Raw genomic sequence first — 248,531 nt, forward strand, 5'->3', positions numbered from 1 at the left:
TATACGGGATTTTATCTGTTAATGCCAGTAATGAGTCGTCCAAGGAAGAAAACGCACCAGAAACCAAGGCACGCCTTCGGTAAAGTACCGCCGAGGGGAGCAAACCGTTCATAACAGTTAGGTAACATGTTTGTTCGCTTGCGCCGCCCCAGCCGGACAAAAGTGAACGCGTGTTTGGAAAGCTCTGGCCGGTGTCGAAAATGAGGGCCGCGGAAGGGCTGAAAGCTTCCCATGTTGCACAAGGATACCACCCTGAGAGCGTCAAACCGCAAGTTCTAAAGCTTGCCTATATAAGGGGGATGGCAGCGTCGCGCGCAGTACCATTTCCTTAGCGTGAGTGGGGTGGATAGTATCGAACATCTCTGCGCACATGTAAGTAAGCTTGTACCATAACAAATCTGTTTCTGTAAAGTTATATATTTTCGAGCATTGCACATCAAATTTATTCGTGCATGTCGCTATTTCAACATCGTAAGCGCAAATGGAAACAATGTCGGCGTATCGAATAATTAGGAAAAACGGGTGCATTCGCTAGCGCTGAAAATTTTTTATTCTTGAGGGTGTTCGTTAAGCCGCGAGTCATGAACAAATTGGCGTAGCAAAACTAACTTTTTAGGCTTGTAATTTTGTCCTTGTGCAGGTTCATAGTTGTCATCATTGTTGTTGTTGTTGTGGTCTTCAGTCCTGAGACTGGTTTGATGCAGCTCTCCATGCTACTCTGTCCTGTGCAAGCCTCATCATCTCCCAGTACCTACTGCAACCTACATCCTTCAGAATCTGCTTAGTGTATTCATCTCTTGGTCTCCCTCTACGATTTTTACCCTCCACGCTGCTCTCCAATACTAAATTGGTGATCCCTTGATGCCTCAGAACATGTCCTACCAACCGATCCCTTCTTCTAGTCAAGTTGTGCCACAAACTTCTCTTCTCCCCAATCCTATTCAATACCTCCTCATTAGTTATATGATCTACCCATCTAATCTTCAGCATTCTTCTGTAGTAACACATTTCGAAAGCTTCTATTCTCTTCTTGTCCAAACTAGTTATCGTCCATGTTTCACTTCCATACATGGCTACGCTCCATACGAATACTTTCAGAAACGACTTCCTGACACCTAAATCAATACTCAACGTTAACAAATTTCTCTTCTTCAGAAACGCTTTCCTTGCCATTGCCAGTCTACATTTGATATCCTCTCTACTTCGACCCTCATCAGTTATTTTGCTCCCCAAATAGCAAAACTCCTTTACTACTTTCAGTGTCTCATTTCTTAATCTAATTCTCTCAGCATCACCCGACTTAATTCGACTACATTCCAATATCCTCGTTTTGCTTTTGCTGATGTTCATCTTATACCCTCCTTTCATGACACTGTCCATTCCGTTCAACTGTTCTTCCAAGTCCTTTGCTGTCTCTGACAGAATTACAATGTCATCGGCGGACCTCAAAGTTTTTATTTCTTCTCCATGGATTTTAATACCTACTCCGAATTTTTCTTTTGTTTCCTTCACTGCTTGCTCAATATACAGATTGAATAACATCGGGGAGAGGCTACAACCCTGTCTCACTCCCTTCCCAACCACTGCTTCCCTTTCATGCCCCTCGACTCTTTATAACTGCCATCTGGTTTCTGTATAAATTGTAAATAGCCTTTCGCTCCATCATTATCAGTTCCAAAAAACCGGCTGACACTGGATCGAGCTTCTGCCAGACTGTGCTAATCGACAGAAGTACTCTATCAATTATATAGTTACATTGCATTTCAGTATCTTTACGACTTTTTTCCTCTCAAAATGTGTAAAAATTCTTCCTGAATATTTTGCGTTCAGCAAGCCTGGAAAGTGAGGAAGGGCGGATACTCTAGTGAATAAATTATGCAAAGGGGAAAATTAAAAACTGTAGCTGTTTTATTATTTATTCACTTAGATGTAGTTTAGAAGGACATTCGAGACGCTTTTGGTCTCTGCAGCACTTCCAGCACTCGACGAATCGAAAATTTTGTCTTTGTGTCGGCGAAAGTTGCAGCGGAACGGGAAAAGGAAAGCAATAATTCATTTGTTCGTTAACTTTCTGCACTACTTCCATGTTTGCCCCAAATGTAAGAATATTAGACACTATATGTCGTAAATGATCCATCGCTAGCTACTTGCGAATAAGTTTCACAAACCAGTTTCGAGACTTTGTCTTGTCATCGGCATTTTTATGCTGCCAATACTGGTACTTTAATATGAAATTAAGGTATTTACACCACCCATGGTTTGTGTCAGTCCGTTATGTCTGATGCAATTTTACTTGCTTCAGGAGGTTGTATGCATCAAACTAGAGTGTTCCTGTCACTTTAGCACACGTTCACTGTAAATGAGGAGTGAAAGTGACAGAAATGCGATTTTTCATAATCTACCTCATGCAATATGCATCACAAATTCGCCTTTTATAATAAAAGTGTTTCAAAGTACAGACATAAATAAGAAATCACTATCAGTAAATCAAATTGAAAACAAGAACTGACAACTGACAGTTTACCAAACCATATGCATAGGTGTTGGCAAAAGGGGTGGGGTGGGGCAGAGGTGGCACACGGTGGTGGTGATGATGGTTGGGGGGGGGGGGGGGGGGGGGAGGGACCATATCCCTCTCCCCCCACCCTGTGGAGTCTGCTGTAGGAAGATATTATTCACTACAGAATTCCTGTGATCTTGCTGGACCTCTCATTTAGCCATCTGTAATATTATATGGCTGGTCACAGAGAGACAGTACTATGGCTTTAGTAACTGCTGTATAAGATTGATTGCCAATTTTAGAGCCTTGCAACCCCGCCCCTGATAAATTTCTGCAAACACCAGTATCAAATTATTGGAAGCGAGCTTAAAACATCAGATGGTGTATTTTAACAAAATGGACTACACATAATAGGTACATCTGTGTTTCGAATGCTCGACTAAATTATGCCAAGTACAATGTTCAACAATAGCTTATAGCAATTCTACATCATATTTCTCGTTAGCTTATAGCAATGCTGTTTCTTTTTTCTCCTGAATTTAATGTAAATGGCAGATAAAATAATTGTTCAAAAGAAATGATTTTCGGTGTCCATCTTGGAGCTGACCTTACAAACCGTTAAAGAGTTGCATTTGTTATGTTATTAATGCGAGTTCTTTCTTTGTGGTTTTGTAGAACATTTTTCTTCCCTTTTCTGTATTTTTCCTTATCATATTGTTTCCAGATACTAAGCAGAAAATCTGCATATTCTTATGTCAGCTAATATCTTATTGCCACATATCAGTAGTTTCTTACAGATCTTCTCATCAGTATTTCATATGGCTGACAAATGGTGGCACTGAAATCTCTCTCCCCTTTATACACCACCCCCATTTCAATCTGCACCATATGCATGTCAGTCACAGCTTACACCAGACCATACCAGGACTAGCTAAATATCTGTGATCCAAAACAGACTATAAGAACCATATAGACCAACTGAGATGGAATTCCAACTACAAAACCAAAAGCCATCCCTTCTGTATATTTGAATGGTACACTTGTAGTGCATTTTATCTGTGTGTAACAATATACAGAAATCAAGCAATGGAAATGTCGTTTCAGTTGCCTGGGACTGGTCATTTGTATGAGTTGTGTTTGCATGTGTGAGTGCTTATGTGTGTCTATTGTTGACAAAGGCCATAATGGCCAAAAGCTATAATTGTGAAAGTCTTTTTGTTGTGGCTATGTGCGACTCAGCATCTCTGCTATATGGTGAGTGGCAAGTTTCCTTCTCAAATATTGTAACAACACACAACAAGATTTCATATGCAAATAAAACCTGATCAATCTAAGTCAATATTTTATCAGTGATAAATACTTATACCTGAAATAAAGTGTGTGCTATGTAACATCTGTAAGTTCAAACAATAGCAAGTCCAGCAACATTCACAAGTTCGCTAGATACAGAATAACTGAAAAGCAAGTTGAGTGTATTGCTGTTAGGAGCTTCGGATGCCTATCTTATCACTCCCTGTACCTCTATTCCTTCCTACCACTGTCATCTTTCAAGATTTTTCTGCTTTGTGTATTGTACAGTTTGCGTACTGATCCACAGCTGTTCCTGTTGAGGACTGGTTTTATGGTACCAACCTGTGAGCTACTTTAATACCTTCAATAATATTGGCTTTATTTTCAGATTCATTGTTGTCACCTTATTTAGTGTTTATTGTCTCTTTGTTTGCTATGGTTGGGCTCCTGTGTATATACTGTTTCAGTGCCTATTTACACAAGGAAAAACTGTAATTAGGGCAGTGACTTTTGTCAGCTCTATATGAGATCTATGCATTACACTACCATCACAACCCATGTAAAGTGAATGGCAGTGCGTGTCCAGAAAATGTCTCCATGTTGTAATTTGCAAACTGAAATCTGAAATAATGGAAACTGAAATTTGTAGTAGTTTAACTAAGGGATTATTCAATAAAAAAAGATTTATCTGTCCATCCTATAAATTCAGTATCACATTATTGTATGCTGATAAAAGAAACAAAAAATTGTAGACTTAGGTTCATTTTATTCTGAAGAGAAGTTTGTCCCAATGTAAATTATTATTCCTGGCCTATAAATCTTTCAGTATTTCCTCTCAGAAAGTTTTTTCAAATTAAGAAAACCATAACCTTTTAAGTGTCTTTCAGTTAAACAGTTTAAATGTGGTTTCTCAATATTTACCCTATTCCATCATTTGTAATAATGACAGTAAGATTTCATTTATTCATATATTGTATCTGTACCACAGTATTGAGCCCCAGCCAAGTTGCACTGAATAGATCAACAAATATATAAAACAGATTGCACAAAAATATTAAACTATACTTACATACAAGCATAAAAATAAAGTTGATTACTATGTATATTAGTATCAGGTACAGGTGCCCCTCAATAATAATGCTCAAAAACATACATGCATAGATACCTCAAAATTCTGATAAGATTTTGTACATAATTTCTATATATTTCTTCTCTTTTTGCCTAAAAACACATAGTTTTTCTCCATATTATTTCTTTATGTTCCCAAATGTCTTTCCGGACATGAAGTATTAAACTGGTGTGTGTGTGTGTGTGTGTGTGTGTCAAAGCAAAATTGAAATTGAAAATGATGGTAATGAGATGAATTTCAAAAAAGAGTTATGGCACAAGATCAAAGTATTAATCAGTTAAGGAAAATAAAGCTACACAATAAAAATTTACGCTGAAAAATATAAAGTCTTTCACATTTTTGAATAACATTTAAGCAGCACATTTTCTTGGCTTCTGTTCAACGCACAGCATGAATAAATGCTTCTATACACCATATAATATCTTACACTGTCTAATTTGCTGCACTGTTTACAGCTCTGCTAGGAAGATGTTGATGCAGGCACTGTTTGTGGTTGTGCTGGCATCATTCTGCAATGCACAGTTTCAACCACAACCAGCAGGTCGTATCTTAGAGCCACCTGTTCCAACTCTCTGTGCACAGAGTGAGTATGAATAACAGATACAGAAACATGTATATTGATTAATATAATGGCTAAACTATTCATAGGCTAATAGAAAAAAAACATCATATTGCACATCAAGTAATGACGTGTGGATGAATTATTTAATTAACTTTCGTTTATAGTACCACAGTTCTGTGTAATATATGATAAACCCTTACTTTGATATTTTACAAACAAACCATTTGTTTCTGAGGGAGTCAGGTTGTACTCTATTTACTCTTGAATCTTTAAGAATAATTTGTTCTAAATGTGTTGCACAAATAACGCTGTCAGTTTAAGCCAGTGAAGGCCAATATTCCACAACATGATAGCCATCTGACATCATCACAAAACAAACTGAGGAATAATTCATTATACTTTATAAACAGTTGTTAACGAACTGCTGACAACTGTTTCACCTTAAGACAGAATTCTATGCCATATGACTGTTTTGACGTTAAAGCCAAATAGAAAAAGTACCAGTAGGCCTACCTCTTTCATTCTGGCAGTTTAAGTTCTATAGTATATTATTCACTCAGCATCCATTCACAATCTACAATAATAACTATGCAAAACATACACCTGTCTTGCACAAAACTATCTGTTAGGCCATAACACTTGATACACTCATAAATGGCAAAAATCTCTTCCACAACCACAATCCATCTAGAATTGACTCTATCTATGCAAGGGGGATTATTTTAACAGCATAATGTTTTAGTTTCCCTAATAGAGTTTTATTACCTATGCAGCAGAAGACCTTGATAAGGTCTTAGAAAATGTAAACACAGTAATTTTCTTGTCTAATTCTGCCAGAATTGAGTTTGTGGAATCACATAACTGATGAGCCAAAACTTTATGACCACCTGCTTAATAGTGTGTTGGTGCACCTTTGAAACACAATTCTGAATGGCCCAGATTTGCCTTGGTAGGTTCCCTAAGGTAAGCAGTGCCAGTTGTCAATGGACAGGTCACACAACACTCTTGTATAGGAGTGGAGTTGGTACTAGATAGTGTCCCAGATGTGTTCCACCAGATTCAGATAAAGCAAATCTAATGACCAAGTGAGTTCCTTATTATCCTCCTCAAACAAGTACCAAGATTCTGGTCTTGTGACGTGGACAGTTATCGTGTTGGTAGATGCCATTACCACCAAGGAAGATATCAAGCATGAAGTGATGCATGTAATGTGGTCTGCAATAATGCTAACATACTCCACAGTCATTATGGTGCCTTCAATTACTATGGTAGGAAACCCATGAAAGCTGAGGTGAATGTCCCCCATAGCATAATACTGGCTGCAATGGTCTGCATCTGTGGTGTTGTGCATATTTAAAGCAGCTGTTTCTGTGGCTCACAGTATGTCAAAACAACTATCAACATGGTGTGACAATAAATGTGATACATGCAGACAGGGAATATGTTTCCATTAATAAATGCTCCAGTCTTTGTGATTCTGTGCCCACTGCAATAGTAATTGATGATGTCACTAAACCAACATAGGAACACACAGGGAACATCTGCTGTGGAGCCCCATGTTCAAAGTGTGTGCTGAATGGCGTGCTTTGAAACATTTGTGCCTGCACCAGCAGTTTACTTTGTCACCAGGTCAGCAACAGGTCGCCACCTATCCTGCTTTACAATGTGGGCAAGCTTCTGACCTCCAAATTCTATAATGAGGCATGTCCTTCAATTACTTTCGACAGATGCTTACAACAATAGCACATGAACAGCTGACCAGTTTTGCTGTTTCCAAGATGCTCATTCCCAGGTGCTGGGCCATATCAATTTGCCCTTTATCATAGTCACTTGGGCTAATGGATTTCTCCAACTGTAGTCCGTACTGTTACTGGAATGATTCCTCATTCATCTTTGCTCTGCCCATGTACTCTCTTTAGTGCACAACATGCCTACAATGCCACCAGATGTCATTTAATTATGCAATGAGCAGTGTATCACTTGCTCTGTAGAGTATCAACTAAGAAAATCAAACTGAGAAATTGTTAGCAGTTTGTCGTAAAAATGGTACAATATTCTATTTTAAGCATCTTTCAAAAATGTTTTGAGAACATGGAGAGTAGGGACGTGGATCTGTTAAAGGTCTCTTGTTTACATCCACTTTAACAAATGGTTATTACTTATTAATAACACAGATTTCAACTGATTACAAAAGTACCAAACAAGGGGATTAAGAGGGGAGTGGGTGCTAACAAGTCATTGCCAAATTTCATTTGGTTAACCTTCCATCATAACCATAAGTTATTGATTTGCGGAGACCTAACAATTATATATATATATATATATATATATATATATATATATATATATATATATATATATATATATATATATATATATATATATGTAAGCATTGTGAAAAATGTATTTCAAAAGAATACTCATTGTTCTTCTGAGAAACAGACATCACGTAATAAATTTTAATAAATGACTTTGCAAGTTTTTGGATTTCTTAAAGAAGCACTACTATTTTATTCTTTTGAGAAAGGGCAGTTACAGAACTGAGAATTTTAATAATTGCAATGATACAAAGAGGATTCTTGAAATCAAAAAGTAATAGTCATTGTTACCTTCAGACGGTAATTCAATAATGTAATTCAGAGTTATTTTAAAATTTTTTCATGAAAGTAACATTTTTGTCTCTTTAATCTAGAGAAACAGGATCTATTATTATCCTTAGCTTTCTTGACAAACAATGTTTGACAGTTCAGAAATAATTTTCTAACAGCTTTTTCTACAAAAGTATCTAATAATGAGGCATGAACTATCATATTTTTGTCGGCACTATTTTAAATTAAGAATGAGTTTTTGGTATTATGCTTTGTGTGCACAGTACCTAATTTTATTTTGTAAGTGCATCACATATTGAAAGAAAAACATGTTGTTTTTACAAATAATATTAATTTCTTGAAGTTATTGTGAAGTAACAGATATTCTGAGAAAAAACACACATCAAGATACTAATGACTCTATTAGAACAGAAGTGTTTTTAAGTATAACATACAAAGGCTAAATTATAATATAATATAAACTGTGGAATACAGTCTTGTCTAATAAATTTAATTATAATAAAAATACCAATTTTTATGTCTGCAGGGAAGATTCATGAACACTTCAATGGCAAGGGCTATTTCTTCTCATGGAAAGACTCACAAACACAAACTCCTGAAGACTGGCTTGGTGGTCGTAACTGGTGTCGCATGCGTTGTATGGACCTTGTCAGTTTAGAAACTACAGCTGAGAACGAGTTCATTAAGAAGCGAATTGTTGAAGGTCAGTAATTTAATCAGTTAGTCATATGTCCTATAAATGACACAACATGAATATTTTGTTTGTAGAACTTTCATGTATGTGAATTAAATTTTACTGGGGTTGCGTGTTCTATTTATAATCTCATTAATGGTGTGACAGTAGATTTCAAGCATATTTTCATCAATCTGCATGCCCAGCCTTCTGTTGGCCATTAGCTGTTAAAAATTTATCTGGTTTTGGTTAGCTTATTAAGTGTTTCATCTCAAGTGGTTTGGTAGCTAACAGTTTCATAGTATTAAGCAGATGTGTTTGTTTCTAATGATGATTATTATTTTTTCTGTTTGCTGCTATCATTTTTGTGCAGTATTTTTAACCACACACACACACACACACACACACACACACACACTTTTACTTAGTATATATTAACACAATAATTTTTTAACTCTAATTGTGAAATATGAAACTACTCCAACACACTGGTGTTAGTTGGCAATAAAATTGTGTGTTCTGTTATGTCAACAGTGCAAAAAAGATGAATATTATGCAAAATAAGTTTTTTATAGGTATAAACATTTTTGTGACACATAGTTGAACTGAATTACGAAATTCAGAAACTGGTACTCATACTTCATAGCGAGTTAGTCTACATTTGTCTGTTCAGATTAGGCAATATTTTTTTCAACATAGCATACAACAAAAACAAGATAACATTTTACAACATTCACAGGAAACCAACGTTACATATGGACAAGTGGGCGTCTCTGTGACTTTAAGGGTTGTGACCGCCCAGATCTGCAGCCCCTCCATATTAATGGTTGGTTCTGGACTGCTGAACTGACTCGTCTTCCACCCACAACTGACAGACATCAAAATGATTGGAGTCATACTGGAGGGTGAGTTGTCGTTTCTTATTAACATAAGTTTTCTGGAAAATAGCCTAAGACATGATGAATAATTCCAAGTAAAAGTGAAAGCTAGTGAAGACCAGCAAAAGACATACTAAAAAAAATTAAAAAGCTAAAAAATAATTTACAAAAAGTTCCAGTATTATCCACACAAACACATGCTGACATTTTATGACAATCATCAGAAGGATCTCATTTTGCTGCTTAACAGGAGTTGGATTACACTTGTCAAACAGATTTGGTGACATTAGCAGTGAAAACTAACTGGTGCCAAAATGAGGGGAGTGGGGGGAGGGGAGAGGGAGAGGTGGGGGGGGGGGGCTTAAATGCAAATTTGATAAACAGAATCTAACCTGGAAATTCAGGATATATTTCCTGTAAGAACAGCTGTTTGTTTTGCAGAAATGCTTAGGGGACTTTGTGGATACCTGTGGAAGAAATATGATTGTTATTTCACAAAACCCTCTTGGATAGATTCAGATAACTGGTGATCAGGATAGACTGTGCAACAATTATATTCCATCATATTACTAGAACAAAGATGATGATAATAAGATAAGAGAGATTATGGTAGATAGTATGATATACAAGGAGACTTTTTCCCCTTGCCTCATTTGCAAATGCGATTGGACTGTGAGATATTAATTATAGTTCAAAGTAACATATACCGTGTGTTATGCAATGGCTGGTGAAATACAAATATTGATGTAGTTTTGGAAAAGATGTAAGGGATTTGTGAAGTAACAAGCTACTTATAACTTTTTACTAGGCAGAAAACATCGCTAAAGGATCATATGCTAGTATACTTTTAAATACTTGAAACATTGCCTTTCATTTTTAAAGAATAGTCCAATATTTTCAGTTACTGCCATAATTACTGTTAACATTTATTTCTTGTTTACATTTTGAATTCCAAATAACATTTCTTAAATTAGACTTTCTCACAAATGATAACACAGCTTTCCTGAAATAATATATATTAATTACAAATAGACTGATAAAGAATTCACCAGACAAACTTAAAAGAAATTCAAATCAGTGTATACAGTTTGTGACCAAAATCAAAAGTGTCAAATGTATACATATGAAGACTGCAAGACAACACACAAACAATAAAGCTTAAATACATGTATTTTCATGAACTACGAAATATTCTTGAGTTTCAATGTTGCTTAAATTTTCATGTGACAAAACAGCAAGGTCATGTATAATTAATCAGTGAGAAATTAATTTTCCCTCACAAGATATCTGCCAGTTACACTACTCCAGTGTATTTTAAGTTATATGCAGCTATCATCTTCCAGACTGGAGTTTTCACTCTGCAGCAGAGAGTGTGTTAATATGAAACTTCCTGATATATTAGAACTGCATGCCAGATTGGGACTCAAATCCATGACCTTTGTCTTTCACCATATACATTTCAGGCTTTCATATATCAGTGTCAAAGTGATGAATCAAACATATTACTTGTATGAGAAACTGTGTATATGTAATTACAAACAAGTTCCTAAACATACTCTAATGTCAGGACCTATAACTTAAAACACAACTACCATAAGTGCTTATGAGCCATTTGGTTTTGTAATTGCAGAACTAAATATATAGCATCAAAATAGACCACTTCTTCTGGAATTATTACTTTGTTTGTTACTGCCACACTGATATAATAACTTAATAATTAACTTTAATGAAATGTACTGTTTCAAATAGAACTCAAATAAAAGGTAGGAAAAAGGAAGAACAGTAAATTGAAAAATATTTCATGAACATTTTTATCAATTTGTTTTAAGTTAAATACTGAAATTTTATCATAAATTTGTAATTTAAATGAACACTACATCTATTACACCTTATAATAATTTCCCATGTATTTATTGCTTTGCAGACTCAACAGGCCCCAGCCTGACAACAGAGAACCTCAGCAGGGAGGAGCTCCAGAGAACTGCCTTGCTGTGTTGAACAATTTCTACAATGATGGCGTTCACTGGCATGATGTTGCTTGCCACCACCGCAAACCATTTGTCTGTGAAGACAATGATGCTCTTTTGAAATATGTGCGATACACCAATCCCCATCTGAAAGTATAAAACACTGTAAGTGCTGATAGGAACAATAAAATTTTTATAACAAGCCTCATTCTACATGCATGAAAGTCACCTGACTTGTATTCTTACATTCATTTCAAAACACTGAAAGTAATCCACCACTGGAAGTGAATAGTAACACAAGATCTAACCAGAAAACTGAGAAAAATCTGCTAGCGAAAAACAAGTTATTACTGACACTGCACAAAAATTAATCAGTTTCTTTAATTAAAAATGACTTAATCATTATAAAATATCAATTTTTTGTAGCGCACTGATATCTGTGATCTTCATTTTTTTTTTTAGGAATTAAAAAATATATATTCGCTACTTCAGAGTTTTAACTTATTTTTACTCCACATATTATGAAGAAATTATTTTAAATTGCTCTCTCAGATTTTGGTTGATAATCTGCCAATGAGTGTTTAATAGATTATTAATGCATTAATGTTTGAGACCTATGCATCAATGCTCGTTTGGAAGAAATATAATATGAGAGATTAACAGATTCAGAAGTAAGTATTGAGAACAAAACTATCAGTACAAGGGTGTCCATGGCAGAGGGCAGTGGAGTGCCATGTCCCCCCTCTCCCTGGTTCTTGGGGAAAAGAAAAAATATAATGCAATCAGGCGTTTTTCTTTCAAGATGATGATTTAAAAATCTGTATGAAGATTTTTATCTGGGTCAGAACTGGAAATTTTTATGGCTACTAACAAGTTGCCATTCATCTTACAAGATACTCCATGCCTTCAGGTCTACTCCTCTGCCCCTACAACCTATTATATACCCTTATACTGGTGTACTCCTAATTAAATTAGTTGGCATTTGAGACAGGAAGTGGACTCGACAATTTCCATCAGCAACGCCCCAAGGGACACACACACACACACACACACACACACACACACAAACACACACACACACACACACACACACACACACGAAGTTCAACATTTTTTGAGATATGGTGTGATTAGTTTGAATTTTCTTCCTAGATGGGAAGTTTTCATGTCTTAAAGCCTTCATCTCTAAATAAAATTAGGAACACTTTTTTGATATGCATAGAGAAACTATAGATAACTATACCATATATGAATTTAAGACTTATTATGTTGGTTTTGAAGGCAACAAACATTTTAAACTGGTTTTCTGTCACCATGGAATGGGGAGTCCTCTGATGGCTAGGTTATTGAAGTCTTAAGAACTGGTGACACCACAGTGTTTACCAGCATTCACTGAGGAGAAACAACTATTAAAGTAATGTTCTGTGTTATTTGAATACTTGTACATCATTTGCATATTCAAAGTCACACATATCCACTTCTCCTAAGTGTTGTAATGGCAATAAAACATTAGATTTTTGCCGGCTGGTGAGGCCGAACAGTTCTAGGTGCTTCAGTCTGGAACCACATGACTGCTAAGCTCACAGGTTCGAATCCTGCCTTGTGCATGGATGTGTGTGATGTCCTTGGGTTAGTTAGGTTTGTGGTGGTTATTGACTGCAAGGGTCGACTGCCTCATCTTTGAGAACAAACTTCTTTGAAAGCTGTTGATCTCAGTGTGTTCCGAACTCTGTATTCGAGCAGATGTGTTTGTACTGACATGATCAAAATAATGTTAATTCATTATAAACGAGCGAATACTTAATGTTAGGTTCGCGATTATCGTACGTAACATCTCGATTCCCATACTGGTGACCCCGACACTGACCAATGACAATGAACCAATTACACTGATGACAATGCCAGCTGTTTCTCAGTGCAACACTGGACGTGCCACGCCTCCCTCTATGCAGCACCCAAGTCGCACCGACTCTGCTCGACCGCTACCGACAGCGACATCACGGCCACCGCGTGCTGGCTCACTGACCTCGACCCAGTCAAAACAAACAGCTGCACGACATACGATCCTGCCACGGATACCGCACCCATGTCTTGTCAACAACTCGCCCTTTGATAGAGACCGATTCTGATTTCGACCCCATCTTACTCAGTGATACATAGCAGACTGCTTCACGACATACATTTTCGCCTGAACAACTGAAACAGCTACGTGAGCAAATTGCGACATACAACTTGTTGGTACAAGATCAGTTACACATGCTGCAGCCAACATCGACCGAGTACAACATGCAACGAGATGCTCCTGTCGTTGTTCCCCCTCCGATTGCTGATGATCCTTCGCCGTTACATGCATTTTCGCCTGAACAACTGCGACAGCTACGTGAGCAAATTGCAACATACAACTTGTTGGTACAAGATCAGTTTCACATGCTGCAGCTGACACCGACCGAGCACGACATGCAACGAGATGCTCCTGTCATTGTTCTGCCTCCGACTGCTGATGATCCTTTGCTGTTACTACCATCTACAACTAATACCCTGATGATCATGCTACATGGATCTATGTCCCAGATGTCACAACTGTCATCATCATGCCGTCTCAAGTGGAAATTCTGCATTAGTGATGTGATACAAGCAACTTATTTATGCCACTGCCACCTTTCCTTGGTAGTTCCAGACACTTCGTCTCTGTACCACGGCATAACCAGCCACATTCCAGTGCTTTCACTACCTTCGCAATTTACGACCAACACATCTGCCATTTCTGCTTCGATGAGTGAGCATCTTTCCGCTTCGACACATGACCGTGCAGCAGTTTCACAAGAGCAGCTTGCAGCCTTATGACTCGACTGCAGTGCCGACAGCAACAGCACACATGCAGCTCGTTCCATCGAACTGTGTCGCCTCTCCGCCACGGACCAATAGTTCATCTGCCAATTCAACTTGTTCCCATTCACATTACATCTCACCGCCTTGCTGCTCTGACCATGGTTTCGCCGACCACGTCCGCCTTCCACTACCTCACGCCGTCGCCGTGCCTCATGCACAGGGCTCACGGCCATGCCCTCCAACCTTCAATTAAGGCTGTTTCACACATCAAAACACCGACACTGTCAACTCTGCTTGGAACATCCTGCCATCTACTGCTGTAACACACTCACCATTCACGGACTCTGAGGTGACGCTTCCGTGCACATCGAAGTCATCCGCCGCCAAGGTCAGTCACGTGCAGCTTGCTGTTTTCTCCCCTGCTGCGACATCAAGCGCCTCTATAACTCCATCATTATCGTGAGTGTTGCTCATCCGGCATCTCTTATGCAACCTGTTAAGCCACAGCATGGTTGCTCCTCTATGTCATACAGCCAATAACAAACTGTTACCGGACACGTTGCACTTACCGCGGCGCTCACCGGTAAATACTTTGGCAATACATCACATCGCATCTTTGACGCACTCCACGCCTTTGATCAGATCAAAACCCTGCTGCGCTGCACGGCCTTGGTACGACGATGTTCTCCGCACCAACACGCTACCACCTTCTGCTTCCACCGTGCCATCAGCAGCATGGCACGGTCAACCTGTGGACGCCTTCCGTGCCTCCTTCCCTCTTCTGGTCGTGCCTACCAAGACATCGAGAAACGGTCCAATCGTGCCTCACACTAGTGCCTGCCATCAGCCGGCCAGGTGCACACACGCCTCTCATCATCCTTACCATGCTCTGCACTACTGGCAGGGGCTCAGTGGCGGCTATCGACTGCAAGAGTCAACCGCCTCATCTTTGAGAACAAACTTCTTTGAAAACTGTTGATCTCAGTGTATTCCAAACTCTGTATTCAAACAGATGTGTTTGTACTGACATGGTCAAAATAAAGTTAATTCATTATAAATGAGCGAATACTTAATGTTGGGTTCGATATTACCATACGTAACATCTCGATTCCCATAGGTTTAAGTAGTTCTAAGTTTTAGGGGACTAATGACCTCAGATTTTAAGTCCCATAGTGCACAGAGCCATTTGAATCATTAGATTTCTGCAACATTGAGATATTCCTTTGGACATTAATTTTTCTGTATAAGTACAACAAATTAAAACTTGGATTTCAGTTACGACACTCCACAAAAGGGAAGAAATAACGCAAGCATAAACATAGAACAAAATCTTTTTCATCTTATCAGTACAAGAGCATAATATTATTCATCCTAAATAGTATAACCTACACGTTTTGGTGTGTGTGTGTGTGTGTGTGTGTGTGTGTGTGTGTGTGTGTGTGTGTGTGTGTGCGTGTGTGTGTATTTTTTTCTGTCGTCTATTTTTGACAAAGGCCTCGTTGGCTGAAAGCTTATTTTGTGACAATCTTTTTGTTGTGCCTATCTGCGACTCAGCATCTCACCACTATAAGAAAAATTTATTGTACTTTATTAATAAACTTTTCACCTCCTGGAAGTACTGCAATTCTCTCAGGCCAAAGCAGTTAATGATCATATATGCTCCCTGGTCATTACAATAATAATTTTCTTTTTATCAGAATTTGTGGAAAGTTCTAGGTGGCTTCATATCACTGGCTATTGTACCACTACTTCCCAGATACTTACCTGACTGACTTTATATAGGATGTACAACTTTGCTTCTGCCGTTTGCTGATAGGTGATGACAACGATAAGCAGTGGTTAAAAGAAACAGATTGCAGATGTCAGGCAGTTAGCTTGCACTTCAGTCAACATAGCCTCATTCAAACATTAGCCTATTTGTGTCTGCATCATAAAGTTGTTCTTGATTGAAAATGCCAGTTTATGAGCCCAATTCTCATCATTTGCGGGAGGTGTTACTGTTTTGTTTCAATATGAAGAAAACAGCGGCTGAGTGTCATCGAATGCTCTCAAGTACTTATTGTAAGGACTCTATTAGTGAAAGAACATGTTGTTGGTGGTTTTAACGCTTCAAGAACAGTGATTTTAACATCATAGAGCGGCATAGGGGTGGAAGAGAGAATGTTTTCGAAGATGCAGAATTGAAGACATTGCTAAGTGAAGACACACGTCAAACTCCAGAAGAATTGGCACGATTAGTGAGAGTGACACAGCTAGCCATTTCAAAATGTCTCAAGGCTATGGACATGATTCAGGAAGAAGGAAGTTGAGTCCCGTGTGAGCCAAATCGAAGAGACACTGAACAGTGTTTGTGTGTTTGTGAACATTTGCTTCAGAGGCAAAAACGGAAGAGATTTCTGCATCACATTGTGACCGGGGACGAAAAATGGGTTCATTATGATAATCCTAAGTGTAAAAAATCAGAGAAATTCCTGACCATGCTTCCACGTCGAGGGCCAAACCGAATATTCATGGCTCCAAGATCATTCTCTGCATTTGGTGGGACCAGCTCGGCATCATGTACAATAAGGTGTTAAAACCAAGTGAAACAATCAGAGGTGCTCATTATTGAACACAATTAATGTGTTGACCAGAGCATTAAAAGACAAACGGCCACAATAAAATGAGAGGCACAACAAAGTGATTTTGCAGCAGGACAATGCTCGACTCCAGGTTGCAAAGGAGGTCAAAACATACTTGGAAACATTAAAATGGGAAGTCATACCCCACCCACCGTATTCTCCAGACATTGCTCCCTCTGACTATCAACTGTTTAGATCTATGGCGCATGGCGTGGCTGACCAAAACTTCCGATCTCATGAAGAAGTCACAAATTGGATCAATTCGTGGATCGGCTCAAAAGATGAAGAATTTCTTCGACGTGGTATTTGTACACTGCCCGAAAGATGAGAGAAAGTAGTGGCCAGCGATGGAAAATACTTTGAATAACACATGTGTAACCAATCTTTTCCATTAAAGCCTCAAATGTTGGAAAAAAACGGTGAAAGCCAAGTTGTACACCTTGTAATTTAGCAGAGATTTGCCATAATATTACTAATTTGGCATTAGTCTGATCACTTGCAGTCTCACTTCCATTGCAATGTGAACATAGACTCAAGATATAAGGGAATTACTATAAAATGTTACACAAAAGGAACAGTGTTTTCTTGTAGTCTAAATTTCTGTGGAAGAGATCAGTCTCAGAGAAATATCACAGACAATCAACTTCAAATGTAATTTATTTGAAAAATCCTAAAATTCAGATAACTATACAGATTACATGAAGTTTAACAGCCTCCCCCCCTCCCCCCCCCCCCCCCCCCCCCCCCAACCTTGTGTATATTATCTGTGATCACAAATTTCTCATTTAAGCATGATGAAGGCTGACAGAGTACTACAAAAGCCAGTCTTTACTTCTCCAAGAGCTGGGTCCAAATAATGAGCATTTAAACTCCACTTGGGTTTTGTAGAGAGAAATATAGAAGTTCCAAGTTACAGTCCTGGTTGGGATGTAATATGATTGCTGTTCATTGCCCAAAAGACTGTTCCATAGGTTTCACCAACAGAAACATATACAGTACTCTTTTACTCAAGCCAGCCTTAACCTGGCAAAAGCACCAATCCATTTAAAAAAATATAATGCGAAAAATAAATCAAGCATTTCAGGTTCTTCAAGCTGACTAATGTTCCAACTAACTTTAAGGAATATTGTGACAAATGAAGCACACATTTCAGTCTCATACAATACATATAACATGACTTTCCTTTCATTTTTTGGGGACAAATTATGTAGCAAAGAATGAGCAAAAGATTTAGTATTCCTTGTACATGGAGTATGCATCTATGTTTTAATACAAATGTGATCATTTATCTTGTTTGTCACTGGAAGTGAAAACTAAGAATGTACCAGATAAAGATAATTTGTAACTGTTAACTGGAGGATAATATCATTGATGGATCTGTAAATGAATCACAGTTAAATCAAGTGCCTGTTTGGGGAGGAGATGGTTGAATTTCTACAGGAGTTTTATAAACAACATAAAAGGATGTGGAAGCTGCCTGAATGCCCCTCACTTTTTTGCTGAGATACCATAATGTAGATACTATACCTAAATTTGTAAGATTTGTCTGTTAAATTAATACGAAATGGTCAATAGTATTAAGAGGCTTGTAGATAGTGCCAACAGTAGGGTGCATTTGTGTTACTCATGGATGATGATGATGATGTTTGGTTTGTGCGGTGTTCAACTTCACAGTCATCAACACCCGTACAAAGATCCAATTTTTTTCACACTCTAATGTTTTAGAGAAGAGGGAGAGGTACGCGAGAAGCCATTATGGCCCTAAGGGCTCATAATAGAAAAAAGAATGGAAAAAGGAAAGGACACCTACATAGCATTTATTGACCTCGAAAAAGCCTTTGATAAGGTTGAATGGAAAAAACTATTCCAGATATTGAGGGAAACTGAGCTAAGTACAAGGACAGGAGAACGATATGGAACATATACAAAGAAGAGGTGGCAATAGTGAGATGTGGGGAACATCAACAACAAGCAAAAATTAAACAGGGTGTGAGACAGGGATGTGCACTCTCCCTGTCCTCTTTAATATGTACATACAGAAAGCAATGGACGAGGTCAGAGAAAAGTTAGGACAAGCTAATGGAATCAGGATCCAGGGAAAAATAGTTGATATGCTGCGTTTTGCGGATGACATTGCTGTCCTAGCGGAAAATGAGGAAGAATTACAAGTAGTGTTGGAGGAAATGGAAAACACTCTTGCTACACGGTACAACATGAAAATTAATAAGTCAAAAACAAAATCTTAGTTGCAAGCAAACAAAATAATCAAGCAATTACGAATATAAGGCTGAATGGAGAGAAGCTGAAAGAAATACAAGACTTTGTCTACTTGGGAAGCAGAATAACATCAGATGGTCATAGTAGGAAAGATGTAATAAGTAGAATAAATCAGGCAAAGATTGCATTCTATAAAAGGAAAGGACTCCTCACATCAAATATGATAAGTCTGTCGTTAAGGAAGCGGTTAATAAAAACCTTTGTTGGGAGTGTGCTTCTCTACGGCAGCGAAACCTGGACACTTGGAGAGGACGAAAGAAGAAGGATTGAAGGATTCAAAATGTGGTGTCTGCGAAGGATGTTAAAAATTCCATGGACGGCCAGGATGACAAATGAAGAAGTCCTGCAGAGAGCGGAGGAAGTTCCTGTTCTTTGGAAGACGGTCAAGAAGAGGAGAGATATATGGATGGGACACATTCTGAGAAATGAAAGTCTTCTCCACACTATAACAGAAGGCCTTGTGGAGGGCAAAAGGGCAAGAGGCAGACCTAGAAGAAAGTACATAAGCCAGATAATGCAGGACCTAGGATGCGGAAGTTTCACGGAATTGAAGAGGCTGGCCGACAATCGCACTGAATGGAGAGCTGCTGCAAATCAATCTTAGGATTGGCAACTTAAGAAGAATGTTTTACGCAGTCCCATCTGGCCACTATCAAGAACGATGATGATGATGATGATGATGATGATGAAATGATGAGAACAACACAAACACCAGTCCCTGGGCAGAGAAAATCCCCAGTGTTCGAACCCGGGACCCCGTGATACAGAGGCAGCAATGCTAGCCTCGAGACCATGAGCTGCAGACTTCCATGGATGAGTGGATGTTACATCCAAGGATTTGTTTTACCTGCACTTGGTTTCATCACAGCTGTCAACAGTATCTTGCTAATGGAGAGATTGTTCCTTTTGAGCACTATCAGACTGGTTTCTCATGAGTGTCACTACCAGACGATCTTCAAAATTTCAGTGCCTGGGTTCTCAACTCATGAAATCAAATGACAACACCCAACAACAGATCTTGTTTAACTTGAAGGTAAGAATTTGCATGACACCACTATATCATTTTGGACAAAGGCCTAAATTATACTGACATGCTGAGGATCCTTCTTTTGTCACTAAGATTATTTGTTCTGTGTAGAAAGTGTTGTCCACCTTTCCTGATGACCAAGCAGAAGAAATGAGGCAGAAGATTTCGCATATGTCACGTTGGGGGAAGACAATTGCACTTTCAAAAAGGAGTTTGTTGTCAGAAGAAATACTTAAAAAGCTTTGTCCCAAATCTGCCATTCTGCTGAGGTTATATGGTCTGCCAAAAATCCACAAAGAATGAATACCACTCTGTCTCATAATAAGTAACATCCATTCTTAGCCCTCATGTTAGAAAATGTGAACATCATAATCCAATTCTAGAGTTTTTATGCAGCATTTGGAGGCTTTATGCCTTGGACTGCCAGACCCGCTTTTGGGCTTTGAGGTAGTGGCTTTATTTGCACAGGTTTTGCTTGCAGAGTCCTTGAGCTCAATTAGTGAAAAACAAGATATAGAAATGATGAAGCTTGCTGTCATGTGCTGATTTCGACTTATTTTTAATTGACTGCCAAATGTATTGAACAAACTGACATATTGGCTATGGGAAGTCCACTATCTCTCAGATTTTGAAGACAGTCCACTGAGGATAGCTTTTTTAGAACTTGTCAGATTTTGGAGGTACCATCAAATGGGGTGAAGTTGACCACTCGAGAGAAGTTGACCAAAAAGTTCCAAAAACAAAGCATTCTAATCGACAAGCTAATCATACCACAGTAGAAAAAGTCATAAATGGTATCTCTGATCATGATGGGCAAACAGTCATCATTAACAACTTTAATACATGTCAAAGTAATGCTGGTTCTAAAGGAAAAACCATCAGAAACATGAATGAGGAAAATATTCAAGAGTCCAAATTACACCTTTGGGAGACTGATTGGAGGTATGTTTTATCTTGCAGGTGATGCTAATATAAATTATAACTTATTTACTTACAAAGTATCATGTATATTTGAAAGTGTCTTTCCAAAAAAGATGTGTAGACTACAGGACAGGAAATCAAGCAAAAAACCATGGCTCACCAAAGGCATACAAATATCATGCCACAGAAAAAAGAGAACTGTATATAGTATCCAGAAAATCTAACAATCTTCTCCATCTTAACTATTATAGGACATACTGTAAAATTTTAACAAAAGTAATTGGTAAATCAAAGATCATGTGCGTAATTTCTGAAATTAGCTGTTCAAATAATAAAATCTGAACAAACTGGAATATAATAAAGAGGGAAACAGGAACTTCACCACCTGACAAGGTGAGAACTGCTGTTCTAAAAATTGATTCAAAAATAGTTGATAGTAAACAGATAGCAGACACAGTTAACAACCACTTTTTAACTGTCACTTCTCAATTTAGTTGCAGTGGTGACCTAAGTGAAGCTGCACATAATCTGAAACTTAACCTTCCTGAAATTTCTAATGATGTAAATGTATCATACACAACTGTCAATGAAATCAAAAAAATAATTCACTCGCTCAAAAGTAAAAGATCTTCAGGTATAGATAACATCTCTAGCAAGCTGTTAAAAGCCTGCAGTAGTGAAGTAAGTGTAGTATTTGCTCACATTTGCAACACATCTCTTTGTGAAGAAGTTGTTTCAAAGAGGATGAAATATGCCATTGTGAGACCCGTTTACAACTCCAGCAATACTACAAATGTCACAAATTATTGTACTGTCTCTATGTTAACAACATTTTCAAAGCTCCTTGATAAAGCAGTGTACAACAGGATTGTGGCCCACATAGATAACCATAATATTATTAACCACAGATGGTTTGGTTTTCAAAAAGTGATTTCGACAGAGTGAGCCATATACTCACTCACAAACGATATTTTGGAGTCTATTAACAGTAAGAAGTCACCAGCTGGTGTCTAAGACTTTTGATTGTGTAAACCATAAGATACTCTTTGAGGAGGTCTATTATTATCAAATCAAAGGGCCTATAGGTAACTGGTTAAAATCATATCTCAAAGACAGGAAACAAAAGGTGGTCCTACATGGCTACAACAATGGATTTCTTAATAAAATGCCTTCTGAATGGGGAAAAATACAGCATGGGGTTCCCCAGGTATCTGTCCTTGGGGCCTTGCTGTTTTTAATATATGTTAATGATCTACCCCTGTGCATTAGCAAAAAATGTGAATTCACAATGTTTGCTGATGATACAAGCATTTTAGTAGATGGTATATCAAGCCTGATTTTAATGGCATACTCCGAGAAGTTACAGCTTGGTTTACAATTAATTCTCTTTCAGTTAATATTAAAAACAATTTATTGGATTCCACACTAAAAATAAAAATCCAGAAAACATAGTTATTGCACACAACAACCAGGTACTAGAATGGGTGCATACCACTAAATTCCTAGGGATTCATATTGACAGTAGGCTCAACTGGGAACACCATTTTAACCAACTCTAAAAAGGCTGTCATCAGCTACTTTTGCTTCAAGAATCACCACTCATCTTCGGGATATCACCATTTTAAAATCAGCTATTTTGGTTATTTTCACTCATTGATGAGTTATGGCACTATCTTCTGGGGTAATTCATCAGTCTCAAAGAAAATCCTAACAGCTCAGAAGAGAGCAGTCAGAATTATGTGTGGGGTTTCCCCACAAACCTCACACAGTTAGCAATACTGACAACAAAAAGTCAGTACATATACTCTCTGATGAATTTGGTCATTAAAAACTATGTTCAGTATGAAACAAATTGTTCATACCACACCTATAACAGCAGAGGTAAAGATGATCTCCATTTTGAACTAAAAAATTTGTCACTTGTACAGAAGTGTAAAGTATGCTGCTATTAAGACTTAATGTACAAGAGAAAATGAAATGTTATTTAGATGTACATTAAAGAAATACCTGCTTGACCATCCACTCTACTCCTTGGATGAATTCTTTTCCAAAAATAATTACAAGTTCCCACGTACACTTTTAATGCACTTCTTGAATAAAAAAATATCTCTTGTTATCCAGTTACTAGATGAAAAATACAATACTAAGTTAATTTTAGACAGTGAATTACACTATTAGATAACTGTTAGCTAGTAAATAAGAAAAATTGATAGTTACTTTTAGTTATATTATTGTACTATGTTGTTATTATTCAGTAGTATTAATTGTATTTGTGTAATTGTATTGACACATTCCACATCCAAGTGCATCACTCACATGTACGGATCTGTGGAATAAGCTACCAAATAAAATAAATAAATAACTACACATTACTGATGAGGATCCTTTTTTTTTTTTTTTTTTTAGCTATTTTACTTACTGTTTGAAAGTTTTCAATTCATGGCAATGGCTAGATGTATAGTATTCTGAATCTCTATCTGAATATGAATTATTTTCAAAATGACTGATTTTTTAATCTTTTTTAATGAGCTAAGACTTTTATTTACAATATTAGGAAAAAGGAATAGATTGCTACTCACCATGAAGGTGGCATGGTGAGTTGCAGACAGGCACAACGAAAAGACTGTTACACATTTAGCTTTCTGCAAAAGCCTTCTTCAGAAAAGAAATCACACATACACATTCACAAAAGCAAGCATGCCTCGTACTCACATGACTGCTATCTCCAACATTCTGGGCTGCCAGAGATAAAGGTCATGTGTGCCTGAGGTGTGGTTATTTGTGGGAATGTGTGTGTGTGTCCCATACCGTGTGTGTGTGTGTGTGTGTGTGTGTGTGTGTGTGTGTATGTGTGTGTGTGTGTGTGTCCCACACCACACCAGTAACCCTATTTACCTAACCACCGAGCAGGACACTTTCAATCACCCAGTATCACCATGGTATTGGAAAGCTCAATAACATTGTTTGCCATGGCTTTGAATATCTCTCATCATGCCTTGAGATGAGGGCCAAACTCCTACCCACATTCCCCAAAGTACTGTTCTGCCACCCACCCACCCAACCTACAGAATATCCTTGTCCATCCATTTTGCAATCCTTCTCCCAGTCCTGCACCCCATGGGTCATTCTTTCTGGTAAGCCAGGTACAAGACCTGTCCCATACACCCACATACCACCTCCTACCACAGTCCAGCTACAGGCATTTCTTACCCAATAAAAGGCAGGACCACAAGTGAAAGCAGCCATGTTATGCATCAGGTTTGCTGCAGTCACTATATAGCATTGCATTCTGTGTGGGCATGATAAGTAACCAACTGTCTACTCATGTGAATTGCCACCACCAAACTGTAGAAAACTGGAAACTTGACCATCCAGTTGCTGAATGTGCTGCATACCACAACACAAATGACTTCAACAACTGCTTCACTACATGGGCCATTTGGATACTCCCCTCTGGCACAAGTTTCTCTGAACCCCACAGGTGGAAATTGTCTCTCCAGACCACTCTTCCCCCCTACCCCTTCCCACCTGCGGGAATGTGCGCTCTCTCTCACTCTCTCTCTCTCTCTCTCTCTCTCCCTCTCGGTTCTATCCTTCTCCCCCTTCCCTCCACACCCCTCTCTGTTTCTCTCTCCCCTCCCTTTTCCCCCTCTTCATCACCACCTTCCTCTCCTTCTTTCTATTCCTTGTGTGCTCTACCCTCTGAACTCCTTTCATCTAGTTGTGCAGCGACTGAGTCATCTGCTGAAAGACGTAGCCTTGCACTACCTTGCTATCTCCTCCTTGCCCTGTGCATCCTCTCCTACCCCATTTCCACCTCCATCTACACAGCCAACTGCTTTCAATAATTAGTCTCACCATTACTGTGAGTTTGTATGTTTGTGTATCTGGTTGGTTGTGAGTGTGAATGTGAGTACCGCTCTTGTTTATACAAGAGCTCAAAAGCTAGTGTCAACTGCTATCAATTATATGTTTCTGTGTACAACTTATCAGTCCTCTATAATTAAGTGTTCATGTTTCTCTTATTTTACACATTTTAAACTGAAATGTTTCTGAAACCAGTGAGATAAATATTTGGTTTCACCTTCAGAGCTTGGATATTGAGCTGTAGTAATAAATTTTTTGGTCTTTATTACCTTTTGCTCTAATAGGGAATTGAATTTGACTAATCTGTTATGCAATAACTGCAGATTGCTTATTAGTCTAGTAGTCTAGTGTGACTTTACTGATAATTGAAAAATAAATTTAAATACTAATTTCAGTGTAACATACAAAGAAAGGTTTAGATAAAAGAAATGTGATCACAAATTTACTTTATGAAGTTCTGAAGAAACACACACAAAAAACATATTCACTGAGCACTGAACTCCAACATGTCATCTTCAAAAGAAAAATATGCCCTCTTCCTCCAACTATTGGGTTTGGCAAAACTTTTTTACAGTATCTGAAACTTTTTTTATGTCACCCCAGTGGTTACCGTTTGGTGGCAACATATAATAATACACATCCAGGCTATATTTCTTCAATTCACTCAATTTGCAATTGTAACCACAAGTCATTTTCATACTGACAACCCTTACAATCTCAATTGTATGATGCAACAAACAGAACTGCAGCCTACATGACAAGTTCATAAATTAACATACAGATACTTGCAGCAATGACTTCCTCACTCCACCATTAGTCTGTTATAGACAGTTGTTGCTAAATACATTGTATCACATTGTTGCTCTGTTTATTAGGTCACATTATTGTCACATTCATGAATGTTTGTTCATAAAAGAACTGCTTGAGAAAAGATGGTCAACTTCACCCCAATACCACCAAGAGCTGAAAAGTTTTATTTATGTGCCTGTAAATAAATGCAATAGGTTAACCTTTGTTATTCCTCTAGTTGTTGTGGAGAGTCAGTGCATGACACGCATCCAACCTGGACACATTATTTTTGTACGTCAGTCACACAAATGAAAGTTTTAAACAGTAGAAATTCCAGATTGGAATGTCAAAAAGACTAGGAAAAAGACAGACTGCTACTCACTGTAAAGGTGACACGCTGAGTTGCAGACAGCCACAATGAGAAGACTGTTGCACATTTAGCTTTTGGCTAAAGCCTCCTTCAGAAAAACACACACACACGCACATGCACACACACACACACACACACACACACACACACACACACACACACACACACACACAAATAAGCACACCTCACACACACATGACCACCAACTCCGGCACCTTGGGCTGGAATACCAGTGACTTTTCATCATAGTGTCAGATGTGTGTTTAGGTGTTCCTGTACAGCCAAATGGAAGTGAGGAGGTGCACCATCCATTTGTGATGTGAAGTTGTTGGAGACTTCTTGCAATTGATGCAGAAACCAGAAAGAAAGATTGCCAGGGTAGCAAATGAGTGAGATAATTTCGTACAGGCAAAATAAGGACCCCTAAATTTTCTTCCTCATCATTGCACAGTTCACATTATCATTTGGTGAATCTCATTCAAGTCCAATGGAGAAATGGGGGTTTTCTGTTCCCAAAATGAACATTGTGCTGACTAACTTTACCATTAGTGGAAAATGTAGCTTTCTCACTAAAAATTCAATTCAATTCAATTCAATTCAATTTTTATTATCACATAACATGCCTCATACAATCAAAGATTGTGACATAGGTGACTTGTCAGTTTTTACACTATATATAACAATACTAAAAATAGACAATAAACTAATAATATACATGGTGTAACATCTTCAAAGAGGTATTTTAATTACAATTATAATGCATTGTTACCATTCATGAAATCTTCTACACTATAGTAACATTTATCTTTCAGATATTTTTCCAGGTCTGTTTTGGTGCCTTTTATATTTGGGTCATCCATATCTTTCCATATTTTATTTACAAATTTCATGCCCATAAAGTATGGGGTTTTTTCATATGATTTTAAACGGTGGGTAGGTAACATGTAGCTCGTTCTATGTCTTGTATCATATTGATGCAAGAAGAAGTTGCCCTCAAAAAGTTGTGGGTTTCTTTTCGTGAAAGTGAGAGTTTCATAGATGTATATGCTTGGAATGCTCATTAGATCCAGTTTTACAAATAAAGGTTTGCAGTGTTGCTTTGGTTTTGCTCCCACCATTGCTCGGATGATTCTTTTTTGTAGTCTAAAAGCTCTAAGTAAATTTGTTTTTTCAGACCCCCAGAAAATTATAGTTACTGACCATCCTTGCCAACATCATGGTGTAGAAGGCAGATTATACAGGACACATTCCTGGAGTAAGTGCCTGAAAAAACTGCAATCTGTATGGTTTTATGCAGAAGTATTAATGCAGTATGTTGGTAATGGTTGTTTGTGGGATCTGAAACGGACTTTCTTTATGTGACGATTTTCATGGGATTCATTGGAATGCTGTTTCAAGGTGATCAACATTTCACTCTGACACTGAAGGCTGACCAGGACTTTTGCCTTTGAAAATGAAGCCCTTCACTTCAAACTGTTAGCGCCAGGCATAAATTGAGACTCTGAGGCTGGTTCCTGGTGAAAGCATATGTAGCAGTTACTGATTCCCTTTTTGCTAATTTAAGAACGCATCAGCTCTTCTTTTTTGGTGTAGTTATCATTTTCTACATTAGCTTTCTGATGGTAGCAACCAGCAATAAAAACTTTATGCCCATACTACAAAAAATGCTTCCAGAGATTCTCTATTAATTAGTCCAGGATTGGAGTGAATACATTGCACTGTTTCATTCATGTTAATTTTTGAAAGTGTAGATTTCTTTTGTGCTCACTCTGAACATGTTTTCCCACAGCGGCAAGGGATTTTGTAAACATGGGGCATACTCAGTCCTTGACCACCTTTAACCGAGTTGAAGCAACCTCTAATCTTGACTGCCAATGTTATACTGCTTCAGTATCCTTCCTATCTCTGAAGAAACATACCCATTCTACTGTAGGAAGGAGAGCAATCTGTATTCATCTTCTATTAATTCTGGTGAAGGCACCAAACTCTTGTGTCAAAGTTTCAACATCTGAGATGGCATAAGCCCTCCTTGCCAACACCTTTAGGTCCCTTGTGCATTGGCAGAGTGGATGACAACTCATATCATGAAGATACCAGTCCACCTATAATGATTTTCTGTGAACACTGTTACCAAAGATCCCAATCATCCTTTCTGTAGACCAGTATATCCAGAAAAGGAAGTTCTCCATCCATTTCCACCTCCATTGTGAACTTAATGCTGGGATGAAGGCAATTACAGTGATCTAAGAAACAGCCAAGAGTGTGTAGTCCATGTGGTCATGTCATTAGTGTATCTTCAACACACTGTCAAATGGGGTGAGGTTGACTGATTTTGGTCTTTAAACTTATAACAATAATGGAAATTCCTGAGTGGAAAAATACTCAAATTAAGTGAATGGCAACCACTTATCCTTAGAGGACTGGTGTGTGGCACACAGAAACATCTAACAGAAAACAGTTAACACTAACTTTTGAGCTTTTGTGATTTTCTAGTAAGGATAAATACATTGACATACAACCACACAGTTACTCAAACCTACGCACTCACAGAAGTGGCAACACTGATTATTGAATATCAATTGTTGAAAGCAGCTGCCCATTTAGATGGAGGTGGGAAGGGAGTAGCAAAGGATACATGAGGCAAGGAGGGGATAGCAGAGTAGTGTGAGGCAGGTCTTTCACCATATGACTCAGTGGCTGCATAACAAGACAAAAGGAATTCAGACCAGAGAGGTTATAAGGGATAGAGAGAGACCTAAAACCCCTTGTCTCATTCAGATTTGTTGATGACATTTTCATGATCTAGACTTATGGCAGTGATAACATTTGTTCCTTCCTCCATAACCTCAACACCTACACCCAAATCCCTTTCACCTGGTCCTTCCCAACTCATCAAGCCATCTTCCTAAATGTTGATCTCTACTTCTCAGATGGCTTGATAAACAAGTCTGTTAATAACAAGTGCACCAACCACCAACAGTATCCCCACTTGACAGCTCTCACCCATTCCATGCCAAAAAAATCTCCTCCGTACAGACTTGCCACCTGTGGATGCCACATCTGCAGTGAAAAGCAGGAGTTGTCAAAATATACTGATAACCTTACTAGAGCCTTTATTGCCAGACAATATCCTATCCAGCTCATCTGTAAATAGATCTCCCATGCCATCTCCTGCCCTGACACCAGTAACCCTATTAACTAACCACTGACCAGCACTCCTTTACTCACCCAGTATCACCGTGGCATTGAAAAGCTCAACAACATTGCTCACTGATGCTGTAATCACCTCTCACCATACATTTTTATGAGGCATACCCTACCCAAACTCCTACCCAGATTCCCCAAAGTATTGTTCTGCCATCCACTAAAACTACAGAATTTCCTTGTCCATCCGTATTCTAATATTACTCTCAGTCCTGCACCCCATGGCCCATTCCCTTGTGGTCAGCCCAGGTGCAAGACCTGTCCCACACACCCACCCACCACCATGACCCAGTATGGCCCCGATAGCCAGAGACAGTTGTCATATGCGTATGAGTTATTTTTATGTGAATATGTGTATGTGTAAGCTTCTTTGTTTAGCAGTCCTTTTGTTGTGCCTGTCTGTGGCTCAAAATCTCCACTATATGGTGAATAGCGATCTACCCTTTTCATAATACTATTATGAAAATGATAGTTGCTTCTCAGCATACAGCTGGGATGTGGAGTTACAGACAGGCACAGCAAACAGATCGTCAGAAAATGAGCTTTCAGCCAACAAGTCCTTTGTCATAGATAGAACATACACACACACTCTCACTCAAATGCAACTCTTGTACACCTGACCACAGTTTCTCGCACCTGAGGCTACATTGCGAGCATTGCGAGCAGCAGTGCATGATGGGAGACGGAACCGCGTAAGGAGGAACTGCGGAAGGAAGGGGGACAGGGGGAGGGAAGGGGGAGGGGTGCTGATAAGGAAACTAACAGTTTTTTGTTGTACCTATCTGCGAAACAGCTATATGGTGAGTAGCAACAATCCTTTTCATAATATTGTTACAATCCATCCTGGATTTTCCATTTTTAAACACATGTCTGGCTGGATGATGGGTGTGCTGTACAGGAGCTGATTTTTATCTCTTTCATGCCACTACCACCTTTGCCAGAGCTAAGGCAGCAAATCAGAACTGTTGTGGAGTCCATCACTGCTGATATATTACACAAAGTTAGGGAAGATTAAGAAAACCATCTTGATGTGTGTCATGTGCCTTGATGAGCACATATTGAGTTCTTGTAACTTGTAATAAAAACTTCCAGGGATACTGTATTAAAAGGATAGGACATGAAGTGAATACGTTGTACTGTTCTGTTTTTATGAATTTTTTAAAGTGTGAAGTTCTTTTGTACTCATCCTGTATTGGCCACACAATTTTCACCTTGCATGATAGATGTGTTGAGCACCATAGCCATACATGGTTACTACAGCCTGAGAAATCTGCAATGGTGGAGCACTGTGTAACTGAGGAGTACAGCATGATATGTGATGAGACACAGATAATTGCTACTGCTTCTCACTTCTGGGACAGTATTTTAAGGGAATCAATTGAAATTAGACTAGCAAATAATATTATAGACACAAAAAAAAGTTTTGCATCACCTCGGTTCTGAGAGTTCCGGAAACTGTACAGAAAACTGGAATAGAGACCAACATAAACATCATTTCTGCCCTTTTTACTGCTCATGAAAACCACACATTGCATGTTGTAGTACCATACAGCGAGACCTTCAGAGGTGGTGGTCCAGATTTCTGTACACACTGGTACCTCTAATACCCAGTAGCACGTCCTCTTGCATTGATGCATGCCTGTATTCATCATGAGATACTATCCACAAGTTCACCAAGGCACTGTTTGTCAAGATTGTCCCACTCCTCAATGGCAATTCGGCGTAGACCCCTCAGAGTGGTTGGTCGGTCACATCATCCATAAACAGCCTTTTTCAATCAATCCCAGGCATCTTTGATAGGGTTCATGTCTGGAGAACATGCTGGCCACTCTAGTTGAGCAATGTCATTATCCTGAAGGAAGTCATTCACAAGATGTGCACAATGGGGGCACCAATTGTCGTCCATGAAGATGAATGCCTCGCCAGTATGCTGCCGATATGGTTGCACTATCAGTCGGAGGATGGCATTCATGTACCGTACAGCTATTACGGCGCCTTGCATTACCACCAGCAGCCTATGTCAGCCCAACATAATGCCACCCCAAAACAGCAGGGAACCTCCACCTTGCTACACTCACTGGACAGTGGGTCTAAGGCATTGAGCCCGACCACATTGCCTCCAAACACTTCTCTGACAATTGTCTGGTTGAAGACAGACGTCAATCCTGAGTGGTCCATTTGGCATGTTGTAGGGCCCATCTGTACGACACTGCATGGTGTCATGGTGGCAAAGACTGATATTGCCATGGATGTTGGGAGTGAAGTTTTGTATCATGCATCCTATTGCACACAGTTTGAGTCTTAACATGGCGTCCCATGGCTGCATGAAAAGCATTATTCAACATGGTGGCGCTGCTGTCAGGGTTCCTCCAACCCATAATCTGTAGATAGTGGTCATCCACTGCAGTAGTAGCCCTTGGGCAGACTGAGCGAGGAATGTCATCAACAGTTCCAGTCTCTCTTTATCTCCTCTGTGTCCAAACAACATCACTTTGGTTCACTCCGAGATGCCTGGACACTTCCCTTGTTGAGAGCCCTTCTTGGCACAAAGTAATGATACAGACGCAATTGAACTGTGTTATTGACCATCTAGGCTTGGTTGAACTACAGACAACATGAGCCGTGTTCCTCCTCCCTGGTGGTATGATCGGAACTGATCGGCTGTCGGACCCCCTCTATCTAATCGGTGCTGCTCATGCATGGTTGTTTACATCTTTGGGTGGGTTTAGTGACATCTCTGAACAGTCAAAGGGACTGTGTCTGTGATACAGTATCCACAGTCAATGTCTATCTTCAAGAGTCCTTGGAACCTGGGTGATGCAAAACTTTTTTTGATGTGTGTAAATACATACAATGGCCACCCTTTTAAGTAAAATGAAGAATTCTGTTTTAGCTGATATTAAAAAACTACTCTCTTTGACATGACCGGCAGATTGTGTTGCTATTCATACTTAATGGCAGTTTATCACCCACCTTGGTTGCTAACCTCTACTTTGAGTTAGGGGGCACTCACATTTGGGCTTCTGTGGCATATATAGGGACAGCTGCCCACAGTAGGACTCAGTTACTGAGAGATTTAGCAAACAGCATTCTCACTTGAAGATTGTAGCCAGACAGGCTGCTGCAATATCATGTCAAAATGACAGCATGATCTGGTTGCAGACCTGACAATAATACATCAGTTGATATGAACATCAGAACTGAAACAGAATTTTCTGCACAGTGATTACCAGGTAACAAGTATTTGAAGCTACATGTAGGACTTATTGATTAGTGTTTTGATCTGCTACTTAGGCTCTTTGGGAAAAGGTCTTGGTAAAAAATATCTTGTATATTACTCGTGCTACCAGTCACTCTCATGGATAGTCATTGTAATTCTTCAATCACAATAAAAAGCCTTGGATGAAGCTTTCTATGTAAGAAATCAGTGCAGAGGTTGGAGAGTTGCTCAGGAGAGGTGGACACTTGCATCTGGCTGTGGCTGATGCAGCACCCATTGCTCAGTCATATCATACATGATCTGCATGTGGATGCTATTGGTGAGAGGCAACTTGCATGGGTCACTACCAGAAGTATCACTCTGACAAAAACAGTAGCTGTCATATCACAGTGACTTTTCAGTGTTTTCACCGGGTATTTTTAAGGGCAAATTCAACAAAAGATGGGCCTGCAGAGTACATATGAAAAACCGATTTAGGTGCTTGCAATGTGAAATATTGCAATTTTGAAAAAACAAAAACAAAACTGTAGATCTGAAAGAGCACTAATGCAGTATCTCTGACCAAAACACAAGAACTCTCATAAATAAAAAGGATCACTTACTATCATCAATACAGGAAAAAGTGGATGAGAGGAATATTAGGAGATAAGTAGTGCTTGTCAGAACAGCCTTTTCAAATCGTGAGAACTGACTGCCTGATTGGATCCAGATGGATGTAAGCTAACAAAACACTACTTTAAAACCACTGATCAGAGCAGTGGGCACAATAAATATAATAGATGGAAACATTCCATGTGGGAAAAATGTATCTAAAAACAAAGGTTCTGTAACTTACCAAACAAAAGTGTTGGTACATTGATAGAAACAATAACAATAACAAACACAAACACACACACAAATTTCAAGCTTTCGCAACCCACGGTTGCTTCATCAGGAAAGACGGAAGGAGAGGGAAAGACGAAAAGATGTGGGTTTTAAGGGAGAGGGTAAGGAGTCATTCCAATCCAAGTTGCCGCCGCTCATACCTCACCTGTCATTCAATAACATCTTTGCCTCTGTACTTCCGCCTCGACTGACATCTCTGCCCAAACTCTTTGCCTTTACATATGTCTGCTTGTGTCTGTTATGTGCGGATGGATATGTGTGTGTGTGCGAGTGTATACCTGTCCCCCCCCCCCCCCCCCCCCAAGGTAAGTCTTTCCACTCCCGGGATTGGAATGACTCCTTACCCTCTCCCTTAAAACCCACATCCTTTCGTCTTTCCCTCTCCTTCCCTCTTTCCTGATGAAGCAACAGTGGGTTGCGAAAGCTTGAAATTTGTGTGTGTGTTTGTGTTTGTTAGTGTCTCTATCAACATACCAATGCTTTCGTTTGGTAAGTTACAGCATTTTTGTTTTTAGATACATTTTTCCCACGTGGAATGTTTCCCTCTATAAAATAAAGTTTCACGTTCTTCCAGTTAATGAATTGCATTCAACAGCTCCTTAACCACTGCACCTCAATAATGAATGGGAAAACACACAAGTACAGATAGTTTATAGATAATTGGTAGGGAATATCTTAAAGTCTCATTAGGTTAGTGAATTAATAACCCTATGCAAACTTAGCGTAACATTCATCATTTATGGAACTTTTCTTGTAGGAATCAAATCCGTTCAACACTGATGCTAATAAGGACACCAGGTAAAAAATTAGTCAACCCCAGGAGACATCAAGCTAACACCCTGTAACAGTGCCTCTAGCTTTATAATGGCCTCAAGTAACTAAGAAAGAAAGTCCACAAGTTTCTTCAGGTAAGCCATCCCATATCCAGTCATTTATTGATGACTGAATCCCACAGAGCTATCAAATTATGATGACGCTGACTCTTACATTTCACCTGCTTTTCCCACTAGTGCCAGATATTTTGTATGACATTAAGAAAGGCAATTTAGCAGACCAGTTCAGGTTGGAGAAGGCATCTGAACAATAAACAAGCAACACATGTGAGCAGTCCTATGACGCTGACTCTTACATTTCACCTGCTTTTCCCACTAGTGCCAGATATTTTGTATGACATTAAGATCAGGCAATTTAGCAGACCAGTTGAGGTGGGAGAAGGCATCTGAACAATAAACAAGCAACACATATGAGCAGTCCTGTGGATATTACTGTGGTCATCATTTAATTCAGAAGTGTCCACAACATTGTCAACATGTAGATGAAGAAGGAAGGGCAATATTTGGTCACCAAGGATGTTGAAATAAACATCTTTATTCATGTTCACAGAAATCAGTTCAAGTTATGCCATGAAAAACGCCCCCCAAAATACATGTAACCACTTCCAGCATGAACTAAACCCCCCACAAACTGCTGGTTAAATGCCCGATTTGGCTGTCAGTGCATTCATTGTCTTGTATCATTTAAACAGAAGCAAAATTGTGATTGCGTGATGACAGTCAGCTACTGTACAGTTTCTGTGTTGCTTGGCTCACTGAAGACATGTAGCTTTTTGTGTCGCTGTTGGATCATCTTTTACTGTAACCCTCTGTTTACTATCATTAAAATATGACTCCATCCTTCCAAGCGGAATGTCTTTAATGCCATAATATTTCAGTTTACCTAGTAGAATTGTACAGTTTGCACAATAAAAAGTTCTCGGCTAGGGCGCAGAAAATACTAACAGATAACTTTACTTGTTTAGCTTCACTAGAACTGAGTTTGTGAGATTATTTATTGCTTTCTCAGCAAAGAAGCCTTTATAGATGTCAAACTGAAGTGTTGTTGAAATGTTACTATCAAAAAGGTGGTTCAATATTCTGCTATAAGCTACCATTACAAAAAATAATTGAGAATGAAGGAATGCTTATCATCAAAGATCATTAACTTATCTCAATTTTTGTAAATTGTAATTACTACTGCATATTTCAGGACGTATACCTTCACTCACTGACAAATTGGATTATTTGCCCCAGGCAGCTATTTCAGGTGGCACCAGATTCATATTCTTGAAGAAGAGAAAAACATCTCGTTTCACAAAGCACCTAGCATCCAGTGCAAGTTGGTCTGTCGATTATTCATATGATTCTGAAAAACATCCCAGTTGGTTTCTAAATATTTCTGAACACATTGTAAGTTGTTTTCTGAAAGAATCATATGTTGATTTTTGAATGTGCGCATAATGAGGAATCCCTATCACATCTAGAAATAAAAAACTTTCCCACAGACAAAAGAGGGTGGGGCTATAAGAGCTGAGCTGAATAAATCTGAATGAGTGAATAACAATCACCTTTCTTATAATTAGTAGTGAAATCCATAGACTGAGACTGCCAGAATGGAAATAAATGACAAACAGGAATAACAGGTAAAAATACTACATATTATCTTCTCGGTGTATAAAAAAAAATGGAATTTTGACAGAAAATTTTTGCCAGATCACTAAACTATGAAGGACCAGTTGTACAGTTCCTGGTTAGCAGCTGCTTAAGTTCTGTTCTCAGAATAGTGCAGAAAATACGTTGTATGAACACGTAACAATGCCTAACCAGAGAATAAATATGGGATAACTGTACCACTGATCCTATCAGAGTTAACAAAGTTAACTGGAGAATAAGTTTTAACAATGGCAAAAATAGTTACAGAATTAGTTATGACAAGTTTGTTTGTTAGACTGAGCAAGCAGAAGAAATGGGGCCATCACACGAATTATATGGAAGAATATGACAATTACAAATTTATATAAAAATTTCTTATTACTACTTTTCAATCTCATGCTTGAGAAACTGGAGTGTATGAATGAAATGTCAAACTATTTCCTAACATAAAACTTTTTGCTTGTAGCAGGCCTTATAGGCATTTGATATTAGTACTTAGTGAACTATATTTTGTTGGGTTATTTATGTAAATGTACATAAAAATGACAATTTATGCCAAAATTGTCTTGTGTATTTGGTGTATATTACAATTGCTGCAATATGGGAGAGGCCTATTTCATTTTATCTAGAAGATAGTGACAAAATAGACGTAGTCAAATTGATAAACCACACCCATCTTGTGTACTATTTGTATTAACGACTTTTTCAGTACTAGACAGTGAAAATTTGAGTTCTCATGTAGCAAAATGTTTAATGAACATTGATTTGAAAAGGAAAGCATGCTGTGCAAAGCTGTAGCAAGATTAGAGAGGAAAGAATGCTGGGACCTAAGGGTTGAAGAAATGTGTACTGTCTTGCTTGTCTCTTGTCTTTACTGGTATAATGTTCCCCATATTTAATTTTATGTCACACAAAAAAGAGTTATTAGCTAATAGGCAAAAAGTGCAAATTTCCTGAAGAGTTCTTATTCTCCCAGTCACAAATAATCCTATCCACTATTAATTGTGAGTTTTTTTAAAGGGGGTTAGATGTCAAACTGGCCGACTGGGAGCAGGAGATGCACCACAGGACATTTTAACTTCTACTGTCCTGAATGTAGGTTTGATGGCTTCCATTACAAAATATACATTGAATTCCACAGAGTGAAATACAGTGACATGCGATAGAAGAATGCTGTGTGAAGAGGTGTGGCACTGCACTTCGACACACTTAAGATCAAATAACATGTCTTACAATCCTTTGAACATATATGTTTTACATATCAAACTCTTCAGAAAGATCTGCAGTACAAAACGAACACATTTTTGAAAAATAATTTTTTTAAAATTTTTGATGTCATATCTGAAATCCTCAAGGGGAAGGAGGGGGAGGGGGGAAGGCGGTGCCATTGTCAAGTTTTTCCCCAGTTCAGAAATATCATAGATCCGGGGCTGGTGGTAGCAAAAGCAGAACTGGGTCTGCAGCATGAAACTATGGGACAGGTCCCTTATTGGAAGAAAGTAATGCACCACATTTTTTTTCTTAGCCAAAAACAATGCTACAAATGCAAAACATTATGTATGTATTATCTGAAGTCTCCTGAATGAGCGCACCAAGTTTCTGTCACCTCTGACAGGTGGTGTAGCTGCAGGACTATTTCAAAATGGTGTCTGTAAGCAAAATACTTCACAAGCAACTTGCTGTCACTGAATTTCTCACTGCAGAGAAAGAAACTGTGGGAAATATTCACAAATGCTTGTGATGAGTCTATGGAACATCTGCTGTTGACAGAAGTTCAGTTAGTCACTGGGCATGTAGGGTAAGGTCATCAGAATGCAGTTCAACAGAGCTCCACGATTTGCAGCAGTTGGAGAGACCATCCATGGCTGTCAAACCTGACAGCCCTGACCTAGCCCCCTCGCACTTCCACTTGCTTAGGCCATTAAAGGATGCCATTTGCGGAAGACATTTTGAGAATGATGAGGAGGTGATTCACACGGTGAAGCACTGGCTCCACCACCAGGACAAAGATTGGTACCAACAGGGCATACACACCCTAGTTTACCACTGGAGGAAGGCCATAGAAAAGGATTGAGATTATATGGAACAATAGGGTTTGTAGATAAAACACCATTCTTTTGTGTGTGTAATTCTCATTATGTTCGATAAAGAATTGTTGAAGAAAAATGATGCGGTGCATTACTTTCTGGGTAACCCTTGTGTATTTTGGTGACAAAAGTCTTGGGACAGCAATACACACATACACAGATGGTGGTAATATCACATACACAAGATATAAAAGGGCAGTGCACTGGTCGAGCTGTCCTTTGCCCTCAGGTGCTTCATGTGAAGAGGTTTCTGACATGATTATCGCCACATGATAGGGATTAACAGACTTTGAATGTGGAATGGTAGTTGGAGTTAAATGCATAGGTCATTATATTTTGGAAATTGTTAGGGAATTCAATATTCTGAAATCCATAGTGTAAAGTGTGCCAAGAATACCAAATTTCAGGCATTATCTCTCACTATGGACAACGCGGTGGCCACCAGCTCTTAATTAACAACCGAGAGCAGCGGCATTTGTCTTCAATTGCCAGTGCTAACAGACAAGCAACACTTCATGAAATAACTGCTGAAATCAATGTGGGGCATACTACAAACATATGTGTTAGGACAGTACAGCGAAATTTGGCATTAATGGCCTATGGCAGCAGACGACTGATGCTAGTGCCTCCTCTAAAAGCACAATATCACATGCAGCACATCTCCTGGGCTTGTAACCATATCAGTTTGACTCTTGATGACAGGAAAACTTTGGTCTGGTTGGATGAGTCCTAATTTCAGTTGGTAAGAGCTGATGGTAGGGTTCAATTGAGGCACAGACCCCTGAAGCCATGGACCCAACTTTTCAATGAGGCACTGTGCAAGATGATGGTGGCTCAGTAATGGAGTAGGCTGCTTACATGGAATGGAATAGGTCCTCTGGTCCAACTGCACCAATCACTGGCTGTAAATGGTTATGTTCAGCCACTTAAAGAGACCATTTGCAGCCATACATGGGTTTCATATTGTCAAGCAATGATGTCATGTCACTGGGCCACAATTGTTAATGACTGGTTTGAAAAACATTTTGGACAGTTGGAGACAATGATTTGGCAATCCAGATCGCCTAACATGAATCCCATCAAATAGTTATGGGATATAATCAAGAGGCCAGTTCATACACAACACGCAGCACTGGCAATACTTTTCAGTAATGGATGGCTATAGAGGCAACACGGCTCAATATTTCTGCATGGGACTTCCAACGACTTGTTGAATCCATGTCACACCAAGTTGATGCACTACACCAAGCAAAAGTATTTCTGACACAATATTAGGAGGTATCTCATGACTTTTGTTACCTAAGTGTGGTAGTATTACATAGATTCAGATCTTGATTACTGTTTGTATGCACTGGTACTCTCTGTGGTGTCACCGCCAGACACCACACTTGCTAGGTGGTAGATTAAATCGGCCGCGGTCCATTTAGTACATGTCGGACCCGCGTGTCGCCACTGTGTGATCGCAGACCTAGCGCCACCACAAGGCAGGTCTCGTGATACGAACAAGCACTCGCCCCAGTTGTACGGACGACCTAGCTAGAGACTAGATGTACGAAGCCTTTCTCTCTCATTAGCCGAGAGACAGAATAGCCTTCAGCTAAGTTAATGGCTACCAACTAGCAAGGCGCCATTAGCCTTACAGTGATTGTAATTAAAGTCTCCAGTGTATCGTCAAGAGCGATGTACCACAATGATTAATTAAAGATAAGTATTAATCCAGCTACGTACTTTTCTTCATAGCATTAATTACGTAGCCTGTTCCAGTAATTCACGCCCGTCGGCGTGTGTGTACGCGTGCCTCTCCACCGGCTACCTCAAGTGGCGTAACAGTCTTGTTATGTCACAACAGATTGGCGACGATTTAAAGTATTCTTCTCCTTGATTTGCTCTGATTTATTTGTGTCATGGCTTCGCCACATTCTCCAGATGTACTGTCCAAATTTTATCGCTTGCAGAATCAGCAGACGCAAGCGTTATTGGATGCTCTTGGACAGCTCGTTCAGGGTCAACGTGCGCTGCACACCGATGCGGCCGCTGCCACTTCACCGCTACCGCAGCCACAACTCGCAGTTGCACCGCCTTTTAGGTACTACGACCCGAACCACGAGATTTGGCAGGAATGGTCCCGCCAGTTTGCCTTCCACCTCGCCGCCTACAAAATTCAAGGTAATGAGCGGCAGCCGTTTTTGCTTTCTTGTGTCGGTGTGTCCACATACCGTGTGATAGTGAAACTGTTTCCCCGACGCGACGTAGCAACTCTGTCCTACGACGAAATTTTGTCTGCTTTAGATGCCTATTTCAAAGAAACAGTTAATGTGGTTGCAAAACGGTATACGTTTTTTCGTACAAAACGTACGGCCGGTCAAACTAATAGGGAGTGGGTAGCAACATTGCAAGGACTTACTAGGGACTGTGCCTTTGACTGTGACTGTGGTCTTTCTTATTCAGATACAATGGTACGTGATGCCATTGCACAGAACGTTTCTGATGTTCGCATACGGGAGCAAATTTTGAAACTAGTTAATCCCTCCCTTCAACAAGTGATAGACATATTGGATAGACAAGACACACTTGACTGTGCTCAGGAATCTTTTGAAACTTCGCCAGCAGTGTGTAACATTAACCGGCCCGCCGGGCGAGCTGCGCGGCCCGGTCAACTGCCTTCGCACAAACAAACGCAGCTGCCGCCGTGTTATAAGCCACGTGTGCCGCGCCAGCCCACAAATGCAGTGAAATCATGCCCGCGGTGTGCTACTAGACATTCGCGTGAACATTGCCCGTCACGCCAAGCTATTTGCTTTTTCTGTAATAGGAAAGGACATGTTCAAAGTGTTTGCCAGAAAAAGCTCCGATCAGACAATCACAATCATTCCAGGCCCTTTGCTTCGCGCCGGAATCGAACCAAGGACACTCAGGATCGTGGACCTTCGCCCATGGACATTCATGTTGTTAATTCCACTTCGTCCAGTGCCACTTTCTCTAACAGTGACTGTGTTCGTCCCACAAAAACTGTGCGTCGACGTCGCCGGAAATCACGTCAATTAGCAAGTGATTCTTTTTGTGGACTTAGACTTTGAAGGCAAAGTGATACCATTCCAGCTCGATACCGGAGCTGCAGTTTCATTGCTCAATCACGACACGTACAAACAACTGGGCGCACCTCCGTTGCGTGCCGCAAATGTTCAGTTAAAAAGTTATTCCGGACAGACAATTCCTGTGTTAGGACAGTGCACTCAACTTGCAACATATAAAGGACGAACAAAACTTGTGTCATTTTACGTTCTTCGTTCTTCTTCTGCAGTGAACTTGTTTGGCTTAGATTTATTTCAGTTGTTTAACATGTCTATTGTAAATCAGGTCCTATCAGTGACTCAAACTGTGCCTACAGACAGTGGTTCTAGTGTATGTGAAGAATTTGCAGACATTATTGCACCGGGCTTAGGTTGCGCTAAAAACAATGAAGCACAATTGGAACTGAAAGTAAACGCGCAACAGCAATTTTTCAGAGCGCGCAATGTTCCTCACGCATTGCGTCATGAGGTCGCAAGTACATTCCACGATTTAGAATCACAAGGTATGAGTGAATGTGCGCAATGCCTCTTCCATTTCAGCTCCGCTTCATCACTTACGCCGTAAAGGTGTTCCGTTCGTCTGGACGACAGAATGCGAACGCGCCTTTCGCCAGTTGAAATCGGCGTTGCTTTCTAATACTTGCCTTAAGCCTTTCGATCCCCAGAAACCCCTTTTGTTGATGGTAGATGCATCGGATTTCGGGATTGGTGCTGTCCTTGCACACAAAGTTGGCTCGCATGATCGCCCTATTGCCTTTGCGTCCAAATTGCTCTCGTCTGCGCAAAGAAATTACTCACAGATAGAGAAAGAAGCTTTGGCTCTCGTGTTTGGTGTTACTAAAGTTCCATGATTTCTTGTATGGTCGTCATTTTACCATCATCACAGACCACAAACCTTTGACATCGTTTTTTCATCCGAACAAGCCTGTACCTCTGCGTACAGCGCAGAAATTCATTCGCTGGTCTATTTTCCTCTCGCAGTACCGCTACGATATCTTGTATCGGTCCACTGCTGAGCATGGAAACGCCGATGCGTTGTCCCGTTTGCCTGTTGCTGAGGATAACGCATTCGATTCTTCTGAACTTGCTTGCATGTTCATTGATTCGGAAACCGATGAAGTGGTCGAATCATTTCCGATTGATTTTCGTCGTGTAGCTACAGCCACAGCTGCTGACCCTGTCCTTGCTACTGTTTTGCGTTTTGTTGCTACGCAATGGCCTTTGTCAAAGTCTCGGATCGAGGATCCGTTGGTTCGCAGATTTTTTTGCTCACAAGGAGAGACTTTTTGTTCGACGTGGTGTTTTGTTGTTGCGTTCTGATCATGATCAGTCCCGAGTCGTGGTCCCACGTTCGTTACAGTCCTCTGTTTTACGGCTTCTTCACCAAGGACATTGGGGTATAGTGCGAACGAAACAACTTGCTCGTCAGCACTGTACTTGGTTCAGAATCGATGCTGCGATTACGAATATGTGTTCTTCTTGCATGGCGTGTGCCGAACAACAATCCGCACCGCCGCGGAAAGTCTTTGCATGGCCAAAAGCCACTTCCCCTTGGCAACGCTTGCACATTGATTTTGCTGGTCCATTCTGGACTGCTCTATGGTTGGTTCTGGTCGACGCCTTCAGTAATTTTCCTTTTGTTGTCCGGATGTCTTCCACGACGTCCTCCGCCACCATCCAAGCGTTGTCTGCTATCTTTTGCATTGAAGGTCTTGCGCAGACTATTGTTTCCGGCAATGGCCCACAATTCATGTCCGCAGAATTTCAGTCATTCTGCCAGGCCAATGGTATTCAACATCTGACATCCGCGCCGTTTTCGCCTCAGTCTAACGGTGCCGCTGAACGATTGGTCCAGACTTTCAAGTCACAGATGTTGAAATTGAAAGAGTCGCATTCTCGGGAGGACGCATTGTTGCTCTTTTTGTCTTCGTATCGCTCTCAGCCCCGAGATGGTCGCTCGCCGGCTGAGTTGCTCCATGGTCGTCCTCATCGCACCTTGATGTCTTTGCTGCATCCGCCGCATCAGGTTCCTTTGCAGCGGCAGGCTCCTGCTTTTGCTCCAGGCGACGTTGTATTTTATCGCAACTATCGAGGTTCACGGCGTTGGCTCACAGGGCGCATTCTTCGCTGCCTCGGCCGCACGATGTATTTGGTTTTGGGGGCCTCTGGTGCGGTGCGTCAGCATCTCAATCAGCTGCGCCTCTGTCGTCGCACGGGTTCTGCCGCTCCCCGTCTGCTTTCAGCGGCGGTGCCGTCCGGTCAGCGCCCTGGGGACCCACCTACTGGCTCGCCTCATCCCCAGGTGTTACCGATGATGCCTTCCATTTTGCCCCATGGCGACGCGCCGCCGCAGCCGCCGCCGCCGCCGCCGTCGCCTGTTCTCCCGCCGGCGCAGCCCACATTCGACGCTTCGCTGCAGCCGCCAAGCGCCTCCCAGGGTCACGTGCCGCTGATCGCTTCCCGTGACCAGCTGTCCTCCGCCATGGAACTCCCGCCCGCTCCGGACCACATGATGTCATCGCGCGTCGGCTACCCCGACGCAATGGAGGTCGACCCTTCGGCCCCTCCTGTCTCTTTCTGGGCGCATACACCGCATGTTGACGTGCACCCTGGACTAGGTTTTCAGGCGTTTCCTAGCTCCCCTCGGACCGAATGGCCGGGTGTGGGTGGCACAGCCTCGCCTGTTGTTAGGCTCCCCACCTCATCGCATACGTCAACATGGGGTCCTCCCCACGGCGGGCGGAAGCCTTATCTCACGACCGTTCGCCGATTTGCGGGGGAGGAATGTGGTGTCACCGCCAGACACCACACTTGCTAGGTGGTAGATTAAATCGACCGTGGTCCATTTAGTACATGTCGGACCCGCGTGTCGCCACTGTGTGATCGCAGACCTAGCGCCACCACAAGGCAGGTCTCGTGATACGAACAAGCACTCGCCCCAGTTGTACGGACGATCTAGCTAGAGACTAGATGTACGAAGCCTTTCTCTCTCATTAGCCGAGAGACAGAATAGCCTTCAGCTAAGTTAATGGCTACCAACTAGCAAGGCGCCATTAGCCTTACAGTGATTGTAATTAAAGTCTCCAGTGTATCGTCAAGAGCGATGTACCACAATGATTGATTAAAGATAAGTATTAATCCAGCTACGTACTTTTCTTCATAGCATTAATTACGTAGCCTGTTCCAATAATTCACGCCCGTCGGCGTGTGTGTACGCGTGCCTTTCCACCGGCTACCTCAAGTGGCGTAACAGTCTTGTTACGTCACAACACTCTCCATACTGGTATTTGAGAGGAAAAAATCAGAACCACAGATTTTGAGTTGTGGTACAGCAGAAATTAGTTTTTACCAATATAAATATTATATTCACACTTCTAAAATGTGCAGAAATCATTAAAATAACGTTTTAAGAAGTCTAAATTTCAACTCCCACCCCCAGCCCCCGGAAAACCACAGTACTGGAACCTCGTTTTTTACAAATCAAGCAGTTCCTAGGATAATGTATTAATTTAAACTGTCTCAGAAAAAAAACAATATTTCTCTCCTTGTGGACACTACTATTCATGTGTGCGTACCGAAGTGAAACTAAATATTAGCTTGAATGTGTCCATATCATTTAACAGAATACCCTTTGGCATATGCATGATTAAAGGGAGCTACCTGCACTTGGCTTAGAGAGGGCAGACACTAAGCCACGAATAAGTTGTGATAAGTGACACACAGTGGGTGTTCACAGTTTGAGATGTGAACACCATTTATCACACATGATGCTGCAGAGGAGGGACTAAGAAATCTATAATTTGCGAACATTGTTGTGACAGTCTACCTAATTTAGACGAATACTTTGGCATTCCATTCCCAAAGAAAGCTGGTGTTGACAGGTGCGAAAATTAGCAAACTATCAGTTTAATAAGTCACAGCTGCAAAATACTAGCATGAATTCTTTACAGACAAATGGAAAAACTGGTAGAAGCTGAACTTGGGGAGGATCAGTTTGGATTCCGTAGAAACGTTTGAACACGTGATGCAATATTGACCCTATGACTCATCTTACAAGATAGATTAATGAAAGGCACAGTCACATCAAGCTTCTGACAATGTTGACTAGAATACACTCTTTCAAATTCTGAAGGTGGCAAGGGTCAAATACAGGGAGCAAAAGGCTATTTACAATTTGCACAGAAACCAGATGGCAATTATAAGAGTTGAGGGGTGTGAAAGGGAAGCAGTGGTTGGGAAGGGAGTGAGACAGGGTTGTAGCCTATCCCAGATGTTATTCAATCTACATATTGACCAAGCAGTAAAGGAAACAAAAGAAAAATTTGGAGTAGGAATTAAAACCCATGGAGAAGAAATAAAAACTGTGAGGTTTGCCGATGACATTGTAATTCTGTCAGAGACAGCAAAGGACCTGGAAGAGAAGTTTGCAAGGCACTGTGGCCGAGCAGTTCTAGGCACTTCAGTCTGGAACTGCGCTGATGCTACAGTTGGAGGTTCGAATCCTGCCTCGGGCATGGATGTGTGTGATGTCCTTAGGTTAGTTAGGTTTAAGTAGTTCTAAGTCTAGGGGACTGATGACCTCAGATGTTAAGTCCCATAGTGCTTAGAGTCATTTGAATTTGAAGAGCAGTTGAACAGAATGGACAGTGTCTTGAAAGGAGGACATAAGATGAACATCAACAAAAGCAAAACGAGGATAATGGAATGCAGTCAAAATAAATCAGATGATGCTGAGGGAATTAGATTAGAAAATGAGTCACTTAAAGTAGTAGATGAGTTTTGCTATTTGGGAAGCAAAATAACTGATGATGGTCGAAGTAGAGAGGAAATGAAATGTAGACTGGCAATGGCAAGGAGAACGTTTCTGAAGAAGAGAAATTTATTAATATCAAGTATAGATTGAAGTGTCAGGTAGTCTTTTTGGAAAGTATTTGTATGGACGATTAATAGTTTAGACAAGAAGAAAATAGAAGCTTTCGAAATGTGGTGCTACAGAAGATTGCAGAAGATTAAATGGATAGATAATGTAACTAATGAGAAGGTACTGAATATAATTGGGGAGAAGAGGAATTTGTGGCACAACTTGGCTATAAGATGGGATTGGTTGGTAGGGAATGTTCTGAGGCATCAAGGGATCACCAATTTAATATTGGAGGGCAGCGTGGAGGGTAAATATCGTAGACGGAGACCAAGAGATGAATACACTAAGCAGATTCAGAAGGATGTAGGTTGTAGTAGGTACTTAGAGATGAAGAAGCTTGCACAGGTTAGAGTAGCATGGAGAGCTGCATCAAACCAGTCTCTGGACTGAAGAGCACAACAACAACAACATTGGCATATAGTTACAGACAGAATGGACACATGCAATGTTATTGTGACAACAAACATTCTCATGCGCTTGTAATACAAGAGAAGTGGAAGTGACTACAGATGAATTTACTCTAAACTTAACAGAAACAATAAAATTAATTACTCTTGCTATAAAGGTGAGGGAAATGGTGCACTATGCTTGACAGTATAATTACACACTAATACCATAATGTACATGAGACACAAAGGAAACAGGTGGGTAAAAGGACAAGTTATGTGTAACTTTAGTCTATAACAACTACAATGCCAGCAAGGCAATGCAATTAAATCTTCTCATTGCAGTGGAGAAGGAAATGACTGGTTATCACTGATAGAACAGTCTCAAGCTGGTGCACACATGCACTCCTTTGGTAATCCGCATGGCAAGAGTGTTACAGTACATCGGGTCTAATACAAGGCACTCCCTGAGATGGATATAGTAAGCTGCAAAAATGAAGCTACTTGGTGGAGTGTAAGGATCAATTGTAAAACGTTCAGGAGTAAATGAAGCACTCTGCCACTAGCTCACATAAGGCTTGCAGATGCCAGCATTATAGTTCAGCCAAAGAATGTGGTACTGAGTTACCGGAGTTGCTTTCACTTCACTCACACGTGTTTGGAGCACTGTTATGGCAAGACCTTAAATGTTTATTTGTCTAATACACTCTGGAACTAACACTCAGAGAAACATCTTGTTGAAATGGAGATGTGAGTCGACTGTCATTGGTGCAGGAACTGCTGGTCAGGGAGCACTTTCTGCCGTGTGTCTTTCTTGGAAAAACCCCAAGCTGCTGCAAGGAAGTTCATGGCAGAGAGGGACTCCAATTTTTAGGTCCACTTTTGGCTGTGACCTTATCTAGTGCTGTGCAACTTGCTGTCTGTTGTTGATATTTGTTGAAGCAGTTGGGCGGATGAGGGTGTTTGCACTGTAATGTATCACCACATAGTTCTCCCCTGCAAGCAGGAGACAGTGGTGAGGGAGGCGGGATGTTGGCGACAGCAGAGGTGGTGATAGCACGTTCTGTGGCCCCAAGCCGTGTGGCATTGGGAAGTTAATGGGGGGAGGGGGAGGGGGGGTAAACGTCGGCTGCAGCACCATAGGCAGAGGTGGCGACTACATGCACCGTGGTCCCCATGTCGATGACACATCATGTGGTCTGCATGACAGGCAGCAGCATAGAGTCAGCAGGGCCAGCATGGCTGCAGCAGTGGCTTGTAAAGGGACATCCTCCTGTAACATTACTTTTCCTCAACAGAAGTAGTTGATACTAGAAATATTTTCCGAATTTTGGACAGGTCAATATTACCTCAGCTGTTTTTTTTTAAAAAACAATCATATGATTTTGTACACAAAATGCTATATTTCAAGCTAAAATTTATGAAAAGGAATTACTTTATCTTTGTTGTCACAGTTGATATGTATTAGCTCTGAATGTACAGTTAATTTTTTTTTTTTTAAGAACTTTTGAAATTATGAAATATTTGGCACACTTAAAATTTCTATTATTAATTATGCAATCTAGTACTGTTTATTATGTTTATTTCTGAATTCATTTATAAAATAACAATATAAACTAATACAAATTCATTTGTCAAGAAAAATTGTAAACCCTGTAGAATATTGTTATTACCGCAGAGTGAAGCATTAGTAAGCATGCCTCTGATGTGATCGGATGTGTTTTTGTATTTTGGACAAACAATGTAACTTTGGCTTTGATAATGTGAAAATTCAAAAGACAGTGTGATACAGTAAAATGTGACACAAATAAACATAGAAAAAACCAAAATTCTGTACAGGCATTCTTCAAATTTAATTAGATCAATTGGACTATATTAAAATGTGAAAATTTCAGCTTTAAGAATCAGACACCTATAGACATAAAGAACTGGAGCCAACTGCATGAGAAAAGAAGATAAGTAAAAAGTTGATTGTAAATCTTAATCCTCTCGAATCCTATGAAAAGACTTAACCATAAAGACAGTTGCAACAAGAAAGTAGTCAGCGGTGCACACAGGCTTTGGTGTCCAGTGTGTATGCCGACATCAGGCAATGAATGGTGACTGTGGTGGCACCTTAGATCTGCACAGAGTATGTCTTAGCACCACATGAGAGGATGAGATGCAGGCCCAAGTACGCAGGCAGAGAGGTGACTGGCAGGCTTCTATCCTGAGCATCACTTGTGTGCATGTACCGAGGATCCGGTGGATGGCTGACACAACCAAGCCACTTGTGGGGCACTGGGTGCAGCTGAAGCTGCACAAACGCAAGGATGCAGGTCATAGGGGCTGCGGGTTGATGAGGGTGTCTGGGATACTGAGCAGCAGCCTGTACAAAAGCTCAGTGGCAGATGTGCCCATATCAGCTTTGAGGGCCACCTGCATACCTAAGAGGACTAGAGGCAGAGTAGCAGACCAAGTTCCAGAGTGGCATGTAGGGGGCGCTTTTAAAGACCTGTAAAACAGTTCCACTATACCATTGGTGGCAAGGTGATGGCTCATCATAAAGCACACAAGTGTGCCTCATATTTCTGTGAGAGTCTGAAATAAACAAGACAGAATGTGCCAACCGAGATCCATGGTGACATGGTGGGGTATCCGAAATGTGAGACCCACGTTTCTATACAGGCCTTGGCCACTGTGCTGCATTTATATAAGACAGTGGCACAGCTTTGGGCCCCCAGGCGAATCTGTCAATAACAGTTAGGAGATACTGGTGACTGTTGGATGATGGCTGGAGGCCTACAACATCCGAGTGTATGCACAAGAAGTGATGATCCACTAGGGAGGGGGGGGCCTGAAATAGTGCAGCATATGCAGAGATACCAGGGTGGGCCAGGCCATGCAAGGGTTTAGAGGCTGCCTTGCAGAAGTCTGGGGGAAGATAGGGGGGTAATGTGCTCCAAAGGGCACTAACATCACACCAGACAGGTTCATGGACAACTGGTATTGGTTGCCATTGCTACACCTTTATTGTCATTGCTGCACAATTGCAGCAGCCCAGGGTCTACAGCCTGGGTGGTGATGAGGGCTGTGTAGTCGAGGGAAGCAGTAAGGGAGCAAAATCAATTAAGGCAATTGGCAACTATGTTTTCAATGCCAGCTAAGTACCGCATATTCATAGTAAACTGGGTGGCATATTCCTGGTGTTAGAATTGGCAGGGTGAGACCTGCATTCCCTCCTTGTAACAGAAACCTGTTGTCAGTGGGCAGTGGGCAGCAAAAACTGTGAAATGATGCCCCTCCACTGAGGGGCAGAAATACCTAATCACTTCACACACAGCAAGGAGCTCTTGATCATTCACAGCCAATGCTGTTAAAGCTCTCTCGGTTTTGTTGAGAAAAATGCCAGAGGCTGCCAAGTCCCCTCAATGTGTTGCTGAACACTTATGCCACATTGGCTGGCATTGGTAACAATTTCAAGTGGGGCGGTTGGATGGAGGTTAGGCTGGGAGGGTGTGGCTTGTGAGAGGTTGGGATTCTTTTGCTCAGAACTGACTGACATTTGTGCCATCCAGGGAATGGGCCTGTTGCCTTTGTGCGATCACCGTAGGGTGTGTTCATGAGCATCCCTAATTGCTCTCTGCATCCTTCAGGTGGCGCCTAAGGAAATTCCCCATCCTGAGGAATGTGCAGAGTTTCTTGTATGTCATGGGGTGTGGGCACTTGGACATGGCCTGAACTTTCTCATCAAGGGAGTGAGCCTGCAGATGATATCCTGCGCCACAGGATGCAGATCTCTGGAACATAGAAAATGCACTTCTGCATGTTGATGACTCCCACCTCCTGGAGGCGAAAGAACAGCTCCCAGAGAAGGCAGCAGTGCTACTTGGTGTGGTATGAGAAAATCAGGATATCATTCTCTGTAAAATGCTGTGTAAGATGTTGCCAAGGAAGCATTATCACATCTGGATGGCATTTCAGAGCCCAAATAGCAAGAAAACATTCTCGAAGAGGTTTGATAATGGCTATCTTCTCCACATCCTCAGGGTGATTTTGCATGGTCCACTTTGCTAAAACCGATTGTTGCACTGCACAGGTCAGTGCTGTAGTTGTACAAAAGCAGAACAGGGTAATGATTGGGCATTGTCCTGGCATTTTGTACCTGAAAGTCCCCACACAGATGCCACAAATCATATTTCTTTGGCACGAGGAGTAGTGCAGAGACCCACAGGCTCCTGGAGGTGTGGAGCACACATGCTGTGGTGATCATTGCCTTGATCTTGGCTGCATGGTTCTCCATTTGTCGGGTGGAAGGGTGCAGGGGTGGCGGTTCCTGCATTGTGGCAATATAGTGCCAGCTGTCATGGTGAACCTCATGGGGAGCACTGGAGGGGTGGGTGAGGATAGGAAATGAGGTGAGGAGATCAGTGAAGAGGCCAGAATAAGACTGCTGTTTGCAAAGCATGGTGGAGCAGGACTGATACAGGATAGAATGATTTACCGGCATCCACCTTCTCTTGTATTATGAGTGCATGATAGTGTTTCGTCATTGTCATCGTAACAGTGTGTGTGCCCAATCTGGTTATAACTACATCTCAACATATTTGTCTAAGTTACACAGACTGACATGAGAGTGTTCGCATGTTATAGATTGCTTAATGCCTTGTTGATAGGGTCATGTGTAGTAAATGGTGTCCACTCCTCTAACTGCGAGCTCCCACTGTGTGTCATCCACCACAACTTACTTATGGTTGGTGCCTGCCCTCTGTAATTCACCAAAAACAAGTGGCTCATGATACTCATTTAATGAAAGAAACAACTGTATACAACACATAAACATTACTTAGTAAACGAAATATCAGTTTAATAAATGTTTTTCAACAGAAGATGTTTACTGTACATCATTTAATAATTATCATTACAGCAAAGAATGGGATTAAGTATTTGCATTTGCTACACAAGTATAAAGGGAACACAAAAACAAAAGTAAAAGAAAGTAACACAATTTGAAGTTTAGTCTCCTCTGATTAGATTAAAAAAGTTATGACTGCTCTTTATAAATATTAACTAATATTGTTATGTTACCTACCATTGTAATCCTTTGTAATTATGAGTAATGTTACTAACTGACACTCAGTTTCCTGTAAACATGCCTATGATAATACTTCCACAGCCAGAGAAATAATAAAATTAAACTCATAATTTGCCATTATTTCTAGATAACTTTTTGTCACAAAAAATTTGAATTTTCTCACTGTCTACAACTTTAAAACAGCATTCTAGAACACAAAACTCATCAGTAGAAATACGTATAGATTTTTCAGTTTACTGCATTGATATGAAAAGTTCATGTTTATTATGTAACAGACTTCTTATGTTTTAGTAAAAAAATGCAGTTGTATTCTGATTATCAGCAATTTTTTGTCAAAGATGCAGGTTTTGTTTTTCCACTAATAGCTTAATGTTGAAACTTACTTGGCAGCTCTGTCTTTTGGAAACATTTGCCCTAAAAATAACTAGTGAAATGATTGGAAATCACAGGGACTGGACAGACAGTGTTCTTATTACAATGAAAGTTCCCATAAATTAATTTTGTAAGTAACCTCTTCCGAGAAACATTCACATGTAGACCATATGAGAGGTAATACTTCAATCACACCCATGTGTCATCAACCCACCTACATGAGCAACTGTGAAACTCTGCCACACTTGCTCAGTGAGAGAATATTTATTTGATCCAAATAGGTTACTGATTTTCAAATAGATTATTGAAAGTTAACTGTTAAATGAACAGTTACATTTAAATTACTGTTTGCCACATTTTATTTAATCAAAATGACTGGCTTACGATGCTTATTTAATGTCAGAAACACATGTACATGATCTGTGAATGTTACTTATTTACATAAATATCTCAATAATAAAAAATTTTCAGTGAAAGATGTCATTTGCTCATGTGATGTAACTAACAATGTTGCAGAACCTGTGATTAGGTTAAGCTGATTTTGCTACACAAGCATAAAGGGAACAGAAACTTCAGCACAAAATAAAGTAACACGATCAGTAATTTTGTATACTCTAAACAGAAATATAACTGATAATTATTCTTCAATAAAATGGAATCATCGTTCATGGGAACAGTATGTAATATCACTTAATTGATGCACACATATGTATGGTAACACTTTCACACACGTAGGTGCACTATACATACAACAGAACACTGTACTTTAAATATGGTAATGGAAGTCCTGGCAGGATGTAAATAATTTAATGATTGAAGGTAACAACTGGCCAAATAATGGAAACACTGAGTCATTGAAAGATCCTTGTTGTTGTTGTTGTTGTGGTCTTCAGTCCTGAGACTGGTTTGATGCAGCTCTCCATGCTGCCAGGACTTCCATTACCATATTTAAAGTACAGTGTTCTGTTGTATGTATAGTGCACCTACGTGTGTGCAAGCTTTTTCATCTCCCAGTACCTACTGCAACCTACATCCTTCTGAATCTGCATAGTGTATTCATCTCTTGGTCTCCCCCTACGATTTTTACCCTCCACGCTGCCCTCCAATACTAAATTGGTGATCCCTTGATGCCTCAGAACATGTCCTACCAACCGATCCCTTCTTCTGGTCAAGTTGTGCCACAAACTTCTCTTCTCCCCAATCCTATTCAATACCTCCTCATTAGTTATGTGATCTACCCATCTAATCTTCAGCATTCTTCTGTAGCACCACATTTCGAAAGCTTCTATTCTCTTCTTGTCCAAACTATTTATCGTCCATGTTTCACTTCCATACATGGCTACACTCCATACGAATACTTTCAGAAATGACTTCCTGACACTTAAATCAATACTGGATGTTAACAAATTTCTCTTCTTCAGAAACGCTTTCCTTGCCATTGCCAGCCTACATTTTATATCCTCTCTACTTCGACCATCATCAGTTATTTTGCTCCCCTAATAGCAAAACTCCTTTACTACTTTAAGTGCCTCATTTCCTAATCTAATTCCCTCAGCATCACCCGACTTAATTAGACTACATTCCATTATCCTTGTTTTGCTTTTGTTGATGTTCATCTTATATCCTCCTTTCAAGACACTGTCCATTCCATTCAACTGCTCTTCCAAGTCCTTTGCTGTCTCTGACAGAATTACAATGTCATCGGCGAACCTCAAAGTTTTTATTTCTTCTCCCTGGATTTTAATACCTACTCCAAATTTTTCTTTTGTTTCCTTTACTGCTTGCTCAATATACAGATTGAACAACATCGGGGAGAGGCTACAACCCTGTCTTACTCGCTTCCCAACCACTGCTTCCCTTTCATGTCCCTCGGCTCTTATAACTGCCATCTGCTTTCTGTACAAATTGTAAATAGCCTTTCGCTCCCTGTATTTTACCCCTGCCACCTTTAGAATTTGAAAGAGAGTATTCCAGTCAACATTGTCAAAAGCTTTCTCTAAGTCTACAAATGCTAGAAACGTAGGTTTGCCTTTCCTTAATCTTTCTTCTAAGATAAGTCGTAAGGTCAGTATTGCCTCACGTGTTCCAGTGTTTCTACGGAATCCAAACTGATCTTCCCCGAGGTTGGCTTCTACTAGTTTTTCCATTCGTCTGTAAAGAATTCGTGTTAGTATTTTGCAGCTGTGACTTATTAAGCTGATAGTTCGGTAATTTTCACATCTGTCAACACCTGCTTTCTTTGGGATTGGAATTATTATATTCTTCTTGAAGTCTGAGGGTATTTCGCCTGTTTCATACATCTTGCTCACCAGATGGTAGAGTTTTGTCAGGACTGGCTCTCCCACGGCCGTCAGTAGTTCCAATGGAATATTGTCTACTCCGGGGGCCTTGTTTCGACTCAGGTCTTTCAGTGCTCTGTCAAACTCTTCACGCAGTATCGTATCTCCCATTTCATCTTCATCTACATCCTCTTCCATTTCCATAATATTGTCCTCAAGTACATCGCCCTTGTATAGACCCTCTATATAATCCTTCCACCTTTCTGCTTTCCCTTCTTTGCTTAGAACTGGGTTTCCATCTGAGCTCTTGATATTCATACAAGTCGTTCTCTTATCTCCAAAGGTCTCTTTAATTTTCCTGTAGGCGGTATCTATCTTACCCCTAGTGAGATAGGCCTCTACATCCTTACATTTGTCCTCTAGCCATCCCTGCTTAGCCATTTTGCACTTCCTGTCGATCTCATTTTTGAGACGTTTGTATTCCTTTTTGCCTGTTTCACTACCTGCATTTTTATATTTTCTCCTTTCATCAATTAAATTCAATATTTCTTCTGTTACCCAAGGATTTCTACTAGCCCTCATCTTTTTACCTACTTGATCCTCTGCTGCCTTCACTACTTCATCCCTCAAAGCTACCCATTCTTCTTCTACTGTATTTATTTCCCCCATTCCTGTCAATTGCTCCCTTATGCTCTCCCTGAATCTCTGTACAACCTCTGGTTCTTTTAGTTTATCCAGGTCCCATCTCCTTAAATTCCCACCTTTTTGCAGTTTCTTCAGTTTTAATCTACAGGTCATAACCAATAGATTGTGGTCAGAGTCCACATCTGCCCCTGGAAATGTCTTACAATTTAAAACCTGGTTCCTAAATCTCTGTCTTACCGTTATATAATCTATCTGATACCTTTTAGTATCTCCAGGGTTCTTCCATGTATACAACCTTCTTTCATGATTCTTAAACCAAGTGTTAGTTATGATTATGTTGTGCTCTGTGCAAAATTCTACCAGGCGGCTTCCTCTTTCATTTCTGTCCCCCAATCCATATTCACCTACTATGTTTCCTTCTCTCCCTTTTCCTACACTCGAATTCCAGTCACCCATGACTATTAAATTTTCGTCTCCCTTCACAATCTGAATAATTTCTTTTATTTCATCATACATTTCTTCAATTTCTTCGTCATCTGCAGAGCTAGTTGGCATATAAACTTGTACTACTGTAGTAGGTGTGGGCTTCGTGTCTATCTTGGCCACAATAATGCGTTCACTATGCTGTTTGTAGTAGCTTACCCGCATTCCTATTTTCCTATTCATTATTAAACCTACTCCTGCATTACCCCTATTTGATTTTGTGTTTATAACCCTGTAGTCACCTGACCAGAAGTCTTGTTCCTCCTGCCACCGAACTTCACTAATTCCCACTATATCTAACTTCAATCTATCCATTTCCCTTTTTAAATTTTCTAACCTACCTGCCCGATTAAGGGATCTGACATTCCACGCTCCGATCCGTAGAACGCCAGTTTTCTTTCTCCTGATAACGACATCCTCCTGAGTAGTCCCCGCCCGGAGATCCGAATGGGGGACTATTTTACCTCCGGAATATTTTACCCAAGAGGATGCCATCATCATGTAATCATACAGTAAAGCTGCATGCCCTCGGGAAAAATTACGGCTGTAGTTTCCCCTTGCTTTCAGCCGTTCGCAGTACCAGCACAGCAAGGCCGTTTTGGTTATTGTTACAAGGCCAGATCAGTCAATCATCCAGACTGTTGCCCCTGCAACTACTGAAAAGGCTGCTGCCCCTCTTCAGGAACCACACGTTTGTCTGGCCTCTCAACAGATACCCCTCCGTTGTGGTTGCACCTACGGTACGGCTATCTGTATCGCTGAGGCACGCAAGCCTCCCCACCAACGTCAAGGTCCATGGTTCATGGGGGGAGGGAAAGATCCTTAGAAACGAATAAAGAAGTTATATTTTAAGAACCTATAATGCAAGGAGGTATATAAGCACATATTAAGCTTCTGGAAAATACATTTGATGTGTATCCTCTACGTTTCAAAGTCTCCATTTCTCATGTATTTTAAGCATGTTCTATTTAGTTTCTATTTCTAACAAAAATGCACAAATTGATGTACTGTTGAGATCTATACAGTAAGATTAGACAAGAAATTTTATTTTAAATGTTGCTATTAATGGCCGTGTCACTGTTGTCATTTGCAGTTGGGTAGTATAGATTTTTATATGTCAGTACAGTTATCATTTTAACTATGGCCGTTGTGGGTGGCTTTGGTCATTGATCAGTATGCTAGCATCATCAGCAATATTGGAGACTCTATTATCCTTAGCATATAATTTATTTTTGTCACAAACTGAAGCATTCTTAGCGGTTAACATTATGAAACCCAAAATGAGATGTTAGTAACAAGATACTCTCAAAAAAGGTCTTTATTTGCTTGCTTACCTTCTTTTGTAAACCACTTTAAATAAAATTTATAAAGTATAGTCACAAGAACTTACCTTACATTTCCTGGCCAACTTCATCAACATTTTCATAAAAATCTGGAGCAAGCTGTTCTATTTCGATCATTACTGCTGTTTCAGGAGGGTGTTCTGGGTTTTGCTCCAGTAACAAATTGACTATGTAACTTTCAGAAGAACTTGGTTTGGGTATTCCTGCTATTTGTAGTAACTCATCATTGTCTTCACAAATGAATGGAAGCTGGTGATCACACACTAAGTCATGCCAGTGTAATCCATCATTGTGTAAATTGTTTAGGATTGCTATGCAAGACTCTTCTGAACCCCCTTGCAGCTTCTCACGGTTATCAGGTTGAGGATAGCCTAACCTGTTATTGTAACAATACATTGACAATGACATTGAGTGCATATAAAAATATTAATTTACTAATTATGGAAACTAACTTTTGCAAACAAAATAATATTTTTAGATACACCTGCAATCCAAGCACTTCGTAATATCACCGAGGTATTTCCATATACATAAATATTCAGTACATGTGACGAATATGTTAACTTTCAAAGAGCTAATGGAAAAATGATTTATTTACATTTAAAATGTGTACTCAAATTTAAATTTCTTACTCTCAGATTGAAATTACCCAGAGGGCAAACTGATAAATAATAAGAGTGTTGAGAAATATGTTAGCATGTTTTTGAGTGGACCTGTTATACTGTATACAGGGTGTTACAAAAAACTATCAGGAAACATTCCTCACACACAAAGAAAGAAAATATGTTATGTGGACATGTGACCGTAAACGCTTACTTTCCATGTTAGAGCTCGTATTATTACTTCTCTTCAAATCACATTAATCATGGAATGGAAACACACAGCAATAGAACGTACCAGCATGACTTCAAACACTTTGTTACAGGAAATGTTCAAAATGTCCTCCATTAGCGAGGATACATGCATCCACCCTCCGTCACATGGAATCCCTGATGCGCTGATGCAGCCCTGGAGAATGGCGTATTGTATCACAGCCGTCCACAATACAAGCACGAAGAGTCTCTACATTTGGTACCGGGGTTGCATAGACAAGAGCTTTCAAATGCTCCCATAAATGAAAGTCAAGAGGATTGAGGTCAGGAGAGCGTGGAGGCCATGGAATTGGTCCACCTCTACCAGTCCATCGGTCACCGAATCTGTTGTTGAGAAGCGTACGAACACTTCGACTGAAATGTGCAGGAGTTCCATCGTGCATGAACTACATGTTGTGTCATACTGGTAAAGGCAGATGTTCTAGCAGCACAGGTAGAGTATCCCATATGAAATCATGATAACGTGCTCCATTGAGCATAGGTGGAAGAACATGGGGCCCATGAAATGAGGATTGACACATTGTTGGATGAACCATTCACAGAAGTGTACCCGTGGAGGCCATCAGCTGCTGATAGTGCCTGAACATGCTGTACATGGTGCGGAAACAACTGGTTCTCCTGTAGCACTCTCCATACAGTGACGTGGTCAATGTTACCTTGTACAGCAGCAACTTCTCTGACGCTCACATTAGGGTTATCGTCAACTGCACGAAGAATTGCCTCATCCTTTGCAGGTGTCCTCATTGTTCTAGGTCTTCCCCAGTCGCGAGTCATAGGCTGGAATGTTCTGTGCTCCCTAAGATGCCGATCAATTGCTTCGAATGTCTTCCTGTCAGGACACCTTCGTTCTGGAAATCTGTCTCAATACAAATGTACCGCGGCACAGCTATTGCCCCATGCTAATCCATACATCAAATGGGCATCTGCCAACTCCACATTTGTAAACATTGCACTGACTGCAAAACCATGTTCGTGATGAACACTAACCTGTTGATGCTACATACTGATGTGCTTGATGCTAGTACTGTAGAGCAATGAGTTGCATGTCAACACAAGCACCGAAGTCAACATTACCTTCCTTCAATGGGGCCAACTGGCGGTGAATCGAGGAAGTACAGTACATACTGATGAAACTAAAATGAGCTCTAACATGGAAATTAAGCATTTCCGGACACATGTCCACATAACATCTTTTCTTTATTTGTGTGTGAGTAATGTTTCCTGAAAGTTTGGCCATACCTTTTTGTAACACTCTACAATTCACTGGAAAAGAAGCAACAAGACATACCACTACTGCATGTACAATAACATGTTACTTTAAAGCTTTTATTTTTTTCCATTTTACACAATTACAACACATTTTTCTCTTGAAGAAGATTAATACACAGTAAAGATTAAAGGAAAAGCTTGAAGAGGTTATGATATTTTTCTTCATTTATGGTTCAATCTTCTGGCATGTTCACATTATAAATGACTCAAATTATCAGGAATATTAATTAAGATAAAACCACTTACTTATTTTATTATTGGTATGAGATTATGTACACAATACCAAAATTTAGAAGTGAATGACTGCTTCATGGCAAGCACTTGTGTTATGGACCTTGAAACAATGATTTATGAACAAAACTTTGAAATAATGAACAACACTCTGCGGTATTATCTGTATGTAGATGTGAATGAAGTGCCTCTCTAAAATTGACATTTTCATTGGTATAAATTGACCCCTATCTTCTTAAATATTTAAAGCAGTGAACACTTCCTTTATGGAGACACACATGTCATTGTCATTAATAGCACTTTTTGAATTTGTTTATAAGCATTTGTTGTGTTGCAAACTATAATTTATTCTGATCAATAAATGCAATATGAGAGCCATCTTAAAAGTTTTATTTATCGAAAAGTAATTACATTGCTATTACACACAGTGTTATAAACGTGTCAAAATATTTTGTCAAGTGGTAGTAATCCTTAAAACAAGGAAAAAAATCCAGTAAACATAGGCTTTAAAATGCATACCTTAAGACCCTCGACACTTGTTCATCTTCACTGCTGTCAGTGACATCTCTTCTACTGAGCAAGTGCTCATAGCTCTTGAGGTATGCATTTTAGAGCCAATGTTTACTAGACATTTTCTTCTTGTTTTGGTCCATACTACCTCCTCCCAAAATACAGAAAGCAACGCACTTGCTGCAGAAGAGATCTATTTCACAGTATTGAAGATGAACAAGTGCTCATAGCTCTTAAGGTACATGTTTTAGAAGCCACGTTTATTGAAACTTTCTTTTTCGGTTTGATGGTTACTACCATCTCTCAAAATACTCAACACTTCTTTATAAACTCTGTATATTTTAACCGTCTGTGAAGTGTTCATTACCCATCTGGCTTAAAGTCATTCAACACACTGATTGCCATTACTATGGCCCCATTATCTGAAGAAATATGTTGTCAAATCATGTAGTGTGCCATACACTGATCAGCAGTCACTGTATTAACTGTACTAAGTAGCAACAAAAGTTCCAGTATTTATTATCAGTGAGAAGAGAAGCTTTTTTCCTCATAATTGTGATTCATCTTCTCTGGATAGATTTTTTTATATGTTACATGATTTCTTGGAGTGTCCTGTGTTGAAATTTGATATCATAATTGACTCAAAAATGGCTTTCTGTTTCTGCGTCACCCTTGAAGTAATATCCACTGGATACAGAGCTAACAAACATCTAAATATTTATATAGTTTTCAGATCATGTAATACACAGCCCCTTTCAATCTCTGTAAATATTATATAGAGATTTTTTATAATTTTACTTGTAGCATCCAATGTTTTGTTGTCTCATTGTTGTGGCAGATATCTAGCTTGCATAGGTACAACATGTATCTGAGGCAGTAATCAAAGCATATAAATCTCTGTATATATTAGTTAAGGTTCTAAATGCTGCAAGCACAATTACACTGGAGGAAGACTATATTCTCTAGTAAGAACACATAACGTGCTGCAGCGATATGGAATCTCCAGCAAAGATACCTGTCAAAGTACATAGAACAAGTAAACAGAGGGCAGCTAGGTATATAGTCGGAGACTACAGACGAAAAAGTTGCATCACTGAGATTATTTAGAAACTGAAGTGGGAAGTCTCACACAAAGGAAGGTAAGAGCTAGATTTGGGGGAATCATGGAACAATGTAGACAAAAATACTTTTATCTTGGTGTGACATACACTCAAGCTGAGGAATCCTTGCATCTGTTCACACCAGAAATTCATTTCATTAAACAAAACCACATAACAGTAAAACAGATTCTCAGCTGATCCACTGTGGACGTGGGACAGCAGTTGGTCAAATATTTAACAATGAAATTTGCCAAACAGCTGTGCAATTCAGAAGTTATTTTATTTTATTTTCACTACCAGTTACGGCAGTTAATTCTCATGTGCTTCCTTCAAAAACTTGACTGCAACTTTGTTGTAACTCGCCGATCTTTCAAAGTGCCACCGCGCAGTTATGCGCGTCTTCTACATGCGGCACTGTCTGCCAGCCATGCAGAAGCAGCGCCACCTAAGCGGCCAGCGAGCCAGCGGCCACTAGACTTGAACTCAGTTATGATTTGACTGTTAAAGTGTACACACCTCTTACTCTGTTTACTTGATCTGTGACTTTCATGTATTGCGTCTTCCTTGAAATATATTTGTTCAACTTGAAGTTATAACAAACTTGCAAATTGCAACTGTAACTTGCAGCTAAGTCTTTGAAGGAAGCAGTTGAAAATTCATGACATCCAGAAACATATGGCCCCAGTATGCCAATATTGATCATTTTTGAGAGGTGCATATGGGGCCTAAAGATGGCATAACAAATTACCAAAACTGGTAGAAAAATAAAATTCTTCTCAACTGCATGGCTGCTTGGTGAATTTCAAGTAAACCAGGTTTGTTCTTTATGGGAAGCATAGTATTTGATTAGGGAGTAGATGACATATTATTATATCTCACAATTCCCTTATAAAACACCTGTCTGACCCAGAAAATGTGAATATAGGCGTCCCACAGGGAAGTGTATTAGGCCCAATATTGTTTCTTATATACATTAACGACTTCCCACAAAGTATCAGACATGGAGAAAAAATACTTTTTGCTGATGACAGCAACATAGTAATAACAGGTGAAAATCCAACACAACTGTCAGAAAGAGCAAACGAGGCTCTCAATGATGTCCACAACTGGTCATTAAAAAATAAAGTAACCCTAAATGTAAAGAAAACTAACTATATTAACTTCCAATTGAACAAAAACACAATGCCAATAGAATAAAAGTTAATAATAATGAATTAGAATGTGTAACAAGTACCAAATTCTTAGGGATGAATGTAGACAGCCAACTGAAATGGACAAACCATGTCAACATTTTGGCAAAGAAATTATCCACAGCATGCTATGCTCTTAGAATCCTTGCACTGGTATGCAATAATACCTGTCTTAAAATAACATATTACGGATATCTACACTCAGTCCTCAGCTATGGGATCATGTTTTGGGGGACAAGTGCCAGTAACATACAAACTGTGTTCAAAGTACAAAAAAGAGCCATAAGGATACTAACAAACAGCAACAACAGGGCCCGCTGTTTAGAATTATTTAGAAAGCTAGGAATTCTAACTGTTTCTTGTGAGTATATCTTTCAGAACATAATGTTCATTAAGAAAAATCTCAACATGTACAACACAAAAAGCCTAACACATGACCATGAAACAAGAGCTTGTCACCACCTCCACCTAGATAGAAAGAACAAGGTAAAGACGCAAAAAAGTATATTTTATAATGGGATAAAACTGTATAACAAATTACCACAAGAAATTAAAGAAATAAATGAGCCCCTCACTTTCAGACAAAAGCTTAAAACCTTTCTAGTAAGTAAAAGTTGTTATACTGTAAAAGAATATTTAACATAGATGTAGATTATTAGCAACATATGACATTATCACCAAAATATTATGTAATTATAAATGTGTGTATGACTGGTTATAAAAACTACACAAAATATGAGAAACCTGTTTCATTGTAAATGTAAATGTGTGCTCATGTGTTGTAAACTGACGACATCCATACAATATTTATTGTTCCATGGATGAATAAATAAATAAATAAATAAATAAATAAATAAATAAATAAAAGTAGTGAAGTTCTCAAATGATTTAAATATACCTATATTGATATCTGACCAACATTTTTAAGAATGACAAAGTCTTGATTTGGTAGTATGATATTCTAACCTAGACACATAAAAAGAAAGGAATGTGTTTAGCTGGGAGTGTGCTGTCACAGCTCAAATGTCATAGTCCATCAAGAAGAGAATGACACTTATGGTCTCCATCAGAATAGTCGAATGTGTTATTTCAAATTTTACATTGGCTTTAATAAGGGGGCAGTGGATTCAGTTTGGCAGCTTTACTTGAAATCTTGGATTCAACCTTCTGTTCATGTCTCTTTTATAGCATATTTTGACTTGTCTATGGCTTCTTAACATGACCTTTGGTGTGCTCATTACAATTTCTTTTTAGAAATATGCTTTGAAAAGTGATGCAACTGCATTCATAAGTGGCTGAAATATAGTGCTGACACCAGATTTAAAATAAGAGGCTTCCCATCATATTGCTGAAACTAGGACTCTTTACATGTTCTCTAGCAGGGCTTACCTGTGTTTTTTATACACACTGTGCATAGTGATGATCAACTTTTGCCTACTATGATCAGTGATAGCCTTTATATCTTGCCTGACAGCAATGTTGTTTTTGTTTAGAATGATGATGCCAAAGTTTAGTAGTAGTATTTACAATCATGTAGAAAATTAGCAAGGCCAGCAGTGATGGGAAATAGCTTACATTTGGAAAGTACAATTCTCCTATGAGAGAACAAATAGAAAGATCATGAGGAAAAGTGAACTCAAACATGTCAGATATAGAGCGAAAATACTGTAAAAGAAACTAAAAATAATAAGACTTGCACAAGGTAGCAGCAAATAGATATAATGTAGACATGGGATGACATGCGTGAAATTAAAATTAAGGGGAGTTTAATAGTGCACTCTGTAACTGAGAAGAGTAATCTTCCAAAAAAATGGTGATAACGAAATATTTTAGACCTTGTAGCTTCAAATAGGCCTAGACTTATCAATATAAAAACAGGCATTAGAGATCATGATATCATAATAATGATTGTTGTTAAAGTTAATAAATTAATCAGTAATGCTAGAAGAGCATTTTTGTTAGGAAGAGCACATAATGGACATCATTTAGTTCCCGTATGATGGTTGTAGAGGAATTGTGGATAAAGTTTAAATGGACTGTAATTCACACCCTGCAAAATCACATGGCCACTAAACGGATTAAGGATGAAAAACACCCATCATGGTTTAATAACAAAATTTGGAAACTGCTAAGGAAGCAGAGACCGTTTCACTGTCAGTTCAAAAAATAAAGCTCAAATTACAATAGGCAAAAATTAAAAGAAACTTGTATGTCTAAAAAAAGACTGATGAGCAAAACGTACAACAACTACCACTATAACACCTTAGCAAAAGATCTTGCCAAGAACTTGAGAAAATTCTGGATCTTCTATTCTATCCAGTCACTGAATTACCGGTCTGGTGTGACAATAAAGACAGCAAAAGGAAAGCTGAAGTTTTAAATCTCACATTTAAGAAACCTTTCAAGCAGGAGGATAATATAAACATACTGTTGTTTGGCCATAGTACAGACTTCCACATGGATGACACAGTAATAGGCATCCCTGGCACAGAGAAGCAGCTGTAAGGGTCTATATAGAATTCCAGTTGAGTTATACAGAGAGTGCTCTTAATAGGCATCCCTGGCACAGAGAAGCAGCTGTAAGGGTCTATATACACTCCTGGAAATTGAAATAAGAACACCGTGAATTCATTGTCCCAGGAAGGGGAAACTTTATTGACACATTCCTGGGTTCAGATACATCACATGATCACACTGACAGAACCACAGGCACATAGACACAGGCAACAGAGCATGCACAATGTCGGCACTAGTACAGTGTATATCCACCTTTCGCAGCAATGCAGGCTGCTATTCTCCCATGGAGACGATCGTAGAGATGCTGGATGTAGTCCTGTGGAACGGCTTGCCATGCCATTTCCACCTGGCGCCTCAGTTGGACCAGCGTTCGTGCTGGACGTGCAGACCGCGTGAGACGACGCTTCATCCAGTCCCAAACATGCTCAATGGGGGACAGATCCGGAGATCTTGCTGGCCAGGGTAGTTGACTTACACCTTCTAGAGCGCGTTGGGTGGCACGGGATACATGCGGACGTGCATTGTCCTGTTGGAACAGCAAGTTCCCTTGCCGGTCTAGGAATGGTAGAATGATGGGTTCGATGACGGTTTGGATGTACCGTGCACTATTCAGTGTCCCCTCGACGATCACCAGTGGTGTACGGCCAATGTAGGAGATCGCTCCCCACACCATGATGCCAGGTGTTGGCCCTGTGTGCCTCGGTCGTATGCAGTCCTGATCGTGGCGCTCACCTGCACGGCGCCAAACATGCATACGACCATCATTGGCACCAAGGTAAAAGCGACTCTCATCGCTGAAGATGACACGTCTCCATTCGTCCCTCCATTCACGCCTGTCGCGACACCACTGGAGGCGGGCTGCACGATGTTGGAGAGTGAGCAGAAGACGGCCTAACGGTGTGCGGGACCGTAGCCCAGCTTCATGGAGACGGTTGCGAATGGTCCTCGCCGATACCCCAGGAGCAACAGTGTCCCTAATTTGCTGGGAAGTGGCGGTGCGGTCCCCTACGGCACTGCGTAGGATCCTACGGTCTTGGCGTGCATCCGTGCGTCGCTGCGGTCCAGTCCCAGGTCGACGGGCACGTGCACCTTCCGCCGTCCACTGGCGACAACATCGATGTACTGTGGAGACCTCACGCCCCATGTGTTGAGCAATTCGGCGGTACGTCCACCCGGCCTCCCGCATGCCCACTATACGCCCTCGCTCAAAGTCCGTCAACTGCACATACGGTTCACGTCCACGCTGTCGCGGCATGCTACCAGTTTTAAAGACTGCGATGGAGCTCCGAATGCCACGGCAAACTGGCTGACACTGACGGCGGTGGTGCACAAATGCTGCGCAGCTAGCGCCATTTGACGGCCAACACCGCAGTTCCTGGTGTGTCCGCTGTGCCGTGCGTGTGATCATTGCTTGTACAGCCCTCTCGCAGTGTCCGGAGCAAGTATGGTGGGTCTGACACACCGGTGTCAATGTGTTCTTTTTTCCATTTCCAGGAGTGTAGAATTCCAGTTGAGTTATACAGAGAGTGCTCTACAGCATTGGCTCCTTACTTAGCTCACATTTATCATGAATCTCTCACCCAGCGCAAAGTTCCAAATGACTGGAAAAAAGTACAGATGACTCCTGTATATAAGAAAGGCAAAAGAATAGATTCAGAAAATTACAGACCAATATACTTGATATCAGTTTGATTCAAAATTCTTGAACATTTTCTCAGTTCAAATAAATTGCCTTGAGACAGAAGAGCTTCTATCTACATATCAGCAACACTTCATGAAATCAAGTGGGAATCCCCAGAGGGAAGACTATGTTCTTTTCATGGTATGCTATTGAGAAAATTCAGAGGACCACCTCACTCATGAGAAATTAGAAGAAAAGAGATGGACACTACTCGAGCACCCTCCTTATAATCCAGACCTGTTTTCCTGTGATTTTCACCTCTATGGACAATACTGAAAGCACTAGGAGACAAATGTTTTGATTGGACAACTGTGGAAGACTTAGGGTGCAACTGGCTGGTGACACAATGCCACTCTTTTTATGATGTTGACTTCAAGAAGTCCCCAATCGGTAGGGTTACGTGTATTTCTAAACCAAAGTTCATGCAGAAAAGTGATGAACACTATATTATGTTGTAATAGGGAATAAAAAAATTTAAAACCCAAGAAGTTCCCAATAAGCAGGATTAAGTGTATTTCTAAATCAAGAGATTATGTAGGAAAGTGGTGTACACTATATTATGTTGTAACAGCAAATAAAAAGTGTGGTGTCACCGCCAGACACCACACTTGCTAGGTGGTAGCTTTTGACTTAGCTGAAGGCTATGCTAACTATCGTCTCGGCAAATGAGAGCGTAATTCTTAGTGAACCATGGCTAGCAACGTCAGCTGTACAACTGGGGCGAGTGCTAGTAAGTCTCTCTAGACCTGCCGTGTGGCGGTGCTCGGTCTGCAATCACTTATAGTGGCGACACGCGGGCCCGTCGTATACTAGCGGACCGCGGCCGATTTAAAAGCTACCACCTAGCAAGTGTGGTGTATGGTGGTGACACCACAAAAAGTTTAAAACCAGAAGTCAAATTTACATCCCATCCACTCTCTCATACTTGCAGCTGTAAGAAATTGGCTTGCCTGTGGTAGTTCAGCATAAATTCTAATTATTCTATGATTTTGAAAAATGAGTGACAAGTGAGAGTGGTTTTATTGTTGTTTTATCTAACTGTTAAGTCCAGTAGCATGTGCTTCAAACAATGGCATGCACATTCCACATGAGTCAAAACTGACTAATAATTAGTGTTGATGATCTGTTGACAACTTAAATTATAAAACATTGAAATATGCATGCCCAATAATCAACAAATAACTTGCTCGACTGTAATAGCCTACCACAGATCTCTCCAATGTAGCAGAGATGTGGAAAACGTCACAAAAATCTGCCACTGAGACCGATTTGGAAACCAAAAAGACATATGGGAAATATTAAAATCTTTCATTTAGTTACAGGTGCGGCTCTCATATGTAAAGAAAATCATAAATCTTGGTAGTGACAAAAAATTGACATCAGATCTAAATAAGAACTAATACCTTATTTATCAAAGGAATACACATCACAGGTTGCTTGAAAGCAAATTTAGAAAAAACTTAAATTGATTAAGGATATCTATGTACAAAAAGATATAATGTGTATTACATACCCACCATCATCGCTCCAGTCAGTATTAAACCTATCTGTTGTAGGTGGTATTTTCTGCAAAGTGCCTGCCCAATACCAACCATTAATATCTATAGGAAGCAGATCAGTTCGATTGCATCCTTGGAAGTCACATTTCCGTCCACTTGTCCAGGCATAATTTTGTTCCCCTGTGTACAGACACAAATGTTTTTATCTGATGTTTACATCAATAAAAAGTTTGCTGAAGTCATAAAAATTACATTAATGTAGCAATATTCTGGAATATGGCCGTTAAGTGTAGGTCTTTCTCTATTACAACATAATGTCTCTACAGCCTTATCTTTACATGTATATGACCTACATGGGTAGCAATGTATTTACCTGATACTTTTAAAAGGTAGTACACTGCTACTTACTGAGAAGTAACAAAGAAACTCTGTATTCAAATGAGAAATGATTCTGTGTTGACCAAAATTAATGGATGTAAAATGTATGAGTCACTGCAAAGATAAAAAGATAGAAATTAATGGTTGTATCTTCTGATAAAAATCAAGATTCTCTGTTTTATAATATATAAAACTCATCACTACTGACACATCAATAAACATGAATTTATTTACACTGACACATAACAGGCCACAAAGGAGAAGACTTCTCATATTTTTGATGTATCACAAGGAATAAGCTTTAACTCTCATTTATAATTGCAGCATATCTCAACTTCATTTAAATTTGCTTAGAAGTCCTCCTGAGATATTCTCAACAGGACTATTTGACAGTATTTTAAGGAAGACAAGGAAATATTTACTTATCCCATATTTCTACAGGAATATCAGTGTTGTGTGATAGACAATATAAACAGTAAATGTAATCAAAAGGAAAAATATAGTCATTATGAATAGTGATGGATAAAATGCTGTTACAATATATGTATCAATTACATAGGTACACGTACCAGAGTTTCAAGGATGTAGAAAAAAACTAAGAAAACATATGTTTTTCAAGTGACTTGAAATTATTACTGGTTATAACTATAAAATTCTAAAGTAAATTGTATTACAATCAAGAAGATAACTTTTAAGGAATTTGTATGAAAATACTCTTCACTATACAAGAACATGTTGATAAAGAGAAAGTTCTCTAATTGTGTTTAGAACCCACTGTGTTCCCCTCAACCCATTTAACATGCTTTGGCAGGTTGTCGACAGCATGTAAACAAATGTATCAGATTCCTGTCTGTACTAATGTTAAACTTCTAAATTTTTAAAGAGATTGTTTTAGTTCCAGTATTACAGCCATGTTAAGTACTTATTTTAGGATACAATAACAATGATTCATTATTTAGCCACCACAGAAGCTCCTGATAACAAGGTTGCCCATAACGCCTTAACAAATCTGTATTTGAAATTCAAGTGTTAGCAGACAAAGGCGACATAAAAATGAAAAAGCTTGCATACTTTGCCTACTTTCATTCCATAATGTCATATGGTATAATATTTTGGGGTAACTCTTCAAGTCAAGCAAAAATTTTCAGAGTCCAAAAGCATGTAATACATATTATCTGTGGAGTAAATTCATGGACGTCCTGTAGAAACCTCTTCAAAGAACTGGGTATACTAACTACTGCCTCTCAGTATTTACTCCTTAATGAAATTTGTCCTAAATAATATATCTCTTTTTTCAACAAACAGCTCAGTTCATACATACAATACCAGGAACAAAAATGATCTGTACAAGGACTTAAAGGACTTAAAAGCACTTACTTAGTTCAAAAAGGGGTCCACTACTCAGGAACACTCATCTTCAATAATTTGCCAGTAAACATAAAAAATTTAGTTACAAATAAAGATCAGTTTAAAAGGAGCCTGAAAGACTTACTAGTGGCCAACTCCTTCTACTCCACTGACAAATTTTTTAATAGAAACAAATGATGTAGTGTATATATTCATACTATTAGTATTGTTATTTCAGTTTTAAAAAAAATTGACATGTTCCACATCCATGAGGATCTCCTCAGCATGGATCTATGGAATGAAAAACTAATCTAATCTAATCTAATCTAATCTAAAACATCAACCTATGGACACAGACCTCACGTTATAGATGTAATTTTCATTGCAACATCACCTTAACATAACTAACATGTCTTCTAATTACCCACAGATGACTCTGAATGTTGGGCTGCCATACTATTCATGCTCCACCAAGGCAAACTCAAGCTTCTGCACACAGCACCTTGTAGTATGTGCAGTTAAAGTCACTGACACCATATACCGATCTGTTTTTGATGTCACAAATGGTTCAGAATTGCAAGGCCTGCACCCACTATCATGCAGCCATGGTGCAATATTTTAACCCTAGTGCTGCCCCAAGCACCTCTAGCAAGTAGTATGTGTTAATTTTGCCAGATTGCTCCAGAGAGCAATGTGGTTGCTAGTTTTTGGTGTCCTCTATAACTTCCCATACATATCACAAATGGTCACTACTATGACAGCACCAGCCATCCATTCCCTGGCTACCCTATCTGCAATTGAGGCTTTTCTGTCAACAGCCTTCAGTTTAAGGCATCTTAGCCCAAGAATTCATCAAAAATAACAAGACAGAGAACATGACCACAGCTCTGTTCTACATAGTGTCAAATTTTGAAATAGATTGGTTGCTGAGGACATTTAAAATCTTTATGCACATAATTATGAGGACAGCTACTTCTCAGAAGGTATTCTTGAGCTTGCTTGCAACATATAGGTCCACATCTGTCAACAGATGGAGTCCAGCCGAAGTGCTACATGAATGCACACCCCAAAATTTCTTCAAACTGCTATTCTTAGACCAACAGCCCCATCTCTCATGCACACAGCATATTATTGTACAGTTCCCATGTGTGGGCTCACATCTTTGACTGGAATCCTAGCTTGAACCAAGGTTCCATTTTCTGCAATTGGAATGGGGGGGGGGGGGGGGGGGTGATGAATGTTTGAACATTATGATCTCCACACAAGCTCCCAGCAACCAAAGGGGATCAACAATGATCATAGTTGGAGCCAATGGAGGCCATCTCTAGCTTCCACCAAAGACCTTCTCCACAAACCAGAAAAGCTGTCAGTCAGACTTAAATGCATAGAGGTGTTCACAGAGGTGAAATTGCTGCCAGCAGTCCCTAGAAGCAGGACCATGTGCTTCCTCTGAACACTTCAGTGAAGATTGTAGCATACTCCCATCCTACTGGGTGGGCCAGGCACAAATCTGGCAATTTTTGATGCCACATGCTGACTAAAGGTGTAGTGGTTTAGCATTTGCCTTTTTCTTGTTATCAGTCTTCTTACTGTGTTGACATGGCCCACCAAAAGTTGCTCTCCTATACTAACAGCTCCCACTAGGATTATGTAGGTTATTCTCTGATGTCTTAACACATGTCCTGTGAACCTGTCCCTTCTTACATTAAAAAATGATGATCATTCCACTTGGGACCTGTGAAATGGTACGTTAGCTTATTTGTTTTAGTTGTAAATATCTGTCATGTATTGTTGTTTTTCTGACATGTTCTACATCCTGGAGGACCTCCTCACTACAGATCAATTGGAATGAAAGTAAATCTAATCCAATCTAAACTGTCAATGTTTCATATGTTTCTTTCTTCACTGATTCTGTGAAGAACCTCCGCATTCCTTATCTTATCAGTCTACCTAATTTTCAACATTCTTCTGTAGCATCACATCTCGGATGCTTTGGTTTTCCCAATGTCCATGATTTACTATCATACAATGCTGTGCTCCAAACATACATTCTCAGAAATTTTGTCCTAATGTTAAGACCTCTGTTTGATTCCAACTGACTATTCTTGGCCAGGAATCACTATTTGCCTGTGCTAGTCTGCTCTTTATCTCCTACTTGCTTCAACCATCATGGGTTATTTTGCTTCCAAGGCAGCTGAATTCCTTAATTTCATCTACCTCATGATCACCAATTTTGATGATAAGTTTCCCACTATTCTCGTTTCACATTATATTTGTCTTTTTATGGTTTACCCTCAATCCATATTCTATGCACATTAGACTGTTCATTCCATTCAACATAACCTGTGATCCTTCTTCATTTTCATTGAGGATAGCTATATCATCAGTGAATCTTATCATTGATACCCTTTCACCCAACACCGCTGAATTTTACTTTCATTTCCGTCATTGCTTCTTCACAAGACAGGGTGTTTCAAAACTGATGGTCAATATTTAGGGATATGACAGGAATGATCATTCAAAATAAAAAAGTCAAGTGAACATGGGGTCTAAAACTCTTACCTTAAGGACTATGAGCAATTGATCTTTGATACTGTGGAACAGATCTCTTCTACTGCAAGCTCTTTGCTTTCCATGTTTTGGGAAGTGATAGTATGGACCAAAACAAGAAAAAAAGTCTAGTAAACATGTGGCATACCTTTAGAGCTATGGGCACTTTCTCATCTTCGCTACTTTGAAACACAATTCTTCTAATGAACAAGTGCTCATAATTTTTAAGGTAGGCATTTAAGAGCACATGTTTATTGGACACTTTTTTCTTGTTTTGGTCCATACTATCACTTCCCAAAATATGGAAAGCAAAGAGCTTGCAGTAGAAGAGATTTGTTTCACAGCATCGAAGATCAAGAATTGCTCACAGTCCTGAAGGTAAGCGTTTTAGAGCCCATGTCAACATGACTTTTTAGATTTTGAATGATAATTCCTGTCATATCCCTGAATATTTACCATCAGTTTTGAAACACCCTGTATAGACTGAACAGTAAGTGCAAAATACCGCATCTCTGTCTTACGACATTTTTAATCAGAGCACTTTGTTCTTGGTCTTTCAGTCTTATTGTTCCCTCTTGGTTCTTTGTACGTATTGTATATTACCCATCTTTCCCTATAGTTTATTCTGATTATTTTTGAAATTTCAATTATTTTGCTCCACTTTATAGATTTTTCTTCCATCTTGCTTCCATTATCAAGAGCTTTCCTAAAACCAAACTGATAGCCATCTGACAGATCCTCAGTTTTTATTTTACATTGTTGTGTATATTAGTATTGTCAGCTTGCATGAACTGTTAAGCTGTTTGTGCAATATTTCTTACACTTATCTGCCCTTGCTATCTGGGGAATTGTGTGGATGGTATTATTCTGAAAGTCTAAATAGTATGTCACCAGTCTCATAGATTCTACACACCAACCTGGGTGCCATTTCCTCCAATGATTTTAGAAATTCCAATGGAATGTTATCTATCCCTTCTGCCTAATTTACTCTTAAAGTCTTCCAGAGATCTCTTAAACTCTGACTCTAATAATGAATTCCATATGTCTTCCATATCGATTCCAATTTCTTCTTCTATCATGTCACCAGATAAATCTTCCCCTTCATAAAAGCCTTCAGCATATTTTTTTTTAGCTATTCATTTTCTCTGCTATGTTTAACAGTGGAATTCCCATCATGCTCATCCAAGAATTGCACCTGGCGGGCGCGTCCGCACCCCGCGGTCGCAAGGCAGTGTAGTGTGCCGCTACTGTCATCATGGGAGCAAGAGAGACAGCTGCGGAGTGAGTGATACCGCACAGCACTGCTCTGCGCTGGACTGTCCCGTGGTCAGATCCAACGTAAACAAAATAACAGAGGAATCGCACCTCTGTAAAAGAGGTCCATGAGCAATAAAACAAGCAAACCATTTACTGTTTAGGTAACAACTAATGTTCTTGTGGCAGAATTACTACGCAAAGCTATGGAAACAATATCCAAAACAAGAACCAAAGAATAACTTAGTAGTTTTCTGACCCACAGGTTGATTCTATTAGTACTGCACATGCACACTCGTCATATGTACCATAGGTGTCTTCAGAAAAATATATCAGTTTCTTAAATGAACTAGTCATATATATTCCTATTTTAGAAATAATTTTATGTAAGGGATATAGAGTCTCATTCTTACTGTTAATAGTTACAAGTAAATATTTTCTGTTGTACTTCGTGCTACAGCTTTTTGTATCCCTTTTCAGAGTTTAGAAATCGGATGCTTAGTTTGCTGTTTTGTACGTAATGGTTTTAACTGATCAAGTTTGAAAATAATTTAAAAAATTAAGGTTTTAAAGCTCTTTAATTCTTACAGTCAATATTGTTAAAGAAAACAATTAACATTTTACACATTTTTCTTTTTCGAGGAAATGATTTTGTCTAGGTTTGGTACAACATTTCAAGATACTGCTCACCTCAAAGAATTAGTCAAATTTTTATCACCAAGTAATGTACGGTTCTTAGTTTTAGCAAGCTTTAAAAGAGAAAAGGCGCTCACAAATATACGTGGAACCAAACACTGAGAGAACTTTGGTTGCGTGCTAGGGCAAAAGACGGTATTTCTCTCGTGGAAGACAGCTGTAAAAGTCATCCAGAGTTTTACACATAAGAAAGCGGTCCTTCAGGTGGATATCGCACTGCAGGTCAATCAGCTCTAGTTGAAGCACTTGTGAGACGTTCTCTGCCCGAAGGGAAAACGGGCTAACAAATATACCTAAGGCCGGTTGAAGCTCACTTATCTCCAAAAATTTGTTTTCAAACAGTTCTTGTAATTCGCAAATGATTTGAACATAATCTGAAAAATCCACATCTTCTTTAGCGTTGTGTAGTGCAGGGAAGTGTCCACAATTTTTCTCGCGCAACTGTTTTTCCCACAAAATAAGTTTTTTTTAAATGCTTCATATGCACTAAATCAACAACAGAGTGATTGTCGTCCTGGAGTGAAATGTTCAAAGTATTTAAATGACAAGTAAGGTCACTCAAAGAAGCCAAATTCGACACCCACTTAGGATCACAAAGTAAATCTTCTGGACGTCCTTTCATTTCCAAAAAAGTATTTATTTCGCCCCTCAAGGAGAAAAACTGATGAAGCACCTTTCCTCTGGTCAGCCATCTTACTTCAGCATGGTAGGGGATGTCCTGGTATTCTGCTTCGATATCAGCCAGAAATTCTTTTAACTGGCGATGTTTGAGTCCATGTGATCGAAGATAATTAACCGTTCGAAGAACTGTGTCCATAACATTTTTTACGTTGACAATCTTCCACAAAGTGCCTCCTGATGTATCAGACAATGGGCTGCCGCAAATAAGGAACAGTGAACTTCAGCCATTCTTGACCTGACGTAACTCAGAAATCTAGTGTGTATCCCTCGTAGCGCAGGCGCTCCATCCGTTGTTACACTGGTCAGGTGCTCCCATTTTAAACCCACTGACTCGAACACATTTTCGACGGCTAGAAAAATATCCAAACCATGATTGTGTCTTTTAATGGTATAAGGTAGAGAAATTCTTCTGTGACACGCAGATTGTCGTCGACACCTCGAATGAATATGATGAGCTGAGACATGTCCGCAAAGTCCGCGGACTCATCAAGAGTGATAGAAAATGAAGTTTGCCGTTCTCTCCATTAATTGCTGCTCCATATCTGAGGGCATATCTTCGACTCGGCGAGCAACAGTTTGAGGCAAAAGAGCTAGTTTTTCAAATTTTTCCGTGAGGTCTGTTGGAGTAATGCAAGCCACCGAGTCGACCAGGGAATCCTTGATGAGATTCCCAGCCGAAAAGGGTTTCCCTGCTTTCACAATTCTCAGCGAGCATTTGTAACTTGCGTGCAAATTTTGCCCACCTGTTTCCTGCTCCTACCACGGCAAAAAAAAAGAACATACAATTAATTTTGTACAATCATGTTTTTTTAAACACTTCCATCATTTTAACATTTAATTGTTTCATTCATTGAAACTCAAATAAAAAAGTAACAAAAAATATTGGTTTTAGGTGCGTTCTCCCCCAGCTCCTCTGAAAAGCGGCCTTAGATGCTAGCAAGGACAGCAAAATGTGGTCGTAAAATAATTTTATATCTGTTGGAATATTTCCGTTTTAATTAATTGAAAACATAGATCAAACTACAACATATGTTTTCCCGTCCATAAAAACACAAATATACAAAAACAAAGAATGACTCTTAATGACACTTTGCTGCCTGAGAGAGCGTTTGCGACGGCTTTTCAGAAAGTGACAAAAAATAACGCACCTGAAACTTTTTCTTATGTCTGTGCGATGCGATTTAATGCAACCGAAATATAAAAATTAACCGAAAAGTAATGTTCCTTGGTGCTGACAATCTGATATTCGACAACTGGCACATTGCTAAGTGACATATCACGTTATAAAATATAGTTTTATTGATCATCTTTAGGAAACACTTACTTCACTGTAATGCTGCTTGAAATTTTCTTTCAGTTCTTCAAGCTTTGACTGGCGTTCCTCTTGACAAATTTTCGAACTGATATTTGTGACAAGTATTAAAAGTGCCGTTCAATCGAGTACTTTTTTAAATACATGAGGTTCTGATGACATACTAAACATTTGGCAGTACAGAGGAAATTAATTTCCCACTCGGGTTTAACTAGTTCGGACGCGCCGCTCCTCTTTCATTTTGTCTGCTGCTCTTGACCATCCATCTTGATCCACTGTAGCCTTACGTCTGTTGACTAACGGTTTGTGTTGTATCAATGGTTTTGTAGGAAGCGCGCGTACAGTGGCATGGTGAGGCGCGGTGGGCGGTCCGCACAGCCAGCTAAGCGACACGGCTTGGCCACTGCGACAACACGTATTCGCCCGGGGCGCAGGCCGCGGGCGCTGGCACCCCGGGGGCACAGTTTGGCGAGCCTACTCTAAATCTTACCACTCCTGCTTTTAATTTCACCATGAGTTATTTTCACTTTTCTATATGCTGAGCCATCCTCCTGATGATTATTTCTTTTTTGATTTCTTCACATCTTTACTGCTTGAAGCATTTCTTCTATTACCCGAGGTCTCTCCACAGTTACCTTCCTTGTACCTATGTTTGTCTGTCCAGCATCTATGATTGTCATTTTTAGGTATATTCATTCCTCTTCAACTGAACTGCCTACTACGGTATTCCTTGTAGCAGTATCCCCATGCTTAGCGAACTTCAAACACCATCTCTTCATTCCTCAGTACTTCAGTATCCAACTTCTTTCCTCAGCCTTACAATCCAAAATCTGTTTTCAGAATCTCTGTCTGACCATTATGTAACTCAGCTGGAATCTGCTCACGTCTCTGGGTCTGCTCCGAGTATACATCCTCCTTTTGTGATTCTTGAACAGCACATTTGCTATTACCATCTGAAATTTGTTGAAGAACTCAATTAGTCTTTCTTCTCCCACATTCCTACTGTCAAGCCCATATTGTCCCATAACCCTTTATGTCATTCCTTCCCCTACTACTGCATTCCAATCTGCCTTGATTATTAGATTTTCATCTTCCTTTACATACTGAATTATTTGTTCAATATCCTCATATAGTTTCTCTATTTCTTCATCTTCTGCTTGCAATGTAGGATGTACTCCTAAAATACTGTGGTTGGTAATTGTTTGCTGTTCAGTCTGATGAGGACAATCCTGTCACTGAACTGTTCACAGCATATCATTCCCTGCCCTTCTTTCCTGTTCATCCTACTACTTTTATACAATTTTCTTCTGCTGTTGATACTGTCTATAAATCCTTACCTTCTTTCCATTTCACTTCACTGACCCCCACTATATCTAAGCAGAGCTTTTACATTTCCCTTTTTCAATTTTCTAGTTTTCCCATTATATTCAAACTTCTGACATTCCATGCTCTGGTTTGCAGCATGTTATCCCATCATTGGTTACTCCATCTTTTCCTCAAGGTCACACCCCTTTGGCAGTCCCCTCCCAGAGATCCAAATGGAGGAATAATCTGGAATCCTTAGCCAATGGAGAGATTATCATGATATTTTTTTTTTCAATTAAAGGGTACACATTATGTGTCTTTAATGCAATGGTTTCCATTTCCATCTGTATCCTCATGCCATTGATCATTGCTGATTCTTGGGGGCAGTTTCTCTAACCAAGGGTATGAGAGTGCCCTGAACCTCTGTCCGCTCCTCCACCCTCTCTGGCATGGTCACTGGGAGAATGAGGGTGATCTTTTTATACCAGAAATCTTCTGCTACCACTACTGACAGTTTTTATTCTAAATTGAAGCAGTGGCTGGGTTCGAGCCTGGGACTCAGAACATTTTTATGACTAGTCAAAGATGCTACTCCAGAGAAATGGGCTCTACATCTGATAACAATTTGCATTCCTCACCCAGCCAGAGTATCAGTATCAGTATACCGTCAGTAATACTCAGGTTGTCCAACCAGTAAGTTGTCCAGTGGTGTCATGGACGGTACAACCAAAGTATGAGGGGTACATAGCTTCTGGCATGATACAGTTTATAAATACTGTGGCTGGAGGCACCTCAGGCACTATCTCACAGTCTATAAAGCTTCAGCTATTGCACCAGTCAGAGTTCAGCCTTGCAGGTTAATTATAAATGGTTTGTATTATTCACTGGACAGATTTATCAAGCTGTATGAAAACCTTTGCTGTGTTATAGACTTTTTTATGGCCAGCTGTTCGCTATGTGATCTCTCTACTTAACAACCACCTGGAGCTGCCCATTTGTTCCACCAGTCTTTGTTTCACTACCTTTGAGAGAGATCACAAACCATGTTTCCATCTACCATCATGAAGGATAGAAAAGCTTTTATCCAATCCTTCAAATGAAGCTTTTGTGTAACTTGCTCATTTTAATACAGAAATTAGATTTAAGAGGAATACATATCTCTGAATCCAAATATTCTGATAAATTATAAGACTGGCAAATATAGTATTCTTTTACTTTGTTTTTGAATAGTTGGGTATTGCCAGTTTCCTAACTGATGTCTACCAGCAACGTGTTTTAGACTTTTGCATTGAAACATAAAACTCGATTCTGAGCCCTTTAGGGTTGCACAATCCATACAAAAATTAGTTTTACTTCTAGTATTATAGTTGTGAATAGTACATTTCATCCTAAATCCATTATTATTTTAACAACAAATACCATTAGGGAGAGTATGATTTGTGGGGAAAAACTCTGTGGAGTCACCGGGAACAATATCACTGCCTTGAGGTAGCTCAACTAACCACTCTGGATCTGCAGTTAGTTGACTCTGAATGATGTTTGTGATAACATGCTTTTACCTTGTAGGACAATAAAATATATTTATATGGAATCATACAACCTGTTAGTTGTTGTTGTACGTAACTACTATCCTGAGTACCAAACTTACTGCAGTGATGGACGTGAAGTTTCAACTGCACTGTGTTTAAAATGTAAAACCTCCTGCACCAGTCCACTTCCTACAACATCACAGCTACCATTGAAAACAACCATTTCCTGCACTGAGGGACATCAGTCTCACCTCTTTGTCAATGCCTCTGAATTCCACAAACTTTCCACACCTCAGTTTGGTACAATTTTGTCAAAACCTGAGCGAAGTGCCTGGTTCAGCAGTAAGTAGTGAACTGACGCCAATGCATTCATTTTTTCTATGACGACCACACATGACTCATGCTGCTTCACACCAAAATGATTAACAACACGGGTCGAATTCTCAGTTGTCCTTACCTGTGACAGCACGGTAATGATGCCGGGTGCCTATTTGCCTAGCAATTCTGCTATGACAACAAATGTGATTCTGGGTGAACAATGACTTTCTGCCACCTCATTTGTCAGTACACATAGTGCGCTGAGCTTCCACGTGGGAAATAATGACACTTATTCATGTGGAAACTCCTTTAGTGACAGTGAATTTACATGCATTAACGTTCCCAGTGTTTTGCAAAACTATATGGACACCCGCCAGAGTGCTGTGATAGTTGGTCAACAATGGCCCATGCTAAATGGCCCTCAAACCGTTTCCAACTATTTACCACCCCCCACCCCCCAGACAAAATAAGATGTGTTCAATTGATGTTCCTGGACATATGAACTACCTGACATGGACTATGTCATCATGCAGGATTTGCCCGAGTCATCCAAGTCATGACCACCGTCACGTTATGTGAGTGACATCATATCTCCACCACCTGCCCTGCATTTGCTTGCAACCACTACTGCTACTCTCTCTCTCTCTCTCTCTCTCTCTCTCTCTCTCTCGCTCTCTCTCTCCCTCTCCCTCTATGCACATACCATGTACTGCTCCCATGGACCAGCATTAAACACCACATAACGCCAGTCATGCCCACCTTTGTGCTCAGCTCATGTCTAATACACCGCACATACCTTCATCACGATGTGCTCTGTCCCAATGTTTCAGTGACTGCTATACTGCATCTCTCTTCACTGATTTACAATGTGCCACTCCCCAATGCTTCCATGCCAGCCATGCTTCTGTGCAGCGTATCTCTTTGCTGCTTTACAATGTCCCACTTCGCGAAGCATCCACTCCCGTCACATCTGCCACACCGAGCAATCCTCACCTCATGATACCGCCATCCTCACATAATCATGGCCCTTACCATTCCACATGTCCTCCCTCCATTGAACATGGACTCACCTATGCTGTGGTTCACACTTAGTGAATGGGTAATGTAGTCCACATCACTGAGGATGATGACAAATCTGCTGTACTTCTCAACCACCTTGGTGATAATGCTGATCTCATTGGTGACTTTCTGCTTGATGAGCACACACAAACAAGTATGAGACTGTCAATGCACTTCTGCTTCAGTACCTGTCCTGCTTCTCAGAACAATAACTTCATTTGGTGATGCGTGAAACCTCACTCGGTCACAGTATGACTTCCATGCTGTGGCACAAGTTTTGCGTGCAAATTGATACAAGCCTACTCCTGGATCATGGTCTTTGGACTTTGTGGCTATTAAAACTGCTGGAGAGCATTCAAACTGTGATGCTCACATGTGAGGATGCTCCATCAGACATCAAACTACACCTGGCTAACAGAATGCTAGTGCTCACACAGCACCTGTTGTTGATTAATTCTCATTGTGACTGGACTACGGCTGGCAGCATCCCCACCTATATCGCTGACAACATACGACCCCAGCTGAGCCTAGCCAATGCCCCAACTGCACTCCTGGCCACTGTTGTACACCTTGTGCTGTGCAGACGCCAGACATCTGATGTGTACTGGGACACTCTGAACTTTGCCAAGCTGGCTCCCACTACTGCTCCATGCAGTATCTCGGGCAACAAACATAAACAAATGCCTACAGTGCAGACTACCACCAGCATGCCTCTGCCCGATCACCAACCCATGCCTGTTAGTTGAAACAATGCGACCTGGCCATGCACTATGCCCACCCATGTGCACTGCCTCTGCTGGTTCCACACTCCCTTCAGCTCTGACATGATACATTGCTGACAGCCTTGATCATACCCAAACTGATCTCACGGCCTGATACTGGCACTTCAGATTGCTCATCCTCTTTAAGTTGCAACAAATTACCACTTCATGAAGGCATCTGCAGGTGTCAGCTATGATTGAATGGCTCTTGCCTCTTCATTTAGGATGCACAATACAATTATTAACTTCTAGTTGACCCCAGAGCTGACATCAGTAGCATTCCACAGTCTCTACTGCCACTAGACTTTCACCTTTGCCCATGCAACTGCAAGCAGTTAATGTCTCTGTGGTACCAGTGTTTGACGCCACCTCCATCACACTTGATCTCAGCAACCACACACCTGTGTCCTGGACGTTCTTTGTGGTGAAACGGTGGAACCCATCTTAGGAGCTGACTTCCTCAGGCACTACCGTTTACTGCTAGACCTGAACCACACTCTGCTCCTGCAGCACAATGGCAAACTGCTGATCAGCAGCAAGATCAGAACCTGCCTTCTTCCCAATGATATGCTGCCGTCACATACTTTGCAGTCAGAGACACCTCTCGATCTTATCTTGAAATTTAAATCATTTCTGGAGGAACTCTCATGACTTCTGCCATGCACTCTGAACTCTATCCAGATACCTAGCGAGCTTCATACAGCTCAATAACAACTCACTGTTCTGCAAAATCGACATCCACTGCCTGATGGTGAAGACATAACATCGGCCTCAAAACAGGTCCGTCAAGTGCCTTTACATAATTGTGCTTGCCTGACAACACCCAGTGTTATTGATAGTGCCTCTGTGACTGGGTCATCTGTTGACAATGATGTTACAATGACACCTATCATTATACCCTCAGCTCCCACTTCATGCTAGCCCATCAGGCTGCAGACTATTTGCACCATCTGTGATGGGACGGTTCACATCAATACCACACCCAGCCCACCAGCCTGCCGTCACTCCCACTGCCTACCTCCCCACAAACTCAAAGCAGCAAAAGCCACTGTGGGTGAATTCTTGTGTGCTAGTATTGCACAGCAATCCAATAGTGCCAGGTTTCTCCTACAGTATGGACAAGGGAAAAAAGTCCCAAATTTTTCCCGGAGCTCCTGGTTAAAAAATACACTTTCTCCTGGGTAAAAATATGCTTTTTCCAGGTTAAGTGACAATATATTTTCCCTCGGGATTTTAAAACTTATCAATCCTTTGAATGGTTAAGGTTTTATACACCAGTGTTGAACCTCCCGCCTCTTTCGGAAACGAACCCCATAAAAAAAAATGCTTTTTGGGGCAGCAACATGTAAGCTGCATATTTTCATATTATGAAAATATATAGGCGAATTCCACCAAATGCAGAACATCAGTTCCCGAAACATTGAAATTGAGATGTGAGGCACTTTTGTAAGCCAATCATAGCTCATGTCCTGTGATCTCGGCAGTTGATGATAGCAGATATTCATTGCGTTTACATGGGGCTCCCAAAACTGGATTTCATAAAACGATCCCCCAGTACTGCTGCTGGTTGGTCAGGTACACATTTAAAAATTGATTCTGGAAATCTGCTTCTGGTTGATGGTTTTCCAATCCCGCAGTTGATTTTTGCTCCCATATAAACGCAACTGGTTTTGAAATGTGGTTGGGCTGTCAGGTTTCATCTTATTTTTAAAAATTTTCTGGTAATATTGATGGAGTCACCTTTTGTACACTGAAAAATAAGTAGAAATGTTAGACCAACATTTACAACTAGTCCAATTGAAGAGAAATAGTGACTGTGCTGACTAAATAAGAAACTGTAACAGCTGTTTTCCATGCGCCATAGTTAACTGTGCTAGAAAATCCACTTCAAACCTCAACGTGTAAACACGGCAGTGAAAAACGGTTTCCAAAATTCGGTTTCTGTCTTTTGGAAGATGTGGTGCATAGGACACGTGATGTGGTCAGCCTATAGCAACATTACTGTTAAGTAGCATGAACACACAAATAGGGAAAGTTAATTGTTTAAATAAAGAAATTAAAAGCATGTTTTCACGCGTAACATAACTCATATTGCATATAATAAAATGTACTTCGAAAGTAATGCTTTTCAAATGACCAATAGCAATATTTTCCTGCAGCCTGTCAGGATTCATTTCAGCAGTTGTCAGAGAGCACCAGAAAATGGTGTTACTGTGCATGCACAGCTACGATGATGTAGGTAGCCCGTACGTTCGCACGTATATGGCATTAAGAGATCTTACATTATGTCATAAATGAAACAGGACATCAGAGGATACTCCAAGATCATCGGAATTTTGTAATCCATACTAAAATGAATAATTCAACTTAAAAGAGCACATTTGTATGCCCAGATTCACAAAGAAGTAGGCCCAAAGCTGATATTAAACTTTTCACTGTGGTTTTTGGAATCAAATTTTCTTGAAGTACCAGTACTGTATTATCTCATGTTTAGTTCTTTATTATGGCATAATGTCATTTGTCCCAAAAGATAACAATGTGCACTTGAAATTCCATAAACAGTTGAGACTAGCCAATAACATTTCAAATAAACTGACTGCCTCTATGGAAAAGATTAATTATGGCCGGTTTTTTTTAGCAAATCAACAAAAATAACTTTATTGTTCCGCAAGGCAATTAATAACAGACTGCCAAAAATCTGGAAAGAAAATAAAATCAGAAAACAAATTAATAACATATTTTAGCCTTCCATAATTATGTGAATATTTTAATTCTCTTTATAGCTCCCGGCCACAGAAATCAGCTTTGTTCTAGAGAGCTGCAAATCAAGAGGAAATAGCAAAATCACTAAACGTAAACACGGTTCATATGGAGACTACAACTCAGCTTGGGTGCGCCAGAAAAATGTTTCCGGGTAGCATCTGGCTTCTTGTTGCTAAAGCTGATACTCGTGTCTAGTTACCTTGTATACAGCTAACAGCTACGTTTGAAGTAGCCAGAAGTGGGAGAAGGTACTGCTCACACGTGACTCAACTGTGCAAGCGCACAAGCCCACTACCACTGCTCAAACAAACGAATGTTAACCATTGTGACATAACGCCCATCGGAAGCAGTTTTTTGTTATGAAGTATTGCATAGTCTTCATCCTAAAGCCTTTGACACATTTTACTGTTGGCAGATACTTGTGTGTGTGCTGTGTTTTGTTGCTGTAAATAGCATATTTCCTTTGCAACTTAAGTTTTTTCTATTTTTTTCCTCATTTATGTTTTATTGCTACAGTTTTATATTGCAGTAACAGGATAAAACAAAATTCTTTGTTAGAGTATCAGTCCTTACCAGTAAAAAGTACAAAAATTTAGCTGAAAACTAAAACAAAAAATTCCCACAATTCTTAATAATTTCCGGGATTTTTCCAGTTTTCTCCCAGATGAAAAAATTCCTTGATTTCCCAGTTGTCCTGGTTCAAGTACACCCTGTCCTGTAAGCTTGTTCTCAAAAAGGATAATACTTGGTGACTGTGTGCCAATTATCGGTACCTCAACACCCTACTATAATAGAGAGCCACCCTGTACTGAACTTCCAAGACTTTGCACGTGAACTTGCTGGTGCCACTATATCCAGTTTTGTTGAATGTAAAAGGGCCTATTTAGAGATTCCTACTGCTGATGAAAATATACCAAAAACTGCAATAATCATGTAATTTGGTCTGTTTTGAGTTTTTATTATGCTGTATGGGTTAAGCTGGTGAGGTGAGGGTGGGGTTTGGGTAGGGGTTGGGGTTGGGAGTGGGGATAGGGATGGGGGTTCTGTGGGGATGTAACTCTGTGGACTTGCCCAGAACGATATTGCTGCCCTGAGGTAGCTCCACTAACCTCTCTGGACCTGCAGTTCACTCTGACAGATGTTTGTGATAACATGCTTTGTATCTTGTAGGACAATAAAATAGATTTGTATGGAAACATATGATGATGTTGTTATACATAACTACTATCCCAAGTACTGAACTTCCTACAGATTTTTCTGATACATTTTACAGCTGCCTTGACAAAACTCTTGTGTGCCAGAGAACAATGCAACATTTGGCTAACTAATTTTAATGGCTCTGCTTTCAGTGGTTCATTTTTTGCCTCTGTGGTTTCATCTAGTGTTAGGAAGAATTAACTGAATTTAGTGGCAAAGGACTTGTTGTATGCTAGATTCATAGCACAGTAGAATATAATATTTTTAAGAAGTAATTAAATTTATTGCCAACTATGTGTCCTTGGTAAACTGATTCCCATTGTTCACCCTGTAAATTTTCTATGAATAGTTTCAATGAGTCAGCATTTATAGTTCTGTGAAACTGTTCATTTGCCCTCTGCTTACTCTGACATATGAGGATTCTTTACAATGTTTTACCACCTCAGTCAGATGAAGTATTTACTAAGGGGATAACATCAGTTTCATGTAAGACCATTAGATTCAGAAATGAGAGACTATTGGATTCAGAAATGAATAATCTATCAGTGTTGCATTATGACCTTCTACTATTGTTGGGGCACTATTGTGAAGAACAAACCAATGCTGGACATCACTAACTCTATATGTCCTTCATGAGTATTATCAAAGCTGAAATCATGATTGGTATCTACTATTTGCAGATTTCCCAATTACTTTCACTAAGTCCAATTATTAGCCTTTCTTATCACTTATTGAAGTGTTAAACATAGTCTTGACAACCCCAATAATCCCTATATGATCACCTTTAAGATATTTGCCCTGAGAGCCTAATATCATAGGTGGCATCACTGAGCCTTACACTTGGTTTATAAATACTATTAAGCTGGTACCCTTTTTAGAAATGGTTTATTATCTTGCACAAGCACCTTTAATTTCAATGAAAAATTACTGTTTTTGGTCATCAATTGTCCATTGACAAAGCTGTTTTCCCAGAGTGTATGTGACTGAAATGCTTGGGCACTTTGCCTTCTGCAGGCAAATGCTCTGCCATCTGATTTACCCATGAATTACTCACAACACAACCTCATAGCTTTAATTTTGTCAATACATTTTCTCTTACTTTCCAAGCTCCACAGAGATCTGCTTGCATACTCTGTGCAACTAGCACTCCTGGAAGATATGATATAGTGGGAAAATGGCTTAGTCAAGTCCTGGGGGACTGTTCCAGAATGAATTTTCACTCTGCAGTGGAGTGGACATTGATTTGACAGTTTAAAACTGTGTAACAGACCAGAACACAAACCTGAGACTTTTGCAATTCATGGGCATGTGCTCCACCATCCGACCTACACAGGCAATACTAATGATCTATCCTCACAGGTTTACTTCCTCCAGTCGTCATCTTCTACCTTCCAAACTTCACAGAAGTTCTCCTGCATGCATTGCAGATTAGCGCACCTTAAAGAAAAGATACTGTGGGAGAAATGGCTTACTGACAGCCTTGTGGATGGTTTCCAAAATAAAGTTTCACTCTGTAATGGAGTGTTTGCTGATTTAAGACTTCATGGAAGATTAAAATTATGTGAGAGAGCAGCACTCACACCTGGGACCTTTGCCTTCTGTAGGCAAGCGCTCTGCCAACTCCTTTCTTTCAGAAGCGCTAGTTTTGCAAGGTATGTAGGATAGATTCTGTGAAATTTGGAAGACAGGAGGAGAGTTATAGGTGAAAGGGACACTCTGAGGGGAATTCATGGATCATGACTGGATAGCTCTGTCAGTAGAGCATTAGCACACATAAGGTCAATGGCTCCAGTATAAGTCCTAGTCTGGCACACCCTTTTTAATCTTCCAGGAAGTTTCTAACTGTGGTGGCACTAGCACATGGATAAACTAACGAAAAAGCTGTTTTGCTGGCTTTGCACTCAGAACTATCTCTCATTGGCTTGATGAGCAAAAGGTACTGCTAATGTCTGTGCATACTTCCATTTAACAGAATAATATTCTGGAGCAATGGTGCTATGGTCAAAAAAATTATTCTACTATGAAACACAGTAAAAACATTATATTATGTTGATAACCAAACACCTTGAAAAAGCCTCTTCAGAGATCTTGGGATTCTTACTCTCACATGCAAATACATTTACTTCCTAATGGTATTTGTGTTTAATATTAACAGTGGATTTATTACGAACTGCAAAATTCATGACCACAATACAATGAGTACAAATAATTTTCATAGAGATTCAGCATCCATGCCTAGGGTTCATAAAGATATTCTACAATGAGGTGACAAAAGCCACAGAATACCTCCTAATATCGTGTCAGACCACCTTTTGCCTAGCATAGCACAGCAGCTCGATGTGGTATGGACTCAACAAGTCATTGTAAGTCCTCTGCAGAAATATAGAGCCATGCTGCCTCTGTAGTTGTCCATAATCGTTAAAGTGCTGCTGGTGCAGGATTTTGTGCATGAACTGACCTTTCGATTGTGTCCTGTAAATGTTCAATAGGATTCATGCTGAGTGATCTGGGTGACCAAATCATTCTCTCCACCTGTCCAGAATGTTCTTCAAACCAATTGCTAACAATTGTGGCCCAGTGACATGGCATCATTGTTTGAGTATATGAAATCCATGAATGGCTACAAATGGTCTCTAAGTAGCTGAACACAACCATTTACAGACAATGGTTGGTTCAGTTGGACCAGAAGACCCAGTCTGTTCCATGTGAACACAGCCTACACCATTATGGAGCCACCACCAACTTGCACAGTGCCTTGTTGACCACCTGGGTCCATGGCTTTGTGGGGTCTGCACCACACTTGAATCCTACCATCACTCTTACCAACTGAAGTTGGGTCTCAGCTGGTCATGCCACAGTTTTCCAGTCATCTGGGGTACAACCAATATGGTCACAAGCCCAGGAGAGACACTGCAGCTGATGTCGTGCTGTTAGCAAAGGCTCTCATGTCAGTCATCTGCTACCATAGCTTATTAATGCCAAATTTCACCCCACTGTCCTAACGGATACATTCCATCTCACATTCATTTCTGGGGTTACTTTATGCAGTGTTGCTTGTCTGTTAGTACTGACAACTCTATGCAAATGCTCCTGCTCTCAGTCGTTAAGTGAACACTGTCAACCTCTCCATTTTGGTGAGCGATGATGTATGAAATTTGGTACCCTTAACACTGTGTATCTCAGAATACTGAATTCCCTAACAATTTTCAAAATGGAATGCCCCAGGTGTCTAGCTTAGGGTGACCAGATGTCCTGTTTTTAAAAGGACTGTCCTTTTTGTTCATTCTGAGCCTCATTGTCCCACAAAACATTCAACAGGACACCAAATGTCCTGTTTTCTCGTAATCAGCAGTAACCTTATCTCTTTTTTTACTCCAATTTAGTGTCACTGACATAGATTCTTTACTATTTTCTTGAGTCTTGCTTTGTCTTAAATGCAAAAATGGGATAAAGAAAGATTATTTTGGGCATGGGATGAAGAGATGGCTGAACAGAAGGTTTTCCATCATCATGCTCAGTGCCAGTGACTTATGACATTTCGTATTGGTTATTTGCTACTGATGGAATGACAGACGAATGTAACAAGTTTTTGTTAAAGACTATTATAGGGCTATCAATGTTCAACTGTATTTGTAGTTACCAGTTAGCTACTCACCGTTAGATGACATAAATTTGCAGTAGGTGCAACACTCACAATGTCTTCAAACTGTTACAGACAACAATGAGAAGTAGGTGGCAGTTTCAACACTGGGTTTGGCAAGTTTGCTTTAGTGTGCTCCATTGTCTTTTGTTTGCTGTGTGTAAAACTAACTCAGGCCCATTAATATGAGGAAAAGAAAGTGTTCTTTCTTGAATACCATAAATGATGAATTCCCTTCCTTGAAGGAAACCGTGAGAACAAAGACAGAATCTACAGTACATGGTATCATTTAGTTTTTTCCATTGACCATGGAGGGACATTGTTTCCACATCGTAACTGCCATAAGACAATGTGGCTGTCTCCAGACCACGTTACCAAATCTCAAAGAGACCACATAGTCATAAGCCGCAAGTTCTGCCACTCTCTGTTAGATGTCAGAAATAGAAGAGGAGCAGACATTGGAAGTGACCACCACCTAGTTTTGGCGGAATTCAGACTGAAGATAATGGCAAATAGAACCAAGCTCAATCACAGGTGCAAGAAAATACACTCCTGGAAATTGAAATAAGAACACCATGAATTCATTGTCCCAGGAAGGGGAAACTTTATTGACACATTCCTGGGATCAGATACATCACATGATCACACTGACAGAACCACAGGCACATAGACACAGGCAACAGAGCATGCACAATGTCGGCACTAGTACAGTGTATATCCACCTTTCGCAGCAATGCAGGCTGCTATTCTCCCATGGAGACGATCGTAGAGATGCTGGATGTAGTCCTGTGGAACGGCTTGCCATGCCATTTCCACCTGGCGCCTCAGTTGGACCAGCGTTCGTGCTGGACGTGCAGACCACATGAGATGACGCTTCATCCAATCCCAAACATGCTCAATGGGGGACAGATCCGGAGATCTTGCTGGCCAAGGTAGCTGACTTACACCTTCTAGAGCACGTTGGGTGGCACAGGATACATGCGGACGTGCATTGTCCTGTTGGAACAGCAAGTTCCCTTGCCGGTCTAGGAATGGTAGAACGATGGGTTCGATGACGGTTTGGATGTACCGTGCACTATTCAGTGTCCCCTCGACGATCACCAGTGGTGTACGGCCAGTGTAGGAGATCGCTCCCCACACCATGATGCCGGGTGTTGGCCCTGTGTGCCTCGGTCGTATGCAGTCCTGATTGTGGCGCTCACCTGCACGGCGCCAAACACGCATACGACCATCATTGGCACCAAGGCAGAAGCGACTCTCATCGCTGAAGATGACACGTCTCCATTTGTCCCTCCATTCACGCCTGTCGCGACACCACTGGAGGCGGGCTGCATGATGTTGGGGCGTGAGCGGAAGACGGCCTAACGGTGTGCGGGACTGTAGCCCAGCTTCATGGAGATGGTTGCGAATGGTCCTCGCCGATACCCCAGGAGCAACAGTGTCCCTAATTTGCTGGGAAGTGGCGGTGCGGTCCCCTATGGCACTGCGTAGGATCCTACGGTCTTGGTGTGCATCCGTGCGTCGCTGCGGTCCGGTCCCAGGTCGACGGGCACGTGCACCTTCTGCCGACCACTGGCGACAACATCGATGTACTGTGGAGACCTCACACCCCATTTGTTGAGCAATTCGGCGGTACGTCCACCCGGCCTCCCGCATGCCTACTATACGCCCTCGCTCAAAGTCCGTCAACTGCACATACGGTTCAAGTCCACGCTGTCGCGGCATGCTACCAGTGTTAAAGACTGCGATGGAGCTCCGTATGCCACGGCAAACTGGCTGACACTGACGGCGGCGGTGCACAAATGCTGCGCAGCTAGCGCCATTCGACGGCCAACACCGCGGTTCCTGGTGTGTCCGCTGTGCCGTGCGTGTGATCATTGCTTGTACAGCCCTCTCGCAGTGTCCGGAGCAAGTATGGTGGGTCTGACACACCGGTGTCAATGTGTTCTTTTTTCCATTTCCAGGAGTGTAGATGTGGCAAGGTTAAAAGACCAACAGATCAAAGAAACATTTGCCCTTGAACTACAAAGCAGATTCCAGGTCCTCTCTGAAGAAAACTTCATAGAAGAGGGAACTGAAACATGTTGGCAAAAAATCAAAGACAGTTATTTAGATGAGGGGGAAAAAATCTTAGGATTTAAGGCACATCAAAGGAAGGAATGGTTCTCCGATGCTACATGGAATGAAATCAGCCACAGGAAAGTACTAAAACTTAAGTTAAATTTTTGTAAGACAAGAGCACAGAAGAGTGAAGCGCATAAAGAATATATGGAGGCGAACAAAAAAGTGAAAATATGGCTACATCGAGATAAAAGGAAATGGATAGATGAGCAAGCAAAATTAGGAGAAGAGGCAGCAAGACAAGGAAATATGAAAGAGCTCTAGAATATTACCAAATGGTTGTCAATGAAGAACTTCAAACGTGAAGGACCACTAAAGAACAAGGATGGGGTGATGCTTACAACTCAACAGGCACAGCTGCAGAGATGGGAGGGGCACTTCAAGGAACTGTTAAATTGTGAAGACAACCAAGAGGAACAGGTAAGAGATGTTCCAGAGGAAGTCAAAGAAGATCAAGATATAAATTTGCAGTGCCCTACAATGGACGAAATTAGGATTGCCTTGAAAACACTAAAAAATACAAAGGCACTAGGCCTAGACAACATAGCACCAGAGCTCTTAAAATCCTATATTGAAAGTACTGTTAAAATTCTCCATCCTTTGCTGAAGCATATTTGGCTTGAAGAAAAATCTCCAAAGGAGTGGAAAAATGGTTTGGTGGTAAAGCTCCCAAAAAGGGGAAATTTGTCAGCTGTAACAACTGGCATGGTACTACATTGTTGTCAGTGCCCAGTAAGGTCCTCACCAGAATTATTTTAAACAGAATTAAAGAATCCCTTGAAAAGCGAGTGCATAAAGAACAGGCCAGTTTTAGGGCACAATGAAGTTGTGTTGATCTTATTAACACTCTTAGGATCGTTTTAGAGCAAAGCAAAGAATTCCAAGCAACCATGTACCTGGCATTCATTGATTTTCAAAAGGCCTTCGGTTCTGTGTTGCGGAAGTATGGCATAACACAGAAGATCTTAAACATCATAAAAGATCTATATGATGGCTACAAATGCTGTGTACTCCACAACGGAAGTATGACAGAGCCCATAAAAGTAACAACTGGAGTCCGGCAGGGTTGCATTTTGTCACCAACACTTTTTCTACTTGTTCTAGACTCTGTTATGAGAAGAGTCACAGCAGGCAGGAGACAAGGAATCCAGTGGGGGATCCATGAACGTCTGGAGGATTTGGATTTTGCAGACGACATAGTTTTATTAGCTCAAAGGCTGCCTGATATGCAAGCTAAATTAAACTTGCTGAAAGAAGAAGCAGATACTGCTGGCCTCAAGATAAATACAGGCAAAACAAAGGAAATGAGAGTAAATTCAGGAAACTGTTAATAGGTGAGCAGCGGGCAGAGACTGTCAACTCATTCCTGTATCTGGGTAGTATAGTGACGGAAGATGGTGGAGCTGGAGATGCTGTGAAAAACCGCATTAAAAAGACAAATGCTGCCGTTATACAATTGTATCCAATATGTACAAATAGAAATATCACGTATAAAACAAAAATCCATATTTTTAATACAAATGTGAAGGCTGTCCTTCTGTACGCCAGTGAAAGCTGGAAAATGGATAAAAAGATAACTACCCAGTTACAAAGCTTCATAAATAGATTTATTCAACGAATGATAAATATCTGGTGGCAGAAAAAATATGTAATGAGGAGCTCTGGCGAATAACAAACAAGATATCTATGGAAGACCAGATATGAGAGAGAAAGTGGGGTTGGTTGGGGCACACCTTGAGAAAACCAGATGGAGCCAGCGAGAAAAAAGCATTGGGATGGAATCCCCAGGGAACAAGGAAGAGAGGAAGACCAAGGGGCACATGGAAGAGGACAGTGGAAGGGGAAGCAAAAAGAATTGGTAAGACCTGGTCAGAATTGAGACAAATGGCCAAAGATAGAGACAGATGGCGAGTTCTCCTGGATGTAAGTAATATTCTGGGCATTTTAAAAAAGCAAAATACAGTTGACAAGAATGTCACATTTTTGTGCAGATAGCTATAATACCAACTTTTGTGGGTACAAGAGAGCAGGAACAAACAACATTTATTCCAAAATGAACAGTATTCTCAAGATGAATATTCAAGACATTGTGCAGCCCATGTGATACACAATGGAGTTCAAATAGGTGCAGACATTCTTCCCAGTGACACAGAAACAATAGTGAATAAAATATAAAACTGTTTGGAAGGTAGGAGACGAGGTACTGGTGGAAGTAAAGCTGTGAGGACAGGGCGTGAGTCGTGCTTTGGTAGCTCAGTTGGTAGAGCACTTGCCCGCGAAAGGCAAAGGTCCTGAGTTTGAGTCTTGGTCCGGCACACAGTTTTAATCTACCAGGAAGTTTCATATCAGTGCACACTCTGCTGCAGAGTGAAAATCTCATTCTGGAAACATCCCCCAGGCTGTGGCTAAGCCATAGTTCCACAATATCCTTTCTTTCAGTAGTGCTAGTTCTGTAGGTTCGCAGGAGAGCTTCTGTAAAGTTTGCAAGGTAGGAGACGAGGTACTGGCTGAAGTAAAGCTGTGAGGATGGGGCATGAGTCATGCTTTGGTAGCTCAGTTGGTAGAGCACTTGCCCACAAAAGGCAAAGGTCCCGAGTTCGAGTCTTGGTCCGGCACACAGTTTTAATCTGCCAGGAAGATTCAAAATGCAAGATGTTTAGCTACTTAGTTTTATGAAACGTTTGTGACCTATTTGGAAAAGCGGGCTTCTCCATTTCAACCTCTGAAGTCATTTCATTGGATAACACTAAAAAATGCTCTTTCTTGGACTAAACTTTTAAACCGCCTGAAAATTCTTAAGACAGCAGATTTAGGTGCAACATACATGAAGATGTATCATTTAATGACATAGAGTAAGTGGACAACATTCTATACAAGGAGCTTCAGGAATGGGAAAAAGCTAATTTGGAAACAGAGATGTTGTTGTTGTTGTTGTCTTCAGTCCAGAGACTGGTTTGATGCAGCTCTCCATGCTACTCTATCCTGTGCGAGCTTCTTCATCTCCAAGTACCTACTGCAACCTACATCCTTCTGGATCTTCTTAGTATATTCATCTCTCCCTCTACGATTTTTACCCTCCAATACTAAATTGGTGATCCCTTGATGACTCAGAACATGTCTATCAACCGATCCGTTCTTCTAGTGAAGTTGTACCACAAACTCCTCTACTCCCCAATTCTATTCAGTACCTCCTCATTAGTTACATGATCTAACCACCTAATCTTCAGCTGTAGCACCACATTTGAAAGCTTCTATTCTCTTCTTGTCTAAACTATTTATCATCCATGTTTCACTTCCATAGAGGGCTACACTTCATACAAATACTTTCACAAAAAACATCCTGACATTTAAAGCTACACTCAATGTTAATCTCTTCTTCAGAAACACTTTCCTTGCCACTACCAGTCTACATTTTGTATCTTCTCTACTTCGACCATCATCAGTTATTTTGCTCCCCAAACAGCAAAACTCATCTACTACTTTAAATGTCTCATTTCCTAATCTAATTCCCACAACATCACCTGATTTAATTCGACTGCATTCTATTATCCTCATTTTGCTTTTGTTGATTTTCGTCTTATATCCTCCTTTCAAGACACTGTCCATTCTTTTCAACAGTTCTTCCAGGTTCCATTCTGTTCAACTGCTCTTTCAGGTCCCTTGCTGTCTCTGACAGAATTAAAATGTAATTGGCAAACCTCATAGTTTTTATTTCTTCCCCACAGATTTTAGTTCCTACACCAAATTTTTCTTTTGTTTCCTTTACTGCTTGGTCAATATACAGATTGAATAACATCGGGGATAGGCTACAACCCCGTCTCACTCCCCTCCCAACCACTGCTTCCATTTCGTGCCCCTCAACTGTTATAACTGCCATCTGGATTCTATAAAAATTGTAAATAGCCTTTCAATCCCTGTATTTCACACCTGCCACCTTCAGAATTTGAAACAGAGTATTCCAGTCAACATTGTCAAAAGCTTTCTCTAAGTCTACTAATGCTAGAAATGTAGGTTTGCCTTTCCTTAATCTATCTTCTAAGCTAAGTCATAGAGTCAGTATTGCCTCACGTGTTCCAACATTTCTACAGAATCAAAACTGATCTTCCCCAAGGTCAGCTTCTACCAGATTCTCAGTTTGCAGCCATGACTTATTAAACTGATAGTTTGGTAATTTTCACATCTGTCAACACCTGCTTTCTTTCGGATTGGAATTATTATATTCTTCTTGAAGCCTGAAGGTATTTCACCTGTCTCATACATCTTGCTCACCCGATGGAAGAGCTTTGTCATGGCTGGCTCTCCCAAGGTTATCAGTAGTTCTAATGGTATGATGTCTTCTCCCGGAGCCTTGTTTCAACTTAGGTCTTTCAGTGCTCTGTCAGACTCTCCCATTTCATCTTCATCTATGTCCTCTTCCATTTCCATAATATTGCCCTCAAATACATTGCCCTTGTATAAACCCGCTATGCTCTGTCAGACTCTCCCATTTCATCTTCATCTATGTCCTCTTCCATTTCCATAATATTGCCCTCAAATACATTGCCCTTGTATAAACCCGCTATATATTCCTTCCACCTTTCTGCTTTTTCATCTGTGCTTAGAACTGGTTTTCCATCTGAGCTCTTGATATTCATACAAGTTATTCTGTTTTCTCCAAAGGTCTCTATAATTTTCCTGTAGGCAGTATCTACCTTATCCCTAGTGACATATGCCTCTACATCCTTTCATTTGTCCTCTAGCCATCCCTGCTTAGCCATTTTGCACTTCCTGTTGATCTCATTTTTGAAACTTTGTACTCCTTTTTGCCTGTTTCATTTACGGCATTTTTATATTTCCTCCTTCTATCAATTAAATTCAATATCTCTTCTGTTACCTAAGGATTTTTACTAGCCTTCATATTTTTATCTACTTGATCCTCTGCTGCCTTCACTATTTCATCTCTCAAAGGTACCCATTCTTCTTCTACTGTATTTCTTTCCCTCGTATTTGTCAATTGTTCCCTAATGCTCTCTCTGAAAATCTCTACAACCTCTGGTTTTTCAGTTCATCCAGGTCCAAACTCCCTAAATTTCCACCTTCTTTCAGTTTCTTCAGTTTTAATCTACAGTTCATGACCAACACATTGTGGTCAGAGTCCACATCTGCCCCTGGAAATGTCTTATAATTTAAAACCTGGTTCCTAAATCTCTGTCTTACCATTATATAATCTATCTGAAACCTTCCAGTGCCTCCAGGCCTCTTCCATGGATATAACCCTCTTTCATGATTCTTAAACCAAGTGTTAGCTATGATTAAGTTAGGCTCTGTGCAAAATTCTACCAGGCGGCTTCCTCTTTCATTCCTGACCCCCATTCCATATACAAATACTACTTTTCCTTCTCTTCCTTTTCCTACTATCAAATTCAAATTCCCCATGATTATTAAATTTTTGTCACCCTTCAATATCTGAATAATTTATTTTATCTCATCATACATTTCTTCAATCTCTTCATCATCTGTGGAGCTAGTTGGCATACAAACTTGTACTACTGTAGCAAGTGCAGGCTTCATGTCTATCTTGGCTACAATAATGCATTCACAGTGTTGTTCATGGTAACTTACCCAAGTTCCTATTTTTTTATTCATTATTAAACCTGAATGAGATTTTCACTCTGCAGCGGAGTGTGCGCTGATATGAAACTTCCTGGCAGATTAAAACTGTGTGCGCGACCGAGACTCGAACTCGGGACCTTTGCCTTTCGCGGGCAAGTGCTCTACCAACTGAGCTACCAAAGCACGACTCACGCCCGGTCTCACAGCTTTACTTCTGCCAGTATCTCGTCTCCTACCTTCCAAACTTTACAGAAGCTCTCCTGCGAAACTTGCAGAACTAGCACTCCTGAAAGAAAGGATATTGCAGAGACATGGCTTAGCCACAGCCTGGGGGATGTTTCATTCTGGAAACATCCCCCAGGCTGTCACTAAGCCATGTCTCTGCAATATCCTTTCTTTCAGGAGTGCTAGTTCTGCAAGTTTCGCAGGAGAGCTTCTGTAAAGTTTGGAAGGTAGGAGACGAGATACTGGCAGAAGTAAAGCTGTGAGACCAGGCATGAGTCGTGCTTCGGTAGCTCAGTTGGTAGAGCACTTGCCCGCAAAAGGCAAAGGTCCCGAGTTCGAGTCTCGGTCGGGCACACAGTTTTAATCTGCCAGGAAGTTTCATTATTAAACCTACTCCTGCATTACCCCTATTTTATTTTGTATTTATAACCCTGTATTCACCTGACCAGAAGTCTTGTTCCTCCTGCCACCAAACTTCACTAATTCCCACTGTATCTAGCTTTAACCTATCCATTTCCCTTTTTAAATTTTCTAACCTATCTGCCCGATTAAGAGATCTGACATTCAAGGCTCCGATCTGTAGAACACCAGCTTTCTTCCTCCTGATAACGACATTATCCTCCCATTGCATGATTGAAAGTTACCTGGAGGCACTGTGGGCATGTTACATGATAAAGAAAGTAAGTAAGTGAAGGAGAAATGAACGGGGAATAATTTGCACAACTATACAGGCCTCAAATGTGGAAATTCACTGATAAAATCAGCTCTGACAAATGGCAGTTGGTTATGGTTCAGCACCTGGGAACGAGCCTCTTGGAAACAGAAACAATGGCTGAGTCTCTGCATTTTGCTGTCATGACCATCTGTAGAAAGTGGTTGAAGGAAGATGAAACCACAAGGTGTTGGATGTCCACATTTCATCACAGAAATTGGAGCTCAGAGACTTGCCCGCTCTGGATAACTGGATAGGGAAAAATTTGTGGCAGGTCTTATGACAAAGTACAATATTGGTGCATGCACAGGTGTCTCAGAGCATACTGTTCAGCACACATTGTTGAACAAGGGTTCCACAGCAGTGTTCCCATATTGACACAGTGGCATCAGCAATTACTATTATTGTGGGCATGGGATAAGATTGGACTGTGGATCAATGGAAATGCGTTGCCTGGTTGGATGAATCACATTTCTTGTTACACCATATTGATGGTTGTGTACAGGTTCATTGTCATACAGGTGAACAGCTGCACAAAACATACACCTCATCACAGATGCTGGTTGGTGGAGGGCAGTACTATACTATGGACAAGATTGATCTGGACTTCCGAGAGACCTGTGATAGTAATCAAAAGCATTGTAACAGCTGTGGACTATGTGCAGACCACTCGCATTCATTCATGCTTGATTCTTGCCTAGGGGTAAAGGCATCATTCAGCAACGTAACTGTCCATATCGCAAGGCCAGGATTATGCTTCAGGTGTTTGGGGAGCACAAGAGGGAATAGATGGAGATGTCATGGAGAAACTTTTTCAGTTTGTTTTCAAAGTTTCTTTGTGCTGTCTGTCAGACATTTTATATCATGGGATAAGAGACCCCAATATTGGTGTTAGCACTGTGCACTCTTTCTGTGGTACGGTCAACCTTAATGTGGAGTAATGAATGCCATATTTTATTCTGGAATGGTACTTATGTACATCATGTTCCTTTTTAACTGCAGTTGGTTATTTACAGCAAACTGCATGAGGCAATACATACACTATGAAGCAGTAGTTAAAAGTCCTAACTTCTTAAACAGATGTCTACACAATGGCTGTCGGTGAATACTGCATATTAGTCTTGCGGCATGTTTTCAAGTAAGAAAAACTTTTCATACTGATACTTAAAATTTTAAATTTTCCACTGTAGTTGTTATTTGTCCACTGTGTTCTATATTTATCATTGTTATTGTATCTCTAGATGTGCAAAACAGTATATTTTGTGTTTTTTTGAAATTCAGAGTGTGATCATTTGCAGAAACCTACTCAATATTATTTATGTTGAATTGGTTACGATACTAGTTTAACCCGAAAAAGAATTAATTCTTCTTCTTGTATATTAGGACAAGACTGTATGTATGAGAAACAGTAGTGGACCTAAAATTCACTCTAGTGTTAAACATAAATGTGTTTTCCCTGGTCAGAGGAGTCTGCCCTGCTTAGCTTGGTTGATTTCTTAAGTACAATTTTCCACTTGCTTTTGGTTAAATGGGACATTGTCTATTGATTGGCTATACCCTCAGTTCCATAAAACCTCAGTTTATCTATCAGGATATCAATCAAATGCCTTAGATAGGTCACAGAAAATACCAACAGCAGCTATTTTGTTATTGTTTAATTTGGTGAGCCAATGTGTAAATGGCATTCTCAATTGAGGAACTCTTCTATAGCTGAACTGTTATTTTGTAAGGATATTGTTGTTGCTTAGGGAGAATACTATTCAAACAGTATGTCGCCTTCTTGAACATATTGGAAAATGATGTTGATAGTGAAAGAGATTGGTAGGTATTCACATCTCTCCTTTCATCTTTTTTATAGAGCTGTCTAACAATGGTATCTTTCAGTCTCTCTGGAAAAACACCCTGAGTTAATGATGCATTACATATTTCAGGAAAGACAGTACTTGTTGTGTGGGAAAATTCTTTAGTGTTCTTGCAAGCTGCAACCTAGTCATAAATAAAAACAGTGATTCAAGAAGTGTAAGATTTGTTTCTATGGTTCTAATCTACAATTGAAAAAAATGTCAACCAAATATAGATTTCACTCCATAGTGGGCATCTTCAGATCTATCAAAAAAAAAGGGAAACAATATAAACTAACGGACAATGTATATCGTGAGACAATAAATTATGACATAACGATAAGTAACTACACTCCTGGAAATTGAAATAAGAACACCGTGAATTCATTGTCCCAGGAAGGGGAAACTTTATTGACACATTCCTGGGGTCAGATACATCACATGATCACACTGACAGAACCACAGGCACATAGACACAGGCAACAGAGCATGCACAATGTCGGCACTAGTACAGTGTATATCCACCTTTCGCAGCAATGCAGGCTGCTATTCTCCCATGGAGACGATCGTAGAGATGCTGGATGTAGTCCTGTGGAACGGCTTGCCATGCCATTTCCACCTGGCACCTCAGTTGGACCAGCGTTCGTGCTGGACGTGCAGACCGTGTGAGACGACGCTTCATCCAGTCCCAAACATGCTCAATGGGGGACAGATCCGGAGATCTTGCTGGCCAGGGTAGTTGACTTACACCTTCTAGAGCACGTTGGGTGGCACAGGATACATGCGGACGTGCATTGTCCTGTTGGAACAGCAAGTTCCCTTGCCGGTCTAGGAATGGTAGAACGATGGGTTCGATGATGGTTTGGATGTACCGTGCACTATTCAGTGTCCCCTCGACGATCACCAGTGGTGTACGGCCAGTGTAGGAGATCGCTCCCCACACCATGATGCTGGGTGTTGGCCCTGTGTGCCTCGGTCGTATGCAGTCCTGATTGTGGCGCTCACCTGCACGGCGCCAAACACGCATACGACCATCATTGGCACCAAGGCAGAAGCGACTCTCATCGCTGAAGACGACACGTCTCCATTCGTCCCTCCATTCACGCCTGTCGCGACACCACTGGAGGCGGGCTGCACGATGTTGGGGCGTGAGCGGAAGACGGCCTAACGGTGTGCGGGACCGTAGCCCAGCTTCATGGAGACGGTTGCGAATGGTCCTCGCCGATACCCCAGGAGCAACAGTGTCCCTAATTTGCTGGGAAGTGGCGGTGCGGTCCCCTATGGCACTGCGTAGGATCCTACGGTCTTGGCGTGCATCCGTGCGTCACTGTGGTCCGGTCCCAGGTCGACGGGCACGTGCACCTTCCGCCGACCACTGGCGACAACATCGATGTACTGTGGAGACCTCACACCCCACGTGTTGAGCAATTCGGTGGTACGTCCACCCGGCCTCCCGCATGCCCACTATACGCCCTCACTCAAAGTCCGTCAACTGCACATACGGTTCACGTCCACGCTGTCGCGGCATGCTACCAGTGTTAAAGACTGCGATGGAGCTCCGTATGCCACGGCAAACTGGCTGACACTGACGGCGGCGGTGCACAAATGCTGCGCAGCTAGCGCCATTCGACGGCCAACACCGCGGTTCCTGGTGTGTCCGCTGTGCCGTGCGTGTGATCATTGCTTGTACAGCCCTCTCGCAGTGTCCGGAGCAAGTATGGTGGGTCTGACACACCGGTGTCAATGTGTTCTTTTTTCCATTTCCAGGAGTGTAGTTTCATACTTATAGAATACATAAACTTTAAAAAATGTGATGAAACATATCCATTTAAAACATATCATAATATAATAAAACCAAAGTGGTATTGTCAAGAGATTTAAATAAAATTAGCTGTTGTTAAAATTAAATTAGTTGTTGTTAAAATTTGACAAAATTGCAAATATTCAATTAAGTAAAAGTATACAATTATGTAAAAACTATTCTGGAAATACAATATGTTTTAAGTTGTTGTGGTAGTAAAGTGAAATACAGTAAAAGTGTAAATTAAATTAAATTTTTAAAAATAAATTAAAAATGAAATGGATAAGTGACAATATCTGATGCTGAAAAACAACAGCTGCAATTTAAGGTAGCAATACTATATGTATGCATCAAGTTTAAAGATATAAAAAAATTGCATTAAAATTATAGTGCAAGTAATAAACAGCAGCAAAATGAACAAAACTTAGGACTAGAGTAAGAAATCAGAGAGCTCTGTTGGCTTAGCTGCTGGAATGCAGTATACGCACGTACTGACTGGAGGAATATAACCACTGGAGACATTGTCTGTATTAGGGAGAGCATGGAGAATAGTATGCATATTCTTCTCTACAGAGTGCCAAAAGGGCATGCTCTCGATTTATTGGAGGAACTTGAAATTTATTGGAGCAAGAGGCAAAAGCCAGGAAGAGTGCCCAACAGACAAAGAAACTTTGGAACCCAACACCTAATACGTTTTCTTTGACAATGTATTACATTAATCACCTAATATTTCTATTATGTATACCTTCCCTGACCATTATCTCTGACAGAGTGCATTAAATATATTCCTTGTTTTGTTATGCTGCTCATGTCATCCTACTTGTTCAGTTTCCCTGTTTTATAATGTATGTTATGCTGTATCTGATCTTATTAATTGACTAGCACAATAGTTTGTGATCCTTTTCTTGACACAACATATCACAATGTACAAAAGACCCTCTGGTGGTTGTGTTCTCCATTCAGTACTTGCCTGTGCCCCATGCTGGCAACTATGCCAACAAAAGTAACTGATTACTTACTCTAATCGTACGTTTTGCTTGTTGGGCTTTATTCTCTTATTCACTTATTATGCAATTTTCTTAGCTCCTCAGACTTGATACATGGATCTATTATTACTTTTATCTGAAGTTTTTCAGCATCCCATATTTTCACTTGTCAATTTCCTTTTTACTAATTAAAAAGAAAATAATTCAGTTTAGATTTTTAATATATTATATTTATTTTTTATACCTCTGATAGTGTATTAAACATTCTAATTTCAGAATAGTTTCTACCTTTTTGTGTGTATTTATTTAATTGCATATCTGTGTATTTGTCTAATGTGCACACTGTAGAAAAATCTGACAAGTTTACATTGTAAAAATGTTTTTTCAGTTGCAATTGCTTCCCAGTTTATTCTGAGTAGTAGCAGCATTCACATTATGACTCTGCTGGAAATGTGGCTGATCTCACACTATTTCAATGGTTCTGTTCGATGATGCCTATGTAATTCTGCTTGGATCTCTTGACAATGTCACTTTACCTTTATAGTATTAAGGTATATTTTAAATGCACATGTGTCACTATTTTATTATGCTTATGTATTCGATATGTTTGAAATTAGTACCTTTTCATTACGTCATAATTTACTGTTACAAGATTAGATTTGATTTTCTTTTTTCAGACATACTTGAAGACAGTCACTATGGACCAAAATCTATACTCTGATGACAGTTTTGTGATCATACACTGTAATTAAATAAATAAATTCTTTAGTACTCTGTTAGAAACACCATCAAATCCAGATGAGCTTTTATTTTTGAACAAATGTATTATTTTCTTAATTTCAGAAGGAAATGTGAGTGACACATCCATAGCATTGAATTTTATGAACTGCTTTTTAAACATATTGCTTTGATTTTTGTCTTGAACTGCTTGTGCCTATACAGGGTGTCCCAGGAGGCATGACAATTCAAGGCTTCCTACTATAAACACATGTCTTCTATTGAACAAGTGCTCATAGCTCTTAAGATACGCATTTTAATGGCCATGTTTACAAGACTTTCTTTTCTTGTTTTGGTCCATACTACCTCTTCCCAAAATATGGCAAGAAAAGAGCTTACAGTAGAATAGATTTGTGCTACAGTATCGAAGATGAAGAAGTATATATAGCTCATAAGTTACGCATTTTAGAGCTCATGTTTTTGAGACTTTCTTGAGATGAATGCTTGTTCCTGTCATATCCCTCCTGGACACCCTGTATTTTCTGCTGGAGTTAGGAAATGATTATTAAATATATATGCTACCAGTGGCTGATCATTTATGGTGCTCTCATTTAAATCAATAATGATGTTATCCTGATCTGTGACCTACTGCCTTGTCTCTCATTTCACTTCATTCTGTATAGATTTAAGTCTGTTGTCAGAATTACTGATTTCTGACATAATGTTCATGTTTTTTAATAATTTTTCTTAGTAATTTAGAGCAACTTTGTAATGTGCAACTCCCTTTTCCTCTCCCTCTAAGTGATCCATGGCTTTTTGTGAGGACCTTAAATGTTCTTTCTAGTTAGTTTATGAATTCATTATAGAAGAGATTAAGTTTTGTTTCAGCATTTGGTTCCCAGTCCATCTCCTGCAAACTATTCTTAAAAACTTCTGTCTCTGAGTTGGTAATTATTGTAACTGATGTCCATGAGGGGAATCTACATTGTAAGGGTTGGTCTTGTTTACCCTAACTACCTGCGCAAAATATTTCTAGTTCTGCTATCTTTATGCACTTGTCTTTCACAGTTAATAACTAAGAACAAACTACAAGAGACAAATAAGGTTTCCCTTTCATTTTTCCTATGAGGGTCCTTTAGAAAATCTACATTGAAATCACATCAGACAATTAACTACTTCCTGATGTCTGGCACATAGTACAGTAAGACATCCATAGCCCTCACAAACAGTTCAAAATTCCCCAGTGGGGATAAATATACAGTTACAATTTCTTTATATTTAACTTCTCTAACCCTACAATTAAGTGGTGTTCAGACAGGCACACGATTATCTTTGTAGAGTTCTGTAGACCTTCCAAACAGGCAAAAAAGTCTTCTACCATATATTACTTAGTCCTCTAATTTTATGATGAAATAAGCACATCTTACTTTTCTGTGCCTTCTTAAAGATTTTATGGGGCATTTCTGTTATTGTAATGTCTTTCCTAAACTCAGATTCTGCTCTAAAAAGGTAACCCTCTGACATCAGTAATCACAAGAATCTTGCTTTCTGTAATGGCTACTACCATAAAGAAAAAGCAAGGGAGGAAGATTAGTGACAATGAGGTCATTAGAGGTGGAGCACAAGTTTTGATTGCAGAAGGATAGGGAAGGAAATCAGCCCTGCCCTTTCAAAGAATACATCCTGGCATTTGCCTTAAGTGATTTAGGAAAATCATGGAAAACCTAAATCAGGAAGATTGGACAAGGATTAGAACCATCATCCTCCCAAATGGAAGTCCAATGTGCTAACCACTGTGCCACCTCACTTGGTCCCCATGTATAGAAGGGAGTAGGAATCAGTGTAGCTACTTTGTTTCTGTAAAGACAGATATCAGAGTCATTACTGATTTACGTTGTTTATTGTTTTAGTGAATTATGATCATGAATGAAAAGTATGGATCAGTTATAAGTTTGTGAATGGTGGGTTTAGTTGCAGTGAATGTTACTAGAGGTCTCACAGAAGAAAATTTGATTTAGACATTTCTGAGGTGCTAATGAGACCCTCTATTGGTATTTGCTGAGTTCACATCTGGGATAGGTTAATATAGGAGCATAAAGAGAAGGTCTGTGTGTTTCGGATACATCTTTAGATACCAGGGAAATATGTAATAGGCTTGAGTGTGTTGGTGACAGCAGGAAAGCAGTGCTTGTGGCTGGCAGGAGAGTAGGTAGAAAAAAATTATTGCAGATATAACAGAGAACTTGTAAGTGATTGGAAAGAGCAGTAATTATAGCAATAAAACTTCAGGTATAGAAAAGTTTAGGAAGAAGGAAGTTCTGCTGTGATGTTGTATTCATAGTGTACTCTCTCAGTTTCTGGAAATATTATGAGTGGCAGGTCATCAGTATATTTAAATCTAGCATATGGCTCAGATGGGCAGCATAGCATCATAAAGTGTTCATTAGTGAATCAGGTAACAGTCTGTATAGGGATCCTTTTTTAGAGATAATAAAGGAAGAGAAAATCTGCCGAAGCCTCCCAAATGCCACATATGTGGACGTACCATTCGCAGAGAGAAGTCATTTTACAAGGCATGGGCTTCACAGAAATAAACTCGGAAAATCATTCATTAGTTGAGAAATCCTTAATGCAGTGAAGGCAGTTAAGGAAAAGAATAGCACGACCATACCACTTCCACCACCAAACACAGCAACTGAAAATTTCCAACAAGAAAATGAAACTGGATCACTGACAACAGGTCCAGCACTAGAATCTCCACTTTCTTCAAAAACAGCTGAGATAAATGATTCAACTAGGACAGAAATTTCCAAAGCAGCTTCAGCAGAAGCAGCTACATACTACGCAACTGCATCATTAACAAGAAAAAAAACGCCTGATGTGCCAACAGCCAATGACCTTTCATCAGTATTGGTCGCTCCTCAGTCTTCAACAGTGAAAGACTTTTCACCAGCTTCACCATCATCAGCAGTAACAGAAGCAAACAGAAGAAGCACAAGAACCAGGAAACTTTCAACTCTGCAGGATTTTGGTACCCGGCCTCAGTTACAAGACTAACATAAGGCAGATACCTTCAGATACACCAACTTCCAAGTCAAACCGGCAACAGACTCACCTCCACTGTCATCAACAGAATAATAACCATGCCACCAGCTCATCTAAAGGATTTTTTAGCATCAGGTCTAAAGGGAAAGGCGCCACCAAGATAAGTGAAAACAAATGCCTAACAGTGTTTCACCAAAACCTTCAAGCCATAAAGAACAAAACACAACAGCTAGAAGTAGAATTGGAAAAATTGGTAGCCAAATTTTGTGTGTCACTGAACACCGGTGCAAAGGGAAGCAAATTGAACACATTGCATTGGCCTCATTTGACCTTGCATGTTACTATAGCAGAATCTCAATGAATGGTAGAGGTTCATGTATCTATGTAAAAAAAGGTATGTCATTTAAAGTAAGATATGATCTTTTAGATCTAGGTGAGGACAAACATTTCGAACTTTCCGCTGTTGAAATAATAGGACCTGGCATAGCAAAAAAATTAGTCATATTGTGTGTGTACCGCTCTCCCAGTGAAGACTTTGATATATTCTTTTCAAAACTGAATCAAAGCTTAGACAAGGTTACTGGACCAAAAGCAAATGTAATTATCTGTGGTGACTTAAACATTAATATCATGAAGCCTGATAAGGCTAGCAACATATATGTGAATATTCTAAGCTGTTATGGAATATCCTCTCTTGTTAATTGTCCAACTAGAATAATGAAAGAATCCTCCTCATCTATAGATCATGTAGCTACAGATATTGATAGCAAAAAAATGTCATATTGTTGTCCAAAACCTGGGCCTAGCAGACCACCTCTGCCAGATCTTAAAAACTAACATTCATGTAGAAACTCCTCCTAAACTTTGTACATACAAAAGAATGTTTTCCAAATCAGCCCTGCATCAGTTTAAATCCCAGCTAGAATATGAAGATTGGAGGGAAGTCTATGCAGAAACCAATGCAAATCTGAAATTTATCAAGTTCATGTCAATTTTTAAACTCAGATTTGAAGAGATGTTTCCCAAAACTCTTTATCAAATTAAAACTACAAAGAGAAATCAGTGGGTGACTACAGGTATCAAAAAATCCTCAGAAACTCTTAGATATCTCAACTCCATAAAAAATAATCAATCTAACCCAGAAGTTCTGCAATCCTACAAAACATACAGGAAAATTTACAGAAAGGTGTTGCTAGCCGCAAAAAAACTTTCAAACAACAAAATATTACTTGAAGCTGAAAACAAGAGCAAAGCAGCCTGGAACATCGTCAAACAGGAAACATCTAACTCTGCTAAAAAGGACCTCAATTCACATATTAAAAACAAAGATGTACTAGTAGGTAACCCTAAAAAATTAGATGATTTTGTAAACTCATATTTCAGTAGTATTGCAAAAAAATTACAGCAGAAATTTCCAGATACGTATGATTTACCTACTCAGAACCAGCCAACAACTTCAATGGTGCTCTTGCCAACTACAGAAAGGGAAGTGGCACTAGTAGTACACCAACTAAAAAATAAAACTTCAGTAGGACTTGATGAAATCCCAGTCTGCATAATTAAAGATTGTATAGACTCCATAAAGAGCTCATTAACAGACATAATTAGTGAATCTTTCGAATCTGGATACTTTCCGGAGTACCTAAAACAAGCAAAAGTTATACCTACCCTTAAAAACGGAGATGTGGAAAATGTAGAGAACTACAGGCCGATCTCTATACTGTCTATCATTTCAAAAATAATAGAAATACTAGTCAAAAAGAGACTGCTAAATTACCTGAATAAATATAATCTTCTTTCCAATAACCAATTTGGTTTTAGGCCCAGAAAAGGCACACAATATGCTATAGCACAGTTCACTAAAGTAATTTTAGAAGCACTGGACAAAGGTGAAAATGTAAGTGGTATCTTTTTAGACTTGTCCAAGGCCTTTGATACAGTTGACCACAAAATCTGACTTCATAAATTAGGGCAAATAGGAATAAGAGGTGTGACAAAGAAGTGGTTCAAATCATACTTGGAAAACAGAGTTCAACGAGTTGAGATATCACAAGTTTCAAACAATTCCCTTATAAAACACCTGTCTGGCCCAGAAAATGTGAATATAGGCGTCCCACAGGGAAGTGTATTAGGCCCAATATTGTTTCTTATATACATTAACGACTTCCCACAAAGTATCAGACATGGCGAAAAAATACTTTTTGCTGATGACAGCAACATAGTAATAACAGGTGAAAATCCAACACAACTGTCAGAAAGAGCAAACGAGGCTCTCAATGATGTCCACAACTGGTCATTAAAAAATAAAGTAACCCTAAATGTAAAGAAAACTAACTATATTAACTTCCAATTGAACAAAAAACACAATGCCACTAGAACAAAAGTTAATAATAATGAATTAGAATGTGTAACAAGTACCAAATTCTTAGGGATGAATGTAGACAGCCAACTGAAATGGACAAACCATGTCAACATTTTGGCAAAGAAATTATCCACAGCATGCTATGCTCTTAGAATCCTTGCATCGGTATGCAATAATACCTGTCTTAAAATAACATATTATGGATATCTACACTCAGTCCTCAGCTATGGGATCATGTTTTGGGGAACAAGTGCCAGTAACATACAAACTGTGTTCAAAGTACAAAAAAGAGCCATACGGATACTAACAAACAGCAACAACAGGGCCCACTGTCTAGAATTATTTAGAAAGCTAGGAATTCTAACTGTTTCTTGTGAGTATATCTTTCAGAACATAATGTTCATTAAGAAAAATCTCAACATGTACAACACAAAAAGCCTAATACATGACCATGAAACAAGAGCTTGTCACCACCTCCATCTAGATAGAAAGAACAAGGCAAAGACGCAAAAAAGTATATTTTACAATGGGATAAAACTGTACAGCAAATTACCACAAGAAATTAAAGAAATAAATGAGCCCCTCACTTTCCGACAAAAGCTTAAAACCTTTTTAGTAAGTAAAAGTTGTTATACTGTAAAAGAATATTTAACATAGATGTAGATTATTAGCAACATATGACATTATCACCAAAATATTATGTAATTATAAATATGTGTATGACTAGTTATAAAAACTACACAAAATACGAGAAACCTGTTTAATTGTAAATGTAAATGTGTGCTCATGTGTTGTAATCTGACGACATCCATACAATATTTATTGTTCCACGGATGAATAAATAAATAAATAAAAGTGTTCACTATTCATGCCTAAGCAGTGGATATAACTATTCAGCTCAAAAATATTTCTACTGATTGCTTAAAACACCATCTATGACTTAATGTGTTGTCCTAATGGACTAAATATTCCCAATATGTTGTAAAACATACAACTACAAGATCCACACACAAGAAACATGTTCTCACAACTTCCCTTTTACTAAATAAATTTCATGTGTTCTGACACAATTTAAAAAAATACCAAAATGGATATTCTAAATGTGGCAACATAAGGTACAGTACGTAAAGGAACACTTCTAACAAAAACATTCTCATCTTAACCTCATAAGCAGGAGGTTACTGTCCTCATTCCACAGTGAATTTATTTTGTTCTAACACTATAGGACATAACAAAAACTATTTTTTTGAATAGCTACTGATTGAGAGATGAAGCAAATGCATCTTAAATGGTGAGGATAATGCTTCTAACTTCTGTACTCGCACATTAGAACTTCCAGGTATATCTTTTGTGAACTGCTTTTATGAGTAAATAGCTCATCACCTGTGAAATACTGTCCTGCTTAAAGTAACTTTAAGTTTGAGATTACTGGCAATATCTGTTCACTGGGCATTAATGGACACACATAGTGTATATCTCTACATTTTATAGTACCTGAAATAAAAATTCTTCAGTGGACATAAAAGGGCAAATAATTTGTTACCTGAATCTATTTTTTCTTTCACAAATTCATTCTCATCCAAAGTTTCAAGACTGACAAGTTCCATACAGCGATCACGGCAATACTTTCTGGCCTCCAACCAGTTCAAAGGTGCAATTGGTGTTGGTTGATTTTCCCAGGAGAATAAGTAACCATGGCTGCGGAAAACTGCATGAATCTGTCCTATAAAAGTAAAATATAGTTTTTCAACATTTCATGATTCTGTTAGTGAAGTAACAGAACATCTCTGTTTCCACACTCATAAACCAATATATTTCAGTAGATTTTACAATTATAAAATGTAGAGGTCTTCAGTAATAACATAATTTGGAGTTAATTCATCCAAGAACAGTGAATTGGTAATGTCTAGAAAGCAATGTTGTTACATTTTTGTATTCCTTGGATAAATATGGTTACTTACGAGTCAAGCACAACGATGAATTCCATTTTTCTGTCTCAACAAAACTAATGGTGACATATGCTACAAGTAACAAAGTAGCTTTCATTTCATACACTCCCTGTTCAGCTGACTAGTAACAAACATGTCAACACCAAGTATAGCATGCTGATAGGTTTCTAACTGCTAGCAGCATTTGCTTTTCAAAACAAGCTGTTTAGCAATTGCTCATTTCAATAAAAACATCAGTCTGACATTTCTCAGACACGCTTTTTCCTGAAGCATGTTTAGTATTCACTGACTACATAACAAGCTACTTGCAAGTGAAGCCAATGCCTCTGTTGTGAACTAAGACTTCTAAGTAATATCACCACAGTGGGGCAAAACTGTCTCAGATCTGCACTTATCCAATCAGAAATTATTGGTTTTGACATGGAAAGATTATGATTTAGCAGTTTTCAATATATATAAAGATCCAGAAGTCAGTGATGATCATCAGTTACTCATAAGCGGCAATGAAATGAGGAATTTTAAAAGAAAGTGAAGCAATTTCATTACAACATGAATAATCATACAATTAAAATATCTTAACACAAAATTCAGCAAGGCCTTCTTTGCACACTACAATCCTACAGTAGAGAGAAAACAGTAAAGAGTGAATAAAATGCCTACTTTACTTCCCACCTTAAATATGGTCACATTATGGAGAAATTCTAAAGCAGATGTCAGCACATTCAAACTGCAAAAATGGGCCATTACAATCATGCAAATCTAGAAACACATGTAAAGCTCTGTTTAAAATATCTGGTATTCTTCTGGTTCCATGTATCCACATTACAGAAAAACTCACACTCTTTAAAATAAATGTAATAAAAATAAGGGCAGTAGTGTACAAAAACTTTTATATTCATGATCACTTTACTCGACAAAACAAAACTTACATGACTTTTTAAAAAAATAATATTACTATCACAGCTCTGCATGAGATCTTTTCAAATGAAACATCCCGGCATTCAAATATGAATTATCAGATGAAGATTTGGTGCCCAATCCTCCTGAATGCAAATCCAGTGCATTCATCGCTGTGCCACCTTGTTCTTTTTTCCCCCATTTTGATTGTCACTGAAAATGTTGCATGATCAATAATACATATGGCTTGTATTGTAAAAACCCCATTTGTAAATGTATGTAATGATGAAATGTTCTGGAACACCTACACCTCCTCTAGCTTTCTACCCTGCAGTCAGTTGCCACTTGTACAATCTTATAGGCCTTCTCATCAAAATTGGTAACCTAGTTTGCAGTCCTTTTACTTTTGAGATTTTACGTATTTCAGCAGCTCCATTCTTCAGGTGTGTTTAGGACAGATCTCAGCTGCTGACTGTTAATGTTCTACACAAATTGTAAGCTCTGAAAGGTGGCACATGAAATTTGACAACTGAGAGCTAGACTACACACATTAGAAGAAAAATCTAGAGAAATTGTCAAAATATCATGTAAAAGTCTACATTAAAAAATTTACAATGCTATTTATTACAATTATTAGATGTGATATGGGCACCCACTATTTGCTGCTTGTTGGTGTTTTTGGTATCATTAATTCTTTTTCGATAATTATTATGGGATATCATTAACATTTCAAAAGCCTAGGCATTTTCCATGATGCTCCTGCTGAGCCATCACAGCGTAACACTAGTCAAAACCTCTCAAAACCAACAGTTATCACTATTATCTGTATAGAGTTGCTGGCATGTTGTGGCGAAGCAAGCTGGGATATTTTTACTTCCCCCCTTGTTTTGCCATCTGCCTTGTTAAAATTAATTTTTTCATTTTTCACTAATTACCAATATCATTCGTGAGTATAACCCACATTTTCATTTTCATAAAAGAGAAAGGTTGGCACTCAGTCTTAAAGAACATAACAGTGTGTGAATCTTTTTATTGTGCCTATCGCGACTCAGCATCTCTGCTATATGGTGAGTAGCAACTTTCCTTCTCTGGTATTATAACACCAGATTTAATTTTGTGCTTAGTTTTACAGATGTAATTGATTTTCTAATTTATTTCAACTATTCCTAGTTAATATCTTTCATTGTATGGCGAAATCAGTAATTGTTTCGTAACTTAAATTCTATTGTTGACTTATAAACAAATACAAAATCTGTACTAAGTATAAACTTTTGGAGGAACAACTAATAGTATTCTTAAAGGATTTATTTGGCTCTATTCGAAAACATGTTAGCAAAGCCAGCCCTTAATTAAGACCAAAGTATTTTCCAGTTTCTTCAAAAGTATTGTTTGCATCCCTATATATGTTAAGTTCATCATTTAAACAAATATTTCAGCTTAAACCTTGTAATAGAAGAAACTGTTAAAAGGAACGAACTTTTTGATGTATTCAGTTAATTTAATGAGTTAAGTTTTGATTGTAATCTCTGTGAAATGCCATATGATTGTTAGACACACATGCTGTATGATTGTTCACCTGCCTAGGTTACTTCCCTTCGAGTGGACTCTCCCATCATTCAGAAAGTCTCTCTGTGGTGTCATATGATTGTTAGCTAGTTATATGTATACAGCTCGCATTTCAATGTCACTGCTTGCTGATGGTTTTGGTAATCGAATAATTTCACAGGGACCTTGGCCTCCACGATTGCCTGACCTAACACCACCTGACTTTTTCTTCTGGGGTGCAGCAAAAGCAACTGTTTATAAAATCATCCATAATCCATCATTGAATTGAAAACTGCAATATCCACTTTCACTGCTTCTGTTACAGAAGAAATGTTACAGCTTGTGTCTGGGAACATGATCAGACAAATTGAACTGTGTATTCAACAACAGGGGGGACACTTTCAACATTTAATGTGAAAATTTGTAAGTAAAAATGAATATTCAATAAATTAATATCTTGTATTTCATCGTTTGATTTCGGTATATTCACTGTGGCATATGGCACACAGGGCTAACAATCATACAGCACTGCAGAGAGACTTTTTGGACACCCCATGTTTATACATTAGTGCTGTAGTGAGCACCTGCAATCTTTGACGAAAATAAAAAAGATAATTACAAAAAATTGCACCTTTCTTCAAAGATTTTCCTCCAAGCAATGAGAGATGGCACTTGAAACATTACACTCATAGTCATGAGAAGCAGGATTTAATTGCCGTTCAGCAATTCTGACACTGGTTTTCCTTCAACCAATACTGGTAGATGCCAACATGGTACTTTCAACAGTCCGCTCCTTTCTTTTCTCTGCCCTTCTCTAATTGAGTTAGTGCTAACTTTCTAATAATTCAGCATGGATGGGGCATTAAAGTTTAACCTTCCGTTTCCTGAGCATTCTGCTCTTCAAATTTTTCGATGTTTTTGTGACATTTATCTGTAAGATTCACACTGCTACCCGTCACTGTTGCCCATCTTGTACACATTTATATTTTCTATTAATTCAATCTACTTTGTATCTTACAGGCTAAATCATTATTTCAGAGAATGCAAGAATGTGTTTTACCAATTCACAAATGTGCTGCTGTTCCCCAGTAATGAACCAAAGCACAAGGCTTACTGTGGTGTGATGTAAAAAGCAAGGCGCCAAGGCAAGATTGGTACCTTGCAACAGAACCACAAGTAAACAGTCTCTGCCAAAAGCAATGACGAATACGAGATGGTGGTATAGACACACCAAGAGGAGTTTCCATATGCTGCCACATCAGCTCACTGCATATGAGTGCAGTGCAGCTCAGCCCAGTTAGCAATCATCACCAAAGATTACAGCATCATCTCTCTACCAAGCAAACAGTGGATAAATTGTATTAGACAGAACTCTGCATAAAAGTTTTATAATCAATTGTACTTTATCAAGTGTTACATTAATGTTCAGTGACAGTAATAAATACTCCTAACATTTCTATCGATGTGTATTGTAACACAGTTAAGAATTTTGTCTTATTCATGTTATGATTATGTCATATAATATTTTGCATATTATGGTAACATCTCAGACCCCTCCATGGAGTAAAGCTAAGAATTCACCATGGTACCAATTAGTGTTATTTCATCTGGTACAACAAATGATGATGAGTCTTGTTATAAACTTTCTCGCCTCATTACAATGTCAGCTTGAAGTGTGCACATTCATCTCATGCACTGTCTACCCTGGGTTTGCCTAGTATATTTTGATATTTCCTGCATATCATACAAAGTTTTTAATCATGTCTGAGCCACCATATGAAACATTTCTAAATGTTGTTCAGTTTCAGGCACAGCTAGAGTGAATGTCTGCTACTCAGTCTCCAACAGATGACTCAGTTGCTACTGAAACAAGCAACACTGCCACTGAATGCTGCACCGAAGTTGCACCTGTTCAGTAGTAATGAAGAGGATTGGTCAGAATACTGGGTGCAGATGAAGGCCCACTATGTCACATGTAACATTATAGGTTGGCACACAATGCATTTTTCCTTTCAATGGTTGGAGCCGACTCTCACCCAGAAACTGTGGATTACAATGAACTTATTAGGCTGCTCAGTGAACATTTGTGATGCTCAGGTGCATGTTGCTGCAGCAAGGTTTAAATTTCCCCATCTCAAGAAGCAGCCCGCACAAACTTTAAGACAGTGGATTTCTGAAAATTAGAGGGCTAAAACAACATTGAAGGGTTAAATGTTTTTGTGGACTTAGTTATAGTGATGTCATGTTATGTGATGCAGTCACACAAAATATGTCAATAGACATGTATTCGCACTGCTATTCTCTAATTGTCAGATCCTGGTCTGAAACAGTTCTGTTGAACATCACACTATACTGCACACAACTGAAGTTGATTTTGAGGCTCCATGTATTTATATTGTTAAAAGTGCATAAGACATTCAGTCAAAAGTTCAGGCTAATATTAAAAAAGTGTAAAAGCAGGGCTCAGACTAACAGTAAACGTAGAGACAAAAACTTTCAATCTCATGGTATATGGGGTGTGCTACGGAATACAGTGAGGAAGTCTTGTCCTCTTGCTTATCAAATCATGACAGAAAAGCTTGTACTTGTCATGATGCAGAATGTTTCCAATGTGGTAGGTAAGGTCATATGCAAACAGTGTTTTTACAAGGCAGCCAGGGTGTGGGCCAGGTCCGGTGCCAGGCAGGCATATGGTCAGCAAAACAATCGACAAATGCATGTTGTCACTGCCATTAGAACTGGCACTTGTGAAGACTCACGTTTCTCCATCGCAGAAATCTTGTGCTATAGGTCACATACAGGAGAATAAACTTTTTGTTCTTTTTTTTTTTGTCTAAAAAAACAATTAAATTTCACTAAGACACTAGTGTTTCTGTTTTCCTTATTAATAAAGACACATATGAAAGGATTAGTAGTCCATGGCTCAGGAGCCTACTTCTGGTAACGGACATGAAATACCAGTACTTGACATGTGCAGTTTGGTGGCAACTTTTTATGAAGTTACAAAATGTGTTTTATTTCAGGTACTCAGTTCTAGGAACAGTGCAAACATTTTCAGTTCAGACTTGTTTGATTTGTTCAACCTGCGCATACAAGACAATGTGTAACAACTCATGTTTCAGTGCCTCACGTCACTGTTTCAAACTTGTGTACCGTACAGTGAATTGTCTGGACCAGGTTTAGGTAGGGCTGAAGATTTTGAAGCATACAATGCCATTAAAGACAATGTGCAACCATGATTTTTTGCACAAGGCCTGTACCCCATGCAATACATGAACAAGTTGTGCATGAACTGCAAAGATGAAAAGACAATGGGGTTATTCAATCCGTTTCCGCAAGTCAATGGACACCACCCTTAGTCATCCTCAAAAAGCCATCAGGAGGTTTACATAGCTGTATGTTGATTTTAAAGCTACAGTAAACCCACAAACTGCCACGGATTTGTTTCCTCTCCCATGACCGGAGGAACTGATGGACAGTTTGGGACAGGGCAGATTCTTCTCTAAGAATGACTTATATGAAGCATACTTGCAGTTGCCACTGGATGAGCAGTCCACACAATATCTTGTGATCAACACTCACCTGGGTTTGTTCAAGTTACAAAGACTACCATTTGAAATTGCTCTCCCAAATTTCAGCTGCAGAATGAAGTCTTCCTTAAAGCTTCTGACAAGAAATATATATGACAGCATGGTGGCATAGCAAAAGCCTTAGGATGTTATTCTTACATTGTACAATGTTGTTATGGGCTGCATTGTGTAACCCCTCGTTACATGTATGGTCTTTTTTTGAAACTAAAATTTATTTGAACTGACCATGAACAATCCCAATATTTCATATAAAACCACAGAGTCTCATTTTAAAGAAGAAAAATTTAGTAAAAGAATAATAAGGGCCCGTGAAATGGAGAATTGTATGCAAACTAGCAAGAGGCTTTATTCTACGAGTTTCTAATGAAAGTCCCTTTTGTTTCATAACTATTATAAGGAACCCAATGCATGTATTGTTAATGCCTCTAGCATCTGTGATTCTTTAGCATCTGGGAGTCTTTGTGTTTAAGATTTTGGTGTCCGAGCTTTTAGCGTTGCAGTTCTGGATATTCGCAACTGTGTGAAATAGTTAACCTCATTGGAAGTCAGGCTAATTGCAAGTAAATTTCTTTGGCTTTCAATTATACAACCTGTTTAGACATTTATTATCGGGCTTAAGTATGACTATCCATTGCAGTGAATCATATCAAATAAACTGTGTTAAATGAACCCTGTGACTTTTGAACGAATTAATTCAGTGTACATGTACTATCCAAAATAAAAGATATCAATTCATTTTAAAACACAAATCATCCGCCTAGTAAATGTTAATGAGCACCTTTGGTGGCAACTGCTAAACAATGCTGCTAGCTGATGGTAATAATTTGAATTTAAACTTACTAATCAACAAACATTGACTACAATGAGAGACAGTCTTGCGTCACCTCACTTTCACATATCTCAATGTGGTGAAGAATACTGGCTGGGCACAGGAAAAGGATATTACACCTTCACTGATCATGGAAGTGTCAGCAGGCAGCATTAGGAAGTGTGACAAATGGCACGGCTACGTGGGGCTCGAAGGTAACAAATCAACAACATATGGTTCATACATGTGATTTTGTGAATTATTTAGTGACTGTATGTAAATGAAATAACCATTTGTATAGACTTGTTCACGTTACATGTTCACTGCTTCGAGAAACTACACCCAGAGTAACAGGAAGGAACTACTACAATGAACTGAAAGGAACAGATGTCATGCCTGAGGGAGGCACACATGCAGGTATTATAAAAGACCCAAAATCCAAGTATATATCGAAATAATTGACATGAAGAGCTTTCCATAATAATCAATATTTAAAGTTTGAGTTATAGCTCATTGTGGTTCAATTAAATACAATGTAATAGCTGATGAACGACTATGGCCCATTTGTCGCATGGTCGAACTGATATTGTAGCCTACACAGTATTTGTGTGTTGTGTATCTGTAGTTGTATTTGTGTTGATTGGTAGTAATCTGCAGTATTTGACCATGTCAAAGGAGTTCTATGGGTTGAGACCTACTGTAGAGGATGTGAACAAAGATATGACTAAGGAGGAAGGAACACAGATGAATGATTGTAGGATAGAAAACATATTCCCTGAACAGATGAATAGGGCAAATTCAACCGAGGCAGACTCATTGTTGCGACAGAAATGACTGAAAGTAACAGTGTCAGAATATCAATACCCAATAACAACTGCACTGTATGACCTAGCACAATGGGTAAACCTACAAATGAAGTGGAGGTGGAGGTTTTCTTGACTTTTTAATTAAATTCAAAGAGGAAATATCACAAACTAATCATGAACGGGATTAACAGAATTGAGAATTTAAAGAGAAAATATCACAGACTAACCAAGACTGGGAACAAAAGGATTGAGAATTTAAAGTGGAAATATTACATGCTAATCAAGAATGGGATTGAAAGGATCAGGACTTCAAAGAGGAAATCAAACAGGCTATTAAGTCATTAGTCGCTCAAAATAAGGCAAGAGACAATAGACTGGCTAAGGAACTTGAGAAACTGAGACTGGATTTAAAGTCAGCAAGAAGTAAAGGTGACACCTTACAGCGATCAGTAAATACTTTAGAGAAGGATGTGAGAGAGACAAGTAAAGAGCAGTCTGCCGTCTCAGATAGAATAGATGGTCTGTCGACCAAAGTAAAAGACCTACAGTTAACAAGCCATGAGTATATTGACAATTACTTAATGGGCCAGACAAAGAAGATTGAGGAAGAAATGTCTGAACAGATAGAGACCAAATCAGAGAGGGGGGAGACAACCCAAAGGTTTGTTTCCTTACAAAGATATGAAGAAATTTTATGGATGAAATCTTCAGTGACAATTAATGGAACACTGAATTAGAAGCTTTATCTAAGTAGTTTGTTTTAGTTCAGTAGTATTACAATTTATTGTTTTAATAATGTTCTGATCTTAGTGGATATAAATGCATTCTTTGTTTAGTAGTATAGTAGTTAATGACAATAAATTTGTTAACACTTGTCTCTTTAATTGTTTGAGTGCCTCAAAAGTAACTGTTATGGAACAGAAGCTTTAGCTTTAGAACAAGCACAATGAGTTATCAAATTTATTTGCATATCAAACTGTTGCAGTGCTGGTTACCCAGTGAAGTGTCAATTATTTCAACGGTGTTGTGCCCGGAACTGAATAGGGCAAAATTTCAGCATAACCTATGAAAGTGGAAGTGATTTGAGCATTAAGAATAATTGTGAAACAATTAAATATCACATGTGCAAATAGTTAGTGTCTGACACTAGTGGGAAAATGAATGCTGTGAACTACTAGAAAGGCTAAAAGACTGCATACATTAGTGAACATGAACACTTATTGCTGGGAATAAAATTTAATGAGTGACATTAATGGACATTATGTTTATACATCAAATGTGTTCTTTATGTTCTATATTCATCATTCTGGAGCACGCGTGATCTTACCAGTCACTGAGACCACAGTCCAAACAACCTGATGGATTGTTGGTGTTATCTAATGGGGTGAGTCATCTTTTGGCTACACAGCTCAAGAAATGGTAACAACGAGCTATGAGACATCCCATAACATAGGCAGAAGGTGTCGACATTGGGAGTTCACTCGCCTTGCAAACCAGAGGTGAAGCAAGAACGATCAAACCTGAACCACTTGCCTGAAGTTCATCATGTGGATAAATTATACCAGAAGCAAGCTGTTTGTTGATGTCAACTGGAAATTTGATTGTCAGTGTAGTCAAGAATATCTTGGAGGTCTACAAGCAGCATCAATATAAATCAGATGAAAAATTAGAAGAAAAAACAAAACAAAACCTTTCCACAGAAGGTCAGCAGCTGCAGGCAATCTGAAGAATGCATTATGAAGCTTGGCAATAGAGATGAAGAAACGGTGAATGGAAACTGAAGAGAACAAAAAATCTAGAATCACACGTCATATGGCATAATCACCCAAGAAGCTATTTGATGTGGGTGGGCAAGAAGATCCATTGTTATGACGGGCATGTTTGTTACAAGCTATAAGAAGAGGCAACATGGGTCAAATAATGAAAACGTTGTGTTGCTTAGCCACTGAAGAGGCGACATGACATACACAATTATGTTTCAAGCTGTAAGACCAGACAACATGAGTCAAACAATGAAAAAGTCATGTTGCTAAGGCACTGAAGAAGCGGTACGACTAAAGATGATGTAGATTGCCCATATTCCCTATGTCCACTGTTGCAACCCCACAGGTGGCCAGCAGAACCCAAATGATCACTCTTGCAGCCACACAGGGGCAGCATGACGAATGGACACCACAGGCCTCGACAGGCAAAACAACAGACAAGGCTAATTAATGAAGTATTTAAGATTATAGATAGATTGTAATATGTAATTAGTATACATTGACTTATTCAGTAACAGGCATAGAGTGGATATTTAAGTTGTGTCTAGCAGCTAAAATGAAATTTATAATTAACTTTAAACTGATTTGTGTTGTGTCGCCTCTCATTCTTGTATCTTCACAAGGTGAAGAATACTGGCTGGGCATAGAAAAAGGACATTACACCTTTGCTGATCATGGAAGTGCCAGTAGGCAGCAATAAGAAGTGTCACAATTGGCATCATCAAAACCAGCTGTGGTGCTCTTATGCGTATGTCAGTGATTTGGCCACAGAATTTTTGTCCACAGACCTAGCACACCATTGGGGTCTGCCACAGCAGTCATCTCTGCCTTTCTACCAGTTGTGGACGGCACCATCCAGAGTGGTGCCCATGGAGATAGACAGCACACTGCCACGGCAGTTGCAGTCACCACTGTCACTGATGTTGGCATCTGTCCTGCAGCCTGAACCAATATCCGTGAAGGCATCATCCCTGGACAGTCATCATGCCTCCCAGAAGATCCTCTTGCTGTTCAATGAACACCACGTCTGTGTCACTGGATGCAGGCATGCACCTTTGGCCAGTTTTTCAGGCAGTGTTCCTGATCACCTACAAGGTGGATGCTGGGCTGCAGACAGGCTGTAGCTCCACTCCCTGTTCCTCATCTACATCTCCAGCTCCCCCTTCCCAGCAGCCATTGTCAACTGTCACATTCCACAACACTACAAAATGACAGTTCGGAAATTTGGGTTTGGCGGAGGGAGAATGTGGTGTCATCTGTAGAGTGAGGCACCAAAGCAAGGTGAAACCACAAGGAAACATGGTAAATGTCAGAAGCAAAAGCAAATGAGGGACCATGGCATAGATATTCCTAGAAGAGTTTTCACACACCACTGCATCAGCTTGTTTGCTTACATCCAACAAACCTCAGCCTAGTCAGCAAGCATCATTAAAGACGACAGCATCATCTCCCTATGGAGCCAGCGGTCATAAATTGTATTAGACAAACTCCGCACAAAAGTTTATAGCCAATTGTATCCTCTGAGAATTGACTAGTAACTTGTTCTGCATCAAGTGATATATTAATGCTCACAAGGGAACCTCCCCATCGTACCCCCCTCAGATTTAGTTATAAGTTGGCACAATGGATAGGCCTTGAAAAACTGAACACAGATCAATTGAGAAAACAGGAAGAAGTTGTGTGGAACTATGAAAAAAATAAGCAAAATATACAAACTGAGTAGTCCATGTGCAAGATAGGCTACATCAAGGAGCGTCTGAGCTGAGGAGCGCCGTGGTCCCGTGGTTAGCGTGAGCAGCTGTGGAACAAGAGGTCCTCGGTTCCAGACTTCCCTCGAATGAAAAGTTTTACTTTCTTTATTTTCACAAAGTTATGATCTGTCCGTATCTTCATTGACATCTCTGTTCACTGTAGTAAGTTTAGTGTCTGTGTTTTGCGACCGCACCACAAAGCCGTGTGATTAGTAGACGAAAGGACGTGCCTCTCCAATGGGAACCGAAAACATTTGATCAGAAGGTCATAGGTTAACCGATTACTTCACAGGAAAACACGTCTGATATATTCTATATGACACTGGTGACAGCATGTGCAACACATGACAGGAATATGTTGTCGACCCACCTACCTTGTACACTTGGCACTTGGGTAAAAAGATTCTTCTACCTTGCCCGATTTAGGTTTTCTTGTGGATGTGATAATCACTCCCAAAAAAAGTGATGAAAACATAAGAGTTTGTCACATAAACTGCAACCAATGAATGCAACAGTTTCACAGTCACACGGTTTTCCCTGTGCTCTGTCAAAACATATGTTTTTAACGTTTTCAAATTTTTCCATGTGTAGATTGTCAAATCTTGCATATGTCCAAGCAAATCTGAACATGTCCTGGAATTTTGGAGAGTGAAGTTGAATATGTGTGAGTGCCTAAACTTTGATACTTGTCTGAAAATAAAAAATTAAACTTTTCACTCGAGGGAAGGCTCGAACCTAGGACCTTTCATTCCGCAGCTGCTCACACTAACCACGGGACCACAGCGCTCCTCAGCGCAGGTTCTCCTTGATGTTGCCTATCTGTGCATGGACTACTCAGTTTGTATATTTTGCTTATTTTTTTCATAGTTCCACACAACTTCTTCCTGTTTTTTCAATTAATCTGTGTTCAGTTTTTCAAGGCCTATCCACTGTGCCAACTCATAACTAAATCTGAGGGGGATGCGATGGGGAGGTTCCCTTGTCAGTAACAGTAATAAATACTCCTGACACTCCCGTGCACATGAATTGTAACAAAGTTAACTATTTCATCTTATTCATTTGTAACAAAGTGATCTAATATTTGACATGTTATCATCTTGGTCTCCTCCAAGAGTAAAGCTAAGAACCCACCACTGTACCAATGAGAGTTACTTTGTGCAATAAAACACAACATGCTACACTGAGCCTCTGCTGAAGGAAGCTGTAGACTGGTCGATTTCAGTACTTAGAGGCAAGTATTTCCTTAATGTGAATCATTCTCACTGTGTCAGAATTTTTGCTTGTTATATTTACAGGCATGTGTCATGCATATATGTGTTTTGGAGCACCTGGACACAAAGTCATGGTTTTAACCAAATAGGCAATGAAATTTCCCAGGCAGGGCTGTGACTGAGAAGATAAAGATTGTCATATCAAAGACTGATGTCTAATATATTTTCCACAACAGAAACACAAATGTTAGATATGAATGGAATATGGGAAATTAATCATTGCTAGCACATCAGTGGTGAAATAAAGGTTTGAGGGAAGTAGTGGTAGTGGTAGCAGATCTTTTTCAGGTCCAGGAAAGTTTTTGTAACCACTTATTGTACATTGCAATTTGTCTACTAATACTGGCTGGCAAAGTGAAAAAAAAACATTGTCAGTCAATATTCCAATTACAGAGAACAGATATAAACATTTTGTTTGTGAAAACTACATAACACCTGCAGAACAAACTGAATTACTGAGAAAGGTGGCACAGTGGTAAGACACAGGGCAGATAACAGTCCAAATTCCCATTCAGCTATTCAGATTTAGGTTTTCCATGGTTTCTCTAAATCATCAAGGCAATTGCTGGAATGATTAATTGCAAAAGAACACAGCTTATTTCCTTTCCAATCCTTCCACATTCTGAGCTCATGGTCCATCTCTACTCAATTTTCCTTCCTTTTTCTTTGAATTACATGTTAAGGTGACTGTAATCAACCGTTTGCACTGCAAGTGAATAAGACTGTGTTCTTTACTCAAGAACATTGTGACATGTGTGTAATCTCAAGACTGGCATTATTATCTTAAGATGTCAAAGTCCCAGACAGAGTGCCATGAAGTACTGTGGTGACTACTCCCAGGAATGAGTGGGAGAGGGATGGAGGGAGAGAGAGAAATATAGCAAGTGTACATAACAGTATTCTTATAAGTGGAACACCACCACATGCTAAAGTCTAGACATTAATGGACATTTTCATTTGATAATATGCCCAACACCTCTCACGTTGTCATTTTGCTGATATTTATTCTCAAAATGAGTCTATGCCTTCACTAAATAAATTAACATCTGATTCATCTAATATGATATGCAACTAATGTGATATGTTCAGACATGATCATAATTTTTAAATTGTCAGCTAATAAAACTGAAACTATTTCCTTTTTCCTCTTGGTAGATACTCAAATCTCATTCCTCTCTGCATTGGGTCCTTCCTTCCATAAATTTCACACTACCTACGTATTCAGTTTCAACATTTTGCACAGTCCGTCGCACTTTCCATTACCTTTGCAGGTCATTTCTCTCTTTAATCATGACGTTAATAGTAAGTCGTCGTGTCTAGCCAGGGAGATATTTTCAGCAATACATCTCATATGTACAATTATGTACCACAGAACATGGTTGCACCTGATTATATAACCTAATTAGTTCCCACTGTGGCTAAAGCAACAGTTTTTTGTGAGTAGTACACATACAGATTGTTGTCAAAACAGTGAAACCTTAACGAACAGGAAGAGTACAAAGCTGGAACAATCTTTACTCATCTTACACTCAGACAGAAGAATGTTTCAAAGCTGTTGGATATTTCCACTGCTATTGTGAAAAATTTGTCACACAGTATATTCTGTCAGCGATTATAAAGAACGAAGGACATACCTAGTTCTCTTCACTAAGCACAATACTCAATCAGTGCAAGAAAGGTGATAAGCAGGTCAAAGGGGAGTTACAAGTTCATATTCGTATTTGCCAAGTTTCAACTAAACTGATCTAGCTGTGTTATTCAAAGCACTTTCATCTTGAAAGATAATTCTGCCTTAAAAATAACAGCTACACCATAGAACTTGGTCTCTGGAAGTTTCCACACATATTTGGCCATAGTTTTGAAGAATTCAACACTATATACATGGGAAGGAACATAACACTGTCATCTAAAGATGTAAAGTGAAATAAAAATCATGGTTGCAGCACCATTGGCTTAATGCAAAAAAGGAAGGGGGGAGGGAGAGAGAGAGAGAGAGGGTGTGTGTGTGTGTGAGAGAGAGAGAGAGAGAGAGAGAGAGAGAGAGAGAGAGTCACATTGATAAGATGTTTGAAGAGTGCCTGATGTGTCTAGTTTGTAGAGAAAAAAGTTGTCCGAGATCCTAAAAACAATTGATATACAACATAACTGAATGATTACTGTAATGGCCTCTCAAAGATGTTATGTTTTGGAATCCATATATTACCATTCTTAAACTATCAGCAACTTTTCTTTTTTCATCAAAACTGATGCTCTGATCTAACCAACAGAGAAGTACATATGGCTGCTTTTGGTTACTAAAGTATGCATCAATGCTCACCAGCTTTCCATGAAACAAGATTTATGTGAGAAGCAGTTTACAGAAGATATATTCTCCTCCAAATGGTCAACAATTGACGCTGCATAACAAAAGATACCCAGAAACAATTTGCTGTTTGTTCAATAGATGGCCACCACACAAACGAGAGAACATTCTTCCCTTTACTACAATGCCTTCTAGTTTTGTATACTCATTAGACAGTGATGGGAAATGGAACTACTTTAGTTCTTACTAAAGAGTTATATTACTATTGACATCTTTGTGTTAAGGCACTTGGCTCATATGCCTCACACTGGCAAAGTTCACCATCACAGGCAACTACAATGGGAAGAGTCTCTAGCAAAGTAGGCTGTGCTCTAGGCCACAGTCAGTGCCTGATACCTCTAGTTATGTGCCCTGTACAGTTTTACTACATCGACCAATCTATATTTCTCTTGGTTTATAAATGGGCTGTTATTCTCATCCTCAAGACAAGGTTGGCTTCACTTTCTGATTATGAGTTGACTTCCCACTGAAATTCTTGTCTGAACCACACTTGTGACTGATGTTTGAGTGAATTTGCATGGCATGCAGTCACCACTCTAGTTAATCCCAAAGATGATCAACAGGGTTCCAGTTAAGGCTCTAACTACATCAGTTTAACAAATCCATCTGATTCTGCTGAAACCTGAAAAAATTACAGTTTCATTAAACAGGTGTGCTTCCTCTCTGCATCTTCCATATAACACAGCTTGGACACTTTAGGAAAAATTTGCTCACAGAGTTTTGCATGTATGTGGTTATTTTGTGCTAATGGTTTGTAGTGTGTGTGTGTGTGTGTAAAAGAAATGAGCTGTGAGTTGATTTGTTAGCAGTCTGGCTACACTTAAAAGAGTTGATGAAAATGACTGCAAGTAATTTATACCACTTACGACCCTCTTTTGATGATTGGAAAAAAATGACAATGTTGAGACCTGTGTATGAGACATGAATTTGAATCATCATCCTCCCGAATGTGAGTCCAGTGTGCTAATCACTGCACCACCTTGTTTGGTAGAACAGATCAAGAAGATATTTTTATAACATAAGATCCTTTATTTTATTTTATTTATTTATTTAGCATCCAATAGATCACACATGTGATACAGGATTTGTCATTTGATTACACATAACACATAACAACAAATACACATAATAAATTGACAAACATATACAAACAGCAAACAAATTACATACACATAGTACATAAGTAGTGTACAAGAACTTATTACCCAAAAAAAAAGTATGTGCTCATGATAAACAATTTTAGATCATGGCCTATGCCTTATACACAAAACATATTACGGATATACACAAAAAGTATTACGGATATTCAACAGATTTTTCCTAAGTATCATAATTACAAAGTTGAAAACATCATTAAATTAGTTTGAATTTTTAAAAAATAAGTACAGGTTTCAATCCACAGTCTGAGACAGGTATTCATTTACACTGTAGTAGCATTTTTCCATCAAGTGTTTTTTTACTTCATGCTTGAAATTATTTTTGCCTTTCAATTCTTTCATTTGAGATGGAAGTACATTTAAAAGCTTTATTCCTAAGTGGCTAACATGTTTCTGACTTCTATTTTTGCTACATAGGGAATGTGGAAGTCTTTACAATGCCTCGTATTGTGATCATGGTAGCTTGAGTTGGTTTGGAGATCGCAGCTATTTTTACTTATCATTTCCAGGCATTTAAAAATATATATTGATGGTATTGTAAGTATCTTTAGTTGTCTGAATAAGGGTCTACAGTGAGTTTGTGGTGGGCTGTGTGTCATGATACGAATAGCTCTTTTTTGCATAATAAAAATGTCATTTAGTCTTGACCTGGTTTTTCCTCAAAAACTTATGCCATAGCTTGCGACTGATTGGAAATAACTAAAATACACTGCTCTAATACATTCTTTGCTGCATACCTTGGATATTATTCTTAAGGCAAAACATGCTGGGCTAAGTTTCTGAGTAAGATATACACTGTGTTCATTCCAGTTTAAATCTTGGTCAATTCGCATTCCCAGAAACTTTGTGGTGCACACTTTTTCTATTTGTTTGCTATCCAGCATAAGGCATATATTTTCCCCTTGGCACTTGCTTCCATACTGTATAAAGTTTGTTTTCTTTGTATTTAATGTCAGCTTATTTGAATAAAACCATGACTGTATGTATGAGAGCATTTTCTCAGCTGTAGTACACAATGATTCTTTTATATCACTAATTATGATACTCGTGTCATCTGCAAATAGTAGAATTTTGGCTGAGCTGTATGGAGCCTGTATACCATTGATATAAATTAGAAATAACAATGGGCCCAGAATGCTGCCCTGTGGAACACCTATTTCAATTTGTTTTGGTTCAGATATGAGTTTAAAATTGTGAAGATTGTTGGATGACCTCAGCTCAATAACTTGTGACCTGTTTTGCAGATAAGATTCAAACCATTTTTTAAAACAGTACCCCTGATGCCTATTGCTTCAAGTTTCTCTAGTAATATTACATGGTTCACAGTATCGAAGGCTTTGGATAAATCTAGATTAATTCCAACAACCTGTTTAGTTGACTCCAAATTCCTTACTATTTCTGTTGTGTAGTCCAATATGGCTGTTTCTGTACTGTGCCCAGCTCGAAAGCCATGTTGACTGTTATTTATTAGTTTATGTTTTTCTAGATATTTTGTAACCCTGATATTCATTAATTCCTCAAGTATTTTGGAGAAGGCTGGGAGGAGAGATATAGGTCGTTAATTTTCTATTTTATGTCTGTCACCATTTTTGTGTAGAGGTATCACTTTACAGATTTTAAGTTTGTCCGGAAATATCCCTTCACTAAGGGACAAGTTTGCTTTGTGCACTATAGGTTTGACAACACATGGAGCAATTTTCTTAATTATTGATACAGGCACATCATCCAACCCAGAGAACATTTTGGATTTCAAGCATTTAATGACTTTTAGAACTTCATGCTCATCTGTTGGGATTGCCATCATGCTGGTATTTACCATTGGAGTCGTCACTGTTGGTTGTTGCTTAAATTTACTACTTAAAGTAAGGGGAATATTTACAAAATAATTGTTTACATAGTTTTCCATGGCATCTTTTTCTATGAGAATACTTTCATTATTTTTAAAATTGATTTCCTGTTCTCTAGTTTGACCCCCAGTTTCTTTTTTTACCATTTTCCACATCATTCTGGCCTTGTTACTAGCTTGCCTTATTAATCTATCATTACTTAATAATTTTGCTTTTGCTATTACTTTGCGGTAAGTCTTTTTGTATGTCCTCAAATACTCAACAAACTGCTGATCATGACATGTTTTTAACTTTAAACTTAGTAATTTCATGGTTTCGCTTGACTTTTTAATTCTGGGTGTAATCCACGTCCCTTTGGGTCCAGATGATCTATAACTCAAAAGCTTTTTTGGGAAACACATTTCAAAGTATGTCATAAAAGTGGAAGCAAATATATTGTAAGCATCATTTGTGTTTGTTTGTGCCAGGACCTCTGACCAAACTGCATTTTTTAAATTATTTTTGAACTGATTACAATTTTCAGTGGAGAAAGATCGTTTGTACTCCTTTTTATTTTCCTCCTCCTTGGGAGTTGCAGTGAGATTAAAGGTTAGTGCATTATGATCTGATAATCCTATATTCACATTTGTAACTGCAACTTCATGTGTGTCCACATTTGAGAAGATGTTATCTATTAGGCTTTCACTGGAATCTGTTGTTCTAGTGGGAGCTGATATGTGGGGGAACATGTTGAAGCTTTTTAGTATGTCTAAAAACTTGTTTTTTACTGGACTCTGGACCAACAGATTAATATTAAAGTCACCACAAAGAATTATGGTAGAGTTCTCATTTGAGAAAATGTCGAGCATTTCTTCCAAATTCTTAAAAAAGACTTCAGTAACTCCAGATGGTGACCTGTAAATTGCCGCAACAATTATTTTCTTCTTTAAACTATATAACTGAATGGCTACTGCCTAAAAATACTTTTCTATGATTAATGGTTTAGCCTTGAATCTTAAATTTAAGCTTGGGATTTAGATAAATGCATACACCACCACCTTTGGCATTTTGCCTACAGTACTGACTGGCAAGTTTATATTGGCTTAAGTTTATGCTGTTTAGTTCACTGTCCCTGCACCAATGTTCCATAACACATAAACAATCAATATGGTCACTATTTGCTGCTACCTCAAGTTCAAGGTACTTGTTTTTAAGACACTGAATATTCAGACTCATAATTCTTAGCTGATTTGAACAATCCGACTGACCTGTGACTTTACACCTGTTGATGCATTTTCTCTTACACTGTTACAAGATTTCATACCTTGTTGTAGATTCCTCTGCTTGCAAACATTACCCTCTTTCCCTGTTATGTGCTGTTGTTTACTGTTTTGCCCCAGCAAAAATCCTGGCTTCTCAAGGGTGGCTGCCTTCTTCTGGTGTGATGACTGCTCCTATTACCACTGCTACTGCTGTGTGCTGTTGCAGTGAATGCCAGTGATTCTGGTTGCTTGGTTATTGATATTGGAAGTACTGCTTCTGATGTTGCTGTGACTGCTAATGATTCTGGTTGGTTGATTTTTGATGCTGTAACTATTGCTTATGTTGTTAGTTCTGCTGCTGCTAATGTTGGTCCAGTAGTAGGTTCCTCTGTTGCTACTGTTTTTGGGACGGTCCATTTGCGTGCTGCTGCTGTTTGTGCTGGTGTTTCTGCTATTGGAGATTTATACCACCCCAGTTCAGTGGCTGTCGCTTTGTAATAACATTTAATTGCTTCCCTTATTAAGGTTCCTAACCTGGCCTTCCCATTTCTGTTAAGGTGAAGCCCATGTTTCGTAAAACATTCCCTATCAAGTGTGCTTGAGTCAATTAATTTCACATTGCTGAATAGCCTACAACTACTTTTAAGTTTCGCATTAATTCTGTGAATTTCCCTATTCACACATGACCATTCAGGTAAATCATGCCTGTGGGTAAAGTTCACCAGTAAAATGTTTGTATTTGACAGTACTAGCAAAACACTCAAGAGCTGTTTATACATTTTCATAGCATTGTTTTCGTAAATGTCTTTAGCTCCAGTGCAAATTACAACACTGTCCTGCTTGTCATAGTTATATTTTACGATGTATTTTGTCACTTCTTTGAAACCAGCACCTGGTTTAACCATGCCTGTGACTGTCGTTGATTTACTATTTACTTGCAGTTCTTGAGAAATTCCTTTGGTGTGACAATCTCCAAAGACGTCGACTTTTGATTCTTTCTTCGTTGTCACGCACGTCGGTTTTTGTTTATTTGTATTTTCACTTTGTTGCGAAACGTCGTATTTGTTTTTATCGCAAAATGTGATAGATTTTACGGAGTTTGTTATTCTTTTAGTGGACAAGGGATTACCTTTGAGCGACACTTTTATCCTCTCGGACGTTGTTTCACTGTCTTGCATCACTTCACTAGCGTTTTGCTTATCCTTATTGCAGGCATCACTACTATTCGACAGAACACTATATGTGTTTTTATCTGCAATTATAATTTCATTTGCTGCCTTTGATGCCTGTCTATCGCTTCCTTTCTGCTTCTCATAACTCACCAGGTTTCCATTTTGTGGCTTAATTTTTTAACCACTTAGAATATGGCGCAACTTCTTCAGCTCACAGTTTTCATTAGTTATATGCGAAATCTCACGTCTTAGAACATCTACTATTTTTTGTAGGCTTGAAATGCATTCGTTTAGTTTTTCGATTTCACTTTTACAGTTTCCACAGGATTCCTTTTTTACGACAGAACAGTAACTTTTATTCACTCGTTCACTATGCATCACTACACTTGTCGCCATCTAGCCTTGCCTTGCCATCTTGGCTCATCAATTGATAGGAAAATTTGGGTTAACATCAACCTCTCTTGGAATGGATTGGACAGCATCAAAAGTCCACATGCTCAAAATTTACCCTCTGCTGAATCACAAGCTGTCACTTTGTAACGCATCTTTAAGTAACATGTGGTCAAAATAAAGTGATATTTTTCAATTATTCACAATATATATCTACATGTATGTGAGTTCTCCAGCACACGTGCTTAGCAGAGGGTTCGTCAAACCACCTGCAGACTATTTCTCTACTGTCTCAATCTCGAATAATATGTGGAAGAAACAAACACCTAAATCTCTCCATGTAAGCTCTGATTTGTCCTATTTTATTAATATGATCATTTCTCCCCATGGGTGGAAAGGAGAGGAGTCAGAAAGATGTTTTGGCATTCAGAGGAGAAAGTTGGTGATTGAAATTTTGTTAAAGGATTCTGCTGCAATGAAAAATACTTTGTTTAATGATTGGCACCCCAATTCACATATCATATTCACGATACTCTCACCCCTGTTTCATGATTGATAAAAAGCCAGCAGCCCTCCTTTGAATTCTGTGTCAATCCTATCTGGTAACAATTCCATATCATACAGCAATATTCCAGCACATCACAGACAAGCATGTTGTAGGTAGTCTCTTTAGTAGATCTGTTGCATCTTCTAAGTGTTGTGCCGATGAAACACGGTCTTTGGTTCACCTTCACCACATTATCTAATTGTACCAGGTTAAGTTGTTCATAATTGTAATCCTAGTGTATTTAGTTGTACTGAGAGCCTTTGAATTTGTGTGATTTACTGTATGACCAAAATGTAAACGATCCCTTTTAGTACTCATGTGGAAGACCTCATACTTTTCATTGTTTAGAATTAAATACAACTTTTTGTGCCATAACTTGTTTAAACCATTTTGCAATTGGCTTTGTTCTCCTGATGGCTACTCAGTGATAAACAAAAGCAAACAGTGCACAAATCTAAAAGAGCTGTTCAGAGTGTCTCCCAAATCATTTACACAGAATGAGAACAGCAGAGAGCCAATGCCAGATATCACTTCTATACTACTCAATGACTTTCTATTAGCTACTAAAATTTATGACTTTCTGATAGGAAATCATGAATCCAGTCATACACCTAAGAAATTCTCCATAGGCATGCAATTTGATTAGAAACCAGTTGTGAGGAACTGTATCAAAAGCCTTCTGGAAATCTAGAAATATGGAATCAATGCGGTATCCACTGTTGATAGCACTCATTACTTTGTGTGAATAAAAAGCCAGTTGTGGATCACAAGAGCAATATTTTCTGAATATGTGCTGACTTTGGGTCAACAGATAATTTTCTTTGGGGCAATTCACGATGTTCAAAATTCCTACTACAAATTGGTGTCAGTGATAAAGGTCTGTAGTTTACATGATTATTTCTATTCCTCTTTCTTATGTATTGGTGTGGCCTGGGCAACTTTCTAATCCTTAGGTATGGAACTTTAGCCAACTGAGTAGTTTTATATTACAGCTGTATTTCTAAGAGGCCTCACACATGCCTAACACTGGAACTGCCAATTACCAGTAACCTTATCATCCATGAATGCATGGATCTTACAGGCCACGAGAATTCCTCTGAAACAGGATAAGTGACTTCTGTTGGCTCAGGACCCTTATTAGCCACAGATAGCGCCTGAAGCCTAATTGTCCAACAAACTGGGAAGATCTTTTGGTTGACACCCTCCCGGAAAGCCTTTTGTTGCCTGCTACACTTTGAAACAACCCCCCACTCGACCAAGGGTGAGGGGTCACCCACAATGTGGACAGTCACCATGCTAATCATAGTAATGGACCAATTGGCGGAACGCATGAGACATGATGGATGGCCCTCGGATCTCCACATCTGACACCCCATAATTACGCCATCTGGCAACAGCATCGAGCTGCAAAACTGAAGCCAGCACTGCCTGAAGCTGTGAACAAAGGGTCGCTCAGCTTGCATCTAAACACAGCACTCTCAGTCTCTATCCATAGCAAATATGGTAAACACAGACAAATCTAAATGAGTGGCTTGCTTCTATTTAGAGGCTCATAAAAGTGACACACAAACAATCTACTGGTCTGGTGCTGCTAGCACAGAGTTTGGCAACTGACTCATAATCACAATCTCAATCACATAATCTAGAAAATTATTTTCATATGTAATCATTTCATCATAACTTAACAATGTCAATTTTGGTTTTGAAATTCAAAATGTGAATGACACTGTGATTTCCCACATTTCTCACAACAGTAACCACAGTTTTGTTTATGATGTAGCAACATAATGAAACCCAATTAATTCAACTTCTACATCTATACTCTGCAAATCACTGTGACGTGCATGGCAGAGGGTGCATCCCATTGTACCAGTTATTGGGGTTTCTTTCTCTTCCATTCACATACAGAGCACAGGAAGAATGATTGTTTGAATGCCTCTGAGTATGCAGTAATTTTTCTAATCTTATCCCCACAATCCCTATGTGAGCACTATGTAGGGGGTGTACCTGTGATTCCTATACCAGAGCTACCTCAAGCACTGTCTCCCCAGTGGATCCTGTCTCCTCCTCACAATGAAGAGGATCTGTCATTACCTGTCAACTTGACTGTGAATCACATGTCAATGGTAGATCTAGATGTCTTGCACAAGGGTGACAGGGACCAGGCAGGACTGTGGTGCTGTACTGATCCCCCTAACCAACAAGTTTGAGGTGCTGTCTTTCACTGAAACTGAGCCAGTGGAACTCATTAAAGCTGTTTTGGGGAAACCTGTTTTGTCTGGTGCCAGGAGGAAGCAAACACAAAAGGGTAGAGGTCCATTAATCATTGGCAATTCAAACATATGGCAAATGATGGTGCCCCCTTAGGGAAATGGCAGCAAGTGACAGGAAAGGACACCAGGTCCACTCAATGCTTACACCTGGGGGCCTCATCCAGCACGTTGGAGAGGCTATTCCACCAGCACCATCTGCAGATAGTGGGACACATTGAAACAAATTATGCCTGTCGTCTGGGCTCCGAGGTCATTCTTCGGTCATTCCGGCAGAGAAGGTTGAGAAGACTAGCCTTGTGCATGGAGCTTCAACAAAGCTCACAATTTGCAGCATTGTCCCCAGAACTGATCGTGGTCCTTTGCTTCTGAATTGAATGAAAGGGTGCAGAACTGTAGGGTCCTCCTAAACAGGTCAGGTGTGCACTAACACATCAGAAGCTGCTACTCGCGTAGCTAACTGTGTGTGGTGTGCACACAAGGACTTTTTAGATTAGGCAACTCTCCATACAATCCAGATAACAACAGCTGTAGGAAATGCAGAAGTATCAGTGTAAGATCAAAAGAAACGCCCCCCACAGCTGAGAGAATTAAAACGCTAAAGGTAAACTCCTGAAGCATTTGTAACAAAGTGCCAGAGTTTGAAGCACTCATGAAAAGCAGTGAAGCTCACAGAGAGGTGACTGAAACCATAAACTGATAGCAGTGAGATTTTTGGAGAAAATTTAAGTGTACATCGAAAGGATAGACAACAATGGAGGCGGCATATTTGTCACGGCAGACAAATAACGCAAATCCATCAAGGTAGAAATTGAAGCTGCATGTGAGATTGTTGGGGCAAGACTCAGTATCAGGTGGGGCAAGACTCAGTATCAGGGGTGGGCATAAAATGATATCTGTATCCTTCTATTGCCCACCAGACTCATCTCCTGTTGTAACAAAAAACTTCAGAGAGAACTTCAGTTCACTTGTACGTTAAGTTCCTCAGTCATAGAGTAGTCATTGGTGGAGACCTTAATCATTCAACAATTAATTGGAAAATTCCAATTTTGTTAATGGTGGGTGTGATACGATATCCTGTGAAACTTTACTAAATGCCTTCTCTGAAAACTATTCAAAATGGATAGTTAGGAACAGTACTCATGATGGAAATAAATTGTGTCTAATGGCAATGAAAAGACCTGACTTCTTTGAGTATGCCCACATCAAAACTGGTATCAGTGACCATGACTCAGTGGTGGCAATGATGATTACAAAAGTAAAAAGGACAACAAAATGGGCAGAAAGATATATATGTTCAGTAAACCAGATAAAAAATCAATAGGGTCATATCTCAATGAGGAATTTGAAACTTTCAGCACAGATCAGGAGCATTAGGGGAACTCTGGCTAAGGTTTAAAGGAATAGTTGACCACACACTGGATAGATATGTGCCCAGTAGAACAGTTCATAATTGGAGGTAACCTCAGTGGTATACTGTCACTGTAAAGAAACTTCTAAAGAAACAGAGATTACTGCATAATAGGTGTAAAACAAAGCATAGGGCTATAGATAGAGAGATACTAAATGAAATGCATTTGGCTGTCAAGAGAGCAATGCGTGATGCCTTCAGTGACTACTAGCAGAATATTGTCAAATGACGTTTCACAAAATTCGGAAAACTTCTACTCACATGTAAAGGTTGCTCATGGCAGCAAAGTTAGTGTCCAGTCCCTAGCGATTGAGGCAGGAACTGAAACTGAGGTAGCAAAGCAAAAACTGAAATGCTAAACTCGGTTTTCAAATGTTCCTTTAAAAAGGGATACCCAGGAGAATTGCCACAGTTTAATTGACCTACCACTGAAAAGATGAATGAAATAAGCAGCTGAAATCGTTAAAACTTAACAAAGCTCCAGGCCCTGATGGAATCCCTGTCAGATTCTACACTGAGTTTGTGGCCGATTTAGCCCCTCTTCTCACTACAACCTATCATAGATCCCTCGAACAAAAAACCATGCCCACTTCTTGGAAAGGCACAGGTCACACCCACATACGAGAAGGGTAGCAGTATTGATCCACAGAACTACCATCCAAAATTCTTGACATCCATTTGTCATAGAATCTTAGGAAATATTCTGTGCCCAGATATAATGAGATATCTCAAACAGAATGACTTCCTTCTTGCCAAACAGCACCTGTACCAGATAGGACTAACAGGGGATATTGAACGAATACAGAGAAGGGCAGCACGAATAGTCAAAGCTTTGTTTAATCCACGGAAGAGTGTCACAGAGAAACGTAAGGAAGTGAAATTGCAGACTCTTGAAGACAGATGATAACCATCCCGATAAAGTCTATTAACAACATTTCATGTACCAGCTTTAAATGATTACTGTAGGGATATAGTACAACCTCCTATGTATCACTCACACAGGGATCGTGAGGATAAGATTAGAATAATTACTGCATGCACAGAGGCATCCAACCATTCTTCCCACGCTCCAGACATGAGTGGAACAGGAAGAAACCCCAGTAACTGATAACAATGGGACACACCCTCTTCCATGCGCCTCAGAGGTTTGCAGAGTGTAGATTTAGATGTTGACATAGATGTAGTATATTCCTAGAGTGAGTATTTAATGCCGGTTCTTGCAAATTCGTTAACAGACTTCCACAGGAGAGTTTATGTTGTGGCTGTAATTTTTAAGTCGATTGAAAGACGCGCTCTCTGACCGCAAGATGGGGATAACATCTGTGGCAATGGTGAAAGATAACGAGGCCAGAGGTGAATATTAATGAGCAATCCAGTGCACACTAATTAATTAATAGCTGTCTGTTGGTCTGTGTTGAGATCCCAAAGAGACTAGACGCATCTGTACGCACAGCAAGTAATGTATTATGTAAAGGTTGTGCGAGCAAATATACTAAGGATAGTTTTCAAAGGTTGCTTGAATATTTATTTTTTAGTCATTAAAAGTAATCTAATGTTTGGACAAACATGAGAACCTGCAAGGACACCAGTAATAATGGAGGGAAACACCGCAGCGTTGAAGAGGTACTAAAAAATATATATATCTCTACATCTACATCTACGTGATTATTCTGCTATTCACCATAAAGTACCTGGCAGAGGGTTCAATGAACCACCTTCATGCTCTCTCTCTCTCTACCATTTCACTCTCGAATGGCACATGGGAAAAACGAGCACTTAAATTTTTCCATGTGAGCCCTGATTTTTCTTATTTTATCGTGATGATCATTTCTCACTATTTAGGTGGGTGTCAACATAATGCTTTCGCAATCAGAGAAGAAAACTGGTGACTGAAATTTCATGAGAAGATTCCGTCGCAACGAACAACGCCTTTGTTTTAATGATTGCCACTCCAATCCACGTATCATGTCTGTGACACTATCTCCCCTATTTCACGATAATACACTCCTGGAAATTGAAATAAAAACACCGTGAATTCATTGTCCCAGGAAGGGGAAACTTTATTGACACATTCCTGGGGTCAGATACATCACATGATCACACTGACAGAACCACAGGCACATAGACACAGGCAACAGAGCATGCACAATGTCGGCACTAGTACAGTGTATATCCACCTTTCGCAGCAATGCAGGATGCTATTCTCCCATGGAGACGATCGTAGAGATGCTGGATGTAGTCCTGTGGAATGGCTTGCCATGCCATTTCCATCTGGGGCCTCAGTTGGACCAGCGTTCGTGCTGGACGTGCAGACCGCGTGAGACGACGCTTCATCCAGTCCCAAACATGCTCAATGGGGGACAGATCCGGAGATCTTGCTGGCCAGGGTAGTTGACTTACACCTTCTAGAGCACGTTGGGTGGAACGGGATACATGCGGACGTGCATTGTCCTGTTGGAACAGCAAGTTCCCTTGCCGGTCTAGGAATGGTAGAACGATGGGTTCGATGACGGTTTGGATGTACCGTGCACTATTCAGTGTCCCCTCGACGATCACCAGTGGTGTACGGCCAGTGTAGGAGATCGCTGCCCACACCATGATGCCGGGTGTTGGCCCTGTGTGCCTCGGTCGTATGCAGTCCTGATTGTGGCGCTCACCTGCACGGCGCCAAACACACATACGACCATCATTGGCACCAAGGCAGAAGCGACTCTCATCGCTGAAGACGACACGTCTCCATTCGTCCCTCCATTCACGCCTGTCGCGACACCACTGGAGGCGGGCTGCACGATGTTGGGGCGTGAGCGGAAGACGGCCTAACGGTGTGCGGGACCGTAGCCCAGCTTCATGGAGACGGTTGCGAATGGTCCTCGCCGATACCCCAGGAGCAACAGTGTCCCTAATTTGCTGGGAAGTGGCGGTGCGGTCCCCTACGGCACTGCGTAGGATCCTACGGTCTTGGCGTGCATCCGTGCATCGCTGCGGTCCGGTCCCAGGTCGACGGGCACGTGCACCTTCCGCCGACCACTGGCGACAACATCGATGTACTGTGGAGACCTCACGCCCCACGTGTTGAGCAATTCGGTGGTACGTCCACCCGGCCTCCCGCATGTCCACTATACGCCCTCGCTCAAAGTCCGTCAACTGCACATACGGTTCACGTCCATGCTGTCGCGGCATGCTACCAGTGTTAAAGACTGCGATGGAGCTCCGTATGCCACGGCAAACTGGCTGACACTGACGGTGGCAGTGCACAAATGCTGCGCAGCTAGCGCCATTCGACGGCCAACACCGCGGTTCCTGGTGTGTCCGCTGTGCCGTGCGTGTGATCATTGCTTGTACAGCCCTCTCGCAGTGTCCGGAGCAAGTATGGTGGGTCTGACACACCGGTGTCAATGTGTTCTTTTTTCCATTTCCAGGAGTTTACATAAAGAGCTGCCCTTCTTCGTACTTTTTCGATGTCATCTGTCAGTCCCACCTGATGCAGATCCCACACTGCACAGCAGTACTCCAGAATAGGGCAGACAAGCGTTGCTCTACTCACAATATTATCTATGTAATCGTTCCAATTTAGGTTATTTGTAATTGTAATCCCTAACTATTTTGTTGAATTTACAGCCCTCATATTTCGCATAATTGAAATTTAGCTGATTTCTTTTAGTGCTCATGTGAATAACTTCGCACTTTTCTTTATTCAGGGTCAATTGCCACTTTTGGCACCATACAGAATCTTATCTAAATCATTTTGCAAGTCGCTTTGATCATCTGATGACTTTACAAGATAGTGAATGACAGCATCATATGCAAACAATCTAAGACGGCTACTCAGATTGTCTCCGATGTCGTTAATATGGATCAGGAACAATAGAGGGCCTATAACACTTCCTTGGAGAACGCCGGATATTACTTCAGTTTTACTAGATGACTTTCCGTCTATTACTATGAACTGTGACCTTTCTGACAGGAAATCGCGAATCCAGTCACACAACTGAGGCAATACTCCGTAAGCACGCAGTTTGATTAGAAGACGCATGTGAGGAACGGTGTCGAAAGCCTTCTGGAAATCTAAAAATATAGAATCAATTTGACATCCTCTGTCGATAGCACCCATTACGTCATGAGTATAAAGAGCTAGTTGTGTTTCACAAGAACGATATTTTCTGAATCCGTGCTGACTATATGTCAATAAATCGTTTTCTCCGAGGTGCTTCATAATATTTCGAATACAGTATATGTTCTAAAACCCTACTGCAAATCGACGTAAGTGATATAGGCCTGTAATTCAGTGGATTACTCCTACTTCCCTTTTTGGTTATTGGTGTGACTTGAGCAATTTTCCAGTCTTTAGATGCGTATCTTTCTGTGAGCGAGTGGTTGTATATTATTGCTAAATATGGAGCTATTTATCAGCATACTCTGAGAGGAACCTGACTGGTATACAATCTGGACCAGAGGCCTCGCCTTTATTAAGTGATGTAAGATGCTTTGTTACACCGAAGATAGCTACTTCTATGTTTCTCATCTTGGCAGTCGTTCTTGATTGGAATTCAGGAATAGGGGAGAGTGGGGGAAATACACGCACCTAAGGAAAAATCGATGTGAACCATTCGCTACGTCATTAAAACCTACGAAAATAAGTACATACCATACAATGGACATTTCTCCACATATTCCAATTGTCTATAAATAGTTATAAACAGTACCTTAATTTTGAACATTAAAATAAAAAAAAGTGCAAATGCATGGTATTCCCCACCCCTGAGGGTAATGACACTCAAAAGTACTGGGTAATAACATGTAAAACAAACAAACCTTAAAAATGTACAATACTTGCTATTTTTATTTGTTTATTAGTTACTACAAATAGTAAACAGTATATTTAAGAATGAAATAATGTAATTCTACAAACATCTCTTATAATTTTCGTTTTTTACAATTTTTATGAAGTGAAAAGAGTTCATTTTCTCATACCGTACAGCAAAGATCGCACTTGGAACCTTTTAGAGTGTTCCAGCCACTACATTCTTCATGACTACATCTGCTATAAGAAATACATCTGTGCCATAGTTCTCCATCCTTCCGAAACTCTCTACAAACTAAACAGACATCTTCTGAAATCGCCACATTTTTACCCCTTTCCTAAGACGTGGCCCCAACTATTTGTTTAACACCTTTAGGAGCCAAAATTCTCTCAGGCTTTTGTACAGTATTTGTGCCCATTTCATTGACGTTGAACACTCGCCCCTCTTTAAATTTATATTTATCAAAGACATGTTCTAAGTTTTTAAAATATGCATTAACCTCTTCTTCATTAAATGCTTGTATTCTGTTAATGCTAGTTACTTCTGGTTTTCTCATGCTAATACTTGGGTTTCTTTTTAAAAACAGAGCTAGCCAATCCTTTCCAGCTAACCTAGATGACTTATCAAAATTGTTTGCAATGTTGTTAGCCTCTGCACACTCTAATGCAATCTTTCGCAGCTACATGCATGTAATGTCATTGTAATAACATGATCCCTAATCTCATTTCCCTGTTCTGTTGAAAATGTTGGGTTTCTTCCAAGTTTTGGACCCTCAGTATTGTTAAAGTTCATTCTCGTTTGCAGAGTAGCTTCATCAATCCCGAAAGCTCTTGATACTTCTCTTATTTTTCTTCCAGATTTGATGGCATCAAGAGCCTTACAAAGTTCCTCTTGCATCCATTTTGCTTTCTGGGTTTTTCTTTTATAATATCTACCCATCTGAAATTTAAAAAAAACTCGTTAGTATTGAAAATATAACCTGCAAGGGGGAATACCACGCACTTCAACAGCTGCGTGGCATTACCCCACTGTAAGTTCAATTACTAACCTAAGCATAACTTGGCACCTAATTCAAATAGCGGGGCAAATCTACAATTAAATTAAAGGTTTTATCTAGGGTTAGTAGTTGATATGCAAGAATTACATTAAAGCAACTTATAGTAGCACTTACCTTGCAAAATACAGCTGACCAAAATTACATGAGACATGCCGAAAATAAACAATACTTCACTGCTCCAACAATGCCACTGGAAAATGGCTGGCATAAACCGCGTAGTAGTTGTTACTCCTGCTGGCGGGGTGTAGCACCAACTGGGAACAGCCTGCGCCATTCAAACTGCGTAAATCAGCCTGCGTGTGATTACCCACATGCGTGTAATTCCCCCACCTTCCCCTATTTACTTCGATTTCTTTGATGAAGGAGTTTCGGAAAACCGTTTTTAATAACTCTGCTTTAGTGGCACTGTCATCAGTGACTTCACCGTTGTTATCGCGCAGTGAATGTATTGAATGTGTCTTGTCACTGGTGTGCTTTATGTATGACCAGAATCTCTTTGGGTTTCCAGCCAGATTTCGAGACAGAATTTTGTTGTGGAAATTATTAAAAGCATCTCGCATTGAGGTACGCGCCATATTTCGAACTTCTGTAAAACTTTTCCAATCTTGGGGATTTTGCGTTCTTTAAAAATTTGGCATGCTTTTTTCGTTGCTTCTGCAACAATGATCTGACCCGTTTTGTGTACCTCGGGGGTTCAGTACTATCACTTATTAATTTATGTGGTATATATCTCTCAATTGCTGTTGATACTACTCTTTGAAAACATTCTATAATTTTTCTACACTTACATCATCAGATCGGAAGGAGTAAAGACTGTGTCTTAAAAAGGCGTTAAGAGCATTCTTATCAGCTTTTTTAAATAGATATACTTTGCGTTTCTTTTTGATGGTCGTAGGTGTTACGGTATTCAGCCTAGCAGCAACTGCCTAGTGGTCGCTAATCCCTGTATTCGTCACAACACTCACTATTTGTCCAGGATTATTTGTTGCTAAAAGGTCAAGTATGCTTTCACAACCATTTACGGTTTGAGTTGGCTCATAAACTAATTGTTCAAAATAATTTTCTGAGAAAGCAACCAGTACAATTTCGGATGATGTTTTATGCCTGCTGCCAGCTTTAAACGTATAATTTTTCCAGTATATCGAGGGTAGATTGAAGTCACCACCGACTATAATTGTATGAGCGGGGTACTTACTTGAAATGGGACTGCCGGCCGTGGTGGCCAAGCGGTTCTAGGCGCTTCAGTCCGGAACCGCGCGACTGCTACGGTCGCAGGTTCGAATCCTGCCTCGGACATGGATGTGTGTGATGTCCTTAGGTTAGTTAGGTTTAAGTAGTTCTAAGTTCTAGGGGACTGATGACCTCAGATGTTAAGTCCCATAGTACTCAGAGCCATTTGAACCATTTGAAATGGGACTCACGTTTTCTTTGAACAGTTCAGCAACTATGTATTCTGAATCGGGGAGTTGGTAAAACGAACCAATTAATAGTTCAGTCCGATTGTCAGGTATAACTTCTACCCATACTATTTCACATGAACTATCTACTTCAATTTCGCTACAAGGCAAACTACCTCTGACAGCAATAAATACTCCACCACCAACTGTATTTCATCTATCCTTTCTGAACACTGTTAGATCGTTTGAAAAAATTTCGGCTGAACATATTTCTGGCTTTAGTCAGCTCTCTGTACCTACAACTATTTGAACTTCAGTGCTTTCTATTAGGGCTTGGAGCTCTGGTTCTTTCCCAACACAGCTACAAAAATTTACAACAACAATACCAATCGTTTCTACGACTACCTTACTGTGTTTTACCTACTCACTTTCTGACAGACGACCCTTCTGTGGTTCCCTGAGATCCTCTAACCTAAAAAACCGCCCAGTCCCTTCCACACAGACTCCGCTACCCGTGTGGCCGCGTCCTGTGTGTAGTGGACTCCTGACCTATTAACGGAACCCGGAAACCAACCACCAGATGGCGCAAGTCAAGGAATCTGCAGCCTACACGGCCACAGAACCGCCTGAGCCTCTGATTCAGATCCTCCACTCGGCTCTGCACCAGAGGACCACAGTCAGTTCTATTGACGATGCTGCAGATGATGAGCTTCGCCTTAATCTCAGAAGCGAGACTGGCCGTCTTTACCATTTCCGATACCCACTTGAAACCAGACAGAATCTGCTCCGATCCAAAGCGACACACGTCATTGGTACCGACATAAGCCACCACCTGCAGTTGGCTGCACCCTGTACTCTTCATGGCATCTGGAAGCACCCTTTCCACATCCGGAATGCACAAAGGGTGCACACTGGCTTCCTTCCCCTCCTTGGCAGTCAAGTTCCTTAGGGGCCCACTTACGCGCCTAACGTAGGAGCTCGCAACTACCAGCAAACCCACCCTCTGTGAATGCCCAGACCTTGCGGGCCTAGAAGCTTCCTCTGGAATGAGGTGGACGACTGCATCCGGCTCAGAGACATCGTCAGCCACAGATAACGCCCAAAACCTGTTCATCAAACGAACCAGGGAAGCCCTACGATCGGCCCCATGGGAAGTTTTTTGCTGCCTGCCAGACTTCGGAATTATCTCCCACTCGACCACGGTTTAGGGGTCAACCTCAGCGCAGGCAGTACCCGGGGAGGTCACAGCAGTGGACCGATCGGAGGACACATGGGACGTGCTCGACGTCCCTCGCATCCCCGCGTCCGATCTGCCACAGTGACGCCCCCTGGCACCTGCCCCAAGCTGCGTGACGAAAGCCAACGCAGCCTGAAGCTGTGAGCGAAGGGTCGCCAGCTCAGCTTGCATCTGTACACAACAATCACAGTTCCTATCCATTACTGCACTCCTGTTTGAAGCTTGTAAAAATATGTAATAAACGAACGGTGTACTCGCCTTAGTAGTAGCAGGAATTAGCGATCCACTCTCTCTGACGGTCTAACCGACTCTGAGCTGTTCAAACCAAACATACAAAAGCCTGCACGATACGAGAGTCTATACAACGGTTACAGCAACGGTGGTACTGTACACTACACTGTTATTGAAATAAAAGGTTGTGCCCAGTAAGCACTCGAACACGCAGGAAATTACAAAAATAAACTAGTAACTACACAGGTAACTGAAAATAAGTTGCTCCTGTTTGAAGTTCATAAAAATATGTAATAAACGAACGGTGTACTCGCCTTAGTAGCAGCAGGAACTACCGACCCGCACTCTCTGGCGGTCTAACCAAATCTCAAGAAGAGACAAGGACATTTTTAGTTTTTGTATCCATGTGCTCTTATCGAAATCTTATTGGACACCAGTAATAATGGAGGGAAACATCCCATATGCCACCGCAGCGCTGAAGCGGTATAGAAAAGAAAATATTTCAAGAACAGAAATAAGAACATTTTTAATTTTTGTATATATGTGTTCTTATCGAAATCTTATTGTTCAACTTTCTTTTTCATTGGTTACAGTAACTATTCGGATGCCGAAGCACCTCCTTTATCCGATAATATACTCCAGAATAATCTTAAAAAAGCATTTACCTCTTTTAATAATATTTCTCTGATCATTTCCAAATCCTCTTTCCTAAATTTCTACCCTACAAATGGCGACCGAACAGTGACCACGATCTCCAACAATTTTACGTCTAAGTACAACAAAATAAAAGGCATTACTGGAGATCAACATTGTACTAATAATTATTTTTTGTTGCATAGGCCTATTTATTGTATGTGAGGAAGAAAGATGGAAAAGACAATTAATAATTACTTGGAACATGAAACATTTAAACCATCCAAGTATATTGTAAATCACAAAATGCCGAATTACGAGGAAACCTAAACAAGAAAACATTCAAGGCAGGATCAAGGATACAGTTGAATTTTATGCATATGAGAGCAATTCCACCACGATCCTATACTTTGTTCTATTTTCCAACCTTTGTAGCAAGCAACAAAGTCCTACTTTGTCAAGAGTATTCTTGTAGTGTTTGTGACGTGATAGCACGATAATTACGTACCATCTTGTTGCGAGCAAAAAGTAATTGCTAAAGATACAAAAAAAGTTTTTTGTAAGTACTTAACACTTTTTATATATTCAAATGCTACATTTGTTTCTCAAAAATGGAACCCAACGACAAGCAACAAATAACTATTAATCTTAGTGAAAATGTGGGAATATCGACAAATTTGCCAATAAAGAAATGACAATAATGAATAGCAACGAGGAAGTAATTTGCTAAATAATGAGAATATGCAAATAAACTCTACTTTTACTAGTGAATCACTTTTGCATTGTGGGGATAATGCGTGGAATGTGACCGGTCCTCAATCAATGTTAGAAGTGAGATTTTTGATAGCAAAGGTGAAAGAAGTAATGAAACTGGCAACGAATATTTTCGCGACTCAGTTTTGAGCGAACGAAGCGAGCTCGAAAGAATAAATAATGTGGATAGATCAATACGTAATGGTAGGAAAGAGATAGAGAGTAACTAAATATTGCAGGCAATATTAACAATGAGTTCAGAAACGTCCAGTATGTGAACAGAAATGGCCAACGTACGTTCAGAAATTGCTGGTATAAGTATTGAAATTGCTGGGGTACTGTCAGATAATGATAAATTAGCGAACAGAATCAGTAGCTTGGGCACAAAATTAACTTAAAAAATCGAGACTGTTGCAACACAGGTCAGCAATCTCGATCAAAAACTTTGTACTCATGTCAGCGTGGTTGGTGATCTCGAAACTTTGCATAATAATTGGAATAAAGATCTAACAGGGACCACTAAAGAACATGACATGAAGTTTTCTAGTATGAATATACAGGTAAGCCAAAGGTTACCGGACATTAAAAAGAAACAGAAAAAAGGTGCGGACGAAGTACAAAGGGTAGTAAGTGCACAGATAGCCTTCCAAAATGAACACAAAAATCTGACCTAATTGGTCAGAACTGTGCAAACAAACGTAGCCGAATTTTATCGATTTGTGAAGAACTGCGCGAGGACGTACACACACTCACACAAGATGTTGATCTTTTAAAATCGGGTCACACATTTCTAACATCCGGATGTAAAGGATGTAAAGAAATTAAACGAAAGAGCCTAAACGGGAATATTCGTCAGTGACATCATGCCCGGACAAAAGTGTATCCAGGAATACAGGTCTTGTGTCGTGGCTACAGAGGAAATAAGAGGATTGGAACTTACAGCTCGTACAAAATAGGTACGTGTTTCAAAGTCACCAGCATTGTGTATAACCCGTTGCCAGCAATGTGGAAGTCGTAGGATACACAGTGTCAATTGTGCTGACAGTTCGAGCGGCGCGGTATATTGCCGAACGAATTTATAGCAGTTCTGAAGCAAACCCCGTGAAGTGTTTCCTTCAGTTTAGAAATCGAGTGGAACTCACGAGGGCAGTCAGGAAAGTGCAGTAGGTGGTATAGCACTTCCAGCCCCTTCAGTCGAACAAATCAATAACAGCTTGCACTGTACGTGCTTGAGCATTGACCTGCAAAATGATGGTCAGGTCTTGCAGGAAGTGTCATCACTTCTGTCTCTAAGCTGGTCGTAGGTTGTGTTCCAAAAATGAACTGCTACAAATTCGTTGGGCAATAGACAGCGTCGCTCGAACGGTCAACAGAACTGGCACTGCTAAGAGTATCCTACGACTTCCACATCGCCGGCAACGGGCTATACACTATGCTGGTGACTACTCTGAAGGTCAGGAAAACTTTGAAACACGTACCTATTTTGTACGAGCTGTAAATAAACAGTTGCCACTATTGAAGTTCCAACCCTCGTAATTAGTGAGCGTGAAACAAAAATGCTAGCTGAAATTGACTATGACATGAAAACGATCGAAGACAAAAAAATTGCTCTGAGCTAATAAGCGAAAGGAATAGTTCAAACGGTCCATCTGTAGCTACAAACCAGAGCCGTTTAGCTATAGAAAATAATCGCGCGAACACGGTTTCGCCATGGTCAGAGTATGATATAGGCGAACGGGAACGATTTGCTAATAATTACGCGAGTGTGCCAGCGTTGTCGAACACTGCCATACCGTCAACAAAGAAGCAGAGTCAGATTAAACAGCCCAAGGAAAGTCGCCAGTCCTTATCGATGGAGGTTTGCTCAAACACAAACAATTTCCGATCTTTTCGCAAGAATTGGAAAAGACACTACCAACGGTATTTGCGAGAGCAGTTAGGAACACATTACCTCGACATTGGTCTGAACAACAACAAAATCCATTTCGTTGTAGGATGAATTCAGAGTGACGACCGCTTGTGAGCAGCGGAAGAAGCCGACAATTGTCGCACATACGAAGAATTGGAACAAGTCTTTTTAGAGAAATACTGGTCGCGGAGAATACAATAGAGACTTCAAATGGATGTCTTTGGCCCGCAACCTTTCAATGCAAAACACAATGGGTTGCGAAAATATTTAAACAAGACAATACATTGGAGTAACCCGATGTCACCTGTTGGCGTGTTAAGAATATTAAAAGAATGCTTACCCAGGCATATACGTGAAAAACTGGTCGCAGTTCCGACTCACGACTTAGAATATTTTTTATCCGTACATAGAAATTTTTTTTTTATCCGTAGTCGATTCCACTGATCTCATATCTGAAAGCAGCCCTAAGACAAACGACTACGGTTACAATCAAATCAGTCAGGCGCGCCCAGAAATGGAAATTTTAACAACTACAACAATAATGGCAATAATGAGGGTGGGGGCAGGTACAACAACAATAATGGTAGTGACCACTGTAACCAATGTGATGATGCACAATAAGCGTATCATCCATACGCACCACCTCATGGGTATAATGAGCAGCGTAACAGAGGCCTTAGCAGTAGAGGATACAATCAAAAAAATCACCGTTCTCAACACCGTAATAACCAGAATGGATGGAAAAATGCGTATGGCGCGAACGGCAACGCACACCAAAATCTCGGTAATGGTAATAACCAATCACCGAATAACAACAATAACAGTGTTTACGGAAGTGGGGAAACCCAGGAGAGAGTCATGACGTCCCCGGTCAAATACAAGGCCGTACGTGCACAATTCTGTACCCACGATACACATAGTTGGTGTGAAGGATGGAGGATTAACCCCCCACCTCCATCACAAGGAAACGGCGATTGGTCGGGCCAAGCTCCCTGCCAATGACCGTGAACGGAAGTGGGCGCAGGCTTTTGAATAGCTATTTTATAAGATGTTCAAAAAATGGCTCTGAGCACTATGGGACTTAACTTCTGAGGTCATCAGTCCCCTAGAACTTAGAACTAGCCTACTTAAACCTAACTAACCTGAGGACATCACACACATCCATGCCCGAGGCAGGATTCGAACCTGCGACCGTATCAGTCGCGCGGTTCCAGACTGTAGCGCCTAGAACCGCTCGGCCAATACTGCCGGCTTATAGGATGTGTTCAGGAAAATAACATGAGGGACGATCTTTATACAGATGAAGACACGAGTAATATTAAAGGGTTAGTGAATGAGGTACAAGCTATTATAAATGTCAAAATTGTCAACACAGGCGTACAGGTTGTGCCAGACACTAGCTCAGCGGCGAATTTTATTTCGCAAAGTCTGTTGACGAGCCGCGGAACAAACTCAATTTTTCTACTTTACCAGTACAAACTGTCACATTATAACTGCACTGGGTAGTAAATCAAAGGTTCTTGTTTTCCTATTAACATAAATGAAAAAATATTTACACGCACATTTTCAGTAGTCGAAAAATTAATGGTTAACTGTCTGTTGGGCATGGAGTTTTTCAGGAAGTATTAGATAAATATTGATTTAGGTAAAGCTAAGGGTCATTTGTATGTTGACGAAAAACCTCTTTCAGCTGATTTGTTGGAAACAAAGACAAATGTCAATAGCCGTTCGACAAATAAGGTTAATATTCAGTTGAAATATCCTGACATTTTACATAAACACGAAACATTGAACAATGCAGATTTCGAGAAGGTGACGACCCCATACGATATACAAAGAAAAGTTGAAGAGTCAACCACACTTGCACAAGAACAGAAGCATGATTTACATTCCCTTTCCAAGAAATACCCGGTGTAATAAAGGGGTATGTGTATCAAATGAAGATGAAGGAACAAAGTGAAAACTCACATTTGTATATTGCTTGAGGTGTAAATATAATGTAAAGTAAGGTAAGTAAGATGACTTGAAAGGAATTCGTTTTTAAGAGAATTTATATTTGCAATACTATTTGAAAAGGTAAGCTTTCCCAGTGCACAGTGCACTGAATGTGGAGTTGAGTGAGTAAATTCTGCTGTAGAATTAAGTAGTGGTAAGTAGTCTAAATCGTAAGGACCAAATTATATACAAATTTATCGTAAGGAATGACACACACTTGACAGCTTCAGTAACGAGCTAATATTCTGACTATTTAAATGAATGAATGCAGCGCCAGTGTTGCTACACTTCATGGACTTGTACATAAAATAGAAAATAGATCAGGGTAGTGGGAAGCAATATATACAAGAGGAAAGGACAGACACACACACACACACACACACACACACACACACACACACACACACACGTCTGCTTGTGTCTGTATATGTGTGGATGGATACGTGTGTGTGTGTGTGTGTGTGCGCGCGAGTGTATACCCGTCCTTTTTTCCCCCTAAGGTAAGTCTTTCCACTCCCGGGATTGGAATGACTCCTTACCCTCTCCCTTAAAACCCACTTCCTTTCGTCTTTCCCTCTCCTTCCCTCTTTCCTGATGAGGCAACAGTTTGTTGCGAAAGCTTGAATTTTGTGTGTATGTTTGTGTTTGTTTGTGTGTCTGTCGACCTGCCAGCACTTTCATTTGGTAAGTCACATTATATATACAAAGATGATGTGATTTACCAAACGAAAGCGCCGGCAGGTCGATAGACACACAAACATACACACAAAATTCAAGCTTTCGCAACCAACGGTTGCTTCATCAGGAAAGAGGTAAGGAGAGGGAAAGAGGAAAGGATGTGGGTTTTAAGGGAGAGGGTAAGGAGTCATTCCAGTCCCGGGAGTGGAAAGACTTACCTTAGGGGGACAAAAGGACAGGTATACACTCACACACCCATGTCCAACCGCACATACACAGACACAAGCAGACATTTGTAAAGGCAAAGAGTTTCGACAGAGATGTCAGTCTAGGCAGAAGTACAGAGGCAAAGATGTTGTTGAAAGACAGGTGAGGTATGAGCGGCGGCAACTTTAAATTAGCGGAGGTTGAGGCCTGGCGGATAACGAGAAGAGAGGATATACTGAAGGGCAAGTTCCCATCTCCAGAGTTCTGACAGGTTGGTGTTAGTGGGAAGTATCCAGATAACCCGGACGGTGTAACACTGTGCCAAGATGTGCTGGCCGTGCACCAAGGCATGTTTAGCCACAGGGTGATCCTCATTACCAACAAACACTGTCTGCCTGTGTCCATTCATGCGAATGGACAGTTTGTTGCTGGTCATTCCCACATAGAAAGCTTCACAGTGTAGGCAGGTCAGTTGGTAAATCACATGGCTGCTTTTGCACGTGGCTCTGCCTTTGATTGTGTACACCTTCCGGGTTACAGGACTGGAGTAGGTGGTGGTGGGAGGGTGCATGGGACAGGTTTTACACCGGGGGCGGTTACAAGGGTAGGAGCCAGAGGGTAGGGAAGGTGGTTCAGGGATTTCATAGGGATGAACTAAGAGGTTACAAAGGTTAGGTGGACGGCGGAAAGAAACTCTTGGTGGAGTGGTAAAAGATAGCGAGGCCAATGATGATTACTAATGAGCTATCCAGTGCACACTAATTAATTACTAGCTGTCTGTGTTGAAAGCCCAAAGAGACTAGACACACACACACACACACACACACACACACACACACACACACACACAGATATATATATGGCAACTACAACACGAGAGAATTCTACACTACCTTCTCAAGGAAGATCTGCCGGTACACACCTCAAAATTGGTGCTTCAGGAAACCAGATGAAAAACTAACGTTAACTAACCAAGAGAATTGTCAAGAACTCGCACATTATTTCTCAGATCTCCGTAACTGCCCTGAACCTGTAACAAGATTTCCAATACAGAACTGTACCACCACCCACCTGGAATCACTCCCACCAATACATGAAGAGATCAACACACACATACTTAAACTAAAAACCAACAGGACATCTGGTGAAGACGGCATCATTGCAGAATTACTAAAGAATCTTGGACCAAAGTCTCTGCAGGAGCTTACACAAATAATCCCTACCAACTGGCAAACAGGAAAAATTTCTGACTACTGGAAACATGCACTTATCCACTCCACAAGAAAGGAGATAGGACGAATGTGAACAACTTCAGAGGAGTCTCCCTGCTACAAGTCACCTACAAAATTTTCTCAGCATGCTTACTTCAGAGAACACAAAAACAGTTAGAACACAAAACTGGTGAATACCAGGCAGGCTTTTGTCCCCCCCCCCCCCCCTGTCATTCATGCACAGAACAAATCTTCAATCTGAAAATAATTCTAAAAGACAAAGTCATCAGGAAAGCACCAATCATTTGCACCTCCATAGATTTCAAGAAAGCGTATGATTCTGTTGACTGACAATTCTTGTTCAGTATTCACCAACTGCGACATAGTTGCATATACACTCCTGGAAATTGAAATAAAAACACCGTGAATTCATTGTCCCAGGAAGGGGAAACTTTATTGACACATTCCTGGGGTCAGATACATCACATGATCACACTGACAGAACCACAGGCACATAGACACAGGCAACAGATCATGCACAATGTCGGCACTAGTACAGTGTATATCCACCTTTTGCAGCAATGCAGGCTGCTATTCTCCCATGGAGACGATCGTAGAGATGCTGGATGTAGTCCTGTGGAACCGCTTGCCATGCCATTTCCACCTGGCGCCTCAGTTGGACCAGCGTTCGTGCTGGACGTGCAGACCGCGTGAGACGACGCTTCATCCAGTCCCAAACATGCTCAATGGGGGACAGATCCGGAGATCTTGCTGGCCAGGGTAGTTGACTTACACCTTCTAGAGCACGTTGGGTGGAACGGGATACATGCGGACGTGCATTGTCCTGTTGGAACAGCAAGTTCCCTTGCCGGTCTAGGAATGGTAGAACGATGGGTTCGATGACGGTTTGGATGTACCGTGCACTATTCAGTGTCCCCTCGACGATCACCAGTGGTGTACGGCCAGTGTAGGAGATCGCTCCCCACACCATGATGCCGGGTGTTGGCCCTGTGTGCCTCGGTCGTATGCAGTCCTGATTGTGGCGCTCACCTGCACGGCGCCAAACACGCATACGACCATCATTGGCACCAAGGCAGAAGCGACTCTCATCGCTGAAGACGACACGTCTCCATTCGTCCCTCCATTCACGCCTGTCGCGACACCACTGGAGGCGGGCTGCACGATGTTGGGGCGTGAGCGGAAGACGGCCTAACGGTGTGCGGGACCGTAGCCCAGCTTCATGGAGACGGTTGAGAATGGTCCTCGCCGATACCCCAGGAGCAACAGTGTCCCTAATTTGCTGGGAAGTGGCGGTGCGGTCCCCTACGGCACTGCGTAGGATCCTACGGTCTTGGCGTGCATCCGTGCGTCGCTGCGGTCCGGTCCCAGGTCGACGGGCACGTGCACCTTCCGCCGACCACTGGCGACAACATCGATGTACTGTGGAGACCTCACGCCCCACGTGTTGAGCAATTCGGCGGTACGTCCACCCGGCCTCCCGCATGCCCACTATACGCCCTCGCTCAAAGTCCGTCAACTGCACATACGGTTCACGTCCACGTTGTCGCGGCATGCTACCAGTGTTAAAGACTGCGATGGAGCTCCGTATGCCACGGCAAACTGGCTGACACTGACGGCAGCGGTGCACAAATGCTGCGCAGCTAGCGCCATTCGACGGCCAACACTGCGGTTCCTGGTGTGTCCGCTGTGCCATGCATGTGATCATTGCTTGTACAGCCCTCTCGCAGTGTCCGGAGCAAGTATGGTGGGTCTGACACACCGGTGTCAATGTGTTCTTTTTTCCATTTCCAGGAGTGTACAAACAGTGATTCAGTACTGTCAAATGTTTTTTATTCCAGTCTTTGATCACAATATCAATTCTTTATCAATGACCAGTTTCAGTCCATAATGACCATCCTCAGATCTTTTTTACACCATGTCCTAAAGTGATAAGGCCATAATGGCATCGTCAAAACCTATAAATATAATAAGCACAGCATTGTTGTATAGATCTAAAATAAGGTGTAGAATAGGCCACATCGTCCGCACAGTCATGACTGTCAGTCAACAGATGAAATAAGCTTGTACGCTTTTGTGCCGTGTGTGTCCCTTTAAGTTTCCACTTCACTATCACATTGTAAACAGTGGGCCTAGGGATGTTTAGGAGTGTGGAAATCTCACGTACAGACATATGACACAAGTTACAGACAATCACCTGACCCTGTTCAAAGTCCATGAGCTCCGCGGAGCAACACATTCTGCTCTCTCACGATGTCTAATGACTGCTGAGGTCACTAATATGGAGTACCTGGCACTAGGTGGCAGCATAATTTTCCTAATATCAAAAACGTACATTTCTGGGGGTGTCCAGATACTTTTGATCACATAGTGTATATTCCAGCATAAGCATAAAAAATCATTTACCCCTTTAAATAATATTTCCCTGATCATTTCCAATTGCCTTTTTCCCAATAATCTGCACTACAATGTGTATCTTCAAGAATCTTTCAAATCACTTCCTTCATTACCTCTGGACACTCCCATGGATTAAACAAACACTGTGACTATTTGTGCTGCCGGTCTCTGTTAGTCCTATCTGCTACAGGTCCCACATACTTGAGCAATATTCTACCACCTCTCGCATGAATGATTTGTAAGCAATCTCGTTCGTACATTGATTGCACTTCCCCAGTACTTTAGCATTAAACTCAAGTCTATCCACCAATGGACCTATGTGATCATTCCACTTCATATCCCTACAAAGTATTACACTCAAGCATTTATACGAGTTGACCGATTACAACAGTGATTCATTGATATTATAGTCATAGGATACTATGTCTTTCGTTTTGTGAAGCACAAAATTTTACACTTATGAACACTTAAAGCAAGTTGCCAATCTCTGCACCACTTCGAAATCTTATCAACATCTGACGGAATATTTATGCAGTCTCTTACATTATAGATAACAATATCATCTGCAAAAGGCCTGATTTTACTATTAATGTTGTTTGCAAGGTTATTAATATACAATATGGATGGTTATGGTCTCAACACACTTCCTTGAGACACACCTGAAGTTATTTTTACATCTGACAATGACTCTCCATCCAAGATGATATACTGCGTCCTCCCTACCAAAACGTCCTCAGTCCAGTCAAGTTTCACTTGACACACCACATGATCATACTTTTGACAATATGTATAGGTGTGGTACCAAGTCAAATGCTTTTCCAAAATCAAGAAATACTGCATCTACCTGACTGCCTTGATCCAAAGCTTTTAGTATGACATGTGAGAAAAATGCAAGCTGGGTTTCACATGATAAACATTTTCAAAATCCATGCTGGTTGGCATTGGGAAGATCATTCTGATCAAGATACCTCATTATGTTTGAGCTCAGAATCTGTTGTAAAGTTCTACAACAAATGAAGGTCAAGCATATTGGACAGTGGTTTGGTGGATCACTTCTACCGCTCTTCTTGTAGGTAGGTGTGACCTGCGCCTTTTTCCAAGAACTGGGCATAAGTTTATGTTCAAGGGATCTACGATAGATCATAGTGATAAGAAGGGCTAACTAAGACGCAAATTCAGTATAGAATCTGACAAGGATTCCATTGGGCCCAGCTGATTTGTTCAATTTTAACGATTTCAGCTGTTTCTCAACACCACTGACACTGATACTTATTTCATCACCTTTTCAGTTGTACGAGGATTAAATTGGGACCATTCTCCTGGATTTTCATTTGTAAAGGAACATTTGAAAACAGAGTTAGGCATTTCAGTTTTTGCTGTGTTACCCTAAATTTCAGTTCCTTTCTCATTCACTTGGGACTGGACACTAACTTTGGTGCCATTAACAGCCTTTCCATACGACCAGACTTTCTTTGAGTTCTGTGAAAGATCACTTGACAATTTTCTGCTACAGCAGTCATTGAAGGCATCACGCCAAATGCATTTCAATCAGACTCTCTGTATCTATAGCCCTTCACTTTGTTTTACACACAGACATACATAATGTCTGTGATTTTACACCTGTTATGCAGTAATTTCTGTTTCTTTAGAATGACTGTATACCATGTAGGTTCCCTCCCATTATGAACTGTTCTACTGGATACATATCTATCCAGTGAATGGGCTACTATTCTTTTAAACTTGAGTCAGAGTTCTTCTACATGCTCCTGCCCTATGCTGGAAGTTCCTTGTTGAGATATGACACTATTGATTTTTTGTCTAGTTTACTGAACATATGAATCATTCTGCCTGTTTTGTTGTCCTTTGTAGTTTGGTTATCATTGTTGTCACAACTGTGTCATGGTCACTGATACCAGATTCAACGTGGACATCCTTAAAGAAGTCAGGTCTATTTGTTGCCATTAGATCCAATATATATCCATCATGAGTGGGGTTCCTAAGTATCTGTTCAAGGTATTTTTCAGTGAAAGCATTTAGTAAAGTTTCACAGGATGTCTTATCATGCTCCCACTAACAGAACTGTAACTTTTCCAATTAATTGTTGGATGATTAAAGTCTCCACCAATGATTACAGTATGATTAGGGAACTTATGTACAAGTGAACTGAAGTTTTCTCTAAAGTTTGCTGTTACATCAGGAAATAAGTCTGGTAGGCAATAGAAAGATCCAATTATTATTTTATGCCCACCCCTGATACTGAGTCTGCCTAAACAATCTCACATGCAGGTCCAATTCCTACCTTGACGCATTTGAGTTTTTTGTCTACTGTGACAAATACACCTCCTCCATTTCCCTATCCTTTCAATATACATTTAAATTTTCCCCCAAAATCTCACTGCTATTAATTTCAGATTTTCAATCACCTTTCTGTGCCTAGTGGTACAGATCCACTGCTTTTCATGAGTGTTTCAAACTCTGGCACTTCGCTGAAAATGATTCGGCTATTTACCATTAGGATTCTAATACTCTCATTTTTCTTTTGACCTTACACTGATCTTCTGGGTTTCCTAAAGCTATCATTATCTGGATTGGCTGGAGAGTCACCTAATCTAACAATCTATTGTGTGCACCCCACAAGCAATCAGCTACCTGAATAGCAGCCTCTGATGCGTAGTGCACACATGACCCATTTAGGGGGACCCTACAGTTCTCTATCCTATGGCACAAGTCCAGGAAGTCGCAGCCTAGCTTGTCACAGAGCTTTCAAAGTCTATGGTTCAATCCTAGCATGATCAGTTCTGGGGACAATGCTGCAAATTGAGAGCTTCATTGAAACTCCATGTCCAAGGCTAGTCTTCTCAACCTTCTCTACCAGTCACTGGAATTACCCAAGAATGACCACGAAGCCCAAATGACAGGCATAATTTGTTTCAATGTGTGCCACAATCTGAAGTTGGTTGCATTCTGTTCTCTCAATGGCTGGCAGAACAGCCTCAACATGTTGAATGAGGCCTCCAGGCATACACACTGAGTACACTTGGTGTCCTTTCCTGTCCCGTGCTTGTATTACCCTAAATCTGCGTTTGCCTCCTTCTGACAGTGAACTGAACAGGCTTCCCAAAACAGGTGAAGTGAGTCCCACTGGCTCACTTTCAGCTTCAGTTTCAGTGAAAGACAGCACCTCAAACTTGTTGGTTAGTGGGATCGGTACACCACCCTGAGTCCACCCATTCACAGTGGGGGTGAATTTTGGTTGCTGCAACGTACTAGAAGGCAGTAAACAAATAACTTGAAATGAAGTCTGCTGATTATCTTTTAATCAGTTAAGCTAAAAGGTTGCTACTTTCCTAAAAGAATTGAAGCAAATAAACAAAAGAGACTTCTTTTGAGGCAACACAAGAACCTGCAGTAAAATCTACTAGTTTCCTAAAATGCTTTGAGGCTAATTATAGTTGTAAGCAAACTCAAAAATAGAGTTAATTTACAAGAAATGCAGATAATCTATAGCGCTAGTCCTCTTTAAGGGAAACTAAATCGAAAATGGTGATTTGCTACAATTTAGCAACCATACTGGCCATTTATATTGTGATACACATTTGAAGCACAGTGACTCTCACTATGCATTTTATTTTCACTTCCAATATTTTTTTTTTTTTCATTACCATGCATCTTTCACAGCACCATCTTCAAAAGCATAAATATCCTTAGTAAATGGAGTTATAAACCATTCCTAAATTCACAGTTTGGTCACTGGATTACAAAACTGGCTGAGCAGGCTGTGCGAACATTTTCTCACAATTAGGTCCACTAAATGTTGTTATGGTTGGGTGTTATCAGTTCTCCTCACACTCAAAATTGACACACTACTACCTCTGAAGAATAACAGCTGTCACATTAGTTATAATAGGTGCAAGCGTGTGCTGCATTGCTTTCTGTACAGACAATAGTTACATGGTAGAGTTAGCAAATGGCACACAACATGGGAATACTGCTCCACAAAGTTATCAGTTGTCAATTAATGTTTAATTTTAACCAAACTACAGCCAGTATTTCCATCAGTTTGTGTAGACACATATGGTTAGCTTCTGACACTTCTCCACCTAAAGAATAGCACATCTGTTCACCTTTCTTCTGACAGAAATCTTATGTTGCTTTCCATATGACCCAAGCTCGTTTATTTCTCATTATCTTCCAATGCGACTGCTCTCTTATGCCAGATCTGTAACAGCTTCAGCATATCAAATGAACACAGGATGCTAAGGAAATCATTTGTGAATCTCAAAATCCTATTGCATTCTGCAGTTTTGATTATCAGTTCACATCAAACGTATCGATAACTGCAGTAGAATAAAATTAAACCTTCGATTTATTTTGGAATTTCCAATGTATGATTTAATTACTTTAACTAGTAGGTTACCTGATATCAACTGGTCACACATTTATATCAGTTTTTATTGGACAGAAAAAACATACAAAGAATCGGGAACTGACACTGTGAAACCCAAGAAATTTTATTCACATGCCTTTAAAAGTAGAAGTACAGTAAACAAAACGAAGTACAATAACTGACAAGTTCACTAAACTACTTTAACATTAAACTAAACAATGAACAACACTTTTAGTTTCCCTTACTGGAACAAGAATAACTAAATTCTTGGGTGAACTGTCCTTGAGATACCAACATGAAGTAATCTGAGAGAGAAACATGGCTATTTCAGATCCACTCCTTTGCACAGGGCATTTCAAAAAGATTAATCTGATTTTACACAATTATATTTTCTACATGAATGAAAATGGAATAGATTTGCGGCCTGTTCTTTCTTTTGTGGAACAGACAGTCACAGAAATCATGTGCCCGTATAAGCTGCGAGATATGACTTTTTCCATAATGATGAGTACATGCTGAAAATTTCATTTTCTAGAAGGTGACATACCACTGCATTAGCATTTGCATGTACGAGTATTTCTTAACAATTAGCTGCCTCGACAATAGTTGGTCATGAGGGGCATACCTATCTCATATTGATACCACTTGCCGCCAAGATTGTCTGCTCTCATTTTACATGATTACTTCTTTGTGGGGGAAATTCCACACTCAAAAAATACAGAACTGACTATTGTCTGGACATTTGTCATGCATTTGGCAGAGGACATACTGAACATTTATGAAACATAAATGAAAACTTTCATGTTAAATGTAATTGAACAATGTACCTTCAAATCTGTATGTAAAATATATACCATTGTAAAACCAGACGGTTCTTTCAAAAACAAATTTGTGGCCCTTTATGTGAATTAAAATTCACCCCAAGTTTCTATCTTATTCACGTAAAAGATATAGCCTCGTGAAATTGGATGAATCTTTTTGAAACACCCGATACTTGATAAATTAATCATCTGTTGCTTACAACTGAGAATGCAAATCTCATAGGAAATTACGGTCACTGAAGGACAAAAAGAAGATGCAGTAGAATGAGATGTGTCTCCCGTATAAAATCAGTTTCACCCTTGCACCCGCTTGTTAAAATATTGGCTCCAAATACATTTTATAGCATCTTACAAGTTTCTACTATAGTAATGCTCTCATATGAGGCACCATGGTAAAATAGTGGACATGTCACTTTAAGTAGAATATAAAGGATGATCAAAAAGATTCTGCCTGAGAGTGTTGCTGCAGTTGCTATGTAGTGCATTTCTGGTGTGGGTATGCACCGACATGTAGAAAAGGTATTACTAAGGTATTCATGTCTTTCAAATGTGTGTGTGGTACATGAAGAAGTCTGAACTATGGTGATGTTATTACCAAATGTGTCCAAACAGGACCATCATGCTCTTACTTTTTCCTTGACTACCCAAGGACAAATACCTGCAGATGTCCATCAGATAATGAAGAATTAGTATGGGGAAGCATGTCTGAGAAAGCCACTGTTTTGGACTGGTGCGTTCTCCAAGTTTCCTGCTGCTGCTTCATGACAAAACATCCCCATGTCACAAATGTTGCAGTGCAGAAGTTATGCCGATTCAACTGAGTGACACTCAAGCACCCATCCTAGTGTTCTGATCCCTCCGCATGTGATTATCACTCCTTCAGTCCCTTAAAAAAGGCCTTGAAGGGTTGACAATTTCTGTTGGACATGGATGTACAGGAGGCAGTTACAGACGTTTTCATGTGGTAGGACATGGTGTCTTACCAAACAGGTATCTTTGACTTGGTGCATCAGTGGGATGATTGCCTAAGTGCGCAGGGCAATTTCGCCTGATTAGCGTACCGATTCTGGATTGTATGGTCTTCCAACAGAAACTTTTTGATCGCCCTTGTACAATGTGGTGGCCACTGAGCTGGATCAAGGAAGTTTAGAAAGGCATGTTGGAATTTAATGACCTGACTGGCCTCTTCTGGGGCACTTATTTGAACAAAAACCATTATGCTGAAAACAACTGCTGCTTCCAGAGTTATATTAAATATGTGCTGTTTATCCCCCATCAAATTAATCATTACATGAATACATTGGTAGTTGTCAGAGAAAACAGAAATTTAAATCTGTATCGTCAGAATCCTGTTTATGATATGTTACTATTTGTCACGCAGCTTTCCTATGAATGTTGTTACTTACCATACAATTAGCCAGAATTTTCAGTCCTGAAATCTAGACAATAAGATAATTTTTAGAAACAGCTAATGAAGTCTGCTTTTAATTTTTGTTTCAGTTGGAAGGTTTCCTGTTATAAGAACAAACACAATTTTGGAACATGGTACTTTATACAGCAACATATAAAATACACTTTGTGTGTAGCATCGAACACACTGACTGGACAAAGCAATACAGTGTAGAGAATAGGCCAAGCAGTGATTTGCGATCGCTTAAACAATGCTGTTTCTTCCACGGCTGACCATAGTGCTCCAGGGGTCTGACGCAGGTGGCCTCTTTAAGCAGGTCTGTGAACTGTATGGACGTGCACTCTCTGAAATTGCTTACATCATGAGTGAAGGTACCCCCTTCTAGGGGGTGTGAAAACCACATACATACATACATAAAAACACAAGGCACAGAAAAATGCATGGTACAGAAAAAAAGCACTCGTGCCAATACAATGGTATCATGCAGAAAAGGAACAGTGATCTCACAAGGCACACCAATTAGCAGTCACAAAAAACACCAATGACGGCACTGATGTCCCTTTCATCATCCAACAACAGCGGCTGTTGCAGCATGTGGGGGCAGTCACTGGCGAGTAGGGCCGCAGGCAATTTCGCGCGCTATCCTTCCACTCGCGAGAAGCCGTAGGACAGTACTGGGGATGGCGTCTCCATAGCAACGTCCTGGTCAAGATAAGCAGTCGGTATCGGAGGCATCAGTGAGGGCGTCGGAAATGATGGCCGCACAGAACCCAGCAACGGAGGCAGCAGCTGAGGCGTCTGCCGCATGAAGCACAGTACAGACAACAGCAGTTGAGGAATGGGGACAGAGGCAGGAAGCCCACACAGCGACCCTCTCTGTGGCACAATCCAGAACGTCTGCGACAGAGGAACAGGCACTGGTGGTGGCAGGGGTGGGACAGGTAGTGGGCCATCTGCAACGGGCCCCACCACGTGTGGCCACAGCTGATCAAAGTGATGGGGCATCTGCCCATCACAGGTGCAAACGACTCACAGGCACTGGCCCCGGCAATGCTCAACGACAGCAGGAACCCAAAGTCATGAGCCCAGGCAGGTGCACCCACCCGGACTGTTGCTGGCAGACATGGAATCAAATACAGCAGGTGAAGCAGGGTTTGTGGCTGGCATTTATGTAACAGTTCCACTGGGCTCTTGTCCGCCACTGAAGTGAAACAGTACAAACAAAAAAAGGTCTTCAGCAGTTTCTGGGGTCCTTCCAGATACATACTTCCGCAGCTGAGTTTTAAACATCTGAACCATGTGTTTGGCCTCACCCTTAGGTTGAGGATGAAATGGTGGGACATGAGATGGAGAACACCACTAACCTGACAAAAAGATACAAATTCTTGAGAAACAAACTGGGGCCCATCATCAGCAACCACAGTATGTGGAAGTCCCTCAATTGCAAAAATCTTAGCCAGGGCCAAAATAGTGGCCGGCGTGCACTTGAATGAGCAACACACCACTTAGGGAAACTTGGGACATGAAAAATCCAGCAAAATCGACATTCCCTTTGCTACTGCGGTGTCAGTCAGGTGAAATAAGATGCCTGTGGGGCTGCCGGTTGCTCAAATAGTAAGTGCAAGTGGGTATATGCTGTGTAATGTCCACATCTACGTCCAGTCAACACATATGCCGGCAAGCCAAAGCTTTGGTCCAAGGGGTCCCCCATAGACCAATATGCAGAAGCCGCAATAAATTACAGTGTAAGAAAGTGGGAATGACAACCCGGAGGGTAGCACCCTCCATAGCTAACAAAAAAACTGTCAAATACAGGAAGGCAGGGATGGAGGGAGAAGTAATTATACAAGGGATCCGAGGCACGACCCAGGGGTTTTTCCAGCCAACTGTGCTGCACAAGAGAGACAACCCAACTAAGTACAGAATTCACAGTGATAGCCAATGCTATTGAAGCACTAGTGATGGGAAAACCTTCGACCTGTTCTGGTCCTCAATAACTAAAAAGAAAGAAAGCAACTCATCCTGATCGAACGTCAGTTCTGGCCCAATCAGAAGGTGAGATAAGACATCAATGTTGGCCAGTAATGGATCTGATATTGTTAATGGGAGAGGGAGAGAGCCCACCGCTGCAAATGATGCACTCCCTTGTTTGGTTCGGAAGCCAAAGGGTTAAAAAGAGTAACCAATGGCTTGTAAATTGTGAGTAAATGGAGCTTAGGACCATACAACATGATGTGAAAGTTCTTGAGGGTGAACACAATTGCTAAAACCTTCATTTTCAATCTGAGAAAACTGCTTCTGAGCATGACTTAAAGTCTTAGAAGCAGAAGCATTCATACCCATCCACGTATTTGTGTACCAACATAGCACAAAGACCACAGTGAGGGACATCTGTAGCCAATACAAGATGCTGACCTGGCTGAAAAGTAACCAGATGCAGGGCAGATTGAAACTTAGACATATGCAAAGTGAATGCTCAGTCACAGGCTGGGGACCAGAAAAAAGGCACATTTATATGCAAAAGTGTGTGTAGTGGCTGAGCAACAGTAGATATGTCTGGTAAAAACTTATGGCAGTATGCAACTTTACTTAGAAACAACTGCAGTTCCTTAATGAAAGTCTGCTGTGGCAAAGCCACAGTTCCATCAAAATAGTGTCGCAACAGCATGATCCCTGTGCGAGAAACCTCAAATCATATGTACACAGTTGACAGCTGAAAAAACTGAGTTCTGTTAAGATTTCACTTGGGACCCGCGGCCTGCAAAACAGAAAACAACGATCAGAAATTGCTAAGGTAATCTTCAGTAGAAGAACCCGAAACAATGATATCGTCAAGGAAACTGATGCGGCCGGGTACAGAGGCTGTCAAGTGTCATAAAAATATGTTGAAAAATGCAGGTGCACTAGCGATGCCAAAAGGCTAGTGTTGATATTGGTACAGGCCATGAGGTGTGAGAAGGCGCGTAGTGGCCTCATCCAACAGCAGCTGGTGGTACGCTTCTGACGAATCAATCTTGGAAATGTAGTGACCCCCTGACAATTTTGTGAGCAAGTCATCAAGGCAGAGGAAAGGGACTGTGCATTAATCGTGACACTGAAGTTGCCACAGAGGCGAAGCTTACCTGTTGGCTTCTTAACAACAATCAGTAGTGTAGCCCATTAACTGAAAGAAATAGGCCAGATGACACAGACCAATGTCAAATGGTCTAATTCGCCCTTGACAGAGTCACGCAATGTGACAGGCACATGTCACACCCAAAAAAATAAGGGTGGGCGGACTCTTTTACGGTAATGTGAGCCTGAAAACCAGTTGGACAACTTCGCCAAATGGAAAACAGAGATGAAAATTCAGAACAGAGGGGCTCCAGTTGCTGCTATGGAACTCGATCTGACACTATATTTACCTTATCGGCAATGGGGAAACTGAAAAACAACAATGAAGGTGATAGGGTGAACAACAGATCTGTAAGAGACAGGTGAGGAGAACTGACCTAAGATTGGAATCTGCAGTTTATTACAGCTAACCAACTTCTGTGAAACCTGTGTGAGGGGAGGGGAGCCAAAGTCCATGCATGTTCGTGCGTTTACTAACGTCACAGCAGCTCCTTTGTCCACTTGCATTCAATAAACAATTTGGTGGGACAAACAGTCATTGTAGAGAGAGAGAGTTTATGACCTTTGGTACTAGCATGTCTGCTACATTTGAAGACTAGTTACACACTGATGCAATGTAGTGTTTCTTTTGACACTTGCCGCAAACCACCCAACACTTAGGGCACACAGCACACACCTATTGGACGAAGTAGTATGAGCAAGACAGAAGGGGGCCATACGGCTGCTGCTATGAGGCAGCCTGTTGCTGCTGTGACCATAACTGACGCTGCCCCATGTGATGCTGAATTGAAGGTAGTACTACTGCAACGAATTCCCCGCCATCCTGAACACTTTCACAGTACACAATGATTATTAACTGAGCAACTTCTGATACCTCCTCACACACAACAAACTGATCGCCTGCAGCCCATGACACTTCAAAGGACTGTGCTACATTGTGCACATCCGTAAGCATCGGATCGTCACATTGAAGTACTTTTACATGGAAATCCCTATCCAGGGCCAGGGGAATAACAATATCATGCACCGTGTGATCAGCATAGTATTTGTGATGGGTACTAGTTTCAAATTTACGAAGACAGCTCAACCTGTGTAAATCAGCAGCCCAGGCTTTACAAGATTGGTTTGGGCATTTCTGACAATGGTAAAATTCTACACGTTGCAATGGTGTGTGTTCTGCCACAGTAACAGGTTGAGAGAAGCTTGCACATTTCATCAAATGATAAGCTGGTTGGTTCTTGGAAAGGTGCAAGCTGGCCCAACTAATACATGTGTGGTGAATGCTAGGAAAGAAAGAAAGTCCTGCACAGGTTTGCATTACCCACATGACAAACCTGGATATGCTGGCATACCTATCAGCAAATTCATCATACGCCGGAATGGGTGACAGCTGCACTGACAAGAGAGTAACTGGCTGCGAACACAAAGGTGCCACTTGATTGAGAGTGATGGCGAGAGCCGGCTATTGTTCCACAAAAGCTTGCTGCTGGGCAATGAGATGCAGTATTTATTCTATCGATATGTTTATTGTGTGAGTGAGCACTGACACTAACATGTGGACAAAATGTAACCCTCATGTGTTTCCAAGTTTGTTATAACAAGACACACAAGATTTATGGAAAGTAGTACTTTGCAGAGTAACACATAAGATACAGGTTGTGTGTTGGCACTGAACACATTGACTGGGCGACAGTAATACAGCATAAAGTGTAGACCAAGGACTAGTTTGCAATTTTTAAGTGGAATAGGAAATCAGGGTAGCACATAAATGACTACCTCTATGTGGGAATTGTTTGTAATCGACAGAAAATCAATATTACATTATTTGCTGATGGCTGAGCAGTAGGTGCCAAAAACAAACAGGAATAAAATAGTGTGCTAAACCAAATGGAATTTGTGCTGGCTGTTGCTATAACATGCAAATTAACAAAAACAAAACTGGTGGTGAAGTGGACAAATCTTGAAACCCAGAAAGAGGAAAAATTAAAGACGTCTGCAGGAGAGACTTAGTAGCAAGCATTGTAAAAGGGATAGGAGCATTCTCAGGGTGTATACGCGAACAAGGAAAAAAAATTCCCGGCTTTTTCCCGGATTTCCCGGTTAAAAATACACTTTTTCCTGGGTGAAAACACACTTTTTCCGTGTTAAGTGACAGTACATTTTCCCTGCAAAACTTATCAAACCTTTGAATGGTTATGAGTTTATACACAGGCGTTGAATTTGCCGGCAATTTAGAAAACGAAACTCAGGGAAAAAGACACATTTTGGAAATATCTTTGATGTGCAGCAACATGTAAGTTGCGTATTTTCGTATTACAAAAGTATACATTGGAATTCCACCAAACACCGCATAGTACTTTACGAATAATTGAAATCGAGATTGCGATGCGCTTTTGTAAGCCAGTCATAGCTCATGTCACGTGTTCTCGCCAGCCGATTACAGTGGATATTCAGAGCATAGGACACGTGATGTAGTTAGCCAACAGCAACATCACTGCTAAGAAGCACAAACACACAAACAGGGGAAGTTAATACATTAAATTAATATACTAATATACATTGTGTCGCTACAAGAAAAGCAAAGCGTTCACATATAATATTGGCCTCTAAGGTTAATAAGCTACAAGAGAAGCAAAGATTTCGCATAGAATGTTGATCTTTTTTGTGCTTGTTACACTTTAAGATATATCACACAAATGTGCAAGTAAAATTTTTCATAATGACAAATGTCTCATCTTCAGGGTTTGAAATTCTTCTAAATGACTCATCATAAAAGAGTTGGTTTTTAAATGATAGTCAAACGCTCTGTAATTTAAGAAATTCATGGTACATTCTCGCACATAGTTCAACTTAAGTAAAAGGATATTTATTTTGAAAGTAACGCTTTTCAAACCACCATTCACAATATTTTCCCATGACCTGTTAGAAATATGTTTGTTTCAGCAGTTGCCAGACAGCGCATATAACAGGCGACACCGCGCTTGCGCAGCTACCATGACGTAGGAAGCCCGTATGTATGTATGTACGTATGTATGTGTAAAACATTGAACGATCATACATTATGTCATATAAGAAACGACATCGGAGGATACTCCAAGAGCATCGGAATTTCGTGAACCATACTAAAACGTGCACATTTAAAATGGATACTTAAAGTGCCTATTCGTATATTTTGATTCCCAGTGAAGTAGGCCTCTACCTGATATTAAGCTTTTCAGTGTGGTTTTCGGGATGTAAATTTTCTTGTAACACCAGTACTGTATTATATCATGTTTGGCTCTTTATTATATCATAATGCCATATGTTCTAGAAGATGAAAACGTGCACATGAAATGCAGCGAACAGTTGAAACAAGCCAGTACTGTGGAATTAAACATTTCGTTTCAAATGCATTGACTGCCTCTGCCGAAAAGGTGAATAAAAGTCAAATTTCTTTAGCAAACATACAAAAATAACTTCATTGTTCTGCAAGGCGATTAATGCTTGACTGTCAGAAAGTGGAAATAAAATAAGGTCTGAAACTAATAACATATTTTCGCCTTCAGTAATTATGTGAATGTATTCTAATTCACTTGATAGCACACGGCCACAGATATCCGTTTTGTTTTCATTTGACGTGAGAGTAAACGAAGGAGAAACAGCAAAATCACTAAATGTAAACATGAGTCACTATTAACTCAGACTGTTCTGTGCATCAGCCTCGGATCTACGATATTTGCTAACCGGGCCAATATCAAAAACACACACAATCAAATTTTCAAAAATATGTTCGTCTTGAAGCGCACATCTTCCTGAATAGTCTGAAACATAAAACATGTGTTCGAGGAAATGAAAGACATGTTGTTTGGTCTTAAGTGTGCCAAGTGCAGTGCCACACCTCTTCAGACAGCATTCTTCTATCGTGTATATTTTGTAATGGATGCCATCAATCTACATTCAGGACAGTGGAAATTGAAATGTCCTGTGGTGCCTCTCCTGCTCCCATTCGGACGGTTTGACAGCCTGCCCCTCTTTTTCTTTTTTTTTAAAAAAAAGAAAAAACTCACAATTAATAGTGGATGGAATTATTTGTAATCAGGAGAACAAGGCCTCTTCAGAAAATATGCACTCTTTATTACCTATTAGCTAATAACTTGCTGTTTTGTGTGACATAAAATTAAATATAGGGTATATAAAACCAATAAAGACAAGAGACAAGCAAGAAAGTACACATTTCTTCAATTCTTAGCTCCTAGCCTTTTTTGCCTCTCTAATATTGCTACAGCTTTACATGGCGTGCTTTCCTTTCTGCGAAAGGATCTATTACCTCATCAAAGTTCGTCAAATGTTTTGCTACCTGAATAAACAAAATACTGAAAAAGCTGTTGATACAAAAAATACCCAAGACTGGTGTGGTTTCTTGATTTGGTTATGTCTATTTTGTCACTGTCTGCTAGATAAAACAAAATAGACCTTTCTAATATTGCAGCAATTTTGTAACACACACCAAATAAACGAGACTGTTTTGGCACAAATGGTCATTTTTATAAGACGACAGAATATAATTCACTAAGTACTAATATCAAATGCCTATTAGGCCTACTACAAGCAAAAGGCTTTATGTTAGGAAAGTTTCACATTTCATTCACACACACCAGTTTCTCAAGCATGAGATCAAAAATTAGTATTACGAAATTTTTATATAAATTTGGAATCGTCTTATTCTTCCATAATTTGTGTGATGTCCCCGTTTCTTCTCCTTCCTCATTCTAACAAACAATCTTGTCATCACCAATTCTGTAGCTAATCCTGCCATTGTCATAATTTGTTCGCCGATTAACTTCACTACCCCGACCTGAATTACAGGTTTAGTTACCCCACGATTATTCTCCAGTCAGGCATTGTTACATGTTCATAAACACGTTTTCTGTGTTACTTCCAGAATAGAACTTAAGCGGCTACTAGGCAGGGACTGTACTATTGGTCCTTGCTACTGTAGCGATCTGGCCAAAAATTTTCTGTAAAAATTTCATTTTCCCAGTTACATCACTGCAGCATCCAGATCATCAGTGAACTGCTTTATGTACTCGAATACAGAACTTTGTTGCGATTATTGCCCTCTAACATCCCTTCTGTTAGTATTTTCAAGTATTTTTATAATAATTGCCCAACCATTTGATTTTTTCACTAAACAATGGAAAATCCATGTAGGAACATCAACAATGTAAGGAAAGATAGATTGCTACATACAATAAAGAAGACACACTAAGTTGCAGACAGACACAATTAAAAGGCACTTACACAAAGTTTTCGGCCACAGCCTTCATCAGCAATAGAGAAACGCACACCATTCATACACATTTGTCAGTTATTATGTCTTTTATTAGACTTTTTCCCCACGTTGGCTCATTGCAGGACATCTTCAGTCCTTAATCAATCCATCTGATCTCCAGTAACAGCTCGTTTAAAAAGCAATTTCCAGGTCACGCCACCTTCTTTCACAAGCCATAATTCTGGAACTAATTGGCAGGGGAACTTAAAATTTTGTACATGAGTGTTCCACATTTGGTAGCATTGGTGTGCTAAATTTCAGCCAAATCTGAGACTAGCAGCTGGAACATTTTCTCAAATTGGTTGAACTGACATGGAATGACCCTATACTGACATGAAAAACATAGCTGGCAAGCGACAGTAAGGAGAAGTTACATCAAATCAACCTTATAGCCAATGACCCAAACAACTGTAGTGACTGTGAGCCATATCTTTCAATGATGTACTATTAGAAAAAAAATCTCCATCTCATACTGTTGTACAAGACTAAGTCGAATCTGACAGTCCTCCCAGAAATAGCTGCAAGTTCTTGCTGTCTTAATTCACATTAAGAATCACAGAGAATCGCTAACAACCGTACTATAAAGACTCCATGAGTAATGTGACTGCTGAGATTCTGGTGCTGTATGGTGCTGTTTGGTTGACATGATAACATGTCATCTCTGGAGAATTTCACAAATGGGAAGTTGATTTATTCAATTATACAAACAAAAATACTTCTCTTGTGGTTCATAGGATTCTGGAAAATTCTATCTCTTGTAATGCAAACATGCTTATGAATTAGCGGAACCAATGTATTGAGCTCTACGCAGTAATCAGAACAGGTGGCTTTAGATAAAAAGATGGACTAAGAACCACAATTCATATTCCTGAAACACAAAACAACTTAAGATTGTGGCAAATAAACTTTTGCACATAAGATCAACTGTTTAGGAAAAATAGAATGTTGTTGTTACATAAATGAGTTACAGAGTTATTTTTGCTCCATTGAAAGAACAGGAAGTAGAGTGTTCTCCCCATGCAATATGAAAAATGAACTACACATGTGAAGAGTCCAGGGAAAAAAGGCTGAGGGTCCACTTTTTATGAAAAATGAGCTTGTGCTGAATTTGTATAGTTTAATCCCAACAGAATATGTTGGACTACTCCCAGAAGGCTAAAAAGATGAATGACTGTGGATATAAAGCCAACAAAAATATGTGGTTTAGGCAAGAAAGATGAGGGTGCCATTGTATGTGAGCTACGAGGATGGGGGTCCACTTAGTTGGCTGTGCTGACTGCAGAGTGCTCTGCTTTCAGTTCACCCAGCTGTTGGTGGTTTAATGTTGTGTTAACTGTTGAATCACGTAACCCCCATGTTGGTTTATTGGTTGTTGTGCCTTGTTTGGTCTATAACATATTAATGAAAATGTGTGAAAATGAAGAGGGTACAACCTTTAAAAATGATTCAAGGAAAAGAAAATCCATTGGCCACATACAAGATGTAATTAAAATGTTGAGGTTAACTAGCCATGAAACAGGACCAGACTGCAAGTGCTTAAAATTAGAGTGATTTGAATACATAAATGCAAGTGAAAGAAGTGATATTATTTCAAATTTTAATCAGACTGAATCACACGAAAAACAGTCAATGCATCTTTGTGGATTAATACAGTGCTGCTCTCTTGTCACTCGTCATTGGCCTAGGAAATCAGAATCTGAAGCTCACTTTCACAAACATTCATATTTTTATAAGGTGAGAGTAATTAGGAATGAACAGATTTGTGAAATCCCTCTATGTTGCAAATCATTTTTATCACTTCATGGCATTAAAGCTGAAAGGCTGCAAAATCTACAACATAGTCTTAAAACAACAGGTGTACCATCATTGGACATGCGAGGAAAACACAGCTCCACGCCTAACAAGCTTATTGATGATGTTGTAAACTCTGTAACTGAACACATTCAGTCCTTTAAAAGCAGAAAGTCTCACTATGGTTTAGCTAAGAAGTCTAAAAAATGCTACTTACCAGAGAAACTTAACATGAGTAAAATGTTTTGTCTCTACAAAAAGGCTGTCCCAGACAACAAAATATCACTAGAAAAGTACAGAGAAATATTTAACACCAAATTTAATTTGACCTTTGGCTATTCCAGGTGTGACACCTGTAGCATCTGTGATGAATTTACTGTGAAAATAGAATCTCACAAACGACGTTTACTACCGACGGCAACTATCATTCTACATGGTTAACATACACCAACTAGCAGATTCTGAAGCTATTTTCTACACGTATTCTAAAACCTCCAAAAAAAAGGAGGAGATGAGGTTTGTTTCATGTTGTGGGATTTCATTTTTCATCATCTTGACTCTGAAGTAAAGGAACTTTCAATTTTTTGTGACTCGTGTAGTGGTCAAAACAAGAACTACTTTGTGTTTAGAATGCTACACTACTTTGTACATAACACCAAATGGCTAGATACAATACAAATTGGTTTTCCAATAAAAGGACATTCGTATTTATAATGCGATAAAAATATGGGTTTAGTTAACGAGAAGTATGTGGGTGAACTTCTGTCTGAGTGGAATGTAGTTCTCCAAAACCAAGACCATTTAAAGTCATTTCTTGTGACGATCAAGAAATATTCAGATCGTGGACCACCTTTCTTTCCCCACTATATGTTAAACAATGTTCCTTTAAAACACACCCAGTGAGGAAAATGAAGATCGTCCGTCACCATCCTAGAATGATCTTACATTAGCAAACCTACAATGTCATGGATGATGAAAGTGTTGTCACCAAACCGAAGAGGAAAATGTTATCTCTACCTGTCAGTTGCTTTCACCTTACTGAACTAGCATACGATGGACCTATACCTGTTTCCAAAAGCAAAGTTTGATGACCTTCAGCTCCTGAAAAAATTTTCTTCTGTCAAAGTCCAAAAATTTTATGCATCACTCCCTCATTTGTCATGTGTACTGTGTATTTAAGAAGCCTAGTATTAGTTTCAGGTAATGATGTAGGCCAATTTATATCAAGTGGCATTTTAAGTGTTTCAAAAACTACCGCACAAACAATACATTCATAGATTTCACTACAAATGAATAGACAGTCATCCTCTTTGCCTATATTTTTGTGATACGAATCGATTATAATGTTATTTCTATATATTACATTAATGCAGAAAGTCTATCTATATAATAAAAATGTGGCAGATATGTTATTTATCAGTGTAACATCATAATAATTATTGTTTTTTGTTTAGGATTTAGTTATTTCGTTTTAAAATTAAAACCGCTGTTTTCTCAAAACTTTGTTTACTAGACCCTCACCTCCCCCCCCCCCCCCCCCACCCCCGTCCCCCTGGACTCTTCATGTAAACAAACAATAAGAAGTGTCTGTGAGCTGTGACTGCATTATCTTCACTTGCTGTGTGTGATGATCCATCTTCATTTCACTTCTCGTAACAATTGTACAAAGTTGCGAACTTACAAGTATATTTTGTTCACTATTCTTACATTCTCATAAACCACTCTGCACATTACTGAGTATTTGTGAATTGGACAGAATATACGATGCAGATCCTATTCAAGAAGTCTGTGGACTTTTCTCCCCTCTCTTTCTAGACATACTCTTGGCACCATCTGTCCATGTATCCTACCATTACATCCATTAAGTGGACTTTCTGAAAGCATGATGTTACTCTCTTTGTGTCAATATTGTCATTACAAGAATAGTGCAAGCTGGATACTCTACTGGTGATGTTGCTTGTCTTGATACAGTAGTTCGAGCTACATAATGTAACTGAGATATCAGAAAGTTTATTAGCTGAATGTCATACCAGTCACAGACAAGTCATACATAAACACTGCTGATGATATAGTCAATATAAAAGGCATTATCCGTGATGTTAAGAAAGTAGACCACTTTTAGGCTTTAACACTGCAGTGTTTTAATTGCTACTACAGTACTGAAGTACTCTCTTCTGGCATGAAAACAGGGCACCACAGTTTAAAAGGGAATTTAAAACATGATACAGCTTTTTTTTTATTTATTTTTTTTATTTTCAAGTACTGGGAGAGGTGGAAGTTGTATTGGTGGTTTCGAAGCCAAACTGTTTGCAGATATTGTTTCAAAAACAAAACTTTTATGGTTAAAAATGAATATTTTAACAATCTGTTGACTCCTTCCTCACTGCTTAGAGAACGTATACTTCACACCTACAACTCTCAAACTTCCCAGCAGTATTTCCAGTTTAATGAAAAGTTGAGCGATTAGTTAGAAAAGAAACAGATGCTTTATAACTAAATCAGTGTGTATTAGCAATGAATGCTGATGATTCTGATGTCAGCCCTAAACTGACTGAACTTATGAAGATAAAATTCCATACAAAATATGCGCCTAATGTTGTGTATTGTTTCTCATTAAGTACTGTGTATCAACTGAAGTATAGAGTGGAACAATTTTCTTGCATTTTAAGAGGTAGAGATCCACACAAAACAGAAACAAATACTAAGACTAACAAAAGATTGTATTCAAAAATATATACATGTACATAAAAGTCAAACAGAGTTTACTTTTTTCCTTCAACCATTATGATATGATAACCAAATTTTGTTTTCACTGGTGGGTCTGTGTACACTGGACTACTGACATTTGAAATAGGCAGAGCAAATGCTGCATCTTGGAATGGACCCACCATTGATCCTCTAGTCATCCAACCCAGATCACCCTGAAATGTAAGAAACAAATGAAAGGGTAGTAATATTAAACTTTTGTGCAAAATTTTTCAAAATACAGGGATTTGAAAAGTTCAAAAGTCAGTTTGGTAATGTGTGATGAAACCTTTGTTGATAACATTTAAACAAAATTATCTTCTTTATTAACAACAACCACAAATGTACTTCTACCTCTGTATGAACTCAATACTTTTAGTTTAAATTGCTGCTCATTTTCCTCCTAAAAACACAGGCTGTATTTGCCCATAAATATGAGAGATTGGGATAACTGTGTCAAAAGCTCAATAACTAAATTTATGTGGTTTCATCTTTATTGTAGACACAAATGTTCACGTTTGATTTTGTCCATTATAAATGGTTTTCTGAAAGCCTGCAGCAGTGAAAACAATGGGTTTGTTTATAAATAACTTCTCTGTTACCAGTCATGATTTTCTCTGTATGAAAACAAGTCATGCTCTGTGTTAGGCCTTTAACATTATCTCTGTTGACTACATCTAAAACCCCTTTGTAACTGTTTGTTTATATACTGTATACTGTGCATAGAAAACCATGTTTGATGTTTACAATGTGTGAGAGACTGTACAAATGGACTGTGAGACAACTGTAAGTACAAGTTCTTCCAAATTTTGTCACTAACATCATTTAAAAATCAATATCCAACTAAAAATTGAGTGTTTTTTACATATTGCAGTTAAGTTTACAAAAAAAATTAGGACCTGTCACATCAAAGACATTACATACAAATGGCATACTACACAGAAAAAATTAACTTGAAAATGGGAAATCATTTCCTGATACACATTGTGTAAAATATGAATAAAAATAATTAAAAAAACTATGTTTCAGGATTATATTTCCCTCACTGAAAATTACTAAGACTATAGAGATCTTAGATAAAATAAAAAAAACTGAAGACAGGCTATGACTCACCAGTAGATGAATAACGGATGGTGCATTAACACATTAAAACGCCTGAAAGTTATACTACCTTTAAAGCCCTGCAGTGACACTGATCGTTTATGATGAGTGTCTAGGCAGACAGGTGGAGGGGTGGAGAGGAAAGACAAGCGGAGTAGGGTAGGGAAGTGCTGAGGGAGGGGAGGGTTACTGGTGGAAAAATGAGGGAATTACTGAACAAGGTAGCAGTGGCAAAATGTGAATAAATACTGGCAACAGAAACAAATCTGATGCGAGCGAGAGAGAGAGAGAGAGAGAGAGAGAGAGAGAGAGATGGGGGGGGGGGGGGGGGGGGAGCATTTAAAGTTTCAGAAAAAAGATGTAAAATGAAAAGACAGGAACAGGTGACAGTCAAGAATGAGGGTGGTCATTAACAGTAATTTAGGCCAGGGGAATCACAGGAATGGAGGTGTGCTGGAGGGATAGTTCCCATGTCTGCATTTCCTAGAGTTGGTGCTAGGCATTACACAAGGGGTACAGGTATTGAAACAGCTGTTGATGTCATTGGTATTGTGGTGTGAAGCACTCACATGGGTAAACATGTGGATGGTTTTCACACTGACACACATCAGAACACTAAACATTAGTACAGCACAAGTACGAAGTGACGTGGCTGCTTTCATACATGATTGTGCCGTGAGTGGACAAGAAATATCTACAATGCTGTAACTGGTGATTGGTGCATGTAAGGAGACTGCACTATGGCAGGGTATTCAAACCTAAGTGCCTACCCATTGGCAACCAGGTACATGTGGGTAATCAAGCAACCAAGCAATAGCTTACGTAATCATACTGCCAAAACTGAGTGCTTGAGGGACAGGGGTGGCCAAGTGGTTTTTAGATCTGCAGAAAGAATGCAATAAGGGCTACCTAGCAGATAGTTTAACAAACCTGTGCTGCCCGTAGGTGAGCTAATGGGTGCTCACAGGTGCCTTGTTCCATGAGACACTACTGGAGCAATCTGGACTTGGAGATGTGCACAAGCTGTATGGGCCACAGAATACCATGGAGGGGTGGAGGTAGGTTATCTATCAGTGCATGACAAAGAAAGTCAAAGGTTTGGTGAAGGATGTGGTTGAGCCTTTCAAGGCTATGAGCTGTGGCATGTTAGGTGATAAGAAGAGAATTTATTGGGGGCTGGTTCACAATGGTGATATATTTGTTGAGTTCACAGGAATAAATTACATAGAAAAAGCTGTTTCTTTACTATCTGGAAAGGTTACTGTCTCTCCTGCAAAGATGCTGGCAAGGTTGTCAGCCTATTCAGTAAACTCTCAGTTTCCACCACAAATGGAGGAACTGTGGATGTCAAGGCTGCAGGAGGGAAACTTTTTGACTCAGACCACGTGAAAGGTGCCAAAATGTAGGTCCTCTTTGGTGGTTGGTGCTTTTGATATGGAGATATGTTCTTACGGAGCCACTGAAGAGGTAGAGATCAATGTCTAGGAACATAGTTCATTGAACAGAGAAGGACAGGAAGTGGATTTAGGCATAGATATTGAGGCTGTAAATGAAAGCGCAAAGACTTCCCTTAATATGAGTCCATCTTATAGATATGTCATCAACAATCTTGAATCGGAAGCAGACAACGGGTAATGGTAACGGTGCTGGGAAGGATTCCTCTATTACATATGATGTTATCCATTGGTTTGCTATACCATCAACTTCATAAAACTTAAATTTATTTAGAACACTGTGATTCACACAGTCAATGCCTCAGGTAGGTTGCAGAAAATAGCAACTGGCACTATTTTATTACCGAATGTTTATAATATTTGGTGAGTGAACATGTAAACAGCATTCTCAGTAGAGCACCTCTCCTGAAACCCAAACTGTGATTTCCTGAGGATACTATTCTTGCTAAGGAGAAATACTATTCTACAACACATCACCCTCTCAAAGATTTTGAAAAATGATAGCAGTTGGATGCGTGGCAGAAAGCTGTGTTCACTGAAAGCTCTGTGCAAAGGACAGCAGTTACTTGACAAGTTCAGCAGGGATAAATGACCACATCACTGATTGTGAAATACAAATTTAAATCTATTTACATATTTCTAAACATTGAGCAAGGTGACAATGGTCAAGACTGGAATGGAATTTGAGATGTTGGAAGTTCAAATGCCCATCTGGGCATCCAAATAGACACTTTTTGTGGCTTTTGTAAATCATTTAAAGCTAATGCTGGGATGATTCCCCCAGTAGGGACCTGGCTAACTTCCTTATCCAACCTGAGTTCAAGGTCCATTTGTAACGAGTAGTCAAATTCGTATAATTTTTGGGTCATAAAACTTGTTGAACTGTGTAGTCCACAATTCCCATGACTAATTATTCTGAAATGTTCTGCTGAAGTATCACATATCAAACAATGGAAAGTCCAGGATGGAGTAACAACAATGTGAAAAGGATAGCATGCTACCCGCCACATAGAGGAGACGCAAGGGAAAAAGACTACTACACATTTAAGCTTCCACATAAAAAGTCTTTCTTCCAAAACAGAAAACACGCACACACACACACACACACACACACACACACACACACACACACACACACAGGGCTACCACTGGGCTGCTGGGGTCCAGCATCTGAAGACAGCAGTCGTGTGTGCATGTGTGCTTGTATGTGTGTTTCTATTTCGGAAGAAGAACCAGCAGCTGCAGACAGTACCCACATATGTCTGAGTTGTACTTTTGTGAAGGTATGTTCTACTTCAGAAGAGATCTTTTTGTCCAAAAGCTTAAATGTTTAGTAGTCTTTTCATTGTGCCTATCTGCGACTCAATGCCTCCTCTATGGGCTGGGTTGTAATCTACCCTTTTTAAATTGTTGTTAAGGTATAACAAGTTCTAACAAGCATGCCTTCTGTCTCACAATATAAATATTAACGGCATTTTGAATGATTAGCCACTGCAATTGCGGAATACACAATTGAACCGAATTTATGATCCAAAGATTGTCAGAGTTTGACTAAAATCAACAGTACAAATACAATTAGAAATACAGCTGTGTATTACATATTGCAGTTCCTAACAAGGAATATTTTATATATTCCCTCTTTATCCATCACTGCTAAACTTGGGTTACATTATTTAGATTTTTGTATCATGATACAACGAGATGTGCGTATCTGTGCAGAAAAATTTCTCACCCCTTGTCTTGCCTTGTCTTCACTGTATTGTGCAGCAACTTCGGGAAACTTCATTCCACCTTTCAGTTTATCCAAAGCTTCTAGAGCTTTTGACTGTTTTTCACATAGTATATGTCGAACCTAAGATAAGAAAAGAAATAGTATCATCAGTTTAAAATAATAAATAAGGCACTCACTAACACAATTAAAATTGCATTGATCGCTTTTTAGGTAGACACAATTTAGTTATTTAATTTTAATTCACTGTTATTGGAAGATAACTCCTCTCATAATAATACAGAAATAGGTGCATATCAAGGCAGGATTTTTCAGTGGGTGAAGAATACCAATACATCTATATTGCATGGTGTTCTATTTATCTGATGACTGCCTGTGTGGTGCAATAGATGCCAGGCAACGAGCACTCCGTTGCCCATCAATCAAATGCCATGTCGCCCGTCTACTGCTGTGGTACAATATGACTACATTTAAAATGTAAAGCAAACTGCTGTGGTACAATATGACTACATTTAAAATGTAAAGCAAACAAATTTTGTACTCGCCCTTGTCACTAAAGAGATGCTGGAAATGCCTACAATTATTTTCCACGCATTTGTGACATCTACTCAAGAAATTATTAATCACACAATGTAATTCTCTCATACTGAATTAACTGATTCACAGATATTAACCTTGAGTTCCTCTATTGTGTGAGGATTTGCTGTGTACATTTTGTCCTTTAGTGCACCACATAAATAAAAATCGCACAGAGTTAAATCAGGACATATGGCGGGCCAGACAATGTTACTAATTACTCTTTCATTGAACACATAATGAATTGCGTGCAAAGAAACATTGGCTGTAAGAGCCCTCGCCGAATCCTGTTGAAAAAATGTGAAGCTTCATTCACTCAGTTCATTAAAAAACTGTCACAAAATGTTTTGCACACGTCTTTCACTTGTAGCTGTGTCAAAAAAAATTGAGCCTATTATTCTGTCACCACTATCTGCGCACCACAACCCTATTTTCTGATCATGAAGGGGTTCCTCATGAAGCACAACAGGTCAATCTGTGCTCCAATGTCAACAGTTTTGAGAATTAACATACCCGTGTAAATGGAGCCAAGCCACATTTGAAAACAGAATGTGTGTCTTAAGAAACATTAACAAAACCTAACCCTGTACGCAACATCAACAGGTCGAAGTTCTTGTACTTGATACTTTACAGGGCATTGGCACAAACAGCTTAGCACCTCTTTGTATGGAAGTGCATGATATCTGTGTTTGCTGCAAAAGTAGTCTAAGAAACTTTCTAGGGGAATTTTTCAGGCTTCTGTGAGCACTGTATGACGTCTTTTACGCTTCTTGTCTTAAACATGTCCTGTTTCATGAAATTCATTCACTAATTTTTGAACTGCATCACGACTTGGAACTTGAACACTTGGAAACATCTGCTCAAACAATCTCTAATCAGTACTAGTGGGCTCTGTACACACATAAAAATCATAAATAAATACTCATTGTGAAATTCAATAATACAGTCTTGCCATTGTTCCACTCGCAAACTTCGCTGTTATGCTCATGATGCCTGTTTCACACCTCGAATGACACTAGTCAACAAGGCGTGTATGTCTGTATGGCCTTCAGGCTCAAACCCACAAAAGAAGGGGAGCATAGTGCAGTCCCAAGAGACCCACTCGAGTGGCTTCCATGGCTGGCCTATAATACTCTGGGCAGGCAGTCATCAGATAAATGGAACACCGTGTACATAAAGTGAGATACGAGAGGGTACCTTTTACTACTAGTTCCATTCACAGATGGATGACTGTTGATATGTATGAGTGGGAACTGTAATAACTCTAAACTTACATAGTATTTATCAACCGTGCAGAACCATTATGTGTAACGAGCTGTAGATATATTGATTTAACCTTTGGAAAATAGTTTCTAAAATTTTGTACATTTGTTTACATGAGATGTTCAGAAACTGTCATTAGCCATTACAGCACTAGGGTACTTTCTCCCATTAGCCAATCAGATACATAACCATTCATTTCATGCTCAAAAACTCCATTAGCATAACCAAATGCAAACACTGTCCTTAAGGATACTGCAGCACAGGTGGTGTGTGTTTTAGAAGAAATGTCTTTTATAGAAAAAAAATTAAAGTATCCTACTATTTACTACTTCTCTGATTAAACAATGTGCTTATTGCAGCTTACACTCCCACATATTGTTATGTTTTGTGTGAAGTGAACACTGTTATATCAAGACTTAGCTGCTAATCATTGCATCAGCAAACATTTTGTCAGGATCTAACTAGATACATCTACAAGGATAAAATTTCCTCATCGATAACTTTATTATCTATGAATAATCGGAGATGGCCGTTACCATAATATACATAATAATTATTTACATAATGAGTTCTAGAAGCTAATAATAGGTACAGAATGACAAATTATATGATTTGTGTCCAGTCCAATACAACTGTAACTGATCTGGGAAGTGTAATGATCATTCCAACCCAGACAACAGTAAAAGAACACAATACAAATTCAATAAACACATTGGCACTCCTATAGTGAAACAGAACATAAAATTTGTACAACATTCTCAAAAAATGTGGAAGGGCATCTACGCCTAACAGGTTCATTAACACAACAGAAGTCAGTCTTGTGCGATTGTGAATGATTCCAAAAAATAAACAATAAAAGCTATCTAAGAGACACTAACATCAGACTGGGAAGGAATGTTAAGATCTGATGTCAATGTCGAGTTCATTTAAGAAGTAGCTTGACCTCCTATTGGGATGGATGGAGGAAGGATGTGGGAAGGTGTATGGCTACGGCTTTGTTTCAGGAACAATCCTACCAAATGTTTAAATGATTTAGGCAAATCATGGAGAACCTAATTTAAATTAGTGAAAACGTGAGTTAAATGTAAGTTCAGTGGTTAAGCCACTGCCACTCACTCGCTTGGCAACAGAAAAAAAAAAGAATGAGTGGAGCTTAAAAGTAATGAACATATAGAAACGCTGTAGCAGACTAAAGAATGTAATTGTAAGACAATAGACAACAGGTTTCATAAATGCCTCACAAAACTGCTCAGAAGGCATTACACTGAAAGCAGTTTCTGTAAACATGAAGTATACCACTTTATCTGATAATTCAATGCAGTCTATATTACCCAGATAGATGTAGGAATATTGCACACAAGAATAAAGCAAACTAAAACCAAACTGCTCGGGTCAACAGACGAGTCTGATTCCACCCATCGGCTTTTACCTGTGACGCAAGGCTGTTGTGGTGTGTGACGTCACTATGGCGCAGAATTTAGTTTGTGAGAGTGGCGTGTTTGTAGGTGTCGTTTTGATGTGATCATGGTGCTCTCTGGTGGTGTGTTTACGTGTTGTGTGTTAGGTGATGTTTTTGGTTTAGTTTGCGTGTGTGGCATGTTTATAGGTAGTGTATTGTTGCAGTTGGTGGTTCTGCCTGGTGGTGTGTTTATGGGTGGTATGTTATGTGGCGTATGGGGTTCGTTTGTCTGGTAGTATTGCACGTGTGTGGTATTGGTAGTGACTGTGCTTTCAGCGGAATATTTTTCAGTGAGTTAACGATTTTGGTTTTGTTATGTCGACGTTATTGTAGTTTTTTTCTGTTTGTCGTGTGTGAATTTTAGTAAATTGCTTTGTTTATGTCTTTGGTAGATATGGTTATGACTGGCAAGGTCAACAATTTTCGGTTGTTGGCAATGATCGGGCACAGTGTGTTGTCTCTAATAAAATTTCTTCAGCTATTTGGATTTTTGGATGCAGTCGTGAACTGTTCAGTGTGTCATGAAGAAATGAGGCTTACTAAAGTTCCGGCGTCTCGGACCAGGGACGGCTATATGTGGAGACGTCGTAAGGATAACAGGTCAAGGGAAGTGTTTGATTCCAATCTCGATTTTCTAGGTTTTTTATGATACTATTAAGTGTAGTGGTGGTGAAAGTTTTGAGATTTATAGTGTGGTATCGGTGTTTGATTCCAGTGGATATTGTTTTTAGTTGATGTGGTCATTTTATATTATCGTTTTTGTCGTTTGGTTTAGTGGCGTGTGTTTATTTTTAGTTTGTCCCCAGACGTCATTGGTCAACACAGACGGGTGGAATCGGACGTTTCCATCAACCCAACTGCTCAATACCACCAACAAGTGATCCAATTACTTCAGTAGCATTAAATATAATGGGCAATGAAGATAATATTTTAAAGCTTTGATAACTTATATCATCAAATGCATACTAAAGAAATGAAAGTAAATCTTTTATTTGAACAGGTACTCTCAGTGTTTCAAGAGAGCAACATACAGTGAGTACCACAAATTGTGGACATTAAAACTTATTACTTCTCAGAAAATATGCTCTTCTCTTCATGCTATATGCTGCAATTAGTGAAAACTAAACACTGCTTTTCAGAATTTACCTTAGAGTTCTAGTTTATATAAAGAACAGAGTGTTAAATATGGAGCAATTATGGCCATCAGGTTACACTACAGCTCAGTCCAAATGTAAATGTGAGACAAAGGTTGTTGTAACTGATTATCTGTATAGGGTAGCCAAATGCATATGGCCTTTCCATATACAAAGCACGTCTCATAATAAAAACAATCTGCGAAGACAATTCAGAAAACTGGATTACATAATAGATACATTTTGTTGCATGAAGTGAGGGTGGCACTATGTCACCCTTACCACCAAAACATTTTATTTCAAAACCATTAAATTTGCCAATTACAACTCAATTGTCATCTCGAATTCTAATCTATATCACGGGCTATGATAGAAATAAAGCCTGTCCCCACAGACTAGCACAAAAGTGATTTCAGCATGTGGTAAATGCTGCATCAGAGAAATTGTCGTCAACTTTAAGTGAAGTCTTTTACCATCAACACATCAATGATGACATTTATTGAGCTTTTACTAGTCTGGAGCATTTCTCATGTTTTGGAAAATTTTGGCAACAGAATATTGTGTGTGACACCAGGCTAGCTTGCAGAAAATGGTATCAAACCACCACCACCAACAACAGTACTTTAGTTATGAGCCAACGGTATGGGCAAAGTTGTATATTTCTTACAGTCATGCAACCAAGACCAATAGTCACCTCCTTCTGTGGCCAAGTATTTACTTATCATCGTGCATGAACTGCTTTCCATCCTACGGTTTCACACCTGTATCACTAATTTCGCAGTATGCTCTCCAAAACTGCAGTATGAAGAACCCACAGTTCTGTTCATTTTGAACTCACTCGCTTGCATGCATTGCATTGAGGAGGAATCGTCCAGTCACACCAGAGAGAAAAAAAACTGCAACATAACTTTAAACGAGGCACAGATTGTGCCAATAAATGAACACTGTACATAACATTTTGTGAACGAAAGAAAACAACTATCCCTGGCGTGAATATTCGTGGCTAAGTCTAACATTGGATACGTATAACTGACAAAACTGTGCGGAAACTAATTTTAAATTCTCGTAACTTTAACTTGATTGGATCGAAAACTGCTATTCATCTATACGGGGAGTGATTGATAAAGCAATTAAAATTATAAACGCCCGCTCCTGCTTTCTTCATCTCTTTGTTGCAGCTTCAGTCTACAAAACGTACAACGCCCGTTACAATAACTATGAATGGAGGAAGGCAGCAGGTATTTGTTTCAATAAGCAATGGCATAAAGTAATCAATAGAGTTTTGCCCACAGCTATTAAAAGACCACCCAACAGATTCTGAGCGTGTACACTCCATACGCCTTATTAGAAATAAGGGCATAACATTTAATGTGATACCATTGAAGCTAACCTTTACTGCTGAGCCACCCTTCTTTTCTTTGCCGGCAGCAGTTTTCGTGTCGTCAGCTGATTTTGAGCCACCCTTCGCACCTCCCGCTCCTTTTTTCGGAGGCATAGCAACACTGAATAAATTATTAATTTATTATTAATTTACTCCAGAAAGATTACGATTCCTCCGATGTTTTTAACTTTGCCTGCGAGTTTTCGGCTGACGTTTCCTACATCACAAACCATGCGTCGTGTTTACGAGCTTCTCGTCCAAACTCCAAAATACAGAAGCGTCTCGCGGGCCCCGAGGAATCATGACGTCATATCATGGCATGACGTCGTCTCTCATGCAAGCCAATATCGCTGGTAGTTTTCGAAACGCGGATATTCTTTGAACATGGCATGCTGATGCAGAAGCGTCTCGCGGGCCCCGAGGAATCATGACGTCATATCATGGCATGACGTCGTCTCTCATGCAAGCCAATATCGCTGGTAGTTTTCGAAACGCGGATATTCTTTGAACATGGCATGCTGATGCCTTGTGGATTTGTGTATGATGCCGGGATTTGTGTGCGTTAAAGCTTTTCAATCACGGAAAAAAATTGATAATACTTGCTGCAAAAGCACGTGTTTGCAGACGAGAAAGGATAGTTTATATTCCAGACAATGGACGGTAAGTAACTTCCGTTAGTAATCTTATCATGCGCAAGAAAAGTAAAATGTATGGTAAATCTACAGAAATTTCATTCTTTGTGCCTATAGTATTCTGATGCATTATGTTACTCAGTAAAGTTTCTTTCAATGCATCTATGTGGATTATTTGTGGTAACGGCGTATTCTCATAACAAATGGCTTTGGTATTTAAGTCGCAATCATCGTAACTTTTTCCTGATCAAAAATTGTGTAGTAACTGGATTCTAACAGTAACCTGCACATTTGAAAACTTTTGAATATTCACAATTAATCATTGATCATAGTCAGTATTTTTGACAGTAAAATAGATATGAATTGAATTGCAGTGACTGAATCCAGGTTTGTGAGTGGTGTAATGTGTTTTTGTAATGGATGTTTCAGAGTTTCTAAAGTGAAAGTCCAAGGAAGAGAAGACAACGAGAAGTAGCTTTTTTGTCGTTTCATGGTTTATAGGCCTACTGGGGAAACTCGCCATGTAAAAAAACGAGTAACGCATCCAGCTTGGTACCTCCATGGTGATGTGGAAATCTGAGCATTGTTAATAAAGAAATTAAATCTGTGTGTGTCTTTCTTCTGATTCCTTTATGATGTTGCTTATAGTAGACCAAACATAATTAAAATACCCAGGTGATAATTTCAACATAAATTGGACTATGTGCATAGCTGCTTCTCACAGGCAAAGTATAAATATTCACCATCCTATGGCATGCGTGTTCACTAGTCAGTTATGGCAAAAGCATAATTTGCTTGGTAGACATAATTGGAAATGGCCTTTTTAGTTATAAGTTTACATTATTAGATTATAGTACTCCCTGAGAGATTGTCTTCTGCATTTCTTGGCCCTGACATGATTAGGTCTGGAATACAGCATTAAGTGTGCTGCTCTGCTGTCAGCAGTGTGGTAGTCAATGTATTAAGCAGTCGTTTAGGAACTAGTGTGAAGTATATGCATCTGTACAGCCTTGGCTAAAAAGATACAGCTTGAATGCTAATTACTGTTTCAGGAATTATCCTTTACACAGTTAAATATTCATGAATAACTTTGTAGTCATTTAAATAAAAATACCGCGAACCGAAAAATTGTCTTGAAATGGTAAGGGATATCAAATATAATTAAATATTTTTCCTCGGTGAGATTAAAGTGTAAAATTGCTGATACCTGGTTGTTACCATGAGATCAGTGCTGGCCCCAGCAGAGCAATCTGCTGTGACCACCAGCACCTTCATGCCAGCCAAGGGGTTAATACACAAAACAGGGCAGTGCAAGACTTGGTCCGTAATTGTCATTGGTTCAAGCAACTAAAATTAAATTTCTGAGGTATGCTGCAACTGTGTTATTGGTATATTCCCCAGCATGATTTAAAATCTTTGCATTGAAATGGCACTGACAGTGTGTAATATATTTTGCAACCGATAATAGATAAAAATTTATGTGGGAATATATTTCAAGAACCCCTTTCAAACCAAACCTGACAATTATATTGACACATCTGAATGGCACATTGGGTTACACAAGCATTAGCTGTAGAATAGGTAATTTACACAGAAAACTTTTCCTACAAATTTTATTGTAAAGCACACTGAAGTTAAGAGAAAGATGCAATGCCTAGATGAGATAAACATGGACACACATTAACTCGTTTTGCTCAGATATATGGAAAATTAACTGTAGTATTATATGATGTATAACATATATATGACATATAACACATCTGAGGTGCAAATTTGTGGAGAGGAGAGATTACATTGAACCTGTTGTGTATGGTGCATATTATGTTGCAGTGCTGGGATGATGTCATCCAGATTTCAAAATTAGGGGTCTTGTAATGAAACTCTCATCAGTTTTAATATTTAAAAATAAACATGCCTGAAAAAGGAAGCTGAATAGGACTTTAAATTAAATAGCAAAAATTTTCTTGTTTTGCACATTCACTGCAGCTGACACTTAAAAGCTCGTGGCTAGTAGCTCTTATTGACCTTTGTGTCAGCCACAGTGAACATGTTGAAGATTTTGAAGTAACAAAGTAGTTGTTGACATTCTGGTATTAATGGATGGCAGCAGGAAACACAGCAATGAAATAATGTGAATGAGTTAAACCAGGAATTAAACAAGTCTACATAGCTTTGAACACAGTCATTTCACACTTCTTAGTCACTGCATATTTGTGTGCTATAACTAATACAGCAACCTTTCATTTTCTCATCTTTGATCTGGGACACATGTCACATCTTACTTATTATCCTAGAGCAACTCTAGGTTTACTAGATCCACATTTCAGAATTCTGGTAATTGTAGTCCTACTTCATGCTGAAATTGTGGGTTGATAGCTGTCTCTTCAGATATGATCTCATGAACTGCCATTTCAGAAACTTGAAGGAAAAATGTGATTATTAAATTTTCTGTCAGTGATGAATGTATCACTAATGTATATACCACACAAATATTCATGGTGCTATAGAATAGTGCAGGGGCATCTTCTGGAACACCTGCTGGGTAGACTAAACAGTGCACTTCACATCCAGTGCATCAATTTCTTCATAGGTAGTATCATAGTACACTACTATCTCAGGCTTGATTGTTGCAATGCTCAGTGAAACAGCATTATGCCTTGAAGACACTAAACTAACAGCCTTCTTAAGTTTTTGAATGAAGGATATAAGTAAGTAATATATCCAAAAACAATTAAGTTTTACATTTTGCTGTAAGAAAGTCGTTTTGAATCTTTCCTTTTATTATTATTTTGTACATGTGTGACCTTTTTGTGTCCTCTTCCCAGTTTGACAAGTACATCTGATTTCCTTAATGAGGATATTTATGGTTACAAACAAAAAAAAGAAAAAAACATGTGGTGACAATGCAACCTGCGAACAAAGATCATCTTCCAAAACTTTACGAGCCTGGGAAGTAAGCACAATGATTTGGACATAATAGCATGTTTTAATAAACCAGATGTTTCAGTTATTACTGAGCACTGGTATACCAAAAAAGAACCTAACTATGCACCAATTAACAAAAAATTTCTGCTCCTCTTTCAGTAGGGATATCAAACCTTATGGTGATGTTGCAAAAGTGCCAATAGTTGGTGCTCAATTCCTTACATGTTGAAGGTATTACTGAACTTTCTGCGATAAGCTGTAGATGGGAAAGCTAATCTCTATCAATTGCTTGTAGAGAGAGATAGTAAATACTCTGGGAAACCGGCTGGGTAATAATGCTGATAATTGTTCACAGTTTAATAAAACCTTATCTAACACAAATCAGTTTTCAGTCTTAAGAATGGCGAGTGACATACACTGATCTAAAATTACTGATATGTAATACAGGGTACCCAGGACTTTGTACTGGGATACTTTCGTTTGTCGATTTATGTAAATGACAAAATACTGCTCCCCAAATTCAAGGATAGTTTTGTATGCTGATGCTACATCTATTGCATGCAAGTGTAAAGGTCATGAGCAACTACAAAAACTATGAAACTGTATTACAAATGAAATAATTCAGTATTTCTATGAAAGTCATCTCATTGTCAGCACAAGATAGCAGCAGTAATGGATTTTCACCCCACAAGACAGATTTTGAAATTCAGTTGTGCACTGGAACTGATATTGTCATCAAAGAAAACTACTGCTTGGTTACAGTTAAACTTTCTATATTTAACATGTTATAACATGGAAACTAATTACCGTAAAAGAACATAACTTGGTAGCATTAATGTCAAGGACATGGGTAAGAGAAATAATGCAGAATCAATTCAATTGAAACACTTCTAATGTGCTGCTACAGTACACCATACCATTACATACCAGTACCATTACTGGTGACGGTGATGGAGGCTGTTATGAAATGCTTGGGATATTATTCAAATCTGATATGGCAAGTTAACAGAACTTTTGATCCATGTGAGTAAAATTATTGTGTAAAATCGATAGTGCAGCTTCTTACAGAAGTCTCTTCAGGGCCTTCGGAGTCTTTCACTTACATGTCAACATATTTACTCCCTAATAGTATTTGTTGTTCATAATAGGGGTAATTTTACTCTGTTCAGTGAAATGAACTTGCAAAATACTTGAAGGAAAAACAATGTCCATGTAGACTATACATCCCTGCCTACGATTCAGAATGGAATTTCACATTCTGATCGAAGGTCTTTAACAGGCTGCTGCTAGACATCAGGCAGAAAAATGAAAATCCTAAGATATTAAAAAAAATACAAAGTAAAAAAGTTATTTTATTAGCCTCCCTTCTATAATTATAATTAAACGTAATGTTTTGACTCAAGGATGCATATGCTAGTCAACACTAAGGTTCAAATTAACAGGGTTTTAATGTTACCATTATATGTAGGGCTGCCAGTACTCATTGTAAAATTCTGAAATGCTTTGTACGAAGTATGAGAGAAAAACAGCACTTGAATAAAAAAAATCATTTCTAGCTTTCAGGGTCATTACTTCCTTCCTCTGGGAAGATGAATACGTTTTGTGACTGGAAATGAGGGGAAGATCACTTAGACACCTGTATAGAACACTTGGGTGACACATTCATGAGTACTGCTCCAAAGTTTGAGATCCAGTCAGATTTAAGCAACACATTGAAGCAACTCAGAGGCTGGATGCTAGATAGGTTACCAGTAGTTTCAAACTATGTGCGAGTATTATTTTGTATAACACTACTGAGAAAATTTAGAAGGCATGAGAGATCAGGGCTCGGATGATAGACAGCTCCCTCTCTCTATTTGCGAGTGGAACGGTACCATTTGGTTGCTTGTGTAGTATGTATATACATAAAAATACGGAAGAAAATTGTGATTGCCTACTACATTAAGAAGTAATAGTTGAACTAACCTAAAGCTTCGTGATTTACTTCAAATGTTTTGTCCCACTGACACACACTGACAATCAGTGACTTGCATCTATAGCAGTCTTACAATTTGGAGATGTCAGTATTGCTTCGATCTATTAATATTCCCTCATTGAGCTCTTTTTATCTTAAGATCACATAAACTAGATTTTTGAGAATCATACATACAGGAAGATGTGATTGGCATATAGCTGTTTGTTTACAGAAAAACAACGATCAAAATTTAAGCATATCGGTAGCACATATCTGGGCAAGAGCACTATACTGGATTTCGCCCCCTCCCCCCCTTTTCCCTAGAAACCTTGACTGGAGTAATAACTCTATTTGTAGCATAGTCTGAGGTCTACATTAGGTTGAAAAGCGATAATTTCGTTGACGGTTGTGGAACACAGCGAACGAGAAATAAAGGTTGTGGTAACAGACAGACGTGTGTCTTTGCCTAATATTTGTTTGCGATATTTAAATCCACTTTCCCACATTTAACGCCTTTCTCATAATAAAAAAAATAAAACAACTAGGTCATCCCCAAAAAACATATATTAGAAAACGGACAAGCATCCGACGTGTTTTGATGCATATTACGTACAGATATCGTACAAAAACTGGAAAAATGCAATGGACGTTCCACTACGCATCCTTTACCATAATTGATTCGTTTTTCCGCATTTGCTACTGCTGGTATGGGTTCAAAGACAAATTCGTGCTGCAAACGTCTCTGTGGTAGTTAGCCTACATTACAAAGCTGCAGTTAATGCGTTAAAAACATTCAGACACATTGTCCGCAATGTGTAATATTTGTTATGCTATAAATCACGTACGACTCTAATATGTAACTTCGACTACGCTGTGGATTTATCATGTCACCATAATCCAGATTATTCGCATTTAAACCCTCTTTCTACATTTTATTCTGTTAACGGAAGCTTCATTCAAACAATCTGGATTGATTTGACATTCCAAAGCAACAGCTGAAGGCAAGTCTGTATAAACAGTGTAGCCAAAGTGTGACGTCACTTACGTCAACAGAGTTGTTTACAGGTCTAGTCACCAGGCAGCGCTGTCACGATTTCAGCCTTTCTGATGACGTCATGAAGCGATTCCTCGGGGCCCGCGAGACGCACGTGCCCGCGAGACGCACGTGTACACAAAGGTCTCAGACTGTGCAAAGATCAACGACCGCAAAAGTTTCACGTTTTTAATCTCTGATAGGTTGATGAGTTTCTATTGGCAAGCATCGGTGGCGAGAGGGAAGGTCCCAGTGACAAGATAGAATAAATATTTCCGACCGAGCAGTTCAACATTCAGATTAGCCGATGTTTCAGATTTAAATATGACTTTTCACAAGGTATGTTCAATTGACAGTATCAACTCTGAGTCACAAATTGGGCATAAAGCGTTATTTGTTTTCGTTGGTGAAGAATGCAACACTCCACAAAAAATTTTTAGAAAACTTTATTTCAGTTCAGTAAGTGGATTCGAGTTATCATGTCTATCTTAAGATGGCTAACGTTTCCAATTAAATTACTTCCGTCAGTCACATATCTTTCGCTTCTGCACTGCACAAGAATAGCTGAATTTCAGCGCCACTTTATACTTTGTTTCGGTAGCAAAGCATGCTAATGTGATCGCATTTGATTAGATATAAATGCCTGTCTGCACCCAACGATCTGTCAGACAGATCATTGTGTGAGAACAGGAGATTACGATAGAGATGAGAAGTGCACAGAGCTGGAAGTTGGAATTTTAGATTTCAGCAAAATGCCTTAAATATTTTGCCACCACACACATTTACGCAGAGAATGCTTAACACGTGCATGATATGACAGCAAATCTGGCGTGTGAAACGTGCTTGAGTCGTCTGTTAGTTCAGGCTAGTGTTTCTTGTCCGTGTGTGACATAGGGTAGAAATATCTCTGGAGTGAGTATTGCGTTCTGCCCATGTTATCAGGTAAGTCCACACGATGCCTCTTTTGTCTTGCGCAAACTCATGCGTATAAAATGGTATGCAAGAAAATTTGCGGAAACAACGCGTGTATGCACTGACGTTCTCGTATACGCATGGACGTTCATGTGTCCACACATTGTCTCTCTGCTATGAACTCCCTTCTTTGCTTGAAAGCTTGTGTTGTGTTTATTGTTTTGAAAAGGCGTCAGAAAAAGAAAATACAAAAGCAGCTGCAGGTAATAAAGTATATAAGAAATAGAGGTACGAGAACTACAAAGTGATGACTACGTTTTGTCTGTAAATTTCAGAAGGATGTCACAACGAGATTTCAGATTTTGTGCTTGGGAATAAAATTTTGTTAGGCAGTTACTGGCAACTTTCATACTTGTTTGAATTATTTATTCCTCATTTCAAAATAAAGCATTTTAATTCTATCAAATTTGGAATGTGGAATAATTATCAACCTCTTTTCACCATGGGAAATGCCTAAGCTTGTAGTTAATAGCATACTTTGTTCCTAAGAAGTATTACAATTTGTATCTGTTAGCATCTATAAATTCTGTTTTCATGTACAATTACGACCTGTTCCGTATTCATGCAATTCTCTTGCATAATGGATCAAGGGAACACGAATAAATAAATAAAAATGATCATTTCTGAAACATAGAAATATTGAAGGGAGGTTCTTAGTCGTTATATGGAGGCTAATTTACGTTCAGTGTGTCATTTGTATTTAATCATGAAATATGATACGCAGATTAACTTCTTCAGACTCGACAAGTTTGGAATTTCATAGATGCCAGAACCAACTACAACGGAGGTGATGTTTTCCAGTTTCGTATTTTTTGCATCATCAGTGTGCTTCATTTCTATTTTTAGCAATTAAGGGCTCCAGAACGCCCTATACTTGCAATGTTAAAATAACGCTTATAAATTACATCTTTCCTCACAAAGTATTTGAGGTACGAAGTTGAACTTTTTACAGATTATTTATTGGAATATGGGCTACAACTTAACACAGGGATTTTAAGAAATTTTAGTTCAGTTATTAAAGATGATTTTTTTTCAAGTGTAATGAAAATTCACAACATTTTTTTGCAATTTTTTATTTATATATTCAAAAATATACAGTTTTTTGGAAAAAGGCTGTGTTAAATTATGCAGAAGGTACTGTGTAACATTTACTGAAAGTTTGAAACAAATATGTTTGGAAGATCCTTAGAAAACATGTAATTAGTATGAGAAAATAAAAGTTTTGGGAATCGAGCGACAAAGATTGGATTAACTTTTTAGTGCATTCCAGGTCCATAGGATGGATTATCTTCATCCTCTGCAAACTCCTCCTCCACCTTCCTTTTGTTCCTCCTCCTGTTTACTCTTGCTTGTATTTCTAGACTCTTTACAGCCCTGTCTGCAGCCCAAAGGCGTTCCTTGTCTAAAGAAAGCATCGCTCGTTGTTGTGGAGGAGGAGGAGATTAGTGTTTAACGTCCCGTCGACAACGAGGTCATTAGAGACGGAGCGCAAGCTCGGGTGAGGGAAGGATGGGGAAGGAAATCGGCCGTGCCCTTTCAAGGGAACCATCCTGGCATTTGCCTGAAGCGATTTAGGGAAATCACGGAAAACCTAAATCAGGATGGCTGGAGACGGGCGTTGTTGTGTTCGTAGATTTTGCTACCATTTTCTTCAGTTGCAGTTACTGCAACACTGTTCCTAAAGGTGGTCATGTATGAACACTTATCACATTTCAGTTGTATTTCACTAGCAAGTCCTACGTGCTTTATTATGGAGAGTTCCAGACCAACTTCACTACAATGAATACATCTTACACAGTTTGAAAAAATTCCTTTGAGAACCGACATATCAAATATTTCATTCACATCCGATTCGCCCATAAAACATTCATAGTTTTCACTCATTGAACCAAGCTTCTTCTGTGAAGTATTTTCTTTCCCACTTTGACTGCTATGGGCAGGTGTACTTGAGAGGTTAGGTTCACTCACTTGGTTATTGTCTTTATTGTTTACAGTAATAACACATACCTTTGGCTTTCCAACATTTCTCCTTTTCTTAAAAGCCTTCAGAGGATTTCTAATAACTTTACTTTTACTCATTATTATACTTCAACAAAACAGAGACTCAAGAAACAGAATTAGTTACGAATATTTTCGAGATAACTACAGAGTAAATAAACATGAAACAATCGACAATCACACCAGCGATATATATTGAACCATCACAGGTTAGCCACAACACATACTTTATCTCACATCACTAAAATGTACCTGATGAACACGGACGTTAATAATAACACCATTTAACAGCAGTTTAACAGCGCCACAGTGGGTCGCGCCCATGTAGAACACATTTCAAAAAAAATTTCAAAATAGTTGTAGTCTTCGGAATTGAATAAATTATATATCTATCAAAAGGTAATAGTCTGCAGATTCAGAAAACGCAAAAAAGTAAAAATTGAACTTTTCATGATTTTGAGCCTTTCCGGAGCCCCTTAATTGAGGAGCTACATGTACCCCATCACTTCTTTTGTTCAGATGTCAGGCTCCTCAGTTGTGCTTTTAGGTCGCCATAGCATGAATATTTGATCACTGTTTTCATATGCACTTTTCATAAATTTTTGGCTTACTCTTCTCATTTTTCTTACTTCCTAACTTATAGTACTCTTTACAGATTTGTGATTGGAGACTTTTAATCTAATATGTGACGCTCAGGTCAATACATCTCGAGTTTTTATTCAAATAATCTTACGAAGCTGCATTCCCCACGACTTTTTCCTTTGCCTGTAATCATCTGTAGACTTATGTGCGCTTCCTTTTGTGTCAACAGACATTATTGAACTTCAGTGACATTACAGCATAACCTCAAAATACTACATAATCAAATACATATGGGCTCTATCTATCTATCATCTGCTAAAAAGTGCAAAGATACGCATCGAAAGCGGATAGCAGTGCGCTATACGCGTAGGCCATAGATAATAAGGTCTAAGACTTTTTACACACGGCCTCTATTTCCAGGAAATTTATGTGCATGTGTAAAGCTCAACACAAAAAAGGCTTGGGGGCACCTTTAAACTACGAGTGTCACCTGATCTCGGGGCGATGCTGTTTGTTTGTGCTTGCAACAGACTTAGAAACATCTAATTTACACACATTTGTTGGGTTGTCACCATTTTTTTATTCGCAACAGCAATGGAGAATTACTGTAGTTGTTACAGGTGCAAAGCTTAATACATGAAATGAGAAAAGATTGGTGTTGTACGAATACTCTGACGAACCAATATCACACAGTGTTGTTTTGGTTGCATTTCGAATAAATGTTTTACATCTATTACTATATGTGCAAGATGTGTAGAATTGTTGCGCAAAATCTTTCATCACCTGCTGCATTCATTTCTTAGCATTTGTACACATAAAAAGCAAGAAACCCACAACTCGAAAAAAGGCCTTTTCTTTTGATAGAGATGAACCTAAAAAAAGAGTGGTACGAGTTAGACTTTTTTCCATTGTTATGGAAAACTGAATATGGATATAAAAGTGTATTCTCATGCTTGCATGCATATACGCTCGCATGCATGTGGATACATATGTGGTTTTGTGTGTGTGAGAGGGACACAGAGAGAGAAAATTCAAGGTAAACAGGAAGTTAAATATATCAATAGCAATGTGAAACGAATATCTGTGAAGTATGTGGAAGCCAGAAAATATGACATGCTGTACTGAGTGGAATTTCATCATTTACTGCATATACATATTCTGCACATATGTGGCACAGAACACTTCTTTTATTTATTTTTATCACAACAGTGACATCCTCACACCTCAATTATATATTCTGCTTTGCAAGTAAATCAGTCCGCAGCTCGTGGTCGTGCGGTAGCGTTCTCGCTTCCCATGCCTGGGTTCCCGGGTTCGATTCCCGGCGGGGTCAGGGATTTTCTCTGCCTTGTGATGTCCTTAGGTTAGTTAGGTTTAAGTAGTTCTAAGTTCTAGGGGACTTATTACCATTGATGTTAAGTCCCATAGTGCTCAGAGCCAATGTAAAACAAAAATCAAGCAGACACACACACACACACACACACACACACACACACACACACACACTGCAGTCAAAGTAAAACTTCAGCTGCCTTTTTGGAATTAACTGGAATTTATGGTCTTCACCATTTGATTAACAGGCGTGCATTATTAGTACGTAAGATGCCATAAAACCCCTTCATTTGTGTCACTGTGCCATTAGATGGTTTACACCTCAACAAATGACACTGATGACCTAAAATAAATGTTGTGGAGACAGCTGTATTGTAAGTTCATGCTATTTACATTGTGTTGAGGGGGAGGGGGGTGGGAGCGAGAGGAGAGTGAAATGTGTCATATATATTTTTAATATTTGGGGTACATTTGGCTTTGTAGTACATTTAACTAGCGATGGGATTTTTATCAGTTTTTCTTAGTCTGCAATGTAATGGGAGAGAGTACATTAAAGTTTGCTAAATAAATAAGTCAAAGCGTTAGCAGTAAGCAAAATTGTGCTCTAGCGTACAGGAAGAAGGAAAATACACTCCTGGAAATGGAAAAAAGAACACATTGACACCGGTGTGACAGACCCACCATACTTGCTCCGGACACTGCGAGAGGGCTGTACAAGCAACGATCACACGCACGGCACAGCGGACACACCAGGAACCGCGGTGTTGGCCGTCGAATGGCGCTAGTTGCGCAGCATTTGTGCACCGCCGCCGTCAGTGTCAGCCAGTTTGCCGTGGCATACGGAGCTCCATCGCAGTCTTTAACACTGGTAGCATGCCGCGACAGCGTGGACGTGAACCGTATGTGCAGTTGACGGACTTTGAGCGAGGGCGTATAGTGGGCATGCGGGACGCCGGGTGGACGTACCGCCGAATTACTCAACACGTGGGGCGTGAGGTCTCCACAGTACATCGATGTTGTCGCCAGTGGTCGGCGGAAGGTGCACGTGCCCGTCGACCTGGGACCAGACCGCAGCGACGCACGGATGCACGCCAAGACCGTAGGATCCTACGCAGTGCCGTAGGGGACCGCACCGCCACTTCCCAGCAAATTAGGGACACTGTTGCTCCTGGGGTATCGGCGAGGACCATTCGCAACCGTCTCCATGAAGCTGGGCTACGGTCCCGCACACCGTTAGGCCGTCTTCCGCTCACGCCCCAACATCGTGCAGCCCGCCTCCAGTGGTGTCGCGACAGGCGTGAATGGAGGGACGAATGGAGACGTGTCGTCTTCAGCGATGAGAGTCGCTTCTGCCTTGGTGCCAATGATGGTCGTATGCGTGTTTGGCGCCGTGCAGGTGAGCGCCACAATCAGGACTGCATACGACCGAGGCACACAGGGCCAACACCCGGCATCATGGTGTGGGGAGCGATCTCCTACACTGGCCGTACACCACTAGTGATCGTCGAGGGGACACTGAATAGTGCACGGTACATCCAAACCGTCATCGAACCCATCGTTCTACCATTCCTAGACCAGCAAGGGAACTTGCTGTTCCAACAGGACAATGCACGTCCGCATGTATCCCGTGCCACCCAACGTGCTCTAGAAGGTGTAAGTCAACTACCCTGGCCATCAAGATCTCCGGATCTGCCCCCCATTGAGCATGTTTGGGACTGGATGAAGCGTCGTCTCACGCGGTCTGCACGTCCAGCACGAACGCTGGTCCAACTGAGGCGCCAGGTGGAAATGGCATGGCAAGCCGTTCCACAGGACTACATCCAGCATCTCTACGACCGTCTCCATGGGAGAATAGCAGCCTGCATTGCTGCGAAAGGTGGATATACACTGTACTAGTGCCGACATTGTGCATGCTCTGTTGCCTGTGTCTATGTGCCTGTGGTTCTGTCAGTGTGATCATGTGATGTATCTGACCCCAGGAATGTGTCAATAAAGTTTCCCCTTCCTGGGACAATGAATTCACGGTGTTCTTATTTCAATTTCCAGGAGTGTAAATATACAAAAACTGCGGTAAAACGATGAAGAAGCACGTGGTATAATCGCCATTTTGCAATACTATCACAGCAAAAATTTAGCACAATGAACATAGCAATATGATAAAGTTCCGTATAAAACCCAAAGATAGTGGTGGCTGTCCCAGACATCAAAAATTTAGTGCATACGGGCTGTGATGCTTGTCACAACGAAGTAAAAATGCCTCTTTATTTTTCTCTCCTGAAATAGAGTGTCCAGTTTATCCAGGTATTAATTGTAAATTGTTATGATGTTTATGATGCATCTATACCAAATCCATGGCACCTAAGAACGTAATTTGTTTGTACTAACGATGTAATGACATTTTTAATGTACAAGGCCCTTTACAGATAAACCTATGGCATCCTGAGATTACGTGACCAGGGTGGCTATGCATGTTGACAACACAAAACCTGTTCTGCGCATCTGAATGCTCACACTAGAGATATTTCTATTCTATGGTATGTGCACAGAGAATTTAAAAATGGCAGATAAACTACAGTGCTCTAAAGAGTTTGTCAGTACCATACACCAAAATCGATTAGAAGATTCCACAACTTTATTTTCTTTATTCTAATCACTTCCAAAATTTTTATATCTCCATTAAATGAACACTCATTAAACTTCAAGTAGATAACATACAATTATTAGGTTACGAAAAAGATTCTCTTTTTCGTTCGTTATCTAGGTCCAGAGATATTCTAACACTGTACTTGCTCTCCTGTTTACGCCGCCACAAAGCTCCTCCCCACTTCCTCCCATAGAGAGGAGTAATGATGTCGAATTGTTATGCCTACCTGCATCTGGTCTTCGTTGGATGTAGGAGGTCCTGAAGACGTGCGTATGTCTAAGGCAATTGACTCCATTAGCACTATTAGTGAAGTAAGAGTTGTTGGTGAAGTAAGAGTTGTTGGTGAAGTAAGAGCTGAGGCTGCTGTTACAGAGGTTGATATAGGCATGATGGCCTGACTGCAGTCATTGGCTGACAAAGTGGTTATTGGTGTTCAGCCTCTTCTGACAGTGATGTATATGTTGCTTTGATCATGAATGAACTTGCATAGTGTGGCCAGATCGTTGAACAGGGCTCACTTAAACTGAACAGCCATAACCTGTCATCACATCTGTCAGGCACCACAGGCTTGATATCCTCATACTCAAGAATGCTCTTGCACCGGCTTTTGGCGTGATGTCCATGACAGGAGCAGTATCAACCCATCTGGTAGACCTGTCAATAGGCATGAGAATATATCTGAATCGTTGAACTGTTGGTAGCGGCGCTGTGATGTCTGTGTGCACATATGAAAATGGACATGTTGTCTCCCAGAACAAACCAACCAGTTTATGAACATGACGTCCTACTTTGGCCATTTGGCAAGGTAAGCATGTTTTACCCGTTAAGTAGCAATCCCGTTGCACCCCCAGCCACACATATCTGTCTGTCAGAATGCCAGTGCTAGCCTATGAACCGCATCAAACGCTTGTATTCTTCAACTTGCAGGTGCAAAGAGAGGAATTAGGCTTTGAGAAACGTCACACCAAATGAGAAAGTCACCCAATGGTAATTGTTTTAACTGCATCCCCAACTTCTGCATCATTAAGAACCTCTGTAGTTTTGTATCTGTTTCCTGTGCCACAGCTACCTGTGTTAGATACCCATTTCTTGGGAGTGTATTGATTCTGGAGAAGCTGTACGCGACCTTGCTGTCTACTTTCCTCAGGTAACGAATATCAGTTGTCAATTTTGTCACGAACTCCAGATGGCGAAACTGTCGAAGAGACAAGGAGTTGTGTGGGTTGTTAAACGCCAAGGAGACAGGTTTACGATCTATGCAAAGAGTGAAGTGGTGCATCTGAACTTGCATTTGGAAATGCCTGATTGCTTCACAGACTGAAAAAAGTTCCTGATCATAGAGACTCCATCTCATCTGTGCCTCAGACAACTTCTGAGAGAAACAAATCGAGCGGCTGCCATGACATGTTTATCTTCTGCTGTAGCACTGCCCCTATAACAATCTGACTAGTGCCGACGACCGCTGCTAGTGGTGCTAAAGATATGGGATGAGCCAGAAGTACCATTTCTGGCAAGGATGATTTAACTTTGTGGAACGCAGCTAACATCTGGAGTCCATACAATAGTGTGTTGTCTCTGTGAATTGCTGCCTGAAAGCACTGCTGTGAGTGGTGCCTGTAACTCAGTTCAATGTGGTAGATGATGTCTGTAATACTTGACCATTCCCAAAAACTTGCATAACTGCTTACATATTTCCGAAATTGGTACTTCTTGTAATGCGTCTACTGTAGATTGCTAGTGTTTAATTCCTTCTGGGGTTATCTGATGTCCTAAAAATCCACTCCTTCTTTACGAAGGATACATTTGTCTTTGTTTATTTGCAATCTGTATTCAACAAGTCTTCCAAAAATTGCTTGTACGTTGTTTTTGTGCTCAGAAGCAGATGTAGAAAAAAATCTGTATATGCAAAACAGAAATTCACTCTGTTTAGGAGCTAATCGACAGATTGTAGCCATGTTTGTGTGGCATTTTCACAGCCAAACGGCATTCACACATATCCAAATAGGCTGACAGGTATGATAATTGCAGTCTTTTTCTGGGGCTACTGGAATCTGATATGCCTTCTGAAAATCAGCAATGCCGAACACCTTGGAATCTGCCACTGTGGTCGTAAAATCACGCAAATTCAGAACTGGTTAGCGATCTGGTGTGGTACATGCTTTCAGGACATGATAATCACCACAAGGACGCCATGACCCATTTTTCTTTAGTAAATGGAGGGGTGACGGCATTCACACATATTCAAACAGGCTGAAAGGTGTGATAATTGCAGTCTTTTTCTGGGGCTACTGGAATCTGATATGCCTTCTGAAAATCAGTAATGCCGAACACCTTGGAATCTGCCACTGTGGTCGTGAAATCACGCAAATTCAGAACTGGTTAGCGATCTGGTGTGGTACATGCTTTCAGGACATGATAATCACCACAAGGACGCCATGACTCATTTTTCTTTAGTAAATGGAGGGGTGATGCCTCAGCCTGCCAGAACGTCTAATAACACACATTGCAATTAATTACTGAAATTCCTTTTTTGCAGCTGCATGTTTATCAGGAGCTAACCGACATGCCTTGTAAACTACTGGTGGCTCTGACATTGTAGGTATATGCTGAATGGTATTATACCATAGCTGTACTTGTGCTGTGGTAGTTGTGAACACTGCAGCATTTTGCAGCATTCTCAACTGTCCATGTACACTTTGTTGTCCATCTGCGATAGAGCATCGCATATAGGCACAGTGATATGATGGCAGTAAAAGAAATCAGTTCCGAGAATGGGTTCAGTGACATCAGCAATCAAGAAAGTCCGTCTCAGTTTTCGTGAAAAACCCAGACTCACATTTGTCTCTTCATTGCTGTATGTAGGAGTCTTTGGTTCATTTGCTGCCATTAGCCATGATCGTAGGGAAAAACGATTAATTTCGTAGCAGGAAGGGCGCTGACATCCGAGCCTGTGTAAAGTAAATATATATATTCGTATTACCTGTCTTTGATGGCAAGTCGGTGTGATGTGGAGATACTGTGAAGTCGAAAGTGCTTTCTAGTCCACCTCCAGCCAGATATATCGACAATGCAAGATACCATGCGGTTATAGCTTAATGGAGCGCTATTATCACGTCAGGTTGTCTAGTCACACATCAGTGGAGCGACCAGCCATGGTAAGTCCGGTCGCTGTACTCATTTGGGTAAGCACATGGCTGATTACATTTTCGTGCCTGCTACCCGAAGCATGCATAATACCAGCACAGTATCCCCTACTGGCTACCGTCAACTAGCGTTCTGTGTCGTCTTTTCGATTGTGTGCCAGTGGAAGTGTTTGGAACCACACAGATTTGCTGTTGGAGAGCGTCGAAGTTGCGTTGTAGTGCACTCAACTGTTCCTCTAGTGGGAGTTGTTCATCTTCAATGTCTGCGTCTATACTCTTTACGCTATGTTACCCAATTTGTGAAACTTCTCTCGTGTCTGAGAGCGCCAGCGCGTGATGAAATTGGTCTGCGTCTAGTAACTGTGAGTCGAACGAAGAGGAGGCGCCAGAATTCATTGCACACTTGACTGCGAAAGATAACTGGCCCATCCAAACTTGCCTAAGTGTAGCTTTAGAAACCTCAGTTGCAGAAACCAGCGAACACAGGTGTTGTCGAAAGACAGGAGCAATCTCGTCTCCCTTTATTTTTCTTTGCAGCACTTGCCGAATGAGAATATCCGCTGGCTTGCACAATCGTTGGAGTTCTGGAGGCCTATTGTGCATTACATCTGCTAGAAACAATAATGTTTGCGAATCCAGTGTTCCCACGGTGATTGCTAATTGTGTGGCATCGTTCGAAAGATAGCTCGAGAAGACGGAACCAAAGATACGACTGCTGCGGCATATACGGCGGTGCAATTAATTTACTACGCTTCGCGTCCGAAATGTTCGTGACTAGCTCGGATATTAACCTCGGTTATGGATCAGTCTGAAGTTTTTCTCCCGTTCCTGATGTGCGTTCTGCGAGTATAGAGTCCGCTCTGGTAGGCAAACAGATTTCGCTCTTGATTGATTTGTTTTCTGCCACAGTCGAGAGCATCACTTGCGGGTGCTACACTTCACAATTGATTAAAAGATTTTGTAACTTAATTCTCTTTGTTTTAATCAATTCCGAAATCCCCATATCTCCAAGCTGCGATGACACATTAAACTTCAAGGGCATTGCATAAAATTAGCAGGTTACAAAAAAAAAAACAACAAATATTCTCTTTGTCGTCTTTCATCAAGGTCCAGAGATATTCTACCACACTACTGCTCTCCTGTTCATGTCGCCACACGTTCATTGCTGAATTTATTGAAATGTTTTGGTGTCACACATGCCTGTGCAAAATTAAGAGCAGGGAAAACAGTGATTTAAATTAGAAGTCAGCTGTTTCTAATGCTTTAATAGAGGAAATACGATTGGTTTGCTTACGACAAACAGTGAAACTTTAATAATAATTAAAAAAAATTGTTCACCGCAAAGTAGCGAAATCTGTTCGACCCAATGCTGGGAAGGACAAAATATAACTTCCAAGTTTGTGGTATGTTAACCTCATCTGCTTTCTGAGTAATCAAGAAATACCGAGACCCAGCAAGAATACAAATGAGGATGGCCCTACCTATAATTTCTACGAATATAGTGAGTCTCAAACACATTTTAAGCTGTAAAAATATTATCTGTAGCTTTCAGACTTGATACATTACAGAATAGAGGTATATACACCTGCACCCCCCCCCCCCCCCCCCCCCGCCCCACTGTTGTTAAACCGGGATTCCACATGCAACGAAAGAGGTTCGCCAAAGCAAGTGACATAACGGCTGATATGGTGGTGGCGCCATGTACTGCTGTTTACACGTACTCCTGTCAAAATTGTCACGGTACTGTTTCAATACAGTCATTATTCATACAGACATTGGTGTTGTCACTTACATAACGTTTTTAGAACTGAGTCAAGAATTCTTTGAGAAGAAAATGAAGTAAAAGTGTTGAACTGGAAAATAGAATTTACATACAAATGCCGAGAATTCTTCTGGATTGTATGGCCATGGTCCATGGACCTCTTCTATCCTTGACGTTTCGTCCAAAGCTACGCTGGACATCTTCGGAGGTGCTCCTGGTTGTGCTGAGTCTTGCCAACTGAGCCCATGCCATGTTGTGTTGCAGCACTTCTATGTGCTCATAGGGGGCCGTAATGATATGAGGTAGGTGTACCAGTCTCTTTGGCTCTTCAGTTTATCGCGAAATGTTAAATTTAGTCAGTACTGAATTTTGGAGCTATGCTTCATACAAGTGCTCAAAAGACACTGTAATATAACTGATATCCTTTATTAAAATTAGGGTTCCCAGAACTCAGTGAGGAAAAATAGGAACACTTGAACTGTAACTGACTTGTTTAAAAATTGTATTTAGTGCTTATTTTCTTCATGATACACTCAGCATAATTAACAGGAGTACTCTTCAGTTGAGTAAAAAATTCTCAACACTTTTTATTAGGCAGTGCAGTCATATAAAAATTACTGCAATCCATTAAGGACAAAATGTTAATATCATCAAAATCAAACCATTTATTTACATATTTCAGACACACTTTATATATCTGTCTGAATTCTTGCAGTTGTGTTTGTCACCTGGGATAGGGTCTTCCAATTTATCTAGCACTGTTGCACCTTATGACCAAAAAAACATATCACTTATCTTATATGCTAACTCCCCTTTATTTTCTCCATCAGGTGGTATACTTCACAAACTGTCAGTTCATTTTTTCTAAGTTGAGTACTTCCTTGAGAACAGTCAGCCAAATGGAGAGAGAACTGAAGATGTGTTTCCACCAATAGAAGTTCTTAAGTTGTTTTTCTGAACCAGACACACTTATTAATTTTTTTAATGAAGTTGGGACAAAGTTCCACACTAAGAAAGTATGATATAATTGCAGGAACATTTTTCAGTAATCTTTCTGTGGCAGGCTCTAGACTTAACCACACTGTAAGTAGATGTCTCAATAAAGCATTGTATTCTGTATAAATAAATCGAAAGAAATCTTTCCACTGAGATACACTTTTACTGAATTTGAGAAATGGCTGGACATCTTAATTACTAACATTTCAATATCTATGGACAAAGAATTCATACCAGATTTACAGCAATTATGGAATGCATGTGCGCAGGTGGTTGATTTCACGACGCCAAGTTAACTTTTTTAAGTGAACATACGCAGAGTTTTTCTTCCCTTAATTTGCGTTTGTCCACAGTAAAACTTGAAACCTAGGTTATATGCATTTCCTGCAACTGGCGGCAGTTCTGGAAATTCTTCTTCCTAAAGTGAACAATACACTCCTATTCTGGAGTGTGCTATTTAGAATATATTATTTACTTTTTGTGGGGTTTTTCACTTTCCCATCCACTCAGTCATCTATTCTGGTGTTTGCTGGTTCGAATATATAATTTACGTTTTGTGTGGTTTGTCACACTGTCATCCATTTTGAACACATTGCTTCCACATAGAAATTAGTTGTAAAACGTAAAATACACTGTGGCTTGCGATAAAGTGTTGAACCTTGTCCTGAAATGAACAAAACCATGTGCCTTCTTGTATGGAATGGAAAACCACAACACAGTTCTGCTTCTGATGTCACATCCATTTCAACTACCATAAACTGGTCGCCCTAGTGTGCGAAACATAACATACATTGTAAAATTTGGTACTGGATGATTAAAAAATATATTATACCTCATGTCCAAAATTGGAACTTTGACGTACAGTTAAAAGATTGTACTGTACCCAAACAAAAACAGAAAAATTCTGTATTGTTCTGGTTAAAACCATATGTCTGTCAACCCTAATTAAGAGCTACACTCAATATGCTACCATGAGAAACGTTGTTACTTCCTTCATTAAATCCACTGGGCAAGTATTTAAGAGCATTCAAGTTACCAGCACTAGAATCTGGTTATATGAGTGTACTGCCAGTAGTGCATTAATTTTCACCATTTTTAGAATGAGGTGAACTGCTGTGAAACTAGAAATTAAATATCATTTTTAATTATTTAAATAGTACTTAGTTGCTCACAAATAATATTTATCCATGCATCATAGAATAGAAGCATCATATAATTCTACCAAGTAAATTTATCGTTATGTGCTCATAACCACATTGGAAAAACCTTTATACACCGAAGTTGCACATCATACCACTGCAGCATAGTATACTATATTCAAAACAACGTGTTTTAGGCTAGACGCAAATTGAGACACGTTTAGCGCGTGTGGCGCGACGCAACGCAGCGCGAATTTTTGTAACATCACTGGTTCAAATTGGGACCGCGCAAATTGCGACGCGACGCGACTGGGACGCAACATGCACCTGCGCCAGGTCGCGCGGCGTTGTGCTCCTGCCACAGTTTCTCGCACCGCGCGCCACGCTAGTACTGTGGGAGGGGTGTGGCGGAGAGCGGTAAGGCAGTCCTGCCGTGTGTTCACTTCGGCTTGGCGGCTTGGCGCATATGGGCAGTGGAAGTATTGCCCATCCGAAAAGTACAGCCTTACTGTATACTGAATTTAATTATCACTGAGTAGTGTTTCGTTTTTCGCCTTTTAAGCGCTCCATCTCTTTTCGTTAGTATATGATAGTTCTCAGTTACATATACCTGTACACTTCTTTTATTTTATTTACTCTTTTGTCAAGAACAATGCACAGTTCAAAAACTGGTGGGCATGTGCCTATCATTCCACCTGAAGGGAATGGTCGTCATTATTTTAATACTGCTCAGATCAGGAGAAGGAATAAAATTCTTTGATAAGTTTCCATTCCAGTCGTTCAAAGTACGATGAGTTACGGGGATTAAACCAAAATTCCAACAGAACTGGCGTTTTATTTTTGTGTGAATTGTTAACCTTTTCTCATTCGAAGAAGCATCACCACCTATGAGTAACGGCCAAATTTCTCTTGTTGATAGGTTTAATTTTACTTCCTTTGCCAAAACACAGTGTAATTTGTACAGACCCATCTCACAGCAGCTATTGCGACAGAATTCTGAAACAGAGTGCCTCATTAAACGAGTAACTGGCAATCAAAGAGCTCAATAGCTTAGGAAAAAGCTCATACATGTCGGTTTGCGGTAACATAAGACAAGATATTTCATGTCTATTTTCATACCAGGAAACTCTTGTTTTACTAGCTGTCGATAACTCTTAAAAATTACACAGAGTGGAGTGAAAAAATAAAAAGGGAAGTAGAACTAATGTTATATCGCCATAGATAAGGAAGTTCCATGTGTTTACAAGTTGGCAAAATACTCTCTACCTTGTGTGCTATCATACGCCAAACTGTCGTTTCGATGTCTCGAGCCATACGCGTCTCAACTTGCGTTTAGCCTTAGAGAGATCCTTCATATGGTGTACGCACAAGTATAAATATGACAAACTTCAAACCCAGTATGTTAGTTTCAGGGATGGCGGCCCCTTCTGACACTAATCGGTGGTGGCAGAAGGAAAGTATCGTCACAAAGTCAAAAAGTTTTTAACTTTTATGTTATGCTGAAAGTGAGGCCATTCGAGTGGTGCCACAGGAATTTGGGTGTTTCCACATGAATTCCAGTGACGGTAACTCGAGTGGCGGCCAAGTTGTATCATATTTGCTGCATACCCACTTCCACATGCAAGTTACTCTCGGTCCACACTCTGGTGGCAATGTTGGCGCCACCACTGACGAATATTTATGGGATGGGGCCCATCATTCAGCGCAAAATCAAATGAATTTGCTTAGAGCCATTGTAATATGTATGATGCACAGATTTCAGCTGGTGCATTTGCAGCTTTGATCGTAAATAATTATATTTTATAATTTCAAAACAAAAAATGAAAGCATGTAAAAGAATGTGATGGTCTATAACACTTCACACATATTGAAACTAGAGGAGGAGGAGGAGGATATTAGTGTTTAACGTCCCGTCGACAACGAGGTCATTAGAGACGGAGCGCAAGCTCTGGTGAGGGAAGGATGGGGAAGGAAATCGGCCGTGCCCTTTCAAAGGAATCATCCCGGCATTTGCCTGAAGCGATTTAGGGAAATCACTGAAAACCTAAATCAGGATGGCCAGAGACGGGATTGAACCGTCGTCCTCCCGAATGCGAGTCCAGTGTGCTAACCACTGCGCCACCTCGCTCGGTTTGAAACTAGAAAGCATTAAATAAAGTATAAGTTAATATTTCCCATACTTAAAATTTCATCAACTTGTCTTACTATTTTATTTATAATTATTGTTGCATGACTGATAGACATCAATTATTAGGCCATTTCATGCATGAAATCTAAGGGTAGCATGATAACTTTTGTCATACATCAACAACAGATTCTGAGCTGCTTCTTCATATGACTGAGACCAAAATATAAAAAACAGATACGTCCTGGAAGGAAACTATACCTGGGAAAGTCACTTTCAACGAGTTTTTGATATATTGCTACAGGAGACAGTTTCAAAACCTACATTTCCTTTTAAAAACATCCAGTAAGTGATATCACATCCAATAAATGTATCTTTGAAGGATTATGATGAAGTAATGTCCATTTTTTAAATAACATTCTGTAAGACAGAGTTTTAAAAACACCTCTAAGTTTCGAAAACATACATCTCCATTTTTAAAATATCTACTCAAGTGACATCACTGAAAGTGCCACAAATTTGCAAACCCAATATTTGTGGTACCATTAAAACCCACCAGTCAACGTACGAAAGATTTGAAGTACAGACAGATAGATAAGTGGACAAAAAACTTTTAATTGGAAAAAGCAAATTATATTATAAAAAATATTCAAATATGACATTCAATTCTCGCTTCACACTATGTGTGCCCTATGTATCAAGTCTTTTGATGCAGTACTCACCCACATATTGTACATTGCAATACTTTTTCTCAGTAGCTCGACTGGTGAACTGTCACATACTGTTGTAAAAAAAAACCTATCAGTTACATCACAGACATTAACAGAAATGTTTCGAGGGGGGGGCAGACAAGACTGTAAAATAATTTTTTCCAGCGGCGGTGGCTTGGGTTATGAGACTATAAAATGTTATTTTTGGTAATAACGAGTTGTTCAGTTTTGAGATGTCATGTCATAAGAACTGAATTTTGTAGGTTACATTAAAAATTGATTATATCCCAGAGAATGGTTGGTTATCTGCTCAATATATGAATACAAATTCCAGGGGAGAGGGAAAGAGGTCCTCTTGCTCTCCCTCCCCCCTTGTGGATGCCAAAAATTACATTCATTATTTCATCCCTCTAATCTTATTAGAATTTTTATTTTTAATTTTTTTTTTTTTTTTGCCAGCTGGTGGCAACGTAAATCTAATTCATCAGACCCTTGCTCCTTTTTCTTCTGACAAATTTTCAAGATATAAATTGCTTGGTCTATCTGCTTTTTCGCTTTTTCTACCTCTGGCAGTTGATGGGGTCTGGGACGATCAGGCGTTGCTGTGGACTCCTTTTCCATTGTTTCACTATCAGCAGTATCAACTTCAGTTTCCCTGGAAAAGGGGTCCGAGCAAAACACACATTGTTAGTATATGGATACTGTACCTGACAATATGAGAGAAACACACATTGTTAGTATATGGAAACTGTATCTGACAATTCCCCACATGAACCATAGACCTTGCTGTTGGTGGGGAGGCTTGCAAGCCTCAGTGATACAGATAGCTGTACCTTAGGTGCAACGACAATGGAGGGGTATCTTCTGAGAGGCAAGACAAACGTGGGGTTCCTGAAGAGGGGCAGCAGTCTGGATGATTGACTGATCTGGCCTTGTAACACTAACCAAAACGGTCTTGCTGTGCTGATACTGCGAACGGCTGAAAGCAAGGGGAAACTACAGCCATAATTTTTCCCTCAGGCATGCATGTTTGCTGTATGGTTAAATGATTGTGGCATCCTCTTGGGTAAAATATTCCAGAGGTAAAATAGTCCTCCATTCGGGTCTGCGGGTGGGGACATGGACATCGTTATCAGGAGAAAGAAAACGCGTTCTACGGATTGGAGTGCGCAATGTCAGATAACTTAATCGAGCAGTTAGGTTACAAAGTTTAAAAAGGGAAATGGATAGGTTGCAGTTGGACATAATGGGAATTAGTAAAGTTTGGTGGCAGGAGGAACAAGACTTCTGGTCAGGTGAATACAGGGTTGTAAATACAAAATCAAATAGGGGTAATGCAGGAGTAGGTTTAATAATGAATGAACAAATAGGAGTATGGGTAAGCTACTACAAGCAGCATAGTGAACACGTTATTGTGGCCATGATAGACACGAAGCCCACACTTACCACAGTAGTACAAGTTTATATGCCAACTAGCTCTGCAGATGACGAAGAGATTGATGAGGTGAATGATGAGATAAAAGAAATTATTCAGATAGTGAAGGGAGACGAAAATTTATTAGTCATGGGTGACTGGAATTCGATAGTAGGGAAAGGAAGAGAAGGAAACGTAGTAGATGAATATGGAATAGGGGTAAGAAATGAAAGAGGAAGCCACCTGGTAGAACTTTGCATAGAGCATAACTTAATCATAGCTAACACTTCATTCAAGAATCATGGTAGAACAAAACTCTGCCATCTGGTGAGCAAGATGTATGAGAATGCGAAATACCCTCAGACTTCAGAAGAATATAATAATTCCAATCCCAAAGAAGGCAGGTGTTGACAGGTGTGAAAATTACCGAGTAAGTCACGGTTGCAAAATACTAAGGTGAATTCTTTACAGTCGAATGGAAAAACTGTTAGAAGCCGACCTTAGGGAAGATCAGTTTGGATTCTGTAGATATACTGAAACACTTGAGGCAATACTGACCCTACGACTTATCTTAGAAGATTGATTAATGAAAGGCAAAAGTACGTTTCTAGCTTCTGTGGGCTAAGAGAACGCTTTTGACAATGTTGACTGAAATACTCTCTTTCAAATTATGAAGGTTGCAGGAGTACAATACAGGGAGTGAAAGGCTATTTACAATTTGTACAGAACCAGCTGTAAAAGTGGAGGGGTATGAAAGGGAAGCAGTGGTTGGGAAGGGAGTGAGACAGGGTTGTGGCCTATCCCCAATGTTATTCTATCTGTATATTGAGCAAGCAGTAAAGGAAACGAAAGAAAAATTCGGAGTAGGTATTAAAATCCATGGAGAAGAAATAAAAATTTTGGGGTTCGCCGATGACATTGTAATTCTGTCAGAGACAGCAAAGGACTTGGAAGAGCAGCTGAACGGAATGGACAGTGTCTTGAAAGGAGGATATAAGATGAACATCAACAAAATCAAAACGAGAATAATGGAATGTAGTCTAATTAAGTCGGGTGATGCTGAGGGAATGAGATTAGGAAATGAGACACTTAAAGTAGCAAAGGAGTTTTGCTATTTGGGGGGCAAAATAATTGATGATGGTCGAAGTAGAGAGGATATTAAATGTAGACTGAAAATGGCAAGGAAAGCGTTTCTGCAGAAGAGAAATTAATTAACACTGAGTATAGATTTAAGTGTCAGGAAGTCTTTTCTGAAAGTACAGTATTTGAATGGAATGTAGCCCTGTACGGAAGTGAAACATGGACGATGAATAGTTTGATCAAGAAGAGAATTGAAGCTTTCGAAATGTTGTGCTACAGAAGAATGCCGAAGATTAGATGGTTACATCACATAACTAATAAAAATGAGCGTTTGGTGTCATTTCTTGTGAGGTCCCTTGTGGGACAGGTCCAGACGCCTTGGTGCAGGTCTTATTACATTCAAGCCAGATGGGGATGATATGATGATCAAGACAGCACAACATCCCGTCCCTGAGTGGAGAAAATCCCTGACCCAGCCGGGCATCGAACCCAGGCCTGTAGGACGGCAATCCATCACACTGACCACTCAGGTATCGGGGCGGACGCATAACTAACGAGGAGGTATTAAATAGAATTGGGGAGAAGAGAAATTTGTGGCACAACTTGACTAGAAGAAGGGATGCGTTGGTAGGACATGTTCTGAGGCATCAAGGGATCACCAGTTTAGTATTGTAGGGCAGCGGAGACCAAGAGATGAGTACACTAAGCAGATTCAGAAGGATGTAGAGTGCAGTGGGTACTGGGAGATGAAGAAGCTGGCACATGGTAGAATAGCATGGAGAGCTGCATCAAACCAGTCTCTGGACTGAAGACCACAACAACAACATCTGACAATTAATAATATGAAACACAAACATTTTATACTAGTGTAGTGGAAGCACTAATTTTCCGTTTTTTTTTCATTGCAGTTGCCTACAAACAGTGGAGAAAGGTTTCTTGTAGCACAAGGATTTGAAACCACCTAGCAATTCCCCCATTTTTATGGCTTCGGATCGCAAACATACTAAAATACAGGCTCCTATCAATTGCAAAATCAGAGTTCTTTAATCACAAGAGTAGTTTCAGTGTAACACTACTAGATCTAGCTAACTTTTTATTGCAGATATTAGCACCTATGGCCTGATGAATGGTGGTGCACTTTTCCATTAAAGCTTGTATTAACACAAACTTCATGGTACTAATAGATTTCCTGGTCGAAATAAGCCACGTCGATATGTTTTTGTGATAGATACCACTGTTGCATTATCGGACAAAATTGTGAAGCTTTACCCATGGCAACACCCACCAGAGATCAACAGAGAAATTTAATCAGCAGTTACCACATGCCAGAGTTCTAACTGGATGTCCATTTGATACAATTGTTTTCAGAGTTTATCAGAAACAAATCTTGTTTGCACCAGAAGAAGCAACACTTGTACATACAAAAGTATATTACTCCACAACTTTTTAAACAAAAGCAGAACTTCATATAGTATGTACATGCTTGAAATGGCAATACAGTGCATCTAACAGGAAAATCAAACTTCACTACAACTACTAATCAGTATGTCAAGATATCTGATGAAAACTGCGAGAGGAATAAAATTTGCAGCTTTCTTTTATTTAGTCAGTTACTGAACATGAAAATATGTACAAGAGCTTACAGGACAATAAGGAAAAGTTTATTTATAAATACAGTTTAGTTTGACTTCACTTAGTTCAGTATCTATTGGATATGTATCTCTTTAGCTGCACACTTGTCCAGGAAAACCATCCGTACCATTTACTTTGAGTCTGTTGTCCTTTTCTGCTAAAGGTGAAAAGTGACATCAAAGACTGCTTCCTATGTTGCAATCCATACCGAATTTTTGTTGGATGCATAGCCACGCATCTGCAGTAGCATTGGAATTTTTGTTGTTTTTGTAACAGGATTTCACAGATCTGTGTCTTGCTGGCAAAGTTCCAAGAAGTCAATAACGTGATTGTTACTCTACTGTTCCTGAAACATTGTGATTTAAAAAGTCCAATCTGGAAGTACAAGTGGCAAATAAACAAACAAAAATAAATTTTAAAACGACTACCAAAACAAAACAACATTTGTACCAATCTGAAATCGACAAATGAGTAATGGCCCCAATGCCCTTTGATGTTCTTCAAAATACCAATAAGCAGTGGAATCGTATGAACACTGGGACAAATGTTGGTTACACTATTATTTCATAAATCCACACATTGGCCCAACCCTTTTGGCGCCAACATTGGTTGCAATGTCCGGTCTAAGGCTGGAGTTAATGTGATAGTACTGCTTCTAGCCAAAGAGCTTATAGTGCCAAGGAACCACAAATGTAGGTACAGAATGGTTATCTCGTAGAAATAGTTTGGGGCATCCAATATGCTAATAAGGGAGCTATCTGCTGATGAATAAGTAATTTTTGAATGAGTAACATTAATTTTGCCTTCCTTTTGAGTAACATTTCTGTGTTTCTACAATATATGTACGCCAGTTGCAGTATCATTGCAATATATGGCAACTGGGGATACTTCATTATCACTGCAATACATGTATCACATTCTGCAGATCATTAGCTCTAAAATTTTTTGTGAATTATTAGATGCTCTCTGCAACAGACTCCAAAGGTATGGATTTTGTGGTTTTGGCCTCAATATTTACGCTTTCTTTTTATCATTTTTAAATATGGTCAAGGTTTTTATATTTTAGGTCACATCTGCAGTACATGCAATGTTTCCTTTACCAGTACAAGTGCAGTTCTTACTTTTAATTGTGGTCAAGAAAAGCTTTAAGCCTCTAAACGTACAAATAAATTTTGTATTTCCACTACACAGTAATATTTACACTCAGTGACTAAAACAAAATATTATGGTTACACTAATATAAGAATACCTTTGCAACATTGCATGTTACAATGACTTGAACCTCTCTTAGCGACAATACTTTTAGAATCTGTTTTGTTACTTCAAACAATGGTGTATTTCTTTATTAGAAATAAGTCATTATAAGAAATTACTGAATGCCAGAATGAGATTCCTATTGCACAGTATAGGTAAATTTTCTTTTTGGAGGTATTTATTTACTTAGTTGAAGTCCATGTCCATTTTGCCATGATGCTAATTTGTCACATATAGAAAGTAAAGATATCAGATATGTACTGTAAAACAAACGAAAGTACAAGAGAACAGATCCACCTAGTTTAACTTATTCATTATCATTGACAATGGGGAGGGGGTGAGGAGGGAACTGGCTTCACACTAGAAAGCTTAAAAGCCTTATGGAACTGAACGTGTTTTTTCTGTTTAATTCGCACATGGCCTTATACTTCCAGCATTGCATGCATTCATGCAAGTTTGTGCAAGCATAATTTCCTCATACTGGAGGGTGGGCGTCCTAGATCTTGCTTCTTAGGTTCAGTTGGAGTACTGTTTAATAGACGACTGTGTAGTGTGTTGAGATTATGCTTTAACATGATTTATGTACAATAATGTCTGTTTACTCCAAAGAAGGAAGCTCAGATTTATAGATGATTACAGAAAAAGAGAAGTCATATGGAAAGCACCTTCTAAAGATAATTTGAATAACAATTTGAGATGTGTTGCTCTGAACATCAAGTATTGAACAAAACGTCTCCAATCATATTGCTGTAGATACGAGGTCTGTTCAGTAAAGAATGATCATAATTTTTTTATTGTCATAATTTCTCACACTAAATTTTGATCTTATGGAATTCCGTTAGCTTAATGTGCAACAAACACGCTGTAGTAGTTTCATTGTTGTCACTCCTGGTTCCTGCCTGTGAGAGGCAAGCAAGGGCAGACATGTTCAGTAACGCCTACCGCGTCAATGGAGGTAACACTGGAGGGACAATATGCGGCTTTCAAATACTGTTTTCGCCCCAACAAATTCTTAGCTGAGGCCTATACAGTGTTACAGGATATCCATGGAGAGTCTGTTCTTCTCTACAGCTCAGCTCGAAGGTGGTTTAAAATGTTTAAAGAGGGAAGAATTGGAACTGGTGCCCCAGTTACTACTCATACGGAAGAAAAAATCAACACTGCTGCTGTCATTGCGAGAGAGGATCGACTAATTACCTTAAGATCACTTTCTGAAATACTGAACATTTCATTGGGTGCTACCCACACGTTGGTGACAGAAAAATTACACACAACACGTGTTTGTGCGCGATGGGTTCCAAGACTTTTCATTCCCAAACAAAAGGACATTCACGCGCAGGTCTGCATGCAGTTAAAGTCGATGTTAGAAGAAGATCCGGAGTTTCTTTCAAATGCAATCACTGCTGATGAAACTTGGCATCATTTTGATCCTAAGAGCAAACAGCAAAGCTCAGTGTGGAATCTCCTTCATTACCAATCCCCCAAAAAGCAAAACTGGTTTCTTCTGCTGGGAAAGTTATGGTCATCTAATTTTTTGATATTCATGGAATTGTTTCTCAGCATGTTGTACCTGCATGTTGTAACTGGACAGTACTACAGGGATGTCTTGAAAATGTTGCAGGTCCATATCAAGTGCAAAAGACGACATTTCCGTGAAGCAGGCTGGGTGCTGCACCATGATAATGCGCGGCCGCACATTTCCAATGTTGTTGCTGAATATCTTGCAAAAATCAACGTGAAATACATCCTTCACCCTCCATATAGTCCGGATTTAGCCCCATGTGACTTTTTGCTATTGCATAACTTTAAGAATCGCCTTCGTGGGAGTCATTATCAATCATCAGAAGCAGTGGTGAAGATTGTGGAGGCGATTTTGAAAGACCTCTCAAAAAATGGTTTACAGCACGTCTTTGAAGTCTAGCAGAAACGCTGGGACAAGTGCATCGCAATAATGGGAGACTACTTTGGGGGAGAAAGTCAAAATTATGATGATGAGTAAAGGTATGTTGTCAAAAAAAAATACGATCATTCTTTATTGAACAGCCCTCGTAATAAAATAAGTATCAAAATAAGAAAACAATGAAGAAGAGATGAATAAAATTGTGAAAAGTGCCTATGGATTCTGTGGATGAATATTCATATTATGGCGATTTAATAGCGCAAGAGTTGAGGAGCTGTTATGAAATTTCTGCCAGATTAAAACTCGGACCGAGAGTCGAACTCCGGACCTTTGTCTTTCGCGGGCAAGTGCTCTGCTGACTGAGCTACCCAAGCAGGACTCTTCTGGAAAGAGCTTCTGTGAAACCTGGAAGTTAGGAGATGAGGTACTGACAGAATTGAAGCTGAGAGGAAGGGTCGTGAGTCGTGCTTGGGTTGCTCATTCGGTAGAGCACTTTCCCCTGAAAGGCCAAGTTCCCGAGTTTCCCGAGTTCGAGGCTCGGGCCAGCACACGGTTTTGATCTGCCAGGAAGTTTCATATCAGCACACATTCAGCTGCAGAGTGAAAACCTCATTCTGGAAACATCCCCCAGGCTGTGGCTAAGGCATGTCTCTGCAATATTCTTTCTTCCAGCAGTGCTAGTTCTGCAAGGTTCACCGAAGAGCTTCGGTGAAGGAGACGTGGTACTGGCAGAATTGAAGCTGTGAGGACGGGTTGTGAGTCGTACTTGAGTAACTCAGCTGGTAGAGTATTTGCCCATGAAAAGCAAAGGTCATCAGAAGGCGGCTAAGCGAAACTCCACAATTTGCAGCCGTCGGGGCGACCATCCACAGATGTCACACCTGAGATGTTGCAGCGACCTGATGTTGTTATTCGTGAGGACAAATGCATTACGACTCGGCAGTTGGCGCTGCATTTTGTCAATCAGAAAAGGAAGTGTGGATGCAACTATCTGCACTCTTGGATATTCAAAAGTGTGTGTGCTGACAGGGCACACACGCCCTTGTTTCGCACTGGAGGAAGGCCATAGAATGGGATGGAGATTATGTGGTGAAATAGGGTGTGTATGTAAAACCCATTCTTTTGTGTGTGTAATTCTCATTATGTTCAATAAAGATCTGTTGAAAAAAACAATGCGATTTATTACTTTCTGGGCAACCCTCTATTGTGGTGGCCGCAGTCCACCACTGTCTGGGGCGTCTTCAGCCATGTCTTCGCTGGTCATCTAGGTTAATTTCGAACCAGAACTCGTCACTGAAGAGAATTATACTCCAGACACAGATATTCCAGGCCAAAGATTTGTCTTGAGAGGTCCCAGGCAGCGATGGGATACCAACCTGAATGCCGCCCGCCATACGGTCCAACAACCAGAAGTGATGGCCTAGAGCGCCATTTCATTTTATAACAGGACCCCTTTGGTTGTCATCAGCGACACCCTTACAGCACAGCGGTACACCGACGATATTCTGTGCCACGTTTTGTAGCCCACTATTGCTGTCGATCCTGGGCTTACATTTCAGTAAGATAAAGCTCACCCGCACACAGCGAGAGTTTCTACTGCTTGTCTACATGCATACCAAAAACTTGATGAACTCTTTGAGCAGTGGCACCAACTCCTCATGCAACCTCTCACTGAGCAATTAAGTTGTCATCCATAGCACTCTTACAGCACTTTAGTACATCGACGATGTTTTAAACAGACTTGTTTTGCCCTCTGTGGGCAAGATAACGCCCTTCCACACACAATCAGAATTTCTAGTGCTTATCTTGGTGCTTGCCAGTCCCTACCTTGACCAGTAAGATCACCATATCTCTCCTCAGTTCAGAACGTTTGGAGCATTATGGGCAGGGCCTTCCAACCAGCTCATGATTTAGATGATCTAACGCACCAATTGTGCAAAATTTCTCATGATATCCCTCAGCAGGACATTCGACATCTCTACCAATCACTACTAATCCGTGTAACTGCTTGCATTAGGGCCAGAGGTGGAGCAATGCATTATTGACTTCCTCAGTTTGTGAAGCTCCTTCTCTTGAACAAATCATTAATTGTTCTGAAATTGTAATCATTTGTTTGTCTATACCTATAGATAACATCTTCTGATTGCTATCCCATTCGAATAATTCATTTCTGATGTGTATTTATTTGTTTTATAGTCCACCTCTATAGTTGGTTAGAAACATAATTAATTCTCCTCTTCCTTTTGATGATAGGCGATTTTATTCTATAACTGTTCTAGGCTAGTATCCGCTTTTAGTTCATTTTTATCATTATTGAACTCTTGTAAATCATTCTGCATAGTATACCAATGTACTATTTCCAACTAGCCATTCTTATTTACTGCTTGGTTCATGAAAGGTAGTCACAAAATACTGTTTGAGTTTGAAAATTAATTATAGCCTTATGCTTAGTGCACCAGTCCGACCCCAACAGTAATGGTATGTTCATGATAGGCACTATCAAGAAACTATGCTTAACAGGTAACATACTCAAGGTAAAGTTAACAGCACTTCTTCTTTAATCACTATTATAACCTGTAAAACTCGCAATTTGTACTCCTGTAACTGGTAACACTGGATACCTTCTACTTCCTTGTAAATTTCCAAAATAAGATTGGTCACCCTCCAAAATCTCGCTCTCCGAGTCTAAAATAATATGAACTTGTTCTCCTTATCAGTTAGTTGTATACCAGGGCATGGTGAAAGTTCACTGTTATACAAGGTGCTCCATTGATCGTGACTGGGCCAAATATCTCACAACATAAGCGTCAAACGAAAAAACTTCAAACAACGAAACTTGCCTAGCTTGCAGGAAGAAACCATATGGCGCTATGATTGACACACTAGATGGCGCTGCCATAGGTCAACGGATATCAACTGCGTTTTTTAAAGTAGGAACCCCCATTTTTATTACATATTCGTGTAGTACGTGAAGAAATACGAATGTTTTAATCGACCACTTTTTTCTTTTTGTGATAGATGGCGGTGTAATAGTCACAAACATGTGGCTCACAATTTTAGACGAACAGTTGGTAACAGGAAGGTTTTTTAAATTAAAATACAGAACGTAGATACGTTTGAACATTTTATTTCGTTTGTTCCACTGTGATACATGTACCTTTGTGATCTTATCATTTCTGAGAACGCATGCTGTTACAGCGTGATTACCTATAAATCCCACATTAATGCAATAAATGCTCAAAATTATGTCCGTTAACCTCAATGCTTTTGGCAATACGTGTAACGACATTCTTCTCAACAGCGAGTAGTTCGCCTTCCGTAATGTTCGCACATGCATTGACAATGTGCTGACGCATGTTGTCAGGCGTTGTCGATGGATCACGATAGCAAATATCATTCAACTTTCCCCACAGAAAGAAATCCGGAAACGTCAGATCCGGTGAACGTGTGGGCCATGTTACGGTGCTTCGACGACCAATCCACCTGTCATGAAATATGCTATTTAATACCACTTCAACCGCACACGAGCTATGTGCTGGACATTCATAATGTTGGAAGTACATCGCCATTCTGTCATGCAGTGAAACATCTTGTAGTAACATCGATAGAACATTGCATAGGAAATCAGCATACATTGCACCATTTAGATTGCCATCGATAAAATGGGGGCCAATTATCCTTCCTCCCATTAATGCCGCACCATACATTAACCCACCAAGGTCGCTGGTGTTCCACTTGTCGCAGCCATCGGGAATTTTCCGTTGCCAAATAGTGCATATTATGCTGGTTTACGTTACCGCTGTTGGTGAATGACGCTTCGTCACTAAATAGAAGGCTTGCAAAAAATGTCATCGTCCTGTAATTTCTCTTGTACCCAGTGGCAGAACTGTACACGACATTCAAAGTCGTCGCCATGCAATTCCTGGAGCATAGAAATATGGTACGGGTGCAATCGATATTGATGTAGCATTCTCAACACCGACGTTTTTGAGATTCCCATTCTCGCGCAGTTTGTCTGCTACTGATGTGCGGATTAACTGAGACAGCAGCTAAAACACCTACTTGGGCATCATCATTTGTTGCAGGTCGTGGTTGACGTTTCACATGTGGCTGAACACTTCCTGTTCCCTTAAATAACGTAACTATCCGGCGAACGGTCCGGACACTTGGATGATGTCGTCCAGGATACCGAGCAGCATGCAGCATACATATCACACGGCCGTTGGGCATTTTGATCACAATAGCCATACATCAACACGATATCGACCTTTTCCGCAATTGGTAAACGGTCCATTTTAACACGGGTAATGTATCACGAAGCAAATACCGTCCGCACTGGCGGAATGTTACGTGATACCACGTACTTCTACGTTTGTGACTATTATAGCGCCATCTGTCACAAAGCGAAAAAAGTGGTCCAACTAAAACATTCATATTTCTTTACATACTACACGAATATTTAATAAAAAAATGGGGGTTTCTATTTTTAAAAAAGCAGTTGATATGCGTTTGACCTATGGCAGCGCCATTTGGTTTCCACCTTCAAGCTACGAGTTGCGGTCTTTGTAGTTTTTTCGTTTAATGCTTATTTCGTGAGATATTTGGCCCGGTCACTATCAATGTACCACCCTGTATATAGGTCATACAATCTGGTCATTTGCATTTGGTACAACATCTCTGACCTCAACTAATTGCCTCTCGGTTTTGTCTACTTGTTTGGATGTAGATCATTCCACAAGACCTGAACTGGTAGCATACAATAAGTTCTCACCAGCCTACTCTTCCAAGTTTCGATATCTCGTGTTCTTCATCAATTTCCCTTGTTAAAATCGAAAAGTTTTCTTCCTGTTTCATCTAAAGGTATAGCTTCACCTTTTTAAAGGACTCAACAAATTACTTTTCTCCTAAAGCTATTTTATCATACATATATTTTTTTCATTTCTTTGCTTTCACATTCTAGATACCGAATAGTGTGTCCTTTAAATTAGATACATCCATAGCCATTTTGTTTAAAATTTTGTGTTGTAACTGGTCGTTTTTTAGCCAGAGATTCACGAAAGTGTTCTTCGTGTTGTTTATTAATCTCACTCATTCGTCGTGTTACCTCCTGCCTTAAAATTTGATTATAATTTTTAAGTTCGTAGCCATAAAGTTTATTTTAAGATGCATCTTGTCTTAAAAACCTATTTAATATCAGTTATAACGTTTTGAACTTCCCTGTTATCTTTTCTCAATTCTCTCCTAGTTTTGTTCAGTTGTTCTTTGAAATGTTGTGACATCTTGAGCGTTTCACCCTCCATTCTTAGTTGATGGCTTAAAATACTATTTTATCGAAAGAAACTACATATTTCATACACCTTACAACATCTTTCCTTAACGGCTCGTAGTTTAACACCTTCTATATTCCGGTACTAATCCAGCGCCAAACAAAACACTCAGTATAGTTGCTGCTACGAAAACTACCCGCCATTAACGAACTTGTTGTATCGTAGTCTTGCAGCTGTGGACAGGAAGCACTGCAGAACAAGCACTTATGGTGGCTGCATTTAGCTGAGTGCACAGCCAGCATTGGCTTGTGTACTGCTTTCAGATGATGTTGGTGTGATTGTCTCGAGTGGATCTCTGCCAATCATGCACCCAGATATTCACCGTCTACACTAGGATACTGGAAACTCAGCTGTAACTGCTACTAATCTGCTCCGGTACAATGCTAAATGTATGTATCATCAACTGAAATCTTCTGTTCCTGGTCTTCCCATGTCGACCAAAGGATCCTCCAAACCTTCATTGTCTGCCTTCTTTACTGTCTTAGCACCTTGGTCGACACAATATACTGTTCTGACCCACTCTTGATGTAAATTACAGGCCTCCTACGACGAATAAATTAATGGATAAGTACTTTTATAAGCTTGTATAGTTGATGTTCCAAATGTGTGTCATCCGATCAAACACAAAGTGTAACAACATTCTATTGTTCTGACCCACTCTTGATGTAAATTACAGGCCTCCTACGACGAATAAATTAATGGATAAGTACTTTTATAAGCTTGTATAGTTGATGTTCCAAACGTGTGTCATCCGATCAAACACAAAGTGTAACAACATTCATCGTCATTAGTTTTCAATTAAAACTTTCATAGACTTTATCTGGGCTCTAAGAAATTTCCTTCAAATAGCTTTACAGGTCTTCCTTCGAACAGATGTCATCAAAATTATGTATATTTGTATTACATATTTAACTTATGAGAGCTGTTTCAATACTTTTTCAGAAGAATTCTTACTTATTATGAGTTACCAACAGGCATATATCTGATAGAACACAATTTTTAATGTTCACAGTTTGACATCAGAACAACAGTGAGCAATAATTCAACTTTTCATTTTATTAACAAGACATTTGAATAACCAAAAATAGGTCTTCCAGAGCAGCGGCCACCCACTGGCGGTCAATTGGTCTCCAAAAGTACCTGATATAGCCATTGCCATGTCATCAGCACAGCCTAGGAACACATTGCTGTGACGGTATCGTAGAATATGAAACAAATAAAAAACTTAGCATTTTTAATACAATTCATTTTAAACTTATGATACGAAATTATGACACACATTTGTACTTGTTTGGCGTCGCTCAGTGGAACATATCAGCGTTTACCACGATTATCGTATACACTACACTGTGGAGTGTTGATATTTGGACTTGGCAGAGCCTGCCGTTAGTTCTCAGTGTGTTGAAACTAAAAGCAAACAACTTGTGCCTAAGTGTCCACTAGTAAATAAACTTTTGAAAATTAACAAAATCGATTAGACTCATTAAGTTTTTCTTAACACCACCGTGTCCTAGATGTCACTACAATGTAAAACGCTCTCAATTTGTCTTTCTTCTTTTTTCATCTGTTATATCTCATTCCTTAAATTAAGTTCCATCTCTGTTTCCAGGCACAAGTGTGATGTTTCTGAAATAGTTCCTACTCCCCTATCATGTTGGACCTTACCGTCACACCCTTGATTCTTTCTTCACTACATTTCTCCTCTGTTTGCTTTCCTTTTTTTTAGTATTTTGGTCCATTTTCTTCGATGTTGGCATCGTTTTCTACGATTTTCTGGGTAATTTCCTTTCATTCAGTTGCACATTCCTCCTCTTCTAGATGCTGTTTCAAACTGCTGTACCTAACATGATCTATTCGTTTCCATTTACTATCGTCCTCTTCCACTATAGCACAATAAATCCTTGTAAATGACCCTGAGTCCTCTGTATTCTTCTTCTCTTTAAACATAACTCTCCACTCACTTTCACCCTTCTGAATCTTCGCTACATTTTCGCCAAAATTAACCTTCACCGCTCGCAACACACAGTCCACACATACTGCTCACACATTTCTCCTTATATTCTACCTACACTACTATACACTGCTTCCATATCACTCTTCCCTTTCGAACAGGATTCCTGACCTAAATGTGTACTCACTTGTATTTCTTCGTCTGTATCTGTTACTGTCTCAGTTTTGTTTTTGTAGCTTCATGTCTAGCTTGTAAGATCTTACTTGATTGTTAGTTTCCAAATCTTTTCATTATTGTGTGTCTTCTTCTGGTATGTGTAATAATAGCTGACAAAAATTAAGTTCCTCCCATCATTGTGCCTCTTTTTCCTCCTGTACTTTCTTCTGTTTTTCTTTTCATACCTCTAGCATCTTTACTAGATTCGATTATCTAATAAAGGTTTCAAGCTTTTGCCACTCTTGCTAGTGTCCTGAACAAGGTGGTGGCACTGCGTTTAACAATACCTCCAGTTTCAGACATGATGAATAATTTTGTAATAATTCAACCTTAACTATTTGGCCAAACACCTGCAATACAGTCTTACCAAAGTTCAGTTTGAATTGTCACCTAATATTTCACACTCAAAAAGTATGACTGTATCAATCAACTGATCTACTTGTGTACTTCTTGACAAAATAAGAAATGTAATTTTTGTTGTCTCTACTCCTGCTATCGCATGTTTCTACATGCTGTACAATGTTGAAGGCTACTCACTGGTGTTCTTGTAGTTCCTTTGGTCGTTTCAGTTTTGTGAATACATGCCGTTTATACTGTTCCCTGTTCAAGAAACTCTGCTCCATCCCTGTCAAGTGTTCTACTACACTGCCCATCTGCTCTACAGTGGGTATCATGTTGCCTATTGTCAGCATGTGCCACCAGCTCTTTTGCGATTACTATTTTGATTTTAATATCATTCTCTCAGTTTATCTTCCCCTACATAAGTCTTCTCCAAAGATTGTCCAGTTACTCATCACCACATATATGATATTGTTACAGGGCGATTAAATACTGAACAGTTAAATCTTGTACCACTCAATATGTTGGTCAATTATCTTAATAAACTCTTCAAATGCAATTAAACCAGAAGTAATTGACTACATAAAATTTGTTCTTCGTCATGAAATGAACACAAACATGCATTTCTTCTTCTAAACTGCACTCATGCTACTTTCATATCCTCTAACAATAACATTATTTGTTTGATGCTCAGGCCTCGACATCTGCCACTCCCCATACTCTGAATACGAAATAATTTATACTCACTTAAGCTTCCTTGCTATGTGGGCGTTTAGCCTAGTTTTATTATTTCTGTAAGTGTTTCATTTCACTTGCCACACAGCCTTAATTACTACTCGACACACAAGCTGCCACTCAACTATATTGCAAAGACCACTCTAAGGCAAAGATACCTTATAAGTTTCCCCAAGCAGAAAACATAAAATATCTATGTGACCTCCTCTAGAAATTTGCAAACTAAAAGACTTTGTGACTTTGTATTTCTTGTACCTCTGCTATTAATATAATGATTTACCCAGACTAGCCTTAGTGTTTCCTTTTTCTTCCGTCTTTAACAACAAGCCATACAGCGAAGATCGCCAAGCTAAGCAATGGTTCCACAGCAGATTGCTTGAACAGTGAGGTAATCTGTGAACATGAGAATACACATGGGTATATGTGCCCTTTCTAGTAATTTTGGTTCATGTGCTTCTTATTCCCACGCATATCCAATACTGTATGAGAAAAGAGGCAGTTTGTGGACATACATTTACACATAAGTTGGTATGGTGATACAGAAGTAGGGTGTTTCCACATAGAACATGACTTTTAACGCTTTTTCACAGGAATAATTTACTTACAGAAGCGTCACACCACCACTAGCCTTACATGCAAGTTAGCATTTCCACACATTGAAGCTGGAAATGTTACTTACGCTACTTTCGAAATGATGTTAATCTTGGTATTTTGTAATGAATACCTAATGTGACCCCTAAGCTTACCTCTAAGCTTTGGTTGACACTAGCTTCTCCCTGAACAGGAGTAAATCTAGTTGTGCAGATCTTAGCACTAGACTATGTTCTGATGATGATGTTGATGAAGAAAAAATAGACCCAAAACGATGTGTATGGAAATAGGTATCTCATAAAAATCGTTTGGAGATATCCAATACATTAATTAGGCATCTATCTGTCAAGGAAGAAAATTATTTTCATCACTGCAATACACATACTACCTTCCAAAGAGCACTCTTCCTACAATTTTATGTTAAAAGCTTGGGTACTATGTACAATACACACTGGAGGTACATCAGAATTTAAGATTTTTGTATCAACAGTTCTGTTGTGTTTTAATTTTTAGAGTTGGTCAAGATTCTGACAGGTCACAGATGCTGTAAATATGACGCTTCCTTTATCGGTATTGTACTCAATTTTGTACCAAACCTTTTACATCTGAGCAGCACATTCGTTACTCTGTGACTGCACCAATACGATCACTGCTGTATTTATGAAGGATTTTAATAATGTTAAAAAGTAGGTTAAAATCCCTGAAGCCACAAATAAATTCTGTATTTCCGTTTCACCATCATATTTACCCTCAATGACTTAAGCAAAAAATATCATTATCATTCCAAAATAAAAATTACCTCTACAATATTGACTGCTCTGCAGTAATATGAACATCAGCAAATCCACATTCTCAGTTACAACAATTTTCCACTCAGTAGGTCACTTCAAACGATGCTGTGTTACTTTATTACAAATCTGTGCTTATAAGGAATTTCTGAATGCTAGGGTTGAGGATTGATTTGGGGGAGGAAACCAAACTGTGACGTCATCCATCTCATCGGATTTGGGAAGGGTAGGGAAGGAAGTCAATTGTGCCTTCACAAAGGAACCATCCCAGCATTTGCCTGAAGCGATTTAGGGAAATCACGAAAAACTTAAATCACGATGACCGGACGCAGGTCTGAATGCTAGATTGAGGCTCCTGTTGCACAGTTTAAGAAAATTATGCCACGTTACAAAGTACTTATTTATTTAATTGAAATCTAAGCCCATTGTTTCGTCACACTACTATCTCTTAACGTACAGAAAGAAACGAATCAAGAAGCGTTCATAGTGGGAGGTACACTCCCTGGTATTCAGTCACTGTAAAGAAACTTCGAAAGAAACAGAGATTAGTGCATGATAGGTGTAAAACAAAGTATAAGACAACAGCAGAGAGATACTGACCAAAACGTGTTTTGCTGTCAAGGGAGCAATGTGTAAAGCCTTCAGTGAGTACCATAGCAGAATAGTGTCAAATAATCTTTCACAAAACCCAAAGAAATTCTGGTTGTATGTAAAGGATGTTACTGGCTCCAAAGTTAGTGGCCAGTCCATAGTGAATGAGAAAGTCACTGAAACTCAGAGCAACAAAGCAAAAGTTGAAATGTTTAACTCCATTTTCAAATGTTCCTTTACAAATTAAAAGTCAGGAGAATTACCCCAATTCAATCCTTGTACCATTGGAAAGATGAGTGAAATACATTTTAGTATCATTATCATTGCAAAACAGCTGAAATCGTTTAACCCGAACAAATTTGCAATTGAGTTAGAACTCTGTTATAACTATAATCTATTGTAGATCCTTCAAACAAAAAAACATGCCCAGATCTTGGAAAAAAGGTCAGGTTCCATCCATCTACAAAAAGGGTAACAGAAGTGATCATCCAAACTATCGTACAATATCTTTGACATTGATTTGTTGCAGAATCTTAGAACATACGTATTCTGAGCTCAAACACAATAAGGTATCTCGAAGAGAATGATCTCCTCCATGCCAACCAGCATGGATTCGGAAAATATCGATCATGTTGAGTCGAAGCCGCTCTTCTCTCACGTGATATACTGCATCGAAGCAGACAGGCAGATGTAATATTTCTCGACTCAGTACCACACTTAATTATCGTCAAAAGTACGACCATATGACGTATCAAGTGAAATTTGGGAGTGGATTGAGGACTTTTTGGTAGGTAGAACACAAATTGTTATATCAGATGCAGAGTCATCACCAGATGTAGAGCCGCACGTTGTGGCCGCGCAGTTTGAGGCACCATGTCAGGGATTGCACGGCCCCTCCCGCCAGAGCTGCGAGTCGTCCCTCAGGCATGAATGTGTGTGTTGTTCTCAGCTTAAGTTAGTTCAAGTAGTGTGTAAGTCTTGAGACTGATGACCTCAGCAATTTGGTCCTTAGGAACTCGTAGACATTTGAACATTTTTCAGATGTAGAAGAAACCAGGTATGACCCGGGGAGGTGTGTAGGCACGCTGTCAGTATTGTACAGTAATGACCTTGCAGATGATGTAGTTATATATAATGACAGTACATTATACATATACACGGAAGGACATCATAGATGGTCACATGCTTTTTTGATATATGTGAGTGTGTTACTGAGATTCTGAAGAAACTGAACTGGCAGATTCTTAAACTATCTTGAGAAAGTCACTTAACCTAATTTCAGGAACCAGCTTTACATGATGACTTTATGAATATACTACAACCCCTTCGTATCGGTCACAAAGGGATCATGAGGATAAGATTAGAATAATTACTGCATATGCAGAGGCATTTGCTCAATCATTCTTCCCACGCTCTGAACACAAATGGAAAGGGGAAGAACCCATAATAATTGGTACAGTGGAATGGAATGTACCCTCTGCCATGCACTTCACGTTGATTTGCGGAGTATGGATATAGATGTAAATGTAGACATGCACAGTCTAATGAAGGAGAGCAGAATGAGGCAGATATATCTATCGGCAGTTGCTGTAGCTCGTAGGTCGTGGTGGGTGAAAAGATAACATGTAAGAAAATCAAACTGCCATTAACTTTCATATTATCTGCTTAAGTTGGCATGGCTGTGTGCAAGTAGGGTTTTTTACACGTAAGTTGACTTACGTGAGTAGTGGTAGGAACATGCAGTGGTAAGTAATTTGTGCCACTGGAAACGCAGTTCATATATCTACAACTGCATCTACATCCCCACTCTGCAAACAATTGTAAGGGTCATAGAGGGCGTATGTCCCATAGTACCGTTTATTAGGGTTTTTCCTGTTCCATTCATGTATGGGAAAGAATGATTGTTTGCATCCGACAGTGTGTGCTGTACTTAGTCTGATCTTCTCCTCATGATTCCTATGGGAACGATATGTAGGTGGTTGTAGTATATTCCTAGAGTCATCATTCAAGCTTGTTCCTGAAACTTTGTAAGTAGGTCTCAGAATAGTTAATGTCTTTTTTCAAGAATCTTTCAATTGAGTTCTTTCAGCATCTCTCTGACACTTGGCTGCAGGTCAAACAAACCTGCCACCATTTGTGCTGCTTTTCTCTCTATACATTCAATATCTCCTATCGGTATTATCTGGTAAACGTTCTACATAGATGAGCAATACTGTGCGCTGTATTCCACGAATGATTTGAAAGCAATTATTGTAGGTTAATTGTATTTCGCTAGTATTTTGCCAATAAACCAAAGTGTGTTATCTACTTTACTCACTACTGAGTCTATATGATCGTTCCATTTCGTGTGCCCATATCATTACACTCAAGTATTTGTGTTAGTTTACCAACTGCTGTTGTGATTCATTGATATTATGGTCATAGCATATTACCTTTTTTCGTTTTGCGAAGTACGCAGTTTTACATTTCTAAACATTTAAAGATACAGGGTACTTATGACTTTACTAAATTCTATAGTATTTTCTGATTATATATATATATATATATATATATATATATATATATATATATATATTATAGGGTTTCAAATGAAAAATGACCTACATATACCAAATTTTAAATTTATGGTCATGTATGCCACCATGCCCCCTTTATTTCTGTTACAAAAACCAGCATTATTTCGGAAAGAACTGTGAACTTTCTGTTTCCAGCGGTTATACGCATGATACGTTGTATATGTCGGTAACAGTGCAGGTTTCTATTGTCTGTAAAGGATTATCTTTGCTAGTATTTACTTTTATTTCGCTGAAGCAGTTTGTTCAAGTGTTACTGAATGTTTGCTTACCAAGTGCTACATATATCTGTGGAAGTACATTTCCTTTAGTGTGTAATAAATACGAACTATGCTACACATCAAGATATTCAATAAAAGGAAATTCCGTGGTAACTAGTTCACAAACAAAGCAAGTCACACAAGTGAAAGTAATCTATGTATCAGTTCTTCCAGGGAGAAACTCCCACATGGCATGGTTCCCAGTGATTCAAATTTTGGTCTTAACAATGACGCTGTTTGTAGTGGATTTGTTGTTGTTGATGTTGGCATCTTATCTTCTTTGATAAAGGAAGTGGCGAAATGTAAACAATGTGATGATGTAGGATGTCTGAAAATAACTGAACAACAAAGTAGCAGGAAGGGTTTAGCGTCAAAATTAATTGTTCTGTGTAGATCCTGCAATAAATCTACCTCGAAAATGACTTCGAACATTGTGCATAATTCATATGATGTGAATTTGAAATTAGCCAAGCGGTTCTAGGCGCTTCAGTCTGCAACCGCGCGACCGCTACAGTCGCAGGTTCTAATCCTGCATCAGGCATAGATGTGTGTGATGTCCTTAGGTTAGTCAGGTTTAAGTAGTTCTAAGTTCTAGGGGACTGATGACCTCAGATGCTAAGTCCCATAGTGTTCAGAGCCATTTGAACTGTTTAAATGTGAAGTTAGTGTATGCTATGCGTGCAATAGGAAAAGGAAAAATGGCTGCTCAAACGTTTTGTGGTTTGACAGGCCTTCCTCCTCCTCCCAGTAGGTTCATCAAGTACATAAGAATACCTTTAGGTGCCTTTACGGTTGTGTCTAAAGCATCTATGGATCATGCAGTAGAAGAAGCTATAAATATTAGTGGAACTAGGGACCTTGCTGTTGTACTTGATAGAACACAGAAACTTCGAGTACATCAGTCCTTGAATGGTATTCTAAGTGCTACTTCTCTGGAGAACGGAAAAGTTGTTGATGTTGAGTGCTGCCTCACCTGCCATTGTAATACTGAAGGACATATGGAACATCAGCGTTCTAAGAATTATGATGGTTACAGTGGAGGAATGGTCTGTGATGGAGCTCTAAAAATATTTTAGAGGTCGGTGCCCATTTATAATGTTAGATATACAAAGTACCTAGGCGATGGGGACTATAAAGCTTTCAATAAAATTAATGAGTTCAATATTTATGGTGATACCTTGGTAACAAAACTGGAGAGGATGGATGCTAGATTGAGGAAGCTACGAAGAGAAACAAAAGGAAAGTTGGTATCTGATGAAAAATCTGTCTGGCTGAGGCAGATTGACAGAAACCGAAATAGACCTTTTTCAGAGTTATTATGGACTGGCCATTGGACGAACTGCAACTCTGAATGATGTTACAGCAATGAGTAAGGCTGTATGGGCCACCTACTTTCATAATTCGTCCACAGATGACCACCCTGTTCACAGACTTTGCCCTAAAGGAGCAGATTCTTAGAGTGATTACCAAAAGCAAAAGAAAGTGTTCAAATATACCATCATACGCATTGTCTTCCTGAGCCTGTTATGAATGAAATAAAATCAATTTTTAGAGACCCAAGTGACCCTGTCTTCCTTAGTAAATATCCTCATGGGTACACTCAGAATACAAATGAAAGTTTTAACCATTGCATATGGGAAAGATTGTCCAAGAGTGTTTTTGTTAGACTAAATACACTAAAATTTGGTGTACTAAATGCAGTGATATGTTTCAATGATGGAGTGATAAGAAGGTTGGAAGTCCTGAGAAATTTAGGCATAAAAGCTGGCTCTAATATGGAAGATCAATTGCTTGAGTGTGACAGATAACAGGTGCATGAAGCTGAAAGATTCGCTCTTCAAGTTACCAAAGAAGCAAGAAGTACTAAAAGGAATGCCAAGAGGAAGCTCGAAGCTGAAGAGATCCTGCAGGGTGAAGACTATGCTTGAGGAATGAATGTTCTGAGGCACAGTTTAATTGTCTCATATCTTCATTCGCAATTTTGTGCAAGTTGTATTTTTCAGAATTCAGGTACAAATATTTCCTAAAGTTTATAAAGCATTACTCTAATTTTTTTCTGTAACTTTAAATATTTCATACTTACATAGTAAAACTAAGCTTTATTGCAGAATCAACTAAATTATAGATAACAAAACATTTTTATTAGGAAAAAAAATAAAAATTAAAATATAAGATGTGATATTTGTTATGGTTGTAATATACATAATAGGTGGAATTAAACAGGTCTAGTACCTCAGCTATCATGTCATGCATATGTGGTAAAAATTTGGTCTCCTACAAATGTATAACATTGGATTAAAAGGTACCAGAATTTGAGGATGCATTTTGGGAACAAATTCATAAATTTCATTGTAACTTTTTTAATAACCCTAAGCAGGTCCAAAAATATTCAAAATACTTCTAATTTGCTTAGAAAATGTGCTGCATTACCCTATATCAACAAAAAAATCTGTAAAACATGTTGTTGTTGTTGTTGTTGTTGTGGTCTTCAGTCCTGAGACTGGTTTGATGCAGCTCTCCATGCTACTCTATCCTGTGCAAGCTTTTTCATCTCCCAGTACCTACTGCAACCTACATCCTTCTGAATCTGCTTAGTGTATGCATCTCTTGGTCTCCCTCTACGATTTTTACCCTCCACGCTGCCCTCCAGTACTAAATTGGTGATCCCTTGATGCCTCAGAACATGTCCTACCAACTGATCCCTTCTTCTGGTCAAGTTGTGCCACAAACTTCTCTTCTCCCCAATCCCATTCAATACTTCCTCATTAGTTATGTGATCTACCCATCTAATCTTCAGCATTCTTCTGTAGCACCACATTTCGAAAGCTTCTATTCTCTTCTTGTCCAAACTATTTATCGTCCATGTTTCACTTCCATACATGGCTACACTCCATATGAATACTTTCAGAAATGACTTCCTGACTCTTAAATCAATACTGGATGTTAACAAATTTCTCTGCTTCAGAAACGCTTTCCTTGCCATTGCCAGCCTACATTTTATATCCTCTCTACTTCGACCATCATCAGTTATTTTGCTCCCCAAACAGCAAAACTCCTTTACTACTTTAAGTGCCTCATTTCCTAATCTAATGCCCTCAGCATCACCTGACTTAATTAGACTACATTCCATTATCCTTGTTCTGATTTTGTTGATGTTCATCTTATATCCTCCTTTCAAGACACTGTCCATTCCATTCAACTGCTCTTCCAAGTCCTTTGCTGTCTCTGACAGAATTACAATGTCATCGGCGAACCTCAAAGTTTTTATTTCTTCTCCATGAATTTTAATACCTACTCCGAATTTTTCTTTTGTTTCCTTTACTGCCTGCTCAATATACAGATTGAAAAACATCGGGGAGAGGCTACAACCCTGTCTTACTCCTTCCCAACCACTGCTTCCCTTTCATGTCCCTCGACTCTTATAACTGCCATCTGGTTTCTGTACAAATTGTAAATAGCCTTTCGCTCCCTGTATTTTACCCCTGCCAGCTTTAGGATTTGAAAGAGAGCGTTCCAGTCAACACTGTCAAAAGCCTTGCCTAAGTCTACAAATGCTAGAAACGTAGGTTTGCCCTTCCTTAATCTTTTTTCTAAGCTAAGTCGTAAGGTCAGTATTGCCTCACGTATTCCAGTGTTTCTACGGAATCCAAACTGATCTCCCCCAAGGTTGGCTTCTACTAGTTTTTCCATTCGTCTGTAAAGAATTCGTGTTAGTATTTTGCAGCTGTGACTTATTAAGCTGATAGTTCGGTAATTTTCACATCTGTCAACACTTGCTTTCTTTGGGATTGGAATTATTATATTCTTCTTGAAGTCTGAGGGAATTTCGCCTGTCTCATACATCTTGCTCACCAGATGGTAGAGTTTTGTCAGGACTGGCTCTCCCACGGCCATCAGTAGTTCCAATGGAATATTGTCTACTCCGGGGGCCTTGTTTCGACTCAGGTGTTTCAGTGCTCTGTCAAACTCTTCACGCAGTATCATATCTCCCATTTCATCTTCATCTACATCCTCTTCCATTTCCATAATATTGTCCTCAAGTACATCGCCCTTGTATAGACCCTCTATATACTCCTTCCACCTTTCTGCTTTCCCTTATTTGCTTAGAACTGGGTTTCCATCTGAGCTCTTGATATTCATACAAGTCGTTCTCTTATCTCCAAAGGTCTCTTTAATTTTCCTGTAGGCAGTATCTATCTTACCCCTAGTGAGATAGCCCTCTACATCTTTACATTTGTCCTCTAGCCATCCCTGCTTAGCCATTTTGCACTTCCTGTCGATCTCATTTTTGAGACGTTTGTACTCCTTTTTGCCTGCTTCATTTACTGCATTTCTATATTTTCTCCTTTCATCAATTAAATTTAATATTTCTTCTGTTACCCATGGATTTCTACTAGCCCTTGTCTTTTTACCTATTTGATCCTCTGCTGCCTTCACTGCTTCATCCCTCAAAGCTACCCATTCTTCTTCTACTGTATTTCTTTCCCCCATTCCTGTCAATTGTTCCCTTATGCTCTCCCTGAAACTCTGTACAACCTCTGGTTCTTTCAGTTTATCCAGGTCCCATCTCCTTAAATTCCCACCTTTTTGCAGTTTCTTCAGTTTTAATCTACAGGTCATAACCAATAGATTGTGGTCAGAGTCCACATCTGCCCCTGGAAATGTCTTACAATTTAAAACCTGGTTCCTGCATCTCTGTCTTACTATTATATAATCTATCTGATACCTTTTAGTATCTCCAGGGTTCTTCCATGTATACAACCTTCTTTCATGATTCTTAAACCAAGTGTTAGTTATGATTATGTTGTGCTCTGTGCAAAATTCGACCAGGCGGCTTCCTCTTTCATTTCTGTCCCCCAATCCATATTCACCTACTATGTTTTCTTCTCTCCCTTTTCCTACACTCGAATTCCAGTCATCCATGACTATTAAATTTTCGTCTCCCTTCATAATCTGAATAATTTCTTTTATTTCATCATACATTTCTTCAATTTCTTCGTCATCTGCAGAGCTAGTTGGCATATAAACTCCTGTAGTAGGTGTGGACTTTGTATCTATCTTGGCCACAATAATGTGTTTACTATGCTGTTTGTAGTAGCTTACCCGCATTATACGTTATAAACAGTGCCTGAAAGAAATAGGTCTTGATTTTTACATAATATTGAGCCAGAAAAGTACCCTGTCTCCTTAAAGCCAATTGCCAATCTTCGCAGAGCTTTGAAATCTTATTCAGATGTAACTGCAAATGCATGCAGTTTCTTTTGGGCTGTACTCAATATCGATAACTGCATCACCTGAGAAATGTCTGATGTTTGACTTGATTTTATTTTTTGAAAGTAGGAAGACAAAATCAACAGCAGTTTTAGCTCACTGGTGTCTGCACCGAAACTGAGTTTATTGTGCAGTTTCGTTCCCTGTGATTCTAGTGAATCCAACCAGAACTGCTGAGTAGTAGTAGGAGACCCTTTACTAGTTCCTTACTAGACACGATTTTTTAGGCTCTACTGATCAGAATATTCTCTGTCTTTTGCCCTCCAGAGCTTCGCATAGTCTACACTTTGGTGTACCTTCTCCTATTCCTGTCATGTATATGTGTTTCTGAAAGTTCCCATAGCAAACCATGAGTCTTACCATGAGTTTAATTTTTTCCTGTTCAAGACCAGGATTACAGAACTTCTGTTAAAACATGGTTTCAGTATCATTAGCTTGTCATGTTTTTGTTTTTGAATCATAGTCTAATATTCTACATGTTGCCACCTGATCTAGCTCATAGTTTTGCTTTTAACATCAACTTAGTGAATGGTAGGGTTGCCCATCGTGGTGACTCTATCAGCTTGTTCATTGCCAATAATACCAGGGACCCACAGCAAATTTACCCTTGTACCACCTATGCAAATTTTTCTCTGAGCACATACTGATAATGGATATTTGTGCCTGGAAATCATGGTTAGCTCCCCTAGAGAAGCAGCTCTCTCTAGCCTCGTCTCTACTCCACATATTTTGGTCACAGCGCCTTCATCTGTTTTCGACTGGTCAGTATACCAGTCTATGTCTTGTGAAAAGCGTTTTGGTTCATTCTTCCAATTTTTTGCACTGAAAGGTTTATTAAAGTAGCTGGAACTTATTGAATGTTCAGCCTGTGTTTCGCTTGACGATTCCTATGTTAACCACACTAACTATGTTGGAGTGGTATTTCATATATCCTAAAGGAATCCAGTCATTTCCAGTCTTTAATCTGTATGCCACTACCTTCACTGTAACCCAAAAGTGTAACTGGGGCATGTCCAGCATTGTCTCCATCCCAGCAGTGGATGTGTAGCTAAGTCTGCCTGTTACGGCTAAGCAGGGCAATCTCTGCACCTTACCAAGTCCTTTAGCAACCAACTTCTGTTCTACTTTATTCTGCCATACTGTAGTCCCATAAAATATCATAGGTCTTCTTACAGTGGTTTATATCCTATACATACTCCTGGGGTTTAGACCCGAGTATTTATCACAGCCCTTCTATTGCTCATCGACGTTGTTTTCACCTTGAAATGTATATTCTTTACACTAGCTAAACGCGACAACACTTCATTGTGGCCGAGTTTCATTTTAAATGAATGGGAAAGTGAATAAAATTATTCTAGCGAACACAGATTCACCGAGAAAACAAATCATTCAATTCAATAGGTGCCCTGCCTTGTGTTGCTATGGATGTGTGGAATCAAACAAAAGGAAGATAATAGATGTTTTCACAGAAAATAATTTTTTTTCTTGTAAAGCTAGAGGACTTACTACACTTTTTGTTTGTTATCTGCATAAACATAAAGATCAGACGGTTTACCAACTCTGGGACATGTGAAGTAATATTGCCCATGAGAGAAGTATTCTTTTTCTAAATTCAAACTGCATACTTGCAAAGAAAGGAATTGAACTGAATGCAACAGTCGCTATCAAATTAACTCAGATAATCAGATAATCAAATCAGTTCCCAGACATTCAAATCACTTTCAGCGTTTGATTATGCACACCAGTGTTGATGAAAACAATAAACTTTCTCTTCCTCTCCAACTCCTAAAACTGATAATGTGGCTCATGAAAACATGAATCGATTTTCGGAAACAGGTAATCAAATCACATCCTGCCACACTGGGTAGCTGAGTGTAATAAGGTGTCTTGTCGTGGTCTGCACAGCTTCCCCCATCGGAGGTTCAAGTCCTCCATCAGGCATGGGTGTGTGTGTCGTCCTTAGCGTAAGTTAGTTTAAGTTAGATTAAGTAGTGTGTAAGCTTAGGGACCGACGATCTCAGTATTTTGGTCCCGTAAGACCTTACCACAAATTTCCAAAAAAAAAAAAGGTCGTATCCCAAGTAAAAGAAACGAGTTGAATTGAGTGCAACAATGGTAATCAAAGTAACTTGGACTTTTGTTTTCGAAGACAGATAATTTAATCACTTCCCAGGTTTAAAAACATGCACATATTCGAATGTAACATTGTGTCAAAATTTAAGGTCAACCATCTGATCAATTTTCAAGTTTGGTGAGCACAAACATATGCAGACTGAATGTTCGTATATAAAGATGTGGGATCCACGATAGTTTCACATCCAGTATTATCCCTAGATACTTCGCTGTCCCCTTTACTGGTAGGGTTTCATTAAGGAGTCTGAGATTCCAGTATGTTTGCTAAATTTGCTTTCTCGTCTATGATACTACAATAGTTTGTTAGGTACTGGCCCTGTTTTCTGCAATAGTTTTCCACAATTTCTAGTGCACGCTGTGCCAGTGTTCTAACAGTACTAGTAAATTTGGGACAGCGAAGTATCTAGGGATAATCCTGGATGTGAAACTATGTGGATCCCACATCTTTATATACGAAAATTCGGTCTGCATATGCTTGTGTTCACAAGACTTGAAAAGTGATCAGATGGTTGACCTTAAATTTTGACACAGTGTTAAATCGTCTGTATATCCTTGGCAAAAATAATCTGTAGTAATTAACTCTGAACTGAATTTATTCACCATTAGTCTCCACAGTAGTGAGGACAAAACCCCTCCCTGTGGTGAACCTCTGTTGTTGTCCATCACCATTTTCTGATTCATCATGGTAGTTTCTACCTTTCATTACTTGCTTGATCGTAATCCACCTGCATATGGTGGTCTCAGTCTTCTGTAGCACTGACCATGGATTCGGAGATCATATAGCTAAAAGCCCCCTTTGTTTGGTTCAAATGGCTCTGAGCACTATGGGACTCAACTTCTGAGGTCATTAGTCCCCTAGAACTTAGAACTAGTTAAACCTAACCAACCTAAGGACATCACACACATCCATGCCCAAGGCAGGATTCAAACCTGTGACCGTAGTGGTCTCGCGGTTCCAGACTGCAGCGCCTAGAACCACACGGCCACTTCGGCCGGCAAAAGCCCCCTTGGTATCCAGGAAGTTGCTGAGAGCTTTTTCCTGAAAGTATAGAGCTCCTTCCACATTCCCAAAAAGTTGGTGAAGTTCTCTTTCACATGATGTACCTGGTTGATATGCACATTGGTTTACAGATAGAGGAACCTCAGCTAACCTATTCTCCCTAATTATCTATTATACTTAAAAGAGAAGAAGAGAGACTGATCAGTCTCATATCTTTAAACAATTTTAATAAACATTTTTGGAACACTGATCAAAAATTTTTTAAAATTTTTCTTTCAACAATTCAGTCTTTATCACAGCATGTATGCTTCAAGAACATAGGTGACCAGTTTCGGTCATATCACATGACCATCATCAGACCCATGGCAACCTTTGAAGATGGTAAGTGGAGCACTCTTCTCAGCTGCTGTGATGTCAACCAGGGTCTGATGATGGTCATGTGATATGACCGAAACCGGTCACCTATGTTCTTGAAGCATACGTGGTGTGATCAAAACTGAATTTTTGAAAGAAAAATTTTCATATCTTTAGCCTTGGTTCTCAGTTCACCCTGGCTTCAGAATGAATATGACCCTCACTGATCTGCTTGCATAAGGAATGATTCCTGCTGCTAGGCTGACCCTACACAGTTTACACAGAAATCTAATTAAATCCTCTCCTGATTGTTGCAGCAGAGCTGGAGAGATATCGTCTTGGCCAGGTGACTTGAGTGGTTGAAAAGTTCCATCTGACCACTGGATTTTTTGAAATTAACATATTCTCAGGCAGATTCAGAGTTTTCCTTTGATTACTTGTAAACCAATGTCGCCAAGGGACTAACTCCTAGTTTTGTCATCTGCCAGAGTGCATTAAGGGAAGTAAATTTTGAGGAGCACATCCATCATTTCACTCATTGTATTTCTACACGCATCATCCTCCTTCCTTATAGTACTCCCTGGATTAGTTGGTGTTCTTATGAGGATATTATGAAGTCTAGCACAAATATCTGTACTTTCAATTCCCCACAGAATACATTCCAGGAAGATAGCTTCACTTGCTTCCTTGCAAGGTTGAATTTGGCAAGTGCTTCCTGATACTTTATACATTGTCTATTCTTCCTTGTAAGGTTCAACAGCCTTTTTTCCCGCTTTCTTTGCATTTCCATATTGTTGTTGCACCAAGGTACATTTCCGTTTGTGCATTTCTTGGTTATCAGGCAGTTTTCTCAATACAATGCCATAATAACAGATGTCACCATCTGTCATTTTATCACTTATCGAAGTTCTGACTTCAGATAAGCGTGAGTTTAGTCTTTCCTGTAAGTTTTCCAGTCTGTTTTCCTAGGATTCCTATAGATCATGGTCTGTTTAATACCCATTTAAACCTCAAACTTAATGTACATGTAGACAGATAAGGGTGACTCCATTGCCAAAAGCCACTGTTTGATATAACTACACAATAGAATGGACTCAAAAGTTATGTCAGTTACTTGTTCCATTTTTCTATTCCTGAAGGTCGGCTCTGTACCCATATTCAGGACTTTTTGGTTGTTTTCTAGTAGAAATTTGGGTAGGTGCTTACTTCTGCTTTTGGTGTCACGCTTCCCCCACCAGAATGTGGACATGGGGATCACAAGCAACGAGCAATTCTTCATTCCGTTGTGAGCAGCTATCTACCAGTCTTCCCACTTCCTGGGAAGATGGACTGCTGTCCTCATAAGGAAGACAAGTTGAGAAAAATACATTTTCTCTTGTGCTTTCTTCTTCACATTGTTTCATTCTGGCAGACATTCAGTCCCTGGAACAGAAGACTGTCACTGGTATAAATGAAATTCCAGCAAAAATGCATATTCTGGAGTTCTTTAGCTTTCTGGCATAAATCAACTTATGTCCAGTTTGTCGAGGCAATAAGGTTCCTCGATCTGGGCCATGTCCATCTCCTGTCTTCCCAGATGACAACTCAGGGCAGCAGTTGCTCCATTAACGTGTTGCACGTTTATTTGCAACACTTGTAGTCTCCAGCCTGCATAGTGGTCGCTACCATTGTCTTTGATTCTGCTGAAGGAATCAAGTGAGAACCCTACGTACAATTTCTGATTCTACTCTCATATTGAAATCTGGGATTTTTCGCCAACTGCTGCTACAAGAATTTGGCCGTCCAGTACAATTTTTCAGATGATTAGCCTCCAATCTTTTGTCGAGACTTTATGGTTTTGTGTCCTTATATTCTCTAACAGAGTCGTTGGAGGAATATCCTTAAAAAGTTGTAGTACCCAAAGTGATGCCTTCGCTGTACTGAGGAGCTCAGCCGTTGTCCGGAACAGCAGCTTCAGCTCCTCTCACAGAGGTATCTTGTGCACTATCTTCTCAAGCCAATCCGCTATTCCGAAACACTCTACAGGCAAAGATAAGAGCACCTTTATCAAGACAAACACTACTGAATTTGGATCCCAGACTTGCGTTCCCCAAATCTTCTTAAAAAGGACCATCAGAACAAACTCTATGTGGTGTGAACTATGTTAACAATGGAAGTCGCAGATGAATAACCACTCCCTAGAAAATCGAGATTGCAGAGCCTTCCTTATTTTCTTCCTTGGCTTTTCCATTTATCCTCAGAAGTGGGAGTACTATTCTTCCTTGTCCTCTTGTTATCTATCTTAGAGAGAGGAGCAGTCTCATTACCCTCTTCGCTCTGAGACAGTTTTTCTGAGTCCTCAGGTTCAAGACCTTTTAGTTTTCTACATTTATGTTTAGGAACCCATTTTCTACCTGCCAGATATTTTTTTCTTTGAGAAGTATCCTCCTCAGAGCCCAAGACAAGAGTTTGATCTTGACCTGGTCCAATTTCTCAGTAAAAGTTCCCACTTCTGGGGCTGGTCTACAGCCTGATCCAACTGGAAAACAGCTTCCATTTGCTCCCACCCCAGTGCTTGGGTGCTCAACATCTCATTAGGCTCCTCAGTTATTGTTTTGTTTTCCGTGTTCTCCATTTTGGTCCTACAAGAATTGGGGATCCATTTGCCAAGACGATGGACCACCATGCAGCTCAAGACTAATTACTCAGGGAGGTCGCCCAGCATCCCTGAGACTCTGTTAATGGCATCTCTTCCCTTGTTCCACACACCCATCACCATGGATCGCAACACACCTTTGGTCATCTGGGAAGTTGCGGGAGGACTATGGGAGTCGATACAGGAGAGGTGAGGAATTGTGAAACATTCTTAGTCTGCGAAACCTGTCCAACATGGGAGACCCTGCCAGTAACTGCACTACGGTCGACATATACCACAGCTTCACACAGACACACAAGCCTCTCTGCAAGCTCAGTACATATTTTGACAATTTTGTGTCACTCAGAAAGGAAAGTGGCACTTACTTATCTTTCTACAAAATTTACACTGAAATACTATAGCCCAAATTATCGTGCAAAGATATTTTTTACAGGTTGTGTGTTAAGTCAAAATTCCCAATATTTTCAAGTTTTAGGGACTACATAAACTAAGTTATAAAATTTCCCATGCTAAGATTACTGTGCAACATGATTGCCACATTGTCAACAGAGAATATATTGCCTGGGTTTCCTGCAGTCTGAGGTTGTTATAAACAGTTCCTGCATTAATTTATAACATCAACAGCAAAGGACCCAACATACATTCCTGGGGTACACTCGAAGTTACCTCTACATCTGTCGATGACTCCCCATTCAAGATAACATGCTGGATCCTCCCAACCAAGAAATCCTTAATCCAGTCGCAGATTTCACTTTATGTCCCATTAAATCGTACTTTTGATAATAAGCGTAGGTGTGGTACTGATTCAAATGCTTTTTGGAAATCGAGAAATTCTGCAACTACCTGATTGCATTGATCCATTGCCTTCAGTGCGTCCTGTGAGAAAACTGCGAATTGTGTTTCACATGATCGATATTTTCGAAATGCATGCTGGTTGGCATGGAGGAAGTCGTTCTGTTCGCGATATCTCATTATATCTCAGCACAGAATATTTTCTGAGGTTCTATGACAAATGGATGGCAAGGATTTTGGACAGTAGTTCTGTGGATCACTTTACTACCCTTCTTGTATACAGGTGTGATCTGTGCTTTTTTCCAGCTAATGGGCACAGTTTTTTGTTCAAGGGATCTATGATAGATTGTAGGTAAAGAGGGTTAACTCAGCTGCAAGCTTGGTATAGAATCTGATACCGATTACATCAAGCCCAGTGGCAAAGTTCATTATTAAAGATTCAACAGCTTCTTAATTGCAATTAAACTAATATCTATTTCACTTATCTTTTCTGTAATATGAGAATTAAACTGGAGCAATACTCCTTGGTTTTCTCTTGTAAAGGAACATTTGAAAACGGAGTTAAGCATTTTTACTTTTGTTTTCCTATGCACAGTTTTTAGTTCATGTCTCGTACATGAGTGTCAGGACTCTACCCTAACACTAACAGCCTTTGTATATGACCAGGATTTCTTATGGTTTCATTAAAGATTATTCGACAGTATTCTGCTATGGTAGTCATTGGGGGCTTTATGCATTGCTCTCTTGAAAGCCAAAAGCACTTCATTTAACATCTCTCCATCTATAGTCCTATGTTTAGTTTTATACCTATTATGCAATAGCTTCAGTTTCTTTAGATGTTTCTTTACAATGACTGTATACAATGGAGGATTCCTCCCAGTGAGAATTGTTCTCCAGCATATGTATCATTGCACCATATGGTCAGCTATTTTTTTAAATGTGAGCCACAGTTCTTCTGCAAGCTCATATCTTGTGCTAAAAGTCTGAAATTTTTCATTGAGATACGACACTGTTCTTCCTTTGTCTAGTTTACTGAACATATAGATCTTCTTATTTGTTTCAGTTGTTCTTTCTACTTGGGTATTCATTGTTGCTATAACTGTTCCATGGTAACTGATACCAATTTCGTTTTGGACATATTCAAACAGCTCAGATCTTTTTTGCCATTAAATTTAACATATTTACATCATGAGTGGGTTTCTGAACTATCTGTTCAAAGCAATTTTCAGAGAAGGCTTTAGTAGTGTTTCATAACATGTCTCTCGTACTCACCACTAACAAAACTATATGTATCCCAGCTGATTGTTGGATGGTCTCCTATGATGATTACAGTATGATTAGGAGACTTTTCTACAACTGAACTGAGGTTATCTCTAAAGATTTTGTTTACATCAAGAGGTGAATCTGGTGATCGATAGAAGGAAGCAGTTATAATTTTGCACCTATCCCGGATACTGTCCTTTACCCAAACAGCCTTGCACGCTGCTTCAGTTTATATCTTGGTAGATTCAAGTTTCTTGTCTACTACAACAACTACAACACCTCCACTTCCCATTAGTCCATCCTTTCAGTATATGCTTAAATTATCCTAAAAAATCTCAACTTCCAATTTTAACCAGCTTTCTGTACCTAATATTTTGTGAACTTCACTGCCTTTTAGGAAGAATTCAAAGTGTGGCACTTTGTTGTGAATGCTTAGACAGTTAACCACTAGGATTTTAATAGTCTCACCTGTTGGACAAACTTGGCAGAATTCGGAACAAGCTGTGTAGACAGTTCTCTGTTTCAGACGTCTGCCAACCTCAGTAAACCCAAATTTGAGACAATATAATTGGCTCACGAAGTGTTGTTATGTGGTCTGTTTGAGGACATCATTACCTGATTAATAACAGTAATTGTACTTATATTTAAATGCATTATCCAGTGTAAGACACGACAACAAATGTTTAATGAATGTTCTGAATTTCATTTTTCTTCTACTCATTCCTTTGTATTTAAGTTCACATTACTTGTTGCAAATATGTACCACGTATGATGATGGAATCCGTATTATGTGCAGTTGTGAATGCTTATTACTACCATCTGAAATTTGTACTATAACAGCTAATTGGTATGAGATGCACACTTCCGTCAGTTTTCTGTACTGGAAGACAAACAACAAAACTTCCCTTCTCACATCCTCTAATTCCACAGTGGCTGCACTGCCCCTGAGGTAAGTGGCCAACTTTGCTTAGTTCATGCTGAAATACACCAATGTCAGTTAAAATTAAAAGTATTTCTTAAAAATATGACTTTCTTTGTAAATATCTTTGTTCGTCTCTAACAACGAGATGCCCCCAGCAGAGGGATAAACTGTTTGAAACCATCTACACATTTTAAGATCCCAGGTATCACACACTGCAGCCATTAACCCAGGTGGACCCTCATTTGCGAGTAACTTATGAAATAAAACTTCAGAATCTTTTGTGACACTCAATAAGAGTAATAACAGTTGCATAAAATAGGCTGGCTGCATGATGTAATAGAGAGGTTAGGAGCTTCACATGCAGGAGTTTGTACATTCGAATATTGCCAGGTGCAGTAAGTTCTCTTTATTTTCAAATCTTAATTGAAATATCTATGATCATGATTTTTATTTAATTAATTGATTTAAATGTAATTTTTTATTTCCATTCCTTTGTCACATCATTTTAGTCATAATATCAACTTCTTCATTTGCTCTCATTTTTCTACCTATGATCCTTTCACTTGAAATCTTTGTTCATCTGTTTTAAATTAATTTTATATATAGATTTCGATTTTATTTCTTTTGTTTTATAACACTGTTTTTCGTACACATTACTGCATTCATTTTATCTATTTGTCATTTTATTTGAATCTCATTACACTTATAAACCCTTCTTCCTGTTAAATCTTCATCTTTGTTATAGTATCATTTGTGCAAGAGGTTCTTAGGATATGTTGCAAATATTTCTATGACGATTACCATGCAAATATTTGCACATCTGGTAACGAAAAATACATTTTTCATACCACTGCCCAGTCAATATAAATCGATTATTTGGTCTTTCGTTTTTTAATTGACAGATTGGAATTTTCAAATAATTGAATATTATAATAAATAAACGTAATCAAATTCATATTCACAAAAATTCTGATTGGAATAAGAATGATATAAAAAATGAAACAAACGAAAATAAATTCATAAGGTGAATAAAATAATGTGACAAAGGAACAGAAATAAAAAATTACATTTAAACCAATTAATTGAATAAAAATAATGATCAAAGTCGTTTTGATAAAGATTTAAAAATAAAAAAAATTTCTGCACCTTACGAATTTTGAACTCACGACCTCTTTCCCATGAAGATAGTATACCATCTGCCCACCACACAAGTGTACTACATAACTCGAATTTTCTAATGTTAGTGAACATCAAGCAAAATTCCGAACTTTTTCGTCAGCTACTCCCAAACGAGGGCCCACCATGGTGAATGGCTGCAAGGTGTGATACCTAGGATCTTAACCTATATCACCATATATTCGGTTTCAGAAAGTCGATCCCACCACTCGAGACCTCTCCTCATAAGCAGGAAAACTACTCTCTTATGCTGTTAATGTTAGCTGATATTTTTGCATTAGTCTGTTGCTAGATGCACTTTACTATAAAATGCAGCTGAGAACCACAGGCCGCATGAGTAATTGACTCAGGCCACATGTGGCCCACTGCCTGCAGATTGACAACCACTGTTCTGATGTGTAATGTACATTTGAAGCATTTTGGGTACTGTACAGTTCTCAACCCTACAGCACAAATCTAGGAAGTTACAGCTTCGTTTGTCGCAGAATCCTCAGTCTTTGAAGCAAGCCTTCTACTCACCTCAGAACCAGAGATCATAATCTGTTATTGGACCAATGCTGCAGATTGTGAGCTTCCTAGAAATTCTATGAGCAAGACTGATATTCTGAACCTTCTCTACCAGTCGCTGTTATGATGTAAGAACGACGTCAGAGCCCAAACGATGAATGTTATTTGTTCCAGTGTTCACAATGATCTGTAGTTGGTTGCACCCTTTTCCCTCAATGGCTGCCAGGATAGTCTCTTCAAAATGTTGGATGAGCCCCTAGGCATACACACTGAGTGCACCTGGTGTTCCTTCCTGTCCGTTGTTACAATTTTCCTAAAGGGTACAATCATTCGCTGTACATTTGATTAAGAGACCTCTATCTTTTGTGTTACCTCATCTTGACACAGGACACACCAGGCTACCCAATAAGCGAACTAAGTCCCACGGGCGCAATTTCCGTTTCAGTGGATGAAAGCACCTCAAGCTTGTTGGTTGGGGAGATAGATGTCACACCATGAGTTCTCATTGGTCACTGTCTCCCCTGTGCAAGACGTCTAGACCTGCCACTGAGATGCCAGAGTACTGACAAATTAGGTATTTCCTGGAGTACAGACAGTTTCCGCTGGAAACGATAGAACTCGAGACACTTTTGGTGACTGTGGTACGTGACTCCCAGTAGCCCTCCCAACACATTCACTCTCAGTGGCTTCCAATTGCTTGCTGTGGGGCCACATTGTGCATGGTACAGTATTTTACAGGATGGTAAACAATTAACTTTAAAAGGTGCTTGCTCATTCTCTTTTAATTTATATGAGTTTTCTGCTCTACAAATATTACCAGTAATCCCAGAAACGAGATATCTATTACCACAGAAAAACTTGATAGCAAGCAAATTTACTGTTTCTCTGAAACACTGTTAATGTTATGGTAATCAAGCAAGTCAACTATAGCGTTAACATACAAAAAAACAGAAAATATGTATTCCTGTTACAAGAGAAAACTAATGTGACTAGATATGTTAATTATTTACAGTAATATTAAATAACAAATTCCGATTTATTACCAAACAGCTTACTTACGACACTATAGTTCAATTCTTTTATCTTGGCGGTTCGCGCATGCCCGCCCAGACGAGGGAGACTGCTGTGTTGCCAGTTGCACACACCAAGAGAAGAAGCGCCGTAGTATAGTATAGTTCGCAAACTTAAGTTTAGGGGGGAGCGCGCAGTTTATGAAGTAAAGGCCGCCACGGCCGCATTAACCCTTTCGCTGCTACAGAGACGTGCTCCCCGCATTCTGCACTGCCGGCCGGTATGGCCGTGCAGTTCTAAGCGCTTCAGTTTGGAACAGCGTGACCGCTACGGTTGCAGGTTCGAATCCTGCCTTTGGCATGGATGTGTGTGATGTCCTTAGGTTAGTTAGGTTTAAGTAGTTCTAAGTCTAGGGGACTGACGACCTCAGAATTTAAGTCTCATAGTGCTCAGAGCCATTGGAACCATTCCGCGCTGTGCGTGATTTTGTCATCACTGCACTGCTCGCCTGTGCTGACACATGGAGTTTCGACTGTTTTGACACAATTTATCATTCGATTTCACAAAAACTATTTGGCCCAAAAAATTGATTTTGACACATTTTCTTGACTGATACTGATACTGATAAATGACTTAATTTTGTTTCGATGTTCAACGCAGTTATTGTGCAGCATTAGATGTAGTAAACGATTGCACGAAATTTTGAAGTTTGCAGAGGTAGAGGTCCATAGCGTATACTTTCTGTATGGTCGATTTTAGTTGCCACTAGAAATTTCAAAAAATTACATTCAAACGAATAAAATTCATGAAGTAAGACACTTCGATATTGTTTTTAAATAAAGAAAATATTAAGCACCAAACATGGTTTGAACTCTGAACCTTTCGCTTAGTGGCCTGACACTTTAACCATTACACTAACACAGCTCATCATCCAATAAATCTACCAGAAGACTTTAAAATGGCACGCAAAATACCGACAAACACTGTTGGTATGACTATGAATTACTCACGTTTCGTCGAAGTACAATAGGAAATAAACAATTATCGCTGTTCATTATTATGAAAAAGCGGTTAGTGACAATGATACAAACACCTTTCCTTGCTATCGCCTGACTTAGGAGGCTTATTGCTTGTATGGTTTAATTAATTAATAGACTATGAAGTAATTGGTATAAAGAATGGTGTTTCCGAACTTTCTGTAAAAGAAAGTCTGCTATCAAGACATTGCTTTTGTTCAGCTGCTTTATTTATGACTGAACGTTTCTAAAACTGAAGACACTCGTCCGTGCTCTGCACTGCAGTCGAGCTCTGGCAACGTCGTTCTCTGTTCATTGGCTGATTTTGTGCCGTCAGATGCGCAGAACGAACTTAAACTCGGCCGCCGTCGTAAACGACGCGCACTTTAGTAGTAGTGAAACTTCCCCTTTCAATGTAAAGAAAGACTGTGCTGGTAAACTACGTTATTTGATACTGAAACAGTTGAGCAAAACTGAACGTACTCAGTTTTCTCTTTACTTATTCTGATCATTTCTAAACTGACACACAATATTTTAGCACTACGCAATCTGACTTTTAATAACCCCTACAAAAGAACAGCCCTGACTAACAATAACCTATCCTTCATGAATCACTTACCTCACCAAAATTTTCGTTACTCGAACTACTGGAATGCAGCGAGCGCCAATGTTGCCACCTAAATAAAAATTATAACTGCTGAAGGCACTAACTACTGATGGGCATGTAGTTAGCAAATGAAAGATTTTGATAGAGAACAAACAATGTATTTACCTTAATAGTGTTCAAAAGTCATAATTATATATATATATATATATAATATATATATATATATATATATATATATATATATATATATATATATATTTGTGACATCCAGTTTGACAAATTTCCTTTTTCTGACGTACAACGTCCACATCGTCAGCTCATATTAACATCTCAAAACTCTGGCATCTCTCTCTCCACATCCACCACTGCTGGCGGCTCACCTCCAACTGCCCGACGCTACGCACTGTTCACACCCAACTGCCCAACACTACACTATAGTTCAATTCTTTTATCTTGGCGGCTCGCGCATGCCCGCCCAGACGCGGGAGATTGCTGCTTTGCCAGTTGCACACGACGCACGCGCCAATGGAAGCAGCGCTATAGTATAGCATAGTTTGCAAGCTTACGTTTAGGGGGGAGCGCGCGGTTCATGAAGTAAAGCCACCACGGCCGCATTTCCACAAAAACTATTTGGCCCAAAAATTATATTTTTACACATCTTCTTGACTGATACCTTCCCCCCATAAATGACTTAATTTTGTTTCGATGTTCAACGCAGTTATTATGCAGCATTAAATGTAGTAAACCATTGCACGAAATTTTGAAGAGTTTCCAGCAGTATAAGTCCATAGAGTATACTTTCTGTATGATCGATTTTAGTTGCCACAATGTTGAGAATGAAATGTGGACAAGATACCTAAATTTCATATAAAATTTACTGTATAACAATATCTCATTTAAGTGCCACATAGGTGTCGTATGTAATATTGAGAAATATTCCGTCTTTCACGACTGTAACAAAAGTTTTATTTGCACCGGATGCGTTTGGCTTTATTTTAAAGCATTTCAATCAATGAAAGGTATGGCACATACACAATGGTACTCATGTTCTCTTTCTTGTTTTTGTTCCACAGTCGCAGTTTTACCAATGGTACTGAAATATATTCCTCTTCTGCAACAATTTAGGTATCTTGTCCACATTTCATTCTCAACATTGTGGCAACTAAAATCGACCATACGGAAAGTATACGCTATGGACTTATCCCTCTGGAAACTCTTAAAAGTTTTGTGCAATGGTTTACTACATTTAATGCTGCATAATAACTGCGTTGAACATCGAAACAAAATTAAGTCATTTATGGGGGGAAGGTATCAGTCAAGAAGACGCGTAAAAATCAAATTTTTGGGCCAAATAGTTTTTGTGAAATCGAATAATAAGTGTGTCAAAGCAGTGGGAACACCATGTGTCTGCACAGGCGAGCAGTGCAGTGATGACAAAATCGCGCACAGCGCGGGATGCAGAGAGCACGTGTTTGCAGCAGCGAAAGGGTTAATGAAGACACAAAGCACTAGAAATTTTAAAAAAATTGCATTCAAACGAATATAATTCGTGACGAAAGGCACTTCGAAATTGTTTTTAAATAATGAAAATAATAAGCACCGCACATCGTTTGAACTCATAACCTCTCGCGTAGTAGCCCAACACCTTAACTGTTACACTATCGCAACTCGTCTGACTACTGATTGCCATGAGGTCTCTAACATGTCATGCAAAATACTGACGTATGAATTGACTATGAATTACTCACGCTTTGTCGAAGTACAATAGGAAATAAACAATTACCGCTGTTCTTTAATGCGAAAAAGCGGTTCGTGAGATTGATACAAACACCTTTCCTTGCTATCGCCTGAATTAGGAGTCTTATTGCTTGTTTGGTTTAATTAATTAATAGAATATGAAGCAACTGGTATAAAGAATGCTTTTTCCAAACTTTCTATAAAAGAAAGTCTGCTACCAAGATATTGCTTTTGTTCTATTACTTTATTTATGACTGAACGTTTCTAAAACTGAAGACACTCGTCCATGCTCTGCACTGCAGTCGAGATCTGGCAACGCCGTTCTCTGTTCATTGGCTGACTGTGTTTTGTGACGTCAGATGCGCAGAACGAACCTAAACTCGGCCGCCAACATAAATGACGCGCACTTTTGTAACTTTGATAATACTCGCACTATAAATTAGCAAGCGTCGGAAAATTCTCAAAAATATACCTTTTTCTCGTAAGTATATAATGATATTAGGGAACGATTGGTGTTGAACGAGGATACAGTATGTAACTAAACTGTCTACAATGCACAAGAAGGTTAGAATTGACGATAATGTATGAGTTTCTGGCGGCACTCGCAGTGTTCTAAAATACACAATATATCGCGATACCCACAGTACAGACACAATCAGTGTAAGACTCTGTGAAAGTATCACAAACACTAAAATGTTAGAATCTAGAATTTCGAATCGGACC

General features: G+C 39.7%; 4 protein-coding genes and 1 non-coding gene across 6 annotated transcripts; 3 read left to right on the top strand and 2 right to left on the bottom strand.

The window, feature by feature from the left end:
• The first annotated feature begins 2,622 nt into the window (after positions 1 to 2,622).
• LOC124776815 lies at positions 2,623 to 11,939 on the top strand. Of its 2 annotated transcripts, none has more exons than XM_047251966.1 (5): positions 2,623 to 2,723; positions 5,375 to 5,502; positions 8,617 to 8,793; positions 9,503 to 9,668; positions 11,566 to 11,939. In XM_047251966.1, exons 2-5 carry the CDS (start codon positions 5,388 to 5,390, stop codon positions 11,765 to 11,767), a joined length of 660 nt encoding a protein of 219 aa, XP_047107922.1. In that variant the 5' UTR covers positions 2,623 to 2,723; positions 5,375 to 5,387; the 3' UTR covers positions 11,768 to 11,939. The 2 variants fall into 2 exon arrangements, with proteins under 2 accessions (XP_047107922.1, XP_047107921.1); XM_047251965.1 differs by having other exon boundaries at positions 2,653 to 2,914.
• On the bottom strand, positions 11,386 to 109,516 carry LOC124776817. Its single transcript, XM_047251967.1, has 4 exons — positions 109,352 to 109,516; positions 67,631 to 67,796; positions 56,795 to 57,123; positions 11,386 to 11,755 (listed from the first exon to the last, which is right to left on the bottom strand). The coding sequence occupies exons 1-3, from the start codon at positions 109,413 to 109,415 to the stop codon at positions 56,796 to 56,798; spliced, it is 558 nt and encodes a 185-aa protein (XP_047107923.1). The 5' UTR covers positions 109,416 to 109,516; the 3' UTR covers positions 11,386 to 11,755; position 56,795.
• On the top strand, positions 96,624 to 96,698 carry Trnal-caa. Its single transcript has one exon. It is a non-coding gene; the product is annotated as a tRNA-Leu (tRNA).
• A 7,747-nt stretch (positions 109,517 to 117,263) lies between the features above and the next one.
• On the top strand, positions 117,264 to 118,140 carry LOC124775587. Its single transcript, XM_047250417.1, has 2 exons — positions 117,264 to 117,389; positions 117,703 to 118,140. Exons 1-2 carry the CDS (start codon positions 117,264 to 117,266, stop codon positions 118,138 to 118,140), a joined length of 564 nt encoding a protein of 187 aa, XP_047106373.1.
• A 54,507-nt stretch (positions 118,141 to 172,647) lies between these two features.
• Positions 172,648 to 183,043, bottom strand: LOC124777193 (peptidyl-prolyl cis-trans isomerase NIMA-interacting 4). Its single transcript, XM_047252507.1, has 3 exons — positions 182,796 to 183,043; positions 176,978 to 177,097; positions 172,648 to 172,866 (listed from the first exon to the last, which is right to left on the bottom strand). Exons 1-3 carry the CDS (start codon positions 182,898 to 182,900, stop codon positions 172,708 to 172,710), a joined length of 384 nt encoding a protein of 127 aa, XP_047108463.1. The 5' UTR covers positions 182,901 to 183,043; the 3' UTR covers positions 172,648 to 172,707.
• Between the last annotated feature and the right edge of the window lie 65,488 nt (positions 183,044 to 248,531).

Source organism: Schistocerca piceifrons, chromosome 2 (genome assembly GCF_021461385.2).
Source record: "Schistocerca piceifrons isolate TAMUIC-IGC-003096 chromosome 2, iqSchPice1.1, whole genome shotgun sequence".
Classification (NCBI taxonomy): domain Eukaryota; kingdom Metazoa; phylum Arthropoda; class Insecta; order Orthoptera; family Acrididae; genus Schistocerca; species Schistocerca piceifrons.

Bases quoted from the DNA above. Each gene is read 5' to 3' on its own strand.
- LOC124776815 (XM_047251966.1), top strand. From the start codon at position 5,388: ATGTTGATGCAGGCACTGTTTGTGGTTGTGCTGGCATCATTCTGCAAT. The intron at 5,503-8,616 runs GTGAGTATGAAT...TTATGTCTGCAG, and splicing joins TCCAACTCTCTGTGCACAGA to GGAAGATTCATGAACACTTC. The intron at 8,794-9,502 runs GTCAGTAATTTA...CAACATTCACAG, and splicing joins TAAGAAGCGAATTGTTGAAG to GAAACCAACGTTACATATGG.
- LOC124776817 (XM_047251967.1), bottom strand. From the start codon at position 109,415: ATGGAACTTGTCAGTCTTGAAACTTTGGATGAGAATGAATTTGTGAAA. The intron at 67,797-109,351 runs GTAACAAATTAT...GTCTGTACACAG, and splicing joins GAAAGAAAAAATAGATTCAG to GGGAACAAAATTATGCCTGG. The intron at 57,124-67,630 runs GTATGTAATACA...TTACAATAACAG, and splicing joins GACTGGAGCGATGATGGTGG to GTTAGGCTATCCTCAACCTG.
- LOC124775587 (XM_047250417.1), top strand. From the start codon at position 117,264: ATGTCAAAGGAGTTCTATGGGTTGAGACCTACTGTAGAGGATGTGAAC. The intron at 117,390-117,702 runs GCAAATTCAACC...TGGGATTGAAAG, and splicing joins TCCCTGAACAGATGAATAGG to GATCAGGACTTCAAAGAGGA.
- LOC124777193 (XM_047252507.1), bottom strand. From the start codon at position 182,900: ATGCCTCCGAAAAAAGGAGCGGGAGGTGCGAAGGGTGGCTCAAAATCA. The intron at 177,098-182,795 runs GTTAGCTTCAAT...TTCTTATCTTAG, and splicing joins AGGGTGGCTCAGCAGTAAAG to GTTCGACATATACTATGTGA. The intron at 172,867-176,977 runs GTGAGAAATTTT...CTTACATTTCAG, and splicing joins AAGACAAGGCAAGACAAGGG to GGTGATCTGGGTTGGATGAC.